Here is a 288,358-nt window from a genome sequence, read left to right as displayed (position 1 = left end):
TGCCTGGGCCCTAAGCTCTGGAATTCCCTCCCTAAACCTCTCTGCCTCTCTCTCCACCTTTAACACACTCCTTAAAACCTACCTCATTGGCCAAGCTTTTGGTCACCTGTCATAATCGAATCTGTCAAATTATCCTTTCACCTCTGTTCTAATAAAAACAGCCCCAAATCTTCAAGTCTTTCTTCCCGTTTGTATTTCCTCATATCGGGCAGCATCCCAGTGAATCTGGGCTGTACCCTTTCTATAGCCTCAACACCCTTCCTATAATTTGGAGCCCAAAACTGTACACAATCCTCCAACTGTGGTCTTACTGAGGTTTATGTAGACTCATCGTTACATCTCAACTTTTATATTCTTTACCTCTGGCCATAAAATCCAAGATTCCATTATCTTTTTATGGCCTTATCCACTTGAGGCACAATGCCTTGTGAACCTGAAACTCCAAATCCCTCTGCTCCCCACATCCCCCAGCTTTCCCCCTTAGAATAACGATTACTTTTATTTTTTAACCTCACATATGCTGACACTTTTGATTCTTCCTCAGGTAAATACACACCAAAAAATCCCAAACTAATCACCAATTCCCAGGCAGTACGTTGAACTTTGGCGGGGGTTGTAAGGCTGGAGATATCGGATCGGCCCCCCCGTTATACACCGCCCGATATTCCTTACACCCCCCGTCAAAGTTAAAAGTTCGCTCCATGTTTCAACTCATTTTTATTCTCAATAATATTTTAGCGATTTTGAGAAACATAAAATATTTGTGGCTGTAACAATATATTCCAGTGACAATCACTGCCCAGGCGAAATAATGACAGATATCTCAGGGCCACCCACAATTATACATTAATTCAGTTACACAGCAGATAAAGGAGATCACAGTAGGGGTCCACATCAGATTCTTAAGGGGAGGCCAAACTAGGGGCCATTAATATGAGATAGTCACTAATAAATCCAATAAAGAATTCAGGAGAAACTTCTTTACCCAGAGAGTGGTGAGAATGTGGAACTCGCTCCCACATGGAGTAGTTGAGGCGAATAGTGTAGATACATTTAAGGGGAATCTAGATAAACACACGAGGGAGAAAGGAATGGAGGGATTTGCTGATAGGGTGAGATGATGTAGGGAGGGAGGAGGCTCGTGTGGAGCATAAACACCAGCATAGACCAGTTGGGCCGAGTGGCCGTTTCTGTGCTGTTGATTTTATGTAATTCTATGCGTTGCTTTCTATACCCATCGGAACGAGGGATCTCGATGCTGAGGACTGAAGCAGGCATTGAGCGCTCCCAGGTGGAGCTGAGGTTAGACGCAGGATGAAGTTATTTTTGTTTTGCCCCAACAATGTGCCTTAACCTCAGTTCCAGAAACAATCCACCTCACTGCATTAGTGCGATCTTTCCATCTCCCACACCCGCAGCGAGCTCACCTCTACCCGAATTTCTATACTTGTTTGCAGGCTCTGGCTCTTGGTGGGATACAGTTCCACCAGCCAGTCAACATTTTGCATAAGTGTCATTCTTGGCTCAGTGATAACCCTCTCGCCTCTGAGTCAGAAGGTCGTGGGTTCAAACCCCACTCCAGAGACTTGAGCCCATAATCCAGGCTGACACTCCCAGTGCAGTACTGAGGGAGTGCTGCAATGTCAGAGGTGCCGTCTTTCAGATGAGACGTTAAACCGAGGCCCCGTCTGCCCTCACAGCTGGCCGGAAAAGATCCCACGGCCACTATTTCGAAGTAGAGCAGGGGAGTTCTCCCTGGTGTCCTGGGCCAATATTTAACCCTCAACCAACATCACTAAAACAGATGATCTGGTCATTATCACATTGCTGTTTGTGGGATCTTGCTGTGCGCAAATTGGCTGCTGTGCTTCCTACATTACAACAGTGACTACACTTCAAAAGTACTTCATTGATTGTAAAGCACTTTGGGACATCCTGAGGCCCTGAAAGGCGCTATATAAATGCAAGTCTTTCTTCCTTGACAGTGAATGTCTGGCTGGTCACCACAAGAGGCATCACAGCCGAGTCCCATCGTACATGGTCACACATCCACTAGCGTCACTAGATAGTAACCAGGTGTAATTGTAGCTCCTCGACCGTAAATCCGGCTGAGATCAGCCTACTCACTACAGAGCAAATGCGAAATGCTTTAAAATATATTTACAGGTATTTGATTGTCAAGAAACTGCAATGAGTGAAATGGACCACAAGATGGCAAAACTGCTCCACAATTCAGCCCCTGCGCACGGTTCCATCTGTTAATGTAAAACTAATAAATACTGTAGTGAAGATAACTAATGTGAGAAATGAAACTGAACCAGATGCTGTTAGATGTTCGAATTGGTTTTATTTGTTCTTTTGGTGCGTGTTTGTGTTCATGAAGGATGTCACTGTTTGGGGGTCGAACCACCCAATGACCATCGGTCACTCCTGTGAAAGCCTCTGAGTCAGAAGGTCGTGGGTTCACGCCCCACTAAAGCCTGTAATCCAGGCCGACACTCCCAGTGCAGTACGGAGGGGGTGCTGCCCTGTCGGAGGTGCCGTCTTTCAGATGGGATGTTAAACCGAGGCACTGTCTGCCCTCTCAGAAAAGATCCCATGGCAGTATTTCGGAGAAGAGCAGGGGGAGTTCTCCCCGGTGTCCTGGCCAAAATTTATCCCTCAACCAACATCACTAAAACAGATGATCTGGTCATTATCACATTGCTGTTTGTGGGATCTTGCTGTGCGCAAATTGGCTGCCACGTTTCCTGCATTATAACAGCGGCTACTTCAAAAAAGTACTTCATTGGCTGTAAAGCTCTTTGGGACTTTCTGAGGAAGTGAAAGACACCATATAAATGCAAGTTCTTTCTTTTTCTTGTAAAAGTGCCTGTCGGTTAGTCAAAAAAAATCACAAAAAAAGAAAAAGGATATTAATGATAACTCCTCGTGATTCTTTGATTTTCCTGATAGTGACAATTGCTCTTTAAACACCTGGCAGCGTCTGCAGTTAATAATCAGCAAGAGATCAGTTGCAGTTAATTCCCTGATTATGTAGCTGAAACTATGGGGGATCGAGATTTCCAACCAGCAAGAATGAATAGAGAGGCATTGAAAATAGCTTCAGAATATAAAGGAGTCTTGTCTGTTCGGGGGGCCTTCCTCCTCTCCTTCCCCTGTTCCACCTTTCCCCATTAAATATTAAGCCGTCTGATGAGGAGCCCAGCAGTGACCTTTCCCTCCCGCACTGTCACTAACACAAAGGGCCCTTGCCGTGTTCACCAAGTGATGGAAAATAATCACCAGGTGAGGTGAGTCAGCAGGTGAGCGAGAGAGAGAGAGAGAGAGAGAGGGAAACAAAAGAGAGAGAGAGAGAGAGAGAAACAAAAGAGAGAGAGAGAGAGAGAGGGAAACAAAGACTGGTCCAGAACAAGTGGCACAAAGAGCCTGGAATCTACTTCAGCCGCCTCTGGTTTTGAGGCCTGTGCTAGTTAAAGATTCGGTGACTAATATTGAGACCGTCTGATTTACACTTAGGTGTTACATTTGCACCATTTTATAGTCAAGGCTTTGGCCTGGAGATTCGGGTGGGCCTGAATATCACGACCTCGGGACGTCCCAAAACCCTTTACAGCCAGTGAACAACTTTAAAAGGACAAAAATACGAAGCCAAAATGGCCCGGCAGGAAGCTGATGAAGCATCTGACAAGAAACAAATGTTACAGAATTTCTTTAACCAACAATTCTAAAGGGGGTGCAGGAACAGAGAGATCTGGGGGTATATGTGCACAAATCTTTGGAAAGTGGCAGGGCAGGTTTAGAAAGCGGTTAAAAAAAGCACACGGGATCCTGGGCTTTATAAATAGAGGCATGGAGTACAAAAGCAAGGAATTTATGATGAACCTTTATAAAACACTGGGTCGGCCACAACTGGAGTATTGTGTCCAATTCTGGGCACCGCACTTTAGGAAGGATGTGAAGGCCTTGGAGAGGGTGCAGAAAAGATTTACCAGGATGTTTCCAGGGATGAGGGACTTCAGTAATGGGGAGAGACTGGAGAAGTTGGGGTTGTTCTCCTTAGAGCGGAGAAGGTTAAGAGGAGATTTGATAGAAGTGTTCAAAATTATGAAGGGTTTAGATAAAGTAAATAGAGAGAAACTGTTCCCATTGGCAGGAGGATCAAGAACCAGAGGACACAGATTTAAGGTGATTGGCAAAAGAACCAAAAGCGACATGAGGAAAAAGTTTTCTACGCAGCGAATTGTTGTGATCTGGAATACACTGCCTGAAAGGATAATGGAAGCAGATTTAATCGTAACTTTCAAAAAGGAATTGGATAAATACTTGAAGGGAAAAAATTTGCAGGGCTATAGGGAATGGGATTAACTGGATTGCTCTTACAAAGAGCCGGCACAGGCTCAATGGGCCAAATGGCCTCCTTCTATGCTGTAACCATTCTATGACTCTATATTTATGAACAATAATCAGTTGGCGATCTCCCAAAACCAAATCCTGGAGATCAAATAAGGATCGAGGTCAGAGAAGTCCTGCTACAGTGAAAGACAAGGACGGAGAGCACAGAGCAGATTCACTGGGATGCTGCCTGGTGGGAGCAAAGACTTGGAAAATTCAGAACTCCAGTATTCTGTTTCTCGCAAAATTAAGGGGTGATTTGATAGAGGTGTTTAAAATGAGAAAAGGATGGGTCAGAGTCGACTGTTTCCAGTTATTGAGGGGACTAGGACAAGGGGACATAGATCTAAGATTAAATGTGAGAGGTTTAGGGCAGAGAGCAGGAGAAATTTCTAGTCAAAGGATTGTGAGGCTGTGGAATGAAGGAGGGACCAGGTCAATATTCAAGAACAGGTTAGATAAGTGGCTGATGGAAGGGGGAATAAAGCTATATATACAAAACCCTGGTTAGACCGCACCTGGAGTACTGTGAGCAGTTCTGGGCACCGCACCTTCGGAAGGACATATTGGCCTTGGAGGGAGTGCAGCGTAGGTTTACTAGAATGATACCCGGACTTCAAGGGTTAAGTTACGAGGAGAGATTACACAAATTGGGGTTGTATTCTCTGGAGTTTCGAAGATTAAGGGGTGATCTGATCGAAGTTTATAAGATATTAAGGGGAACAGATAGGGTGGATAGAGAGAAACTATTTCCGCTGGTTGGGGATTCTAGGAGTAGGGGGCACAGTCTAAAAATTAGAGCCAGACCTTTCAGGAGCGAGATTAGAAAACATTTCTACACACAAAGGGTGGTAGAAGTTTGGAACTCTCTTCCGCAAACAGCAATTGATACTAGCTCAATTGCTAAATTTAAATGTGAGATAGATAGCTTTTTGGCAACCAAAAGTATTAAGGGATATGGGCCAAAGGCAGGTATATGGAGCTAGATCACAGATCAGCCATGATCGTATCAGATGGTGGAGCAGGCACGAGGGGCTGAATGGCCTACTCCTGTTCCTATGTTCCTATGATATTGAAACAGAGCAGACACATGGGATTAGGATACTGCTCATGTAGAGGATAAAGACCAACACGCACTGGTCAGGTCAAACAACCTGTTTGCGTGTTGTGATTTCTATGTCAGGGCTCCTTATAATGCAGACAGCCAATACAGCAGGAATCAGAGACCTACAGTCGCTTCTGAGTTCAGCGGAAAATAGTTCAAATCAAGATTTGGAGGTTAAGAGTGAGATAAACCAGCACCAGGTCAACCTGAGCCGAAAGATTTTCTGTTTGAGTGTTATTCTCGAGTCGAGTACCCACTTCAAAAGGGGCAGTCGGCACCAGTACAAGGCCTGATCTGAGAATTTCCAGCAGCAGGTTCGTGAGGAAATAAAATTGTCAGAGAGACTAGGAGCTGTGGAGAAGCAAAGGGATTTGGGTGTCCGGGTACAGAAATCACTGAAATCTAGTGCACACCAGGTACAAAAGAGTAATCAAAAAAGCTAATGGAATGTTGGCCTTTATTTCAACGGGGCTGGAATACAATGGGGAAGAAGTTGTGCTTCAGGTGTATAGAGTCTGGGTTAGACCCCATCTGGAGACACGCACTGCACCTCAGGAGGGATATATTGGCCTTGGAGGGGGTGCAGCACAGATTCACCAGAATAATACCAGGGTTAAAAGGGTTAAAATACGAGGAGAGGCTGCATAAACTTGGCTTGTATTCCCTTGAGTTTAGCAGGTCGAGGGGTGATCTAATCGAGGTGTTTAACATGATACTGGAATTCGACAGGGTAGATGGAGAGAAACCGTTCCCTCGGGTGGGGGAGTCCAGAACGAGGGGACGCAATCTTAAAATCAGAGCCAGGCCAATCAGGAGAGAAATCAGGAACCACTTTTTCACAATAAGGGTAATGGAAATCTGAAGGCTGCAGATGCTGGGGGTCAATTGAAATTTTTAAGATTGATATCGACAGACTTTTTATTAGATAATGGCGTGGATAGGAATCAAAGGCGGGCAAATAAAGTTTGGGTACAGATCAGCCGTGATCTAATTGAATGGTGGAACAGGATCAAGGGGCTGAATGGCCTCCTCCTGTCCCGAAGAGACAAGGACTGGCTGGTAACAGCAAAATGCTGCAGAGGGAGAATAATCCCATTCTCTCGGCCCCTGTCGTCCATCCCAAGGTCCATTCAGAGCCTGTTTTGTTTCACTAGCTCCGAAGAGGGTGTGATAAGAATCCATTTCCACTTTAAGAGACTGAGCTCGAGTCAGTTGACTGAGCGAGGAATGTTTCGTGTTTATCGAGCTGTTGCTGTGTCTTCCTGTGAGGCTGGTGAAGTAAATGGTGTGAGTTCCTTAATGTAAATCCAAGCTGTTGTAGAAATTGAGAAAACTGTCAGCCTGGTAGTGGTTTAAACAGGGAGAGAGAGAGAGAGAGAGAGACAGAGAGCGAGGGAGAGAGAGAGAGAGAGAGAGACAGAGAGCGAGGGAGAGAGAGAGAGAGAGAGAGAGAGCGAGGGAGAGAGAGAGAGAGAGAGAGAGACAGAGAGCGAGGGAGAGAGAGAGAGAGAGAGAGACAGAGAGCGAGGGAGAGAGAGAGAGAGAGAGAGACAGAGAGCGAGGGAGAGAGAGAGAGAGAGACAGAGAGCGAGGGAGAGAGAGAGAGAGAGAGAGACAGAGAGCGAGGAGAGAGAGAGAGAGAGAGAGACAGAGAGCGAGGGAGAGAGAGAGAGAGAGACAGAGAGCGAGGGAGAGAGAGAGAGAGAGAGAGAGAGCGAGGGAGAGAGAGAGAGAGAGAGACAGAGAGCGAGGAGAGAGAGAGAGAGAGACAGAGAGCGAGGAGAGAGAGAGAGAGAGAGACAGAGAGCGAGGGAGAGAGAGAGAGAGAGAGACAGAGAGCGAGGGAGAGAGAGAGAGAGAGAGAGACAGAGAGCGAGGGAGAGAGAGAGAGAGAGAGAGAGAGCGAGGGAGAGAGAGAGAGAGAGAGACAGAGAGCGAGGGAGAGAGAGAGAGAGAGAGAGAGAGCAAGGGAGAGAGAGAGAGAGAGAGAGAGAGCGAGGGAGAGAGAGAGAGAGAGACAGAGAGCGAGGGAGAGAGAGAGAGAGAGAGAGCGAGGGAGAGAGAGAGAGAGAGAGAGAGAGCGAGGGAGAGAGAGAGAGAGAGACAGAGAGCGAGGGAGAGAGAGAGAGAGAGAGAGACAGAGAGCGAGGGAGAGAGAGAGAGCGCAGAACGAAAGGGACTTCATCCCATCAATCTGGGCTCGACTCCACCCCCTCTGTTACACTCCCACCGCGCCCCCTCTGTTACACACCCACTGCACCCCCTCTGTTACACACCCACTGCACCCCCTCTGTTACACACCCACCACGCCCCCTCTGTTACACACCCACCGTGCTCTCCCTGTTACACACCCACCGCGCTCTCCCTGTTACACACCCACCGTGCCCCCTCTGTTACACACCCACCGCGCCCCCACTGTTACACACCCACCACGTTCTCCCTGTTACACACCCACCGCGCCCCCTCTGTTACACACCCACCGCGCCCCCACTGTTACACACCCACCACGTTCTCCCTGTTACACACCCACCGCGCCCCCACTGTTACACACCCACCGCGCCCCCACTGTTACACACCCACCACGTTCTCCCTGTTACACACCCACCGCGCCCCCACTGTTACACACCCACCGTGCTCTCCCTGTTACACTCCCTCCGCTATACCAACACAGCAGGAATCACACTGGATCCACCTGATCGATTGTGAGCTACAGCCTTAAGCTTAAACCTGAGCTTTTCAATCTTGAAAGGAGGTGACTGAGAGGAGATCTCAATGAGATATACACGATACACAGAGCAAAGCACCATAATAGTGCTCTGTCTCTCTTTCTCTATAAATTTATTAAATATGGTGCCGTTAATAGTGTTACACAGACAGTTTATGAGGACGGGCTGTCGTTGAGCAAATCCACCCTCAGATTTACTGCAGCTGCTCCCTGACCGCAGTCACTGTTCATGATAAATCTCAGAACTTAAATACTCACATCAATCATCACCGTATAGCAGAGCTGTCCAGACAGTGAGTCCTGTAACGTGCGTTAGTGGGTGTGTAACAGAGGGGCTGGAGTGGGTGTGTAACAGAGAGGGTGGAGTGGGTGTGTAACAGAGTGGGTGGAGTGGGTGTGTAACAGAGAGGGTGGTGTGGGTGTGTAACAGAGTGGGTGGAGTGGGTGTGTAACAGAGAGGGTGCAATGGGTGTGTAACAGAGAGGGTGGTGTGGGTGTGTAACAGAGGGGGTGGAGTGGGTGTGTAACAGAGAGGGTGCAATGGGTGTGTAACAGAGAGGGTACAATGGGTGTGTAACAGAGAGGGTGGTGTGGGTGTGTAACAGAGGGGGTGGAGTGGGTGTGTAACAGAGGGGGTGCAATGGGTGTGTAACAGAGGGGGTGGTGTGGGTGTGTAACAGAGGGGGTGCAATGGGTGTGTAACAGAGGGGGTGCGATGGGTGTGTAACAGAGGGGGTGGTGTGGGTGTGTAACAGAGGGGGTGCAATGGGTGTGTAACAGAGGGGGTGCAATGGGTGTGTAACAGAGAGGGTGGTGTGGGTGTGTAACAGAGAGGGTGCAATGGGTGTGTAACAGAGAGGGTGGTGTGGGTGTGTAACAGAGGGGGTGGAGTGGGTGTGTAACAGAGAGGGTGCAATGGGTGTGTAACAGAGAGGGTACAATGGGTGTGTAACAGAGAGGGTGGTGTGGGTGTGTAACAGAGGGGGTGGAGTGGGTGTGCAACAGAGGGGGTGCAATGGGTGTGTAACAGAGGGGGTGGTGTGGGTGTGTAACAGAGGGGGTGCAATGGGTGTGTAACAGAGGGGGTGCGATGGGTGTGTAACAGAGGGGGTGGTGTGGGTGTGTAACAGAGGGGGTGCAATGGGTGTGTAACAGAGGGGGTGCAATGGGTGTGTAACAGAGAGGGTGCAATGGGTGTGTAACAGAGGGGGTGCGATGGGTGTGTAACAGAGGGGGTGGTGTGGGTGTGTAACAGAGGGGGTGCAATGGGTGTGTAACAGAGGGGGGTGCAATGGGTGTGTAACAGAGAGGGTGGTGTGGGTGTGTAACAGAGAGGGTGCGATGAATACACAGTGAAGCAGTTTCAAAGGGCCCTTTACAGGTGCACTAATATCCAGGCTGTGTTTGTGCTGCTTTAATCTGTCGACCTAAACTAAAATAACTGCGGTGCATTTACTAAATACATTTGGAATACTTACATTTGGGACATTCTGTACCTGCTGAACTCAGCTGAGCACTAATAATAAAACATTTAAAATATTGTGGGGAGTAGCAGATGCCATGGCAACGTAAGGGCCCTGGGATTTAAAGAAAAGGGGCAGAGCTCGGCCTACTGATTGTGAAATTGGGAATTTATCATCTTTAGACGGGCAGTTCACAGAGAAATGCTGCGGGAAACATGTTTTGAAGAAAGTGTAAGAATCACAGCTCCCTAAAAAAAAAACACAAACTACCAGGCACTTTGCAACCTCTGACCTTAATATCAACTTTAATAACTTCAGACCTTAACTATAGCCCCCGTTCATTCTGTGGCGAGAAGTGCTGGTGAGTTGGGGATTGGAGGGGTGGGGGTCCCCTGAAGGAACATTGCTGGCGATGTTGCCTGGACCCTGGGCATCTGATCTGCTCCTTTCTTCTACCAGGCTGCTCGGCTGTTGGAGGCTGCTCCACTTTGCCAGTCTTTTGTGCTTCTCTTTTCACCCATTGTCTCCTTCTTTGGCTCAGTGTTGATATTTGTTTGATAATCGCCTGTGAAGCACCTTGGGACATTTTCCTACATTAAAGGGGCTATATAAATACAAGTTGCTGTTGTGTGTTTGTGTGTATATGTGTATGCGGGTGTGTATGTGTGTGTGGGTGTGTGTACGTGAGTGTATATGTGCATGTCTATGTATATGTGGGTATATGTGTATGTGTGTGTATTTGAGTATATATGTGCATGTGGGTTTATATGCATGTGCGTGTATATGTGGGTATATATGTGTATGTGGGTGTGTATATGTGGGTGTATATGTGTGTGTTTATGTGTATGTGGGTGTATATATGTGTGTGTATATGTGTATGTGGGTGTGTGTATATGTGTGTGTATATGTGTATGTGGGTGTATATGTGTGTGTACTTGTGTATATGTGTATGTGGGTGTATATGTGTGTATATGTGTATGTGGGTGTATATATGTGTGTACTTGTGTATATGTGTATGTGGGTGTATATGTGTATGTGGGTGTATATGTGTGTGTATATGTGTATGTGGGTGTATATGTGTGTGTATATGTGTATGTGGGTGTATATGTGTGTGTATATGTGTATGTGGGTGTATATGTGTGTGTACTTGTGTATATGTGTATGTGGGTGTATATGTGTGTATATGTGTATGTGGGTGTATATGTGTGTGTACTTGTGTATATGTGTATGTGGGTGTATATGTGTGTGTATATGTGTATGTGGGTGTATATATGTGTGTATATGTGTATGTGGGTGTATATGTGTGTGTATATGTGTATGTGGGTGTATATATGTGTGTATATGTGTATGTGGGTGTATATGTGTGTGTATATGTGTATGTGGGTGTATATGTGTGTGTATATGTGTATGTGGGTGTATATGTGTGTGTATATGTGTATGTGGGTGTATATGTGTGTGTATATGTGGGTGTATATGTGTGTGTATATGTGTATGTGGGTGTATATGTGTGTGTATATGTGTATGTGGGTGTATATGTGTGTATATGTGTATGTGGGTGTATATGTGTGTGTATATGTGTATGTGGGTGTATATATGTGTGTACTTGTGTATATGTGTACGTGGGTGTGTGAAGGAGTGCTCCTCCAGGCCCAACCAGTTGAGTTTCGGCCCCCCTTCGGGTTCGGGCTGCCCCCCCTTCCATCTCACAAGACCCCCTTGAATCCCCCTCCCTGTGATTTCCCTTGTTGCCGGTGACAATTCCTTTGGTGCCGGCCTCCTGTTTCCCGATATCCCACTCCGGCCGGCCGGCCAGCTGCCATATCCTGACCAGGGGTGTTAAACTCTCCCCTGCCCCACGCTGCCGAGGTAATTTGGGAGGGGAGGAGTTTCTTGGTGTTCGCCCTGTTTGGGCCTCTACTGGTCCCCGGTCCCCTTTCCCCGCTATCTTCACCAGGCGGGAAAACGCCACTCAGGCCAGAGTTAAAATCGCAGTCGGGGCCTGATGGTGTAATCGGGGGAAGACCTCAGCCAGCTTCCAGCGGGTGTCCGTGCCGCCTGCTCAGAAGACGGATCGATCCATGGGGAAAGTCACCCGGTCAATTTTAACGGCCCGCCAGCCAGGCGAGTGGGGTTAAAATCGCTCCTATAGTGTAGTTAAAATCTGATGCACTTTGGTAACACAATCAGCAGCAGCAGAGGGAGCTCAAGAGCACAGTCTGTGTTAGCACAATGGAGTCTGAAGAAACAGGAAGCAATATTTGTATTTATACAACACCTGCAGTGTCACAAAAATGCAGCAGCTAAATTCTGCCACTTCCAACATCCTTAAACTTACATCGAACCTCGGTTAGACCACACTCGGAGTATTGTGAACAGTCCTGGTCTCCATATTACAAAAAGGATATAGAGGCACTGGAGAAGGTGCAAAAAAAGGTTTACAAGGATGAAACCAGAACTGAGAGGATATGACTATCAGGAAAGGCTGAACAGGCTGGGGCTCATTTCTCTAGAAAAGAGAAGGCTGAGGGGTGACCTGATAGAGGTCTTTAAAATTATGAAAGGGTTCGATAGGGTAGACGTAGAGAAAATGTTTCCTATTGTGGGAACTAGGGGCAATAAATAAGAGAGTCACTAATAAATCCAATAAGGAATTCAGGAGAAACTTCTTTACCCAGAGAGTGGTGAGAATGTGGAACTCACTACCACAAGGAGTGGTTGAGGCGAATAGCAGAGATACATTTAAGGGGAAGCTGGATGAACACATGAGGGTGAAAGGAATAGAAGGATATGGTGATAGGGTGAGATGAAGTAGGGAGGGAGGAGGCTCGTGTGGAGCATAAACACCGGCACAGACCAGTTGGGCCAAATGGTATATTTTTAATCATAATATTAAAGACCTAAATACAATACATTGTATATGTAACATGGAATGGATACCAGGTCCCATCATAGAATTAGAAGACAGATTTGAGGTTCAGGTAACATGGTAAATGACGAAAGCTGAACTCAAGTGGTGTTGGACTGTCATCTGAAACCCACTAAACTCACCAGGGCATCTGGTAACGTGTACGACACATTCCACTTGTAATTGCGATAGTCAGTTAGTAGCTCGATGGCGTAAGTATTTTTTTTCATGTAATCTTAATCCCCCAGAAATGTTCTGTCCTCTTCAGAGTGAGTTCAGTCTGGTTTTCAGTGACGATAACACAATTTCCAGGGTTGGTTTTTTAATGTTCGAGGTGTTTGTCCCTGTGATGCTGCAGGATGGGGACCTCACAGACTGGGAGTTTTATGATGGAGCCTCTCAGTTCTGTGCGTTACTAAATTATCATATCATGGTATCATAGTAGGTACAGCATGGAGGAGGCCATTGGGCCCATTGTGTCTGTACAGTAGGGAGATCTTTAATCTACATCAAGGAAAGAAATAGAAAGACTTGCATTTATATCACACCTTTCATGACCTCAGGATGTCCCAAAGCTTTACAGCCAATGAAATACATTTTTGAAGTGTACTCACTGTTATAATGCAGGAAATGCAGCAGCCAATTTGGACACAGTAAGCTCCCACAAACAGCAATGAGATAATGACCAGATCATCTGTTTTGATGGTGGTACACTCTCTGCTAATGTTAGCATCAAGCACTCCCAGGTCAGTGTAACATGAGTCTGATTGTGGGTCTTGAGTTCAAGTCCCACTCCAGAGACATGAGCACGTAATCCAGGCCGACACGCAAGTGCAGGACTGAGGGAGTGCTGCACTGTTCGAGGTGCCATCTTTCGGATGAGACATTAAACCAAGGCCCCGTCTGCCCTCTTAGGTGGACATAAAAGACCCCGCGGTCGCTATTCGAAGAAGAGCAAAGGAGTTCCCCACAGTGTCCCCTTGTGCATCCCTGATTTCCATTGCCCTGCCATTGGCGGCCATGCCTTCAGCTGCCTAGGCCCTAAGCAACTCTAAACATCAACAATTTGCATTTATGTAGCGGCTTTAACACAATAAAACGTGCCAAGGTGCTTCACAGGAGCATTGTCAGACAAAATCTGCCACCGAGCCACATAAGGAGATATTAGGCCAGGTGACCAAAAGATTGGTCAAAGAGATAGGTTTTCAGGAGTGAATCAAAGGAGGAGAGAGAGAGGCGGAGAGGTTTAGGGAGGGAATTCCAGAGCTTAGGGCCCAGGCAGCTGAAGGCGCGGCCGCCAATGGTGGAGGGGCGAAGGAAATCGGGGATGTGCAAGAGGCCGGAATTGGAGGTTGTAGGGCTGGAGGAGCACAGGGATAGGGAGGGGCGAGGCCATGGAGGGATTTAAACACAAGGATGAGAACTAAAAAATTTGTGTGAGGAATTTCCTGTGAGGAAGCCCCAGAATTCTGCTCGTGAACTTGTCGTGAACGTAGACCCAGAGTCGGAACACTCTCCAGGAGCTGCATTCTGTCGTTCTCCCCCCCTATACAAGCACAGAGTCCAGGACCACCACAACCCTCAGACTACATACTTTAGTAGACCAATTGCCAAAATATTTGAGCAGCTAAATGAATAGATGTTCTGTTGTGCTTATACACAAAAATATATATTTATTTTGCATTTGATTATCTGGATGGTTTTTTTTAATACTATTTTCTAGAAAAATCAATACAGTTTAACCAGAAGAAAGGGTTGCTTATTGCAAGGGAAATGTTGCAGCAGCCCCCGTACATATTACACGGAGCGAGCGGGGGCAGATGTTGTCCACCCACAGGTTTGTTCCGGCTCCACAATTGCTTTTCTCACTTCAGAGTAAAGTGATATTTCCAGCCAGACAGGAACCGAAGGCAAAGGATTTCTCTGCAAAAACAACACAACAGATGAAAAGGCAGAAATTGGTTTGCGAAATGAATGGAGAACAATACAATATAAAATAAAACATGAGCGGAGAAGCATCAGCTCAGAAACCAATTATTTGAAGATCAAAGATCATAGAATCTTACAGCACAGAAGGAGGCCATTCGGCCCATCGTGCCTGTGCTGGCTCTTCGAAAGAACTATCCAATTAGTCCCACTCCCCCCTGCTCTTTCCCCATATCCCTGCAAATTTTTCCCCTTCATGTATTTATCCAATTCCCTTTTGAAAGTTATTATTGAATCTGCTTCCACCGCCCTTTCAGGCAGCGCATTCCAGATCAGAACAACTCGCTGCGTAAAAAAAATTCTCCTCATCTCCCCTCTGGTTCTTTTGCCAATTACCTTAAATCTGTGTCCTCTGGTTACTGACCCCCCTGTCACTGGAAACAGTTTCTCTCTATCTACTCTATCAAAACACTTAATAATTTTGAAGACCTCTATTAAATCTCCCCTTAACCTTCTCTGTTCTAAGGAGAACAACCCCAGCTTCTCCAGTCTCTCCACATAACTGAAGTCCCTCATCCCTGGTACCATTCTAGTGAATCTCCTCTGCACCCTCTCCAAGGCCTTAACAGCCTTCCTAAAGTGTGGTGCCCAGAATTGGACACAATACTCTAGTTGAGGCCTAACCAGTGATTTATAAAGGTTTAGCATAACTTCCTTGCTTTTGTACTCTATTGTATTTATAAAGCCCAGGATCCCATTTGCTTTTTCAACAGACTTCTCAACTTGTCCTGCCACCTTCAAAGATCTCAATTAACCCCTTCAAGTGGACAGTTGCGATCGCACAGAAGGCTATTGACCAATTACAACAGCATCGTAGGAGTACTGGGGGGAGGGGGTACGGTCTTGGTAAGGGATCGTATGTGCGGAAGAAGCTGAGCTCAGGATGAAACAGTACTAGGTATCTTCCTTGGCTCAGTGGGTAGCCCTCTCGCCTCTGGGTCAGAAGGTCGTGGGTTCAAGCCCCACTCCAGAGACTTGAGCACAAAATCCAGGCTGACACTCCCAGTGCAGCACTGAGGGAGTGCTGCATTGTTGGAGGTGCCGTCTTTCAGATGAGACATTACACCAAGGCCCCTCCTGCCCTTTCAGGTGGATGTAAAAGATCCCATGGCACTATGCAAATAAGAGCAGAGGCGGTGTCCTGGCCAATATTTATCCCTCAACCAACATCACTAAAATAGATTATCTGGTCATTATCACATTGCTGTTTGTGGGACCTTGCTGTGTGCAAATTGGCTGCTGCATTTCCTACATTACAACAGTGACTACACTTCAAAAGTACTTAATTGGCTGTAAAGCATTTTGGGACATCATGAAAAGTACTGTATAAATGTGAGTCCTTTCTTTACACAAGATTACAGACATTTGGATTTAGGCAGAGGCAGCAGCTGGTGAGTTTGATGGAGTTGAAGTTAAAGCCAAGAGATGGTGCCAGGAGGTAAATAATGAGAGCGTTGGTTCTGTTGGCATTAAGCTGGAGGAGATTATCCTTGCGTGCCTCTTTGGCCGTTTATTATTCGTTGCCATGGTACTGTTTCAGTCACTGCCACTGCTCTGTGGGATACTTGGCTTTCTCTCAGTGTATTCGACCTATTCTGTGCACATTTCATGATAGAGTGCAATTGATCAATGTGACCCATAACCTGCTGCTGATAGATATCCAGAAATGTTTAGCACCAGTAGAATAATGGGTCATGTTTCTATATCTGATTATGGAATTGATAGTTTCCTCTATTTTCTACTTAGTTTCCCTCTTCCCAAAATTTTTCCTCTTGCTTCTTCTGTTCCGAAAATCATCCCCAGCTATCAGCAGCTTCCCGGTATCTCACCCACTGACCAGTCTCCATGTGTAAGTTCACAGAGTGAGCTTCAGTCCCCGAGTCAAACTGTGGGCTTGATCCTATCTACACACACGCACAAAACACTCACCCACTCTCTCTATATCCCTGTCTCTAATATCAGAGGTAAGGAATTTTACAACACCAGGTTATAGTCCAAATCGCATATGCGATTTGAGAACCTTTCACTCACTCACCTGACGAAGGAGATAGTCTCCGAAAGCTTGTGATTTTCAAGTAAAACTGTTGGACTATAACCTGGTGTTGTAAGATTCCTTACATTTGTCCACCCCAGTCCATCACCGGCATCTCCACATCACAATATCAGAGGGTTCACTGGATTGCAATTGGAAGTAGGAACCCTTGCCAATGGTACACTGTCAGGTCAGACATCAATCATAGAATCATACAGCACAGAAAGAGGCCACTCGGCCCATCGTGCTCGTACTGGCTCTTTGAAAGAGCTATCCAATTAGTCCCACTCCCCCTGCTCTTTCCCCATCGCCCTGCAAATTTCTCCTTTTCAAGTATTTATCCAATTCCCTTTTGAAAGTTACTATTGAATCTGCTTCCACCGCCCTTTCAGGCAGCGCATTCCAGGTCATAACAACTCGCTGTGTAAAAAAATTCTCTTAATTACCCCCCCTGGTTCTTTTGCTGATGATCTTAAATCTGTATCTATTGGTTACCGACCCTCCTGCCACTGGAAACAGTTTCTCCTTATTTACTCTGTCAAAACCACTCATAATTTTGAACACCTCTATTAAATCTCCTCTTAACCGTCTCTGCTCTAAGGAGAACAATCCCAGCTTCTCCAGTCTCTCCACATAACTGAAGTAACAATCCCAGGACTTTGCTACTAACCTCCTCCTAACTTGGTACCCCACCAGATGGTGCATTTAACCAATAAGCCACTGGCCGAGGCCCCTGAGTTTCATTTTTAGAAAGTGTGATTGTGAGTAACAGAAAATCCCTTCCTTAGACTACATGAAATCTCATGAGATGATTTTCTGATTGGACTTCCAACTGGTCCATTAATGTAAACTCAGCCTTCACAAAGATTGTCTGGGGAGAAGCCTCATTAGGTCTGATTTTAATATTGTTAACAAACTGGCAGGTGAGTCTGGTGCAGAATAAAACTCGACTGGCAAATCAAATGTGGCACCAAATGGACAGAAATCTGATGTAACGGATATCTGCCCAATTCTCTGACCGGTTACACTCACTTCACACACACTTTGCACCTATTAACCAGGTGCAATCAATTGAAAAACCAGTGCGAGTGTGTTCAGCCTAACAGAAAATGAATTTCACAGCTGATTGTTTCCGACCTGCAGACCCTAGTGTCAGAGACAGTTTGGCGAAGAAATCACAGGGCTTGAGATGAGCAGATGGGGGGAAATGAACAAAGTAAACCCAGGAAACGGGCTGGGGAGAGATGCTGGCCACTCGGCTCTTGATGAAAATGCTGTGATTGGAATCTCCCGATTAACACCGAACCTCCACTTTCAAAAGTTACAATAAATGCCGCATGCCCCGGACAAAATGCAACAGAAGTGTGTGTGAAAGGAGAAAGAGAGAAAAACAGAAATGATGGCAGATCTGGAATCGAATGTGAAGGAGAAAGAGAGAGAGAAAAATGATGAAGGAAAGAAAGACTGAAGTGGAAGGATAGAAAGGGACACAGAACCGAAAGAGATGGAGCAAGAAGTGGGGAAGAAAGAAACACAGAAGTGAAGGAAAAGAAAAAGAGAGGGAGAGAGATGTTCTTGCAGAATTGGTTTGATATAAATTTTTGTCTGATTACACTCCTGTGGACCCCTTAGGACGTTTTCCAACATTAAAGACGCTATATAAATGCAAATTGTTGTTGTATGGAGAGATTCTGAGAGTTTTTTGGTGGGGGCCCTGTCCAAAGGACGAATGGGGCCGGGGTAAAGGCAGAAGGAAGAAATTGCATTTATATAGCACCTTTCACAATTTCAGGACTTCCCAAAGTGCTTTACAGCCAATGAAGTAGATTAAGAGTGAACTGCTTTATGGCGAGGAAGTGTTGTGACAATCCAGTCTACTCTCAATCATCAGCAAAGTGATGGAAGGTGTCGTCGACAGTGCTATCAAGCGGCACTTACTCACCAATAACCTGCTCATCGATGCTCAGTTTGGGTTCCGCCAGGACCACTCGACTCCAGACCTTATTACAGCCTTGGTCCACACATGGACAAAAGAGCTGAATTCCAGAGGTGAGGTGAGAGTGAATGCCCTTGACATCAAGGCAGCGTTTGACCGAGTGTGGCACCAAGGAGCCCTAGTAAAATTGAAGTCAATGCCACCTAGAAGGACAAGGTCAGCAGGCACATGGGAACAACACCACCTGCACGTTCCCCTCCAAGTCACACACCATCCCGATTTGGAAATATATCGCCGTTCCTTCATCGTCGCTGGGTCAAAATCCTGGAACTCCCTTCCTAACAGCACTGTGGGAGAACCTTCACCACACGGACTGCAGCGGTTCAAGAAGGCGGCTCACCACCATCTTCTCAAGGGCAATTAGGGATGGGCAATAAATGCCGGCCTCGCCAGCGACGCCCACATCCCATGAATGAAAAAAACAAACTCTGCCCCCATCTAAGTCCTCGCAACCACCCCCACCCCTACCCCCTCCCCCACCCCCACCCCTTCCTCGCCCACACCCCCTCCCCCGCTCCGACCCGCTCCCACCCCAGCACCCCCCCCCCCCCATCTCCTCCCCCCGGACCCACCCATGCCCCCACCCCTGCCCCCACCACCAACAGCTCAGCTGTCCTTCAAGATCTGGACAGAGTTGGTTACAGAGGCTGTAGCGGGAGCAGTATTAATTTGTTGAGCCCGTCAGATAGGCACAGCAGCTGTATAAATGGGACGCATTTCCCTTGCCAATGTAAGACTGACGTACGGCTCCTGTATGACAGAAACCAGCATCTCAGTGTCGTTCATATCAATCGGGCGATGAACAAAAAAAATCTGCATATTCATAATTTTCTATTTTGATTGCTGAAGCCTCTGTTCATTATCCTCACTGCTGACTGAGCCATCACTTTGATACGAAGAAGGGCCATTGACTAAATGTCAAGCAGCAGAACCTGTTGTTGCATTTTAGCCATGAGTCATTTGACAAAGTTTCCTGATTAATTAATGCATGGAACAAACCAAAGTACGTCTGTCAAAGTTAACCATGCGATTTCAAATAATATTCTACACCCATTCTGCACTTATACTTTATGATGTTCTATACTCATTCTGCATTATAATATAGAGACAGAGAGAGAGAAACAGGGACAGAGAGAGAGAAACAGGGACCGAGAGAGAGAAACAGGGACCGAGAGAGAGAAACAGGGACAGAGAGAGAGAAACAGGGACAGAGAGAGAGAAACAGGGACCGAGAGAGAGAAACAGGGACAGAGAGAGAGAAACAGGGACCGAGAGAGAGAAACAGGGACCGAGAGAGAGAAACAGGGACCGAGAGAGAGAAACAGGGACAGAGAGAGAGAAACAGGGACCGAGAGAGAGAAACAGGGACAGAGAGAGAGAAACAGGGACCGAGAGAGAGAAACAGGGACCGAGAGAGAGAAACAGGGACCGAGAGAGAGAAATAGGGACAGAGAGAGAGAAACAGGGACCGAGAGAGAGAAACAGGGACCGAGAGAGAGAAACAGGGACCGAGAGAGAGAAACAGGGACCGAGAGAGAGAAACAGGGACCGAGAGAGAGAAACAGGGACAGAGAGAGAGAAACAGGGACCGAGAGAGAGAAACAGGGACAGAGAGAGAGAAACAGGGACCGAGAGAGAGAAACAGGGACCGAGAGAGAGAAACAGGGACAGAGAGAGAGAAACAGGGACCGAGAGAGAGAAACAGGGACAGAGAGAGAGAAACAGGGACCGAGAGAGAGAAACAGGGACAGAGAGAGAGAAACAGGGACCGAGAGAGAGAAACAGGGACAGAGAGAGAGAAACAGGGACCGAGAGAGAGAAACAGGGACAGAGAGAGAGAAACAGGGACAGAGAGAGAGAAACAGGGACAGAGAGAGAGAAACAGGGACCGAGAGAGAGAAACAGGGACCGAGAGAGAGAAACAGGGACCGAGAGAGAGAAACAGGGACCGAGAGAGAGAAACAGGGACCGAGAGAGAGAAACAGGGACCGAGAGAGAGAAACAGGGACCGAGAGAGAGAAACAGGGACCGAGAGAGAGAAACAGGGACCGAGAGAGAGAAACAGGGACCGAGAGAGAGAAACAGGGACCGAGAGAGAGAAACAGGGACCGAGAGAGAGAAACAGGGACCGAGAGAGAGAAACAGGGACCGAGAGAGAGAAACAGGGACCGAGAGAGAGAAACAGGGACCGAGAGAGAGAAACAGGGACCGAGAGAGAGAAACAGGGACCGAGAGAGAGAAACAGGGACCGAGAGAGAGAAACAGGGACCGAGAGAGAGAAACAGGGACCGAGAGAGAGAAACAGGGACCGAGAGAGAGAAACAGGGACCGAGAGAGAAACAGGGACCGAGAGAGAGAAACAGGGACCGAGAGAGAGAAACAGGGACCGAGAGAGAGAAACAGGGACCGAGAGAGAGAAACAGGGACCGAGAGAGAGAAACAGGGACCGAGAGAGAGAAACAGGGACCGAGAGAGAGAAACAGGGACCGAGAGAGAGAAACAGGGACCGAGACTTCCAACAATCAGTCACAGAACAAACACCAAATTTAATTTTTGCAAAAATTCTTAGAAAGTCACAAACCAGTGCTGTCTGATGTGGGAAACCTTCACCCCACCCCCAAAAACCCCACCCCCAAAAGACCCACCCTACCCCCAAAAACCCCACCCCCAAAAGACCCACCCTACCCCCAAAAACCCCACCCCCAAAAGACCCACCCCAACCCAAAAACCCCACCCCCAAAAGACCCACCCTACCCCCAAAAACCCCACCCCCAAAAGACCCACCCTACCCCCAAAAACCCCACCCCCAAAAGACCCACCCTACCCCCAAAAACCCCACCCCCAAAAGACCCACCCCAACCCAAAAACCCCACCCCCAAAAGACCCACCCTACCCCCAAAAACCCCACCCCCAAAAGACCCACCCTACCCCCAAAAACCCCACCCCCAAAAGACCCACCCCAACCCAAAAACCCCACCCCCAAAAGACCCACCCCAACCCAAAATCCCCATCCCCAAAAGACCCACCCAACCCCAAAAACCACGCCCCCAAATACCCCACCCCCAAAAGACCCACCCCCAAAAACCACACCCCAAAAAAATCACACCCCAAAAAACCCCATCCTCACCCCACAAACTCCATCCTCACAAACCCCATCCCCACCCATGCTGTCAGGTCCATATCCTCTCCCCTCACTGCCGCCAAACACCAAGAAACCACCAGTGAGCCCACATTCCATCTTAAACCATAGGACACCCCCTACATAACTCCGACAAACTCCAGGTCGCCCCTCCACATTGATGCCAAACTAAAGGAGCCCCCGCGCTCTCACCAGTCCCCATCCACCCACTGTGAGCTCCTCTTATTTAGTATTGGAGGTGAAAGTGTAGGGGCAGGAGAAAGGAGTTTAAGGAGGTGGTTAGTTAAGGAGAGGAGGAGCCTAGGGTTGTCCTCGCCCTGTAGGATGATTTTGGAATAGCAAGCGGTTTTGGTTGAGGAGAGTGAGAATGGTAGAGCTCAAAATGTTCAAGCCAACTCTGTCGATTGGTGAGTAGGCGGGTTTGTGCACAAGTACACTTGGGTTTAGCATCCTCCGATTTAAGGAAGCACAGAGGAGGATTGTACCAGAAGGGCAATAGGCGTGAGAGACCATGATTGATTTGCTGGGAACAAGAGCGTCTAGGATAGAGGTGAGGGAATGGGTAAAGTAGAGATGTTGTGACAAGCGGAGGTCTACAGGAGAGGGAGTTGAGAATTAGAGCGAGAGAATTCAAGAGAAGCACGGGGAGCGTCTGAATTACCCTATTGGAAGAAGAGCAGGGAGTTCTCCTGGTATCCTGGCCAATATTTATCCCTCAACCAACATCACTAAAACAGATGACCTGGTCATTATCACATTGTTGTTTATGGAACCTTGCTGTGCGTGCGCAAATTGGCTGCTGTGTTTCCTACATTACAACAGTGACTACACTTCAAAAGTACTTCAATTAATTACGTGGATAGACTGGAGAAGCTGGGGTTGTTCTCCTTGGAACAGAGAAGGTTGATAGGAGATTTGATAGAGGTATTCGGAGAAGAACAGAGTAGATAGAGAGAAACTGTTCCCATTGGCGGAAGGGTCAAGAACCAGAGGACATAGATTTAAGGTGATTGGCAAAAGAACCAAAGGTGACATGAGGAAAAGATTTTTTACACAGCGAGTGGTTATGATCTGGAATGCACTTCCTGAGGGGATGATGGAGGCAGATTCAATCATGGCCTTCAAAAGGGAACTGGATAAGTACTTGAAAGGAAAAAATTTGCAGAACTACGGGGTTAGGGCGGGGGAATGGGACTAGCTGGATTGCTCTTGCAGAGAGCTGGCGCGGACTCGATGGACTGAATGGCCTCCTTCCGTGCTGTAACCTTTCTACGATTCTATGATTGGCTGTAAACTGCTTTGGGACATCCTGAGGTTGTGAAAGGCGCTGCATAAATGCAAGTTCTTTCTTTCTAAGGGAGCCTATCTCAGTGAAGAGGTCAAATGGGGCTTGGGAAGGTGGGAGGGATGGAACAAGGTGCTTGAAGGAGGGGAAGATGCCGAAGGAGTCGGGGGAGAGACTGAGATGTGTCTTGGCAATTAGGGCTAGGAGCAAATGATGGAACCTAGTCAGGTGGGGAGGATTCAATGAATGTGAAAGGTGAGAGAGAGAGTGGAAGCTTTCATCTGGTTTAAATTCAAATTCCCATCCCAGAATAGTTCTCCAAATAGCTTAATAATCAGTGTCAATTTATAATTGAACTAAAAAAGAGACATCAAGTAAAGTTAGAGAGTGACTGAGAGCCGTAACAGTGACATTCAGAACCTGCTCCCATTTGTAAGATGCTTGCTCTGTATGATGCTGTTAATCATGGATAAGTAGCAGGCTTTGATGCACCGTGTAAATGTGTGCAGATAAACGTCTCGAGCAGAATGGTTGGATGTTGTGCATTCTGAAGCTGTGGTATCTTATAGAATCATAGAATGATCCAGCACAGAAGGAGGCCATTCTGCCCGCCGTGCCTGTGCTAGCTCTTTGAAAGAGCTGTCCAATCTAGTCCAATTTATCAATCCCTTCCTTTGATAACACAAGGGCTTCATCAGTATGAAGAGAAAGTGATTCCTCAAAGCTATTGAGAGCTCGTCTGACTTGGAAGATTTCTCCGACTTTTCCCCCGGATTTATGTCCAGTCCATTATCTCCTCGTATCCATTTTCATGCTGACATTGACAGACAGAACAATATTCTTAATCCCACTCCCACTGATATCGCTCCCAATACCAGGGTCTCAGTTAAACAGAGGCCAAACAGTTACTAAGATGATTAGATTTTTATTTTAAATGAATCCTCACTAAGTGAATAAACTACAGATTCTGGCTTGGATTTAATTCACATGAATATTTATATCACTCATTGAACTGGGGGGAGGCTGGGAGAGGGGATTATTAGAGTAATGCTCTGTTTGTTTATTAATCAGTCAGTAAATAGCACAGTAATTACTGCCATGGGCTTACATTTATTTTTTAATTGATAAACTCTACTGAAATGATGCTCGGGTTACTCACACAGAATATCTCAAAGCTTTCCCAATGTAACAAACGGACTGTTTGCTTTCTGTAGCTGCAGGACGTTGATTTCACAATCTTTGAATCTCTCCATGGCCTCACCCCTTTCTCACAGGTGATCTTCCCCAGCACCACGATTCTGCATTGAGGAGATGCAAACTATCAGGAAAGACTGAACAGGCTGGGCCTCTTTTCTCTGGAAAAGAGAAGACTAAGAGGAAACCTGATAAAGGTCTTTAAAATTGTGAAAGGGGTGGACATGGAGAAACTGTTTCCTCTTGTGGGTGAGTCCAGAACAAGGAGGCATAAATATAAGATATATATGAACATCCGAAACTGACAGGCAGGCAAGGACCATCTGGTCCATCGAGCCTGTCCCACACACCATGATGGCTGGAGCATGACTAAATACAAGTGGTTGTTGTTATTTTTCTATAAACATATGCCTGTTTACACAGTGATGCTATCATATACTGCCACAATAACTTCACACCTCAGGTCTGAGCTTTCTCTCCCATTTTACAGCCTGTTTTGCCCATTCTAATGGTTTCTTCCATTTCAGTGGTTTTAACTTTCCAATATATTTTTCACTGCCTAACTGACGGAAAGCATCCAGCACTTTTCCCAGTTTCTTGAACCTGTTCAGAGGTTATTAATCTGCTACGCTGGGACCGTGGGTTTCAGTGTAATTTTTAAAGCTGTTCTCCCCTCCCCTCTTCATTTTGTTCAGTCAGGGGCTCACTTATCACTCAGCTTCCAGTTTGAAACATTAACCTGTCTCTTCTCTGATGCTCACCGACCTACTGTGCATTTGCAGTTTCTATTTCAGATTCCCAGCATTTCACATTTTACTCTCTGTTAATCTTCACTACATTCGCCCCTCACTCACTGCCGAGCAAGGAGAAGGAGAGGGCCGCAGTGTGAGGTTTTTAGCAAACAATTAATCGCTGCCCTGTGAGTTCCCTGTTGCTAGAAGTCTTGCAATTGCAAATTTCATGATATTTTCTTTAACAAAGGGATGAGAATATTAATCAGAATTTTAGATAATAACTCCTCTGATCTTACAACAGGATCTGTTTAAAGTCCACTTGTGTCTGACTATTGTTATTAATGCAGGAAACAACACACAGGGCGATCGGTTTTCTGAATGCAGGCTTGAAAATACAGCAAATGATTTTAATAACCTTCATTGGTAGCACTTCCTGTACTGGAATAATCGGTTCAAATTGCAAAGAATGACAGCATTTTTTAAAAAATTGTTCTGGGGATGTGGGCGTCGCTGGCAAGGCCAACATTTGTTTGTGTTGATGAGCCTCCTTCTTGAACCGCTGCAGTCCGTGTGATGAAGGTTCTCCCACAGTGCTGTTCGGTCAGGAGTTCCAGAATTTTGACCCGGCGACGATGAAGGAACGGCAGTGTGTATGTCCAAGTCAACAACTACAACTTGCATTTATATAGCGCCTTTAACATAATAAAACGTCCCAAGGCGCTTCACAAAATTATTAAACAAAATTTGACATCGAGCCACATAAGGAGATATTAGGACCAAAAGCTTGGTCAAAGAGGTAGGTTTTAATGAGCGTCTTAAAAGAGGAGAAAGAGGTAGAGAGGCAGAGAGGTTTAGGGAGGGAATTCCAGAGCTTAGGGCCCAGGCAGCTGAAGGCACGTCCGCCAATGGTGGGGCGAAGGGAATCGGGGATGCACAAGAGGCCTGAATTGGAGGAAAGCAGAGTTCTCAGAGGGTTGTAGAGCTGGAGGAGGTTACAGAGGGAGGGACGAGGCCAAACAAGAGTTTGTACACAAGGATTTAAAATTGAGGCGTTGCTGGGAGCCAATGTAGGTCAGCAAGCAAAGGGGTGATGGGTGAACGGGAGTGAGTTAGGATACAGGCAGCAGAGTTTTGGATGAGCTCAAGTTTATGAAGGGTGGAAGATGGGAGGTCAGCCAGGAGAGCATTGGAGTAATCATATCTAGAGGTAACAAAGGCACAGATGAGGGTTTCACCAGCAGATGAGCTGAGGCAGGGGCAGAGATGGTGTGGAGAGTCAGGGTGGTGTATAACTTGGAGCGGAACTTGGAAGTGATGGTATTCCCATACACATGCTGCCCTTGTCCTTCTAGGTGGTGGTGTCACAGGTTTGGGAGGTGCTGCCGAAGAAACCTTGGCGAGTTGCTGCAGTGCATCCTGTGGATGGTACACACTGCAGCCACGGTGCGCCAATGGTGGAGGGAGTGGGTGTTTCAGCTGGTGGATGGGGTGCTGATCAAGCTGACTGCTTTTTCCTGGATGGTGTCGAGCGTCTTGAGTGTTGTTGGAGCTGCTCCCATTCAGGCAAATGCAGAATATTCCATCACACTCCTTTCTTGTGCCTTGTAGATGGTGGAAAGGCTTTGGGGAGTCAGGAGGTGAGTCACTCGCCACAGAATACCCAGCCTCTGACCTGCTCTAATAACCATGGCATTTAAGTGTCTGTTCCAGTTGAGTTTCTGGTCAATGGTGACCCCCAGGATGGTGATGGTGGGGGATTCGGTGATGGTAATGCCATTGAATGTCTATACTTCCTATCGCCCAATCAGGAACTTGCCTTGAGTGGACAGGGAGGGGTTATGGGGAAACACTGCATGTAACAGAGAATTGACCCAACGTTTGATGAAAAATGTGCCTGTTTCAGGTTTTTCTTCCTCCTGTGTACTATATTTCTATAATTGATTGTTTCATACACATGGGCGGTGCTTCATACAGGAGTTAAGTCCATCTGTGCAAAGCACTATCAAGTAACCAGCCTGGCACTTTGCTTCCTGCATCACTCACTCATTCCTATGCAATCCTTATCGCAAGTAACATTGAATAAATAGAACGCTATATTTTTGATGAACATAATAAATGGTTGACACTCAAACTGAGCCTTGTGAAAATACATTCTGTCTCCTTGATGACAGTCTATTATATGTGAATTGCCTAGTCAGGGAGTCACTATGGAGACACTTCAATTAACTGAAGCACAGAATCCCAGAAGCAAGTCAAATGAACCAGCCCAAAATTAGTTTCTTCTCTGAAGCTGCCTTTTTATTTGAGAATTATCACTCTGAATTTTTCATTTAAAATCAAGCTAATAATGCTGAATATATACATATCAGTGTTCTATCTGACTTAACCAAAGACCTTTGGAAAAATGCAATGATGCTTAAAGACACTTATTTATAACAACATGATTTTTCAATACAGCATTCAGCAATGTGCAAATCTACTCATGTTCTTCTAGATCAAAATGAATGATGCCAATATATCTCCTCTTGTTGAGCTGTGTGTATTTGGCTGTTGTAAACATTCGCATTACAGTCAGCAGCAAGTGGACACACGTCTGATCAAGCACAGCACTCCAACAGACCATTTGTAGAGAATTCCAACAGACCAAACTTCTTCCCATTTGTAGAGATTTCCAATGGACCAAACCACCTGCCTTTCATTCCCAATTGTGTGGCCCTGCAGCGAGCCCAGCCACTTCCTATTCATTCCCATCGCATAAAACTCCAAGGGTTCAAACAACCTCCCATTGTATAGAATTCCAAGGGGAGAAATAAGCTTCCATTTGCTGCCATTGTATAGAATTTTAATGGATCATACCACTTATTGGATAGAATTCCCAATTCTAACATGGAATATTACCCAATTATGCTGTTGTTGAATGTCAATTCATGGAATATCTTTACTACAGCTTTCTCTACAGAGTCTGGTCTTGTGTAATACATGAATGTGTGTTCACACTGCTGCCCAGTTATACCTCAAGACAGCAGCACTTTTTAGAAGTCTAATACATTTTTTTAAAAATGATCTTTTCGTTCGGACATAGTTTATTCTAATTTGACAGCCGAATCCCAGAATCCAACTGAGGGAATGGATGAGTTACATGGGAACCAATGAACAGCTGATGTGATGTAACCTAATCGAAAGATTCCGATGGATTATGTATAGAATAATGGACTGATTACAGGCTATAATATTATTGAAGGATTCAGATGGTTTTAACTTTTTTTTGGAGGGTGGTTAAGAGGCTGCAATCTATTGGGATATCAGTTCAGGTGTCCCATACTTAGTTCCACTCATTGTTACTGGGAGCGTGGCATCTACGATGCTTATAACTGGCCCCTCAAAGGTTGTTTTCAGTGTAGCAATGTGATGTAGGGGAAGTGATTATGTTACTAGACTAGAAATACAAAAGCCTGGAATAATGGCAGTTTGAGACCTTGAATTCAGTCTAAAAAATCTGGAAATTAAAATCTGGTATCAGTAAAAGTGACCATAAAGCTGTCGGATTGTCATAAAAACCCAACTGGTTCACTAATGTCCTTTAGGGAAGGAAACCTGCCGTCCTTACCCGGTCTGGGCCTATATGTGACTCCAGTCCCACACCAACATGGTTGACTCTTAACTGCCCTCTGAAGTGGCCTAGCGAGACACTCAGTTACCTGCTCAGGGCAATCAGGGATGAATAAATAAAATGTATTTTTATTTATTTATGTTATTTATTTTACACATCCCAAGAATAAATTAAAAAACACAGATTCCTGTCACAGACCATCTCCCCCCCAGTCCGTCTGTTGAAACTCTCTATAATGCCAATTAATAATGCTGCAGAATGATTAGATGACAGGAGGAGCATTTTTCTTACCCAGTAGAGGGAAGGGATGCAACACGTGGTCACTGAGGGGCCAAAATCAAGAACTGACCAAAAGCAAGCAAGTGGCATCTTTCAAACTAATGCACATGTGAAGAAGTACCTGGACATTGAAATTGCTCTCACTACACAAGGCACTGGGCCAAATCTTCCTGGAAAAATAACGGCATGTTAACGATGCTCGCTGTTATTAATGCGTAAATCGGCCAACAAGTTCAGGGGATTAAAAGGTGCGCCTGTGAGTTGCGATTCTCCAGAATTTGCTGGTTGATTTACGCTGCTCCGCTGTTTGCCTCACAGAATTGGCATCTCGTCCTTAGCCTCCCCGTTATTTTCAATAACTTACCGGATTTGCCCATTAAACTCACCGCAGAAAGTTAGGTCTCATAATTAACAATGTAAGAACCTTTTTAATGAGGAGGTTTATGTTCCTGCGATGCCAATCAATCTCTCCGGCCCAGAAAGAGAACTATTTAAACTGTTGAGACTCATCCCTACAGGTAGCAAATTCTTCTTAGAGATTTTTAAAATGTCATTACTTCTCCTTTCTGTCTCTTTTTTCTCTCTCTCTCTTAACCCAATCTGTCTCTCCCTCTCTTTAATTCTCTTTCTGTACCTAATTCACCCTCCTTCTCCGTCAATCCCCTGTTTCTTGCTCAATCCTTAAATCTCATTGTTTAAGGAGATGGACTGTTGGTCCCGTTCGCTCACTCGGGTCCCAGATGCCCTGTTGCCCTCACCACGCCCGTTGTCAGCTCGATCTTCCAGCGAGTTACGGCGCAAATTATATTTGAGCTGAAGGTTGCAGGAAAAACGTCTAATTAACGGGCCTCACCGCAAAATGCCCCACTCCAGCAGGATTTGTCCCACTGTGTTCAAAAAAAGACTAATTAGAGGAATTAATGATTAGCCCTGGTTGCATTCAGAATCTGCATTCCTCATTTCCCGTTCAATTAACAAGAGGAATCTTGTGAACTGAAGGACACTGAGTGCTGGACCAGTAGACAAAGCATTGCTTTCAGCAGCAAATGCTCTCAAGATTTTATCTTATTAAAATATAGGTTCGTTCATTGTGGATTTTTAATGTTTTTCTAAACCAAACTGTGAATAAATAAGAATAAAATGTGGATAGAATTTAAAACGATATAATCAGTTCAGTGGAAAGGACTTAAAAAGGATATAGAGGCACTGGAGAAGGTACAAAAAAGATTTACTAGGATGATACCAGTGGTTATACCGATACCTAAAGCTTTGTCAAAGAGGTAGGTTTTAAGGAGCGACTTAAAGAAGCAGAGAGAGGTAGAGAGGTGGAGAGGTTTAGGGAAGGAATGCTAGAGCTTAGGGCCCAGGCAGCTGAAGGCACGGCCGCCAATGGTGGAGCGATGAAAATCGGGGATGCGCAAGAGGCCAGAATTGGGGAAGCGCGGAGATCTCGGAGGGTTGTAGGGCTGGAGGAGTTTACAGAGGTAGGGAGGGGCGAGGGCCATGGAGGGATTTGAAAACAAGAATGAGAATTTTTAAATCGAGGCATTGCCGGACCGGGAGCCAATGTAGGTCAGCGAGCACAGGGGTGATGGGTAAACGGGCCTACTCTGTGATTCTCCAATCCCTGCTGCTTGTTTCCCACCTGTGCTACCAATGCCACTGATTAGAATATTCACCCTTATATGAAAGCGTAGTCTAAAGGTACCTGAGCCAAGTCCACCATCAATGACCATTACCTGGAATAAGGCAAGGCATTCTCTGTGTGCATTCAGTAGAGAAACTAGGATTTGGCAGATGATAGTGTGCTAAACGAGCTACAAAAGGAGACCAAAAATGAGTAAATTTATAAGGCGGCAATATATAATTCTCTCCAGTTCATCCATTCCCTTAATTGCTCCTTCCACTTTTTCACACAGTGAAAATCTGGAACTCTCTCCTTCAAAAGGCTGTGGTTGTCGAGGGTTGTTTTTCAAACTGGATGCCTGTGTCCAGCGGTGTGCCTCAGGGATCGGTGCTGGGTCCGCTGTTATTTGTTATTTATATTAATGATTTGGATGAGAATTTAGGAGGCATGGTTAGTAAGTTTGCAGATGACACCAAGATTGGTGGCATTGTGGACAGTGAAGAAGGTTATCTAGGATTGCAACGGGATCTTGATAAATTGGGCCAGTGGGCCGATGAATGGCAGATGGAGTTTAATTTAGATAAATGTGAGGTGATGCATTTTGGTAGATCGAATTGGGCCAGGACCTACTCCGTTAATGGTAGGGCGTTGGGGAGAGTTATAGAACAAAGAGATCTAGGAGTACAGATTCATAGCTCCTTGAAAGTGGAGTCACAGGTGGATAGGGTGGTGAAGAAGGCATTCAGCATGCTTGGTTTCATTGGTCAGAACATTGAATGCAGGAGTTGGGATGTCTTGTTGAAGTTGTACAGGGCATTGGTGAGGCCACACTTGGAGTACTGTGTACAGTTCTGGTCACCCTATTATAGAAAGGATATTATTAAACTAGAAAGAGTGCAGAAAAGATTTACTAGGATGCTACCGGGACTTGATGGTTTGACTTACAGGGAGAGGTTAGACAGACTGGGACTTTATTCCCTGGAGAGTAGGAGGTTAAGGGGTGATCTTATAGAAGTCTATAAAATAATGAGGGGCATAGATAAGGTCGATAGTCAAAATCTTTTCCCAAAGGTAGGGGAGTCTATAACGAGGGGGCACAGATTTAAGGTGAGAGGGGAGAGATACAAAAGGATCCAGAGGGGCAATTTTTTCACTCAAAGGGTGGTGAGTGTCTGGAACGAGCTGCCAGAGGCAGTAGTAGAGGCGGGTACAATTTTGTCTTTTAAAAAGCATTTGGACAGTTACATGGGGAAGATGGATATCGAGGGATATGGGCCAAGTGCAGGCAATTGGGACTAGCTTAGTGGTATAAACTGGGCGACATGGACATGTTGGGCCGAAGGGCCTGTTTCCATGTTGTAACTTCTATGATTCTATGATTCTATGATTCTATGTTCAAGACTGAGATTGATAGTGTCAAGAGACTTGGAGCAAAGGCGGGTAAATGGAGTTGAGGTACAGATCAGCCATGAATGGCGGAACAGGCTCGAAGGGCTGAATGGCCTCCTCCTGTTCCTATGTTCCTTCCATGCCAAGCGAGATTGCACTGTTGCCAGTTTGCAGAGAACTGGAAGTCAGTCAGCCACGAACAGCGAAAAGTCAATCAAATTCCAATTGGATCCCCGTCAGATGAGCCACAGTTTCAATAACCTTCACCTTACTGACCTCAGATGAAGCCCCATTACCAGAAAGCAATTGCTGACAGTGTTTTCTATTGTCACCGCTGCTGTGAAACAATAATTGATCATTTGCAGCTCTCTGTTAGCCTCGTCCCCCACTGCCTTTCCCGTCCTTCAGCGATCGCCCACTTTACTTAAATGCTTTGCTTGTTATGCACAAATCCAGAGAACCTACATTCATTTCCTCCATGACCATTGCAATTTGTTCCTCCAGTTGTCTCACCTTCTTCCCAGTTTGTCTACAATTGCTTCATAAAATTTGATTGGGATCGTGTAATGATGTTCTGACCCCCTGGCCTCAGGTACAACCTCACACTCTCACCTCCATTACACTGGGGTCTACAGCTTACAGTTTTAGCCCTCAATGGCAATCAATATTCTGTGTGATACAATAAAAGGCGAGCTGGAGGAAACCTGTTAAAATATGCATGAGAGAAGTATAAGCAGAGAAACCAAGGGGAAATCAATATTTCTGTGTGAATCATCACTCCAAATAACATTGCTACAGGCGTTTGTTTTAGGCTTTGATGAAAAGTTTAACCCTAGTTTGGTCCGAGATATGAGAGGTGATTTTCACCTGCGTGCAGTAACTGCGTGGTGGGTAGGTGGGAGTGGGGGGATAGTGGTGGGAGCTCCCTGGAGAAGTCAGCGTGGGACCCGTGCGAGTTTTGTGCTTGGCCCACATTATCTGCCGGTGAGAAACATGCTCCCAATAGGCAGCTCACCGATTTGGATACCGCAAACCAGACGGTGCCCTGTTTAAGCTCAATAACCGGCCAGTAGTGGGACCGAAATGGACCGTCTGCTAGTCCCGCCCACTTACCGTTCCAAATTTCGGGCGGAGTTGAATCCTGGCGGCCCGAGTTTCCCGACGGAGTGTGTGGGAGCCACTTGCGTTTATGAAAATAGGGGTCAAGCAATGTCATTTGGACTTTGGTGCTATCTCCACCTGCCTAACTACTGCCCGTTCCTGCCCCCACCCATCGACCCATGGGCAGTACAAGATGGGGGGGGGGGGGCAGCCCTTTCCATTAGTTGTTTGGGTTTTGCTCTGAGTTCAGTGTCAGCCATTCCCGTAAGAGGCCCTCGTGACCCCTATGATCTGGAGTTCACCTTTTTCTGCCTAATATCTAGTTACACAATAGCATGACCAAGACATTGTAACAGATATCGTACCGGCTACTGGATATAGCACATGGCACCATGTAAGTGCTCCTCTCTTTATTAAAGGTGGCCTGATTAAGCACAGACTGCAAGCCAACAACTGCTTTATATACATAGAATACATGGACGCACAGTGTACAGTTTTCACAATAATGTATTTCTCTATGCTTCTCAGTTTATGAAAAACATTAAAGATGTAACTTAATTTCTCCCTAAACACGGCTCTAAGACAGAAGACTAACTTCTCCAACTCAAACATTTTTGTGCCAGATCCCCAAATGATCACAACAGCCGCTGGTGCCAGTAGTTTGAGCAGTGAATCAAGGGTTCGATTAGTAAACATCTGTTGCACGAATCTTGTGAGCGACCCCACGTCAAGATCCTGTGTTGTAATAAACATTTGGACAAGGAGATGCTGATCCTTCTTACTTCCGATCATTATTCACTTTGAAGCTTACCGCTAAAGCCAAACACATTCCAATTCCCTTTACTGACCTTCTTTAAGACTCAACAGAACAGCTGCATTCGTTAACATTTGAAGAAAATTAATACATGAAAGAGGCTGACATTTTCCACAACCGCAAGAATATGTCAGGCCAAACATCTTTCTTCTGACCCAAAATTCATTAACGGTTGTTTAAATGATCAGTGTGTTCAAGAGAATAAGAGTCTGCAACCTGATTAAAACTCTAGTTATTTATCCTCTAATATAAAACACATGCACTGTAATCCTGATGCCCTCTATAAGAAAGATTTGCATTTATATGGTGCTTTTCACAGGATGTCCCTAAGCAGTTTACAGTCAATGAAACGCTTTTTGAAGTGTAAGTCACTGTTACAATGCAGGAAACATGGCAGTTAATTTGCACACAGCAAGATCCCACAAACAGCAATGTGATAATGACCAGATAATCTGTTTTTAGTGATGTAGGTTGAGGGATAAATATTGGCCAGGACACCAGGGAGAATTCCCCTGCTTTCTTTCAAATAGTGTCATGGGATCGTTTACATCCACCTGAGAGGGCAGACAGGGCCTCCACTTAACATCTCATCCAAAAGACAGCACAGCACTCCCTCAGTAATGACCCTCTAACAGTGCAGCACTCCCTCAGTAATGACCCTCTAACAGTGCAGCACTCCATCAGTACTACACTAGAGCATCAGTCTAGATTTTGTGCTGCAAGTCCCTGGACTGGGACTTGAACCCACAACCTTCTTATTTAGAGGGGAGAGTGCAACCAACTGAGTCACAGCTGACACGGTTACAGATTTGGGTCCGCTATAGATACCTTCTCGGTTCAGTGGATGTCAGTTGTTCCTGAAAGTGGTCAGAGCATTTCACTTTTATGGGAGTTGACTCAAACTGCCCCACATTTACTTGTGCAATAACCATCTTCAGCCAGAAGTGCCGAGTGGATGATCCATCTCAGCCTCCTCCCGATATCCCCACCATCACGGAAGCAAGTCTTCGGCCAATTCGATTCACTCCACGTGATATCAAGAAACAGCTGAGTGCACTGGATACAGCAAAGGCTATGGGCCCCGACAACATCCCAGCTGTAGTGCTGAAGACTTGTGCTCCAGAATTAGCCGCGCCTCTAGCCAAGCTGTTCCAGTACAGCTACAACACTGGCATCTACCCGACAATGTGGAAAATTGCCCAGGTATGTCCTGTCCACAAAAAGCAGGACAAATCCAATCTGGCCAATTACCGCCCCATCAGTCTACTCTCAATCATCAGCAAAGTGATGGAAGGTGTCGTCAACAGTGCTATCAAGCGGCACTTACTCACCAATAACCTGCTCACCGATGCTCAGTTTGGGTTCCGCCAGGACCACTCGGCTCCAGACCTCATTACAGCCTTGGTCCAAACATGGACAAAAGAGCTGAATTCCAGAGGTGAGGTGAGAGTGACTGCCCTTGACATCAAGGCAGCATTTGACCGAGTGTGGCACCAAGGAGCCCTAGTAAAATTGAAGTCAATGGGAATCAGGGGGAAAACTCTCCAGTGGCTGGAGTCATACCTAGCACAAAGGAAGATGGTAGTGGTTGTTGGAGGCCAATCATCTCAGCCCCAGGACATTGCTGCAGGAGTTCCTCAGGGCAGTGTCCTAGGCCCAACCATCTTCAGCTGCTTCATCAATGACCTTCCCTCCATCATAAGGTCAGAAATGGGGATGTTCGCTGATGACTGCACAGTGTTCAGTTCCATTCGCAACCCCTCAAATAATGAAGCAGTCTGAGCCCGCATGCAGCAAGACCTGGACAACATCCAGGCTTGGGCTCATAAGTGGCAAGTAACATTCGCGCCAGATAAGTGCCAGGCAATGACCATCTCCAACAAGAGAGAGTCTAACCACCTCCCCTTGACATTCAATGGCATTACCATCGCCGAATCCCCCACCATCAACATCCTGGGGGTCACCATTGACCAGAAACTTAACTGGACCAGCCATATAAATACTGTGGCTACAAGAGCAGGTCAGAGGCTGGGTATTCTGCGGCAAGTGACTCACCTCCTGACTCCCCAAAGCCTTTCCACCATCTACAAGGCACAAGTCAGGAGTGTGATGGAATACTCTCCACTTGCTTGGATGAGTACAGCTCCAATAACACTCAAGAAACTCAACACCATCCAAGATAAAGCAGCCCGCTTGATTGGTACCCCATCCACCACCCTAAACATTCACTCCCTTTACGACCGGCGCACTGTGGCTGCAGTGTGTACCATCCACAGGATGCACTGCAGCAACTCGCCAAGGCTTCTTCGACAGCACCTCCCAAACCTGCGACCTCTACCACCTAGAAGGACAAGAGCAGCAGGCACATGGGAACAACACCACCTGCACGTTCCCCTCCAAGTCACACACCATCCCGACTTGGAAATATATCGCCGTTCCTTCATTGTCGCTGGGTCAAAATCCTGGAACTCCCTTCCTAACAGCACTGTGGGAGAACCGTCACCACACGGACTGCAGCGGTTCAAGAAGGTGGCTCACCACCACCTTCTCAAGGGCAATTAGGGATGGGCAATAAATGCCGGCCTCGCCAGCGACGCCCACATCCCGTGAACGAATTTTTAAAAATAGTGTAACCTGGAGACATTACAATGGCATTGCCTTGTGATGTGAACTGGATATTTCTGTTTTTCCATGTAAATTTCTTCAATCTCTCCAATGGTCAACCAAGCAAACACTGGGGATGAGGCTTTCAAGAAATCAGTAATTTGCTTTATTTCACGGCAAGTGAATGTGCAACTTGTTTTTGTGGTATAATACAAAAATAACAAATATACTATGTGACTCACATCAGTGTGTTGTCTTGCTAGACTTAATAAAAACAAATTTCTTAACTCCCCCTTCTGTACCTGACTGAGATCGATAGATTTTTGGACTCTAAGGGAATCAAGGGATGTGGGGATTGGGCGGGAAAGTGGAGTTGAGGTCGAAGATCAGCCGTGATCTTATTGAATGGTGGAGCAGGCTCGAGGGGCCGAATGGCCTACTCCTGCTCCTATTTCTTATGTTCTTATATTTTTATGTACCCTTCTCAAAGCCTTTTACAGGGTTTTACTGCGTTCTGTTTCAAAACCCCTGACTTGGAAAGAGTGCAGAGGAGACTTACTAGAATGGTACAAGAGATGAAGGGTTTCAGTTATGTGGACAGGCTAGAGAAGCTGAGATTTTTCTCCTTAGAGCAGAGAAGGTTAATGGGAGATTTGATAGAGCTGTTCAAAATAATGAGGGGTTTTGATCGAGTAAATAAGGAGAAACTATTTCCACTGGCAGGAGGATCAATAATCAGAGCACACAGATCTAAGGTAATCGGCAGAGGGGAGATGAGGAGAATTTTTTTAAAAAGCGATTTGTTATTATTTGGAGTGCGCTGCCTGAAAGGAGGGTGGAAGCAAATTCGATAGTAACTTTAAAAAGAGAATTGGATGTATACTTCAAAAATAAAAATTTGCAGGACTGTGGGGAATTGCATGCCTGTGCTGGCTCTTTCAAAGAGCCAGCACAGGCATGATGGGCCAAATGGCCTCCTTCTGTGCTGTATGATTCTATGATTCTGTGTCCCTGTCTCTGTTTTATATCTCTCACCGTTCACACCATGAAAAGGTAATAAAATAAAATGGGTATGAAGTGTTTAGCGATTACTGAGGCAAGGTAACAAATTGCTTATTATTTACAGTCTATGAGGAAACAATATCAAAGCCTGGCTCATTAGTTTGTTAACTATCCATCAATTGGCTCATAAAAGGTCAGCACCCATATACACTTATACAACTCTATTCCTCCCAAACACAATTAACGCAGGAACATAGGAACAGGAGGAGGCCATTCAGCCCCTCAAGCCTCTTCCATCATTCAATTAGATCATGGCTGATCTGTACCTCGACTCCATCTACCCACCTTTTCTCCAATATCCCTTGATACCCTTACCCAACAAAAATCTGTCGATCTCAGTCTTAAAGATTTCAATTGACCCCCCAGCATCCACAGCCTTTTGAGGGAGAGAGTTTCAGATACAACGAGGCTGACATACTGACCGGTGTCATTATATAGCATTCCAGTGACATGTTGAAGCAGAGTTTAGCATGCCTCAATAGATCAGGAGGCACTTTACCTTACAGCATCCCAGGGTCTCTGAACTCATCGTTAGTGTTATCTACCGCATGTTAAGTAAGGGCATGATATACTCCGCATTCTATCCCAGTCACTATTTTGTTGAATTGTCCTTCAGGTGTGGACACAGAGTTCTGAAATCAATCTATTCCTGATACTTCAGTCATTTTTTTGCACTAAAAAATCACAAATGATCTGCTAATTTGTATTAAGCAAAACAAATAACATAGGAAGGAATTTAGTGCTTAAAATATTTTAATTATCATATAATTAGAATTAAGCAACTTTGGATTAAGAGGAATAGACTGTGTTCCATTCGAATGGATGTCAAGCTGTACATGGAAAGATAATTACTTTGTGTAAAAGTCATTTTCTGGCTTATATCAGATAAGAGTCTTTTGATTAATTTTGAAATGAGTTCTCCAGAATCTGCGTGTGGTGAAATTTAAACCATGCATTTATTTGAACATTTGGACAGAGTTTCTGTCAGACATGAAGCTCGAGAGGGTTTTCTATGGTTGTCTAAGAATAACATTAAATTTTACTTTAAAGCTGCAGTTTTAATGTATCCGGAAAGGGTTATGTCTTGTCACTTGAGCCTAGAACCACTTAACAGGCTTGTGTGACATGATTGGGCAGCTATCTTAAAAGATGTGTTGATCCATTTAAAATAACCTATTAAAATAAATGGGCTAAAATAGCAGGGAAAGGAATGGGCCCAATCAACAACTGGATTGTTTGCTTTCCTTGCCGTTTCTTTCAGATGAGTCATTAAACCGAGGCCCCGTCTGCCCTCTCAGGTGGACGTAAAAGATTTGGGAGAAGAGCAGGAGAGTTCTCCCCCGGCGTCCTGGCCAACATTTATTCCCCCCAACATTAATAAAACAGATGATGTGGTCATTATCCCATTGCTGTTTGTGGGATCTTGCTGTGCGCAAATTGGTTGCTGCGTTTTCCACATTACAATGTTACTACACTTCAAAACTACTCCATTGGCTGTAAAGTGCTTTGGGGTGTCCTGAGGGCATGAAAAGAGCTATTTCAATGCAAGATCTTTCTTTCTTTCTATCTCCTGTATAAAAATGTACAGTGTCTATGGGATGTCAGCGTGGGACCAGAACAGTGCCAGCTTTCAGATGAAGCATCTTTGCCTCTTTCTTGTATATTACAGCTCTTTTGTTGTATTTGCTGCTTCTGTTTATTTCTTTCTTTTATTATTAATTCCTTCCGCTGTGAGGCGAAGCCTGAGCGATGAACCTGTCACAGATTGCTGCCACCTTCAATCTCACACCTTCGACCCTTTCTCTCACTGCTTTGTTTCCATAAAGAATGCGTCACTGTGGCAAGTCAGCCTTTCCTCAATTCTATCACAGGCTGCCTGGATGTTATGTTTGATCAGGGATAACAGATTCTATGTGCACTATCATAATTACAGCCTAAAAATAGCTCGTTTCAGCAGCCCCTTCAGCTATGACACAGCTGGATTTGTTTAGCTGAAAGTATTCAATTATTATTTACTAATTATGATTCTTCTTGATATTATTCTCCCCTTATTTTGAAGAAATGGGGAAGAAAGAATTTGCATTTGTATAGCGCCTTTCATGACCTCAGGATGCTTTACAGCCAATGAAGTACTTTTTTGACGTGTAGTCACTGTTGTAATGAGACAGCCAATTTGCACACAGCAAGATCCCAAAAACAGCAATTAAATAAATGATCTGTTTTAGGTTCTGAAGAAAGGTCATCAACCTGAAACATTAACTCTGTTTCTTTCTCCACAGATGCTGCCTGACTTGCTGAGCTTCTCCAACATTTTCTGTTTTTATATCTGTTTTAGGTGTTGGTTGAGAGATAAATATCGGCCAGGACCTCGAGGGAGACCTCCCTACTTCGAATAGTTGGGTATGGCCAGCGTTTCATACCCTGTATTGTTTGTCGCACTGTTCCATAGTGGAGCACACTGACAATCCCAGAGCATTTATTCCAACACCTTCCCTCATGCTGCCGTCAAATCCCACTAAACTTGTGTTTAATCTTGAAACTCAGCCTATCATTAAAATTAACATTTTAGCAACTAGCAATTATGTCTCCAAAAGACACAATATTGTTATTAGCTTTGCCTTAAGTTGTGTGCATCTGTTGTATTGTTCCATGCAACACACTGTTTAGTCTTTGGTATTTATACACAACATATCTGGTAATCACACCCTATTGCCGTGAGCCCGGAAGGTGGAAGGTGAAGTGTTAACCCTGCACCTTCTCTTGGAGGCGACAGGCACTTTCACATTGCCGTTGGGACCCCAAGAAAGTGGCACTCGACTGGAGACCAGTGGACTGCGAACTCCAGTCCTACTTCCCTTCCTGCTACTGCTCCAAACCAAGGCCAGTTGGAGGCCAAAGACCCAATTCTAGAATGGGGAAACGGGATAAACACATGAGGGAGAAAGGAATAGAAAGTTATGCTGATAGGGTTTGATGAAGAGGGGTGGGCGGAAGCTCGCGTGGAGCATAAACACCAGCAGCGACCTGTTAAGGTGACTTTGGACCTATGGTTCCCAAAGCTCTCCCCCACTGGGGCTTTCCTGGTCTCATGTCTGGGTCTGTTGTGAACTAATTGATGGAGATTGATTGCTATAGTTAGTCAACAACTCCATTCTCATTGTATCGTGACTACCAGGATGGTAGAAGGCGAACTAGATGGACCCTGGTCTTTTTCCGTCTAGCAATTACCATGTTCCACATTCCAAACAGGGAATACCAAATGGGCCGAATGGCCTGTTTCTGTGCTGTAAATTCTATGTAATTCTAATGAGACGTGGTTATGCAATCTGGCTCAGAGGCAAATGGAGACCTGACAGCAGCTTGCTGGACCCATAACAATGTGAGTCCCACTACATGGGTTCCCTACCTCGTATTGTTGGGGTCAGCATATGGCTGCTAGCAGTGGCTCTCCTTTGATGCAAAGGTGCAACGTGAATCACAATCCACTGCTTCATCCATCTCTCGACAAAAAAAAACATTCAGTTCAACAGTGTTTAAGATCAAATTAATTAATTACAGAGGGAGCCTGATACTGGAGGGAAGGTTGCTATTAATTTGGTATTCCCTGGTTGGAATGTGGAACATGGTAATTGCTAGATGGAAAAAGACCAGGGTTCATCTAGTTCGCCTTCTACCATCCTGGTAGTCATGATACAATGAGAATGAAGTTGTTGACTAACTATAGCAATCAATCTCCATCAATTAGTTTACAACGGACCCAGGCATGAGACCAGGAAACCCCCAGTGGGGGAGAGCTTTGGGAACCATAGGTCCAAAGCCACCTGTTCCTCCCGAGCCTGTTACACTCACCACACGTCATGTCTCAAATTACTCATATATTGTATCCCCAAAATGTTATTTCCTGATCAAGGATCAAGTAAAAACATAATTATAATTCACCAGATCACAAGGTAATTATAGATGAACTAGGAGTGAAGCAGGTCACAAAAGCCCATTCCTAATCTCAAGAGATCCAAGTCATGAGAAGATCAGTACCAGTGAGACATGGACCAGACCTGTGACCCAGCCCATCCCAGCACATCCCAGACCATCTTTCACATCCTAGCCCACTCCAGACCATCATAACAACAACAACTTGCATTTATATAGCGCCTTTAATGTAGTAAAACGTCCCAAGGTGCTTCACAGGAGCGATTATCAAACAAAATTTGACACCGAGCCACATCAGGAGATATTAGGACAGGTGACCAAAAGCTCGGTCAAAGAGGTAGGTTTTAACGAGCATCTTAAAGGAGGAGAGTGCGGTAGAGAGGTTCAGCAAGGGAATTCCAGAGCTTAGGGCCCAGGCAGCTGAAGGCATGGCCGCCATTGGTGAAGCGATTAAAATCAGGGATGCGCAAGGGGCCAGAATTGGAGGAATGCAGAGATCTCGGAGGGTTTTAGGACTGGAGGAGGTTACAGAGATAGGGAGGGGCGAAGCCATGGAGGGATTTGAATGCAAGAATGAGAATTTTAAAATCGAGGTGGTGCCGAACTGGGAGCCAGTGTGGGTCAGTGAGCACAGGGGCGATGGGTGAACGGGACTATTGTATAAATCATGCTTTACTATATCATTGTTCTGCCACGTTTACAGCAATTATACACAGTACAGCACGTTTTAGCATTTGAACCAGTTAAGTGGCTGGTTGGCTTCTTGAGAAATGTCACAGGGTCATCATTGAAGGGCGACTAAATGTTTGTTGTCATTAAATCTTTTCCCCATAATTTCACGTTACAAAACTGTGTATTCAGTGGTGAGTTTGAGATTATTGAGAAAACTTCACCCGTCTCGGCACCACCTAAAACAGATTGTGTAGTCATTCATTTCATTGCTGTTCGTGGGATCTTGCTGAGTGCAAATCGGCTGCTGTATTTACATTACATAGAATTCACAGAAACAGGAACACTCTATCAAAACCCTACATAATCTTGAACACCTCTATTAAATCTCCCCATAACCTTCTCTGCTCAACAGGAGAACAACCCCAGATTTTCCAGTCTCTCCACGTAACTGAAGTTCCTTATCCCTGGCGCCTTCTCAAGGGATGGGCAATAAATGCCGGCCTCACCAGTGACGCCCACATCCCCATGAACAAATTTAAAAAAATTCTGGTAAATCTCCTCTGCACCCTCTCTAAGACATCCGAGAACAAAATAAAAATATAGACTGCAATGTGAGAATGACTCAGATGCTCTGAAACTGTCTGGAATTGACTGATTCTCCCACTATCCTATTGACCTTTCCATTCAAGGCAGCCAGTAATATTTTCGTAGAACTTTTGAGTGTCTTTTCTTTTGTTATTTTCTGCTATTGCTGAACTCTTTGCCTGTCTACGAAACAGAGTAATTGCATTTCTCCTGTCAGTCTCGTCCTAGAGCTTAGGTCCAGCACATTATCAGACCTGACACCCTCTTTGTGTCACTCACACATCTGACTCTCTTTCCTGCTCTCTCAGTCTTCTAGGATTTGAGTTTCTGCATCGTCCTTTAATTATTAGACACTTTTCACTTCACAGATTTCCAATGATTGGATAACCTGGACCAATGACTTTTCACAATAATCAACACCAATCTTGTTTCTTTATTTCCTGATCCTGTCCTCACTGAAGTGTCTGCTCTCGATTGATATTCCGTGACCTGCCTGAGCAGAGCACAAGAGCAGGAAAGATCTCAGAAATCCAGGTGTTGCAAAGCTAAATAATTCATTTAATGCAAAGTGGTTTAAGATGTTTGTGAGAGATGTGATAAGGAGTTATATAAATGCATGTTATTTTTTCTAGTAGGTCCCCTCTCCTGAAAGATTCTTGCTGCGTTCATAACACAGGTACCGATAATCTCCTGGAGCCTCACTCAAGGAGCCAGTCTCCACCTGTGAGCCTGCGGTGTCAGCTGTGGCAGCACTCTCACCTCTGAGTCAAAGGGCTTGGGTTCAAGGCTCCAGAGACTTGAGCACAAAATCTAGGCCGACACTCCAGTGCAGTACTGAGGGAGCGCTGCACTGTCAGAGGTGCCGTCTTTTGGATGAGGCGTTAAACCGAGGCCCCGTCAGCCCTCTCGGGTGGACGTAAAAGATCCCACGGCACTATTTTGAAGAAGAGCAGGGAAATTCTCCCCGGTGCCCTGGTCAATATTTATCCCTCAACCAGCATCACTAAAACAGATTATCTGGTCATTAACACATTTCTGTTTGTGGGATCTTGCTGTGCGTAAATTGGCTGCCAAGTTTCCTACATTACAACAGTGACTTCAAAAAGTACTTCAATGGCTGTAAAGCATTTTGGGACATCCTGAGGTCATGAAAGGTGCTATATAAATGCAAGTCTTTCTTTCTTTGGTCAGATCGCATTCTGAGGACTGTGCCTCATTCCAATCACCAATGCACAAGCAGATTTTCAAGTACTGGAGGTGGTGTACAGCAAAGGCATCTGTCTAATCCAAGTATTAAAGGCCTGAAACATAAGGAAAGATCAGAGATACTTCATAGTATGATAATGTTATAGTAAGTACAGCACAGAAGGAGGCCATTCGGCCCGTCGTGCCTGTGCCGGCCCTTTGACAGAGCTATCCAATTAGTCCCACTTCCCCTGCTCTTTCCCCATAGCCCTGTAAATTTTTTCCCTTCAAGTATTTATCCAATTCTCTTTTGAAAGTTATTATTGAATCTGCTTCCACCGCCCTTTCAGGCAGTTCATTCCAGATCAGAACAACTCGCTGCATAAAAAAATGTTTCCTCATCTCCCCTCTGGCTCTTTTGCCGATCACCTTAAATCTGTGTCCTCTGGTTACCGACCCTTCTGCCACTGGAAACAGTTTCTCCTGATTTACTCTGTCAAAACCGTTCATGATTTTGAGCACCTCTATTAAATCTCCCCTTAACCAACTCTGTTCTAAGGAGAACAATCCCAGCTTCTCCAGTCTATCCACATAACTGAAGTCCCTTATCCCTGACACCATTCTAGTAAATCTCTTCTGCATCCTCTCTAAGGTCATGACATCCTCCCTAAAGTGTGGTGCCCAGAATTGTACACAATACTCCAGCTGAGGCCTAACCAGTGTTTTATAAAGGTTTAGTATAACTTTCTTGCTTTTGTACTCTCTGTCTCTATTAATAAAGCCCAGATCCCAAATGCTTTTTTAGCAGCCTTCTCAACTTGTCCTGCCACCTTCAAAGATTTGTGTATGTGCACCCTAGATCTCTCTGTCATTGCATCCCCTTTAAAATTGCATCATTTCATTTATATTGCCTCTCCTCATTCTTCCTACCAAAATGCATCACTTCACACTTCTCTGCATTAAATTTCATCTGCCATGTGTCTGCCCATTTCACCAGTCTGTCTGTGTTCTCCTGAAGTCTGTTACTATCCTCCACATTGTTTACTACATTTCCGAGTTTAGTGTCATCTGCAAACTTTGAAAGTATATACCCAGGTCCAGGTCATTAATAAATATCAAAAAGAGCAGTGGTCCTAATACTGACCCCTGGGGAACACCACTGTATATTTCCCTCCAGTCTGAAAAACAACCGTTCACCACTACTCTCTGCTTTCTGTCCCCGAGCCAATTTTGTATCCATGCTGCCACTGTCCCTTTAATCCCATGGGCTTTAATTTTGCTAACAAGTCTATTATGTGGTACACACATATACATATACACACATACATACATACACGTACACCACGTACATCAACCGCATTACCCTCATCAGCCCTCTCCGTTACTTCATCAAAGAACTCAATCAAGTTACTCAAACATGATTTTCCTTTAACAAATCCCTGCTGACTTTCATTTATTAGCCCAGACTTTTTCAAGTGCCAATTAATTTTTTCCCAGATTATTGTCTCTAAAAGTTTCCCCACCACCGACGTTAGGCTGACTGGCCTGTAATTGCTGGGTTTATCCCTCTCCCCTTTTTTGAACAGGGGTGTAACATTTACAATCCTCCAGTCTTCCAGCACCATCCCCATATCTAAGGAGGATTGGAAGATTGTGGCCAGAACTTGGAAGAAGTGATATTATAGAGGTGAATAAAATTGTTATGAGACTGGAAAAGGAAAATTACTTTCAACTACATTGAGGACAAAGGTTCAAGTGAAATTTAGGGCTGACATCAAGGAGCCCTTCACACTAACAGATCAACACATAGAATGGACTCCCTGATAGTGGAGTGGAGACCAAAACCCCTGGAATCATTTAAGGAAATGCTGCAATGAAAGGACTTTAGGGTCTTTCTGGGTAGGTGAACTAAGATTGACCAAATGGCCTTCCGCATCTGTAATTAACTTGTGATCTTCCCATTACAGCACCTGGCTGTGCCTTAACCAAATCAGTAAAGGACCAAGGGGAGCAATAATGTGTATTTATACAGCGTCTTCCCTCAGGACGTCCCTAAACACTTCCCAGCTAATGAAATACTTTTTGAAGTTTAGTCACCGTTTTTTAGGCAAACACAGCAGCCAATTAGTGCACAGCAATGAATTGAATGACCAGTTAACCTGTTTTGGTTGTGTTGATTGATGGACGACCATTGGTCAGGGCACTGGGGGAGATTCCTGCCGTTCTCTGAATAGTGCCATAGGGATCACACCAAAGGCTATCTGGATCTCGAAAGCATTACCACAGGTGGCTATTAAAGCTGAACAATCCCAGTATCGAAGAGAGAATTTGATAAACACTTGGAGGAGAAATGTTGAGATGGGAATGGGACTAGGTAGTTAACTCTGATGGGGGGAGCTCACATCAGCCCAGGCACCGTGGGCCAAATGGTTTCTTTGAATATTTTTTAAAGAGGCACACAGAAACATTCTTTGGGTAAATAGCTCTCATCACAGTTCTTGTCTGTTGGATTGCCTTCTCCTTTAAGAAGAGTCAACACCTGGAAATGTGTGGCCTCGACCATGCCACGAGGGATCTCTGTGTACACACGCCCGCCTACACAACACAGCTCTGGTCATAAAAATCCTTCCCATAGTCCATAAATTCCACTACATGAAGTCGAGAGCCAAGATGAATGTCAGTGTGGTAAACATTACACTGATTTATTGATTATTACCACTTCATCATCTCTAATGACTCACTGGAAGGCCAGTTGGACGTTCTCCAGCAGGCTGGCGGTAGTGAATTTGCCGACAGCTTCACGATCCAGCAACAATATTTCAGAAAGAAAGAAGAGAAAGATCAGTCGCATCCGTTACTTAGTTGATGAAAATTGAAAATTCACACACCAGTTATAAGATTTACTTTAAAACAGCAGTTCCATTAAAGCCAAACCACACTGCAAAGAAAGCATTTCCGACAGGTGATGGAACGAAATAAACTGTCCTTTCAATGTGTGAGAGTAGGGGGAGTGTGAGAGTAGGGGAGTGTGAGAGTAAGGGAGTGTGAGAGTAGGGGGAGTGTGAGAGTAGGGGAGTGTGAGAGTAGGGGAGTGTGAGAGTAAGGGAGTGTGAGAGTAGGGGGAGTGTGAGAGTAGGGGAGTGTGAGAGTAGGGGAGTGTGAGAGTAGGGGAGTGTGAGAGTAGGGGAGTGTGAGAGTAGGGGAGTGTGAGAGTAGGGGAGTGTGAGAGTAGGGGAGTGTGAGAGTAGGGGAGTGTGAGAGTAGGGGAGTGTGAGAGTAGGGGAGTGTGAGAGTAAGGGAGTGTGAGAGTAGGGGAGTGTGAGAGTAGGGGAGTGTGAGAGTAGGGGAGTGTGAGAGTAGGGGAGTGTGAGAGTAGGGGAGTGTGAGAGTAGGGGAGTGTGAGAGTAAGGGAGTGTGAGAGTAAGGGAGTGTGAGAGTAGGGGAGTGTGAGAGTAGGGGAGTGTGAGAGTAGGGGAGTGTGAGAGAAAGGGAGTGTGAGAGTAAGGGAGTGTGAGAGTAGGGGAGTGTGAGAGTAGGGGAGTGTGAGAGTAGGGGGAGTGTGAGAGTAGGGGAGTGTGAGAGTAGGGGGAGTGTGAGAGTAGGGGAGTGTGAGAGTAGGGGAGTGTGAGAGTAGGGGGAGTGTGAGAGTAAGGGAAGTGTGAGAGTAGGGGAGTGTGAGAGTAAGGGAGTGTGAGAGTAGGGGAGTGTGAGAGTAGGGGGAGTGTGAGAGTAGGGGGAGTGTGAGAGTAGGGGGAGTGTGAGAGTAGGGGAGTGTGAGAGTAGGGGGAGTGTGAGAGTAGGGGAGTGTGAGAGTAAGGGAAGTGTGAGAGTAGGGGGAGAGTGAGAGTAGGGAGAGTGTGAGAGTAGGGGGAGTGTGAGAGTAGGGGAGTGTGAGAGTAGGGGGAGTGTGAGAGTAGGGGGAGTGTGAGAGTAAGGGAGTGTGAGAGTAGGGGAGTGTGAGAGTAGGGGAGTGTGAGAGTAAGGGAGTGTGAGAGTAGGGGAGTGTGAGAGTAGGGGAGTGTGAGAGTAGGGGAGTGTGAGAGTAGGGGAGTGTGAGAGTAGGGGAGTGTGAGAGTAGGGGGAGTGTGAGAGTAGGGGAGTGTGAGAGTAGGGGAGTGTGAGAGTAGGGGAGTGTGAGAGTAGGGGAGTGTGAGAGTAGGGGAGTGTGAGAGTAGGGGGAGTGTGAGAGTAAGGGAGTGTGAGAGTAGGGGAGTGTGAGAGTAGGGGAGTGTGAGAGTAGGGGAGTGTGAGAGTAGGGGAGTGTGAGAGTAGGGGGAGTGTGAGAGTAGGGGAGTGTGAGAGTAGGGGAGTGTGAGAGTAGGGGAGTGTGAGAGTAGGGGAGTGTGAGAGTAAGGGAGTGTGAGAGTGGGGGAGTGTGAGAGTGGGGGAGTGTGAGAGTAAGGGAGTGTGAGAGTAGGGGAGTGTGAGAGTGGGGGAGTGTGAGAGTAAGGGAGTGTGAGAGTAAGGGAGTGTGAGAGTAGGGGGAGTGTGAGAGTAGGGGAGTGTGAGAGTAAGGGAGTGTGAGAGTAGGGGAGTGTGAGAGTAAGGGAGTGTGAGAGTAGGGGAGTGTGAGAGTAAGGGAGTGTGAGAGTAAGGGAGTGTGAGAGTAGGGGGAGTGTGAGAGTAGGGGAGTGTGAGAGTAGGGGAGTGTGAGAGTAAGGGAGTGTGAGAGTAGGGGAGTGTGAGAGTAAGGGAGTGTGAGAGTAGGGGAGTGTGAGAGTAAGGGAGTGTGAGAGTAGGGGAGTGTGAGAGTAAGGGAGTGTGAGAGTAGGGGGAGTGTGAGAGTAGGGGAGTGTGAGAGTAGGGGAGTGTGAGAGTAAGGGAGTGTGAGAGTAAGGGAGTGTGAGAGTAGGGGAGTGTGAGAGTAGGGGAGTGTGAGAGTAGGGGAGTGTGAGAGTAGGGGAGTGTGAGAGTAGGGGAGTGTGAGAGTAGGGGAGTGTGAGAGTAGGGGAGTGTGAGAGTAGGGGGAGTGTGAGAGTAGGGGAGTGTGAGAGTAGGGGAGTGTGAGAGTAGGGGAGTGTGAGAGTAGGGGAGTGTGAGAGTAGGGGAGTGTGAGAGTAGGGGGAGTGTGAGAGTAAGGGAGTGTGAGAGTAGGGGAGTGTGAGAGTAGGGGAGTGTGAGAGTAGGGGAGTGTGAGAGTAAGGGAGTGTGAGAGTAAGGGAGTGTGAGAGTAAGGGAGTGTGAGAGTAAGGGAGTGTGAGAGTAGGGGAGTGTGAGAGTAGGGGAGTGTGAGAGTAGGGGAGTGTGAGAGTAGGGGAGTGTGAGAGTAGGGGGAGTGTGAGAGTAAGGGAGTGTGAGAGTAGGGGAGTGTGAGAGTAGGGGAGTGTGAGAGTAGGGGGAGTGTGAGAGTAAGGGAGTGTGAGAGTAGGGGGAGTGTGAGAGTAGGGGGAGTGTGAGAGTAAGGGAGTGTGAGAGTAGGGGAGTGTGAGAGTAGGGGAGTGTGAGAGTCGGGGAGTGTGAGAGTAGGGGAGTGTGAGAGTAAGGGAGTGTGAGAGTAGGGGAGTGTGAGAGTAGGGGAGTGTGAGAGTAGGGGAGTGTGAGAGTAGGGGAGTGTGAGAGTAGGGGAGTGTGAGAGTAAGGGAGTGTGAGAGTAGGGGAGTGTGAGAGTAGGGGAGTGTGAGAGTAGGGGAGTGTGAGAGTAAGGGAGTGTGAGAGTAAGGGAGTGTGAGAGTAGGGGAGTGTGAGAGTAGGGGAGTGTGAGAGTAGGGGAGTGTGAGAGTAGGGGAGTAGGGGAGTGTGAGAGTAGGGGAGTGTGAGAGTAGGGGAGTGTGAGAGTAGGGGAGTGTGAGAGTAAGGGAGTGTGAGAGTAGGGGAGTGTGAGAGTAGGGGAGTGTGAGAGTAGGGGGAGTGTGAGAGTAAGGGAGTGTGAGAGTAGGGGAGTGTGAGAGTAAGGGAGTGTGAGAGTAGGGGGAGTTTGAGAGTAGGGGAGTGTGAGAGTAGGGGAGTGTGAGAGTAGGGGGAGTGTGAGAGTAAGGGAGTGTGAGAGTAGGGGAGTGTGAGAGTAGGGGAGTGTGAGAGTAGGGGGAGTGTGAGAGTAAGGGAGTGTGAGAGTCGGGGAGTGTGAGAGTAAGGGAGTGTGAGAGTAGGGGAGTGTGAGAGTAGGGGAGTGTGAGAGTAGGAGAGTGTGAGAGTAGGGGAGTGAGAGTAGGGGAGTGTGAGAGTAGGGGAGTGTGAGAGTAGGAATAGTGTGCAAGGTGGGGTGATGCACATTTAGAGGTGGTGTGCAAGTTAGTGTGTGCAGGCAGTGTGCAAGTGTGATTGTCGGGTTGGTGCAGCGTGTGGTGTAATTCTGTGTGTGAGGCTGTATTGCTGCAGCAGTGGAGTTTTATTAAAGGAGATTGCAATAAACGAGTGTGTCTATGGTGAACACACATCAAAGCAGCCCCTGATTACATATTCACCGATCGCCTCGGATTCCTCGGCAACATTGTAATCCCAGCGTTTAATATGAGTGAATTGCAAAAGAAAAAGAAAAATGCTGTGGGAGTGAAGCAGATGTTGTTGATAATCTAATATTGGGATAATAAACCCAGACATCGAATACACTCACACTCACACACTCACACTCACACTCCGACACACACTCACACTCACACACTCACCCCTCCCCACACACACACTCCCACACACACACACATATACACTCCCACACACAATCACCCCCCCATATACACACACACACACTCCCACACTCACCCCTCCCCATACACACACACTCCCTTACACACACACACACACTCACGTGGTATAAAGAACGAGTTGAGAGGAGCTGAAATGATTTGCAGACACATTAAATCCAAGACACTAACCTTCTGGAATGATATCACTGAGATGTTGCTTTGTTACTAGGGAGTTGTTGAAGAAATGTAAGGAATGTTCTAATGTCTTATCACATCGGTTAGGAAGATGTCAGAGCTCTTTACACAATGCATTACCTTAAAGTGCAATGACTATTGTTATGTACGCAAACACAGGAACCTTTTTTTTTACTCATTCGTGGGATGTGGGCATCGCTGGCAAGGCCGGCATTTATTGCCCATCCCTAATTGCCCTTGAGAAGGTGGTGGTGAGCCGCCTTCTTGAACCACTGTAGTCCGTGTGGTGAAGGTTCTCCCACAGTGCTGTTAGGAAGGGAGTGCCAGGATTTTGACCCAGCGACAATGAAGGAACGGCGATATATTTCCAAGTCGGGATGGTGTGTGACTTGGAGGGGAACGTGCAGGTGGTGTTGTTCCCATGTGCCTGCTGTCCTTGTCCTTCTAGGTGGTAGAGGTCGTGGGTTTGGGAGGTGCTGTCGAAGAAGCCTTGGCGAGTTGCTGCAGTGCATCCTGTGGATGGTGCACACTGCAGCCACTGTGCGCCGGTGGTGAAGGGAGTGAATGTTTAGGGTGGTGGATGGGGTGCCAATCAAGCGGGCTGCTTTATCTTGGATGGTGTCGAGCTTCTTGAGTGTTGTTGGAGCTGCACTCATCCAGGCAAGTGGAGAGTATTCCATCACACTCCTGACTTGTGCCTTGTAGATGTGGAAAGGCTTTGGGGAGTCAGGAGGTGAGTCACTTGCCGCAGAATACCCAGCCTCTGACCTGCTCTTGTAGCCACAGTATTTATGTGGCTGGTCCAGTTAAGTTTCTGGTCAATGGTGACCCCCAGGATATTGATGGTGGGGGATTTGAGATGGTAATGATGTTGAATGTCAAGGGGAGGTGGTTAGACTCTCTCTTGTGGAGATGGTCATTGCCTAGCACTTGTCTGCCACGAATGCTACATGCCACTTATCAGCCCATGAGAGGGTTGTCCCATGTGGAAAGATTGAGTAGAATGGGCCTATACTCTCTGGAGTTTAGAAGAATGAGAGGTGATCTCATTGAAACATGTAAGATTCTGAGAGGGCTTGACAGGGTAGATGCTGAGAGGATGTTTCCCCTGTCTGGAAAGTCCAGAACTAGGGGACATAGTCTCAGGATAAGGGGTCAGACGTTTAGGACTGAGATGAAGAGGAATTTCTTCACCTCAGAGGGTTGTGAATCGTTGGAATTCTCTACCCAGAGGGCTGTGGATGCTCAGTCGTTGAGTATATTCAAATGTAAGGAGTCTTACAACACCAGGTTATAGTCCAACAGTTTTATTTGAAATCACAAGCTTTCGGAGCTTACCTCCTTCGTCAGGTGAGACTCACCTGACGAAGGAGGTAAGCTCCGAAAGCTTGTGATTTCAAATAAAACTGTTGGACTATAACCTGGTGTTGTAAGACTCCTTACATTTGTCCACCCCAGTCTATTACCGGCATCTCCACATCACAGTATATTCAAGACTGAGGTCGTTAGATTTTTGGACTCTAAGGGAATCAAGGGATATGGGGATCGGGCGGGAAAGTGGAGTTGAGGTCGAAGGTCAGGCATGATCTTATTGAATGGCGGAGCAGGCTCGAGGGGCCGAATGGCCAACTCCTGCTCCTATTCCTATGTTCTTATGCCAGTGTTTATGCTCCACACGAGCCTCCTCCCTCCCTACTTCATCTCACCCTATCAGCATATCCTTCTATTCCTTTCTCCCTCATGTGTTTATCCAGCTTCCCCTTAAATGTATCTCTGCTATTCACCTCAACCACTCCTTGTGGGAGTGAGTTCCACATTCTTCCCACTCTCTGGGTTAAGAAGTTTCTCCTGAATTCCTTATTGGATTTATTAGTGACTGTCTTATATTTATGGCCCCTGGTTCTGGTCTCTCCCCCTACAAGTGGAAACATCTTCTCTACATTTACCCTATCGAACCCTTTCATCATTTTAAAGACCTCTATCAGGTCGCCCCTCAGTCTTCTCTTTTCTAGAGAAAAGAGCCCCAGCCTGTTCAATCTTTCCTGATGAGTATAACCTCCCAGTTCTGGTATCACCCTTGTAAATCTATTTTTGCGAGTGAAGATTGTGAGTGAAGAATGCCCACTTAGCCCAGGTACAGGGGGAACCAGCAAGAGTCAGTGCCTGCAGGAGAGCGGGGTGTCGGGGTGTGGAGGGGAATGAAAATCAGCAATAGAATATAAACCCGTCACATTTATGTAACGTGGGGCGATTAATAACTGTAAGTGGAGCACTCGATGAACAGGCTCAATTATGTTCCAAATCTTCTCCCACCTTAAGAGTCTCGCTCCCTCCTCAGCCTGATTTCCGCAGGATCCTCGAGTCTCTCCCAGCCCGGCCACTCCCCTCAAATTGCCGCGGGACTATTTTTAAACTGACAGTTGCCACGGCAACACTGGGACCACTGTCTCCCCTGGCAATGCTTTTGCATGTCTTCATTAATTCAGAGTGTAGGAGTCTGCATTAATTCACAATCTGCAGCTAGCTGTTTGCTATGTCGGAAAAATGAATCTCACAGCAGAAACGAGTAGCAACAGCAGTGAGAAAACCGATCAGAATCTCATAATTCCGGCAGAGAAAGAAAAATAAAGAATCCTCGATGGACCTCGAGGCGAGTTACTGTGACCCTGCTGCGGGCTGGAGTTTTTAGTAACAAGCTGTAAACTGGCACTAAATTAATTCATGTCATTTGTAGAAGAGTTTGGACAGGGTGGGGGCTGAGGGGGTCACTTTGCAAATCAGGGCCTGGAGATTGTTTGGCACCCGAATTGGGACATGACCGGGTTCAGCCCACGCTCATACTGAGGCCGGGGACAGGACCCTGGCAAATCGGCCCGCCGGGTGCTCGTCCCGGCCCCAGGCGCAACTCACTGGTCGAATGCCGGCTGATTCCGGGAGGAGGTGGGGGTGGTGCAGCCAATCGGGAGAGGGGATGAAGCCAATCGGGAGAGGGGATGAAGCCAATCGAGAGAGGGGATGAAGCCAATCGGGAGAGGGGATGAAGCCAATCGAGAGAGGGGATGAAGCCAATCGGGAGAGGGGATGAAGCCAATCGGGAGAGGGGATGAAGCCAATCGGGAGAGGGGATGAAGCCAATCGAGAGAGGGGATGAAGCCAATCGAGAGAGGGGATGAAGCCAATCGGGAGAGGGGATGAAGCCAATCGGGAGAGGGGATGAAGCCAATCGGGAGAGTGGATGAAGCCAATCGAGAGAGTGGATGAAGCCAATCGAGAGAGGGGATGAAGCCAATCGAGAGTGGGGATGAAGCCAATCGGGAGAGGGGATGAAGCCAATCGAGAGAGGGGATGAAGCCAATCGAGAGTGGGGATGAAGCCAATCGGGAGAGGGGATGAAGCCAATCGAGAGAGGGGATGAAGCCAATCGGGAGAGGGGATGAAGCCAATCGGGAGAGGGGATGAAGCCAATCGGGAGAGGGGATGAAGCCAATCGGGAGAGGGGATGAAGCCAATCGGGAGAGGGGATGAAGCCAATCGGGAGAGGGAGGTGGAGGAAATCAGGAGGGGGGAGGGGGGTGTAAGGAGTGGAGGATCCTCCATTTCAACGGCCAATGTGGAGGAAGTTGCCACGATGCCTTCATCCTTCGCCATTCGCCCCCTCTTCCCCCCGAACCCTTCAGGGAAGAGAATCAGATTCACAGATGGCTTCTGGGTCCCAAAGCCCGCCCTCTTGCTCCTGTAGATAATCAGCCCGATCAGGGTGCCCCGAACAGCAGGGGAGGAGCCTCACAGAGAATCCCGTGCAACTGCCAGCCTGGTCATCGAGAGGACCATCGGGGAGCACCTGGGCTGCCTGGACAGGTGGGGAGGGGAACTGCAGCTCCCTCCAGATTGGGTGAACAGAATAGTGATAACCTGCTGTGCCCTTCACAACATTGCTGATCAAGAAGGCCTTGAGGAGACTCAGAACTACAAGAAAGAAAGAAAAACTTGCATTTATAAAGCACCTTTCACGACCTCAGGACATTTTACAGTGTAGTGACTGTTATAATGTAGGAAATGCAGCAGCCAATTTTCTTTCTATCTATCTATCTTTGTGTCTCTCTCTCTGTATATCTGTGTGCGTCTCTCTGTCTCTGTCTCATTATCTCTCTGTTTATATCGGGGTGTGTGTCTCTCTCACTCTGTCTCTTTCTCTAGAGAGAGGTAGTTGCAGATTTGTATTCATGCCGTCAAGCGCTACGATGAAAGTTTAACTTAAAGAACCCTAATTATATTTACATTATTCATGCCTTTCAGCATTTGGAAGTCTAGGAGTGTGCTTGCTTCCAATCTTTTTCCAATGATAATAACCTCAATTATGTCAGCCCGTGCTAACCTAACCCTCTAGGTCCCACAATCATCTCCCCTCAGAGGCCTCTCTCTAATGCATCAATAGCAATTTGAAGTTATGGTGCCCAGAATTGTAAACAATATTCAAACCGTGATCTTATGGAAAAATTATTAAGGGTTGAAATAATTTGTTTCAGTTTGTAATAAAATCTTTTCAAGGTACAGCCAAGAATGGACCTGCCTGGTTCAGGTCACGAATTATACCAAAATATCTTTCTTTATTCTCTGATAACGGGCAACTAAGGGACACAGACCTTGCTGATTAGACTGAGAGTCATAAAAATCTGAAGCTCATCGAAACATTTGAGCTGTGATGTTATTTGTGGACACATTCTGGGGAAGGGGAGTTAGTGCCTTGCGGTTTACATACTGACTTGTTGTTAATACAACCACGGATCACTGTGGGTGATGGTAGAATGTTACATTCTATTGTTCTTGGAGGATAGAAACCGTCAACATGTGACCAGAGATGAAAGAAAGACTCACATTTCCCAACAGTGCCTTTCATGACCTCGGGACGTCCCAAAGTGCTTTACAGCCAATGAAATGCTTTTGAAGTGTAGTCACTGTTGTAATCAGAGGGATTTGGGTGTCCGTATACATGAATCGCAGAAAGTTAACATGCAGGTACAGCAAGCAATAAGGAAGGCAAATGGAATGTTGGCCTTTATTGCAAGGGGGTTGGAATATAAGAGTAAGGAAGTCTTGCTGCAATTATATAGGGCTCTGGTGAGACCACACCTGGAGTACTGTGTACAGTTTTGATCTCCTTATCTAAGGAAGGATATACTTGCCTCAGAGGGGCTGCAACGAAGGTTCACTAGATTGATTCCTGGGATGAGAAGGTTGTCCTATGAGGAGAGATTGAGTAGAATGGGCCTTTATTCTCCAGAGTTTAGAAGAATGAGAGGTCATCTCATTGAAACGTATAAAATTCTTAGAGAGCTTGACCGGGTAGATGCTGAGAGGCTGTTTCCCCTGGCTGGAGAGGTTAGAACTAGGGGTCATAGTCTCAAGATAAGAGGTCAGCCATTTAGGACCGAGAGGAGGAAAAATTTCTTCGCTCAGAGGGTTGTGAATCTTTGGAATTCTCCACCCCAGAGGGCTGTGGATGCTCAGTCATTGAGTCTATTCAAGACTGAGATCGATGGATTTTTGGACACTAAAGGAATCAAGGGATATGGGGATAGAGCAGGAAAGTGGAGTTGAGGTCGAAGATCAGCCATGATCTTATTGAATGGCGGAGCAGACTCGAGGGGCCATATGGCCTACTCCTGCTCCTATTTCTTATGTTCTTAAATAATGTAGGAAATGCAGCAGCCAATTTTGCGCACAGCAAGGTCCCATAAACAGCAAAGTGATAATGACCAGATCATCTATTTTTTAGTGATGTTGGTTGAGGGATAAATATTGGCCCAGGACACTGGGGAGAACTCCCCTGCTCTTCTTCGAAATAGTGCCACGTGAGACAGACATCTCATCCGAAGGACGGCACCTCTGACAGTGCAACACACCCTCAGCAATCGTGTGACTGGCAGCTCATCCACCACCTTAAACATCCATTCCCTCCACCACCGGCGCACCGTGGACGCAGTGCAGCAACTCGCCAAGGCTTCTTTGGCAGCACCTCCCAAACCCATGACCTCCACCTCCTAGTAGGACAAGGGCAGCAGGTGCATGGGAACACCATCACCTCCAAGCTCCCCTCCGAGTCACACACACCGTCCCGACTTGGACATATAAACGGCTGTTCCTTCATCATCGCTGGGTCAAAATCCTGGAACTCGCTTACCTAACAGCACTGTGGGAGAACCTTCATCAGACGGACTGCAGCGGTTCAAGAAGGCAGCTCACCACCACCTTCTCAAGGGGCAATTAGGGATGGGCAATAAATGCCGGCCTTGCCAGTGATGCCCAAATCCCAAGAATTAATTTTTTTTAAATGTAAAAACTGGACATAGATGGCACACAGCCATTTCCCAACCCAAAAGAAAGGTGGTTTGTCAAACAATTTTTTCATGAAAACTATACCCCTTTAAGGTGACCCCACTGCCTGTGTCACCTGTTTAAGGTTTGAATAACAGTAATCCCATTATTAAGGTAAGTGGAGGTGAAGTTGACATGATGGGCATCCAATAATCATTGAACTGGCTCAGGGGGTCAGTCTGTTTCAACCATCCTCAAGCTGTAATTATCTCATGAATATAACATAAAACCCAGAGCACTGACAACATCTCAAACGGTAACTGAATAATAAAAATAGCTTTCTATCTTTTGTCACTTAATGCATCATTAAAAATATAATTCCATTCCAAATAATTTTACTGGGATGTGTTAAACACAGTGAGGATTTGTTTTATCAAAAGTCTATTATTTGTTGGGTTGGTAATTTCATGCTCTCGAAACAAGTCATTGCATGATTTTACAAAATAAAACATGTCATGCATGTGAGTGTATGAGGGGTGTGCAAGTGAGTGTGTGTGAGTGTGAGTGAGTGTGAATGAGTGTGAGTGCACATGTTAGAAATTCAGGCTGGTAATCACTGATACATATTAGTCAAAATAAGGCTTGACAATCTATAGGCCCAACTAACTTGTCAGGGGATGTAACACCTCACTAAGAATGTTGTGGGATTGTTTTAAACCATGAAAAAGTTCATTGTTTTTCATTCATTCTTGGATTATAGTGAACGCTGGGACAGACCAACCGATGAACTTTAGAGCTGCTGTGAGCAGTGGGCACCATTCGAGTCCCCTTAGTGCAGGTGCCCACCTTGCTATAGATTATATAAAAGGGCTGAATCCTGAACGCTAGTATTTTTACACCAGCAGGGTTGGTTTAATAGAGCCACCAGCTATTTTGGGTAAATAATTGTCGCAATGAATGACTTTCTGTCAAATATACACTAACAGGACATTCAATTAAGCAGCAAATCACTGTCCACATTTCCAACTAGCAGGAGATGACATTACATGAAATACCCGACTGGGACCAGTCTAATGACAGGGCCACACAAATCATTAATAAAACAGGCTTCCCTGAACCGATCACATGTAAACCAGAACACAGTCTAGACTTAAGGCGATGTGTATCAGTGCACATCTCCCATAACTGTGGGAGTCAAACGTATGCTCGGCTTCTCATCTAAAAATGAGGAAAATGTTTACTTTATAGGGGCCATAAATATAAAAGAGTCACTAATAAATCTAATAGGGAATTCAGGATAAACTTCTTTACCCAGAGAGTGGTGAGAATGTGGAACTCGTTCCCACAAGGAGTAATTGAGGCGAATAACGTCGATGCATTTAAGGGGAAGCTGGATAAAGACATGAGGGAGAAAGGAATAGAAGGACATGCTGATAGGGTGAGATGAAGTAGGGAGGGAGGAGGCTCGTGTGGAGCATAAACACCGGCATAGACCAGTTGGGCCGAATGGCCTGTTTCTGTGCTGTAAATTCTGTGTGATTTTATGTAATAAATTGATACATGTTTATAATCAAAACTTATGTGAAATTATCAAAATTATGACTGTACTACCTCACTTCCTGGAATACCATGGCAACAGCACCCCATGCCCTGCATTGGTAACAGGGCTACAAGCACCACACAAACCAACCAACTACACAAACCAACCAACCACACAAACCAACCAACTACACAAACCAACCAACTACACAAACCAACCAACTACACAAACCAACCAACTACACAAACCAACCAACTACACCAACTGCACAAACCACATCAAGTACACAAACAACACCAACCACACAAACTACTCATCTTTGAATTATCACCTCCTCCCACCTCCTATACCAAAAGCAAAACCCCATTTATTGTGTTTATTCTCTCCTGTACCATGCACCATCCAAGAGTGGGCTTCAGACCTTAAAACACTGGGGCTTTTTTTTCCTGGCCGATTAAGGAGGGATGTAATAGGGAATTGTGAAATTATGGAAGGTTTAGAGGTGGGGGGGGGAAATAGTGAAAGATTGTCTCCTCTGGTTGGCAGGCCAGTAACGAGGGGACAGTCAGAGGATTGTCATGAGAAGAATGAAGAATTTGTTCTCGGGCTGTGGGCGATGCTGGCAAGGCCGGTATTGTTGGCCTTCCTTAGTTGCCCCTGAGAAGGTGGTGACGGGCCTCCTCCTTGACGAGTCCTCATAGTGATGGTACTCCCACGACGGTGTTGGGTAGAGAATTCCAGGACATTGAGCCAGTGACGATGAAGGAACGGGCGATATATTCACGTCAGGATAAGGTGCAACCTGGAGGGGAACTTGGTGGTGATGGTGTTCCCATGGCAACGCTGCTCTGGTCATAGAACTCTTTACCGCAAGTGTCTCGTGAGGCAGAGGCCATAACATCATTTCAAAAGGAAGTGAACAAATATTTGGAAAGGAATAATACAAAAAGAAACACGGAAAGGGCGAAGAACTGGGAGTAGAGCAGATTAATCCAGTTGAAGGGGTAGCACCAGCACAGGTGGAATGGACTGAACGGCCTCATCCTGTGCTGTAATTTCTATGATTCGTTACATAGAATTACATAGAAATTACAGCACAGAAACAGGCCATTCGGCCCAACAGGTCCATGCCGTTTATACTCCAAACGAGCCTCCTCCCACCCTACTTCATCTCACCGTATCAGCATAACCTCCTAGTCCTTTCACCTACATGTGTTTATCCAGCTTCCCCTTGAATGCTTCTATGCTATTCGTCTCAAACACGCCATGTAGTAATGAGTTCCACATTCTAACCCCTCTACATGACCTGCTCTATTATTTGCCTCTATGGAGTGTACAGTTGCTGCCTGCGGTAACTCTACTTCCAATTTTCCCTCCTTCCTTGTATCGAAGGAACCAGCACATTTGCTCACTGACTCCTGTGGGCCAAGAGACTCAGTCCTACTGTCCCACTCAGCGGCTCAGGGCACTGACGCACTGATGCAGTCAAACACTGGCTGCTTTCATAACCATCAAACTTAAAGCAGGAACCATGACACATGCCCTCTATTGTTACAGTCACAATGTTCTAGAGAGAGGCTCAGCATTGTAAATTAGACTGGGTTAGAGAGTATTAAACACAGCTCCAATGAGTCAGCTTGGGATATGTCAACATCTACTCGTTCCTTCACTGGTTAAAGGTAACCGGGGTTTCCATGGCAACTCCAATGACAGCAAAGCCATTTAGTCATCACCATGGATATTGTCTGTAGCCAATCAGAAAAAGTGCTGATAGCATGCAGGATTAGCAGAGCCTGCGTGAATTACTCTCGGTCCCTGACACGGGGAGGGGGGTGGTGGACATGGACATAAAGGAGACCATCAACTTAGTCCTCAAGGCCAATGAGTAACACAAAAGTGTCTCTTTGGGGCTATTCCGGTGGCACCTGACAACCAGGACAAGCTCGGTGGAAGGGCAGCAAAGGTGGCTGGGGCACTCCTGTACCTCAATAGTGGGCACAGTTTGTGACAGCATGCACACACATCCCCCTACACACGTACACACGTGCAAGTGTCAGCTTGCCTCAGTGATAGCCTTCAAATCAGAAGAGACTTTAGCACATAATCTGGGCCAAAATGTGAGGGAGTTGGAAGTGTTGTCTTTCGGATGAGACGAGAAACCAAGGCCGTGTCTGCCTGTCTGCTGAAAGAAGGGTTAAAGAAGGACAAGAGAGTTCTCCCGTTGTCCTGGCTAAAATTTATCCCTCAACAAACACCAACAAAACAAATTAACTAGTCATTTATCTCACTGCTGTTTATGAGACCTTGCTGTGCATAAATTGGCTGTTGTATTTGCCTACATAACAACAGTGACTACACTTCATAAATAATTCATTGGCTTTGGGACATCCTGAGGACGTGAAAGATGCTATATAAATGCAAATACTTTCTTTTGTCTTTCATATATATAAATATATATATATATATATATATACACATACACACACACATGTATGAAAACACATACACTCACACACACATACACACAATGTACCTGACACATAGAGCCTATTTTTGCATGGCTCCATTTGTCCTACTCTTGCCTCTGAGTCTTAAGGTTATGGGTTTAAACTGTGCTCCTGAGGTTGAACATATGATCTGGGCTGACACTCCAGTGCAGTACTGGAGAAGTGGCGCAATGTTAAAGGTGCCCCCTTCGGGTGAGATGTTAAACCGAGACTCTATCTACCGGTACCAGTGATTCAGATTCATTCCTAGCTTGTCGCTCCAAAGCCACAGCCAGGATCTGGTGTTGTCATTTATCTCGAGCAGTTTCTTGGGAGTTCAGGATGTTGACAGGATGCACTGCGTCGTAGAAGCGTTCAAGTGTTTGCCTCTGCTCTCCACATTCGCATCCGGGGTCGATTCTCAACTTCCACATGGTCACATCGTCACCAGAGTCAGACACTTCCATGTCGTAAACCCTGTTAATCTGCTGCTGCAACGAACTATGGTCAAGACCTTAATCTGACAACACGCATCGAGACCTCAGTAAAAGGCACAGTGATTCAGATGAATGAACCATGACACTATTCAAAGAAGAGCAGGAAGTTCTCCTGGTGTCTTGGCCAACATTCTTTCCACAAGCAACACCATGCAAAACCAGAATAACTGGTCATGCTTCTATCTCAGTGTTGTTTTCAGGATCATTCCATGTGCAAAATGGCTGCTACATTCAAGTACGTCGCGATGGATGCCCTCCAAAGTAATTTGCTTTGGATATTTCTGGAGGTGTGAGAAGGCGATTTTTTAATGAAACTATTTTTTTTATTTACAAGAGGTTGATCTTTTGACAGTTCAGTATTTATCTTTCCCTTTGCAATGCGGGAGTTAAGCATTTTAATCAAACATGCATCAAGAAACAATGGCTCAGTCTGTATGTACCACAACAGCTGAGAGGAGCCGAGCCGAGCGGAGGGAGGGTCCGATAAAAGGCGGGATTTCAGAGCGCTGAGAACAGCTGAGAGGAGCCGAGCCGAGCGGAGGGAGGGTCCGATAAAAGGCGGGATTTCAGAGCGCTGAGAACAGCTGAGAGGAGCCGAGCGGAGCTGCGACCGAGTTCGAAGTGACGTCAGGAATCAGATCGGGACGCGACACAGGGGAGGCACCTGATTGGTGAGTAGGTTCAGGTGAGTATTTCTCCTTATCTACAGTAACTGAAGTAAAAGGAAAGGGAAGGTCTGCAGGTCTGAAAGGAAGTAGCATTTATTTTTTAGTGAATCAAGGTCCCTAGTGTAGTTAACATTCTCTAAATTGAGAACAATTTAAAGGAGTAAACTCCTTAAAGGGAGTGGTAAGTAGTTTTTCTTTCCTTTTTTTTTCTCTTGACATTGTAGTTGTTCTTAAGCTAATTTAAGGGTTAAGTCATGGCAGGAGATCCCAGCGCCGTGTCATGTTCCTCTTGTGGGATGTGGGAATTCAGGGCTCCTTCCTGTATCCCTGATTCCTTCACCTGCGGGAAGTGTGTCCAGCTGCAGCTATTGTTTGACCGCTTGACGGCTCTGGAGCTGCGGATGGACTCACTTTGGAGCATCCGCGATGCTGAGAAAGTCGTGGATAGCACGTTCAGTGAGTTGGTCACACCGCAGATAAAAATTACTGAGGGAGATAGTGAATGGGTGACCAACAGACAGAGGAAGAGTAGGAAGGCAGTGCAGGGGTCCCCTGCGGTCATCTCCCTCCAAAACAGGTATACCGTTTTGGATACTGTTGGCGGAGATGGCTCACCAGGGGAAGGTGGCAGTGGCCAGGTTCATGGCACCGTGGCTGGCTCTGCTGCACAGGAGGGCAGGAAAAAGAGTGGCAGAGCTATAGTGATAGGGGACTCGATTGTAAGGGGAATAGACAGGCGTTTCTGCGGACGCAACCGAGACTCCAGGATGGTATGTTGCCTCCCTGGTGCAAGGGTCAAGGATGTCTCGGAGCGGCTGCAGGACATTCTGGAGGGGGAGGGTGAACAGCCAGTTGTCGTGGTGCATATAGGCACCAACGATATAGGTAAAAAACAGGATGAGGTCCTACAAGCTGAATTTAGGGAGTTAGGAGTTAAACTAAAGAGTAGGACCTCAAAGGTAGTAATCTCAGGATTGCTACCAGTGCCACGGGCTAGTCAGAGTAGGAATGACAGGATAGCTAAGATGAATACGTGGCTTGAGAGATGGTGCAAGAGGGAGGGATTCAAATTCCTGGGCCATTGGAACCGGTTCTGGGGGAGGTGGGACCAGTACAAATTGGACGGTCTGCATCTGGGCAGGACTGGAACCAATGTCCTAGGGGGAGTGTTTGCTAGTGCTGTTGGGGAGGGTTTAAACTAATGTGGCAGGGGGATGGGAACCGATGCAGGAAGTCAGTGGGAAATAAAGTGGTGACAGAAACAAAAGGCAGTAAGGGAGAGTGTACAGAACATGACCGGACAGATGGTCTGAGAAAGCAGGGCAAAGACCAAGGGAAGACTAGATTAAACTGCATTTATTTCAATGCAAGAAGTCTGATGGGCAAGGCAGATGAACTCAGGGCATGGATGGGTACATGGGACTGGGATGTTATAGCTATTACTGAAACATGGCTAAGGGAGGGGCAGGACTGGCAGCTCAATGTTCCAGGGTACAGATGCTATAGGAAAGATAGAGCAGGAGGTAAGAGAGGAGGGGGAGTTGCGTTCTTGATTAGGGAGAACATCACGGCAGTAGTGAGAGGGGATATATCCGAGGGTTCGCCCACTGAGTCCATATGGGTAGAACTGAAAAATAAGAAGGGAGAGATCACTTTGATAGGATTGTACTACAGACCCCCAAATAGTCAACGGGAAATTGAGGAGCAAATATGTAAGGAGATTACAGACAGCTGCAAGAAAAATAGGGTGGTAATAGTAGGGGACTTTAACTTTCCCAACATTGACTGGGACAGCCATAGCATTAGGGGCTTGGATGGAGAGAAATTTGTTGAGTGTATTCAGGAGGAATTTCTCATTCAGTATGTGGATGGCCCGACTAGAGAGGGGGCAAAACTTGACCTCCTCTTGGGAAATAAGGAAGGGCAGGTGACAGAAGTGTTAGTGAGGGATCACTTTGGGACCAGTGATCATAATTCCATTAGTTTTAAGATAGCTATGGAGAAGGATAGGTCTGGCCCAAAAGTTAAAATTCTAAATTGGGGAAAGGCCAATTTTGATGGTATTAGACAGGAACTTTCAGAAGTTGATTGGGAGAGTCTGTTGGCAGGCAAAGGGACGTCTGGTAAGTGGGAGGCTTTCAAAAGTGTGTTAACCAGGGTTCAGTGTAAGCACATTCCTTATAAAGTGAAGGGCAAGGCTGGTAGAAGTAGGGAACCTTGGATGACTCGGGAGATTGAGGCACTAGTCAAAAATAAGAAGGAGGCATATGACATGCATAGGCAGCTGGGATCAAGTGGATCCCTTGAAGAGTATAGAGATTGCCGGAGTAGAGTTAAGAGAGAAATCAGGAGGGCAAAAAGGGGATATGAGATTGCTTTGGCAGATCAGGCAAAGGTGAATCCAAAGAGCTTCTACAAATACATAAAGGGCAAAAGGGTAACTAGGGAGAGAGTAGGGCCTCTTAAGGATCAACAAGGTCATCTATGTGCGGAACCACAAGAGATGGGTGAGATCCTGAATGAATATTTCACATCGGTATTTACGGTTGAGAAAGGCATGGATGTTAGGGAACTTGGGGAAATAAATAGTGATGTCTTGAGGAGTGTACATATTACAGAGAGGGAGGTGCTGGAAGTCTTAACGCGCATCAAGGTAGATAAATCTCCGGGACCTGATGAAATGTATCCCAGGACGTTATGGGAGGTTAGGGAGGAAATTGCGGGTCCCCTAGCAGAGATATTTGAATCATCCACCGCTACAGGTGAGGTGCCTGAAGATTGGAGGGTAGCAAATGTTGTGCCTTTGTTTAAGAAGGGCGGCAGGGAAAAGCCTGGGAACTACAGACCAGTGAGCCTGACATCTGTAGTGGGTAAGTTGTTAGAGGGTATTCTGAGGGACAGAATCTACAGGCATTTGGAGAGGCAGGGACTAATTAGGAACAGTCAGCATGGTTTTGTGAGAGGAAAATCATGTCTCACGAATTTGATTGAGTTTTTTGAAGGGGTAACCAAGAAGATAGATGAGGGCTGTGCAGTAGACGTGGTCTACATGGACTTCAGCAAAGCATTTGACAAGGTACCGCATGGTAGGTTGTTACATAAGGTTAAATCTCATGGGATCCAAGGTGAGGTAGCCAATTGGATACAAAATTGGCTTGACGACAGAAGACAGAGGGTGGTTGTCGAGGGTTGTTTTTCAAACTGGATGCCTGTTTCCAGCGGTGTGCCTCAGGGATCGGTGCTGGGTCCGCTGTTATTTGTTATTTATATTAATGATTTGGATGAGAATTTAGGAGGCATGGTTAGTAAGTTTGCGGATGACACCAAGATTGGTGGCATTGTGGACAGTGAGGAGGGTTATCTGGGATTGCAGCGGGATCTTGATAAATTGGGCCAGTGGGCCGATGAATGGCAGATGGAGTTTAATTTAGATAAATGTGAGGTGATGCATTTTGGTAGATCGAATCGGGCCAGGACCTACTCCGTTAATGGTAGGGCGTTGGGGAGAGTTATAGAACAAAGAGATCTAGGAGTACAGATTCATAGCTCCTTGAAAGTGGAGTCACAGGTGGATAGGGTGGTGAAGAAGGCATTCAGCATGCTTGGTTTCATTGGTCAGAACATTGAATGCAGGAGTTGGGATGTCTTGTTGAAGTTGTACAGGGCATTGGTGAGGCCACACTTGGAGTACTGTGTACAGTTCTGGTCACCCTATTATAGAAAGGATATTATTAAACTAGAAAGAGTGCAGAAAAGATTTACTAGGATGCTACCGGGACTTGATGGTTTGACTTACAGGGAGAGGTTAGACAGACTGGGACTTTATTCCCTGGAGAGTAGGAGGTTAAGGGGTGATCTTATAGAAGTCTATAAAATAATGAGGGGCATAGATAAGGTCGATAGTCAAAATCTTTTCCCAAAGGTAGGGGAGTCTATAACGAGGGGGCACAGATTTAAGGTGAGAGGGGAGAGATACAAAAGGATCCAGAGGGGCAATTTTTTCACTCAAAGGGTGGTGAGTGTCTGGAACGAGCTGCCAGAGGCAGTAGTAGAGGCGGGTACAATTTTGTCTTTTAAAAAGCATTTGGACAGTTACATGGGGAAGATGGGTATCGAGGGATATGGGCCAAGTGCAGGCAATTGGGACTAGCTTAGTGGTATAAACTGGGCGACATGGACATGTTGGGCCGAAGGGCCTGTTTCCATGTTGTAACTTCTATGATTCTATGATTCTATAACACAATAATACTATTCACAAGAGGCATAACAAACATCTTGGCTTTATTTTTAATCTTCCCCTTAAATGTATCTCTGCTATTCGCCTCAACTACTCCTGTGGGAGCGAGTTCCATTTTATCACACTCTCTGGGTAAAGAAGTTTCTCCTGAATTCCCTATTAGATTTATTAGTGACTATCTTACATTTATGGCCCTTAGTCTTGGTCTCCCCCACAAGTGGAAACATCTTCTCTACGTCTACCTTATCAAACCCTTTCAGAATCTTAAAGGCCTCTACCAGGTCACCCCTCAGCCTCCTCTTTTCTAGAGACAGGTCAGGAATTCCAAGATGGAGGATTTTCATAAAGTAAGAACACCCAACAAACCCATTCATTTTCAGTGATGAACCCCATTAACTTGTCTCCTCTCTGTGCCCCTCAATCCCTCGTCTCCCCTCAAACTCATCCAATTGTCTTTTGAACCAATTTACATCGTCCAATTCAATCACCTTCCCCAATAATTGATTCCATAACTCCACTACTCATTGGGTATAAAGGTTCCGCCTCACATCCGTCTTACTCCCAACGTCCTAAATCTTAACCTGTGTTTCCTGGGTTTTGAGAGCTTCACCACCGCAAACAATTTCACCCGATCAATTTCTTCATAATCTTGAAAACTTCAAATAGCATCTATTTTTCTTCCTTCTCCATTTTTCATTGGTAAAGAGTACAAAATAACCTCGAACTTTCGAAAGAAAAAGTCCCTCCCCAGAGAGAGCTGTTCATGTCTTTAGAAAGATGAAAAACAGCTATTTCAATATTGTTGCTGAATGTGGATGAGAGTGGAAATTGCTCTACAACAGATGGGATTACAACAGCTAGCTTACTGGTAAAACCAAGAGTCATTATCTCCCCAGCTGCCAACTGCATACACCTCCCCTTCCCACAATCCAGTGCTCTCCTCAAAAGAAATGAGTTATTTTCTGCTTGGAAGAATCCATATGTTTTTGTATAATGAACCTCAAATATTGTGCTCAACATTACATCAACAGGCAAGTTTGTGGAAGTTGCAACTTAACAATTCCTGAAGCGTAACATACCTGGGTCAAACTCTGCCCTTCTGTTTTCCAGTATGATACACATGACATGTTCCTTTACATCAACGTTACGGATAAGGGACGATCCCCCCACTCCGCGCTCCCGCCTGGGAAATAGTTTATCGTGGGAATTGCCAGTGCACACCCAACCTTTTCCATCCATTAAAATTGCGAGCACCAAATCAGGCAATCATCTCTGTAGAATGAAGCATAGATAAAAGGTCATCATTACATAGAATTTACAGCAGAGAAACAGGCCCCTCGCCCCCAACTGGTCTATTCCGGTGTTTATGTTCCACACGAGCCTCCTCCCTCCCTACTTCATCTCACCCTATCAGCATGTCCTTCTATTCCTTTCTCCCTCATGTCTTTATCTAGCTTTCCCTTGGGGAAAGGCCAATTTTGATGGTATTAGACAGGAACTTTCAGAAGTTGATTGGGAGAGTCTGTTGGCAGGCAAAGGGACGTCTGGTAAGTGGGAGGCTTTCAAAAGTGTGTTAACCAGGGTTCAGGGTAAGCACATTCCTTATAAAGTGAAGGGCAAGGCTGGTAGAAGTAGGGAACCTTGGATGACTCGGGAGATTGAGGCACTAGTCAAAAATAAGAAGGAGGCATATGACATGCATAGGCAGCTGGGATCAAGTGGATCCCTTGAAGAGTATAGAGATTGCCGGAGTAGAGTTAAGAGAGAAATCAGGAGGGCAAAAAGGGGATATGAGATTGCTTTGGCAGATCAGGCAAAGGTGAATCCAAAGAGCTTCTACAAATACATAAAGGGCAAAAGGGTAACTAGGGAGAGAGTAGGGCCTCTTAAGGATCAACAAGGTCATCTAAGTGCGGAACCACAAGAGATGGGTGAGATCCTGAATGAATATTTCACATCGGTATTTACGGTTGAGAAAGGCATGGATGTTAGGGAACTTGGGGAAATAAATAGTGATGTCTTGAGGAGTGTACATATTACAGAGAGGGAGGTGCTGGAAGTCTTAACGCGCATCAAGGTAGATAAATCTCCGGGACCTGATGAAATGTATCCCAGGACGTTATGGGAGGTTAGGGAGGAAATTGCGGGTCCCCTAGCAGAGATATTTGAATCATCCACCGCTACAGGTGAGGTGCCTGAAGATTGGAGGGTAGCAAATGTTGTGCCTTTGTTTAAGAAGGGCGGCAGGGAAAAGCCTGGGAACTACAGACCAGTGAGCCTGACATCTGTACTGGGTAAGTTGTTAGAGGGTATTCTGAGGGACAGGATCTACAGGCATTTGGAGAGGCAGGGACTGATTAGGAACAGTCAGCATGGTTTTGTGAGAGGAAAATCATGTCTCACGAATTTGATTGAGTTTTTTGAAGGGGTAACCAAGAAGATAGATGAGGGCTGTGTAGTAGACGTGGTCTACATGGACTTCAGCAAAGCCTTTGACAAGGTACCGCATGGTAGGTTGTTACATAAGGTTAAATCTCATGGGATCCAAGGTGAGGTAGCCAATTGGATACAAAATTGGCTTGACGACAGAAGACAGAGGGTGGTTGTAGAGGGTTGTTTTTCAAACTGGAGGCCTGTGACCAGCGGTGTGCCTCAGGGATCGGTGCTGGGTCCGCTGTTATTTGTTATTTATATTAATGATTTGGATGAGAATTTAGGAGGCATGGTTAGTAAGTTTGCAGATGACACCAAGATTGGTGGCATTGTGGACAGTGAAGAAGGTTATCTAGGATTGCAACGGGATCTTGATAAATTGGGCCAGTGGGCTGATGAATGGCAGATGGAGTTTAATTTAGATAAATGTGAGGTGATGCATTTTGGTAGATCGAATCGGGCCAGGACCTACTCCGTTAATGGTAGGGCGTTGGGGAGAGTTATAGAACAAAGAGATCTAGGAGTACAGATTCATAGCTCCTTGAAAGTGGAGTCACAGGTGGATAGGGTGGTGAAGAAGGCATTCAGCATGCTTGGTTTCATTGGTCAGAACATTGAATGCAGGAGTTGGGATGTCTTGTTGAAGTTGTACAGGGCATTGGTGAGGCCACACTTGGAGTACTGTGTACAGTTCTGGTCACCCTATTATAGAAAGGATATTATTAAACTAGAAAGAGTGCAGAAAAGATTTACTAGGATGCTACCGGGACTTGATGGTTTGACTTACAGGGAGAGGTTAGACAGACTGGGACTTTATTCCCTGGAGAGTAGGAGGTTAAGGGGTGATCTTATAGAAGTCTATAAAATAATGAGGGGCATAGATAAGGTCGATAGTCAAAATCTTTTCCCAAAGGTAGGGGAGTCTATAACGAGGGGGCACAGATTTAAGGTGAGAGGGGAGAGATACAAAAGGATCCAGAGGGGCAATTTTTTCACTCAAAGGGTGGTGAGTGTCTGGAACGAGCTGCCAGAGGCAGTAGTAGAGGCGGGTACAATTTTGTCTTTTAAAAAGCATTTGGACAGTTACATGGGGAAGATGGGTATCGAGGGATATGGGCCAAGTGCAGGCAATTGGGACTAGCTTAGTGGTATAAACTGGGCGACATGGACATGTTGGGCCGAAGGGCCTGTTTCCATGTTGTAACTTCTATGATTCTATGATTCTATGATTCTATAAATGTATCTCTGCTATTCGCCTCAACTACTCCTTGTGGTAGTGAGTTCCACATTCTCACCACTCTCTGGGTAAAGAAGTTTCTCCTGAATTCCCTATTGGATTTATTAGTGACTATCTTATATTTATGGCCCCTAGTTCTGGTCTCCCCCACAAGTGGAAACATCTTCTCTACGTCTACCCTATCGAACCCCTTCAGAATTTTAAAGACCTCTCTCAGGTCACCCCTCGGTCTCCTCTTTTCTATTCAACATATTCATTGATCCTGCGTTCCTGCTGGGTATCCACATTCAAAGGGAGCGTAGGTCAGAGATGAGGCTACACTGTAGCACCAATTATATAACCCACATTGTCAATGAATGCAGCTTTACTGTGCGGGTGTGGAATTAATTAATTTACCGATATAGATGATTATAGGATAACATGTAACTAGCAACATTGGAACAGGAGGAGGCCAATCAGTCCCCCAAGCCTGTTCCACCATTCAATCAGATCATGGCTGTTCGGTACCTCAGTTCCATTTACCCACCTTTGTACCATATCCAGTGATAACCTTACCCAATAAAAATTTATCCATCTCAGTATTGAAAATTTCAATTGTGGAAAAAGTGCTTCCTGGTTTCACTCCTGAACGGCCTGGCTCTAATATTAAGATTATGCGGCTTGTTCTGGATTCCCCCACCAGAGGAGATAGTTTCTCCCTGTCTACTCTATCGAATCCTTTTATCATTTAAAACACCACAAGTAGATCACCCCTCGACCCACTAAACTCAAGAGAATACAAGCCTAGTTTATGCAACCTGTGCTCATAATTTAACCCTTTTAGCCCCGGTATCATTCTGGTGAATCTGTGCTGCACCCCCTCCAAGGCCGATATATCCATCCTGAGGTGCGGTGCCCAGGACTGAAGGCAGTCTCTCCAGGTGGGGTCTGACCGAGGCTCTGTACAACTGCATAACTAGGATGATGCTACAGATACGGTAATAAATAGCCAGGATTGTGTTATGCATGGTGGGCGTCAGCCCTGGCTCACTTTGTTTTCTCTCTGGCTGGTAATCCGTGCAGCATTTGGTGTGTTTTGCACTACACCCACTGTAATAACCGCCATTAAAGATTGTGACACATTCTACTATAAAATACACCAAATTATGTGTATAAATTAATATCTGCCTCGGAGTCAGAAGGTCGTGGGTTCAAACCCCACTCCAGAGACTTGAGCACAAAATCCAGGCTGACACTCCCAGTGCAGTACTGAGGGAGTGCTGCACTGTTGGAGATGCCATTTTTTAGATGAGACATTAAACCGAGGCCACGTCTGCCCTCTCGTGTGGACGTAAAAGATCCCATGGCACTATTTCGAAGAAGAGCAGGGGAGTTCTCCCCGGTGTCCTGGTAAATATTTATCCTTCAATCACCATCACTAAAAAACAGATTATCTGGTCATTATCTCATTACTGTTTGTGGGATCTTGCTGTGCACAAATTGGCTGCCATGTTTCCCTACATTACAACAGTGACTACACTTCAAAAAGCACCTTTTTTTATTCTTTTATGGGATGTGGGCGTCACTGGTGAGGCCGGCATTTATTGCCCATCCCTAATTGCCCCTTGAGAAGGTGGTGGTGAGCCGCCTTCTTGAACCGCTGCAGTCCGTGTGGTGAAGGTTCTCCCACAGTGCTGAGTGGGATTGTACAATTGAGTGTCTCGCTAGGCTATTTCAGAGGGCAATTAAGAATCAACCACATTGCTGTGGGTCTGGAGTCACATATAGGCCAGACCGGGTAAGGACGGCAGGTTTCCTTCCCTAAAGGACATTAGTGAACCAGATGGGTTTTTACCGCACTCTGGTAATTTCATGGCCACCATTCCTGAAACTAGCTTTTTATTCCAGACTATTTTTTTCTTCATTGGCTGTGAAGCACTTTGGGACGTCCTGAGGATGTGAAAGGCGCCATATAAATGCAAGTTTTTTCTTTCTTATTGTAACCATTTCACTCTCGGAGTTGTGTCGTGTCAGGTATTGGGTCCTCCAAATGCATTTTAATTGCAAGGTACAGTGCTTCAAAGATGGAGTCAGTTTATCGCTCACACAATACACGTACCAGGGACCAGGAAGGCTAGGGGTCCACGCGACCCCCCCACCCACCCCCCAAATTGTAGAATACACTATGGATTCCCCATCCCGATGCCTTCAATCTAAAGACCAAAAAAAAATGGGACAAAAGTGCAGCTTGATTGCAACAGGAGAAAGGATTCTTTAGAGTCAAGTCCAAGATGAATGACTCAGTGATAAAATTACACCGAGATAATTCAGTCGCTTTGGTGCTGAGTAAACTGCAATCTGAGGGCAGTTTGATTACACTGGTCATTTGCGGGAAGTGCAAATATTTGCACCTGATGAGCACGACAAAATAAAAAAGGTGGGGGGGGTCAATGGAACTGGACATAAAGTGACTCTGAACGTAATTGGGGTCTTACAGCTGAATGGCGATGGCAATAATCGGCTGGTAATTGGCACAGTGGTTTGAGATGTGCTAAAAAAAAGTGCTGCTTCAGAGAAAAAGGAAGCAGGCACATACAGAGAAGGCCACACATCTCCCCTCTTGGTTGAGGAATGATATATTTAGCGGGCGGGGAGATAACCCTTCGATTCCTGATTTGCTCCCCTGACATGGAAGCTTATGCACTGCGAGCAGGCAAATTGTCAAATTCACCCTTACATATCCGTACCGTAACAAATCTGTACACTGCCACCTTATGGAATCTGCACTTTGATGATGTATGTTACTTGTACACTGTTACTGTATATATATATTGTAGGGGATCTGTATACTGGTGATCTATATCTACATTGTGTACCCGTACACTGCTACTGTACTTAGAGACGTACCAACAGGAGGAGGCCATTCAGCCTCTCAAGCCCGTTCCACCATTCAGTTAGATCATGGTTGATCTGCACCTCAACTCCATTTTCCTGCCTTTGCTCCATATCCCTCGATACCCTCACCCAACAAAAATCTCTTGACCTCAGTCTCGAACATTTCAATTGACCCCCAGCATCCACAGCCTTTTGGGGGAGACAGTTCCAGATTTCCACCCTCCTTTGTGATGTAAATACTGAAGTTTATTGAGCGAGATCCCAGAGTGGATTAATGGGAAGTATCACGAATATAATACAGCAATAAAACACTAAAATAATCTAACGGCGTTTGTCAGCAGCTCTGTAACTTCTGTGTCTTATTTCTTGGGCCGTGGGCCTAGACTGTCGGAATATTTGCACCATTGTATGAAATTCCTGTGCTCAGTATGTTAAGGGAGACATTAATCCATTGATTTTAAACAAGTTAACATCTCCATTAAAATAGCAGACAAGGAAATGACATACGAATGTGTTAAGCATCTGGATGCTAATATTCAAGGAGCCTAATATCAGCAACTGATTTCCAACCCGAGGCCCCACTTGTTTAAACACTGCAGTGGCTCCACACAATCTGGCTCACAGCTCAAGCTACTTTTCCTGTCAGCCAAGTACACACTCACACTGTCTCAGGGGGAATCCAGGAGGGAGTGCGAGAAATATATATTAAATAAAATTAAACTGTGAATCAAATTATTACCCTGATTGCTGTGTTTGAAAATATGGTGTTTAGTTGCCTGAACACTGTATGTCCAACCCCGGAATATGGCACTGCCTTAAACTCATATCACTTCAGCTGCTATATATATAAAAACCTTAGTGCTCTGTTACCATATCCAGCCTTTCTGAAGTGAAAAACTACACGCTTTGAGACTTGAGAAACAGATTGCAAGCTTCCATGTGTGAACTGTACCACATCACATATACCACAATAAGATACTATGCGTGTACACAGTAGGACAATAACAAACTGTGCACGTTATAGAACAACATAGCTTATATGTATTATAGGATGATAATGTATTCTGTACATAACATATACACATGGCAACTCACTCCAGCTTATGTGTTGAGATAATCTCAACACTAAGATGTGTCATTTCCTTAAACTCCATAATTCATATACAGGTGCAGTTTGTGGGGGCAGATTTGTTGCATTGTCGGTAAGTGGCTTGTTTCCAGGCAGCAGATGCCAGAAAAGGCGGCGGAAGCTGTGAGACGGGTCATTTGAACTACAGCAAAAGTTGGTTCGGTCATCTGGGGACATATATTACGTGACAACAACCTGGTCTGTATATATAATAGTCTAGAAATTAGCGTACAAACACCTGAGCCTTGATTTTAACTCCTGACGGGAGTTACACGGACAGGAGTAGAGGCAGGAGGCAAACTATTGGACCCCTCCCCACCCCCACAATGTGAGATTTTAACTCCCAGGCTCTCCTGGCCCACAAGGAAACCAAAAACAAATGTACTTTTCTGGGCCTCCTCTGGCCCCAGATCAGGTCTCAGGCCTCAGGTTAAAATTGCATCAGGGCCCAATCTGCATATTTAAAGTAGGTCCTCGCTGCCTTCACGCAGGTGTCCAGTGTGCCCGCTAAAAAACGGCAGGTTATAATTACATCCCACGGGAAGGCAATGGGATCGGAGGGGGTAAGTAGATGTTCCTGATTTTCACTGCCCGCCCACCCGGTTTGCACCAGAAAAGCAAGGGTTAAAATCGAGCCTTATAGTGACAGAAACAAATGATGTTCATACTGTATAACATACTGCCTATGTTATAGGACACAGAATGCCATGTATTTATCATATGACTTCCATGTATCATGTGACAACAGATGGTGTATCTAAAATTGGGTAACATTCTGTAAATACCATCTCAATAACAAACCTCGTATAAATTACAGAACAATAACCTTAACTCAAGCCATACAGACATAATTGTAAAGCCACAGTGACAGGAACTGAAGCTCAGGCATAAATTATATGACGACAGTCATTTCATGGCCCATAAATGGTGAAATTGAGATGATTAAATAGAAATTATTTCAGTAATAATAAAAGGGAAAGAGCTGTAATAGTGCAGTGAAACATTAAAGGTTTAATACATGATAGGTGCTCAGGACTGCACTATCTCTATGCCCTGAGATTAAAAGTAACAAGCATTATGACTAACTCTCTCCTTAATCCTCTCTACCAAACACAATCACACACGTCCTGATAACTCGAAGGCTGATACATTATACGTTGTTTATATTTTTGTAAATGATGCTGTTTCCCATGTTTTAAAACCAGTGTCAGTATCAAACACGCCAAGTACAGGTGAGATGCAGGATTTCAATTGTTGATATGTTCTCGTGAGCCAGGTAACATTTACTGCTCGAGTTGCCAACTCTGACTGGACATGTTCCTGGAGGTTTCATTACAAGAACTTGCCCACAGCAAGATTCCACAAATAGCAATGAGATTATGACCAGATAACCTGTTTTTAGTGATGTTGGTTGAGGGATAAATATTGATCAGGACATCGGGGAGAACTCCCCTGCTCTTCTTCGAATAGTGGCCGTGGGTTCTTTTACATCCACCTGAGAGGGCAGGTGGGGCCTCGGTTTAAAGTCTCATCTGAAAGACGGCACCTCCGACAGTGCAGCACTCTCTCAGTACTGGCCCTCCGACAGTGCAGAACTCCCTCAGTACTGACCCTCCGACAGTGCAGCACTCTCTCAGTACTGGCCCTCCGACAGTGCAGAACTCCCTCAGTACTGGGCCTCCGACAGTGCAGCACTCCCTCAGTACTGTCCCTCCGACAGTGCAGCGCTCCCTCAGTACTGACCCTCCGACAGTGCAGCGCTCCCTCAGTACTGACCCTCCGACAGTGCAGCGCTCCCTCAGTACTGACCCTCCGACAGTGCAGCGCTCCCTCAGTACTGACCCTCCGACAGTGCAGCACTCCCTCAGTACTGACCCTCCGACAGTGCAGCGCTCCCTCAGTACTGACCCTCCGACAGTGCAGCGCTCCCTCAGTACTGACCCTCCGACAGTGCAGCGCTCCCTCAGTACTGACCCTCCGACAGTGCAGCGCTCCCTCAGTACTGACCCTCCGACAGTGCAGCGCTCCCTCAGTTCTGACCCTCCGACAGTGCAGCGCTCCCTCAGTACTGACCCTCCGACAGTACAGCACTCCCTCAGTACTTCTTTCAGTTTTCTCCGATCTTGCCTTATGTTTCAGGCCTTTGACACTAGGATTAGACAGACGCCTCTTCTCTTCACTGCCTCTAGTACTTGAATATTTACTTGTGCAATCCTCAAAGTGTGATCTGACCAAAAAAAGAAAGAACTTGCATTTATATAGTGCCTTTCACAACCTCAGTACATCCCAAAGCGCTTTACAGCCAATGAAATACTTTTGAAGTGTAGTCACTGTTGTAATGTAGGAAACGCAGCAGCCAATTTGCGCACAGCAAGATCCCACAAACAGCAATATGATAATGACCAGATACTCTGTTTTAGTGATGTTGGTTGAGAGATAAATATTGGCCAGGGGAGAACCCCCCTGCTCTTCTTCAAATAGTGCAATGGAATCTTTTACGTCCACCTGAGAGGGCAGACGGGGCCTCGGCCTTTGGTCAAAATGTCTCACCACTGGTCACCACTGGTCACCACCTGCTAATGCCAAACTTGAGCTGGAAGGGGTGCCATGGATGTTGGGATATTGGGTCTTGTAATCAGGCTGTGGCTCAAATGGATTAATTCCCAGCCAGGCCATCATCACTGCAGCTCTCAGCAGGCTGTCCACCAAATGTAAAAGTGAGACTATTCCACTCCATGTGTGTTCGTGGGAGAGGAAAGTGGTTTATTGGGGATGTGTTGTTTTCCAGAGTTGACAAGGGTCGTGGTGAGAGGTCACAATAGACTGATTCTAGCTCTGTGGTTTATTTTGACTCACGGAGCTGCGGATATAACTTTAGCTCAGTCTAGTTCAGTTGATTCCCCATCTCTCCTGTATCCCACAAATCAACGGTTCAACTCACTGCATCATCCATCTCCATTCATCCAACCTCCACACAGACAGACACACACACACACAGACAGACACACACACACAGACAGACACACACACACACAGACAGACACACAGACAGACACACACACACACACACAGACAGACACAGACACACACAGACAGACAGACACACACAGATAGATACACACACAGGCAGACACACACACACAGACACACACACAAACACACACATACACACACAGACACACACACACACAGACATACACACACACACAGACACACACACACAGACATACACACACACACACACAGATACACACACAGACATACACACACACACAGATACACACACAGACAGACACACACACACAGATACACACACAGACAGACACACACACACACACACAGACATACACAGACACACACAGACAGACACACACACACAGACAGACATACACAGATACACACACAGACACACACACAGACATACACAGATACACACACAGACAGACACATACATGCACACACAGACACATGCACAGACACACACACACAGACATACACACACAGAAACGCACACACAGATACATACGCAGACATACATACAGAGATACACACAGACAGACACATACATGCACACAAAGACACATGCACAGACACACACACGTACACGCATACATAGACACACACACAGGTGCACACACAGACTCAGACACAGACACATACACACACATACACCAAGGCACTCACACACTCACATACACACATACACACACACACACATATACAGACACACTTTGTGGTTTTTCATTTCCATTCAAAATGCTCTCTGATCAGATTTGACCTGAAGTGGATTCAGCTGTGGTGTAATATGCTGAGAGATGTGTTTGATTGCATATGGAACAACTCTGATAAAAGGTTAAACAGTGTTCAAAATAAATATCTCCTTTTAACCAGATGCATTACCCGTGGATCACAAGCTTATAACTTTCTCGCTACTTTTTGACAGTGTTGAAACGCGAAATGGATCTTAAATATCAAATCCATGTCAGTTCAAAAAGATACCAATTTTAATACAATCTGGGCTCATTGTATCCAGTGTCTAATAAATCCCACATCCAATTGAGAAACTATTTATGGCCAATAGGATTGACTACTCACCGCTGACACCTAACAGTTTGAATTTAATCATGAGGATCACTCAGGGCTGATACCTGGGCCTCACTCACTGAACTCACGGTGTTTGGGAGAGGAACGAGAGAGAAGAAATCAAAATCAGTCCTTGCCTTCCCAATGGCTTGATGGGTGATCTACATCACGGTGTAATACTGAGATATACATACCAGGTAGATCATTGTTCCCCTGTGCTCGCTGACCTACATTGGTTACCAGTCCGGCAACTCCTCGATTTTACAATTCTTATCCTTGTTTTCAAATCCCTCCATGGTCTCTCCCCTCCCTAACTCTGTAACCTCCTCCCGCCCTACAACCCTCAGAGATCTCTGCGCTCCTCCAATTCTGGCCTCTTGCACTTCCCCGATTTCCTTCGCTCCACCATTGACGGCCGTGCCTTCAGATGTCTAGGCCCTAAGCTCTGGAATTCCCTCCCTAAACCTCTCCACCTCTTTCTCTTCTTTTAAGACGCTCCTTAAAACCTACCTCTTTGACCAAGCTTTTGGTCACCTGTCCTAATATCTCCTTATGTGGCTCGGTGTCAAATTTTGATTGATTACACTCCTGTGAAGTGCCCTGGGATGTTTTACTACGTTAAAGGCGCTATATAAATGCAAGTTGTTGTTGTTGTATTTCTGCTTTCAATGTTTTCACCAAGATAATTTACAAATCCTATTGGAACTCCCATCGTTGATTATTACTGGTTGCTCCCCATTATTAAACCATTTTATTATCCAATTCACTATTTCCTCTGTTACTTTGAGAGCAACATAGAACTGCAATACAGGACCTTCCTACAATGAAGGAAACATTTCCAGACTCATGTAACTTTGGACCTGGGATGTGATTCTAATCCTTCAGCGGTTTGGTAAATCAGAAGGTTGTGACGTTCAGTGGACCATTAAGGAGGATGTTCATTCGGTGCTACTGGAGGGGGCCAGGTGGGATTTACTGACAATTCCTCAGGAGATTCCTGATCTCCACCACTCCATCATTGGGAAGCAGTGAGTGGAGGTCACAGAGAGAGGGGGATAAAGCAACGTGAAGCGACACTCGAAGGAAAATGCAAATCTGAGGCAGGGCTCCGACCTCCTAGCCCCGATTCTCCGATCTGAGCTCCCTGTGAATGCCGCTCTCCACTGAGAGCATGGGATCACGGAAATCCCCCACACAGTAGAAATTTCTGTGACAATGTTATTGCACAAACACTTAATACACTCAGATCGAGGTCCTCTCTCTGCTAGTTTGACAGACATTGACCTATTTAATGGATTAACTTGTCTATTGAAGTAGAGTGAGGAATTTGATACATTCACATTTAGGTATCAGCTGTGGCTCATGGGTAGCACTCTCACCTCTGGGTCAGAAGGTCGTGGGATCAAGTCTCACTCCAGAGACTTGAGCACATAATCTAGGCCGACACTCCCAGTGCAGTACTGAGGGAGTGCTGCAATGTTGGAGGTGCCGTCTTCCAGATGAGACGTTAAACTGAGGCCCTGTCTGCCCTCTCGGGTGGATGTAAAAGATCCCATGGCTGCTATTTGAAGAAGAGCAGGGGAGTTCTCCCTGGTGTCCTGGTCAATATTTATCCCTCAACCAACATCATTAAAAACAGATTATCTGGTCATTATCACATTGCTGTTTGTGGGATCTTGCTGTGAGCAATTTGGCTGCTGTGTTTCCTACATTGCAACAATGACTACACTTCAAAAGTATTTAATTGACTGTAAAGCACTTTGGGACATCCTGAGGTCATGAAAGGTGCTATATAAATACAAATCTTTCTTTTTAGTGATGTACATATAACTTGAGATGAATTAGTGTTTATTAAAGGTGCGATACAGTTTTATAAGCAATTTAAAAATTGTGACATCCCATAAACTCGTCTGACAGAGTTATTATTGACTGTAGACATTGTCAGGCAGTAAATAATGTTTGATGAGGTGTTTCTGTCTATGTGGCTTTATAGACAGATAGACGTCGATGTAGAGATTGATGTGTACAGAAACACTTCCTACAGATCTAGTTATCTACATGTAAAAGTCTTGAACCTAGGTCACCTGTCACACACACAAAGTCTACATCTCACTTGCAAATGCTTAGTTCAAACATCATTCATAAAACAGCAACAAATCACAATGAAACAGGTGTGGCAAATCAGCAAGTGACACCTTTCAAAAATATAAGAAAAAGGAAGCAGGCCGTTTCCGACTAGTTTTTTCTGACCTTCATAACCTGGTCTCGGTCCCACAGGGAACAACCAAGGAGAAGAGTCAGGGATTAACGGGTGTCTCTCCATCTATGGGCAGCAACCCCTCGGCAACAACAATTAGCCTCAAATTGACCTCAGCATGTGCCTATTTACAGCAATGGGTCTTTGGAGGGACAGAGCAGATTAAACCCAACAACAACCTGCATTTGTTATTGGAGTTGTTGAGGTGCAGTGGCTGCTGCTATGAAGGAAAATGTGGCAGTCATTGTGTGCACAGCAAGATCTCACAAACATCCCAGTTCATCTATTTTTGGTGATACTGTAATTGGTTGAGAGAGGAATGTTGACCAGGGCACAGTGTGAACTCCCTGCTCTTCTTTGAATAGCGCAATGGGATCTGTAACAGTGACCTGGGTCAGCAGAACAGAACTAGGAGCCTCACAGTTCAATACTTCATCCAAAGCTTAACGCCTCAGGCAGTGCAGAACTCCCTCGGAGCAGCCCCCCCACCCAAAAAAAAATCCCAGTTTTGGTTCAGTTGAACTATTATCAGCTGATTCAGTACATTGCACATTTACACCCAGAGTACTTGGGAAAAATCTTCTGTATCTATCTTTCTTTTTTCTTCAGTTCTGTGAAAATGTTAATGAATGCAAAAAAAATGCATGTTGGTCTTTGTCATCATTTTAAGCAGCACTTCATCTCCACAACTATCAATCGCATCCAGATCTTGTCAGCCTAATTAATCACAAGTGCTGTTCTAACATACAGAATCTAACTTACAGAAATAGAATGAGGTGTGGCAATAACCATGGAGATTGCTGGGACCGTTTTAGCTCAGAATCGGAACACTCGAAGTCAAGTGAAATGTCCCAGATTTCCAATTTCTCAAGCGCTTTATTAAAGGAAAATAAAATGAGACTGAGTCGAAACAGTTTCTTGTTGATTGCTCTTCATTATATTCATGCAACATGTATTGTCTTTCATATCCATGGTAACAGCAGCAAGTTAAGTACCTCTCGCACAACCATGCATTAAACGAGAGCATTCCTGATAAGTGAGTTCCCCCTTCCCCCTCCCAATACCTTGCGATGTATCAACGAATTAATGTACCCAAGTACAACAACAACTTGCATTTATATAGCACCTTTAACATAGTAAAACATCTCAAGGCGCTTCATAGGAGCGATTATCAAACAAAATTTGACACTGAGCCACATAAGGAGATATTAGGACAGGTAACCGAAAGCTTGGTCAAAGAGGTAGGTTTTAAGGAGCGTCTTAAAAGGAGGAGAGAGAGGCGGAGAGGTTTAGGGAGGGAATTCCAGGGCTTAGGGCTGAGGCAGCTGGAGGCACGGCCGCCAATGGTGGAGCGATGAAAATCGGGGATGCGCAAGGATTGGAGGAGCGCAGAGATCTCGGAGGGTTGTAGGGCTGGAGGAGGTTACAGAGAGAGGGAGGGGTGAGGCCAGGAAAGGATTTGAACACAAGGATGAGAATTTTAAATTTGAGGCTTTGTCGGACCAGGAGCCAATGTAGGTCAGCGAGCACAGGGGTGGTGGGTGAACGGAACTTGGTGCAAGTTAGGATACAGTAGGACAAGGGCTCAGGCATCAAGGGCATCTGATTCCTTACATATTACTCTCTCCAATATGGGCAGCAACAAGTTCCTTTACAAGGGTGGATTATTAGCAGGGTTGACTGTCACTCTCACACCCTCCCTAATGCTTGGTGGCACAGGACTGAGAGCCAGCATCCTTACTGCCTGGTAGAAAATCACCAGTTTTAACAACTCAAGCAGTTAAAAAGGAGATAAGCATATCAACAAGTTGGAGGAGAGAGGGTGATGCCACAGTGGGTTCAATTAGTGTCCTTTTATTATAGGGGCCTGGGTTTGAATCCACTCCCGACTGATGGGATCAAAGTCTTTATGTACCACTTGTATGGAGCTTATGTGAAATGAGCTTGGCCAGTCTCAAACCTAGTGGGCGTGAGCCAAACCGCAAAAACCTGCCCAGAACTCGGGACATTACCTTCGACAATCTCACATCAGAGAGACCACGTGGATGTCTGGGATGGGAATGGAAAATGTTGCACGGGTACCATTGGCTTTCCTGATCTGAAAGTGGAGAAGAGTCACATTACCTGGGCAGCATAACTGGTGGGTGTCTGGCCTACGACACTCCTGATCTGGACATACTGATCATTGGTGTTCAGAATAGGACTGGATTTCAGCAATGGCATCATCACACAAAATAAATTGCCAAAAAGTATAAATTTAATGAAACACACACACACACACACACGAGTGATGTCTTTCGGATGAGACATTAAACTGAGACCCCGTCTGCCCCCTCAGTTGGATGTAAAAGATCCCATGGCACTATTTCAAAGAAGTGCAGGGGAGTTCTCCCCCCAGTATCCTGGCCAATATTTATCCTTCAACCAACATCACTAAAAAAAAAATTATCTGGTCATTTATTTCATTGCTGTTTGTGGGATCTTGCTGTGCATAAATTGGCTGCCGTGTTTCCTACATTACAGCAGTGACTACACTCCAAAAGTACTTCATTGGTTGTAAAGCGCTTTGGGACTCCCTGAGGTCGTAAAACACGCTATATAAATGCAAGTCTTTCTTTTTTCTTTTTCACTTAAAGGGTCAAGTAGCAAGTGTTGATGAATTGTTTCACACCAGGGCGGAGGCTGTGAAGGGTAAATTTACGACAGACATCAGGAAGACTCAACATCTGGAATTGGTTTCAGGAAGAGTGGAGAGGCCAAGAGCCAGCGAGATCTTGCACTGGGAAGATGGTCGGGCAGATATTCTGGAGGCAGAGTCTTCATCGCATCCTCTCTTGTGATGTGATCTTAATCAACCTAATTTATTTATGGGAGGGAGGGCAATAATACCAGGAGGTAAGAGGCAATATATAAACCACTCCTCCACATTTGATGTCTGTTTAAGCATGGAGCTTCCTACACTTTGCATCACTGGTCTTTCAAATGGCTGTTATTTGCAGTTCCCGGAACAGGTAGATAACGTGGTAAAGAAGGCATATGGGATACTTGCCTTTATTAGCCGAGGCATAGAATATAAGAGCAAGGAGGTTATGATGGAGCTGTACAAAACACTGGTTAGGCCACAGCTGGAGTACTGTGTGCAGTTCTGGTCGCCACACTACAGGAAGGATGTGATCGCTTTGGAGAGGGTGCAGAGGAGATTCACCAGGATGTTACCAGGGCTTGAGCGCTTCAGCTATGAAGAGAGACTGGGAAGATTGGGTTTGTTTTCCTTGGAGCAGAGGAGGCTGAGGGGGGACATGATTGAGGTGTACAAAATTATGAGGGGCACAGATAGGATGGATACTAAGGAGCTTTTTCCCTTCGTTGAGGGTTCTATAACAAGGGGACATAGATTCAAGGTAAAAGGCGGGAGGTTTAGAGGGGCATTAAGAAAGAACTTTTTCACCCAGAGGGTGGTTGGAGTCTGGAACTCACTGCCTGAAAGGGTTGTGGAGGCAGGAACCCTCACAACATTCAAGAAGCATTTGGATGAGCACTTGAAATGCCATAGCATACAAGGCTACGGACCAAATGCTGGAATATGGGATTAGAGTAGACAGGGCTTGATGGCCAGCGCGGACACGATGGGCCGAAGGGTCTCTATCCGTGCTGTATAACTCTATGACTCTATGACTCTAAATCATTAACGTTCAGACACCCGATATCTTGTCTTTCTCACTATTGTTGCTGTCACTGACAATTTAGCAACTAAACATTCACTGGTAATTACCTGCTAGCTTCCAAGATAATTGTGTGAAGTTCACAATCACAATAGAATCGGTCAGGAGCCACCATTTTCTTTTCCATCTGTGAACTGAGTTGCATCTTAATTAATGCTTTTAAAGGAGCGTAATGAAATAAATGACAATCCGTGGCAGCACACTTAGTTGCGATCTGTTCACTTCTAAGAGCAAAGCTGTTGTTAATTATTCCTGTTTTTTTTCTCTATGCAACTGATGTACATAAACTGCATAATTTTGTAATCTTCAACTCCATCACCTCAGTTTCTTTTGGGCAGTGGAAGCAGATTCAATGGTAACTTTCAAAAGGGAATGAGATATAGTGGAAAAGGAAAAATTTGCAAGGCTATGGGGAAAGAGCAGGGGTGAGTGGGACTAATTGGATAGATTTTTCAAAGAGTCGGCACAGGCACGATGGGCCAAATGGCCTCCTTCTCTGCTGTAAGATTCCATGATAGGCAGAAATATCCTTTCTGTGATTAGGTGATTAGAACTGCACGCAATATTCCAGATGCAGTTCTGGGCAACATCTTACCTGCAAGGGGCTATCAATAGAAGATCAGAGGCAACCTTCTTATGACAGCTCTATGAGATTATCATCTTTCCTTCCTGTGTCTGTACACTAGCTATTTCCCTAAAATATCGCAGCTCTCATAACTATTGAAACATAGAACTTAGTTTAATTCTGTGATGGTATTTAGGGGTACTTGTCTCTAATGAGAGCACCTTCCACAGACTCCCCGCTACACTCCAGAACTGCCAGGCATTAGCTGAGCAGGAGAAAGTCAAAATAGACCTCCATCAACACAGAAATTGGCCGGGGAAACAATAAGAGCAGTGGAGAGGAAGCACTCTCTGGTTGAAGGCAGACATGCTCCAGCCTCCTTCCTGCTCATGAGGAGCCATCTTCCCAGATCGACAAACGTTCTCAGTCGAGCTGAACCATAAAGTTTTCAAAACCACCTTTTGCCAAGTCCATATCTGATCAGGGACCAGGCTCTGGGCTGGGCTAGTTCTGGGCTGGGCTGGGCTAGTTCTGGGCTGGGCTGGGCTGGGCTAGTTCTGGGCTGGGCTGGGCTGGGCTAGTTCTGGGCTGGGCTGGGCTGGTTCTGGGCTGGGCTGGGCTGGGCTGGTTCTGGGCTGGGCTGGGCTAGTTCTGGGCTGGGCTGGGCTGGGCTGGTTCTGGGCTGGGCTGGGCTGGTTCTGGGCTGGACTGGTCCGAGCCTAGAAAGTACTGTGTGTGGATGAGCATTTAGGGTCCTGAATTTCTCCCGTCAGTTACTAGTGAGCGAATGATTAACGCACTCATCTGAATTTCCTTCCTGAGCTATTTTAGTGCAGTCATTAACCTATTAAAATAAATGGGTTAGCACCACCTCTAAAGTAATGGAGAGAGGAATTTTAACAACAACAACTTGCGTTGATATAGTGCCTTTAATGTAGTAAAACGTCCAAAAGCACTTCACAGGACCCATTATCAAACAAAATTTGACACCAAGCCACATAAGGAGATATTAGGAGAGGTGAAGAGGTAGGTTTTAAGGACCATCTTAAAAGGAGGAGAGAGGGGCGGAGAGGTTTGTGGAGGGAATTCCAGAGCTTAGGGCCGAGGCAGCTGAAGGCACGGCCGCCAATGGTGGAGCGATTAAAATCGGGGATGCGCAAGAGGCCAGAATCGGAGGAGCGCAGAGATCTCGGAGGGTTGTAGGGCTGGAGGAGGTTACAGAGATAGGGAGGGGCGAGGGCCATGGAGGGATTTGAACACAAGGATGAGAATTTTAAAATCGAGGCGTTGCCGGACCGGGAGCCAATGTAGGTCAGCGAGCACAGGGGTGATGGGTGAACGGGACTTGGTGCGAGTTAGGATACGGGCAGCAGAGTTTTGGACGAGCTCATGTTTGTGGCGGGTGCAAGGTGGGAGGCCGGCCAGGAGAGCATTGGAATAGTCGAGTCTGGACATATAAAGGCATGGATGAGGGTTTCAGCAGCAGATGGGCTGAGGTAGGGGTGGAGTGGGGTGATGTGGCAGAATTTCAGGGCCTGAATGTGTTTGTATGAATTTATTGGCCTGTTATTTTAGTAAAAGCATTGGCTTCCTTAAAATAAACAGGTTAATGTTTTCATTAAAATAGGTACAATAAAATGGGATATTTAGCCTCGTTTACATTATATCACTATCCTGAAGCTGCACAGGGTCAGTAAACCTCTCTTGTGGTGACAATACTTCAAATTAAAAATTTCAGAAACCAGTAATTGCTTTGACAGAGATTGATGCACAGATTGATAAAGTTTTTAACAGGCATCCGTTTCACTTGTACAAATCACACCCAATGAAACGTTAACTGTTGTAATATCCCTGCCTTATCCCTTGTGGGAAAACTTTTATTCATTTTGTGGGCAATGTCGGTGTTGCCAATCCTGCAGGATTGTCCTGGAGTCTCCGTGAATTAAAGACTAATCTCCAGGGCACTGCTGCCAGCAAAAACCCGGGAGAAAAATCACTGGGACATTGAACAAAATTGTTTTATTTTTTTTCATTTTCTTTGAACACTTTAATTTATTAGTTGTAAAAATATTGGAGATGGGGAAAAAGGCTGTTTTACTAACAGTCAAGATTAATCCAATTGGGTAACAAAGAGCCTGTTCCCTTTCCAATTGGCTGTGGGAAGGCTGTGCGCTTGGAGGATGGACCAATGGAGGGAGTGTGGGGGCAGGACAGTTCGAGGTGGGAGGTCATGTGATGAAACCTCCAGGAATACGCCCAACCAGAGTTGGCAACCCCGAGGGTGAAGTAAGGAAAAATCAGAAATTAAGATTCCCCTGAATATTTTACAGTCAGTGGGGCACAACTACATTAAAACCCAGAACAAATCAAAACAAATTAAATCCCAGTAACTGGAAGTGTTTCACAGAACTACTGAGAGAGTCCATTACCAGCAGATACCATTCTGAGAGGTGACTTAGGTCCTATCTGCACATTTACCCCAAAACAGTCACTGCTTTGAAAAGAGCTTCGAGAAATTTCTGGGAGATGTAATGAGGCACTACATAAATGAATTTTTGTTATTATATATTTATAAAACATATTAAAGGTCATGTGTATTACAGGCATCGCACTTTATGTGACTACACCCCACAAGAAGTCTGATCTGCTTTTTTGATTAGCTCAAGTTTCCCACGAACCAAATAAAGAACACTTTACCATTATGGTACAAAAATTGACCGTGTGGCTGATAGTGAGGAGGAAAGCTGTAGACTGCAGGAAGATATCAATGGACTGGTCAGATGGGCAGAAAAGTGGCAAATGGAATTCAATCCGGAGAAGTGTGAGGTAATGCATGTGGGGAGGGCAAACAAGGCAAGAGAATACACAATAAATGGGAGGATACTGAAAGGTGTAGAGGAAGTGAGAGACCTTGGAGTGCATGTCCACAGATCCCTGAAGGTAGCAGGACAGGTAGATAAGGTGGTTAAAAAGGCATAGTGGATTCTTTCCTTTATTAGCCGAGACATAGAATATAAAAGCAGGGGGGCTATGCTAGAACTGTATAAAAGACTAGCTAGGCCAGTTCTGCATACAGTTCTGGTCACCACATTACAGGAAAGATGTGATTGCATTAGAGAGAGGGTATAGAGGAGATTTATGAGGATGTTGCCAGGACTGGAGATTTTTAGCTATGAGGAAAGATTGGATTTTTTTCTTTAGAACAAAGTTGTTTTCTTTAGAACAAAGGAGGCTGAGGGGAGATTTAATTGAGGTGTATAAAATGATGAGGGGCCCAGATAGAGTGGATAGGAAGGACCTATTTCCCTTAGCAGAGAGGTCAATAACCAGGGGGCATAGATTTAAAGTAATTGGTGGAAGGATTAGAGGGGAGCTGAGGAGAATTTTTTTCACCCAGAGGGTGGTGGGGGTCTGGAACTCACTGCCTGAAAGGGTGATGGAGGCAGAAACCCTCAACTCATTTAAAAAGTACTTGGATATGCACTTGAAGTGCCGTAACCTACAGGGCTATGGACCAAGTGCTAGAAAGTGGGATTAGGCCGGATAGCTCATTTTTTGGCCAGCACAGACATTATGGGCTGAATGGCCTCCTTCTGTGCCGTAAATTTCTATGATTCTATGAAACGATTATCCGGATTCTTCACCATCTCACCTCACTGCCCACAATAAACTCACTCTGAGCAACATTATGGGCGATCCGCTAGTTTATATTCATGATTTCAGTGTTTAGTTCAACGCTGATTTTTTTCAAGGATGTGATTACAAAGCTGCTACCTAATCAAGGGGTTCAGGTAATTGATAGATGGAATAATAGATACCTAGGTGTGATTACAAGATAATAATGATGTTGAGGGATTCAGCTAGTTTATGTATAGAATAACCGTTACATGGGACTGAAACAAGGCTCCACAACACTCCTTCCCCCACAAATATCAACAAATGAAATGGTTCAAAATTGTTGAAACAATGTACAAAAATCCCTTGTTAACCGAATAAATATTCATACAATAACAAATTTACAAGGATTCCAGGACTGAAAGGATACAGCTATCGGGAAAGATTGAACAGGTTGGGGCTCCTTTCTCTGGGAAAGAGAAGACTGAGAGGTGACCTGATCGAGGTCTTTAAAATTACGAAGAAGTTCGGTTTGGTTCATGTAGAGAAATGTTTCCACTTGTGGGGGAGACCAAAACTAGAGGCCATAAATATAAGATAGTCACCAATAAATCCAATAAGGAATTCAGGAGAAACTTCTTTACTCAGAGAGGGGTGAGAATGTGGAAATCGCTACTACAGGGAGTGGTTGAGGCGAATAACATAGATGCATTTAAGGGGAAGCTAGATCAGTACATGAGGGAGAAAGGAATAGAAGGACATGTTGATAGGGTGAGATGAAGTAAGGTGGGAGGAGGCTCGTGTGGATCATAAACACCGGCACAGATCGGTTGTGCCGAATGGCCTATTTGTGTGCCATAGACTCTATGTAACTCTGTGTAAAGCAGCAGAAAGTGACTGCAAGACACCGATCACAGAGGACATTTGCGTTTCACCCAGTTTTTGAGTTCGAATTGCCAATTTCGCTGGATGGCGCACAAAAAGTGGCGGCTGCCATATTGGTTAGCGTGCTGATTAGTCGTCCCCAGCAGCCGCCTGAAATGAACACTGGCCACATTAAAATATGTAAATTGGAGTCCTGCACCTGTATTAGCAGCCCTTTGGGAAATGGGTGCCTGGGAGTATTTGATTCGCTCATTCTTATGCCAGCCCAGAAAAACATGGTGCCAACACTTGGGAAACAGCAATAGTGAAAGGAATCCCCCACCTCCATCCAGGTACGTCTTTGGATAGTCGGTTTTGGCTGATGGGGATTTTTGGAGCCATTTTTTTGGCAGTTTGAGCTGAGGTTTGGCAGTTTTTGATGCAACTGAGCTGTTGCAGAACTGACATTTGGCTACATCAGCACTGTTCTGACTTCTTGGGGTGCAGGAGTACCAGAAAAGTTGGGAATGTTGCTGGGATTACCACTGAGGCCGCTACAGCAGCGGCAGCAACAACAAGGGCCTGCGGAGGCTCAAAGGAGACAGTAAAAGAGGCAAGAGCGAAGGAGGGCTTACAGCCTGTGGGTCATCCAGAACAGAATGTCATATCTCAACACATCAGAGGAGCAGTGTGTGAGGATGCTGCAAAAGAGCTATCCAATTAGTCTCACTCCCCAGCACTTTCCCCATACCCCTGCAAATGTTTTCCTTTCCAAGTAGGCCTTAGAGAGAGTACAGAAGAGATTTACTGGAATGGTCCAGGGATGAGGGACTTCCAGTTATGTGGAGAGACTGGAGAAGCTGGGGTTGTTCTCCTTAGAACAGGGAAGGTTAAGGGGAGATTTGATAGAGGTGTTCAAAATCATAAAGGGTTTTGATAGAATAAATAAAGACAAACTGTTTCCAGTGGTAGACGGGTCAGTAACCAGCGGACACAGATTTAAGGTGATCGGCAAAAGGGAGGAAACATTTTTTTTACGCAGCGAGTTGTTCTGATCTGGAATGCACTGTCTGAAACGGTAGTGGAAGCAGATTCAATAGTAACTTTCAAAAGGGAATTAGATAAATACTTGAAGGGAAAAAATTTACAGGTCTATGGGAAAAGAGCAGGGGAACGGGACTAATTGGATAGCTCTTTCAAAGAGCAGGCACAGGCACGATAGGCAGAATGGCCTCCTCCTGTGCTGTACCTACTATGATACTATGGAGTATTTATCCAATTCCCTTTTGAAATCTGCTTCCACCACCCTTCCAGATCATAACAACTCACTGCGTAAAAAAATTTCTCCTCACCTCCCCTCTGATTCTTTTGCCAATTATCTTAAATCTGTGTCCTCTGGTTACTGACCCTCCTGCCAGTGGGAACAGTTCCTCCCTATCTACTCTATCAAAACCCCTCATAATTTTGAACACCTCTATCAAATCTCCCCTTAACCTTCCCTGTTCTAAGGAGAACAATCCCAGCTTCTCCAGTCTCTCCACGTAACATCTGCTACAAGGCTCCTCCTTTTTCTAGTACTTCCATCTCAAATTCTTATCATCTTTACGGTGCCAATGCATGGCAGACACGAAAATTTAGATGAGAGTTCCTGTCAATAATGATCAATATTTATTTTTTTCTACGATTTTCTGAGGTACCGAATGGTGTACAAAACCAATCCGTGTCCCCATATCTAGACAAGAGACAGTTGAGTAGCAAAAACATATTCAATGAGTGCTATAAATATATTCATATTTACAGTGAGTCACAGAGAGAGATTTAGATTAGCACTGCAACAAATTATTAAAAGGGACTATGTTTGGAACATTAACTGGCAGTGAGTGAAGTAAGAAAAGAGGCTCAGTCATCGGTCTGAATAGATTATACAAGTGAGATATCATTGAACAACCGGAATGAACTAAATGGTCAGTATCCCATATAAGTAGCTATAAAAAGGATATAACATCTGTAGTCGAGGGGGACAGGTATCCTTGATGCATGAACTAAATATGGGATCCATTGCAGGCAGTTAATATTTAGCCTAACTCCATTTCAGTCCCAGAGATAGTTTTTTTTTTCAAATTTTACTCCTTTTCTTCTCTTCTCTCCTGGGGTACGGGCTGCTCACTGGTACCCTGCCCATGTGGTCATTCTTCATGGATGAGCCTAGACAGTTAGAGTTGGTAGGCTGTTCAACCATGAAAGGCATCAGAGCAGATCTTGTCTCCACCCAATGTCCACACAAACATGCTTTACAGGTTTTGAACTAGGAGTTGCTACCCATGGACTTTGCACTTCATATCTGTGTAAACGTAGAGGAGCAAATTTAAGGGGGATTTAACGCAAGGGGAGATGCTGTTTTTTTTGAAAGAGATGTTAAACTGAGGCCCCATCCATCCATCCCACAGCACTTTCCGAAGAAGAGCAGGAGAGTTGCCTTGTTGTCCTGACCAACATTTATCCCTCGACCAACACCACTAAAATGAATGAATTGGTCATTTATCTCATTATTTGTTGTGTTTGCCTACATAACAACAGTGAATACACTTCAAAAGTAATTCATTAGCAGTGAAGTTCTTTGGGATGTCCTGAAGACATGAAAGGTGCTATAAAAATGTAAATTCTTTCTTTAAGCCCAGAAAGTAAAGTGTTTTATACTGCACGCAGTATGGGAAAAATGTCTAAATTGGAATAGCTGAAATGTTGAACCCTCAATGCCAGATATTTGGTTGCTCCCAGTTTCAGGTCGATGACTTTTCATCAGAACCCAAGATGCCTGGCAATGGGAGGTAGGAGCTGAGTCGATCCTCCATGGCTGGTTAACAGTAATCCAAAGCATTGTTGAGAATTGTTCAGCTTATCTGGCTCATGGATGGGACCTGGAGGCTGGAATTCTTCCCACTCAGCTCCAGATAACTCTCAAGGCCAATGCCCCAAAGAATAGGATGGTCACAGCTGAACTAGCAGTGGGAAGGTTACCTGTGCTCTGGTTTTTAGCTGGTTAAACCCCTGCAATACAATTTTAGGAGCCCCTAAAGCCTTGTCTTTTGTCAACCTTTACCTAAGTTCTCTGGACTAACATTGGGGGAGGGGGGGGGTAGTGTCCCTGTGGGGAAAGAGTGTGCACTCCTTATCAGCCAAACTCCAAAGTGGTTTGGAGACTCTCACGTCCTGATCTCCTGCAGCTGTCAGACGGCGGGCTGACCAAAGGAATAAAGAGGTTTCGGAATGTATGAATCTGGATAGCCACAATTATACAGCGGCTTTCATGACCTCAGGACATCCCAAAGCGATTTACAACCAATGAAGTACTTTTGAAGTATAGTCACTGTTAGAATTTAGGACACACGGCAGCCATTTTGTGCACAGCAAGGTCCCACAAACAGTAATGTGATAATGACCAGATAATCTGTTTTTAGTGATGTTGGTTGAGGGATAAATATTGGCCAGGACACCAGTGAGAACTCTCCCTGCTCTTCTTCAAAATAGTGCCATGGAATCTTTTACTCCCACCCGAGATAGATGAACAGGGCCTCGGTTTAATACCTCATCTGAAAGACAGTACCAGTCCAGAGCTCCTTCAGTATTGCACTGTAGACTGTCAGCCTGGATTATGTGCTCTAGTCCCTGGAGTGGGTCTTGAACCCACAACCATCTGACGCAGAAGCAAGAGTGCTACCCACCAAGCCACAGCTGAGCAAGGTCCATCCACTTCCCCTTCTACCATCCTGGTTGGCAGTAATGGAGTTGTTGACTAATCATAACAAACAATCTCTATCAATGAGTCTGCAACAGACCCAGACATGAGACCAGGAAACCCCCAGTGGGGGAGGGCTTTGGGAACCATAGGTCCAAAGTCACCTGTTCCTCCCCAGCATTCCACACTTACCACATGTCATGTCTCAAATTACTCAGATACGGTTCTTGTAACTCCTGAACGGCCCAATCCCATTGAGAATGGGTTGGATCATTTCTCTTTTCCAGAACTATTGCTTCTGAAAGGCAGTGGCTTCCAGCCAGATAAGTTGAATTTTTCCAGAGTTGAATTGGTGTCTTTAAGGCCAGCAACCCCTCCCTCCGAAAACACAAGCAGACCAGGATTGGTTACATTATGTAAGAAGAGGTGGTGATGGGGGGGACGGGACACAAAGGAGTTATTTTCATGAGATGCTGAAGATCAGAAGAGAGGGAAAAAATACTTTCCACACCGGTTACGTGGTTATTTTGGGGATGACGTTAGTGACGTACACGCAATCGTATTTCTTCCAACAAATGAAAAAAAAGAGGTTATTTATAAACTCCATCTCTCCATCTGAGCCAAAGGATGAGTTAGAGGAGCTCACCCCGAAATACGGTCCAACCCAGCCCAGCCCAGCGAGGCGACTGGAGACACACAGCGGGGCATCGCCACTGACAGTCCCACCTGCAAAAATCCACTCATTTATTTATTTTTTTGCAAAATATAATTTAAATAGAACTATATATATATGTATATATATATATAGGAGTTGAAAATGTAAATCTGCTTAAGATTTCCTTTTCCCCTCTCGTTGCTGCCGCAGTTGGGAATTAAATCGACTGCTTTTATGTTTTGATTTTGGATAAAACAAAATTGCAAGGGATTCCTGGGGGCTGCAGGAAGCAGCAACTGGTGAACGAGATAAACCATGGTCTGCCCGAGCCTGCAGCGGCGCCCGGCTCATCTCAAACCCGTAAGTCTGTTCTTTATTAATATATCATTTTAAAATTTGGATTTTTAACTTGGGACCAATTTTAAATTTTAAAAAGAAATAGTGTTAAAGATCCATCCACGAATTTTTTAAAAAAATAAACATTAATCTGTTGCAATCTCTATTCTTTTTATGATAAATTAATTTATATATATTTATACTGTTTAAAAATAAACGCAGCTCGCTCCCGCATGGTCAGGTCTCCGGGATATCGGTGCATTTTGCTGCATTTTGGTTTTAACTTTGTTATTTTGTTTAATCCGAGAGAGATTTTTTTCTGTTTCGAATGCGGCACTTTTCAAATATCTTCAGAGGGGCGCAGCCGGCCACTCGGCCGTGGGGTGCGGCACATTTACCAATTGAAAACTCTACGCTCCCAAGTTGGACCCTGTAAGAAAAAAAAATGGTGTTGGTGTTGGTTCTAAATCTGCACCGGGAGATTTTGTGCCATTAACTTACCCGGGAATCTGCCAGAATGAAAGCCAGCATTTAAACCAAATTCATTTAAAAATCAGGGGAGTCGAGTCGCTTCTTTTAGACTGAAGGAAATCTGGACCCAGATATAAACCTCGCCCGCTAAAAGAGGAAGGTATTTAGGAATTCCCCGTTAGGGCTCCTTTGCCAAAGGTTCCCCCCTCCCCAGTGAGGCTCCTAAACTGCCCCCTCCGAGGCGGCTCGAGGCTCCTTTTGCCCCCCGGTTAGAGCAGCTTCCGCCCGCAGTCTCTGTGGACTTTCTCGGCTCCGGGCAAATAGAAGCGGAAGGTCCGTGTTCCTGGTTTGGGGTCCCGGGCACCCCGTTAAGGCACCAGCCCCCCTTCCCCCCTTCCCCTGCCACCTCAACCCCCAGGGTTCCAGGAATCCCCCTATTTAACACGCTCTCCGCGCCTGCCCCCCTTGGAGGGGAAACGCCTATTTTTGAGCGTTTGTTCATCAAATGGGGGAAATAAATGAGCAAATGGTAAACAGGGTCTGTGCCGAGCAACGGGGTGCCGCAAAGTGCGATTAATACACGGGTCACCCTCCACATCCTTAGAGGGAGGGAGAGAACCAGAGAGAGGAAAGAGATGCAAAGGGGAGAATGAGAAGGTGCAAGGAGAGACACAGAGGGAGAGATTGGATAGACATAACAAGAGTTTAATATATTTGTGGAGACAGGGGCTGTAAGACAGACGTAGAGAAAAGATACTGAGGCATAGATACAGAGAGAATATGAGAGAGCTGTACGGAGAGTGGGGAGAAGAGGGATGAAAATGTTAGAGCCAAGGAATGGTGAAATAGCCCAGCAATAGTGGGCTACAAAATCAGCACCGCGGACAGCGATTTAATTCCAGTGTGGTCTCCGATTTATTGCCTACTGCCCTGTGTGTCTGTCTGTCTGCCTGTCTGTCTCTCTCTGTCTCTGTCTGTCCATCTGTCTTCTGTCTCTGCTAGTCTCTGTCTCTGTCTCTATCTGCCTCTCTGACTCTCTGTCTCTAAGTCATTCCAGCTCTTCCATTATTCCAAATCTGTTCTATATTCACTGCCAGAGCAGCCTTCGCTTGTCACACTCTCTAAATAATCAACACCACAGGGACTACTGTCCAACTCGTCCCTTCTCAATAATTTGCCACGTTGGGGAAAAGACATTTCCTTTACTTTTTTTTTGCATTTTCATGCTCCCAATCTGAATAATGAACATCATATTAGTGCGTTAGTGCAATATTATAGATTTATGTAATTAATAACCATTACTGCGTGGAAAATTACAATCCCTGATTTTTCTGTAAGAATTAAATACAGCTTCAACCATCGTGGGGATATTGTAATATGCTGTTATTGAAAGTTGATATTTATTTAATTAATTTAAAATTAAATACTTCGATTGAAATAGAAACACGTAGATTAGATCAGCAATATATGTAAGAACTTTCTGTGAATTAATAGATATCAAAGAGGAAATTGTTGGGGTTTTTTTGTTATAACAACAATAACTTGCACTTATTTGTAGCAAAATGTCTCAAGGCGCTTCCCAGAGTGGGGAGGGAGGGGGTGAGAGTCGGATACAAGCAGGAGCAGGGAGAGGAGCAAGAGGAGCTGAATCTTAAGGACACTTATTAAGGGAGGGAAGCAATATAGCAATGTGGAGAGGCTTAGGAAGAGAATTAAAGAATGTGAGGGTGAGGTCACTGAAAGTTCTACCACCGACTGGGCGGAAGGAGTGGGCAGGAAGGGCTGGGGGAGGTTTCCGGGGTACGGGGGGGTGGGGGGTGAGACCACTGAGCGGTTTGTAAATGAGGACAAGTATTCTGAAATCAATGCAGACAAGGAGTCAGTGAGTGGCATTTTTCCTACAACTGCTTAATCCACGCCTGATAACGTTAATTAACCTCCCATATCCCATTATAATTATTAATAAGTATTTTGACGTTTGCTGCACTTGTTAATTACTTAGCATTATACAGCTATCGGGCTGGCTTCAAAAATATTTAGTTATAGTGTGATATACAAAAATGTCCCACACAAGTATATTGCCAAATAAAATCTTCATTATTCTAACTGCGGGAGCATTCAACATCCTAAGTGTTATCGCGTACCTTATTCCTGTATCTTTGGTCTTTATGTGTAGCCCTGATTTTGGAGAATTACTTTTTTTGGCTCACGTGGATTATTGTGCCATCTACCGTCCAAAATCAGGAAACTCCCCTCATCGTAAAAGACTGTTGAGTTTTGACTGTGACTTTCTGAAGGTGTGTGTGACTGATTGTCTGTTCATGAACATGATTACATTTTGAAAGTAATTGTGATGGGGTGAAATGTGACGAGGCTTAAGCTGACGGAAGCCACTGCTAGTGAATTTCCACTTTTTCACTCTGTGACCAGGAAGCTCTCCCTGGTGAGACACAGCACAGGCCAGGTTCAGGATAAAACACTCCATACTACCCTAATCAGAGAGAACCAATATAGGAACAAGAGAACAATCATTGGACCCTCTAGCAGAAGTGTACAAGTACATTTACTTGTGAATCTTATCACCACCACACTCTCAACTGCACAACGATAAATGAGTAAATCTCTCAGGATCATTCACATGCCAATTCCTGTAGTTATGTGAGGCACAAAAGTCATTAGCTGGATGTTCTGCCATTGTCTATGAATGGATGGAAAATCTAGCCCAATTACCAAACCAAGTTTTTCTTTTAATTTCTCTAAATAATGACTTGTCCTTTGGCGTTCCTTCAGTTTGGGGACACACCATTGGTGGTGGAATTGACTGAGGGAAACAGTCCATTCAAAGTCCACAACTACATCCCTCAGCCACTTATTACTCAGTTTATTAAGCACTAATGCAATGCTCATTCCAACCACAGAAATAAGATTCTTTTAGGAACAATCACGAAGCTCGCTATTGTTGAGTCTAATTAGCAGAATCCGCAAATAAATTGAAAATGGGAAATTGAGCCCATCATCGCTTTGTGTGTATCAAACTGTATCGAAATCTTTAATCCAGAGTGGGGGAAAGGACTGAAGCTCTGGATTCATTTCAGGTCTGTGACTTGCTTCCCCTGAACCATCCCAAGCTCGTAGAAAACTGATCAATTTATCTTCCAACAGCTGAGAGATACATCAATTGTTTTAGCTTCTTCTCTATTACTGAGAATGGTGGCAGAGTGATTTTAGCTGAATTCTTTAGTTACATAGCTCACCCCTTGTTCTTTTACAAGATTCTTATGGTCCCAAGAAAGCATTAAATCCCAGCTTCAGGAGACCACCACCCTCCATACTGCACCAGTAGGATATTACTCATTGTACCTTTAACATTGGGAAATGTCCCAAGGTCCTTTATAAGGGGAAGGGGAAGGGGGAGGGTGTAAATGAACACTGAGCAGGAACTGGGAGTAAAGTTATGGGAGGTAACCAAAGGTGAGGTCGAACAGATAGGCTTTTGGGGAGACTTTTGGAAATAGGGAGAGATGAAGCAAGGTGAAGGGGTTTAAGCAGAGAGTTGCAGAGTGCAGGATCACCAATGGTGGAGTGCAGGGAGAGAGGAGGGGGATGCACAGTGGTCCTGATTGAGAAGAGTGGAAGGTGCGAGATGGATGTAGGGCTGGAAGAGGATGCAGAGGGAACGTGGAGCACAGTCACCAAGGGATTTGCAGTTGAGGATGAAGATCTTAAACTCAAGACATTACGTCCAGGGAGGCATTTGTCTTGCAGGAACCCCTTGCAATTGCACATTTCACCATCCCAGCTTACATCTCTGTTGCCTGTCTGAGTGAGACCAATAATTTAATGCTAAATTATTTAGTGCCATTTTTTTTGTTGAAAATGCAGTTCCTTAAGCATGCCACATATACTGGAAATACCAATCTCAGTCTGGTCTGTATATAGGGTGATATTCAGCTGACACTCCTGAGCTCATTTAAAACTCTGCTGCCCATATCCTAACCCGCACCGAGTCCCACTCACCTATCACCCCTGTGCTCCCTGACCTACATTGGCTCCCGCTCCGGCAATGTCTCAATTTTAAAATTCTCATCCTTGTGTTCAAATCCCTTGCCCTTCCCTATCTCTGTACCCTCCTCCAGCCCTACAACCCTCCGAGATCACTGCAATTCTTCAACATTGGCTTCTTGCCATCTCTCACTTCCTTCGCTCCACCATTGGCGGCCGTGCCTTCAGCCATCTAGGCCCTAGGCTCTGGAATTCCCTCCCTAAACCTCTCCGCCTCTCCCTTTAAGTCCATTCTTAAAACCTACTGCTTTGGCCGAGCTTTTAGTCACCCCTCTTAATATCTCCTTCTTTGGCTCAGTGTCAATTCGTGTCTGATTACACCTCTGTGAGGCGCCTTGGGTTCTTTTCCCATGTTAAAGGCGCAAGCTGTTGTTATTGTTGTCATAGTGTCAGCTGAACCTCACACTGAATTTAATTACAGGAGGCTCCGTGCCTGGACAGATGTGGAAAACTCCAGTCAAGAGGCAGTTGATGTTTAATATTAGGACAGTGTGGGGGAGGGGAGCATCCACCTTCTGACATTAAAAAGATTGAAAAATAAGTTTCTACGGTTTGCATGAAGGTCCAATTTTTAAATCACAGATCTGCACTGGGCTGGAGTTATACTACATCCAGCGCAAACTCAGAGCGATGGTTTCACATCTCACTTTATTATGCTCAGGAATCAGACCACCAAAATGTCTCCCAAAGCCAATCAGTGTCTGGTGGTCATCAGTGTAAAAATGGCAATAAAACTGTACCCTAAAAAGCTACAAACTACAATTTGGACCACAGTGATTCAAGAAGGCGGCTCACCACCACCTTCTCAAGGGCAATTAGGGATGGGCAATAAATACTGGCCTTCCCAGCGACGTCCACATCCCATGAATGAATAAAAAAACGTGTAATTAAGCAGACCAAGTGATGAGAGACACTAAATTACAGTTTGTGTGAGTTGGGGGAATTATTACCTAGCTCTAGCTATGCTATTTATTTTTACCTTTCCCATTTAACCCAGATTTTCAAGTCTGCCAGGCTTCCAAAGGAGCCATAATAATACAATTCACTATGGATGATGCCATCGAACTGTGGACTGATGGGAATTCCCTTCTAAAGGCAGTCTGGTTGGGGAGGTTGAGATTAACCAGACTTTTGTTAGAAGGAGGAGCGTACATTAATGAAAGCAATGAAAGAGGAGAGACGCCCCTTATGGTAGCTTGTATGACCAGGCATGTGGACCAGCAGAGTGTGAGCAAAGCCAAGATGGTGAAGTACCTGCTGGAAAATCAAGCGGACCCAAACATTCAAGACAAGTCTGGTAAAACCGCATTAATGCACGCCTGCATTGAAAGAGCTGGAGAGCAAGCCGTGTCTCTGTTGCTCACCAATGGAGCAGATCCAAGCCTGGAGGATCATTCTGGAGCCTCGGCCTTGGTTTATGCCATCAACACGGATGACAAAGAGGTCCTAAAATGTCTACTGAATGCCTGCAAAGCCAAAGGGAAGGAGGTCATAATAATAACTACTGATAAATCTCCTTCTGGTACAAAAACAACCAAACAGTATCTAAACGTTCCACCTTCACCAGAACTAGAGGAACGGCATACTCCTCTCTGTATGTCCCCTTCTGATATCGAACTCAAGACATCTGTGACTCCATCAGCCACTGAACAGGAAGATGAAAAGACCTTTAATTTCCAAGTAATGACTCATCAGTCAGGAAGTTACACCAGCAAACTCCACAATGACCCCAGCTCTCCGACCAGAAAAGTTAAAAGAATTGGGACGCGCTTGCCGCAACTAAAGAGGCTCCAATCAGAGCCTTGGGGTTTGATCGCACCTTCTGTCCTGGCTGCTTCAGCCTATCAAGAGGAATGCAAAAGAGTTAGCCCGGATGATGAGATCATCCAGGGGATCAATGGGTTGTCTTTGCCCAAACGCACCAGTCTGTCCAGAACCAACAGTGTAGAAAGTAAAGATCCATCTACCTTCCCGTTTGTTGGTGACTCAACTTCTAGGACTCCCTCCACGTCTGCGCCGGTTTCCCGTAAGCAATCCTATGAGAAAAGCCAACCGCAGCACCAACCCTTAGCTCGCAGAAGCACTTTGCCTTCTGAGCAAGATAGCGTCAGCAGCTTTGCTCCAACGGGACCAGTGAGCTTGCGAGACACTGTCCATCGCAGAAGACTAGGCAATGATCACTATGATTCAGACTCCCAGCTTTACTCAGACTCAATCTCCAATCCTTTTGATCCGGGGAAAGTCACCTTTGAGAGAAAAAAACACAACACCTCGCCCCTGACCTTGTTAACCAGCTCCCGTGAGTCACTGGACAGTGTCTCCAGCACATCTCCCGGTTCGGTCCGTCGCAGACCCCCTGGCCTGCTTGAAAGAAGAGGTTCTGGAACGCTTCTTCTAGATCACATCTCTCACACAAGGCCGGGCCATCTCCCGCCTTTAAATGTCAATCCCAATCCGCCCATCCCCGACATTGGGTGCAACAGCAAGCCCTCATCGCCCCTCACCATGTGTCTGAAGTCCATGGTTCCCGTGGCACCGTCTTCACCAAAACGCAACGACATGAAAGGCAAGAAGAAGCTGGTGAGGAGGCATTCCATGCAGGTGGAGCAAATGAAGCAGCTGTCCAACTTTGAGGAACTGAATACTTAGTGAATCTGACACTTTATAAACCCATGGGAACGCTAATTAACTCAAGCTTACACTTTCCAAACTAATGTAATGAACAAGATTAGTGTTTTCCTTTAAAGTGACCCAGTAACTTGAGCTGATTTAATGCATTGAGCTGGGCTAGATAGCTTGATTGTAATTGGTCAATGTTGGACATCAAACCAATCAAAATATCAAACCGAATGGTGTTAAAATTCAACTTAACGAAACTGGCGTTAGCGGATCGCCCGCCCGTTTTACGCCCGGCCCCGCGGACCCTTCCACCGACTGTAGACGGCGCCGGTCGCCCGCCCGCCTGCCCGTTCCAGGGACGAAGAGGCCGGAGCCATTTTTTAGGCCAGGGCCTCATTCCAATGGAACCAGCGAGCTGCAGGCGCCAGACTCCTTCCCGATCCTGCTCGTCGGTTTCGAGCCCAGAGATTTCGGGCCGACTCCCTCGCTGAGCTGGTCCAAAGGTAGGTCCTGGGGGGGGGTGGGGGTGGGGGACAGAGAGGAGGGGGTTGGGGGCAGAGTGGAGGGGGTGGGGGGCAGAGAGGAGGGGGTGGGGGCAGAGAGGAGGGGTTGGGGGGCAGAGAGGAGGGGTTGGGGGGCAAAGAGGAGGGGATGGGGCAGAGTGGAGGGGGTGGGGGCTGAGAGGAAGGGGTGGGGGCTGAGAGGAAGGGGTGGGGGGCAGAGAGGAGGGGGTGGGGGCAGAGTGGAGGGGTGGGGGGCAGAGAGGAAGGGGTGGGGGCAGAGAGGAAGGGGTGGGGGGCAGAGAGGAGGGGGTGGGGGCAGAGAGGAGGGGGTGGGGGGCAGCCTGGGCCGGCAGTATTTTTGTGGAGTTAGGGGGATGCACTCCTGCTCCTTCTGGCTCTACAAAAATTAAGTTGAAAAGGTTTTTGGGCTGATGTTGTAGTGGCCAGCAGCAGTCCCTTTAAGAGCCGCTGCTTAGGCTGCTCAAGGCCAGGATACATGGGTGGAGAATCCGCCATATAGAATCATAGAAATTCATGGCACGGAAGAAGGCCATTCTGCCCATCATGTCTGTGCCAGCCGAGAAAGAGCTATCTAACCTAATCCCACTTTAAACATGATTAGGGTTTCTGCCTCTACCACCCTTTCAGTCAGTGAGTTCCAGACCCCCACCACCCTCTTTCTCCTCAACTCCTCTAATCCTTCTACCAATTACTTTAAATGTATAAAGCGCATAAACTATCCCTTAAAACTGCATCATAGGACCTCAATTTGCATAATCAACAGGCCTACTGCCTGAAACAGGGAGGCAACTCTGGCCACATTGGGGAAGGACCCTTTCAAAATAGCGGCAGATTGGGCGTTGCTTTTAATGGATCAGTAAGTCTACCGACCCTATCTTACGGCCGTTACCCCCCACCCCCATCCCCCTCACCCACCCACCCCCACCCCCATCCCCCTCACTCACCCACCCACCCCCATCCCCCTCACCCACCCACCCCTCACTCACCCACCCGCCCCCTATCTCCCACCCCTCACCCACCCACCCCCCAATAGTTCCCTGTGGGTTAGTATTCACTTTAATAAATATTTCCTTAATTGTTATTTAACTTTAAATACAATGTAATTTTTTTTAACAATCTAGCTACCTATGTTGTGGACGTCAATTACTAAGTGTAATTTCCTCCTTAGCTCTAGGGTAGATATTATTCTAAATCAAGGGGTCCATTTAAAATCCTGCCTTCAATTTTCACAAGTCATGTTGAATTCAAAGGGGAGGAAATAACAGAAAATAAGTTCTCTGCCTGGGAGTATTTTGCCTGGTAGATAAACAGTATAGTAATCGAGCTATATCCGGAAGGTGCAAAGTGTATGTGTGTGTATATTTTATATATATATATACCAAAAATGCCCAGTATCAGAAAGGCATAGTTGATCATAATTTTAAGCTCCATTAACCATCTATTTCCACAAGGAAGATTAGCTGCTATCCAATCCTGCACTGTGTAGGCTGACTGGCTGTCTGAATCTGCGGGCATTCTTTGACCAACTCCCTACTTGATGGCGGTAGTTATTACCCATGCTCGATAGGGTAGACGAAACCACTCTGTAAGACGTGTGGATGTTTTAAGTATCCTAAGAGAAGTTAGCACCATTTTGACTCGGGCACTCAGTGCTGCAAACTTTTATGTCAGGTTTAAACATTAATTTCATATAAAAGGAAAGAACTTACATTTCTACAGCACCTTTCCCAACCTCAGGACGTCCCAAAGCGCTTTACAGCCAATGAAGTATTTTTGAAATGTAGTCACTGTTGTAATGTAGGAAACGCGGCAGCCAATTTGTGCACAGCAAGATCCCACAAATGAGGTAATGACTAGATAATTTGTTTTAGTGATGTTGGTTGAGGGATAAATATTGGCCCCAGAACACGGGGGAGAACTCCCCTGCTCTTCTTCGAAATAATGCCATGAGATCTACGTCCACCCAAGAGGGGCAGAGGGGCCTCGTTTTAACGTCTCAACCGAAAGACGGATATAGGCCATGGAGCAGGGAGTAGCAACTATTGTCACTTGGACCTATACATCACAATGTGGGCAAGCAATCATTAGAAACCGAGATTCAATAAGATTGGTGATAACAATCAGATCAGTGTCACAAATGGTCAGTATTTTTTATATATCTCAATCAATGTTTCAGCACAAATCCTTTGTCACAGACATTTCATTTCCACTTCCTCTGTACACTAACCTTCATCACTCACGAGGGCTCTGAAACATAACAGCCAAACCCGCTGCGTTGACAATTAATAATGCAAAGGTTAACCTGCATTATCCAAGGTGGGCAGTTCATCAAATTAAAGGGCAGTGGACTTGAAGGAATAGTCAGCATTTTGGCTCACTCCACCAAGCCTGCGTCTTCACTAAAATTGCACCATCTCAAACTCATTAAAGTTAAAAAGATTTAAAATTGTAAGTTCAAGTAAATATCCTACATTTTACACTATAATTATACAATAATATAAACTAGTGTTGTATTAGCATTAGTCTTTCAGAGTATTCTTTATGTGTGAGTAACTTGAAATTATTTAAGCTCTGTATACTTGAGGGAGAAAATATATTGTTCAAGTATTTCTTTTAGTGTATTTCAGTGGGAAAATAAGTGTGAATCATTTAGAATATGCGAATAACAATTGTAATTACCAGTTTGCAGACTCAAAGTGCATTAAGACGTGTATGTTTCTCTGTTTAAAGCGCCTTAAAAGTTTTGTCGGAGGAGAGACTCGCTCAAACCCTAAACTTTCATTCTGACTGACGGTTGAACAGTTTGTGTTAAACTAGCTGGGAGCCGATTAAAATGACAATTTGTGGAAGCCGTTTTGCTTATGGGTCTAACTCTGTCCTTTATGCTCCTCTTGGTGTATTTGTCAATGTGTAAATAACATGACATCTGTATTTTCTTAATATTGTATATTTAATGTCTGTAAATAAGCAACTTTCCCAGGATGGAATCTGCAAACATTGGCCCGTGTAACAAAATGTTGGACATCACTTGGGAGTTTCCTGCACGGTTCGCATCTTGTTCTAGATGTAAATTATCACTTGAAATAGCCCGCGTTTCTTTACAGAATGTAAGCAGATTGTTACGGTATCTTGTGTACAAGAGTATTTTCATAAATAAATGAGTGGTATATCATTTGTGGCATAGTATATTGCATTAAAGTGGAACAGATAATCTGTCAAAATCACTGAAGAGCAAAACTCCCCCACTGCTGTACTGAATAAATGCAATGCGTTTAACGAATAAATCAACTGCACTTTAGTGAACAAATGGTCCACTGTCTAACTCACAAATGGGGAATGATTAACCGAGTGAGGCGTCAGAAATTTCCGATGAGCAGTGAACCATACTCAGGAAGAGTCACTGCTTTCAGGGGGGTGAGATTGAAAAAAAATAGGGAAGGGGAATTCAGAGGGGTTAGGAAAAATAATTTAAAATGATCCATGGGTCAGATAGATCGTTAACAGGGACACACTGTGATAGAAACGTGGTCATAGTTTGTATAGCAACAGAAGTAACCACCATTCTGCATTTTTTTTTATTCATTCATGGGATGTGGGCGTCGCTGGCGAGGCCGGCATTTATTGCCCATCCCTAATTGCCCTTGAGGTGGTGGCGAGCCGCCTTCTTGAACCGCTGCAGTCCGAGTGGTAAAGGTTCTCCCACAGTGCTGTTAGGAAGGGAGTTCCAGGATTTTGACCCAGCGACGATGAAGGAACGGCGATATATTTCCAAGTCGGGATGGTGTGTGACTTGGGGGGGAACATGCAGGTGGTGTTGTTCCCATGTACCTGCTGCTGTTGTCCTTCTAGGTTGGTAGAGGTCACAGGTTTGGGAGGTGCTGTCGAAGAAGCCTTGGCGAGTTGCCGCAATGCATCCTGTGGATGGTACACACTGCAGCCACAGTGCACCGGTGGTGAAGGGAGTGAATGTTTAGGGTGGTGGATGGGGTGCCAATCAAGCGGGCTGCTTTCTCCTGGATGGTGTCGAGCTTCTTGAGTGTTGTTGGAGCTGCACTCGTCTAGGCAAGTGCAGAGTATTCCATCACACTCCCGACTTGTGCCTTGTAGATGGTGGAAAGGCTTTGGGGAGTCAGGAGGTGAGTCACTCGCCACAGAATACCCAGCCTCTGACCTGCTCTTGTAGCCACAGTATTTATATGGCTGGTCCAGTTAAGTTCCTGGTCAATGGTGACCCCCAGGATGTTGATGGTGGGGGATTCGGTAATGCCATTGAATGTCATGGGTAGGTGGTTAGACTCTCTCTTGTTGGAGATGGTCATTGCCTGGCACTTGTCTGGCACGAATGTTACTTGCCACTTATAGATGAACAGTTTCCCAGAAGAGAATTAGAACACTTACAAAAAAGCTTTGATCAACGCTGGAGACGATTATGCTGAGCCAGTCCAAATGTATCAAATAGGCCATTCTGCCCAGCGAGCAGAGGTTTTATTAATGACCGCTCAGGACAAATACAAGGAACTGATTCTCACTGTTCAGAATGAAGGGGATAAATATCAGTCAGAACAAAAGTAGACATGTAGGCCTGATTTAAGAGCGCTCGCATAGCATCGCCCCACCTGCCAGAGGGAGGAAGCAAAAACAAGAAATTTAAGCTGTGACCCTTGCCCGGGGATGGGGGGAACCCTTGCACAAAGGGGTGGGGAAACCCTTGCCCCAGAAGGGGGAGGAGCGCAAACTGTAGTGCTTTGCAAACTGTTCAGGTAGCCACCAGCCTAATCACGCCAGGTGAACAAAACAGCCGATGTTAATGAGTTTATTAGAGTACACAAAATGATTTGAAAGGTTTCATGTACAAAATTCATACACTTTTAACCCAGGAGATATTAGTATACATTGCAGAATATAGAAAGGAACATTTTCAAACAAAACTACAAATCCTGCAGACTGAAACTGGTCATCAGCAGAAACAAGCTGCAGTTCACAATGGTGATTAAACAATTTTTAAAATATGTCTTTTTATTTTTGTCTGGAGATTTGAAGTGTTACATTAGCAATAATAGAATTTTGTCTTAAAATACAGTCTAAGTTCTAGTACAAGATTTATTTTGCAAAAGTCGGTGAAAATCACAATTTTTGTTTTTGCAACTGCAAGATCTAAAAGATGCCATAGTAAAAGTCTTGAGCTGCTGTTTAAATGCCACCTTCATGCTGAGGTGAAGCAGATTCAGAGTCAACTTGAAAGTGGTGCGTCAACTGTCAAGCCAAACAGTGCAAGAGTCCCTCCCCCACTGTCTCCACCAAGGAGCCCGTCCCACACAACTTCTCGAGAAGCTGTATTTTGGAAGTGCCCAGGCAGGGAAAGTGGTCATAAATGAAATGACACTCCTGCCTGATCGCCAATAAAAGTTAACAGCCTGCAAAGTGGGGAAACTGGTAGCTGCAGTCTAACCACAGGCTAGGGCAGCGCTGTGGAGCAGCATATTGTAGCTACACCAGGCTAGGGGATGGGTAGGATGCAATTTCCTACATGTTATTTTTCTATCTATCCTCTGCCATCAGAGTTGGGGCCAAAGAGGCTGGGCAATATTCCACAAGGTGATCAATGTGACTCCCAGGCTATTCTTGCACATCTTGCTGCTCTGGATCAGCAGCATTAGAGGCTTGGGAGGAGGAATTTTTCTAAAAACTATTTTTCAGCTGAGAATGGTTTTACCCCCCCAAATACTGGTCAATCTTCGGTGGAATTACACACAGGGAGTCTTCAGATAAAAGCAAGAAAGATGGATTTGTATTGACATAGCACCTTTCACAATCTCACAATGTCCCAAAGTGCTTCACAGCTACATTACTTTTGAAGTGTGGTCACTATTATAATGTAGGGAAACACCGCAGCCAATTTGCACACTGCAAGGTCCTACAATGAGATAAATGACCAGATAATCTGTTTGAGAGATTTAGGTTGAGGGATAAAGGTTAGCTGGAAGAGCTCCACTGCTTTTGAAGTGTAGCCACTGTTACGCAGGCAAACATGTCAGCCAATTTGCACACAGCGAGGTCCTACAAACAACAATAGAATGACCTGCTAATCTGTTGGTGTCTGATTAGTGGTGTTGGTTGAGGAATAAATATTGGCCATGACACAATGCAGCACTCCCTCAGTACTGCACTGGAGTGTCAGCCTAGATTAAGTACTCCAGTCTTAGGAGAGGGGCTTGAACCCACGACCTTCTGACTCAAAGGCAAGAGTGCAACCCACTGAGCTAAGTCTGACACCGCAAAGTAGCGCTAGAGAGTGTGGAATAATTAGACGAGGGAGCACAGATGTAGTTCAGTCCCCATTTTAAAGTTATACACTGTCATTGTTCTATTTCTATCACAAATTCTTATGTTTTACATTTATAAATATTTTAACTTGTAGACTGTAATTACATCCTCCTGCCAATGGTGACACTGCAGTAAAAACTCTGGGGAGGGAAGGGTGTAATTACAGTGTGACAAGTTTATATAGTTCCCATTAGAAATGTGGATGCAGGAATTTGTAAAGGAAAAATTTGACAAAGTGCGAGCAACAGCAAACATTTTATTGGAGGCAGCCATTATAATTCCCACACACCCACACTTGCAGTGGCCTGGGTTATAGGTTTGCATTCGTCAAATTAGTCAAATTCTATTTTACTCTGAGGGATTTTTAACCAGTGTATTGGGGATTGTGTGCAACAGTCTCCATTGATATTTCCCATCTAAAATCAAAGCCCTGCCTAAGATAGATTGAGCCTTGTATTCCCCAACCTTCCCCCCACCCCCACCCCCATGCAAGCTGCATGCTTGGAATCAATGGCAGTCAGGGGGCCCCATGAAATGAACTTTAGTGTTTTGGGAGACATTAATAAATTTCATTCGCTCTGCCCAACTTGAAAATTTCTGCACGAACCCTAGCCCAGAACTACCTAAAGCCCCGACAATAGGCTCACTTTCAGAACTGGTAATATTACATTTAGAGTACTTCAGAAATGCCACTACACATCCTAGACATGAAAAGCTACAGGTAAGAATCACACAAAAAAAATGACTAGTGAATTAACAACTCAGGATTCTGGAGTATGAAGCAGTTGTCTTTCGGATTCATCAAGTCCCACCATCTGTGCACTGAGCTCCCACAGTCTCTTAGCTGCTTCATCATCTCTTGCTTGAGGAGCGGCCTCTTTAGCAGCACAATCACTGTTAAATATGAACAAGTTGAAATTAGTTTATAGCATGGCTAACAGTATATGGTCCACAGTGCGACAGGAGACAATGGGGTAGATCTTGACTTTGTGCGATAGTGTAAAATGGGTGATAGTGAGTCAGCAGGCATTGACTTCAATGGAAATAAAAATGGGGAGAGATGTGAAACGGGGCTGCCAATTCACTATCACCCCTTTTACACTATCGCACAAAGTCAAAATCTACCCCAATTTTTTCCAGCTTTATTTTTTTAAAACCTTTTGCCTTTAGGCTTTCCCATTCCTGGTTATACAGATTTGCCAACTGAGGGGGAACACAGGCCATCTGCCCACAGCCCCTTTCTGCTAACATCTACTCTTTATTCTGCCAGGAGAACACAATTTTTTCCATTGCCTTTTCCTTTCTTCCCATCCCCCAACCCAACAAGGCAGCACAAATGAATTCAGTATTTCTTGCAAGAGAACTTTACATTAGAGAGGTAGAAAATTATCCAAATTCTCAATGCCATGGTTGGTACAACTGATCTAAACAGACTAAAAAATATTACATTTGTTTCCCAGACTCTGCTGAGTTAGCTGACCTCAGCCAGGTAGCAGTAATGGTGGCACAACTGGTCTCAAAGCTCCAGGGCTAAGTAGGGGGGAAATTGGCCAGGATTCAGTCTCATGATGCATAAGTGATAACAGTAAGATAAGAGTTTGCAATGCAAACTGTTGCTATTTGGCTATGGTGTACAATGCATCATCACCACAGCCAGGTTAATATAGTTAAGTACGTCACTCTTTGTACTGCAATAACCTACACTAATTATTGTACAATTGGAGGACCCTTATAGGTTACATACTCTGAGGTGCATATTCATGCCCCTTAAAACATGGTCTTGCAATTGGTCAATGTGATACACCTTTACACTCCAATACAGCAGAAAATTGGACAGTAGATGCAAGGTAGTGAAAGGCAAGAGAGTTAGAAGTTGGTAATAATTTCTTTGCTAGCTGTTTCGCTGGTGAGTACATCGGCCATGTTCACCATCACAGGAATCCAGGCAGAGATGACTAGAGGACTACATTTTCTACCAGGCATTTCCGACTGTTTCAAGAAGCAGGCCAAGAAGCCAAGTCAAGAATTCAACCTCACCTGAAGTAGAGGCCACTGACATTGTCCAGCTCCTCTGCAATTGCACAATAGATACTGGTCTGAGCTCCCTGCCATGGATTTTTAAAGGCCAGCCAGACAAATGGTGCAAAGATGATCTTCAACCATAAAGAAATAGTAGGTATCATGTGACGTCCCAACTCAGTCATTACTACCCCAGGGTGGAGACAATTGGCAGTTACTCCGGTGCCTTAAATCAAAAAATAAAACACAAATACGGACACATTATATATATTTATTTTTAAACTAGTTTGTTGAGGATTAGTTCCCTGGTGAATTTGAATATCATTCTTTACCTCTGGGACTTGGGCTTGATTCAAGTCCAGAATAAATGGACCTGTAAAACTTGCCATAATTTGGCCTCAATTGGGAATCTCAGAGTCAACAAGGATTATCAGCGTGGGAAGTGGAAATGTTTAAGAGTGGGAGGCACTCTTCAAATGTTGGGGTTAATTAATATAGTCAGGGCAGAGTAAAAGGAGCTCTTTCATTCCATCTAATCCCATGCTATTGCTGACCTGAGAGCACTCAATGTTGAAACAACACATTCCAAGCCCCCGTAGACACCCTTCAACTTCATACGCACAGAAATCCCCAATGAAAAAATAACTTAAAGCCTTTAAGTTAATAAGGATCCCAAAGGCCAATAACTCAACCCCCTAGCAGTTCATAGAATCATACAGCACAGGAGGTCATTCAGCTCATCGTGTATCTGCCGGGTCTTAGAGTTATCCAATTAGTCCCACTCCCCTGCTCTTCCCTCATAGCCCTGCAAATTTCTCCTTTTCGAGTATTTATCCAATTCCCTTTTGAAAGTTATTATTGAATCTGTTTCCACCGCCCTTTCAGGCAGCGCATTCCAGATCATTACAACTCGCTGCAATAAAAAAGGTCTCCTCCTTTCTCCCCTGGATTTGTTGCCAAATTTCTTAATCTGTGTCCTCTGGTTACTGATCCTCCAGCCTGTGGAAACAGTTTCTCCCTATTTACTCTCAAAACCCCTCATCATTTTGAACACCTCTATTAAATCTTCCCTTAACCTCCTCTGCTCCAAGGAGAACAATCCCAGCTTCTCTAGTCTTTCCACATAACTGAAGTCCCTTATCCGTGATGTTATTCTAGTAAATCTCCTCTGCACCCTCTCAAAAAGCTTTGACATCCTTCCTAAAGTGTGGTGCCCAGAATTGTACACAATAATTCAGCTGAGGCCAGTTTGGTCTCACCAATTACCAGCATCACACACTTCATAAAGATTCACAAAGAATTAAGTCATTTTCTGAAGACTGTGCAGCACTCACCTCTTAATTTCTTTGCCAGCTCCCTGCTGAAAAGTACATTTGCCAGCTTGCTCTGATCATAACTAGCTGCAGTATCATAGCTGACGTCCAAATTAATGTCATCAAAATTAATTTTACCTGCATTTGAGAAAAGAATTAGAACAGGGGCGAGAGTTAGGGTGTGTTTTGTGCCCACCATCCTGAAAGAGGTGGGGCTGGCAGGATGACCATCCCCCACCAGAAATCCCAACAGTTCCACCTATCCTACAGCCTTCTTGCTGCAGGAAGACACAAGTGGATCCCATAATTCCATTTCCCAATGGCAACTGATCTCCGAGAGATTGTCGCTAGCTTCCCCATGGCAATCAAAGACCCGGTTGGTTTAAAAGAAATGTTGCCTCCTCAGCTGGAATAGTCACGACCCTCATTCAACAGAACAGCAAGGCTGTGCCCCATTATTCCTCGCCCCCCCAGCAGGACAGATGCCAGGGAGCACTATAAATAGCAGGGGGGGCTGCCCCTTTATGTAATGATCCAAACTCCAGAATTTGGGCGAGATCAACACTGGCGGGCAGAAGTCCTGTCCCATCCCACCGCAATCCCAGGAATTTCTGGACTCAAGGTTTTTTCACCTTGGCTTATTCCCTGCCTTTTGCTCTCACTGCAGAAGGTCTATTCATAAAAGGCAAATATTTCACTTGGATTGAAATTAGACAACAATTAGACTAGTTAAAAGGGCTCCTCAGTGCTCCTAGTTATTGTACTTGAGGAATTCCCTAAAGCCTCACCAGATTTGTGGTGGAAGGAGAAAGAAGTTGCAGTCAGAGATTCTTAAGTCTCTCATTCCCTGATAAGACAAACCACATATTCTACTCTACCCTGCACAAATAGCTAGAATATCCTAATCTACTTGTTCATATCTAGGATCGTGCCCCAACAGTTAGTTCTCCCTCCTTCCTTGCCTGTATAGGAGTTGGAGGCTTATAATTAAACAATAAAATAGGCTTTGGAGTCCATTTCCTGGTTTCAGTTAAAGATGTAGTTTAATCTCAAGGACACAAGAGATCACAGATTTTTCATTACTGGAAGCTAAAATAATGAGAGCAGAGAGTATGGAAAAAAATTTTCGCAGATGGTATCAAGGGTACTAGCAAAGGTTTTTTTATAAGCACATCAAGAAAAAGTTCTAAAGAGGAAGTGTGCCCACATGTCAACCTAGATCACTGGTAAACCAAAATCAAAATACTGCGGATGCTGGAAATCTGAAATAAAAACAGAAAATGCTGGAAACACTCAGGTCAGGCAGCATCTGTGGAGAGAGAAACAGAGTTAACGTTTCAGGCCGATGACCTTTCATCAGAACTGGAAGAAGTTAGAGATTTAACAGTTTTTAAGCAAGTATAGTGTCAGGGAAAAAGGAAGGTCTGTGATAGGGTGGAGGGCAGGAGTGATTAAATGAGGAAAGGGATGATTGTGCAATGCAAAAAGGGATAGAAATGGGACAGAGAAATGAAACAAAAGATGAGTCCAGAGGAGGTGTAAATAGTTACAGCAGAATCATTCTCAGCACCTGCTGTCCCAGAAAATGGGAGCGGTGGTTATGATCTGAAGTTGTTGAGCTCAACGTTGAGGGTGGAAGGCTGTAAAGTGCTGTTCCTCGAGCCTGCATTGAGCGTCATTGGAACAGCGGAAAATTGGTAAAATCTGATCATCAGCTTCAAAAAGCCAACAAAGCTCAAAAAAACCTGATCACTTAAAATAGCGCTGGATATTGGCTTTTTTAAAAAATTTCAAAATATACTTTATTTCATAGAATTTAAAGATATCACAATTTCAAACCAGTACAAACAAACATTACAGGTCGTACACAAAGCGATCACAATATTACAATATTAACACTGTATTTATGATCCATGGTGTACAATACAAGGTGTGGTGGACTTATGTGGTGCCTTTCCCAAAGGGCCTTTGGGTAGGCCACACCTCGCTTCACTGCATCCCGTAGCACATACGCTTGGACCTTGGAGTGTGCCAGTCGGCAGCACTTGGTCGTGGACAGCTCCTTCAGCTGGAAGACCATCAGGTTTCGGGCGGGCCAAAGGGCCTCCTTCACCGAGTTGATGGTTTTCCAGCCGCAGGTGATATCTGTCTTGGTGTGCGTCCCTGGGAACAGCCCGTAGAGCACAGCGTCCTGTGTTACCGAAATGTTGGGGATGAACCGGGGCAGATACCAACGCATCTCTCTCCACACCCTCTGCGCGAAGGGGAAGCCCATCAGGTGGTGGACGACAGTGTCCTCCTCGAGGGCAGCTCACAGTGGCACTGAGATTTTGTGCATGTTGGAAGGACCGCACTGGGAGGGGCCTCTCTCACCACCATCCACGCTACATCCAGGTGCCTGTCAGTTCTGGGGACGAGATGTTCTGCCAAATGGCATCGACCATCTGGTCGTGAAAAAGCCCGATCGAGACCACTCTCTCCTTTCCTTGCAGGACTCACAGTACGTTTTGTGTCGACCACTGTCTGATGGTCTTGTTGAAGGGGTTCCTCCCAGGAACTTTTCCACCTGGAGCAAGTTGGCGGCAAGGGGGCGTAATGGGATGGTCCAGCTGGACGCTACTGGGGCTCTACACATCGCGAAGCAGCTACACACAAAGGTGGCCATCAGGATCAGAGCAGCATTGGGGATGCTCTCCCCCCCCCCACTTTTCTGGGGACTCATATATGGTGACCTTACAGGCGCGCTCTGCCATAGACCTCCAGACAAAGTGGAAGATAGCTCAGGTGACTGTGACTGCGGAGCTGTGGGGAACGGGCCAGACCCTGGCCACGTAGAGCAACACCGCAAGTACCTCACTCTTTATCACCAGGTTCCTGCCGGTTATGGAGAGGGATCGCCCCACCCACATACCAAGTTTCTGTTTGGCCTTGACGATCCGCTCCTCCCAGTTCTTCTTGCAGGCCAAGGGGCCCCCGAACCAGATCCCCAGCACCTTTAGGTAGTCGGACCTGACAGTGAAGGGGACAAAGGATCGGATCTCCCACCTGCCAAACAACATGGCCTTGCTCTTACTACGGTTCACTCTGCCCCCCCCCCCCCGAGACCAGCTCAAAACGGTTGCAGATGCCCATCAGTGTGTGGACCAACTGCTGATCGGAGCAGATGACGGTGATATCGCCCATGTACAGGGAAGCCTTAATCCGAGAGCCTCCACTGCCTGGGATCGTCTCCCCCAATACCTACATCCTTCCTGATGGACGTGGCAAACGGCTCAATACAACATCTGAACAAGACTGTGGAGAAAGGACAGCCTTGCCTGACTCCAGATTTGATCATATATCTCTCTGACTCCCATCCATTGATTAGGACTGTCCTATGGGCGTGAAGGAGTTCGAGTGCAGCAGTGTACAGGGTTTTCAGAACTCCAGCTCCAGCGACATCTTCATGACTTATCACTTTTACTGCAATACGTTTAAAAAAAGTTTGCAACAAAGATGGATTTAGAAATTACTAAAGTGAGTGCTGAAGGTGAGATTTATTTTTGGAAAGAGGAGGATAATCTGGGAGCAAGGCCGCACCCTTTTCCACTTGATTTGTTGCATTTTGGAGCATAATGTAATGCCTGAGTATCAGTGTAATATTTTTTTAATGAAATAAAACTCAAATCACCACTCCAATTGTTTGCCCCATTTTATTTCCAAACCCTGACAATTCTATATCTGCAGTGACAGGAAGGCTCAAATAAAGCCAGTTAAATCATTCACATTAGAGAATAACCTCCCTATCTTAAAAAGTGGCTCCCCCCAACTTTGAATAAAATAAATCCTTCACACAGGGCACATCCAGACATGCCCCAGGAAGTTTCTTTTAAGAAAGTGAAAAGTTTTTAAAAGCTACATTTTAGCAATTTGTCAATTATAACTATTTAGGGGTCGATCATTAAATAAATACACCTGGAAATCAAACCACTCATTTTGAATTTTTCTGCCTCAAGTTTGTCTGCACCAATAAGAGACTAATCGGCTCCGTTGAGCTCCAGTCCCATCCTCCAAATGATGTAAAGTGGCTGACACTGAATCTCCAATCCTGGCGAAAAAAGCTGCTTCTTATTGTGAAGCATGGAGAAGCTGACACGATTTGAAATGTTGATAGTCAACTTAAAACACTGACTGTTGGCATAAGACATAGAATTACATAGAACGCACAGCACAGAAACAGGCCATTCGGCTCAACTGGTCCATGCCGGTGTTTATACTCCACACGAGCCTCCTCCCACACCTCTTCATCTAACCCTATCACCATGTCCTTCTATTCCTTTCTCCCTCGTATACCTATCTAGCTTCCCCTTAAATGCATCTATGCTATTTGCCTCAACCACTTCTTCTAGTTCCACATTCTCACCACTCTCTGGATAAAGACATTTCTTATGAACTTCCTATTGCATTTATTAGTGACTATCTTATATTTATGGCCCCTAGTTTTGGTCTCCCCCACAAGTGGAAATATCTTCTCTATGTGTACACTATCAAACCCTTTCATAAGAGACAGATTTAGTTATAAAGAGGATGAGGACATGGCCAAACTACTATGCTTTGGTCTTACAATGGGAAAGGAGGATATGATACCAGAGAACAATGGTGGAGAGAAACTTACATGCATTAGCATACTCAGAAACATTGTAAGTTGAATAAAATAATAGGATTGAAGCCAGACAAATTTCCAGGGCCAGTTTCCACCTAAGGATATTAAAATAGGTGTGGAAATTTGGGAAGTATTAGTTATTTTTGAAAGTTCAAAAACTTCAGGGATAGTATTGAAGGTCTGGATGGTAGCAAAGGCTAACAATGGATTCAGATGACTTTTGAGGCTCGCCAAAAGCTTTCAGATTATGATGGCACTCCCCTTTAACTGTCCTCATTCCTTTAAACTTCAATTGCATGCAGTTTTTCACTCCCTCCTCTCATCAGATTCTAAGCTAATGAGCTGGCCACAGAACACTGGGTACAACTATTGGAATCAAAATTAGAAATGGATATAGATAAACCGAGCATGTCATTATCTCATTGCCGTTTGTGGGACCTTGCTGTGCGCAAATTGGCTGCTGCGTTTCCCTACATTACGACAGTGACTACACTTCAAAAGTACTTCACTGGCTGTAAAGCGCTTTGGAACATCCTGAGGTCATGAAAGGAGCTGTATAAAATAATCATCTTTCATTGTAGAGCAGATTTACCTCAAGCCTTTTCAGCTTGTGTATTTAGATAGTGCAGATCACCAGCTTGCAGATTACTCCAGGTTCTCAGCAAGTCTCAGTTCTACAAAGTGCCAATATAGCTTATTGTATTCTGTGGTGTACATTTGAGGCCTGCTCTGTCCTTGCTATTCTCCTTTATGCATTTCCAGTTCCTTTCTCTTTCTATCCCTCCCCACCCCTCCTTTTTTCTTGCCAGTTTTCTCCCCATCTCATCCCTTCAGAAGCCACTAACTCTTTGCTGGGATACGATTCCACAGGCACCCTCTAATGCATCCAAAGTGGCCATTATTCATTGAGGGGGAGGCGGGGGGGCTTGACAGTAATTATCAGCATTCAACCAAAGCGGCCATCATAACTGAGCCAGATCCAGTCCACCGCTTTCAACCAGAGTCGTTGGAAACTGATCGAGAATGGGAACCCGAGCTGATTTCTCTCTTCCCTCCCCCCTCTCCCCCACCCACCACACTCCAAACATCTCCTCCTCTGTTCCGGAGATCAGCGAATTAGGTGACTAGCCCTGGACTAGGGGGATACCTAGAACTTTCCTGGTCTATAGGGCTCAGCTGCTCATCGAGCCACTGGGAGTGGGGGCAATAAACTTACCGCGAACATGCGCTAAACTGGACACTGTAACAATGCGACTGTGAGCAGACTTCTTCAGCAGGTCCAGCAGCAGGTTGGTCAGCAGAAAATGACCCAGATGATTAACTCCAAACTGCATCTCAAAACCGTCCTCAGTCTTCCACTTAGGGCACCTCATGATGCCTGGACATATGAATGGAAAAAAAAAATCACATGAGAATAAGGCACTCGAGCACTATCCAGAACGAGAAGTGAACGGCACATCGGACTTGGGCTGCACCTTTCTGTGTGTGCAGGATTATTTTAAACAAGATCAGGAGGAAAGAAAGAAAAAAAATTAAATATCAATATTATGTTCCAAAAGAAAGCATAAACTAAGAGTTCCTGATAAAAGTGTACAAGACTGAAAAATCCTCACAGCGGGAGCATTGCACTGGTCGGATGAGACGTTAAACAGAGGCCTCGTCCGCCCTCTCAGGTGGACGCAAAAGATCCCATGTCACTATTCAAAGATGTGGAGATGCCGGTGATGGACTGGGGTTGACAATTGTAAACAATTTTACAACACCAAGTTATAGTCCAGCAATTTTATTTTAAATTCACAAGCTTTCGGAGATTTTCTCCTTCCTCAGGTAAATGTTTCAAGATCTTGAAACATTTACCTGAGGAAGGAGAAAATCTCCGAAAGCTTGTGAATTTAAAATAAAATTGCTGGACTATAACTTGGTGTTGTAAAATTGTTTACTATTCAAAGAAGCATAGGGGAGTTCTCCCCGGTGTCCTGGCTAATATTTATACCTCAACCAACATCACTAAAACAGATTATCTGGTCGTTATCACATTGTTCTTTGTGGGACTTTGCCCTGGGGATGTAAAAGATTCTATATGAATGCAAGTATTTTTCTTCTTTCACTTACTCCCAGTTGGTAAACAGGCTCATAGGGAAGGGAAATCTCATGAAAATATGGTCTCAAAATTGGAGACAGTACCTCGGAGATAGCCCTGGGAGTCTGACTACTCCATAAACCAACACTTGCCTGCATTGTTGATGAGAACGTCCAGGCGAGTTTCTGTTTCCTGGATCCTGTTAGCAAAAGAACGTACAGACTGCAGCGAGGCTAAATCCAGTTTCTGCACCAAGATATTTCCATTCCCACTCGCTTTCCTGAGCTCAGCTGCCACCTTGTTGGCTTTTTCCAAATCCCGGCATGCTAGAATTACACGAGCCCCTGCAATCATAAAGTGAGGCTATTGGGCTTGTTATTATTAAAACAGAACTTAATACAAGGAAAATTGCCACAGAACCATTGAGAGCCAGAGGTCAAAGTCACCTAGCATACATTGCAATATGTGCTTCCTACATTACAATAGTGACTACACTTCAAAAAGTACTTCATTGGCTGTAAAGCTCTTTGGGATGTCCCGAGGTCATAAAAGGCACCGTATAAATGCAAATTCTTTCTTTCTTCTTTTATATATAACCAATGCAGCAACAGTGCGTGGCAGGCCCAATCAATGCAGAATTAGAGTCGGTTAGCTATAAACCAGAAATACAGAGGGGCATGGAAACTGGACATGGGAGGGGACGCAAAGCAGGCGGTAATCGCATCGGTTGCCCATTATACAATGTTCAGTTTTTCAGGTCCATTGACTTCAATAGAACTGAATAATTGGGCGTGTCCTATAACTGGAGGCAAGAGCAATTCTGCCTGTTTCATGTCCGCGCCCAGGTCCGATTTCACCCCCAGGATGTCCAACATTATTTGTCAGGCATACTGATATAAAAGACAACTTAGCTGCACGTAAAAACAAGTGTCTTGCAAGGCAAGCAGCTACACATAAGACAAAACATTATGATTAATGGCAGGATTACCTCTCTGAGCAAGGTCCTTGGCAGTCTCCTTTCCGATCCCAACATTAGCACCTGTAACGATCACCGTTTTTCCGTCCAGCCGCACTTTACTCTTACAAACCCCACCAGAAAACCATCTCCGCAGAAGAACGAGCCCAATTCCTGCAAGACCATTAACAAACCAGGTTAGTCATTACTAAACTTTCTTGCGTACTGAATCAGTTAATGAACAGAGTTGAGGACATGCCAGGACCACTCGGCTCCAGACCTCATTACAGCCTTGGTCCAAACATGGTTTTGCTAACGCACGGAGTAGCAGCTATCGATGGAGTCTGGTTTCGACAGAGTCTATAATTGGGAATTTGGTGAGTGAGGGGATTCGGTGCAGTAAGGGGTGAGATGCAATTGTTTAGAGAGCGGAGAGGGGCGTACCGAGAGCGGAGAGGGGCGTACCGAGAGCGGACAGGGGCGTACCGAGAGCGGACAGGGGCGTACCGAGAGCGGACAGGGGCGTACCGAGAGCGGACAGGGGCGTACCGAGAGCGGACAGGGGCGTACCGAGAGCGGACAGGGGCGTACCGAGAGCGGACAGGGGCGTACCGAGAGCGGACAGGGGCGTACCGAGAGCGGACAGGGGCGTACCGAGAGCGGACAGGGGCGTACCGAGAGCGGACAGGGGCGTACCGAGAGCGGACAGGGGCGTACCGAGAGCGGACAGGGGCGTACCGAGAGCGGACAGGGGCGTACCGAGAGCGGACAGGGGCGTACCGAGAGCGGACAGGGGCGTACCGAGAGCGGACAGGGGCGTACCGAGAGCGGACAGGGGCGTACCGAGAGCGGACAGGGGCGTACCGAGAGCGGACAGGGGCGTACCGAGAGCGGACAGGGGCGTACCGAGAGCGGACAGGGGCGTACCGAGAGCGGACAGGGGCGTACCGAGAGCGGACAGGGGCGTACCGAGAGCGGAGAGGGGCGTACCGAGAGCGGAGAGGGGCGTACCGAGAGCGGAGAGGGGCGTACCGAGAGCGGAGAGGGGCGTACCGAGAGCGGATCACAGCAACAACAAAACAAAACTGCAGTGTGACGTCACAGGTAAGGCAGGTAGGTGGTTGGTGGTGAGTATCTCTTCTGTTTTCTTCTTTCTTAGGACTGTGGGCTAAGTAACATAGCATAAAACTAAATTTTTTTTAAAAAAACTAAACTTAATTTAGTTATAGCAAGTAGCGTTTTTTAGTGAATCAACCCTAGTGTAGTTAACAGTCTCTAAATTAAGAGTAATTTAAAGGAGTAAACTCCTTAAAGGGAGCAACTAATGAGCTTAATCTAAGGCAAGTCATGGCAGCAGAGCTCACACCTGTGATATGCTCCTCCTGCACTATGTGGGAAGTCATGGACACGGCAACCATGTGTGCAGGAAGTGTGTCCAGCTGCAGCTACTGGCTAACCACATTTCGAAGCTGGAGCTGCGGGTGGATTCACTGTGGAGCATCCGCAATACTGAGATTATCGTGGATAGCATGTTCAGTGAGGTGGTCACACCGCAGGTAAAGATTACGCAGGCAGAAAGGAAATGGGTGACTGCCAGGCAGAGTAAAAGGACTAGGCAGGTAGAGCAGGAGTCCCATGGGGCCATCTCCCTCTCAAACAGATATTCCGCTTTGGATATTGTTGGGGGAGATGGCTTATCAGGGGAAAGCAGCAAGAGCCAAGACCGTGGCACCACGAGTGACTCAGCTGCACAGGACTGGAGGAAAAAGAATGGGAGAGCAATAGTGATAGGGGATTCCATCGTAAGGGGAACAGATAGGTGTATCTGCGGCCGCAAACGTGACTCCAGGATGGTATGTTGCCTCCCTGGTGCTAGGGTCAAGGATGTCACGGAGCGGCTGCAGGACATTCTGAAGGGGGAGGGTGAACAGCCGGAGGTCATGGTCCATATCGGTACCAAAGACATCGGTTAAAAAAAAGGGATGAGGTCCTGAAAGCAGAATACAGGGAGTTAGGAAATAAATTAAAAAGCAGGACCTCTAAGGGAGTAACCTCAGGATTACTCCCAGTGCCACATGCTAGCGAGAGCAGAAATAGGAGAATAGACCAGATGAATGCGTGGCTTGAGAGATGGTGTAGGAGGGAGGGGTTTAAATTCCTGAGGCATTGGGACCGATTCTGGGAAAGACAGAACCAGTACAAGCTGGACGGGTTGCACCCAAGCAGAACTGGGCCAATATCCTCGCGGGGGCATTTGCTAGTTCTGTTGGGGAGGGTTTAAACTAGTATGGCAGGGGGATGGGAACCAAAGGGCAGGAACAGATAGGACAAATTCAGACCAGGAAACAGGAAGTAGAAAAGCAGTTGGTGACGTAGTTAGCAACTCAGAAAGGCAAAAGAAGCAAAGGTTAAATAGTGTTCAGCACAGGAATTTGACGGGGTTAAAGGGTATATACTTCAATGCAAGGAGTATTACAAACAAAGCAGATGAGCTAAGGGCACAGATAAACACATGGTAGCATGATATCATTGCTAAAACGGAAACCTTTCTTAAAGAGGGGTATAATTGGCAGCTCAATATCCCTGGATATAGAGTTTTCAGGCAGGATAGAGTGGGTAATAAAAAAAGGAGGGGGGGGTGGCATTATTGGTTAAAGAATCAATTCCAGTTGTGAGAAGGGATGATATGCTAAATGGATCATCAATCGAGGCCATATGGGTTGAGCTAAGAAATAAAAAAAGGGGTAGTCACACTACTAGGAGTGTACTATAGACCCCCGAATAGTGGAAGGAAGATAGAAGAACAAATATGTAGGCAAATTTCTGAGTGCAAAAATAAGAGGGCAATAATAGTAGGGGACTTCAACTACCCTAACATCAACTGGGATTCAAACAGTGTGAGGGGCACAGAGGGCGCAAAATTCTTGATCGGTGTCCAGGAGAACTTTTTTTTAGCCAGTATGTGACAAGCCCAACAAGAGGGGATGCAATTCTAGATTTAGTCCTGGGAAATGGAGATGGGCAAGTGGGTGAAGTGACATATTGGGGATAGTGACCACAATTCAGTTAGTTTTAGCATTATTATGGAAAAGGACAGAGTTAAATCAGGAGTAAACGTTTTAAATTGGGGGAAGGCAAATTTTACAGAACTAAGAGGTGATTTGGCAGAAGTGGACTGGACACAACTACTTTAGGAGAAATCAGTGGCAAGCCAGTGGCAGGCACTAAAAAGTGAAATTCTACGGGTACAATGCAGACACGTCCCCTCAAAGAAAAAGGGTGGCACCGCCAAACTTAGAGCCCCCCGATTGTCTAGAAGTATACGGGGCAAGATAAAGCAGAAAAAGAAAGCTTATGACTGTCACAGAAAACTAAATACTGCAAAAAGCCTAGAGGAGTATAGAAAGTAAAGGGATGACGTAAAAAAGGAAATAAGGAAAGCAAAGAGAGGGCATGAAAAAATATTAGCTAGTAAGATTAAAGAAAACCCAAAGATGTTTTATGATTAAGAACAAGAAGATAGCTAAGGAAAAGGTGGGACCTATCAGGGATGATAAGGGTAACTTGTGTGTAGAAGCAGAGGATGTGGGTAGGGTTTCAAATGAATATTTTGTCTCCATATTCACAAAGGAAAGGGATGATCCAGACGTGGTAGTTAAAGAGGAGAGGTGTGAAATATTGGATAAGGTAAACATAACGAGAGAGGAAGTATTAGAGGGACTGGAATCCTTGAAAGTTGATAAGTCACCAGGGCCGGATGGATTGTTTCCTAGGCTATTGAAGGAAGCCAGGGAGGAAATAGCGGATGCTCTGAGGATCATTTTCCAATCCTCACTAGATACAGGGGAGGTATCGGAGGACTGGAAGACTGCAAACGTAGTACCATTGTTTAAAAAGAGTACGAGGGAAAGGCCGAACAATTATAGGCCGGTCAGTCTTACCTTGGTGGTAGGCAAACTATTAGAATCAATACTGAGAGATAGGATAAACTGTCACTTGGAAGGGCATGGTTTAATCTGGGATAGTCAGCATGGATTTGTTCAGGGGAGGTCATGCCTTACAAATCTGATTGAATTCTTTGAGGAAGTGACAAGGAGGATTGATGAGGGTAGTGCAGTGGATGTTGTCTACATGGATTTTGGTAAGGCATTTGACAAGGTCCCACATGGCAGACTGGTCAGAAAGGAAAAAACCCATGGGATACAGGGAAATGTGGCGAATTAGATCCAAAATTGCCTCAGTAACAGGAAACAAAGGGTAAAAGTCGATGGATGTCTTTAAGAATGGGAAAAATGTTTCCAGTGGTGTGCCACAGGGCTCAGTGTTGGGTCCCTTGCTGTTTGTGGTATATATTAATGATTTGGACTTGAATGTAGGGGGCATGATTGGCAAATTTGCAGACGACAAAAAATTGGCCCTGTAGTTGATAGTGAAGAGGATAGCTGTAGACTCCAAGAAGATATCGATGGATTGGTGGAGTGGGCGGAAAAGTGGCAAATGGAGTTCAACCCAGAGAAGTGTGAGGTAATACCCTTAGGGAGAGCAAACAGTAAAAGGGAATACGCAGTAAACGGGAATATATTGAGAGGGGTAGAGGAAGTGAGAGACCTTGGAGTGCATGTGCACAAGTCCATGAAGGTGGCAGTACAGTTAGATAAGGTTGTGAAGAAGGCATACAAAATGCTCTCCGTTATTAGCCGAGGTATAGAATACAAAAGCAGGGATGTAATGATGGAACTGTATAAAACGCTGGTAAGGCCACAGCTGGAGTATTGTGCGCAATTCTGGTCACCACATTATAGGAAGGATGTAATTGCTCTGGAGAGAGTGCAGAGAAGATTTACAAGAATGTTGCCAGGGTTTGAAAATTGCAGCTATGAGGAGAGTTTGGATAGGCTGGGGTTGTTTTCCTTGGAGCAGAGGAGGCTGAGGGTAGACTTGATTGAGGTGTACAAAATTATGAGGGGCCTAGATAGAGTAGACAGGAAGTACCTGTTTCCCCTAGCGGAGAGCTCAAGAACTAGAGGACATAGTTATAAGCTGATTGGCGGAAGGATTAGAGGGGACATGAGGAAAAACATTTTTACCCCGAGGGTGGTGGGTGTATGGAATTCGCTGCCCGAGTTGGTGGTAGAGGCAAGAACCCTCAACTCTTTTAAAAAGTACCTGGCCCTGCACCTAAAGTTCTGTAAGCTGCAGGGCTACGGACCGGGTGCTGGAAGGTGGGATTAGAATGGGCACCTGGTTGTTCTTCGAGCTGGCGCGGACACGATAGGCCTAATAGCCCCCTTCTGTGCTGTATTTTTTCTATGGTTCTATGGACAAAAGAGCTGAATTCCAGAGGTGAGGTAAGAGTGACTGCCCTTGACATCAAGGCAGCATTTGACTGAGTGTGGCACCAAGCAGCCCTAGTAAAATTGAAGTCAATGGGACTCAGGGGGAAAACTCTCCAGTGGCTGGAGTCATACCTAGCACAAAGGAAGATGGTACTGGTTGTTGGAGGCCAATCATCTCAACCCCAGGACATTGCTGCAGTAGTTCCTCAGGGCACTGTCCTGGGCCCAACCATCTTCAGCTGCTTCATCAATGACCTTCCCTCCATCATAAGGTCAGAAATGGGGATGTTCACTGATGATTGCACAGTGTTCAGTTCAATTCGCAACCCCTCAAATAATGAAGCAGTCCGAGCCCACATGCAGCAAGACCTGGACAACATCCAGGTTTGGGCTGATAAATGGGAAGTAACATTCGCGCCAGACAAGGACCATTTCCAACAAGAGAGAATCAAACCACCTCCCCTTGCATTCAACAGCATTACCATCGTAGAATCCCCCACCATCAACACCCTGGGGGTCACCATTGACCAGAAACTTAACTGGACCAGCCACATAAATACTGTGGCTACAAGAGCACGTCAGAGGCTGGGTATTCTGCGGCGAGTGACTCACCTCCTGACTCCCCAAAGTCTTTCCACCATCTACAAGGCACAAGTCAGGAGTGTGATGGAATACTCTCCACTTGCCTGGATGAGTGCAGCTCCAACAACACTCAAGAGGCTCGACACCATCCAGGACAAAGCAGCCCGCTTGATTGGCACCCCATCCACCACCCTAAACATTCATTCCCTCTACCACCAGCGCACTGTGGCTGCAGTGTGTACCATCCACAGGATGCACTGCAGCAACTCGCCAAGGCTTCTTCAACAGCACCTCCCAAACCCACGACCTCTACCACCTAGAAGGACAAGGGCAGCAGGAACATGGGAACAACACCACCTGCACGTTCCCCAAGTCACACACCATCCCGACTTGGAAATATATCGCCGTTCCTTCATCGTTGCTGGGTCAAAATCCTGGAACTCCCTACCTAACAGCACTGTGGGAGAACCTTCACCACACGGACTGTAGCGGTTCAAGAGGACGGCTCACCACCACCTTCTCGAGGGCATTTCGGGATGGACAATAAATGCTGGCCTTGCCAGCGACGCCCACATCCCATGAACGAATAAAAAAAATATATTCAACTACATACGGTGCATACATATTGGCCATATGGCAGTCAACGTTTTTGGGGCAGTGCATGTATTTCCAAATGAAAATCAGCACCGTTCCCAGGCTCAGCTCTTCCATCCCCCCCACCTGCTGCTGCTATTCCAAGAGACCAAATGCTGCTGCAAACTGAGCTGGAATGCTCATGAGATCTCGAAGTCTTGCCCACACAGAGCAGTGGCGTTCAATCCCTTGAAACATCAGTGGGAAGTAGCAGCCAAGAGCAGGACTGAGAAGAGTGATAGCGGTCAGGGGGCAGGAGAAGAGCAGCCTGGGGCAAGAGAAGCCCAAAGTTCCTTGTGGGGGCCCAGAAGAGCACTTCTGGGAAGGAAACCTTAAAATGATCAAAATTTGAACTTACATGGGCCTCTTCAGGCCACGATCCTGCCTCCCACCAGGTTTCACTGGGGGCCCAGGCACTGAGCGTCACTGCTGCGATCGGCAGTTAAAGTTGCATCAGAGTCCGAATAACATCATCAGACCCCAACTTTTAAACCCAACGGTACCGATCACCCATCAGTTAAAATGGCGGCAGATGCAAATGCGTCAAGAATGCAGCGAGAATCGCCACTCCGCTATTTTAACCACCCACCCCGTTCTCGCCGGGTGGTCGGGGTTAAAAATCGGCCCTGATGTTGCAAGCCCGTGCCTGTTGCACCTGCTGTAATTACTTGCTTCACACGTCATAAGCTTATATTCGTCAACTTGATGTAGAGAGGTGAAGAGGTTTAGGGAGGGAATTCCAGAGCTTAGGGCCAGCTGAAGGCACGGCAGGGCAATAGTGCAGCGATGAAAATCAGGGATACTCAAGAGGCCAGAATTTGAGGAATGCAGAGATCTCAGAGGGTTGTAAGGCTGGAGGAGGTTACAGCGATAGGGAGGGGTGAGGCCAGAGGGATTTGAACACAAGGATGAGAATTTTAATTTATCCTTGGAGGATTATCTAAAACCCTGACACAAGGTCCCCAGGAACTTTTCTTTAGCAGTTTTATCGTATCTATTTTTATTTGGCCATGAAAAAGTATATTGAGCTGGCTGGCCAGCAATAAATCTAGATAATCAAACGATACACTCATGGTCACAAAAGCTATTTAACTCTTAAACAACTGGTCTAAAAGTCAAGGCTCAACAAGAGGATAAATGCTACTCAGGAACATAGAAGTTTACAACATGGAAACAGGCCCTTCGGCCCAACATATCCATGTCGCCCAGTTTATACCACTAACAGTGAACACAAAATTAAAACAATACATTCTTCTCTTCACAAAGCATTCTCTGGCTCTCTCTGGTTGATTGGCTCCCAGATCTTAGTTTGCCCTCCGCCTGACCTACAGCAATTTATTTATATTCTTGTATTGGCTGAAGGTTTCCTTCTTGGGCCAGGAGGAACAGAAGTGCTCCTCTGGGCCATGTGAGGAAGCCTTGGGCCTCCCTTGCCCCGGCAAGCTATGATAACAGCTAGTGTAGGAAATGGAGATCACACTGGCGCAATAGGGGTGCACATTGTTGGAGTAAAGTAGATCGCTCTTAGTCTTACACCCAACCCATACTAGATCTAAATTTGGTGTAATTAATGGCGACAATTGACCATCACTCAGTATCTCCCCAGGACAATATGCCCAGATTGGATAATCCTGTCAATTAGGAGGACATCATGGACATGTACACATGTGCTAAAGACCCCATGCCTCCACATTCTGGTGTTCCAATGCACTGTACCTTCATTACTGAAAAATCATTGCTGAATTCAGTTATTAAGAGGTTAGAAACTATACCATAAACTTTTTTTTTAAAATACAAGATGACAAGTATATTGGCAAAGCTATGTTATCAGAGGACACAGATGCTCAAATCCACAAAAAAACCTCATAAGCACATCAATGGAAAAAATGACTTTAGGTAATAATAGGTGTGGAGTGTGGCATATTGCAATGCGAGACAGATTGACTGAAGGGAGAGATGAAATTGTTGTATGTGCCCTTTCAAATCAAGCTGCCTGTCCTCAGTTAGACTACTGAGAGACAAGGCCATTACTGCTATCTGATTATACATAGAATCATAGAATCTTGCAGCACAGAAGAAGGTCGTTCGGCCCATCGTGCCTGTGCCAGCTCTTTAAAAGAGCTATCCAATTAGTCCCAACCCCCACTCTTTCCCCATGGTCTTGTAATTTTCTCCCCTTCAAGTATTTATTCCCTTTTGAAAGTTGCAACTGAATCTGCTTCCACCTCCCTTTCAGGAAGCGTATTCCAGATCATAACAACTCGCTGCTTCAAAAAAATTCTCCTCAAGTAGCCTCTGGATCTTTTGCCAATTACCTTAAACATGTGTCCTCTGGTTACCGACCCTCCTGCTACTGGAAATAGAATAAATAAGGAGAAACCATCAAAACCATTCAATTTTTAAAAAAAACTCAAGCTTTTTCCTCCAATAGGTGAAGGCTGCAAAAGGAAAACTAACACTATCCCAGAGCTGCTTAACGAGGTCAAAGGCGTAGCAGTCGATTCATTGACATTGTCTGTAACTGTATCAGTGAGTTACCAGCAGCTTGTCTGTAACTGTATCAGTGAATTACCAGCAGCAGTTAATAGGGCTACAATTTCATTGCTTCAGTTATTGTTTCCAAAGTCATGCAAGGTGATCTCAGTTTTACTTCGAGTGTCCTGCCCTTGGATTGAGGACTGGAAAAAAGATTCTGGGTTACAGTGTTATAAATTGGATAGCCAGGTGGTGAAGGATAGAATACTAGAGCCTAGTTTTCAGTTGCTTCAAAGCCTTTATTCACAGAGCTCCGCATTACACCCACCCCACACCCTAGATCAGCTCTCTTATAAATGGATACAAGAGAGTTCCCAAGGGGTATGAGGAGAGAGCAGGAATATAGTATCGAGATAGAGGATCAGCCGTGATCATATTGAATGGCAGAGCAGGCTCGAAGGGCCAAATGGCCTACTCCTGCTCCTATTTTTTTCTATGATACAGACTCAGAGTGATACAACACAGAAGGAGGCTATTCGGCCCATCGTGCCTGTGCCAGCTCTTTGAAAGCTGAATACAATTAACATTAATTGATATAAATCATATGGATACAGTTAACAACAAATCACGAGTTGCATGGTGCCGTTACATAACAAGAGTGTAACTGGTGGGAAACGAGCAGTCAGCTGCACTCAGAAATAGAAACTAACCAAACTACCTTGTTCCGAAAGCAACAGTATCCATCTTTTCGTGAGTTTTGTGAGCTGCCGCCAGACTCAACAACAACTTGCATTTATATAGCACCTTTAACCTAGAAAAATGTTCTAAGGCGCTTCACAGAAGCGTAATCAAAAACAAAATATTGGACTAAAATAATAGGAGATATTAGGAGGGGTGACCAAAAGCTTTGTCAAAGATATGGATTTGAAGGCAGGTCTTAAAAAAGAGTGAGAGGTGGAGAGGCAGAGGAGTTTAGAAAGGGAATCCTTCTGATTGGAGAACAGTAGAAAATAGCCAATCATATTACACAAAACCTGACTCCCCAATTTCAATTCCCCCCGCCCTGCCCACCAATCACATTCCACCAAGAAACAGTCGGCATGTCAGTTCCCCACTTACCCCAATACAAACCTCCAAAAATTAACATTAATATGCAGGAGAGCAACAAAAAAAATTCAGAAAAAGAAAGTTACCCACCCCAGGTAAGGGTATAAAGGGTTTCAGAACCAAGGCGGGTAGATGGAATTAAGATACAGATCAGCCATGATCTAACTGAATGGCGGACCAGGCTCGAGGTGTTCCCACACATGGCCCAGCTCCAGGCCTCGTGAACGCTTTCCCCTAAGGAACACCCTCCCAGATAACTCACAACCCAGCTCAACCTTCTGGGACCTAGCACTCTCCACTAACAACTGCGCTTTTCCCATGGAGTACGGCATAGCCCAGCCTCCAGCGCAACAGATCCATAAAGAGAACGTTTCTCAAGCCCCTTGATTTCCCCCATCCCTCCCAAATCACTTCCCAGCTTCCTCTTGCTCTACCAATTAAAAACCCAATCAATCAGTTCTCCTTCCTGGTGTGAGCCCCACGCCCCCCACTCTCCAGCCCTGAATTCTGGACCCCTCCTAATGCTTGCCTCAGCATCTCTCCTGCTTCACATCCTATTGGGGTGGGGAGGGAGAACAAAGTAAACAAAAATAGTACAAACAAACAGACAAACAGAGAGGATAGAGAGGCAGAGACACCATGTTTGGGCGGGGGGGGGGGGTTGAGGAGGATGATGAGAAAGGGGGTGCATTTTATTTTCTCCTTCCCAGCAGACACTATAGTCACTGAGAGGAGGGCAGGACCAGAGTACACAGCCAACTACACTACATGGGTCAAGTGTGCAGGCACATCGAGGCAAAGGCTTCAACCCCAACAAGACATGCACCAATCCTCCCCAGTTTATCCATGAGCAACACTACAAGAGTTCAACTAGTTTTAGAGTCAAATTGTTGCAGCGAGCAGACAAATTATGGGACAAGAGGTTTTAATATTTTCATATTTATCTATAAATATCACAGGAAATAATTATATATAACATAAAAACTGGAGGCAATTGATGAGAACGATATCATCCTCAAAATGAGGGCATGCTGGCAATAGACAGTGACAGAAGGAACGTAAAATATCAGGAAGAATTAAAGTTTAATTAAATTAAAACAACACAAAGGGTGATTACCAGTTTTAAGATGAAAGCAGGGACAGCTTTACAAATTCAAAGACGATTAAACAATAATGATTAAAGAGGATAGAATCATAAAGACTTTCAGGCAAAACAGATCAGAAACTGGGGCAGATAAACAAGCTCAGGACTTTCAAACAGGAAATGTAACATAACAAAACACTCAAGGCACACGGCTGAATTTCATAGCCTCAGATGAACGGTAGATCACGAGCTGAAGACAGATACGATTCAGGCTTTCCCTCTGAAACTTATCATGTTCACATCAAAAATCCAGCGTATATAAGCAGACCGAGACTCCCATGAACCTTAGCCGTCCAGTGTGCACATAGTGGGACTAACAATGACCCATTTAATACAGTATAGTGCACCAGAGATCACATGGGATGCCCACCATGTTCTCCTGTCGATGGGGCGATTTGATAGAGCTGTCTAAATTATGAAGCCAAGGAGCAGGATAGGATAGAAACTAGCAGTTTCCAGTGATTGAGGGCGTCCCCTACCCCCGGCCTCCCTACCCCTCCCCCGACTGCAAGTCCTTTCCGACTCCCACCCTGAATGTCGGCGATTGTTCCTTTAGCCGTGGCTCAGTGGGTAGCATGCTCGCCTGAATCACAGATCGTGGGTTCATGTGCTCAAGTCTCTAGAGTGGGACATGATCCATCTCGGCCTCCTCCCGATTTCCCCACCATCACAGAAGCCAGTCTTCAGCCAATTCGATTCACTCCACGTGATATCAAGAAACAGCTGAGTGCACCGGATACAGCAGAGGCTATGGGCCCCGACAACATCCCGGCTGTAGTGCTAAAAGACTTGTGCTCCAGAACTAGCCGCGCCTCTAGCCGAACTGGCATCTACCCGACAATGTGGAAAATTGCCCAGGTTTGTCCTGTCCACAAAAAGCAGGACAAATTCAATCCGGCCAATTACCGCCCCATCAGCCTACTCTCAATCATCAGCAAAGTGATGGAAGGTGTTGTCGACAGTGCTATCAAGCGGCACTTACTCACCAATAACCTGCTCACTGATGCTCAGTTTGGGTTCCGCCAGGACCACCCGGCTCCAGACCTCATTACAGCCTTGGTCCAAACATGAACAAAAGAGCTGAATTCCAGAGGTGAGGTGAGAGTGACTGCCCTTGACATCAAGGCAGCATTTGACCGAGTGTGGCACCAAGGAGCCCTAGTAAAACTGAAGTCAATGGGAATCAGGGGGAAAACTCTCCAGTGACTGGAGTCATACCTAGCACAAAGGAAGATGGTACTGGTTGTTGGAGGCCAATCATCTCAGCCCCAAGACATTGCTGCAGGAGTTCCTCAGGGCAGTGTCCTAGGCCTAACCATCTTCAGCTTCTTCATCAATGACCTTCCCTCCATCATAAGGTCAGAAACGGGGACGTTCGCTGATGATTGCACAGTGTTCAGTTCCATTCACAACCCCCCAGATAATGAAGCAGTCCGTGCCCACGTGCAGCAAGACCTGGACACCATCCAGACTTGGGCTGATAAGTGGCAAGTGCCAGGCAATGACCATCTCCAACAAGAGTCTAACCACCTACCCTTGACATTCAACGGCATTACCATCACCGAATCCCCCACAATCAGCATTCTAGGGGTCACCATTGACCAGAAACTTAACTGGACAAGCCACATAAATACTGTGGCTACAAGAGCAGGTCAGAGGCTGGGTGTTCTGCAGCGAGTGACTCACCTCCTGACTCCCCAAAGCCTTTCCACCATTTACAAGGCACAAGTCAGGAGTGTGATGGAATACTCTCTACTTGACTGGATGAGTGCAGCTCCAACAACACTCAAGAAGCTCGACACCATCCAGGACAAAGCAGCCCACTTGACAGGCACCCTATCCACCACCCTAAACATTCATTCCCTTCACCACCAAGGCTTCGTCGACAGCACCTCCCAAACCCGTGACCTCTACCACCTAAAAGGACAAGGGCAGCAGGCACATGGGAACAACACCACCTGCACGTTCCCCTCCGAGTCACACACCATCCCGACTTGGAAATATATCGTCATTCCTTCATCGTCGCTGGGTCAAAATCCTGGAACTCCCTTCCTAACAGCACTGTGGGAGAACCTTCATCACACGGACTGCAGCGGTTCAAGGCGGCGGCTCACCACCACCTTCTCAAGGGCAATTAGGGATGGGCAATAAATGCTGGCCTCACCAGCAACATCCACATCACATGAACGAATTTAAAAAAAAACAAAATCCAGCTGATACTGCCAGTGCAGTACCGAGAGGGTGCTGCATTGTCGGAGGTACTGTCTTTTGGATGAGACGTTGAAACGAGGCCCCATCTGCCCTCTCAGGTGGGCATAAAAGATCCCACTGCCAATATTTCGAAGAAGAGCAGGGGAGATCCCCCCGGTGTCCTGGCCAATATTTTCCCTCAACCAACATCACTCAAAAAAAACAGATGATCTGGTCATTAGAACATTGCTGTTTGTGGGATCTTGCTGCGCACAAATTGGCTGCCATGTTTCCTACATTACAGCAGTGACCACACTTCAAAAGTACTTAATTGGCTGTAAAGCGCTTTGGGATGTCCTGAGGTCGTGAAAGGCGCTGTAGAAATGCAAGTCTTTCTTTGGATTCCCAGTGGTGGCCTCCTGCCGTCTGATATCCCATTCCCACCCGTCGGCCAGCTACCCTTCCCTGGGTTCGGGTGGGAGATGGACAGGGCCTGTGCAGACAAGGTCAGGTCTCAAGCTGAGGAGGGCCAGATGTTTTGCCGACCACACGACTCCCGGCCGGGAGTCAAAATCGGGGCTTTAGAGTGGGATGTAGGGAAGAGGAAGAGTGGATAGGGCAGTCAACTTGGAGCTTGGTTTTGGGTTTAAGCCATGCTTCTGAACTCAAGCACATAATCTAGTCAGATACGTCAGTACTGAGGGAGTGTTGCAACGTCTTTCAGATGAGGCGTCAAACCGAGACCACGTCAGCCAGCTCAGGTAGATGTAAAAGGCAATTGGAAGATCAGCAGTGAATTCCCCTGGCGTTCTGGCCAACATTCCTCCCTCAGCTACCAGTAAATCCATTTAAACTGGTCGTTTACCAATTTTGGTGTTTGCATATTTGCTGTCATGATCGCACAACAGTAACTTCATTTCAAAAGTTATTAATTAGCTACGAAGCACTTTAGGGTGTCGGGAGAATGTGATGAGGCACTTTATAAATCTAAATTCTTCCTTTCGCAGGAGGTACAAGGAAGTAAAGTTCACACAAAAATATTGATAACAGAGCATGGTCACACATAGTGTTCAATATTACAAGTAAAAACAGAAAACGCTGGAAAAAGCATCGGTGGAGAGAGAAAGAGAGTTAAAGTTTCAGGTTGATGACCTTTCATCAGAACTCATGGACCTGAAGCGTTAACCATATGTTTCTCTCTCCAAGGATGTTCCCTGACTGCTAAATGTTTCCAGCATTTTCCATTTTTATTTCAGATTTCCAGCTTTCCACAGTATTTTGCTTTTGATTCAATATTACAACATGCGTTTGTAATTTTATTGATCAATTCTTGACCAAAGAACATAGTTCAACTAGTACTGTTCTGTCAATGAGGACAGATAGCCTCATCATACCCATTGCCACAGTAACCCATCAAGTTTATTAACCTTGAAACACTGTATACTTTTACTCTAGTTATCTTTCGTTACACTCCAGAGTTCAACAGTTATCTGAAATGTCTTTTAAAATTGCAACACCCCCCATGTTACAAAGAACAAATCTGACATTGTGATGGGCTGCTTGCTATACATTCATTTAACCAGTCGTAGAAGTAAACTTCACTTTAAAATGATAAGCTTTTAAACAGTGTGCCAGTTCACTTTCAGATAAGAAGTGCATCCAACTGCAACGCAAAGGGAGATGTCAGTAACTCAGTCTTCCTTGAATTTTTTTTGGAACACTTTAAAACTTATGGTTAGAGGTAGTGTAAATCTAGAGTTAGTCAAAGCCTCTATGCGGAAAGGCCACCGTGTAAGGCCACCCCATCTTGTATTGTACACCATGAGTCATAAGAAATACTGTGTTTGAATTGTAACAATGAGATCGCTTTGTGTACGATCTGTAGTTTTATGGGTTGAATTGTACTGGTTTTGAATTGTGATATTTACATTGAACTGTGTGTATCTTTAAATTCTATGAAATAAAGTAGATTTTGAAATTTTTTAAAAAGTAAATCTAGAGTTAGTTCCTGAGCTGACTGCAGAGCAAAGCGGAGCGTGGCTTGCCCCTAAAGGGAGTTTCATTCACTCAGATCAGGCTTGGACTCTGAACTTAGGCTGCATAAAGAGAGATTGCTTCACACCAGCCCTACAGCTGCAGCGCAAACAGATTATAAGAGAATTCCCCCAAACCAACCTTCTGATGCAGGTTTTCAAAAACAAAAAAGTGCAATCACCTGTCCTTCTGAGCATCTGTGCTGTACCTGCTATGGTACTCGGAAATTTAGTAAACAATGTGGAGGATAGTAACAGACTTCTGGAGGACACAGACAGACTAGTGAAATGGGCAGAAACATGGCAGATGAAATTTTACGCAGAGAAGTGTGAAGTGGTACATTTTGGTAAGAGGAATGAGGAGAGGCAATATAAACTAAATGGTACAATTTTAAAGGGCGTACAGGAACAGAGAGATCTGGGGGTGCACAAAAACAAACCTTTAAAGGTGGCAAGACAAGTTGAGAAGGCTGTTAAAAAAACATATGAAATCCCGGGCTTTATTAATAAAGGCACAGATTACAAAAGCAAGGAAATTGTGCTAAACCTTTATAAAACACTAGTTAGGCCTCAGCTGGAGTATTGTGTTCAATTCTGGGCACCACACTTTAGGAAGGATGTCAACTCCTTAGAGAGGATGCAGAATAGATTTACTAGAATGGTGACAGGGATGAGGGACTTCAGTTATGTGGAGAAATTGGAAAAGTTGCGGTTGTTCTCCTTAGAACAGGGAAGGCTAAGGGGAGATTTGATAGAGGTGTTCAAGATCATGAACAGTTTTGATAGAGTAATTAAGGAGAAATTGTTTCTAGTGGCAGAAGGGTCAGTAACCAGAAGACACAGATTTAAGGTGATCGGCAAAAGAATCAGAGGGGAGATGAGGAAACATTTTTTTTTACGCAGCGAGTTGTAATTTTTTTTTATTCGTTCACGGGATGTGGGCGTCGCTGGCAAGGCCGGCATTTATTGCCCATCCCGAATTGCCCTCGAGAAGGTGGTAGTGAGCCGTCTTCTTGAACCGCTGCAGTCTGTGCGGTGACGGTTCTCCCACAGTGCTGTTAGGAAGGGAGTTCCAGGATTTTGACCCAGCGACAATGAAGGAACGGCGATATATTTCCAAGTCGGGATGGTGTGTGACTTGGAGGGGAACGTGCAGGTGGTGTTGTTCCCATGCGCCTGCTGCTCTTGTCCTTCTAGGTGGTAGAGGTCGCGTGTTTGGGAGGTGCTGTCGAAGAAGCCTTGGCGAGTTGCTGCAGTGCATCCTGTGGATGGTGCACACTGCAGCCACAGTGCGCCGGTGGTGAAGGGAGTGAATGTTTAGGGTGGTGGATGGGGTGCCAATCAAGCGGGCTGCTTTATCTTGGATGGTGTCGAGTTTCTTGAGTGTTGTTGGAGCTGCACTCATCCACGCAAGTGGAGAGTATTCCATCACACTCCTGACTTGTGCCTTGTAGATGGTGGAAAGGTTTTGGGGAGTCAGGAGGTGAGTCACTCGCCGCAGAATACCCAGCCTCTGACCTGCTCTCGTAGCCACAGTATTTATATGGCTGATCCAGTTAAGTTTCTGGTCAATGGTGACCCCCAGGATGTTGACGGTGGGGGATTCGGCGATGGTAATGCCGTTGAATGTCATGGGGAGGTGGTTAGACTCTCTCTTGTTGGAGATGGTCATTGCCTGGCACTTATCTGGCGCGAATGTTACTTGCCACTTACGAGCCCAAGCCTGGATGTTGTCCAGGTCTTGCTGCATGCGGGCTCGGACTGCTTCATTATCTGAGGGGTTGCGAATGGAACTGAACACTGTGCAGTCATCAGCGAATATCCCCATTTCTGACCTTATGATGGAGGGAAGGTCATTGATGAAGCAGCTGAAGATGGTTGGGCCTAGGACACTGCCCTGAGGAACTCCTGCAGCAATGCCCTGGGGCTGAGATGATTGGCCTCCAACAACCACTACCATCTTCCTTTGTGCTAGGTATGACTCCAGCCACTGGAGAGTTTTGCCCCTGATTCCCATTGACTTCAATTTTACTAGGGCTCCTTGGTGCCATACTCGGTCAAATGCTGCCTTGATGTCAAGGGCAGTCACTCTCACCTCACCTCTGGAATTCAGCTCTTTTGTCCATGTTTGGACCAAGGCTGTAATGAGGTCTGGAGCTGAGTGGTCCTGGCGGAACCCAAACTGAGCATCAGTGAGCAGGTTATTGGTGAGTAAGTGCCGCTTGATAGCACTGTCGACAACACCTTCCATCACTTTGCTGATGATTGAGAGTAGACTGATGGGGCGGTAATTGGCCAGATTGGATTTGTCCTGCTTTTTGTGGACAGGACATACCTGGGCAATTTTCCACATTGTCGGGTAGATGCCAGTGTTGTAGCTGTACTGGAACAGCTTGGCTAGAGGCGCAGCTAGTTCTGGGGCACAAGTCTTCAGCACTACAGCTGGGATGTTGTCGGGGCCCATAGCCTTTGCTGTATCCAGTGCACTCAGCCGTTTCTTGATATCACGTGGAGTGAATCGAATTGGCCGAAGACTGGCTTCCGTGATGGTGGGGATATCGGGAGGAGGCTGAGATGGATCATCCACTCGGCACTTCTGGCTGAAGATGGTTGCAAACGCTTCAGCCTTGTCTTTTGCACTCACGTGCTGGACTCCGCCATCATTGAGAATGGGGATGTTTGCAGAGCCTCCTCCTCCCGTTAGTTGTTTAATTGTCCACCACCATTCACGACTGGATGTGGCAGGACTGCAGAGCTTTGATCTGATTCGTTGGTTGTGGAATCGCTTAGCTCTGTCTATAGCATGTTGCTTCCGCTGTTTAGCATGCATGTAGTCCTGAGTTGTAGCTTCACCAGGTTGGCACCTCATTTTTAGGTACACCTGGTGCTGCTCCTGGCATGCTCTTCTACACTCCTCATTGAACCAGGGTTGATCCCCTGGCTTGTTGGTAATGGTAGAGTGAGGAATATGCCGGGCCATGAGGTTACAGATTGTGCTGGAATACAATTCTGCTGCTGCTGATGGCCCACAGCGCCTCATGGATGCCCAGTTTTGAGCTGCTAGATCTGTTCTGAATCTATCCCATTTAGCACGGTGGTAGTGCCACACAACACGTTGGATGGTGTCCTCAGTGCGAAGACGGGACTTCATCTCCACGAGGACTGTGCGGTGGTCACTCCTACCAATATTGTCATGGACAGATGCATTTGCGACAGGTAGATTGGCGAGGACGAGGTCAAGTAAGTTTTTCCCTCGTGTTGGTTCGCTCACCACCTGCCGCAGGCCCAGTCTAGCAGCTATGTCCTTCAGGACTCGGCCAGCTCGGTCAGCAGTGGTGCTACCGAGCCACTCTTGGTGATGGACATTGAAGTCCCCCATCCAGAGTACATTCTGTGCCCTTGCTACCCTCAGTGCTTCCTCCAAGTGGTGTTCAACATGGAGGAGGACTGATTCATCAGCTGAGGGAGGACGGTAGGTGGTAATCAGCAGGAGGTTTCCTTGCTCATGTTTGACCTGATGCCATGAGATTTCATGGGGTCCAGAGTCAATGTTGAGGACTCCCAGGGCCACTCCCTCCTGACTGTATATCACTGTACCGCCACCTCTGGTGGGTCTGTCCTGCCAGTGGGACAGGACATACTCAGGGATGGTGATGGAAGAGTCTGGGACGTTGGCTGAAAGATATGATTCTGTAAGTATGGCTATGTCAGGCTGTTGCTTGACTAGTCTGTGGGACAGCTCTCCCAATTTTGGCACAAGTCCCCAGATGTTAGTAAGGAGGACCTTGCAGGGTCGACTGGGCTTGGTGTTTTGCCGTTGTCGTGTCCGGTGCCTAGTGGTCCGATGCCGGGTGGTCCGTCCGGTTTTATTCTTATTATGACTTTTCGTAGCGAGATTTTACAACTGAGTGGCTTGCTAGGCCATTTCAGAGGGCAATTAAGAATCAACCACATTGCTGTGGGTCTGGAGTCACATATAGGCCAGACCGGGTAAGGGCGGCAGGTTTCCTTCCCTAAAGGACATTAGTGAACCAGATGGGTTTTTATGACAATCCGGTAGTTTCATGGCCATCATTACTGATACTAGTATTTTAATTCCAGATTTTTATTTAATTAATTGAATTTAATTAATTAATTGATCTGCAATGCGCTGCCTGAAAGGGTGGTGAAAGTTACTATTGAATCTGCTTCCAAAAGGGAATTAGATAAATACTTGAAGAGAAAAAATTTACAGGGCTATGGGGAAAGAGCAAAGAAATGGGACTAATTGGATAGCTCCTTCAAAGAGCTGGCACGGGCACGATGGGCCAAATGGCCTCCTCCTGTGCTGTGCACCTTCTACGATACTATAATACCTTGATCTTTGTGGGGCAGGGATTGGGATTGAGGATAATGGCTCAGTGGCCAACCTTCAAAATGGAGCAAAATGTACCCCCCCCACCCCACCTCAACACCCACCCCCACCCCACCCCCCACCCCCACCCCACCCCCACCCCACCCCACCCAACCCCCCTACCCAACACCCACCCCCATCACCCCACCCAAAACCCACCCCCACCACCCCACCCCACCCAACACCCACCCCCACCACCCCACCCTCCTTATCAGAATGTAACCGGGGGGAAATACTGCTCTTATTTAAAAATATTAACTTCTGAACAAATCCTGAACTATTTAGTGCCTCATCACATCAATGAAACACCTCAAAATCACTTCACTCCACCAACTAGTGTGGCCCATTCTGCACAAAACATCCACAAATAGAGAGGAAGGACCAGTTTACTTTTTTTTGGTGCTTTTTGAGGGAAGAATGTTGGCCAGGATACCAGAAAAACTCCCACCTCCTCTTCCAAATAATGCCATGCGATCTTTAATGCCCACCTAGCAAGGCCCTCAATTTAACATCTCAATGTCAGCCGAGTTTACACATGCTAGGCCTGATGTGAGACTTGCAGCCACAATCTTTTTCCACAGAGATGAGATTGCTACCAACTAAGCCAAGCTGACACCAGTCAGTTGCTCCAATTTTGAAAAACAAATGGCATCTCGTGAATTTGTAATGAAACCAGGAGTAACACGTGGCTCCAGCAAGAACAAATGAAGCCCTGTATTAAAATTAAAAGCAGACCAGGGATGAATTCTGAGGAGGTACCCACTAGTAATGGTAGAGCTGCTTCGGATGATTGCCTGATTTCAGCAGCAACCCAGTCGAGCGAGTGAGGTGGTTCTTAAACACATTTGATGGCGTTATTTTCCCAAACCAACTCTTCAGTCAACAGCGCTATGGATGGGGAACGTGAAGATTGGGGTTATGTACATGAAGCTGTTTCTCCACTTCTCCCAGAACCACTCCATAATATAAATATGGTGGAACAACAAACCTCAATGAGTTTCAAGAAACTCTAGTCAACAAATGAGATTCAAGGTTATTGGAAATGCACCCTGAGAGCTCTGTGAATAGGTGGGCTAGATGGACCAAAAGTCTTCTGCCTGAAACTGTTTCTTTGTTAATACTAGCAGTCAAGGCTATTACAGAACCACTTGTACAAAAGGTTACAGCAACCTTGTTAACTTCAGGTCAAGAACAGGGAATTAAATTCTCTTAATGCCACTTAAAATCAGATTAGCAAGAACAACTGCTGCTTCTCTTGCCCGTTGTCTGCGAGTGGAGAAAACCAGCAAAGGAGAAAAGAAAAATAAATCAGTCAATATTTGCTTAACCTGCAAACCAGGAGTGCATAGCAACAATAAAGTAGCTTAGTGAAAAGGCATAGATTAAGCTATGTGGCCAAGAGAACATTGTCCCCCTCCATCTCCTCTCAGTAAAAAAACTACTTATTTGCTTTTAATTGGACACAATCAAGGTTCTAATGCTACACATCTCCAAATGCTTTGCATCCCTCGCACTCCTTGGCTAATTTACAATGTCACCAGATTAAGGTCACATGGAGCAGCAGACTGGCACTGAGACAGAAGTGAACTGAGGAAACAATCTGTTTGTCACTTATGTCATCTATATTTTAAATAAATTTTCTTTGTGCTCATCAAAGTGAAGTGCATCAATGCTGGGGAATGGTTCATTTCTTCCACTCATGTCAGCCAGTGTCAGGGTCAAGCACTTTCAGATGCAGGGTGAAACTCCTTTTAGTCTTTAATCCTAACTTAAAATTGCACTGGCCACATTTTCCTCTGTATTTCACACCCGCCTCCCTTCTGGGACAGAATTTGAGCCAAATTTTGGACAGCTTTTCTTTTTAAAACTGTAAGCCTGTACTCATTAGGAAATGAGTTTGAGACTGTCGGAACTCATTTCACAAAGAGACCCTCCGTAATACTTGCACTTCAAGTTATTACTTCAGTAGTTAATCTGTATCATGGACATTTCAGCTCCCCATCTTGGAAGCTCTATTCTTCCTCACTATATCTATACAAACAAGCAACAAACTCTGCTGAGCCAAGTCAAGTCATAGAATCATACAATGCAGAAGGAGGCCAATCAGCTCACTGTGCCTGTGCCGGCTCTTTGAAAGAGTTATCCAATTAGTCCCACTCCCCCGCACTTTCCCCATAGCGCTGCAATTTTTTCCTTTTCAAGTATTTATCCAATTCCCTTTTGAAAGTTACTATTGAATGTCCTTCCACCAGTCTTTCAGGCAGTGCATTCCAGATCACAACAACTCGCTGCGTTAAAAAAAAATTCTCATCTCCCCTCTGGTTCTTTTGCCAATTGTCTTAAATCTGCGTCCTCTGGTTAACGACCTTCCCACCGATGCAAACAGTTTCTTCTTATCTACTCTATCAAAACCCCTCATAATTTTGAACACCTGTATTAATCTCCTCTTACCCTTCTCTGCTCTAAGGAGAATAATCCCAGTTTCCACAGTTACTCTACCTTTGTTTTGCAGTCTTTAAATTCTGCCAGGTTTTTTGAAGTTGGCAGGTGACATATTGCCTCAATGTAATATTACTCAAAGTATATGGCTTACAACCCTAATTCTCATCTGTTTTATAAATATTTTACATTGGAACTAATTTAATTTGCATACATGTAAGGAGTCGCACAACACCAGGTCACCTGACGAAGAAGCAAAGCTCCAAAAGCTTGTGATTTCAAATAAAGCTGTTGGACTATAACCTGGTGTTGTGCGACTCCTTACATTTGTCCACCCCAGTCCATCACCGGCACCTCCACATCTTAATTTGCATATGTAGCCATGGCTTAACAGAAGGCAAATTGAGAACCCACAATATACAATATTTATGTAGTCAGTAGGATCCGGCTGGTCTGCTGTATGTATCCTATGTCATTACCACTCGTATCCACCCCTACGTAAAGGTCAACACAAGTCATCCAACCACATACAAACACCTGGGCTACTCCAATGTATCAGGACTCTAGATAGTAGCATGCAGCTCTGTGTACATCACTACATTACAAAGAAAGGGATCTACCCACTGCCAACAGCAACGGCACTGGTGAAACATTTCTTTTTGACCACAGATATTACAGAAAGCTGTCAGATAGAGGTACCCTCAGATAACCAGTGAAGAACATCCATTGAAACAGTTTTTGAACATTACTATTTGAACTGCATAACTTACACTTTGCTTTAACATAGAAAACATCCCATGGTGCTTTAAGTTGGGGGGGGGGGGGGGAAGAGGAGGAAAGAAAACAATAGGATATGAGAATGGACACCGAGCCATGGCGGGAAGCAATTAGGAGAGGTGACAATGAGCTTGATTGAAAAGATAGGTTTTGAGAAGGCTTTTGAAGGTAGAAGAGAAAAAGAAAGTTAGAGGAAGTCCCAGAGAGTAGAAACAAGGCAGCTGAGAGCTCTGCCCCCAATGTTGGGACAACAGGAGGCACAAAGGGAAATGCACTAAAGGCCAGAATTGGAGGACTGAAGGGTGCCAGAGGGGATCGTGCTGCAGAAGGTTGCAGAGATAGGAAAGGGTGAGGCTGCAAATAGATTCAAAGATGACGAGACTGTAAATTTAATGAGTTGTGGGACTAAGAGCCAATGTAGATCAGCAAAAATCAGGATGATGGGCAAGTGGAACTTAGTGCAGGAAAGGATACAGAAGGTGTCTGTTTTGGAATATTTGGACTTTTCAGCTATTGATGTAACTTGTGATCAGAGAATTCAAACTGACCTCCTGCCTCTTTCTATTTAAAATTATTCATCTATTCCTTTTGAGGACCATCTGGAACAGCAGGCACAGGTACTGAAAAAGCTAGATTATGAAGAGAGATTACATAAACTAGGCTTGTATTCCCTGGAATATAGAAGGTTAAGGGTGATTAGATTGAGATTTTTAGGATTTTGAAAAGAAAAGATAGGATAGATAGAGAGAAACTTTTGCCACTGGTGGGGGAATCTAGGAGAAGGGGGTATAACCTTAAAATCAGAGCAAGGCCACTCAGGAGAGAAGTTAGGAAACACTTCTTCACGCAAAGGATGGTAGAAGTGTGGAACTCCCTCCCACAAAAAGCAGTAGATGCCAGCTCAATTAATCATTTTAAATCTGCGATCGATAGATTTTTGCTAGCCAAGGGTATTAAGGGATATGGAGCCAAGGCGGGTGCATGGAGTTAAGATACAGATCAGCCATGATCTCACTGAATGGCGAAACAGGCTCAAGGGGCTGAATGTCCTACTCCTGTTCCTAGGCTTTACAATTCTGAACTTAAAATCAAATCCAAAGGAGGCTTCCGCCTCTGAAGGCAAGTGGAATATCTCGGGCATACAGTGTCATCGGTGGTACTGGCAGAAGCTAGCCAAAAACAAGATTAAGGATGAATCATCCTCCAAAAACGGTCACCAAGCTGTTGGGGATCCTAGGCTTTGGTTCCCATTAAAGCAAGTTTCCGCAGGGGATCTTGGCCATTATTTCATCTCCATTGCATACAAACTTAACAAACAAGCATCTCCTCAAGGTACAGCTCACACTCAACTGTCAGTTAAGAAGCCAGTTAGCCTATCAGTAGTAAGACACTAGAACCTTCACTAAAATATCAGATAACAAAACATTTAGAAACGGAGAATGTAATAAAAAAAGCCATCATGGATTTCTAAAAGGAAAGTCATGTTTAACCAGCCTTAATGAATTTTTTGAAGAAATAACAAATAGACCTGGGCAATGCAATGGATGTGGTGTACATGGACTTTCAGAAGGCCTTCGATAAGGTGTCACATTAGAGATTCATGACAAAGGACAGGGCGTGTGGAGTTCAGAGCTAGGTAGCAGAATGGATTGAAAAATGGCTACAAAACAGAAAGCAGAAGGTGAGAGTTAAGGGAAGTTTCTCAGACTGGCAGAAAGTGGGAAGTGATGTTTGTCAGGGATTCATGATGGGACCGCTGTTGTTCACCACATACAGAAATGATTTTGACTCAGGAATTGGAGATATGGTGTTGAAAATTGCAGATGATACCAAATTGAGCGGTATAGTTAACAATATGAAAGACTACACCAAAATTACACACAACGTACAGCACAAAAACAGGCCAGCCGGCCCAACAGGTCCGTGCCGGTGTTTCTGCTCCACACGAGCCTCCTCCCACCCTATTTCATCTAACCCTATCAGCATATCCTTCTATTACTTCCTCCCTCATGTGTTTATCTAGATTGCCTTAAATGCACCGGTGCTAGTCGCCTCAACTACTCCTTATGGTAGTGAGTGCCACATTCTAAGCACTCTCTGGGTAAAGAAGTTTCTTCTGAATTCCCTACTGCATTTATTAAGAGACTATATTATATTTATGGCTCCTAGTTCTGTTCTCCCCCACAAGTGGAAACATATTCTCTACACCTACCCTAACAATCTCATAATCTTAAAAGACCTCTATCAGGTCACCCCTCAGTCCTTTCTTTTCTAGAAAAACGATCCCCAGTTCAATCTTTCCTGATAGGTAAAACTCTTAGTTCAGATATCATCCTCATGAATCTTTTTCACACCTTCTCCAGTGCCTCTATATCCTTTCTATAATATGGAGACCAGAACTGTTCACAGTATTCCAGGTGTGGTTTAACCAAGATTTTATACAAGTTTAACATAACTTCTCTGCTTTTCAATTCTATCCCTCTAGAAATGAACCCCAGTGCTAAGTTTGTTTTTTACGGCCTTATTTATTTCTACTAAAAGTGGGCTTGCAGAGTAGGTGGATGAATGGCAAATTAAATTCGATATAGCCAAGTGTGAGATGGTAGGAGGAATAAGGAGGCGACTTATTCATTGGAAGGTATGAAATTAAATGGTGAAGAGGAGCAGAGATATCTGGAAATAGACACATAAATCACTAAAAGTCAATACCTGCCATGGCCAGGGAGCAAACCCCCACCGAATGTCGCTGCAAAAACTCTCTCGCTTCCCAAGAAGCCATGGCGCTCTCCGTGGGCGGATACTGTCTGTTCCCGGTTGCTATGGCCGGTCGGTCGGTCCCGGTTGCTATGGCCGGTCGGTCCCGGTTGCTATGGCCGGTCGGTCGGTCACGGTTGCTATGGCCGGTCGGTCGGTCACGGTTGCTATGGCCGGTCGGTCCCGGTTGCTATGGCCGGTCGGTCGGTCCCGGTTGCTATGGCCGGTTGCTATGGCCGGTCGGTCCCGGTTGCTATGGCCGGTCGGTCGGTCCCGGTTGCTATGGCCGGTCGGTCGGTCCCGGTTGCTATGGCCGGTCGGTCGGTCCCGGTTGCTATGGCCGGTCGGTCGGTCCCGGTTGCTATGGCCGGTCGGTCGGTCCCGGTTGCTATGGCCGGTCGGTCGGTCACGGTTGCTATGGCCGGTCGGTCCCGGTTGCTATGGCCGGTCGGTCCCGGTTGCTATGGCCGGTCGGTCGGTCACGGTTGCTATGGCCGGTCGGTCGGTCCCGGTTGCTATGGCCGGTCGGTCCCGGTTGCTATGGCCGGTCGGTCGGTCCCGGTTGCTATGGCCGGTCGGTCGGTCCCGGTTGCTATGGCCGGTCGGTCCCGGTTGCTATGGCCGGTCGGTCGGTCCGCTCTGGGGCGCGAGCTCGCTCTGCGCGGGGAATTTAAAGCCGCTTCTGACGTCACCCGCAGGAAGGCAACTACTCCGCATGCGCGGCGGATCACCGGAAGTGATGGACGGCTGGACCGGAGCGGCCTGAAGCCGGGTCCACTGGGAGTTTGCGCCTAATTCTGGTCTCGGGAGCCGCGGGGCGGCGGCCGCTGGTTGAAGGTGAGCCGGCGGTGGCTGTTGTATTTCGGGGAGTGGGAGAGCCGGGCAGGACCAGCATTCAGGTGAAGAAGGCCTCAGGTGGGATGAGGACAGCCCATTGCTCAAGGCCTTTGGGGTTGGGATTGAGATTGAGGATAGGGTTGAGAATGGGGTTGGTTTGGGATTAGGTTTGGTTGGACACAAGCTTCACTGCCTTGACGGTGAAAGCAAATAATCCACTAAAGAAATAGCACTGAGCCCCAGATTATACCCCTGGTTGGTGCTCAGTTAGCCAGCCTCAGCCTCAGCTGGAGCTGCAGCTTGCCTCACATCCCTGGTCTGAGGGGGCTAAAGGAGGGAGAATCGACTAGGAGGCCCACTCCTGACTCTGCTGTCAGACATGTAAATGTGTAAACATCAGGAGACCAGTACTGCCCCCTTCCCCCTCCACCCCATGGATAAATAGCCTGTTAACAGTCACTGTCAGGGCTCCTGTGTGTGATGGGCACTTGGATGAGGCACTGGAGGGAGAACTACAGTTGAAGATTCAGCACCTTCAAAAGAGAAGGAGAAATCTGAGGAAATAAACCTAATCAAAGTGTATGGTGAGCTGATTGTTATTACCTGGTGGTCGTCACTTAACTGAAGCCGCAATGACTGCGACACATACACTACTCCTTCAGTATGGACCCAACGTGCATGATGTGTCAGTCATGTGGAGTGAGGTGAAAAGAAAACCACAAGTTCCAGAAGTGGAAAATAGAAACAGTAAATCATCATCATTTATTTATTGCTGACCTACCTTGTGCATTTCTAGAAGGTTCCACTCTCTTTGAACTCCATGCTGTGTGATAAATGTTATAGATATGGAGGTGTGATATTTTAAGCCTGTACTCACTTCTGAGTATCCATTCCCCCTTTATGCAGGTGATATCTGTTTAAAAAACTTTCATTGATAGGTTATAGATACTAAACTATTTGAGCCGCCTTTTACATGGACACAAGGTTCGAAGTGTGGGATCAGGTACTGAGTGGACAAATGGATAATTCCACGCATTTGCAAGTACTCTTTTTTTTTTTAAAAAGAACTGTTTTAGTTAAATGAAAAAGTTTACATTGCAGCAGATAGCCTCAATGGTGCAGCTGTCTATTGGCTGTTCAGGAAGTTAATCTAAGCAAAAAAAAAATTATAATTGTATGATCGAGACATCTGTTGAGATTATTTATACAGAGGAACAGGCGTAGGCCGTTCAGGCCCACGAGCCAGTTCTGCCACTCAGTTAGATCATGGCTGATCTGTACCTCAACTCTATTTATTGGCCTTTGCTCCATATCCCTTGATACCCTAATTTTGATAATCTCGGTCTTGAAAATTTCAGTTGACCCCCAGCATCTGCAGCTTTTTAAGAACATAAGAAATAGGAGCAGGAGTAGGCCAATCAGCCCCTCGAGCCTGCTCCGCCATTCAACAAGATCATGGCTGATCTGATCCTAACCTCAAATCTAAAGAACACAAGAAGTAGGAGCAGAACCTGGCCACTCAGCCCCTGGGCCCGCTCCGCCACCCACAGGGCCTTGACCGATCCAAACTCAGCTTCATGTCCAATTTCCTGCCTGCTCCCCGTAACCCCTAATTCCCTTTACTTCTAGGAAACTGTCTATTTCCGTTTTAAATTTATTTAATGATGTAGCTTCCACAGCTTCCTGGGGCAGCAAATTCCACAGACCTACTACCCTCTGAGTGAAGAAGTTTCTCCTCATCTCAGTTTTGAAAGAGCAGCCCCTTATTCTAAGATTATGCCCCCTAGTTCTAGTTTCATCCGTCCTTGGGAACATCCTTACCGCATCCACCCGATCAAGCCCCTTCACAATCTTTTATGTTTCAATAAGATCGCCTCTCATTCTTCTGAACTCCAATGAGTAGAGTCCCAATCTACTCAACCTCTCCTCATATGTCCACCCCCTCATCCCCGGGATTAACCGAGTGAACCTTCTTTGTACTGCCTCGAGAGCAAGTATGTCTTTTCTTAAGTATGGACACCAAAACTGTATGCAGTATTCCAGGTGCGGTCTCACCAATACCTTATATAACTGCAGCAATACCTCCCTGTTTTTATATTCTATCCCCCTAGCAATAAAAGCCAACATTCCATTGGCCTTCTTGATCACCTGCTGCACCTGCATACTAACTTTTTGATTTTCTTGCACTAGGACCCCCAGATCCCTTTGTACTGCAGTACTTTCCAGTTTCTCGCCATTAAGATAATAACTTGCTCTCTGATTTTTCCTGCCAAAGTGCATAACCTCACATTTTCCAATATTGTATTGCATGTGCCAAATCTCTGCCCACTCACCCAGCCTGTCTATATCCCCTTGTAGGTTTTTTATGTCCTCCTCACTCTCTACTTTCCCTCCCATCTTTGCATCATCTGCAAACTTTGATATGTTACACTCGGTCCCCTCCTCCAAATCGTTAATATAGATTGTAAAGAGTTGGGGACCCAGCACCGACCCCTGCGGAACACCACTGGCTACTGGTTGCCAGTCCGAGAATGAACCATTTATCCCGACTCTCTGCTTCCTGTTAGATAACCAATTCTCCACCCATGCCAGAATATTACCCCCAATCCAGTGATTCTTTATCTTGAGCAATAATCTTTTATGTGGTACCTTGTCGAATGCCTTCTGGAAGTCTAAATACACTACGTCCACTGGTTCCCCTTTATCCACCCTGTACGTTATATCCTCAAAGAACTCAAGCAAATTTGTCAGACATGACTTCCCCTTCATAAAGCCATGATGACTTTGCACTATTAAATTATGTTTATCCAAATGTTCCGCTACTGTCTCCTTAATAATAGACTCCAAAATTTTACCCACCACAGATGTTAGGCTAACTGGTCTATAATTTCCAGCCTTCTGCCTACTACCCTTTTTAAATAAGGGTGTTACATTAGCAGTTTTCCAATCTGCCGGGTCCTTTGCTGAGTCCAGAGAATTTTGGAAAATTATTACCAAAGCCTCTACAATCCCTACTGCCACTTCCCTCAAGACCCTAGGATGTAAGCCATCAGGTCCAGGGGATTTATCCGCCTTGAGTCCCATTATTTTACTGAGTACCAATTCCTTAGTGATTTTAATCATATTTAGCTCCTCCCCCCCCCCCCCCCCCCCAGAGCCCCCTGTTTGTCCAGTGTTGGGATATTCTTAGTGTCCTCTACCGTAAAGACTGAAACAAAATATTTGTTCAGCATTTTTGCCATCTCCATGTTTCCCACCATTAATTTCCCGGTCTCATCCTCTAAGGGACCTACGTTTGCCTTAGCCACCCTTTTTCTTTTTATATAACTGTTTTTATATTTTTTGCTAACTTATTTTCATAATCCATCTTCCCTTTCTTAATCAATCCTTTAGTTACTTTTTGCTGTCTTTTGAAGACTTCCCAATCTTCTATCCTCCCACTAAGTTTGGCTACCTTATATGTCCTTATTTTTAGTCGGATGCTATCCTTAATTTCTTTACTTAGCCACGGATGGCTGTCATTTCTTTTACACCCTTTTTTCCTCAGTGGAATTTTTTTTTTTGAAAGTTGTAAAATAACTCCTTAAATGAACACCACTGCTCATGTACCGTCTTACCCTTTAATCTATTTTCCCAGTCCACTATAATCAATTCCGCTCTCATGCCATCATAGTATCCTTTATTCAAGCTCAGTACGCTTGTTTGAGAACCAACCTTCTCACCCTCTAATTGGATATGGAATGTAACCATGTTATGGTCACTCATTCCAAGGGGATCCTTAACTAGGACATTATTAATTAATCCTGGCTCATTACACAGGACCAGGTCCAAGGTTGCTTGCCCCCTTGTAGGATCAGTTACATACTGCTCAAGAAATCCATCCCTAATACACTCAATAAACTCTTCCTCAAGGCTGCCCTGCCCAATTTGATTTGTCCAGTTATTATGATAGTTAAAATCCCCCATAATTATAGCTGTTCCCTTATTACATGCCCTGACTATTTCCTGATTAATACTTCTTCCAGCAGAGTTGCAACTATTAGGAGGCCTATATACTATGCCCACTAGTGTTTTTTTCCCCTTATTATTCCTTATCTCTACCTAAACTGTTTCATTATCCTGATCCTTTGTCCCAATATCATTTCTCTGTATTACAGTGATTCCTTCCTTTATTAACATAGCCACCCCACCCCACCTCCCCTTCCTTCCTTCCTTCCTTCCTTCCTGCCTGTCCTTCCTGATTGTTAAATACCCTGGCATATTTAATTCCCAGTCGTTATCACCCTGCAGCCATGTTTCTGTAATGGCCACAAGATCATACCCATACGTAGTTATTTGTGCCGTTAACTCGTCCATTTTGTTACGAATGCTACGTACATTCCGAAAAAGAACTTTCAAATATGTTTTGTGACACTTAGTTCCTGCTTTTTTCCTTTTTTAACACTTTACCTTTTACTCCATACCTTCTCAGGTTCCAAACCCCCTGCCACTTTTGGGGAAGACAGTTCCAGATTTCCACTACCATTTGTGTGAAAAAGTGCTTCCTGATTTCACTCCTGAACGGTCTAGCTCTAATTTTAACGTTGTGCCCCTTTGTTCCAGATTCCCCCACCAGAGAAAGTAGCTTCTCTGTGTCTACCTTATCAAATCATTTCAAACACCTCAATTAGATCACCCCTCGACTTTTTAAACTCAATGGAATACAATTGGGGAGCTCTCTTGACATTTCCTATATAGGTATGGTGTTTGTTTTTGGGGGGTGGAAATGCCCTCTTCTTTAAAAAGGTGGCATATAAGAGCAGTGTAGTAAAGGTGCAGAGGATTAATTAACATTGTGGATGTGACTCCATCAAAGCTGCTGAACTATCTTTCTCTTTAGATGTTGACTGAACTGAGGGGGGCGATATTTGTTTCATCTGCCGCTCCATTTTACTTTTAATTAGCGGTGTACTTGACCAAAGCCGTTCTTCCTCAGTCCTGGTCTTCAGACACGGACGGCTCCACTTACAAGGAGCACAATGTACAATCAAGCGCACCTCTCGGCACAATCCTTCCCCATAAGGTGCATTTATCCTTTAGTAAATTACACGTCCTCCTACAGGTGAACTTTAAACCGCCAAAGGAATCAGAATGCTGAGTCGGCTGCAGGAACTCAAGAAAGAAGAGGAAGCTCTACTGAAAATCAAAACCAATTTACAAGATCAATTAAACCGACTCAAGGTAAACCTACAAAGCATAGAGCATTATACACTTACCGAATCTATTAGGAACATAGGAACAGGAGTAGGCCATTCAGCCCCTAGTGCCTGCTCCGCCATTTGGTAAGATCATGGCTGATCTGCGATCTAACTCCATATACCTGCCTTTGGCCCATATCCCTTAATACCTTTGGTTGCCAAAAAGCTATCTATCTCAGATTTAAATTTAGCAATTGAGCTAGTATCAATTGCCGTTTGTGGAAGAGAGTTCCAAACTTCTACAACCCTTTGTGTGTAGAAATGTTTTCTAATCTCGCTCCTGAAAGGTCTGGCTCTAATTTTTAGACTGTGCCCCCTACACCTAGAATCCCCAACCAGTGGAAATAGTTTCTCTCTATCCACCCTATCTGTTCCCCTTAATAGCTTATAAACTTCGATCAGATCACCCCTTAACCTTCGAAACTCGAGAGAATACAACCGCAATTTGTGTAATCTCTCCTCGTAACTTAACCCTTGAAGTCTGGGTATCATTCTAGTAAACCTACGCTGCACTCCCTCCAAGGCCAATATGTCCTTCCGAAGGTGCGGTGCCCAGAACTGCTCACAGTACTCCAGGTGCGGTCTAACCAGGGTTTTGTATAGCTGCAGCATAACTTCTGCCCCCTTATTTATTTATTGAATTATAAAAAGGATATATAAGCACTAGATGAGGTGTAAAAAAATATTTACAAGGTTGATACCAGAACTGAGAGGTTATAACTATCAAGAAAGGCTGAACAGGCTGCGGTTCTTTTTTCTAGAAAAGAGAAGGCTGAGGGGTGACCTGATAGAGGTCTTTAAAATTATGAATGGGTTTGATAGGCTAGACGTAGAGAAGATGTTTTCACTTGCAGGAGAGACCAGAACTAGGGACCATAAATATAAGACAGTCACTAATAAATCCAATAAGGAATTCAGGAGAAACTTCTTTACCCAGAGAGTGGTGAGAATGTGGAACTCACTACCACAAGGATGTGGAGATGCCGGTGATGGACTGGGGTGGACAAATGTAAGGAATCTTACAACACCAGGTTAGTTGAGGTGAAGGAGTAGTTGAGGTGAATAACATAGAGGCATTTAAAAGGAAGCTAGATAAACACATGAGGGGAAAAGGAATAACAGGTTATCCTGGTAGAGCGAGATGAGGCTCGTGTGGAGCAGAAATACTGGAATAGACCAGTTTGGCTGAATGGCCTGTTTGTGTGCTGTAGATTCTATGGAATTCTATGAATTATTTACATGATGTTCAGTGCCTTGGGGGGTGGGAGCACCTTTCCATCCAATGCCAGTATCAAGTGTTTCCAGGCCAGGTATAGTACAGGTTGGCTGTCGTGTGATGCTCCCGATCCCCCTCCCCACTAGTATAATATTGCATTGTTCACAATATGACCTGCAACAGGAGCGGCTGTGGGGGAGAGGGAGAGGGAGAGGGAGAGGGAGAGGGAGAGGGAGAGGGAGAGGGAGAGGGAGAGGGAGAGGGAGAGGGAGAGGGCAGGTGGTGGGGTGTTGGGACGAGGGGGAGGTTGGGGGCGGGGTAGGGCAGAGGTGCGGGGGGCCTGAGATGGACAGATTTTTGTTAGGTAAGGGCATCAAGTGGGGCAAGCCTTTGGTTTAGTGGTTAGCATTCCCTCTGAGTGAGTAGGTAGTGGGTTCAAACCCTGGAGTGGAGACTGGAGCTCCGGCTCTAAATTCTGGGTTGACATCAAGTGGGGTGCTCTCATCTGGTGGCTTTGAGTACCCCCCCCCCACCAACCCCCGCATCGATGGGTTATGGGATCCCTAAAACCCTTGCCCCACATAGGGCTAACCACCTAATGAGCTGGTATAATCTGGGTACGGAAACTGCCAGTGTGAAAAGCTGGTAGCAGCAATACATCCTGTCAGGTCAATGGAGTTCAGGTACAGATCAGCCAAGATCTAACTGAATGGCGGAACGGGCTTGAGGGGCTGAATGGCCTCCTTCTGTTCCTATGTTCTCTCCATGACTTTGTGTCAGTTCCCTTATTATTCCTCTAAGTGCCTTGGGATATCTTGTGTGTTAAAGGTGCTATATGAATGCAGGTTATTGTTAACAATGGATGCCAGCAGTATATTGGAATATGTCCTTATATCAGTGCATGTGCTGTGCCTGCAGGTAGAAGAGTTGGCCTTGCGGTCGATGATCATGACCAGGGAAGATGGTGATGACGACGACAATGACAGCTGTGGTCAGGCATCGGAATCTGCAGAGGTGAGAAGTGCGATCTGAGCTGTAAATATATGAATTTTTTTTAAATGTACAAGGCGAAGAGTTATAGAAAATGCCAATGAACCTGAACCTGTTGGATAGTTCTGTGCACTATTTTAATTCTGCCACCTCACCTGATTTTTCATTTGTTCGCTCTGTCCTCCATTATTTCTTCTGTAATTTGCTCACTTTTGTGTACACCTTTCATTTTCCCACTTTGCCTCTGTTCCACTCTGTCATTTGCTTACTTTGTTTTCCATTTTTCCCATTTTTTTTGATCAGCCTGTCATCTACACTCCCTGCCGTTGGAATGCTCTGTCCTGCATCATTTGCTTTCTCCCTGCCATTGGAATGCTCGGGTGCCAGCCTTGGCTCAGTGGGTAGCACTCTCACATCTGAGTCAGAAGGTCGTGGGTTCAAGCCACAATCCAGATACCTGCACACATAATCCAGGCTGACACTCTTAATGCAGTACTGAGGGAGTGCTGCACTGTCGGACGTGCCGTCTTTCGGATAAGACGTTAAACCGAGGCCCCGTCTGCCCCCTCGGGTGGATGTAAAAGATCCCATGATGCTATTTCAAAGAGCAGGGGAGTTAGAAACAGAAACATAGAAAATAGGAGCAGGAGTAGGCCATTCGGCCCTTCGAGCTTGCTCTGCCATTCAATATGATCATGGCTGATCCTCTATCTCAATACCATATTCCCGCTCTCTCCCTATACCCCTGATGTCTTTTGTGTCTAGAAATCTATCTAGCTCCATCTTAAATATATTCAGTGATTGGCCTCCACAGCCTCCTGTGTTAGAGAATTCCACAGGTTCACCACCCTCTGAGTGAGTGAAGAAATTTCTCCTCATCTCAGTCCTAAATGTCCTACCCCGTATCCTGAGACTGTGACCCCTCGTCTTGGATCCCCCCCCCAGCCAGGGGAAACATCCTCCCTGCATCCAGTCTGTCTAGCCCTGTCAGAATTTTAAATGTTTCAATGAGATCCCCTCTCATTCTTCTAAACTCGAGTGAATACAGGCCGAGTCGAACCAATCTCTCCTCATACGACAGTCCTGCCATCCCAGGAATCAGTCTGGTGAACCTTCGCTGCACTCCCTCTATGGCAAGTATATCCTTTCTTAGGTAAGGAGACCAAAACTGCACTCAATTCTCCAGGTGTGGTCTCACCAAGACCCTGTATAACTATATAATTGCTCCTGTACTCAAATCCTCTTGCAATGAAGGCCAACATACCATTTGCCTTCCTAACTGCTTGCTGTACCTGCATGTTTGCTTTCAGTGACTGGTGTACAAGGACACCCAGGTCCCTTTGTACATCAACATTCCCCAATCTATCACCATTTAGATAATAGTCTGCCTTTCTGTTTTTCCTTCCCAAGTGGATAACTTCACATTTATCCACATTATCCTGCATCTGCCATGTATTTCCCCACTCACTCAACTTGTCTCAATCACCTTGAAGCCTCTTTGCATCCTCCTCGCAACTCACGATCCCACCTAGTTTTGTGTCGTCAGCAAACTTGGAAATATTATATTTGGTTCCCTCATCCAAATCATTGATATATATTGTGAATAGCTGGGGCCCAAGCACTGATCCCTGCGGTACCCCACTAGTCACTACCTGCCACCCAGATAAAGACCCATTTATTCCTACTCCTGTGTTTCCTGTCTGTTAACCAATTTTCAATCCATGCCAGTATATTCCCCCCAATCCCATGTGCTTTAATTTTGCACACTAACCTCTTATGTAGGACTTTATCAAAGGCCTTCTGAAAATCCAAATAAACTATATCCACTGGTTCTCCCTTATCTATTCTACCAGTTACATCCTCAAAAAAACTCCAGTAGGTTTGTCAAACATGATTTCCCTTTCATAAATCCATGTTGACTTTGTCTAATCCCGTTGATATTTTCTAAATGTCCTGTTATCACATCCTTTATAATGGACTCTAGCATTTTCCCTACTACTGATGTTAGGCTAACCGGTCTGTAGTTCCCTGTTTTCTCTCCCTCCTTTTTTAAATCTTGGGGTTACATTTGTCACCCTCCAATCTGCGGTAACTGTTCCATAATCTATAGAATTTTGGAAGATGACAACTAAAGTTCTCCCCAGTGTCCTAGCCAATATTTATCCCTCACTAAAACAGATTATCTGGTCATTATCACATTGCTGTTTGTCGGATCGGCACAAATTGGCTGTCGCAGTTACACCATTACAACAATGACCACACTTCAAAAGTACTTCATTGGCTGTAAAGCGCTTTGGGAAGTCCGGAGGTCATGAAAGGCACTATATAAATGCAAGTTCTTCCTTGATCTGAACTGCATCATTTGCTTGTTCTTACCACTGTCTCCAATTCCCAGCTCCTCAAATGCATGGAACCAACAAATCTATACTTCCCTAATGGGCTTTGAAGTCAGCAATTGGTACACAAAATGGAAGGAGGGAAAAGGTGTTGAATTTAATTTGATGCAAAAGTACAAAATCGGAGGCCAGGATGATAATCTAAAGAAGTACTCTCAGCATAAGAGATTTAAACATTTTTTGAGATGTATTATAGTTTTAGCCTGATCTGACGTTGCTATTGAATGACTATCATGATGTATTTCAGTTGCTAACCATTTCTTTCTACAGTCCCCGATACAGGTAGACAATGAAATTGCTATCAATCAAACCCAGCTTCAGCTGAGCACATCACAGTCTGTTATTCGTGTAGGACAGGGCGATAAGGAAGAGGAAGAGGAAGAAGATGATTACAACTCTTAAATGGGTCATTTTCTGGCATGAATGTGAAGAAATAGCACAAACAGAATGCGCTCGTTTCCTTTTTCAAGATTGAACTGTACTTGTAAAGAGTGATGCCTCTGAACACTGGCTACAAGATGTGTCAGGGTACATGGTTTTCTGGTAAAAGTGTAAGTAAGATAAGATGGACACGGTGGAAATCAGCCATTCTGTGGTCCGAGGGCTGCAGTCTGTTAACTGCTGGAATATTGTGCAGAATTCGAAACTTAGAACTGGCCGTCTTGATTGCTGTGCCCCCCTTTCTTGAGAAGTGGAGAAAGAAAGACTGAAGGAGAAAAGAAAACGGGGGTGAAAAAGCTTAACCTTTAGCTTGCTGAATAAAGATGAAGTGTATGTTATTGGCACAACAAAAGCTGTGAAAAGTTGGTTAAGAAAATGCAAGACCGTGGCCAAGGAATAAAAGAGGGTGTGAAATTCTACAATTCTGAATTTTTTTGGAGTATTGATGCCAGGACATCAGAACAGTAGAAGTATATGAAGTCAGCTGGACCTGTGGAGTAAATTGAAATATTGCAGTATCAGTTCACGGCCACTCTGGGGATCGATATCATTTCTGTGCATCACTGAGGGCCTCTAATGGTGGGTAAACAATACTGCAGCATTACTTTCTTACACGAAAAGCCATGTAAAAACTCCTAAGCAACTGAATATTATTCACCTTGACCAACATGCCTATGAAATAATGTTCCACTCGTAAATGTGGTCAAGAAGGAAGGTGTGTTTGATACTGAGGGTGAGGTCCAGCTGCCATGCATTGGGTCTGGTTGAATGTTTTGCCTCTTGCACGGATGAGTTTTGTTGAGTATTGATGGGGATTTTTGTACTGTTATTCTGCTAGATATCGGCCAATCATGTTTTTTTTTAAAAGCTGACCCGCGAGTAGTTACTGCTGCCTCCTAGCATGGGATATAATCATCAGCAACATCATTGGTCAACCACTGTCTGAGCTCCCCTCGCTGTTTGGGACTGTCCGCAGTCACTCTTTCATTGACGTATTATTTACTGCAGCTGCACCACAGCTTCGAGCCATGGTTTATTTACAGGTTCATTTTATCAACTCGAATTCCTTGTGTGGAGCCTCACCCAGCGGGAGTGCATGTCAGGTATTGAGACGCACCCAAACTCCCAGTCTGTGCCCCATGGGGGCTGGCGAAGCAGGGAGTGTGGATTTGTAAAGTGGCCCCGGTAATTCCAGTCACTCCCTTTATTTTTTACAATGTCGCTGTTTTCCTTATGGGTTCCCAGCACCACGCCCTATTCCACAGCCTTTGAGAGATGGGCAATCAAACTGCAGCTATGGGAGGTGCCATTTATATTGAACCCATGCTATTTAAAAACAAACGCCATCATTTTAATTGACTGAAATACACTCTTTTCCTCCATGTGCCTTTTTAATAGATGTGACACAGTGCCAGGTTGGGTGAGCTTCCGGTGGCCTGTTAATGCCATAAATAAGGAGTGCCATTCAATCTCCAGAATGTTGCAGCGGGACTGTGAGCTAATCCAAACTGAACCAAGTGTTGACCCTGTAACATAAGTAACTTGGGAAAGTTGGGGTGACGTTGACCCATCCATTTCTAAAGTTGAGCATTTTGATTCATGGTCGTATAAATAAACAAACGGGTCCTGAAATACTGGCAAGAAATGGGATAATTCTATATCTTAAACCATCCGAAGGGTTTAAATTCCTCATAGTATTCGCATAATATTCATTTGTGTGCAGCCCTTCACTGGTGTATTTTTGAATTGGTCGCTCTCCCATGGCGATGCAAATTGGGAGTCAAGACTAAGTGTAGTCTTTAGGTGAAGCGAGCTTGAAGGGTGGAGCATAATTGGACCGGCAGTGCAGATGTAATTCAGTCCCCATTTTAAAGTTATAAATTCTGTCTTTATTTTTATACTTCCATTATAAATTCCTATGTAAACTTGTCACGTCTTTTACACCCTCCTGCCAGTGGTGGTGCTGCAGGACCTCCATTAGCAGCTGAGTGTAATTTCAGTGTGGCAAATTTTATAAAGGCAGTTTCTATTATAAATGTGGACACAAGAAGTTATAATGGAAAAAGTTGACAGGAAGTTTGTGCAGATGTAAGATTTTTAATATATTAAAGATGGGTTAATGACATTAAATTAACGCAAAAGAAGTTTATACAAATGCACCAGGCAGTGAACTACCAGTAAATCCATGAATGTGTTTTGTGTAATTGTAGTTGAGACCTCACAAGGTACTGCCTCAAACAGCTTCAAAGGAATTGTTTAGCTTTTGTTTGATATTAAAACTGTGAATGTAGAAGTTGATTGTCTGTTAAAAAAGCACCATAAAACTGTGTAAAACTTACAAGAATTGAATTGAAAGGTGTGTGCCCTATAACACCTTATCCTGGCCAGTGAAAGCCCTTTTTCACATTGAAAATAAAACATCTGTTGTGTTTTGTTTTCTATGTGGGGTCTGTTTTAAATCAATCCCATCAGCCTGGACGTGTGGCAGATAGTCACACTAAGATGCAGCATCGTGGGCTGATGGGGTATGTGATGGTGAACTCCAGTATTCACTGAGCTATTCTCATTGCAAAGAAAGCTATTCTCACTGCAGAAAGCAGAAGTGAGCCCGAAGGGTGTTGATGCCTAGACACTGGACTCGTTTAAGAGTCAGCTAGACACTGAATGCATCTTGTGTCCTTTCCCTCCCAAAAACAGGGAGGGAAAACTGGGAACAGAATCAACAGGAGCTGTTCTCTCTACCCTTCTGGTGGACACACTCAAAATTAACAACGCCTAATGAAGAGTTTGCATACTGTACACACGGGGGGGGCGTGGGGAAACATTGGGGGGGCGGGGGGACAGTGTTCTAAGTTTTTATCCACTGACTGGTTAAATTGTTTCAGGGCACAAACTGGTCACATTTTTTGACTGAAAACCTACCTTGCTAACTTCATATTTGAAGTATTGTTGTAAGATAATAAATGCATAGGGCTTTATGTGAAAAATGATACAGAATATTGCAGCTAATCAATTGCACTGCTACAAGGATAGCCAATAATAAAACATTGTGAACTCTGATTTTTATTGTTGTGACAAGTTTCTCCTTAACTCAGTGGAAGCGGACTTGTCGAATTGAACCCACGGTGGCAGCAGTCGCTCCCCAGTCAGTATAATTGTTGAAGTCTCTCTTCTCCAAAATGTAGTGTAGGCCTCGGTAATTTGCATCTTGATAGGCTACCCAGCTATGATTAACAGTAAAGGAAAACAATATAAGCAAATATCCGCTGACCCTGTAACTTCATGCCTATTTAAAGTTGTGCCTTAACCCACTATGTTTAGTTAAAGGGAGATATTACTGCTGGCAGCATTGTATTCAATGTGAAGCACTCCCATCCCTAAATGGTTAGTGCTGTGGGGTTTTTATGGGGAGAGGAAATTAGGAAATATTCATTGTCATTGTTTTTTTTAGTGCCTTTACAGGTAGGTACACTGTCCGTACAGGCCATCAAGCCCTGAGTTTTGATTCCTATTCTTTGCTGAGATAGCTGATCACAACTGAGGGCTGCATTTGGCCTCAAGTCCCCTACCCAGAGAGGGTTTCTGCACCTGATCGTTGTCCAGTGACCCGGGCTGCAGAGCGTCTGCGTGGACATTGGTTGAGGATGGGATTAGGTGTGGCTGTGATACCACCCGAGGTTAGATAGCCCAGTGACACTGTCGAGGCTCAGGCACGTGACGAATGGCCAGGAGAGTGAGATACCAAAAAGGTGCTGGCACCAGCCGAGCCTCAGCAGCAGTCCACACCTTTAGGAAGGAGGGGAGATGGTTGGGATTCTTCTGAGTACCTGTGCAAATGGTGTGAATAAAATTTTAACTGCATTGATCTAATAATACGTGTGTTTATATAAGTGCCTCATCACACTGAAACACTGCACAATAAATTATTTCTCAAGTACAGTGACTGTTATGTAGCTGACTCGGCCTAGACTGTACTCACACTTGGTCCAGGCTACTTACACTCCTCCAAGAACCCTGGCAGAGGAAAAGCGATTGAGACTGAAGCGGGAAATGAGGTTCGGAATATCCTCTTGGAGTTCCACTTTCCTTCCAGAAAAGCCAGGTTTTTCATATAAATAAATTTTAGATGGAGAACATTCCTGATTGGATTTAAGGCACAAAGATACATTTACTTGATAGTTATGTACCAATGATTCCAGTTTTTTCTTGATAAACTTTACACATGGAATTCCAAATTTTAAAAATATATATTTTTTAAATTCTACATAAATGAAAATGACTTTTTTGCCTTTTCTTTTGCTCTCCAACCAATATAACCTCCTAGGATTTATCATGTCAATTGCTAATGATTGACAGGATAAGTGATTTCGTGCAGTAATAGGTCCTGCAACAAATCCTGATTGTTGGCAGTTGGCTCATCTTCTGTTTGTTCCATTTCACTGGCTCCCCCCTATCTATGAGGTTGCAATCAGTCTCCAATGGGGCACCTCTACCCAAACTCAAGGACCAAGGTACTCTGACCATGAACCTGCTTCTCCTAACTCTGCGATGTACCATCTGATAAAGGTGATTTTAATTTTTTAATTACTCCTTCCCCCTGTGCTTTGAGGAATTTATTGAGTAATGTCCCTCTCCACAGTTGATCATTTACTGCATCTTGCAAAATTATAGCCAGATCAATTTTTTTGAACCCACCTCTCGCACTGCTCTTACAGAGGAGATCTGATCTGATGTTCCGAGCCACTTGTCATAGTTGCTGTATTCTCTTTTGTTATACACATCCCAGAGATATTGGTGACCGCTGTAGTTTTCACCCTCATATCCAACCCAACTGTTAATGAAAAAGGAAAATAAAGAACTTATTACTTACATGGCAACAGTTGTTAGAATCAGTTGGGTCTGATAAAACATCAACAGAGGAGTAACAAATAGAAATTAGTGTTGACATAGCAACCATCCAGTCCAACATGGCTGGAAAGAGGGATCAGAACGAATCAACTGGTCGTTCAGCCCATTGCTGTTTGTGGGAGCTTACTGTGCACAAATTGGCTTCTGTGTTTGCCTACGTAACAACAGAGACTACACTTCAATAGTACTTCATCGGCTATGAGTGCTATATAAATGCAAATTCTTTTCTTTCGGATTCTGTTTTGTAAATACTCATCCTACAGTAATGTTCTGTATTGCCCAAGAGGGTGAGTTAGAATGGCCTTGTGATCACAGTATGTTTTCACTTTTATCTCCTCCCCTCCCCTTTCCGGGGTGGGGGAATGATGCTTGCTGGGTTCTGGTTCCACAGCTGCCAGCAGTCCTCCATCAAGTGATCATTCTTAATGTGTTATCGCTGGCAATGAGTATTGTCAGGCTATTCTACTGTGGATGTCATCACAGCCCAAGCCCAATCTTGTCCACAGAAGTCCACTTTTTAAAGAATTCATTGTTGGGATGAGGGTGTCGCTGGCAAGGCCGACATTTATTGCCCATCCCTAATTGCCCCTTGAGACAGTGGAGGTGGGCCGCCTTAAACTACTGTAGTGATGTGGTGAGGGTGCTCCCACAATGCCGTTAGGTAGGGAGTTCCAGGATTTTGACCCAGCGACAATGAAGGAACAACCGTTATATGTCCAAGTCAGGATGGTGTGTGAATTGGAGGGGAACTTGGAGGTGATGGTGTTCCCACGGACCTCCTGCCCTTGTCTTTCTAGGAGGTGGAGGTGGTGGGTTTGGGAGGTGCTGCTGAAGAAGGCTTGGTGAGTTGCTGCATTGCATCCTGTGGATAGAACACACTGCAGCCGATAAAAAGATGGTTAGGGCCACAGAAGGAGCATTCACGTCGCGGCCTATCAGCCTGGGACTCCTTCCACAATTCACACTGTTCTCCAAGGGAAGAGAGTGAAGACACGAAAACAATAACAACAGTTTAACTTTGAGCTACTTACGCTCCACTCTCCACTTGCACAGAATTGCATCTCTCGGGGAAGTTACATTCTGACAGCTTTGGGCAGTCACTGGTTACTGCTAACCGCCTACCAGAAAAGTTTCTTTGCTCATATAGGGTCACCTGAGATGAATCACAAAGATTGGGACATCAGCAATCGCCCATAACCTTCAGCAAGATGTCAATGCTGTTAATAATTGCTGGTTTTTACTTACGCAGCCACCAGGCCCATAGAAAGCACGTTGGAGTACCGACCCCAGCTTGCTGGGAAAAGAAAACCAATGAAGGTCATTAAACTATTTGTATGTACCAATATATTAAAAACAATATGTGGGCACACACGGACTGCAGATGTCACACTTTGTTACAGATTCAGAACAAAACGGCCAGTTACTTAATGTTGGGCACTTTTTGGCCTGGAGTCAAAACTGACAAGCACTTTACAATTTGCAAGATTCCCAGACCAAACAGCAATTAAACTCTCAGTGACCTGAGCTTGTGTTTACCTAACAGTTAGACATTGTTACCTTAAATAGATATACCTCCTCCTTAGCAGAATAATATATTGTGCATTACATGTTATAATAATCAAACCGCTAGAATTTTTTATAATTGAAAACTGGCCATTCACAAAACTTGCTAGGCCTCAGCAAGTACATTAAGAAAACCGAACACAATTAGAGTTGAGAAAGCAGTGAATGAGTGAGGAGCGATTGTCCATATTTTGGAAATAGTGTCACGGCAGTTACCCTTCTTTTAATTGTTTATGCTCCAAACTCAAAAAAAATCCATTTGAACAAGTAGCAAGTTCCGGAATAATTATTATTCAAGTTTGGAATGAGGTTCGGAATAAAAGTCCTAATTTAAGTAGATCAGTAAAGAAAGATGTAAATTAGTTTAATCTCGTTAAGTTTTATATATTTCTTGGAACTTGCTACAAAAATCCACACGCTAAACAGATGACCAGTAACAGTAAAGAGTTGTCCCTCATATTAAATGCAAAGATTTATTTATGTAACTCTGGTATTTATTTACCTACCTGCAACGGGTAAGGAAAATATTAATTATTTTCCAGTACCAATCAAAGAACGCTTACTTCACTGCCTCTGAGGAGGTCTCCGACAAAGTTGCTTTCACATTCTTTCAACTGAGATAGGGACCCTTCCTGCCCCTCCATATCCCAGCATTTCTCCCTCCGCCTTGCCACAATGGAACTGCTGACTCACCGTGAGCAATGCCATGGGAGATCTCACCCTATAATGTACATCCACCACACACAGACATTAAATCTGAACCTCAAATTAACACTATCTTACAACTTGCTCCTCTCTGTAGAGAACAATAAACCATCCAATATACCTTGAACAGTGCCACCGGAGATCTGCAATTTATATTAATATATTCATATGAATTTTTCATAACTGCCAATAAACATCTTATCGAATTCCATGCATTCCCATTTGATATCATTCTAGCTGCTTTTATATTGATTGTTATTTTGCCATATCCTGGGGGAGGAGTTTAATGCTTTTCAAGGTGAGAGATGTCAGTGCTGGAGAATGGATCATTTTTCTAATGTTTGCAGACTGTCTGCGTGAAGAATTTCAGGTCAAGCACAGCATGGAGAATAAAACTCGCTCCCTGCTGCAATAATGTATCAGCCGAGACTTTGTGCTCAAGTCTCTGGAGTGGGGTTTGAACCATCAACCTTCTGGCACTCTTTAACGGTCACCACCAAAGTTCCATCCCTGCTCGGGAGTTCCAGCTCCTCTTCAAATAGGGATCTGTAACCTCCACCTGAATCACGAAGCAAGCAGACAGAATCTGTTTCACGTTTTATCCAACGGACTCTGATGGTGCCTGAGAAATGTCCAGTTCACTGATTTAACATCTGTCAAATTTGATTGAGAGCAGGTCGATATTGTCAAAAGATGCCTTCGTAAAATAGGTGAGGCTTGCCTGGGTATTGGAAAGCCCGGATTAACACCAGTAAAATATTCAAATCACTGGGCAGATGTCCATATCACACTAGGACACGTACACTTTTTTTTTGGGATATTAGATAGAAAATCAAGAGAGTGTAGCGAGAGGGAGCTGTATCGAGATATTAACCCTGGTAGATGCTGTGAGCACAAAAGGGAGAATTTGTACTTTGCCAAGAAGCCAAGTTCCAACTTTCCCAGGGGTTTGATGCCATTCTCCATAAACCCTGATTCGGACGAGGAGGGAACAATGCCAATATCCAAAGCGCTTTCAGGGTGTCTGGACCGCTGGAAGGCATCAGGCGGCGAGGAACAGATGGCTGCTTCCTCGCAAATCTCACATGCCAAAAGTCTGCGCACATTCTGGGGCCCAGGATGAGCCTGAGGGCCTCAAAATAAAACGGAAGTGTCACCTTAAATCTGGTCCAGTCCAGGATCCTCCAACCTCACATCAAACCCCAACAGAACTCCCCAACTGGTGCAGAATATTGAAGTCCAGTTATAGCAGCTCGGGTCCCCGCCTCCAGAAACAACCTTTTAGTAGACAGTTGGGCCTAATTTCTGTGAGATTGTGAAGGGTGGACCTTTGCATAAGGTCAGCCCCGTCCAATGCAATAGTGTAATTTTGAACTTTACTAAGTCCGAGTGCGAGATCATAGATTTTGTCACAAAAAGTGAGACTTAACTTGTCTAATAGCAACATCTCCAGCTCACTTCATCACCTGATTGTCCCCACCGTCAACAAAGACATGACTGCCCATCTCAGGAGAAATCGTCACCTTGATCTTACAAATGGAAATGTGAGCATGCCAAAGGAGAGCCCTTTCTATCCGTGTGTCGGCGCCCAGACATAATCCTACCTGATTTGTTCTGCTATTGAGGAACTTTAGTGAAGATACTGAGTCCGGCCAATGGCTCCGGTAAGGAACAGATTAAATACTCACAGCACTATCAATGGGCGGATACTGTGGACGGGGTGTAGATTGTTCTTGCAACTACCCCGAGTCTATTGAAAGATTAAAACCCCAACAAAAGCTAAAGATAATTACAACAATCAATTTATCTGCATGAGTTTGGCGAAAGACAACAATAATCCATTGTAATTTTACAATCAAGAGTTCAGGGTTGCTGCAAGAAGGGTTTTTTTTTTGGATAAGGTGCAAAATCGCTTTTCTGAAGAATTAAAAATCCTAATAATTACATTTCCAAATTGTTGAAATATATAAAACCCAGTTAGGCTAGGTTGTCATGTGCGGTAAAATGGCTTTGTCCGCGATTGCCGCTGTAGCCAGCAGTTTTCAGTCTGTTCCCCACATTGCTGGTGTATTTCTGAAACTCATTGTCCTGTCCTCCCTCGCCAGGTATTCGCTTACGTTTAGAACTATTCCCACTAATCACTGCATTGGGCTCGTCCTTTCTCATTGTAAGGTATTGTCATCAAAAAACACGAGTTGTTAGTTCACATACAGCATATAAAAAAGTTTGCTTACCGAGGGAAACTCACTCTATACAAAGAGTTTTGTGTGACTAAGCTGAATTTAGCAACGCACCATTGAGTTCCAAAGGAAGTTTTCTCTCTGTTTGGAGGCAGTGAATGGTGTTGTGCTGGATTGTTCTTCAAAGTTTTGTTAGTTTTTGAGCTGTGTAGGGCTGCAGGGTATTTTGGAGTTGGGAGATTTATTCTCTGTGGGATGTATTTTGCTTGTAGTTCGTGTCCTCTCTCCCACTCTGGATAAATGAAGAAGGGATAACAGGTAAGATTTATTATCTGGTGCACTCGATCTTTCGGGAAATGAATTGTCCTCTTTTATTAATTTTCATTTGTCAAACCTGATTAATTTTGGTTGTGCATTTGACATATATAATCATTTCGTTAGAAATTCAGTATTTTCTATTTGGCGAGGCAGAGATAGAGGAAATTTATTAAAAACTGTAATAAACAATATTTCATCATCTGTTCTGATAGATGGGCAGATAAAGCAGGAGAAATGCAACCTGATGAATGTTTGAAATATACAGGAACTTACAAAAACTTAAAGCAGTCAGATTTATGAAAGGCAAGAATCTTTTGTGTTGTGAGTTTCAATATTTAATATTTGGGTGGATCAGTATTTCGTCATTCATTTTTCCATGTTTTCTGTCAAATAGAAAATTGTTGTTTGAACTTTAATGTGTTTTTTGTGTGGAGAAATATCAAAAAGTGAGTCTAAATTCCTAATGATACAATATTACAATCTTGAAATCACCCAACCTGTCATTGAAGTGTCACTTTTAACTATCTGGTACAAAGGTTCTTTAGCAGTCACCTGGAGAATTGTGCACACAAGAAACAAGAAGCAAAAAGCCTGGAATCAGTTAAGAGGCGGTTGAATGTTGTAATGGGGGAACTATTGTGGTTTTCCAGATGGATGAGATAGGATGAGGCCAAATCCTAGAAATTCACTTAATTGATATCTCATATAATTACCTGGATGGGGAGGCTGCCTTTTAATATAATAACACAAGGCAAATGGATCATTTATATATAGAGAGACACAGAAATCTACATTTTTGATATAATATTGCATTTGTTGAAAGTTGTGATGGTTAAAAACTCACCCTAGGTGCAATTTCACATAGAATTACATAGAACGTACAGCACAGGAACAGGCCATTCAGTCCAACTGGTCTGTGCCAGTGTTCATGCTGCACATGGGGAAAGGGCGGGGGAGTGGGACTAGCTGGATTACTCTTGCATAGAGCCGGCACGGACTCGATGGGCCGAATTACCTCCTTCCGTGCTGTAACCTTTCTATGATTCTATGAGCCTCCTCCCACCTCCCTTCATCTAACCCTATCACCATATCCTTCTATTCCTTTCACCCTCATGTGTTTATCCAGCTTCCCTTTAAATGCATGGATGTTATTTGCCTCAACTACTCCTTGTGGTAGCGAGTTCCACATTCTCACCACTCTCCATAAAGAAGTTTCTCCTGAATTTTCTATTGGATTTATTACTGACTATCTTATATTTATGGCCCCTAGTTCTGGATTCCCCCTCAAGTGGAAACATCTTCTCTACATCCACGCTATCAAACCCCTTCATAATTTTAAAGAATTCCCGCGGATCACCCTTCAGCCTTCACTTTTCTAGAGAAAAAAGTCCCAGTCTGTTCAATCTAACTGTTTTTCTCCTGCATTCCTATCTGTAGGAGTCCTCTTTGTGACAACAGGTTGTGGAGGGGTGCTGGCCTGAGAGTGCTGGGTCGACACTAACTGAAGGACGATGCAGCCCCCGGCTCTGCATGGTGTGTCCTGTGCCTTTCTGCTGGTCCTGCCTCTGTGTCTGTCTCAGGAATTCGACTGGACAAAAGACCATAGTGGATCCTTCTATTACGGGACTTTCCCCACTGGTAAGGGTATTTAAGGACCTAAGGAAACATGGAACATACGTGGTGTATTTATTTACCGCTGTAGAAAGTGTTTAAAACATGGTTAAGATGCCCAGTTGTAAGGTGCCATGTGTTTTGTGTTTATAACACGTCCATCTTCCCAGAATGTCCAGCTCCTGTCACTGACCCAACTTTTTATGATGCCTTTAAGAGCAACTTCTGCACAAGTGAGCCCTACTTTTTCAGTTTTCCACATTTGCAGAATAAACTGATTCCTTTTGATTTTTTTTATGTGTCCAAAGGAATCATAACCTTAACCATTTTAAAACTGATCACCCACATCTGCTTTGCAGGAGTGGGATTTTGTACATTAGATTGTGTTATGATTTATAGGGTATTGAAGGGCTGGTTAACCCAGCAATAAACAGCCTGTACAGTTATGTTCAGAGTTTCACAAACAAGTTCAGCAAAAAAACTTTTAATGAAACAAGTTTTCAATATATAGTTTCCCTAAACCCATTTCATAACACTTGTTCGATTATTAAGAAGTATTAGGAATGTTGGAATTGCTGGACCAAAAAAGACCACAGTCCATCTCGTTCGCCTTCCACCATCCTGGTAGTCGCATGATACAATGATAATGGAGTCGTTGATTAATCGTAGCGATCAATCTCTATCAATGAGTCTACAACAGACCCAGACATGAGGCGAGGAAAACCCCCAGTGGTTGAGAGCTTTGAGAACCAGAGGTCCAAAGTCACCTGTTCCTCCCGAGCCTGTTACACTCACCACAGGTCATGTCTCAAATTACTGATATACCGTGTCCCAAAATGTTATTTTCTGAAAGAAATCTATTTAATTTGCATTTGAATGAATCAATATTAACTACTTTCGACCTCTCCCCAGGGAGCCCGTTCCATAGATTGACCACTCACTCACTGAAATATTGTTTCCGAAGATTAGTTTTGAATTTACCCCCTTCAAGTGCAGGCCATGTCCTCTGGTTCTACTGTTCTGGACAAGATGAAACAGCTTATCATGGTCTACATTATCTAGTCTAGAGTAGGAAAGGGATGTAGAGTAGTTAGTTCTGATGTGGAGCCAGCACTGAATGGCCTCCATCCTTCTGAAATTTCTATGACTACAAACATTTTGTTTCTAATCCATCTGCTGCCTTGATTTAACCAGCCACAAATGAAAAAACTCGACATAATTCATTCTTTACTTAAAAGTTGTATTTGGAGCTGATGGTCGTGCAGTACAATCTTTAAACTTTCTGCATTGGAACCTTTCACTTGGCTGACGGCTTTTCCTGAAACAATTTGGTATTTAGCCGGGTAATGTTCAGTGTTGAACAAGCTGTTGTGAAACACAGAAATTAACTATTGCATCTGTTTCAGGTTTCACCTGGGGTGTGGGAAGTTCTGCCTACCAAACAGAAGGGGCTTGGGATCAAGATGGGAAAGGACTCAGTATCTGGGATGTTTTCACCCATACGAAAGGAAGAGTATATCTGAATGAAACGGGGGATTCATCTTGTGAAAGCTATTATAAATTCAAGGTAAGAACACATAAATAAAGAGAGAACTTGCAATTATATTGTGCCTTGCACAACATCCCAAAGTGCTTTACAGCCAATGAAGTACTTTTGAAGTTTAGTTACTGTTGTAACGTAGGAAACAGGGCAGCCAATTTGCACACAGCAAGATCCCACAAACAGCAATGCGATAAATGACCAGATAATCTTTCTTTTAATGTTTGTTGAGGGATAAATATTGTCCAGGGCACCTCTCCTACTCTTCTATCAAATAATGCCATGGGATTTTTTACATCTACCTGACAGGGCCTTAGTTTAACATCTCAACTGAAAGACAGCACAGCACTAGAGTATCAACCTGGATTAGGTGATCAAGTCCTAGAGCAGGACCTGAACCCTTCTAACTCAGAGGCAAGAGTGCTACCAACAGAGCCATGGCTGACACATTGATACAAAGGTAAAACACAACCAGTATAACCCAAATAAATGGATTCACATTTTTAGAATGTTGTAATGTTTGGGAGGAGAGATGGTCAATATTGAACTAAGCCCAATGTTAATGCTGGAGATTAAATATAGTTCCACTGCTTGCATTTGTTGGAATCAGGACTCCTAAGCCTGCACTGGATAGAGGTACAATAAAGCAGTTTCTTCTATTCCGTCCCAAAAATGTATGTAAATTGCAGCCATTGTACAGCATCCCATAATACCTCAGTGTGATAATTCCACTCTGCACAGTAACCACCCCGGTGATGTTGGATTGTTCAATTAAGGCCACATTATGGGCATTAATTGACTCTTATCCATCTAGGAGTGGAACCAAGGCTGCCTGAAACACATATAGACTACATGATTGTGTTTGTTTTCTGTTCTTGGGATGTGTATGACACCGGCAAGGCCGTATTTATTGCCCTGAGGACATTACAAGTCAACCGTGTAGTGTGGGACTGGATTCACATGTGTAGGAATGGTAGATTCCCTTTCCTGAAGAACATTAGTCAACCAGTTGGGTTTTTACAACAACCCAACAGCTTTCATGTATCATCCCACAAATGTCCTGATTTATTAAATTCTGATTCACAACTTACCACAATGGGATTTTTTTTTGTTTAAAAAATATACTTTATTCATAAAATTTGTAACGATACATGCAGTACAATTGCCATATCACATTTCAAACATAGACAGTACAGATTGTACAATTTGCAAGATACATAAAGTACGGCTCAACTATGATTCAAATAATAGTTACACATGGTACATGATAATTACAGTTCATGACACTCTAGGGTGCCTTATTGCAATACAATCAATACAGCTTATTGATTACAGATACATTACATTTCATTACATTCATTTGTCATTTTACATTCTGCCCCAGGGGGGTTTTCCCTGATTCCAGCCCCTCCGTATACAATGGCAGGATGGCTCTAAACGGTGGCCTTTCCCCATAGAGCCTTTGCACCCAGTGCTTACCATAATGGGATTTCAACTCACAACCTCTTGATTGTGAGGCCAGCACTACACCCACTACACTACTGTACCCTGTAGACACAGCTAACCCATTCATAGTGATAATAACCCATTAATATACACCAGCTAGCCCTCCCAAGCATTTCGCCTGATTTCAAATCTAGCATTTAGAGGAGTGTTTTAATTGGCTATATCACCCACTCCTTATCATTGCCCCCAATTAAAAAGGGCCCTGTTTCTTATAGAGCTCCGGGGAGGGACACTGTCTGAAACGTTAGCCTCTCTTTTTCTCTCTGCCTGCCGCATGTTTCAGGCATGGTCTGGTTTTGTTTTGTCGTTTCCTGTGATGTTCCAGTCAATGCTCCTCATGTGTACAAAGCCTGGTTAATATTTGGTCCTATTACAGGAGGACGTTGCCTTGCTGAAGGAGTTGAAAGTCAATCATTATCGCTTTTCTATCTCCTGGCCCCGAATCGTGCCCACTGGGATAAAAGGTAACACGTCGCTCACTTTGCGATCACACAATACAATCCAAGATTGGGCTCACACTGAATTGAATCTTGGATTGGGCTGCAGTACCCGCAGATTGACAGAGAGCTGGTAGAAGGGAAGGGGGGTCAGCCAGGGATTACGGTGTGTCTGCCAAAAGTGGAGAAAATTCATGGGTATAAAGAATTTCTATTTTATAGTAAAGAAATATAAATGGAAACACAGTCCTGGTGGTTTATCTTTTTGGCACATTGGGGTTGGAATCCCTCTTCGACATTCTCCACACAGTGAGCTGCCGGTCCCAGTCACACTGAGAGGGCGATGGGCAGAAGCAAAGTACCTGCCCAAAGGGCCGGGACAGAGCAGCCTTGAGGTGTGAGGCTTCCTCTCTCATAGCTTCACGTCTTTCTATCAGAAGAGTTACTGTAAAATACTGCAGATGCTGGAAATCCGCAATAAAAACAGTACATGCTGGAGAAGCTCAGCGAGTGAAGAAAGAAACTGTGGAGAAAGAAACAGAGTTAACGTTTCAGGACGGTGTTACTGTGGTGCTGAAGTTACCTGTGATATTCCAACTCTGATTAAATCTACTCCGCTGCCCTCACAACCTCCAAGGCTGATCTCCTCCAGAACTGCCCTCGCACAGGAGCCCAGCAAGATTAATAGTACAGAGCAGCCTTTATCCAGTTGTGGGAGGAGGTGTGTAGAGCCCTGGAGGATTGGGGAAGGAGAATGTAACAAGAAAGGGTGGTGAAGACATATTTTATTGTTGCAAAATAACTTCCTGTTTTATTTGCAAGTCATAGCTCGTCTGTTTTTTCTCTCCGTATTGTACAGCTGAACAAACCAATGACAAAGGAATCAAGTATTATAATGATCTGATAAACGCCCTCCTGGAGAGCAAGATCCAGCCCGTAGTGACCCTGTACCATGGGGATCTCCCGCAGGTCTGTGGAATGTGGAAAATGTATGAACATAATTTGTTACAAGCTAATATCTGTGTCAGTCACAAGGACTGCAGAGGTTCAAAGAGAAGGTTCACCATCACCTTCTCAGGGACAGCTGAATGCCCATTTCCCGAGAACAAATAAAAAAACCTCGGAGCCACGTTTTCTCTGAACACTAAACATTAACAATCCTTTCGAATTATCGGTGTTTTTTCATGGTTTTTGTTCCAATTTTCTCTTCCTCTCTTGAATGTGCAGACACATAGAGGGGTTCATCTCCGTGAACATGGGCCGTCCTCTGTCACCTCACTCAAGTAGCCATCTTTCATTAGCATAAGGCTATTCGACTCTTCCATGGGATCACGTCTTTCTATTGAGAACAGACAGCTGTGTTACTGTAGCACTCAGACCACCTGTGATCCTGCAGCCTTGCCTAAATCTACTGTACTCGGTGAAGTGGCCAATCACTGTGTCTCCCCAAACCTGCTTGACAGAGATACCACCTTAGTGTAAAGTTACAAATCCGCAGCTGAGCTTTTCCTGCCCCCACAACTTCTAAGGCCGATCTCCTCCAGAACTGCCGCCCACAACATCACCAATACAGTCGAGCCCAATCCTCTCCTCGCCTCACATCCACACACACCACTCTCTGGATAGTGATCAGGAGTGGGAACCCTGTCTTTTTTTTACACCTCCCCAAACTTGAGCACTGAAGCCAACTGTAGCGCCCCAACCACTTCCACCCCTTTCCCATCACAGGCTGAGCTGAGACTGGAGACTGAAACTGCGACCTTCCTGGTCTGTATGGCTCAGTTCTACACAGGGCCCTGTATTACCCAACTGATCCGTGTTTACTTTTGTTGACTGGGAGGTTTCTCTTGTGGGAAGTTTGATCTGCGGTTACACAAGCTGGGAGAGGTTGTTAAGCTCTACATGGTCCGTTGGAAGGAGTGGGCTTGATGGGTCAAATGGCCTTTTCTTATTCTATGCTCATCTTCCTAGAACTGACCACATTGTCCATCATCATTTATTTTTTAGGTGCTCCAAGATAGATATGGAGGCTGGCAGAACAGCAGTTTGATTAGCTTCTTCAATGATTATGCCAACTTGTGTTTTGAGAAATTTGGTGACCGGGTAAAACATTGGATTACTTTCAACAACCCTTGGGTACGTCTTATGTCACAGTGCGGTTTGGTTAAATGAACATTAACCATTGCAGTTTTAATTATATTTTAGTTCATTTATCTCCTGTATGTAGGAATAATGGATTGAGATTTACATCTTTGTCTAAGGCTTTATTGGGATGTCCGATTTAGTCCTACATAACCCACCTCAGGTACAAAAAACATTTAACTCTCGGGTTTCCAAAGATATCAAGGACTTAACACGAGGCAGTTTGCTGTAAAATTAATAACTAATTTATCACACTACTTCTGTGCAGTCAAGGATAAGATAATTATTAACTTAATCATCATGAACAGAACAATAACTTTATTAAATGATTACAATAATGCATTAACTGTGTTCAGTTTATTACCACATAACTCAGTTCAGAAGTACAATATAGCAGCTCTACCTGCACTCAGCATAATGTAGGGTATCAACAAGTTTTCAGTTTATATCGCAAAATAACAGGTAGATATTATCCTCTTGTTGAAGTCTGTCTCTTGCGATTTCAGCTGATACCTCACATGTGGTCATATTACATTTCTTTAAACTTGTCTTCCATGTGGGGCACTACTCTCTGAACTGAGCTTTGATCATATCTAACACTACTATGTACAGATGTCTCCCTTCCAAAGTTCTTCGGACTTACGCTCAGTGTAAAAGTCCTGGCACTGGCCTGCATGCTACAACACCTTGCAGCTCCAACACGGAATGTAAGCAGGATCCCAACTATAAAGAGGTTTTATATGACATGGAGGTATGCAGTATGTGTGTGCAGACTCCACTTGACAATAAAGTATTGTATTTTACATTGTAGTCCACAGCTGTGGAAGGATATGAAATGGGAGAGCATGCACCAGGGTTAAAGCTGAAAGGAATAGGAGCTTACAAGGCAGCACATAACATCATTAAGGTAAGCACCCTCCCTTTTCTCTTGGCATTATCAACAAACATATAATTCATCAAAATAAGAAAGAACTTGTTTGGTATACAGCGCTTTTCACATTCTCAGGAAATCCCAACCTGCCTCACAGCCAAATGAAGTACAGTTACTATTGTTATGTGGGAAAATGCAATTTACACCCAACAAAATCCAGCAGCAATGAGATAAATGACAAGCTAAATGTTGCCCAGGACATGAGGAGAACACCCCTGCTCTTCTTCATGGGATATTTTACACAAGTAAACAGGACCTCTAACAATATAGCACTCTCTTAGTATTGCACTGAAATGTCAGCCTAAATTATGCGCACAAGTTCCTGGAGTGCGGCTTGGACTCAAAATTGGCTGACTCAGAGCTAAGAGTGTTACTACTGAGCCAAACTTACACATAGAGTTTTATGACATACATTTTGGGGGGGGGGGGTTGCGCTCACTAAAGTGGGGGTGACAGCTAAGAAATTTTAAAAAGATTGTGGGGAAGGAGTATTACGAGCAAACCATAATCTCATTAACACTAGGTGTTGACTTCTGTTTCACAGGCTCACGCACAGGCTTGGCACACATACGACAGACTCTGGCGCAGTCAACAGAAAGGTATCCAAGTTAAAACTGAACAGTCTCAGCACAATGCAAACATATATCACAGGAGTCAATTGGAGTTTCTGGCATAAAATATATCGCAGGGTTTAACGAGAACTGCAGTAAAGATCATCAGTTTATTGGGTGAAGCGTTTCATAGGCTTCAAATGGGATTTATGAGATTTGAGCAATAGATGGATGTAACAAATTCCATGGAATTGTCACTGTATATTGGCAGATAGAGGCAGGTTGTGTATAAATATAAATTAATACATTGTGTTCTGTATAAATGTAAAGCCATGGGTTGGGAAGATCTAAGATGGCCTCCCAGCTCCAGCATGTCTCCTCTTATTTCATAGTTACAGCTGGGATGAGGTCCTTCAGTTATGTGGAGAGACTGGAGAAGCTGGGATTGTTCTCCTTACAGCAGAGAAGGTTAAGGGGAGATTCGATGGAGGTGTTCAAAATTATGAGGGATTTTGATAGAGTAAATAAGGAGAAACTGTTTCCAGTGGCAGGAGGGTCGGTAACCAGAGCACACAGATTTAAGATAATCGTCAAAAGAACCAGAGGGGAGATGAGGAGAAATGTTTTTACGCAGTGAGTTGTTATGACCTGGAATGAACTGACTGAAAGGGTGGTGGACGCAGAGTCAGTAGTAACTTTCAAAGGGAAATTGGAAAGGAAAAAAGTGCAGGGCTATGGGAAAAAAGCAGGGGAGTGGGACTAATTGGATAGCTCGTTCAAAGAGCCGGCACAGGCATGATGGGCCGAATGGCCTCCTTCTGTGTTATATCATAGTATCATAGTCATAGTATCATAGTAGGTACAGCACAGGAGGAGGCCATTCAGCCCATCGTACCTGTGCCAGCTCTTTGATAGAGCTATCCAATTAGTTCCATTCCTATGCTTTTTCCTCATAGCCCTGTAAATTCTTTTCCTTCAAGTATTTATCCAATTCCCTTTTGAAAGTTACTATTGAATCTGCTTCCACCGCCCTTTCAGGCAGTGCATTCCGGACCATTACAATTCGTTGCATAAAAAAATGTTTCCTCACATCCCCTCTGGCTCTTTTGTCGATCATCTTAAATCCGTGTCCTCTGGTTACCGACCCGTCTGCCACTGGAAACAGTTTCTCCTTATTTACTCTATCAAAATCCCTCATAATTTTAAACACCTGTATTAAATCTCCTCTTAACCTTCTCTGCTCTAAGGAGAACAATCCCAGCTTCTCCACATAACTGACGTCCCTCATCCCTGGCACCATTCTAGTAAATCTCGTCTGCACCTTCTCTAAGGCCTTGACATCCTTTGTAAAGTGTGGTGCCCAGAATTGAACACAATAATCCAGCTGAGGTCTAACCAGTGTTTTGTAAAGGTTTGGCACAACTTTTTGCTTTTGTACTCTGTGCCTCTATTAATAAAGCCCAGGATCCCATATGCTTTTTTAACAGCCTTCTCAACTTGTCCTGCCACCTTCAAAGATTTGTGTATGTGCACCCCCAGGTCTCTCTGTTCATCGGCTTCCTTTAAAATTGCATCATTTAGTTTATATTGCCTCTCCTCATTCTTCCTACCAAAATGCATTACTTCACACTTCTCTGCGTTAAATTTCATCTTCCATGTGTCTGCCCATTTCACCAGTCTGTCTGACCAATATGATTCTATGAAGTAACATGCTGCATTGTAGAGTTGTATCACTCACATATATATTAAAAAACTCACGGCAGATACATTCGTATTCTAATTACGAGACTATTAACTAAGCAATTTTTTTGATATTAAAGGAATGGTGGGTATTTCTATCACAAGCGAATGGGGAGAGCCAGTTGACATTACAAGCCGAAAGGATATTGAGGCTGCTGAGCGATACATCCAGTTTTATTTGGGCTGGTTTGCCAACCCTATTTTCAACGGGGACTACCCTCAAGTTATGAAAGACTGCATTGGTAAGTGTAAAATAATGGGAGGGATTATCATGACCACTCACAAACTCCAAAAAGCACAGATTAAATATATCCATTCAGATACTGGGATCTTCACTTCTGGCTTTCTGATGGATTATTTTGGGGTCTAAAATACCATTAGACAAACATGTTACATTTTGTTTTCGGATAGTGAAGTGTGAAAAGGGGTTTATTTTGTGGTATTTGTTTAATTTCCCCTGCAATATATGGCATGTAACAGGGCAGACGGGGACCCCCACAGTGCTGTGTAGTATCAAACGACCAGATGAGCCTGCGTGCTGTCAGCTTGCCTCTGCACAATAGTACGCCTGAGATATGGAACTCACCATGTGGGCAATACTAAGTATATACAACGGGTGGCGACTCGAGGGTCTTGTAGCACCAAAGCCCTCAGTTGTGGGCTGTTGTATACATCAGTGCAATGATTTCAAAAAACATCAAGCAAAAAAAAGCATAAAAACTTGCCTCGGAGTAGGACTTCAAAAATGTTGATTGGGGAAAGATAAAGTGTTCTGGCAGTTCTAAAAATGGCATCCTAGCATACAAGAGAATTACATATGGAAATACTTTCCATGAGTGTAGTTTTTATGTACTTTTAGTGAGAAAGCCATGGTGAGGGAGAAAAGTATCTTGTACAAACTTTCTAACTTCCATTTTACTGTCAGGATTACTTCCTGCAGCTTCCATTCAAACTGTTCCGACACATCCAAATTATGTTAGTACAGGCATGTGTGGTGGATTTTGATTGAATCTGAACCAGGTAACGCTGTATTTCTATGTAGACACAATACATTTCATACCACGATCAGGGGAAATCTGGAACAAAATTAGACCAGTTCAAGATCTTGGACAGCTGAGATCTCTGCTTTACATAAAAGCAATGGAGTCAATTATATTGTTCAAAACGTGTAATCTTTGAACCTGAATTTGATCTACCTTGGTGTTTGCTATATTAACAGGGAGAAAGAGCTCACAGGAAGGCCTGGGTGGCTCGAGGCTGCCTGCCTTCACTCCACAGGAGAAACACTTTATCAAGGGCACATCTGACTTCTTTGGGCTGGGTCACTTCACGACCCGCTACATCACTCACAAGAGTTCCCATTACAGCAAGGGGCCAAGTTATCACACAGACCGGGACTTGGCAGAACTTGTCGACCCACAGTGGCCAGACCCAGGATCTGAGTGGTTGTACTCGGTACCTTGGGGCTTCAGGAGGATTCTGAATTATGTTAAGGTATTTAATACAAATCACAGATAAATATGTTGCTTCCTTTACAGTTAATGGTAGAAGACAAGCTTGAAAATGTTTTGCATGTGTTCATCTCAAGCGTCAAAATATGCAGCCGTGGCTCAGTGCGTAGCACTCTTGCCTCTGAGTCAGAAGGTTGTGGTCACGTCCCACTTCAAAGCCTTGGCGAGTTGCTGCATTGCATCCTGTAGATAGTACACACTGCAGCCACAGTGCGCCAGCGGTGGAGGGAGTGGATGTTTTCTCACATATAAACACTGCGGCTACAAGAGCAGGTCAGATGCTGTATATTCTGCCGCGAATGACTCACCTCCTGACTCCCCAAAGCCTTTCCACCATCTACAAGGCACAGGTCAGGAGTGTGATGGAATACTCTCCACTTGCCTGGATGAGTGCAGCTCCAACAACACTCAAGAAGCTCGACACCAGGACAAAGCAGCCCGCTTGATTGGTACCCCAACCACCACCCTAAACTTTCACGACCTTCACCACCAGCGCATGGTGGCTGCAGTGTGTACCATCCACAGGATGCACTGCAGCAACTCACCAAGGCTTCTTCGACAGCACCTCCCAAATCCACGACCGCTACCAGCTAGAAGGACAAGGGCAGCAGGCACATGGGAACACCACCACCTGCACGTTCCCCTCCAAGTCACACACCATCCCGACTTGGAAATATATCGGCCGTTCCTTCATCGTCGCTGGGTCAAAATCCTGGAACTCCCTTCCTAACAGCACTGTGGGAGAACCTTCACCACACGGACTGCAGCGGTTCAAGAAGGCGGCTCACCACCACCTTCTCAAGGGCAATTAGGGATGGGCAATAAATGCCAGCGACACCCACATCCTATGAACGAATAACAAAAAACTCTTCTACAGACTGGTCATCCCTACGCAGGCTCAGGAGCACAAGTACAACTGCAGCTTTGAGTGGTGGATAATACAAAACGCATCACACTCAGATCACCAAAGCACACAAAAATAGCTTTATTAATAATGAAGCAGAATAGACAACAATTTTAAAAACCTAGAAATAAAACAGCAAGATGACAGAAAGAACTGGAAAATTCTAGTAGAAAAATGACGACTTTTATTTTTGTTAACTTCATGGATTCAAGGTGCTGAAGTGCAGAGGTGTATAGTCCTGCTACAGGTGAATCTGGAAAAGAATCAGAAGGGTTCTTATCACAAATTGCTTTATAAATGTGGAAATACTTGCATTTATATATAGTGCCTCATCACATCCTCTTACTAACATCTCCGAGTGCTCAGTATACAAAGCATTAGTTTGCAGTCGTGGTTGCTGTACCCAAATGCAGCAGCCAATTTGCACACAGCAAGATCATTAGTTCCTAGTCACTAGCACTTTATGGAAAATAACCCCCCATCATTGATTGTGTAATTCTTAAGCGCAGTGTGGAACATCACCTCCAGCATGAGTGGTTTATTGCCCATAAACCACCAACCCCTGCCGTGTTCTGTTGTACAACACACCTGGAGTTTAAAAAAAATCTTTCAAGGCAGTTCAAATGAATTATATTTAGTTAGTATTTTGCCAACTTTAGCCAGGTTTACCCAGTACGGACGCAGTCTGAAAACGGAGTGACACTGAAGACAACATCATGTGCGGCTCATACGATGGGGGAAAGGAACAGGCTCTGATAAAAAAAAATCTTGTTCCAATAGTTTGGAGAAAAAAGTTCCAAGGTCGAGTATAGCCGTAAACCACTGAGTGTAACCAGTACACATGGCACAAGCACTGGTGTAGTCTTACAATACATTTTCTTTCTGTAAAATCTACAGTGCTTTGTAAAAATTATAGGCCTTGAAATTATGTCACAGGACACCAGCGTGGGATGACTTAAAATGTTTGGATGAAATTCCTTCTTCTGCTATTTTAATGGAGGTGTTTAATTTGCTTATTTTAAGCCTTTAACAATAATTTGCATTTATACAACACCTTTAACATAAAAAAAGTCTCAATGTGCTTCACAGAGGCATAATCAGACAAAATAAAAAGACAGTTGAGTGGTCAGCAGTTTAGTGGAAATGGAGTCATGGATGAAATGAGCTTGCTCAGAGATGGCATGGTGACAAGTGGGAGAAAAACTAGAGCTAGATGGGGTTCAGGGCTGGGGGGAGGGGGGGGAAAGAGGCTTGATGGATAAGGGGAAGGAGGCAGCAACAGAATGGATGGTCTCAATCTTGGCGACAGATGTCCATGAGCTCCATGGACTTTTTTTATTCATTCATGGGATGTGGGCGTCGCTGGCGAGGCCAGCATTTATTGCCCATCCCTAATTGCTCTTGAGAAGGTGGTGGTGAGCCGTCCTCTTGAACCGCTGCAGTCCATGTGGTGAAGGTTCTCCCACAGTGCTGTTAGGAAGGGAGTTCTAGGATTTTGACCCAGCGACGATGAAGGTACGGCAATATGTTTCCAAGTCGGGATGGTGTGTGACTTGGAGGGGAACATGCAGGTGGTGTTGTTCCCATGTGCCTGCTGCTCTTGTCCTTCTAGGTGGTAGAGGTCGTGGGTTTGGGAGGTGCTGGCGAAGAAGCCTTGGCGAGTTGCTGCAGTGCATCCTGTGGATGGTACACACTGCAGCCACCATGCGCTGGTGGTGAAGGTAGTGAAAGTTTAGGGTGGTGGTTGGAGTACCAATCAAGCGGGCTGCTTTGTCCTGGATGGTGTCGAGCTTCTTGAGTGTTGTTGGAGCTGCACTCATCCAGGCAAGTGGAGAGTATTCCATCACACTCCTGACTTGTGCCTTGTAGATGGTGGAAAGGCTTTGGGAGTCAGGAGGTGAGTCACTCGCCGCAGAATACCCAGCCTCTGACCTGCTCTTGTAGCCACAGTATTTATATGGCTGGTCCAGTTAAGTTTCTGGTCAATGGTGACCCCCAGGATGTTGATGGTGGGGGATTCGGCGATAGTAATGCCATTGAATGTCATGGGGAGGTGATTAGACTCTCTCTTGTTGGAGATGGTCATTGCCTGGCACTTGTTTGGCGCGAATGTTACTTGTTAGAATGGACTTGTTAGAAGTGAGAATGGAGGGAGCAGAAGATGGGTTTAAGGAGACAGTCAGTAGTGAAGAGAAGCAGCCAGTGGTTATCTTTGCTCCCCAGAATGATCCTGGAGTAGTGGGCGGTTTTGGCAGAGGAAAATGAGGCCTGGTAGAGCTTGATATGGTCCAATCAGATCTGGTCATAGATGGTTAAGCCAGTTGTGCACCAGATACGCTCAAGTCTGTGACTCTTGAACATGAACTTGGACCAATGACTAGGTTGGGAAGGTTTGGCTGGGGACAAGATCATCAAAGGTGAAAGTAGAGCAAAATCAAGGGCTGCCAGGGGATCCTGGAGAATGGAGGGCCAAAGGCTAGGTAGCTGTGCGTCTGAAAGTGTAGTTGTAAGCCAATTGGGGATGTGGGTGGTGAGGGATACAAGCAAGTAGCTAGAGGTGGCCGTGGCAGTGTTAGAGACCTCAGGAGAGGCTACTGGAGATGGCAAGACCTTAAGGCCTTCGTGTTTGTACTTTTAAATAGTATGGCCACCGTACAGCAACACAATTCTAAAACAGCTTTATTTACTCGCACCCATTCATATGATGGACAAGCAGATTGTAGAATACCACTTATTGCCAACTTCCTTCTATTCCAACCATATGATTTCACGTTTTCATTGTGGAAGTAAGTATCCTCCCACTGCCCTTGTTATACCCAAATTGTTTCCAAGAGCAGATTTTTAATTTTTGTCAGTCCTGTCATGTGCAAGTCTTATGAAATTACAGACAGTCCCCTCTCACTGTAGTTCTGTTTTTTGCTACCTCTTTCTCCGTCTCAACTTACTACATACAAACACCATACATTAAGATTATTTTAGTTTGTGACAGTAAAATTTGATCAATTACAATGCTTTTCTTGTTCCAATTTGTTTCAGAGTCGCTATGGAAACCCTAGGATCTATGTGACAGAAAATGGAGTATCAGAAAAAAGGCAGTGTACTGAGCTGTGTGACAAGTGGCGAGTGCAGTACATGAATAATTACGTTAACGAGATTCTTAAAGGTGCAAAATATCAAATTTCCACAGTAAGGGCTACATATTAGTCAATGAAACAGCAGATATTGTTTCTTATCTCCCACATGGGAGGAGGAAACAAAAATGAGAAAAAGATAGCAGACAGAAATAATTAAAAGTGTCTTGTAAACGGAATGGGGAAGACTATTGAAGAAACGAGAGGTAAAATTACTTTTAATAAAAGGCAGGAGAATTTCCGAGTATCCCCCACCCCCCAACAAAACTGTCCTCAGAAATCAGTCATTCCTGCAATTTCAATAGCAGGTTAACTGTGGAGAAAAATAAGCATTTAATTGTTAGTGCCTCCATCCTTTTGTAATTTTGGCAGTTTTAAGAGCATTTTGTAGCAGAAAATAGCTCAGACAATACACAAATAGTAAACAAGCACAGCTATCAAATCAGTAATCATACAGAGATGGGGGGAGTGCAATCCCTTAGCCACAAATCACTGCCATGCCAAAGAGGTAGTCACAAATAACACTTGCTTCATATTATTCATTAGTAGAGCAATACCTAATCCTGCAACAAGATAAACTGACATGGGTGGGAAATGAGCTTTTTGGCTGAGGAGCAAGAGGAGAGAGAAAGAGATGGGGATAGGGCGGGGAAGTGGAGTTGAGGTAGAAGATCAGCTGTGATCTTATTGAATGGCGGAGCAGGCTCGAGGGGCCGTATGGCCTACTCCTGCTCCTATTTCTTATGAGAGATGAAAGGGAATGACAGTGTGCGAGAGAGAGAGAGGGAGGGGAGGCGAAGGAGAGAGAATGACAGAAAGGTGGGGGGGGGGGAGAAAGAGAGTGCAAGCTTTCCTCTGGTCATTAAAGCAACAGCAACTCATTTGATAGGCTGTTTTATGCATCACTTAGTTGAGAGGGAGCCTGCAGCGATCTTGATCAATTCTGAAGCACTTTTGGGGGGAACAAAATGACTTGATTGTTTTTGGCAAGATGATTCTGAAAAGAAACAGAAAATGCTCAGCAGGTCCTCAGCATCTGTAAAGAGAAAAGGCAGGTTAATATTTCAGATGTGGACCTGTTCTGACAGGAGGGTCTGCAGCTGGTACATTAACCGACCCTTTCTCTTTACAAGCACTCATGGGCCCGCTGTGAATTTCCTGTTTTTATTTCAGATTGGCAGTTTCGTTTTACCAGTATGATTTTGAAACTTGTTGCAGCTATTAAGGATGGTGTTAAAGTCAAGGGCTACACGTCCTGGTCACTGCTGGATAAGTTCGAATGGGATGAAGGATATTCAGAAAGATTCGGGCTGTACTACATCGATTTTAAAAGCAAGAGCAAGATGAGGTATCCCAAGGCCTCAGTTCAATACTACAGGAAGATGATCAGCTCAAACGGATTTCCCAACCAGAGAGAAGTGAGTACAACAGATATTTATTCTCTAACAAGAAAGCTTGTTTTTGACGATCCAGGTGCAAGATGATAGCTCTACAACCAGATGCAACCTCTACTTCAGGCTTGTATCGAGCTCGAGAGTTGTATTGCCACCAACTCCAGAACCACAAACTGCGGCACAATTTTAGCAGAAGGAAGGTGTACAGGCAGTTTAGATTTAAGTATTTTATGCAAGGGATGATGAGTGTGTGGAACAGATTGGCCATGGAGGCAGTGGAAGCGAAGAGTGTGGGAAAACTGAAGGGAGAGTTTGAAGCAGTGGGTGATTGAGGGGGGGGGGGGGGGGGGAATTCGTTTTTGAGACCAGCCAGGTGGGCTGCAGAATGCTTTTTGGCCCTGTACATTCCCTTGTTCCTAAACTGACCCAAGTGTGTTCAATAACGACATTGGGCCTAAAATGAGAACAAACGGGTTCCGTCCATTTTCCTGTGCTGACGTATTTCATTTTGAACACAACCCGGGGGGGGGGGGGGGGGGGGGGGAGGGGAAGAAAGGGAAGGATTTTAAATAAAAAAGCAGCTGTGAAATTAAGACACTACAATGTGTATTTTACTCACGATAATCCTGCCACTACATACTGGTACAGAATAAGTGAGTGTATTACTGCTTTACGCCTGATAATGGTGCCCCAGCCACTGCTGTACAAAAAAAGTAATGAATGTACTAATCCTGATGCTGCACAAATACACAGTATTGTTTAACAAGGAGCATCAGCTGTCAGTCTGAGCTGGGGATATTATGTAGTTCCAGAAAACAACCAACCTCAGGTGTGACGTTTAGCTATTTCACTTAACCTGCCCTTTCACTTAACCACAGAATGTTGACCCTTATTCCAGACTATGCATATTAAACAATCTTTCTACTTTCCTCTTCTGCTAGATTGAGAGTTGGAAACGTAAGGCTGCAGAGACTTGTTCGATCACGAACGCATTGCTTGCTGCAGGTAGGTGAATGCAGTCACTCCATTGCATTTTAGGAACACAAAGTCTGGAGCGAGAAAAGGCCATTCAGTCCATCAATCCCGCTCTGACCACAGCCCATGTACAGTAACTCCACCATGAACTTTTTCTTTGCCACCACTGGCTATTAATCCCTTACTTTATGGGACACAAAGTTCCTTCCGCTACCTCAAACGATCAAGCCATGCTATTAATATTTCTATAACTCTCAATCTGCTCCCATCAACAGAGAATAAGTCTATCAAAAGTAATAAAGACATTTTAATATGGGAATTACTTTAAATTTAGGCCCATAAAGTAATAAGGGAAAACAATAACCAAATAAAAAAGGACACTTTTACAAGTTTACTCCCAGGCACCTCCATCCAGTGTTCTGAACTGCATGCAGCCACGTTACAGAAATCCACTGTATGTGACATTGTGTTTTGCCTTCTCAATGGCATCAACATTCACTCTTCATGTGTTTATTCAAATGCTTCAACTTGGGTGGGATAGCCTGTGTCCATGGAACCATACCCCAGCGTGAATCTGTACAACAAAAGCAAAAATATTGCGATGCTGGAAATCTGAAATAAAAACAGAAAATACTCGGCAGGTCAGGCAGCATTTGTGGAGAGAGTTAACGTTTCAGGTCAATGACCTATCGTCAGAACTCGAAAAAGTAAAGTTTTTAATAAGTACAGAGCCAGGGAAAGGTGGGGGGGGGGGGGTGGGAAAGAGAGAGAAGGGGAGGGGAGGAAAGAACAAAAGGGAAAGTCTGTGATAGGGTGGAGGGCAGGAGTGATTAAATGACAAAAGGGATAATGGTGCAAGGCAAGGAGGGTGGTAATGGGACAAGTAAAGAAACAAAAGATGGATCTGGAGGAGCTGTAAATGGCAACAGTAGAACCATTACCAGTACCCGCTGTCCGAAAAAAATGGGACCAGTGGTTATGATGTGAAGTTATTGAAATCATTGTTGAGTCCGTAAGTTTGTAAAGTGCCTAATCGAAAGATGAAGTGCTGTTCTTGGAGCTTCAGTGGAACAGTGTAGGAGGCAGAGGGCAGAGTGGGAGTGGGACGGAGAATTAAAACGGCAAGCAACCAGAAGCTCAGGGTCACGCTTGCGGATTGAGTGGAGGTGTTCAGCTAAGCGATCACCCAATCTGCATTTGGTCTCCGGAGACCGCATCGTGAGCAGTAAATACAGTATACTAAATTGAAAGTAGTACAAGTAAATTGCTGTTTCACCTGGAAAGAGTGTTTGGGGCCCTGGACGGTGGGAAGGGAGGAGGTGAAAGGGCAGGTGTTGCATCTTCTACGCTTGCACGGGAAGGTACCATGGGAAGGAGAGCGGGTGTTGGGGGTGATGGAAGAGTGGACCAGGGTGTCGCGGAGGGAGCGGTCCCTTCGGAATGCTGAAAGGGGAGGGGAGGGGAAGATGTGTTTGGTGGTGGCATCACACTGGAGGTGGTGGAAAATGATACGGTGAATGTGGAGGCTGGTGGGGTGGAAGGCGAGGACAAAGGAGACCCTATCATGGTTCTGGGAGGGAGGGGAAGGGGTGAGGGCAGAAGTGCAGGAAATGTGACGGACACGGTCGAGGGCCCAGTCAACTACGGTGGAGGGGAATCCTCGGTTGAGGAAAAAGGAACACATATCGAAAGCACTGGTGTGGAAGGTGGCATCGTCGGAACAAATGCAACAGAGACAGAGAAACTGGGAGAATGGAATAGAGTCCTTACAGGAAGTGGGGGGGGGGGGCGGTAATAGCAAGTGTAGTCAAGGTAGCTGTGGGAGTCGGTGAGCTTATAGTAGATATTGGTTGACAGCCTATCAGTACTGAATCAGTACCTTCAGTACAGGAGGGGAAGAAAACCGGGTTGGACAGGGACAAGGGGGTAAGAGTACAAACAATTCTTGTACAGAACTGAAAAAAATTTCATTGGAATACAGTGAGAGTTACTGACGTAAAACAACAAGGTTTAATTAAAAATGACTGGTTACTGAGCAGGCATCTCACATAAGGAGCTGTCCTTAATTGTACCTTTTTCACAAGGGTACAGTCGACTCTTTTTAATTCAAAATCGCTTTTGCTTAATAAAAAATTCAAATTATCCAGTAACTTGAAATAAGCGATTTGAAAATCACAGCACTGGAAGTATTTTATGTTTGGTTAAAAAAAAAATTAAACTTAGCAACTTCAAATTAAGAATAGATTGTAGTCCTGCTTCAACCCTCCTCCCAAAGCATGCCAAGATGATATGCAGGTGTACAGGAACCATAATCACCCCCCAGAATGAAAGCAAAGATGGATGGCCTTCAAACACGCACGCTGATCAATGCAAATGCATGGCGTTTACAGCAGGCAATAGATTGTAGTCACAGAGAAGAGCTGCCAATACCCTGATGTCAGTGAAACAGAATAGATAACCTTCGTTTGAGCACCGTTGTTGAATAAAAAGTAATTTCAGCTAGGTTTCTATGAGACAAGGCAAGTGCTCCCTGTTTGACATCATGTCTGTTTCTATTCTTATTTGAAAAGGGCAAATAAGGCTTTAAAACGGTTACTAGCACAGAACGGAGGCAAAGTTTACCACTTCTACGTTTGATGTCACGTTTTAATGCAATATTAAATTAAGTATATAATCGGACACTTCTGCCTCTGATTAAGATAACATTCCCTTTCCTGGGCAACAGTGCAATATTGTAGTTTTACATACATACTTAAAACACACATATCATACAAAAGGTTGACGGTTAAAAAGAGGGCAAACTAAGGAGAGTGCAGCGGTTTCCAACTGTTCGTGCCTGGGAGTGGTTAAAGGCGGGCACATGCTCGGAGGGTGGTTAAAGGCGGGCACATGCTCGGAGGGTGGTTAAAGGCGGGCACATGCTCGGAGGGTGGTTAAAGGCGGGCACATGCTCGGAGGGTGGTTAAAGGCGGGCACATGCTCGGAGGGTGGTTAAAGGCGGGCACATGCTCGGAGGGTGGTTAAAGGCGGGCACATGCTCGGAGGGTGGTTAAAGGCGGGCACGTGCTCGGAGGGTGGTTAAAGGCAGGCACGTGCTCAGAGGGTGGTTAAAGGCGGGCACGTGCTCGGAGGGTGGTTAAAGGCGGGCACGTGCTCGGAGGGTGGTTAAAGGCGGGCACATGCTCTGAGGGTGGTTAAAGGCGGGCACATGCTCGGAGGGTGGTTAAAGGCGGGCACATGCTCGGAGGGTGGTTAAAGGCGGGCACATGCTCGGAGGGTGGTTAAAGGCGGGCACATGCTCGGAGGGTGGTTAAAGGCGGGCACATGCTCGGAGGGTGGTTAAAGGCGGGCACATGCTCGAAGGGTGGTTAAAGGCGGGCACATGCTCGAAGGGTGGTTAAAGGCGGGCACATGCTCGAAGGGTGGTTAAAGGCGGGCACATGCTCGGAGGGTAGTTAAAGGCGGGCACATGCTCAGAGGGTGGTTAAAGGCGGGCACATGCTCAGAGGGTGGTTAAAGGCGGGCACATGCTCAGAGGGTGGTTAAAGACGGGCACATGCTCAGAGGGTGGTTAAAGGCAGGCACATGCTCAGAGGGTGGTTAAAGGCGGACACATGCTCGGAGGGTGGTTAAAGGCGGGCACATGCTCAGAGAGTGGTTAAAGGCGGGCACATGCTCAGAGGGTGGTTAAAGGCAGGCACATGCTCAGAGGGTGGTTAAAGGCGGACACATGCTCGGAGGGTGGTTAAAGGCGGGCACATGCTCGGAGGGTGGTTAAAGGCGGGCACATGCTCGGAGGGTGGTTAAAGGCGGGCACATGCTCAGAGAGTGGTTAAAGGCGGGCACATGCTCAGTGAGTGGTTAAAGGCGGGCACATGCTCAGTGAGTGGTTAAAGGCGGGCACATGCTCAGAGAGTGGTTAAGGTTTGGCTCATGCTTGAGATTTTGCAAATAGCAAGTTTCTGATGTCAGCTGTGCTATCAAGGGGTAAAGGCACGAGAAACAGGTTAGGTGCTTCTCTATAGTTTGGGGAGGGGTAAGGAAGTAAAATAGGAGGCAGGTTCAAGAGTGGAACTGGCCACAGAGTGCAGACTGGCTCATTGCCTGTCCTCTCAATCAGGGAACGCTGCAGGGGAAGGGAAAAGAACTTAAGAAAAGAGAACAAATAAAGTTATTGTTGTCCTTCAGGATGATCCTGGAGCAGTGGGTTATTTGGATGAGGAGACTGTGGCATGGTGCTGCTTGATGTAGTCGACCATATCTGGCAACGAATGGCTGGACTAGTTGTGCACCAAGTACGCTCAAGTCAACAGCCCTCTGACTTGAGTGATCAAAGATGAGGGCTGTCCATTGGGGAACAGCAGGGATGGGAAACAGTCAGTGATTAAGAATGGCCACCTGGGCAAGATGGAGGATGCTCCCAGGGACTTGATCACATTAGGAAATCACTGACTTCGAGAGGGATGAAGGTAATACCAGGTAATTCCAGTACCTGGGGAGCTCTATTGCTGCCATGTTAACTATTCTATACAGATCAACAGCATACCAGAATAAGTCAACAGATTAGTCTGTCCCATCTTCCTGATTTAAGACGGCTGGGTCCTGGAAATTCAAGGGGGTGGAATGATGTTTTGTTTACTCTCCATACTCCAAAAAGCATAGTGCTAAAAAATAATAATGAAACTGAGTGCTGTTAGATAGAAAGAGAATCAACATATGCAGCAATACCATGTCTTTCTCCCTTAGATAAGCCAACAAAGCAAAATATTACCCCTTTCAAGTATGAACTAATTACATATAATCCCATTGTAAAAAGTTCCGTTCACATGTTAAGACAGACAACACCAGTTTTAAAATATTTTTTCTCGTTACGAAGTTCTTTTAAAATGGTACTGACACCATTGCACTTACAAAAATAGGGGAGGGGGTAGAAGAAGGAGGAGAAGGAGGCGTCAAACATAGGCTAATGGGTTCTTCTTTGTTTGCCCTTTTCAGCTAGAAGAACAGACCGAACAAATGAGAAGCAGGCAGACTTGCCAGCGGTTTGGCCAGTGCACGATGAAGTTTAGGTATTAGGGGCTTTGTGTCACCTCAGTTCTGAGTTCAAGCCTTGAAAGCAACGTCCAAGTTCTATGTGCAACATTAGCCTTCTTGGTTATGGATAATTAATTAGGTTGTATTACTTTGCCCCCTTGTATCTAAAATCTCAACATCTGTGGAATTACCCATCCGGACAACCTTTTAAAAAGTTGTGTATTTGTGTTATTAATGTTTCACTGTTTATGATAGTTTTCTAAACAAAATAACAGCATTGCACTTCCAGTAGGAACAGTTTGATTATGAAATGTAAAAAACATACAATGTTTAAATTCCTCTAGAGGCTGCCCACATTGAGTGATTTCACTGGGAGTTGACTTGTATCATGCATGTTCCCAGGCCACCAGAATGGGCTGCGAACGGCTTCACTGATCTTCAGCGCTCACCCAGAGAAGTGTGACAGCAGTGGGCTATTACTGGCCGTCTAGCTTTCACACCTCTCTGTGACCTATGTACCCACAACAGCTCAGGCTACAAACTGCAACAACCAGCGCTTATATAGCACCTCTAATGTAGAAAACCATCCCAAGACACCTTACAGAGCCGAGCTATGGTAGGAAAGTTAGAAGAGGTGACTGAAAAGACAGTTCTCAAGAAAGCTTTTAAATAAGATAAGTACAGAGACAGAGGGGTTTAGGGAGGAAATTCCAGATAGTATGGATGGCGGCTTAAAGCTCTACCACTAATCATGAGGTGGGGGGGGGGGAAAAGAGGAGGGAGGTTGCATGGAAGGTCAGAGGACTGAAGGGTACAGGAGGTTGCAAAGGTAAGTTGGGGTGAGAACTTTGGAGGTTTCAAGGTGTGGACAAGGAGTTTTAATTCAATGGGAGCCCGCGTATATCAGTGAGAATAGGTCAAACAGCACTTTGTTGTCTATATCCTATTCTGTACTAAGTTTTGAACAAGTTGGAGTTTATGAAGGGAGAAAGATGGGAGACCAGCAAGGAGGATATTGGAGAAATCAAGGCTACAGGTGCCAAAAGCTTGAATAAAGCTTTCAGCAAGAGAGTGGGTGTGGGTGGAGTAGCTGATGGAATGTGCAGCCAGACAGGGAGGCATCGTTGAAGGGATGTAGCTGCCACCCTGTAAGCCAGATTTCTGTCAGGGCTAGGAATTTCGATAGATACATGTGCAAGTAAGTAAACATGCTAGAGAGTGATGCGGTGCAACAGTTGATGACCTACTGATGGAGTCGGGAGAGAGAAGCGGGATGGGGGAGGCAGTTAGAGAGGGTAACGTCCGAGGAGCCAGGATGGTGGGTCAGGAAGAGGACAAGACAGTTGGGTTTGTTGCTCTGAGTGAGCCAGTGACGAATGTTGCAACAGGTGTGGCAGAGAATACCAAGGAAGGAGCAGAGGGAGGCCATGAGCTTGGTCCAGAGGGATTTTAGCCTGGGGCAGCAGCAGGGGGAAAAAAAGATAGACTGGGGAGTAGTGTCGAGTGGAGAGAAGGATTGAGCAGGACAGAGTGCGAGAGATGGGGGAGGCAGGATTGGGAAGTGCCAAGCAGAGCAGAAAATAGCCAAATACGAAAAGTAGGGGTAAGGGGCTCAGATTCAGAACAACAGCCAATGTGTTCACACAATGGACTCAAAGGAAGACCTCAAATTACATGGAGCAGAGGTAGAAAATTGGGCATCGCAAGGAAGACTCCTAGAAGAGGGCTTTGATACGAAGAGGTCACTAGCTCAGTATATTGAGGGCCTCTCGAGAAGCAAGCTGAATTTTACACAAAAAACATGAATACATTAAATGGCAAAATAGTCACTGATACACCCCGGGTGATTTCAAAGCTGTAATTTTATTTCTATATTCCGATGACCAGTTATGATTAGTAAGTCATTTGAATATCCTGGATCAGATTACTGCCTTGTTATCACCTCCCGGGGATGTAGCTCTCTCTCTCTATGGTTTATGTACTTCACAAGGAATTTAATACTTCAGTAATGAGCGTTTTCCTTTAAAATTAGAGGAACAGCGGAACACTGTTGCCAATATTCTCAGACTAATTCATGGTAAGCAAAAGATGCAACCCAGCTTTTAAAAATTTTTTAAAACCAGGCACACAGTGGGAAATTTTATAACACATTAAATATACTTATTTGTTTGGTTTAATGAGAACTAAAGTATTTCTCTAAAATAATTGAATATAATTTTTACAGTGCAACTTTTTTTCCTTTCCCCATCACTTTTAGATCCTCTCGTCAGTCATATGGAGATGGTGACCGAGATAGTTGTCCCGACCGTGTGCACCCTCTGTATACTCCTGAGTGCTGTTTTACTGATGTTCCTACTTCGGAGGCAGTGAAATATCCAGAATTCTGTTGTGACAATACAATGCTAAATGTCCAACAACAAAAACAGACAACTGTCTACCTTCAATTTCTTCAGCAAGTTTGTTAAAATAGGAGTCATCAAAAGAATAAGTTGGTACTTCTCTACCCTCAACTTCAAAGACCCGATAGCTTGATTGCTAATGAATGAGATGTACATTACCGGGATAGTAAAACTGTGTTATAAACAAACTCATCTCACAACCCCTGATTAGAATCCCATGACTGAGGTAAAAGGAGCTCACAACATGATAAAATTATTCCACTTCCAGTACTTCCTTCCAGGTCTATATTAACAAGGTTTCATCAGAGATACAGGATAATAATATTACAAGCAAACAATGTGTTTCCTGAAAACACAAAGCAAGTTTTTGCAGAAGAACCATTCTAGTAGTTGACTTTAAAAAAAAATACAATATGTGCAGCTTGTGGCAATAGTAATAGTAACACTCTAGGTCTGTGTGATGACAGAAAGGTGTGAACTGAATAAATCAGCCAGTCTATCAGTGCGTTATTATGAAGGCTCTAACAACTTGGTCCAGATACAAATGTAGAAGTTATATCATGGGCCAACATTTAGACCAAACTGGGGAGAACAGCACTCCAGCTGAACAGGCGATTCTCATTGGTGAATTATAAACAGTTGTTACACATTTGCATATTACATATACCGTATACTCACAATGGTATAAATATCTTTATATTCAAAAAGAGTTTTATTAATTCATCTCTTGCAATTTGTTACTAATAATCATTACAGTTGTTGTGGGTCAGATTTCAGGGACATTTAGTCTGGCCTGGTTCAAATACAATAGGATGAGAAATCTTGGACTTTAGGCTATGAATATAACTTTGTAAAATAAACGTCACACACGATCACCAACGTAGTTTGTCCAATTCCACTTTCCCAACACAAAATAATCTCAGAACCCAGATAGAAATAAAAATCATACAAAAGAGGTCATCTCAAAATATACTTGAATTTAATCCATGGTGTGCCAATTATTCATTTTTAGGAAATGGAATTTAGACCCTAATTTTAGGAAATTACAAAAATGTTTTTAAAAAAGAATAAATTTGCCGTTGTCTTAAAAATATTAATGACTGAATTGTGTCAACCAATTTGATTCCTACACTGGATTGCTGACTGAAATGGGTGCAAGCGATGTTACTCACACAGATTCAGTCCTTTGCGGGAGGAGCACCACACAGATTCAGTATTGGGGGAGGGGCACCACACAGATTCAGTATTGGGGGAGGGGCACCACACAGATTGAGTATTTAGGGAGGAGCACCACACAGATTCAGTATTGGGGGAGGGGCACCACACAGATTCAGTATTTAGGGAGGGGCACCACACAGATTTAGTATTTGGGGGGGGGGGCACCACACAGATTCAGTATTTAGGGAGGGGCACCACACAGATTTAGTATTTAGGGAGGGGCACCACACAGATTCAGTATTTAGGGAGGGGCACCACACAGATTCAGTATTTGGGGAGGGGCACCACAGATTCAGTATTGGGGGAGGGGCACCACACAGATTCAGTATTGGGGGAGGGGCACCACAGATTCAGTATTGGGGGAGGGGCACCACACAGATTCAGTATTTAGGGAGGGGCACCACACAGATTTAGTATTTGGGGGGGGCACCACACAGATTCAGTATTTAGGGAGGGGCACCACACAGATTCAGTATTTGGGGAGGGGCACCACACAGATTCAGTATTTGGGGAGGGGCACCACACAGATTCAGTATTTGGGGAGGGGCACCACACAGATTTAGTATTTGGGGAGGGGCACCACACAGATTTAGTATTTGGGGAGGGGCACCACACAGATTTAGTATTTGGGGAGGGGGGGCACCACACAGATTCAGTATTTAGGGAGGGGCACCACACAGATTTAGTATTTGGGGAGGGGCACCACACAGATTTAGTATTTGGGGAGGGGCACCACACAGATTTAGTATTTGGGGGGGGGGCACCACACAGATTCAGTATTTAGGGAGGGGCACCACACAGATTCAGTATTTGGGGAGGGGCACCACAGATTCAGTATTGGGGGAGGGGCACCACACAGATTCAGTATTTGGGGAGGGGCACCACACAGATTCAGTATTTAGGGAGGGGCACCACACAGATTCAGTATTTGGGGAGGGGCACCACAGATTCAGTATTGGGGGAGGGGCACCACACAGATTCAGTATTTAGGGAGGGGCACCACACAGATTCAGTATTTAGGGAGGGGCACCACACAGATTCAGTATTTAGGGAGGGGCACCACAGATTCAGTATTGGGGGAGGGGCACCACACAGATTCAGTATTTAGGGAGGGGCACCACAGATTCAGTATTGGGGGAGGGGCACCACACAGATTCAGTATTTGGGGGGGGCACCACACAGATTCAGTATTTGGGGAGGGGCACCACAGATTCAGTATTTGGGGAGGGGCACCACACAGATTCAGTATTTAGGGAGGGGCACCACAGATTCAGTATTGGGGGAGGGGCACCACACAGATTCAGTATTTAGGGAGGGGCACCACAGATTCAGTATTGGGGGAGGGGCACCACACAGATTCAGTATTGGGGGAGGGGCACCACACAGATTCAGTATTTGGGGAGGGGCACCACAGATTCAGTATTTGGGGAGGGGCACCACACAGATTCAGTATTTAGGGAGGGGCACCACAGATTCAGTATTGGGGGAGGGGCACCACACAGATTCAGTATTTAGGGAGGGGCACCACAGATTCAGTATTGGGGGAGGGGCACCACACAGATTCAGTATTTGGGGGGGGCACCACACAGATTCAGTATTTGGGGGGGGGGGCACCACACAGATTCAGTATTTGGGGAGGGGCACCACAGATTCAGTATTGGGGGAGGGGCACCACACAGATTCAGTAGTGGGGGGTGGGGGGGGGGGGGGTGGGTGGGGGGGTGGGTGACCACACAGATTCAGTACTTTTTGGCAGGAAGGAGCAGCACCATGCCAGCTCATTTCACTTTCAGGGAGGAATTGTGCCAGGCAGACAGTGTACTTGCGGGTGGAGGGTGAAAACAACACTAGCAGACCCCGTACTCTGTTACTGGAGAAGAACTTAGGGTGACTTATACCTGGCCTGAGTTCAGTACCTGTGATAGGTTGACTGACTCACCACATGCAAAAAAGGCAGGATCTTATTGTGCATTTATCCTCGAGGAATGTACACTCTGCTTAGATTTACCGTTTCTCCCAAAGGTTTATGTGAAATGTGCCTGACTGCAGCTGATCACTGTGTTGTAATAAAACGCCTCATCGCAATCACTATTCAAAGTCGTATCATCAATCGGCAGATCTTAAAAACACAAGGGAACAGTAACATTAGTGATACTCTATTCATTTTGCTAAGTTTATTTTGCACAACATTTGAAAATGTATTATGTCTTTGATCTGGGAATAACTTCATCTACTGTTCAGGTTTCCATAGGTCATAAGGATTAAACGACCATGCACATTTTCAAGTAAGCGTTTTATCAAATCAATGCCCTAACTATATAGCACAACAGCTCGGAAATGGGTCAAAAACATTCAAATAAGTACTGTAATACAGTCGGAATATAAAGCACATTTTTAAAAGTACTATTTATAGCTCCGAGGGAGGAGCAACACATCGTTGGTTTAATCTAAACAGTGACAAAAATACAGGCCACAGTAGTAAGTATCCCAGAATACACCACAATCTATACAGTTAGCATAGAGAATGATTTATTCAGGTAGATATCCACATTTCTTTAAAACAATAAGTGTCTCATATAGAGGAGAAAATGTAGAACCAAAGAAAAGATACAGCACAGAAGGGGGCCATTCGGCCCATCGTATCCGCGCCGGCTCGAAGAACAACCAGGTGCCCATTCTAATCTCACCTTCCAGCACCCAGTCCGTAGCCCTGCAGCTTACAGAACTTTAAAATGTACCCGGACCTGCACCTAAAGAGTTGAGGGTCCCTGCCTCTACCACCAATTCGGGCAGCGAATTCCATACACCCACCACCCTCAGGGTAAAAAAGATTTTCCTCATGTCCTCTCTAATCCTTCCGCCAATCAGCTTAAATCTATGTCTTCTAGTTCTTGAACTCTCCGCTATGGGAAACAGGTACTTCCTGTCTACTCTATCTAGGCCCCTCATAATTTTGTACACCTCAATCAAGTCTCCCCTCAGCTTCCTGTGCTCCAAGGAAAACAACCCCAGCCTATCCAATCTCTCCTCGTAGCTGCAATTTTCAAGCCTTGCAACATTCTTGTAAATCTTCTCTGCACTCTCTCTAGAGCAATTACGTCCTTCCTGTAATGTGGTGACCAGAACTGCACACAATACTCCAGCTGTGGCCTTACCAGCGTTTTATACAGTTCCATCATTACATCCCTGCTTTTGTATTCTATACCTCGGCTAATAACGGAGAGCATTCTGTATGCCTTCTTCACAACCTTATCTACCTGTACTGCCACCTTCAGGGACCTGTGCACATGCACTCCAAGGTCTCTCACTTCCTCTACCCCTCTCAATATATCTTAGATTAGAAAAGGTTACAAACAGACTTAGGACATTCAGAGTAATCACAGCAGCCCCGCCACTCTCCTGGGTCACATCAGCTAACTTAGTAGACCATAAGTTGAATCTGGGACCTTCGTATACTGTCTAGCTCTGCACCACCAATACAGCCAGTGGGCGGTCTTTGATCACACTTAACTATGTTACAGGAGATTCACTGCCAGGCTCATCTTGTTACACCACAGAAACAGATTGATAGATTTTTGTTAAGGATATGTATTAAGGGTTACAGAACCAAGATGGGTAAATGGAGTTAAGATTTAGATTAGCCATGATCAAACGGAATGGCTCGAGAGGCTGAATGGCCTACTCCTGTTCTTATGGTCCTGACAGAGAGGATGCTTATAAGATTTCCACAGTTCAACAGGGACATCAAAATGAAAGATCAGCCAATCTGAATACCAAAGACTCTGCTTAAAGAACAAATTCTGGCTAAATGCATACCAGGTAGATAAAATCAGTATCACGAAATGCAAATATTCCAGGGGATTTGACTGCATAAAAGAAAATACCTGGAGTATTAAATGTCACATGATCCACTGGTGGCCTGGCGTTGAGCTGCCATACTGTCTTCAACTCTTTCTGCCCATGGCCACTAATAATCTCCACTCTCCACATGATAGGTTGTTCGCTGGAATGCAAGAAGCCAGTGTTATCAGGAAATTACTTGCAAATATTAAAAGAGCTCCTAGTAGAATTGCTAATCGCTCCTACATCCCATACTCTAACCCAGGGATGTCCAACCAGTTACAGCAGGGGCCAAATCCACGTGCCACAACTAATAAGTGGGTCGTGCATGATTAAAACACTTTGGTTCAGACAGAATCATGATTGGAATTTTAACGCATTCAAACATCACGGCATTTGAGTATGCTCCGGTGAAGCGCCTTGGTACGTTTTACTACGTTAAAGGCGCTATATAAATGCAAGTTGTTGTTATACTGACAGTACTGTTGCCCACAGAAACTCAAAAAATATCAGGGTGCAAGACATTTAAAAAAAAACCAGGACATCCATAATTATAAAAAAATCTGGAAACTTATTAGATTAAAAAAAAATTGAGGACCACCACAAACAAATTGAGGTCAACTGAGAAAATAAATCAAGCTCCCATATTACGAAATATGGACTCGCTTACACTGAAATTGGTTGGCTGCTTACTCTTTCCTTCCCTTTTTAGTTAGCTCGTGCTCCCCCACACTCCATATCACACGTTCAGCTGATGCTATCCTCTTTCTTGCTTGGCCTGCTCCATCGCTGTCCTCTGCTACCCGGTTCTGGTCTGCTCCACCACTATTCCTGTCCTCTGGAACTCACTGTCTAGCTTCCTTCACTTTAGTACCTTCCTTGAAGAACCTTCTTAAAGCCCTTCTCCCCAACCATGTGTTCACCCCCTTAATTCTAGCTTCAAGGTTTTCCCTTTATCCCGTCCTACTTGGCATCTGGTGGGCTTTTCCCTCATTACAGTGAAATGTTTTGAAATGTCTTCCCACAGTCGAGGCACCATAGCAATGCAAGTTGTTGTAGTGTCCAATATAGTTCTCTTTTGCTCCCATGGCAGTATAAAGATTATGATTTTTCCCCAATATCCTTCCAAAAATGGCAACACTTAATCACGTAATATACATTAATACACCATTTACTATTGTAAACTGTGCTGAGCATTAACCCTTTTCTCAAGTATTTTTTCCAAAAAATAATATCCAATCACTTCTATGTAAACAATTGTTACATTTTAGTTATGAGCCTTACTTCTCATAGAAGGCACTGATGGCTGTGGGTCTGATTGGCAGCTGAAAAGCATGCGTTTCATCCAGTGGATTGTCCTTGTAGTATCGTGAGCAGGACCTGTCACAGGAGACCAGGCAGACACAGTACAAATTTTTACAACCAACAAAACTGCAATCAAATGAAGATAAACCTGCAATAATGAATTCACAGTCACTAAACCCTCATTGTGAACAACAGAGTATGCAGATAGTCGATTCCTATCCTCACAATCAGAATCAGCACAACTAATCTTACAGTGTGTTATAAATAAAATATTTACCCCATAGAACCGGAGAAGCTTGGAGCACAGGAGACCATTCGGCCTGTCATGTCTGGGCAAGCTCTTTGCTACGGCAATCCAAAACTAAACCCACTGCCCTGCGCGCGCGTGTGCGCGCGCACACACACACACACACACACACACACACACACACTCTCTCTCTCTCTCTCTCTCTCTCTCTGCTCATAGCCTTATATCTTCATCTGCTTCAAAGGGATTTCAAACTATAACCTAATCATAGGAGTTCAGAAACAGTTATAAATCACTCAAGATTTCTCTGGCAGTTTGCAAGATCATTTGATTATGATTGTTGCATCATAATCATCCACATGGGTCCACTAATTTTCAATATAAACTGTTTGAAATTCCACTTCTTCCCAACTCAAAAGCATTTTTTTCTAAAAACACATCCGTCTAATCACCATCTTGAGTTTAAAATGTGCTTTGAATATGAAAAGCACCCCTTTATTATACTGGACATACAACCATAGAATAGATACAGCACAGGAGAGGGCCATTCGGCCCATCGTGTCCGCGCCGGCTCAAAGAACAACCAGGTGCCCATTCTAATCTCACCTTCCAGCACCCGGTCCGTAGCCCTGCAGCTTAAAGAACTTTAGGTGCGGGTCCAGGTACTGCTTAAAAGAGTTGAGGGTCCCTGCCTCTACCACCAATTCGGGCAGCGAATTCCATACACCCACCACCCTCAGGGTAAAAAAGATTTTCCTCATGTCCCCTCTAATCCTTCCGCCAATCAGCTTAAATCTATGTCCTCTCGTTCTTGGACTCTCTGCTACGGGAAACAGGTACTTCCTGTCTACTCTATCTGGGCCCCTCATAATTTTGTACACCTCAATCAAGTCTCCCCTCAGCCTCCTCTGCTCCAAGGAAAACAACCCCAGCTTATCCAATCTCTCCTCGTAGCTGCAATTTTCAAGCCCTGACATTCTTGTAAATCTTCTCTGCACTCTCTCCAGAGCAATTACGTCCTTCCTGTAATGCGGTGACCAGAACTGCGCATAATACTCCAGCTGTGGCCTTACCAGCATTTTATACAGTTCCATCGTTACATTCCTGCTTTTGTATTCTATACCTCGGCTAATAACGGACAGCATTCCATATGCATGCTTCACAACCTTATCTACCTGTACTGCTACTTTCAGGGACCTGTGCACATGCACTCCAAGGTCTCTCACTTCCTCTACTCCTCTCAATATATTTCCGATAACTGCGTATTCCCTTTTACTGTTTGCCCTAAGTGCATTACCTCACACTTCTCTGGGTTGAACTCCATTTGTCACTTTTCCGCCCACTCCACCAACCCATTGATATCTTCTTGGAGTCTGCAGCTATCCCCTTCACTATCAACTACACGGACAATTTTTGTGTCGTCTGCAAATTTGCCAATCATGCCCCCTACATTCAAGTCCAAATCATTAATATATACCACAAACAGCAAGGGACCCAATACTGAGCCCTGTGGCACACCACTGGAAATGGATTTCCATTCGCAAAGACATCCATCGACTTTTACCCTTTGTTTCCTGTTACTGAGCCAATTTTGGATCTAATTCGCCACATTTCCCTGTATCCCATGGGCTTTTACCTTTCTGACCAGTCTGCCATGTGGGACCTTGTCAAATGCCTTACTAAAATCCATGTAGACAACATCCACTGCACTACCCTCATCAATCCTCCTCGTCACTTCCTCAAAGAATTCAATCAGATTTGTAAGGCATGATCTTCCCTGAACAAATCCATGCTGACTATCCCAGATTAAACCATGCCTTTCCAAGTGACAGTTTATCCTATCACTCAGTATTGACTCTAATAGTTTGCCCACCACCGAGCTAAGACTGACTGGCCTATAATTGTTCAGCCTTTCCCTCGTACCCTTTTTAAACAATGGTACTACATATTTCAATTTAATTTCCAGTTCCCACACTCCTGTGTTAAACTGCAAAAAATGTACAGAATTTCAATGAAGGAAAACCCCTTTTTGTTTTCCTCCCTCATCTAGATTTATTTTGAAGTCAAATGTTTGAACACAGTCTAAAATTGGTCTCTTATGAATTAATAAAACAAAGCTCAAATATATAAACAGAAACAAAGGTTGACTGAGCGAGGTATTGCATGTCCACCTTTTGTCCTGGTGCTTTGTTTTAGAATTGAGAAAAGAGGAGAAGAGTCATGGCCATGGTGCAGAACATCAGCAAGGTTGAAAAGGAATGAGAGAGAATGAGACAAAATCAGGCAATAGTAATTAGGTGGCACCAAGCTTTGCTTTTAAAAGCTTGAAATTGCAAGAAAAAAACAAAAGAGGGAGATGAGGAGTTTTACAGAAAAGAACAAGTTAGAATAGGGAACTGTGTGACGAGTGTTGATTTCAACACACTGATAATACAGGCAGGAGGAAGAGCACACAGGTCAGCATACGATTTAAAGGGCATGGTGGTCATTAAAAAAAAAGTATCTAGCAAACAAAAAGTGATTTTCCAAAAGCATCAAGGCACGACAATGCAACTTGGCTACAATGCAACTCGACAGGCAAAAAAGAAAGTGCCTTGTTGTGACTCTCAAGACTATTATGTGTACCGGAATATCTGAATTAGGTAAAGTGCTCACTGTGTCAGTGCAAAGAGGTTCTCATGGCCCAAGTTGAGGAAGGCACTGCAACTCACCACCAGCTCGAGCATGTGGTGGAGTTTATGGAGACGGAGTATTTGCTCTTCTAGATTTACAGTGGAATTCACAAAGTAATCCTGCAGAACAAATAGCAATATGTAATGAAAAAACAAATTATTATTAGATAGAAAACTAAATCTCAAGTTTTCTTTGTGATTTATAAAATCCATTCTTACCAAGTAATTCAAAGTGGTGAGTTCTTGACCTAGAAGAAAATATTTATCAATAATGATTTCCGCTTTGTTGTACAGGATTAAACTCATTGTTATTTACATTTTTCTGGAGGGTGGTGGTAGCTGTGAGCCTCTCTCCTTTCTCCCCAGGCCTCATCACACCTGTAGCTTACACACTGGTTGGTTAATCTGCTCCAAAGCCTTAGGGGAGTAGTGCTCATGTCAGCCACCTGGAGGCAGTTGACAAAGATCAGGATGACTTTCCTCCGTCTAGATTTCCTCTCCCCTCCCGTCTTGCCCCCTCCCCACCCTGAGAGGAGTTGCCTGACCTCCACTTAGCATCAATCCACAGTGGAGATCAGCATCTCAGCAGCACAGGGTGCAAAATTGGGCCGTTTGGCACCCGTTGTTTTGGACCTACATGGCCTCTCCGACATTCAAGATGGCGTCTTGGATGCACACGCACGTTTCCTGCATGACGTGCGCCGGACGCCATCTTGGTATAGGAGTTCGCGCAGGCGCAGATAACGAATGCTGGAATCATGTAAAGTAGGGAGAAAATGGCTTCAATCAGTGCACATCGCTGATTTAAAGTAATACACACCATTTTGAGACTTAACGCTCAACTCAACGCACATTCTTAACCCCGACCACCTGAACGTGTCTGAGAGTGCCTGGAGGACCCCGTACCAGCCCTTTTTAAAGGGACTATGCAGGATTTACAGGTTAGTGGCTGGATTATAACTTCTGGCTGCCCACACATTTACAACTATTTTTGGAGGTCTCCCACACTTGAATATGAGGACGCAGGGACATAGCCTAATATTTAGAGCCAGGACGTGCAGGAGTGAAGTTAGGAAATGCTTCTACATGAAAAGGTTGAGAGAAGTTTGGGAAGCTCTTCTGCAAACGGCAGTTGATGCTAGCTCAATTGTGAATTCTAAATATGAGATTGATAGATTTCTGTGAACCAAGGATATTAAGGGATATGGGGCTAAGGCGGAAATATGGAATTAGGTCACAGTTCCACCATGATCTCATTGAATGGCAGAACAGGCTCGAGGGGCTGAATGCCACTGCCACTTGCTGCCTACTGATATGTACTACCTTCTCCTGCAAGAAAGCAAGACATGTGTCTGGGCAATATGCCTGTCATGTATGAATAGCTGCCAGTGTGTGTGGCCTGTGAGTTGTGGTTTGGTGGCTTGCAACAGTGGTAATGTGTGAGCGTGAGAGGAAGCATCTGATTGGAAGAGCTGAGTTCTGATGGAAAGTGTTTGTTAGTAGATGGGTGTTGGGGGGTTTAGTGTGTGGAGGAGTGGATGTGGCCAGTGGTGCATTTGGTAGGAGATGCCACTTGACAGTTGACCTCACTCACCTTGACCACTCATGTCAAAGCATTGAACTTCTTCCTGCACTGCATCTATGTTCATGATGCTGTGCGCCTGGCATTGACTTCATCCCCTACTGCCTCCCACTGCCTTTTGGGTGTATGTCTGGAGGGCCTCTTGCTACCCCCACCCCCTGCAGATATAGGATGTCCCTCCTTCTGTCCACCTCTTGCACCAAGGCCTCTGGTGCATCAGCAGAGAACCTTGGTGGACAGGCTCTCAGATTGACAGGTTGGTGAGGTCTGGCATGCAGATTGGAGGATGTGGGATTTAGTGGTGCTCAACCTTTATTCAATGTTTTAACATAACTCATCAGTATGTAAACATAGGGATGGGACCTGCATCTGTGCTTTACATGTGCGATATCTGAACACTGTTCAGACTCCGTGCAGACAGCAGGCTGTTATATTCAGCAAATAACAGATACCAGCTACCTTTAAGAGATTTCTAATAGAGAGCCAGCCTTTAAGAGATTGGAGCTCCCCCTGCTGGTGGAAAGTGCAAATTGCATGGAATCCTCATTCAATGCTGATTTCCAACGCTGATTGCAGGTGAGTCCTCAGGCCTGACGAAAGTCTCGTCCTGCCTGCGGAGGGACAATTAGGCGCGAGGTAATAGCGGATCGTGCTACTCCCACCCAAAAACAGGCCCTATCCAATTTTTCCCCCATACTATTAATGTCATAATGCAGTGTAATCTTGCTCAAACACCTTGCCACCCCAGTTACACCACCTTTCTCTTGCCCCCTCTCAAACTCATTTAAATTTGTTAATCTCTTACAGCCCCATGGTTATGCATTGGTGATCAGGGAGTGAAACAGGAGACCTTCTACCACAGCTCTGTTAATCCCACGTGTGAACTGGTGACTGGGGAGGTATCCAAGAGCAGCTAGCTGTACTTCACCCTCTGATTTTCCTTCCCTCTCTCAACATGGAGAAGCCCAAAGTGTTTGTTCAGAATCTATCACTCAAAGAACAGTAAAAATCTGGAAATCATAGCTGTAAACCCAACTCTGTCACTGCATGGCACGTGTGTGGGATGCACAGAACTTTACAACCAAATGGAGTATTTTTAAAATCAAATAATAACGCACCAAACTTCAGACATGTACTGAAAGAACATCTACCTATAAAATAGTTTATGTAATCCCTCCGCAATTTATCCAATCCTATTTCCAATAGCATTCGGATAGCGGTAAGTCCATTAACAGAGACAGCTGGCACAGTGCTATGGTAGGATTGTTGAATCAGCTTGCTGAGAGAACTATTGCTTCCTCGATGGATCTGAAAAGTGATCAAAGATTGTTCAATGTTCCAATTATAGTATTTTTAAAAAATAAAATATGTCATTATAGTTGCACAAAGCCCCTAACCTTACAAAAATAGAACAAGGAATGTTTCCCTCCTGACGGGTATGTTTCTAGAATATGTGTATAAATACTACTACAACTTGCACTGTTGAGTCTAACAGGGACCATAGTGATAGAAGTACTGAGCTTTGAGTGGGTAAGGATACAAGGTGAGTAATTCTCAATGATTTGCAATTTGTGGAAGAAGGAAGACAAACTAGAAGAGCATTAGAGAAACTGAACCTCAAAGTGATAAAGGCGTGGATTAGAGTCTCGGCAACAGTCGGTGACAGGGCAGGGGTGGGCAATAGTGCACGGGGCGGAGGTGGGCGATATTGGAAGGTATTCTCAGGATGGAATCAATGTGGAGAAAGAAACTGAGCTCAGGATCAAGCAACACACCAAGGTTTCACACCACCAGACCTAGCCTGAGAGGGTGGTGGAGTTAGAGACAAAGGCATGTAGGAGTTTTGCCTACAGTAAATTGGAGGAAAGTTTGACTTATCCAAGGAATAATGCAGAATAATGCAGGCAGTTGGAGAATTGAGCAACAGCTGTGGAATCAAGAGAGGAGGCACAAAGGTTAAATGGGATATCATCGGCACACTTATGGAACCCGATTTATGCCTCTGGATGTCACCAAATGGAAGCATACAGGCCTCCAACAGGTGCTCCCAGGACCCACTAAAACTTGGATTTCCTCTGTAATGTTAGGTGCCATTAGTGCAAGTGCCGTACAGGTAGTGTCAGTAACAAATCATACAAAAGTAAAACCATTATCATTAAATGGACCCGTTTACTGAGGCATATAGTAGGAAGTCATGCACAATGATCAATCAAATGCCCCAGCATTAATTACCAAACAATAAGCTAAGGATATAAAACAAATGTTAAAATGAGGCTATATTAGAATACCTTCCCAAACCCCAAAATCTTCAAACCAATAGTATTTTTTTAAAAAAGGATTTTAGTTAACATTTAATTAAACATTAAAATAACAAGTTTGCTACATACCCACGGTTGAATGTCCTTGCATTTTAAGTGCTGAATAACTAGTGTCAAGCAATCTACCACATCTTGGTATGAAGAAACAGCTAAAACAAAGGAAAGAAATGAGTAGAATACAAGAGTATGTTTTGCACAACCATAAAGAAATGAATACCAGGTTACTGAGAGAACGAGAAGGAAAGAAGCAAACATCTACTCCCATTACCACAGCTCTTCCAATTAAAATCACTGAAGTCTTAACAAAGCAGTCACGGTAACTATCACATACCCTCTGGTTTCTCTCTCCACAGATGCTGCCTGACCTGCTGAGTGTTTCCAGCATTTTCTTTTTTTAAAAAAAAGTAATTTGGCCATCTGACCCTCTCTTTCAGCTAAATCCATACTACCAAACATTTTCAATATTTTCTGTCTTTCAGTTATTACCTCACTACTGAATCAGGAATCTGTCATTTTCCCTTTTGAACATTTAAATCCAGTTTGTATTCATCGCTCTGTGTAGCACTATGTGGTGTCATCTATAAGTTGGAAACTCTTTTATAGTTTCCTTAACTTATATTCATGGTCCCTTTTCTTGGTAAGACCACGACAAGAGATTGAATCTGCATTTGTCCTGCTCTGTGACACTAAAATTCAGTGCTCTGAATCTCTGTCACTGTGCTCCCTTACGGGGATAATCTGATCCACAGGCATACATACTTTTCCTCATTCTGGTCCAAAGCTGCTCTGCAAAATCGAGATCTCCACGCTCAGGAGCAAATGACGAATGAATGGTTGATTCAACAGCAGCTACATCGCTTCTTAATTTCTGATGTAAAAAAATAGAAATTGAATAAAAACAAAGCCTTGGTCCAAAATTCATGACTAACATCATAGAAATCCTTAAATAAGATTAGACCACACACCCACCCACCGTTGATGAAATCATGGGTGCTGCAATCTTACTAATGGTTGCATACTAGACTAATGTTACATCTTCAGCCCACAGTCCTGAAGGAGCAAAGTGTCAAAACTTGCACTAAAATCATTTGCGAATTAGCAAGCTCCCCCAGTGGTAGCAGTGTGACACTCTTACTATTGGGAAGTTAAATTTAAAATATTTTTTGCATGTTCAAGCATAGCATTCTCTCCAAACTCATTTTAAATTATTTTATTGAATGTTTTTAAATCTTTACAACTTATATAGATGAATTAAACAAAATCTCTCTTAAGCCATTTATATTCAGTACCTTCCAACAGAGTACTACAGACAAAACCCAAGACAGATTTACCATTCTCTCCCCTCCCCACAAACTGCAAAACAAATCTTAACTTAGACTATAGGGAGACACTAAATCACAAATTTGCTTCTCATTATTCCTTTGTAAACACAACTCCCATACTTTAATACATTTGCAAAATTAATTATTTTGGGTTAAAATTTGTCCCCACTAGACTTTTCCATTGCACAATTTATTACAAGACTTCTGTCAAATTCTTTACTGAAGTGTATCGTGTATTGTACAGAAAACACTAAACCAGAGCTTGCTGTTGAATCGAAATGCAAAAATTGCAATAACGAACTTCTTCTAACTAAATAAAACAATGAAATACTTATCCGAAGTATTTTCCAGCAGCAAGATTCATTTGTTTATAATATATATATATATATATATAATATATACACACACATACATACATACATATCCAACTACGGAAGATAGTTCAAAGTGGGATTTATGCAAAAGTTTTAATAATGTAAATTATTGATTATTGCTTTTTTACATTTAAAACATATAATTTCGATTTTAAAATAAATATAAATCTATAAATAAAATAAATATAAAACTATTTCACTAATTAAGTCTCTCTTTGCTCTTAGTTTTAGTCCAAATGCACAAACTGTTACAATTCTAGGAAAGGCTAGCAATATAGGAGACAACCAGTTCCTTTTAATGGAAGTTACATATATAATTACTGGCTCTGATATTATACTGTCAAACGCAAGATGCTGCATTGCTAACGTGGATCAATATGCATGCCTTTAATGAGAATGGTCACTCAAACAACTTGCAGAATGTTAAGTAGCTACCACTCAAACTGTCAGATATATTCTAAAATGAAACATTTGTATTAAAATAACTACATTTTAAGGGCTCCTTAAAAGAACAAGTCAATGTCACTTGCTGATGTAGCTAAAACTCTTTAGGCCAGCACTGATTGCCCAAACCAATTGTAACTATTTCCAAAGAAACCAAAGCAGACACACTCCAAGAGAACTGGTTTAATTGACATCACTAGAGGTCATCTGTGTCACTGAATAAAAGGAGGACTAACAGGACTAACAGTGAACGACACTGAATGCAATTTTAACAAGACACTGTAGTTAAAAAATGTATTTATATCGCACAAACATTCAAGAGCTTACCTAGAGAGCACCCTTCTTTGACAGAATAAAGGCAATGTTACATTTGCCACACCTGTTCCTATCAAAAGGTTTCCACTTATCAGAATATCTTACCTCAGTTTCCTTTTTCTTTGGCTGATGTTGACAGACATCAAGCTGGTTCTTTAGGTCTGTATCAAACATGAAATGCAAAAAAAAAAATTCTGTTCTAGGCAATTTCTAACATCTATTAAAGTGAACAAATCTGTTGGGTTTTCCATCCCATCTCTGAACTTGTGGCCCAACACAGAAAGGGACAATGCCAAATTTTCATTCTGGAACCTGGTTCAAAATCCAGTCATCGCTGATGAGAATGAAACCTCAGCCTTTGCCATTGTAAAAAATGGGAAAATATTTCATTCCCCAGCATCAACACCCCTTGATGAGCGCGGAGAAAAGGAAGCTTTGCGCCTAATTGACATGGAAGTACTCGCAAGGTTTTAGCATGCCACTTCAAGCACAATATTTAGGGAAAAACAGCCTTGATAGCAGTATCCATTGTAGAAAAGATTAATAAGTAGTGAAGAATAAATTGACCACCCAGATAACTTGGCAGACTCATTAACACTACTGACAAGGTATATTCAATTATACTCAAGTATCCAGCCCAAAATATTCCATTTATAAAGTCTAAATTTTAGATGTTGTTCAAATGTGTAAAGCATGTACCTTCAATTAACTCCTGCACAACATTAACTGCAGATTTTTCTTCTAGAACTTCTGGCCACTCTGTTTCGCCTGTTTTCAAACCTTGAGCTAAAACCTGTCACACAACACAGGGGAAATCAGGTCATCGCCTTCAAACTATAACATATGCTTCATATCCTTAAAAGAACTTATATTTAAAACTTATGCATCTCATCTCCGTAGACTTTTTATTTCTCTTCCCACCCCTTTATCCCTAAAGTTTCTCCCCACTTCTCCTGAAGCTGTTTATGCCTCTAGGACCTTGTTCAAGTGCCATTCTGGGTGGGCACCTTGGCAGGGAGAGCCAATCAATTATGGGTGGGGGAAGAGCATAGGAAAGGGGTATTACTGCTGAGCCCAATCCTGTCTTCACCCAACATGTACACACTTTCCAACAGGAGTCACTGGATAGTGATCGGAAGCAGGGACAATGGCTGATTTTTTTCTCTGTAGCTCAAGCGTTGAGTTCAATTGTAGCGCCACAACTGACAACAACTGACTCAGCAGAGATTGAAAATCAAGCCTGGGACTTCCTGGTCAGTACAGCTCAGTACCACACCAGTAAGCCCCTGGGAGATAAAACATCAAAAGACTTCTAAACAAGAAGGGGGATTTGGAGGGTGGATACCAGAAGAGATCAGGAAGTGAGAGCTAAATTGGTTAAGCATGGGATTTTAAATCATGCCAAAAGGGACTAGGGATCTAGTGCGAGTCTTACAAAGATGAATATATTGGCAGAATTCTTCTTTTGAAAATGTTATTTCCTACATTACATTTTGACTTGACTGTTCCTTTTAAATAGTCTACAGTAACCTTTAACTTACTTATTTCTTTTAGTATTCAGAGCAACGACACTGCCAGATATCATTAAGTGAATCTAAAGCATTTGGCACTGTGCGTATGCTGCCCAGGAGACAAGGTCTGGCTACAGGGAAGTAGAATTTACTGATGCAGTTCATTCAGTTATCCCACCCCCCACCACACATATTTCAGATTGCTAGAGTTCTAATTTTACCACCAACACAAAACTAAGGTAGCTCTGCTTTAAATTTTGTACATTAAAATTAAAAGGTCTTTAAGAAATAGGAGACTCAAGGCTTTGGGCCAACTAATGCCAGTGAACAGTTATATCACAGGCTACTTACATAGTGTTATGAAGAGAAAAAGTTTTTGTGACCAAACCCACCCAGCTCGCACTTAGGGGAGTGTTTCCTCAGTGTGCAATGTTTAACAAAATCGTATACCTTGTTATAAAGAGTGGCTTTATGATTTTGTTACACGCAGCACACTAAGGAAACTTTTGGAAAATGTTTGCTTAAAACTAGAAGTGCATTCAGGCTGCAATCCGTTAGAGCACATCTATACGATTCTGTATTTAAAAATTAACTTGTGAAAGAACTCTATGAATGCAATGGTTATTTGAAATAAATACTTACAAGGAGAAATTCTAGCTCCTTATATATTTGAACAACGGGACTTCTCATGTCTCCAGGTTCCACTTTAATATTCTAAACAACCACAAATACAAGGGAAAGAAACTGTAACAGAAGAACAAGGTAAAATAGGCCAGTTCCGAATAATCTACTACTGGGGATTCTGAGACATAAACCTGCACCTGTACGTGCAAGGTACTTAATCCCATTCTTGAATTGCAGATTACAGGCCAGACTCACATCAGCCAGTTTCCAACAAACTACTAAAGTGAAATTTCTGACAAATTATTTCAAAGTTCTCATTCTTGTATTAAAATATTTAAAATTACATTGATAGTAGAGTAAAACATTAAATTACATCAAAACATATAATACACTAAATGGTAAACAGATAAAGTATAGAATATTTAGAATGGCCTGCCAGGAGATAGTTCGTAGTAGAAGCAAAAATATTGGGGTTCTTCAGGATACAGTTGGGTAGCGTTGGGGTAAGCTTTGATGAGCCAAAAAGCCTCTCTCCTCTCCCTGACTTTTCAGAGTGCTACACCCCAAACCTCCTCAGATTAATGGAGACTTGTATTTATATTGAGCACCCAAACCTGAAATCTATGCACATGTCTTTTGCTCTGCTGTAAACAACTTTCATTTCGTATGCGCTAAAATATTAATTCAGCTTTTTTAATGCTGTTTTCACAGCATTTAATTTCTGGGACCTGCAGGGCATAAAAACCTTGTTACGGATAATTTTAGAATTAGAAAAAAAGCCAAATTTCAACAGACAAACCCCGAATGGGAATCACAGTCACCCAGCACCTAAACTAAACTGAGATTTGACAAAACATGGGATAAAATGAAAAGCTAATACATCCACAAAGCGACCTACAAAGACTCCTTTATAAAAATGTACATTTTTTTTAAAATAGATGTCCCCATCCCTTCACTTAGGCAGGAGACTTGCTCCCAAACATCTGACAATGCCACTGTGTAACTGCTCCTTAAGAATTCAAGATGCGAGGCCAGGAGTGACTCTCTCTTCCCCCAGCTCAGAAACACTAGCCTTTACCCAATGTGACACAAGAGAACAAGATTAGGAGCCCAATGCAGATATCACACACTGGTATAAGCCACTGCTCTACAAAAGTAGGCAGAGAAAATTTGGAGAGCATCACCATCTCCTAAAGGCTGAACAGAATTTTCTGCTATATTGGCAGACCCCTGGGTTTGAGTCAGCTGCCTGCCCTTGGGCAAGCACTCGCATGGCCTCTGGAGACATTAAAAAAAAGGCATGGAGAAATAGGGGGGGATAAAAAAATCTGCCCAAAAATGAAACCAGGAACATTCTCCTCGTTGTCATGGTGTATGTGACAGCTGCGCTAGTTTCTGTGATGATATGTGCAGCAAGAGAAGCTAATATCGAAAGTTTGTTTTACTTACCAGCATGGCAACTGATGTAAGTGGTGGAATTTCTACGATTTTCTCCACATTGTTCCAAGTGAAATCCACCATAATGTTACTCTGGGATTCCATAATTGTATTCTCCATTACACTGGCACCAAACAGATCATACTGTGCATAACCCTTAGTCACTACCTAAATCAAAACAATAAGCCATTACACTTTAGTGGATCAGTGGAGTTGTACCCAATGATTTTTTTCCCAAATTAAATATCTCTCCCCGTTCCCTTTTAGATCTTCTCACATCATGTATTATACCCTTGCCAAGAAAGCAGGAAGGCCTTCTCTATTGATTCTTGCTACTGCAACTCAGCAACCAGCCACTAGGAGTTACACAATGACCCAACCTCTGTTTCAATGGGGAAACACTTAACTTCCATTTGTCCTCTCTTCCTTTGTAGTACAACTGTGGTCAGGAACCAACAGTGTTTGGAACTGCAGACACGCTGCGTGACAAATAGGGAGTTTCAATCACATTTCAGATCACAGGAAAGTCTCCACGTATTCTTATAACCATCTCAGAATTGGTTTGTCCCTTTAAAATTTTGCTTACTGCAAACATCAGTCTGGCTGAATACACAATAGTACCAGGAGACACAGAGATGAATTGTTATGAGTAAGGAAGACGTTAACAGCTCCAGGCCATTGTGCTGCCATGCTGAAATGCATCAAGTAGTTTCTTCCTCACTGCAACATATGCTATTCAACTCTGGGAGCATCACAGTCAAACCCAATCTTGTCCTTATCCACCATCCACAGGTACACACTTTCCAGCAGCAATCACTGCATAGCAACCAGAAGCAGGAATCATGGCTGATTTCCCCCTTCCCGAGCCCAGGAGCACTGAAGCTAACTGTGCTTCTACTAAAGTATGGTACTAAAGTAGCCAAGATCAATCAACTTATCACAGATAAAGATCAAGGTACTTTTCTATTTAATTTACCCAATGCACAACCAGGGACCCTGAAATGTTGGCATACTGAAATCTAAGTTTTTGGGGTCAGAGGGAGATGAAAATGTTAAAGACCGTCCTTAACAATAAACTAACTGACAAAAGCAAATGTAAGTTAAGAGCTTCTAATTTCTTACAGCAGAACTTTGGTTTGAGGAAGCATAATGGTTTTGTGACCAATCTACTGAGAATGTTCTGGCAAATACAGTGTCACTATAAAAGGGTTCCACTGCTAACAGATCAGACTCTAGTTTCATTGGTAAAATGTACCACCATTAAAGCATCTATACCCTTCACCTTAGACAACCACACCCGACTACATTAAAAACTACCCTCTCACTCATAAGTTCTCCCGGTGTCCTGGCCAACATTTATCCCTCAACACCTCAAACAGATTATCTGGTCATTTATTTCATTGCTGTTTGTGGGACCATGCTGTGCACAAATTGGCTGCTGTATTACCTACATTACAACAGTGACTACACTTCAAAAGTACTTTACTGGCTGTAAAGTGCTTTGGGGCGTCCTGAAAGGTGCTATATAAAAGCAAGTTCTTTCTTTTTTCTAATTCTCAACACCATCTAAGCATGCTCACAATCCTAGCCTAACAAATCTCACTTCAGCAAAATTCAGAAGTCAAAGCTATTTATAACAAAAGCAGAAAATGTTACATTGGAGCATCTGAGAAAACACAGGTTAACATTTCGGGTACATAACCTTTGTCAGAACTGTGAACTGTGTTACAACAAAAGGTTCTGTACTGAAAACTTTAACTTTCTCTTTTCAGATGCAGACTGATTACTGCATATTTCCAACATTTTCTGTTTTTATTTTAGAATTTGCAGTTTGACCAAAACTATTTATAACTGAGGGAAAAATACTTACAGCAGAACAAGGATGTCTATCCTTGTGGGCAGTTTTCAATCTTTCTATGTTTGTGAACAAACTCTTGTCGACAATCGGTCCTAAAATAATTTTTTAAAAAAGACTTTGAAAATAATGATCAAACATAAAGCTAGTTTATGCTCCATCCAATATAAACCTGCAACATTAAAAACTTAGAAAGTTACGAGAACTGTAAATATTTTCATTATATTCAGATCCTAATTACTGATGACAAACAGAAACAGGGAAAAAAAACAAGCACACAGGGAACCTTTACAACAGTTAACGTGGAGAACTATAGTTTATCAAACTTTATCTTCACGTTGTTCCACTAGAGTTCAATAATAACAAATACATAAAATATAGTCAGTTGCCCGTGGCATTGCACGAGGAGTCAAGACCAAGCGTAATCTTTAGGTGGAGCCGGGTTAGAAACAATTGGACCAGAGTGCGCAGACGTGGTGTAGTCCCATTTTAAAGTCATATATTCTGTCCCTATTTTTATATTGCCATTATAAATTCCAATGTCCACATTTAAAATGGAAACTATCGCTGTAAACTTGACATGCTGCAATTACACCCTCCCAGCTATTTTGAAGTCTTACCGGTACATGTGACTATATAGAAAACTATTGACGTAACCTCCTTCCCAGTTTTAACGGGTTCAGCTCCTAACCAAACAGTGCCTTCAGGGTCAGAGCCATCACATCTAACCCACAGTAGAGGAAATGCAGTAGTTGCACTGCAGTTGACCACCTGGGACATGTGTGGATTATGGGCCAGGGTGTACCAGGAAACCAATTGTCTGCAAAGAGGAGAAAGAAATGGATAAACATTAGAGATGCAAAATGTTTACTATAATAGGCATCAATAGTAGTATATACATGATTTAAAAATTATTCAGGTGAATTCTTGTGCTCAGAAAAAAAAAGGGGCACCATTACTGGAAATGAAAAGCTTTTCTAGTTTTGGCAACTACTAGCAGTGCAGAGACCTCTCAGGTCAGGTGCAGAGTAAAGCTCCCTCTTCTTTGCCCCAACGTTATGCCCTGACAGATGACCAATTCAGTGTGGAATCATAGCTAATATTGCACTGTGGATTGTCTCACATTAAAACTGCCCACTGAGACTTTCATCCCAGTGGATTATCACTCCATAAAACCTGGAATTGTGTTACTGCCATCAATCCTTCAATGTGGTTGTCCACCTCTGGTATGGCTCTCCTCACCCTTCAGATGTAATTTAACCTCCACATACAAATTAATCAAACTATTAACCAAACAGAAGAAATCACTGCCTGTTTAAGACTGTTACAAGTTTTCAGTAATCATGTGATTTCTCGCCCCCAGATCGTAGAATCATACAGCACAGAAGGAGGCCATTGGGCCCGTCTAACATACAGTTCTCAGTTTAAGTTACAAAGAAAGCATTCCTTCAACAAAAAAAAGAAATTATTTTAATATGAGTGTGTTCTGTGGGGAGAAAAGGGAGATCATACAATTAATACTCTAATATAACTCACAAGGAACACCCTCACAAGGAACCTGATTGAGATTTTAAAATCTCAAAGTGCACATTATATGGGTAGGGAATCTGAGAGATGGACAGTGTTTTTGCAGAGCTGTTGCGAAGGAAAGTGACCGAGAATCCAGTTCTTTTAATCAAAATATATAGTATATCTGCCTCTGGCTTGTGCCACTACTTTGCCTGTTACCTTGCCTTCATGACAGAGAGGGGCAATGGCCCCACATTTTCTTCTGACTTGCTAGAGGTTGCATTGCTGGTTTCGTCATTACAAGAGTCTTCCATGTGGTCCTCATCCACTTTAAGTGGCTGCAAGAAAAGGGGAGAACTGCAGTCAGGCTAATCAAATGAAAAGAATACATAGGGAGCATGGCTGTAAAGCTCATCAAGAAGAGTGCTTCTGTTTAAAGCCATGCTTCACATAAAGACCCACAAAAATACCCAAACTCATTCTTCAGGTGTGACCATAAATAGTGAGCTTCAATGGACTATTCAACTGTGGCCCAGCCTGATCCTATCCTCACCAGATGTTCACACGTGAGCAATTTCAGCAAGTTACCAGACAGCAATCAGGAGCCTGAAATCAGGAGCCAGCCAATATTTATCCTCCCTAGCATAGCGATACTGAGACAAGTTCTAGTGTCACCAGCACTGCCTCCCCAAGATCTGCTAACTCAGGCATCAAACTTGAGTTCTTCTGATCTGTATCTCAGTCCACTAAACAATATACATTTTTTTAAATGCAAGAGAGCTCAAATGAAAGCAAAAAATTGTCTCTCCTTTCTCATTTCTTGAATATGTTCCCCAAGCGCTTCAAAAAAAATTGAACTATATGTTGTGGGTGATTATTCCCAACACTACTCCTTCATTTTGCTTTCTCCCTATGACCAGTCAGCAGCTACCACATGGCACAATGTCCAATGCTGGTTCTTTTAATGCTCCCATTGGCAGAAAAACTTCAAATTCTACTGTAAACTGGCAGTAAACCAGCAGCCTCAATCAGAAAGGTGACAAGGATGGAGGGTTGGAAATGAAAATGTTACCCTAAATAGGTAGAAAAATGCAACAAAAAAATATAGAACACAGAAACAAGGGATCATTGAGAGACGATTATGCAGATACCTTTGGTTAAGAATTTTATATGTGGCAATTGAGAAAAATGCAGCTCCTTTCAAGGATTCCTTTTAACTTGCTGGAGTAATGAGAAGTTAAAGGGCACAGACACCAAGTAAAGGCTCCCCTTCGAACTCATCCGTACTCCAATCTTAACGGGATGATAACTGGCCTCAAACTACGCCACTGGAAGCCCACTTTCGGCACACCTACAAACCCCTGCCTCCTGTTGCATGCTTTAGTAAATTACTACAGAATTACATTTTACTCAACTTTATATACTTACTGCTCTTTCTGCTATAAACATGGGCACATTCTCCTTCCAGAAAGCGTGCAAGGGACTTCTGTTCACTTCCTTTACAATATGCACTTGGACATCTTCCTACAAGAGAACCCAGAAGAAAGCTGAAAATCTCAAACAAAATCAAATCTAACCTACTCTCAAACAATTGAAAGCTCCGTACTGATAGGGGGATAATGCAATAGTATAACTCAATGGTGCTCTAACTTGATGCACCAGAGTGGTAAAACACAAGATGCAATTCCCTGCATGACGAGATCTCAATTTCAACCACATTGTACAATGTTAGCTTTTTTTTTATTCGTTCATGGGATGTGGGCATCGCTGGCAAGGCCAACATTTATAGGAGCGCTGTACAATGAGCATTTGTTGTTACTGGAATGCATCCACCAGGCCCACTGTACCAATCCATTGCTAGACATACTGGGCCTCAGTCTATTGATCAAGTGCTAAGAACATGGAGTTTCAGCCTGCTTATTCTACTCAGAGTTAGAAAGAGCCACCCACATTTTAAATGGAAACATTGTCAGAGTTGCAAAAATGCTTAGATTAATTTAAAACAAAATGTAATTTTCAGTGGCCATTATGCTAAAAGTACATCTCCACAGGCTCATCCAAGACAGAATGTTGGACAAGCAGCCTGACAGCTCAGAGTTTGAGAGAGACAGTGAAGTTAGAACTGGGTGTCATCAACATACATATTGAAGCTGACCCCATGTCTACAGATGATATCACCAAGGGGCAGTATGTAGATGAGGAGCAGGAGGGGTCCGAGAATGGGACTCCCAAGGTGGCAGCGCAGGGATGGAAAGAGAAGCTATTGCTGGAGATGCGCTAGTTGTGAATGGTCAGGCAAGAGTGGAACCAAGCAAAGGCAATCCTACTGAGCTGGATAATGGAAGAGAGGCATTGGAGAACACAAAATACTCGGCTGTTCAAGCAGCAAATTACCTCATACAGCATAGGTTCCTTTAACATCCCTTTCTTTTCTTGGTCACAGAGTCTGGAAGGAAAATAAATGTATTGACATACAAAATCAGATTGTGGCAGTGTATAGGTACTTATTTCTCGTTGAGACTGCCTACTGAAGAAGCTGTCTCTGTACTAGAATGAAGACATTAGACATGCACTTCTAGAATACAGGAGTTTAGAGAAAATTTTCAACATAGAGATATAAATGTTAGCCATTATATCTAGAGGGCTAAAATATAAAGGGGAGGAAATTTTGCTACAGTTATACAAAGCCCTGGTTAGACCACATCTGGAGTACTGTGTACAGTTCTGGGCACCGCACCTTAGAAAAGGATATATTGGCCATGGATGGAGTGCAACACAGATTCAGAACGTTACCAGGGCTCCAAGGGTTAAAATATGAGGAGAGATTACATAAACTAGGTTTGTATTCCCTAGAATATAGAAGATTAAGGGGTAATTTGATAGGGTAGAGGGAAACTTTTTCTGCTGGTGGGGGAGTCTAGGACAAGGGAACATAACCTTAAAATCAGAGCCAGGCCATTCAGGAGAGAAGTTAGGAAACACTTCTTCACACAAAGGGTGGTAGAAGTGTGGAACTCTCTCCCACAAAAAGCAGTCAATGCTAGCTCAATAAATAATTTTAGATCTGCGATCAATAGATTTTTGCTAACCGAGGGTATTAAGGGATATGGAGCCAAGGTGGGTGGATGGAGTTAGGATACAGATCAGCCATGATCTCAGTGAATGGTGGAACAGGCTCGAAGGGTTGAATGGCCTACTCCTGCTGCTATGAGTGATACCACAGAGCGGATTAATGGGAAATAACACGAGTGTAATACAGCAATAAAACATTAAAATAATAATAATGTTCCCAAGTACCTCTGCACGCCATTATATAACTTCAAATTCAGTCATATATAAATAAAATGGAACAATAACATGCATTGGAAAACAGCGATGTTAAAATTTATAAATTTCTAAAAATTGGAAATCAGAACCTGCACCTCTTCCCCCATTTCCCCCACTCCTGTATTCCTCCATTCTCCTATTTCCCCCTCTCCCCCATTCCCCAGTCCTTCATTTCCCCTCTCCCCCAAGTCCTTCATTTCCCCTCTTCCCCCATTTCTTCATTTCCCCTCTCCCTTCATTCCACTAGTCCTTCACTTCCCCTCCCCCCACGTCCTTCATTTCCCCTCCCCCCACGTCCTTCATTTCCCCACTACCCTTCATTTCCCCTCTTCCCCCACTCCCTTCATTTCCCCACTACCCTTCACTTCCCCTCTCCCCCTCCTCTCTCCCATGTCCTTCATTTCCCTCTCCCCCCACTCCCTTCATTTCCCTCTCCCCCCACTCCCTTCATTTCCCCTCTCCCCCCACTCCCTTCATTTCCCCTCTTCCCCCACTCCCTTCATTTCCCCTCTCCCCCACTCCCTTCATTTCCCCTCTTCCCCCACTCCCTTCATTTCCCCTCTTCCCCCACTCCCTTCATTTCCCCTCTTCCCCCACTCCCTTCATTTCCCCTCTCCCCCCACTCCCTTCATTTCCCCTCTCCCCCCACTCCCTTCATTTCCCCTCTTCCCCCACTCCCTTCATTTCCCCTCTTCCCCCACTCCCTTCATTTCCCCTCTCCCCCCACTCCCTTCATTTCCCCTCTCCCCCCACTCCCTTCATTTCCCCTCTCCCCCCACTCCCTTCATTTCCCCTCTCCCCCCACTCCCTTCATTTCCCCTCTTCCCCCCACTCCCTTCATTTCCCCTCTCCCCCCACTCCCTTCATTTCCCCTCTTCCCCCACTCCCTCCCTCCATGAAGGAGCTGAGGGGGTGTCGACTCCCAGGTGGAAGACACTGGGCTCAATCGCCAAGCCATTGACTGCACACTTACTGAAGCAAGAACGTGTGAAAGCCTCGAACGGCCTGGAGACCGAGTGAGTCCATGATATATACTTTTTTCAAACTTGTATTTTTATTGACAGGAAAAAGAAATAAAAATGTCAACAGAAGAAAAAATTCAAACACCAACCGAACAGCGCGCGCATTCCGCCAGCGCTCAACGTCACTTCCGCCGAACATACGACCAAAATTTAGAAATGTTATAGTTATTTTAACGTATGATTAGTTCACGTAAATAACAGTTCTCAAACTAAATATAGATTGTAAAATAAATAAAATTTTGACTGATAAATTATCACATCCAACGTGTAACGTGGACAACGTGAGTATCACCACGCGCAAAAACAAATAGTCCCAGCAATCGTTCAGGTTTTTTTTAATGAAAACGAGTGGATTTTTGTCATTTTTAAGATGTAACTTGTCGGAACGTTAATTTTGAAAACATCTTCTTTCGAGTTGCCGTGCTGACGATGACCGTTGGCGAAAGAGATGTTGGCGGCGGCCTTTATATAACGGCGCGGCGGTGAAGGGTTCTTCCTTTTCCTTCCGTGGCCGCCATCCTGAGCGCGGCCAGCCGACAGCAGCCGCGACAATGGTGCGTGAAACGGGGGCTCTAACTCGGGGGGGGCAGGCAGTGGTGTAAACCTCCAGGCGATAGCCGGCGCGACGATTAGTTTCTGTAACATCGAATTAAAATGAGAAACTTCAATAGAAGACAAAAAAAAACCGGCGGCCTGAGAGCTGTGCCGGGCCGCCATTTTATAGCATGGGTGGGGGGAGGGGGAGACACGTTGTACATTGTGTAACTCAACTAAAAACTCAATAAACTTGGGGGGAAATAATAGCACGGATCAGTATGGGGTGGTAAGATGCTTCATTTCGAGGAATGTAATATGTACGATTTTTTAAAAGTACATTTTGTTTTTAAAAATCCACCTTCCGGTATGAATTGATGTATTTGGATTTTAATTGTCGAGGTTATTTCATACTCCTGTCTGATATATTTTAAGTGAAAGGATGTGGTTTCTAGCTAATCAAAACTTTTAAGTTCTCGACGAGGCCTGGCTGAGGCTGGTCCACGTGCCTCTGATGTCTTAAATGTGACTGAGTCAGTTGCTAAATGTTTTTCGGTTTAGAGAAATGTCTGTTAAGTAATTTGATGTTTGGGATTGTAACCCTCCAAATAATATAATCTCCCGCCTTCATGGGTCATTGAATAACTTAAATGTTGTGGGTCTGTATCAATTCTTTAAGAATTACAATAATAGTAGAGACTTAAAACCCAGTAAGTTTTTTCAGCTAACGCCAAGAGAAATTAAATATTCAGTGCTTTGTTTGACATCTATAAACTGATCTCTATGGAAAAGAATAATGTTGCTCCACTTCTCGTGATATTAGGAGAACCAGTATTTGTATGGGACTTAAAGAACTTTTATGAGGTCTGTGCTTTGAATGTAAAGTTTGGTGCCATCTTGATGTAATGCTGAATATTGGCAGAACTAAGCTTGAGCAGTGCATTAGAGGCTCATGTGTCTTGAATTTGGGGTAGCAAATATGTTGGGGCAGACCCCGGAAGTATAATTTACTGGTGAATTGACAAACGTGACTTCTCTCTGTAAGGTTTTAATCTTAATGGCTCTTTTTTATAATCTTTCAGGCTTGTGCTCGACCATTAATAACAGTGTACAGTGACAAGGGAGAGGTATCGGGCAAAAATGTTGTTATGCCTGCTGTTTTCAAGGCTCCCATCCGCCCAGATATTGTGAATTTTGTTCACACAAATCTACGCAAAAATAACAGACAGCCGTATGCTGTGAGTGCGGATGCAGGTAATGTATATTGGTCTTTTAAATTGCACTTTAGGTAAAACTAGCCTCATGACTTTTCTCTTTAGACTTGGTGCTTGCAATCTCAAACTATTATTTGTCACATGTAAACGGTGCAAATTAACACTAACTTCCATCAGCAATATTGTGCTGTTTACATGGCCAAGCTGCATTGATCGGCATTGCTATCTAACAGGAGTAGGCCAGTCTCCCGAGCCTGAGACCGTTAGTATTAACCAGTTATTTCACCATCACATTCAGATCTCAATGGATGTGGTAGAGTAAAAGCTACTTGAATGTATGTTTCTACTGGTGACAAAATAGCATCTGGTTATAAATCTAGGGCAAGGAATCTAGTTTATTTACTTAAAAACATTTTAACACTTGATGCTAAATTAATAATCCGATTGTATGAAGTTGCATGGCTATTGTATTTTATACCTGAAGAGGTATTGAGCTAATTTCGAGGTGCAGTTTTGTGGAGACTTACAACATTTATTGATTTATAAATATAGATTTAATTTCAGAGGGAGTAAAATCAAAGATAACTACTAAAAGTGTGACACGACACGTCATGGTATAGGGAGAGAGCGGGCATATGGTATTGAGATAGAGGATCAGCCATGATCATATTGAATGGTGGAGCAGGCTCGAAGGGCCAAATGGCCTACTCATGCTCCTATTTTCTATGTGAACATGTTAGTATGCCTTTATGAAAACATAACTTATTCCAAGATCATATACTAATGTAGGGGTTAGCTGCTATGCGTTCACAGTACTTGCTATGATGGTGTAATTTGCGTCTTACACTGTGTACAGTGACGGGTGCCTCTGTCAATACGCTGGCACAGATGAGTGACGAGCATTTCAGTCTGAGCAAGAAAGTCTTGGTATGGTTATGTTGAATTTTTCATGTACTTATACACTAGTCCCAGGTACAATAGTTCCTGTTGTTGTGATCAGTGGTTTTTTGATAGAAGCTTATTGAACATTGAAGGTTCATAGCTTCTGTGTAATTCACTTGTAGCAGGTATGGTCACTCGTTTTGGCTTAGCCCCATTGAAATGTCTTGTAAACAATTTCTTTGTCACCCATAATTTTGATTGAGATATGTTTGTTTACATGGCTTTAAGGAGAAAATAACAAATTTACACGTCAGCTCCATTATGATTTGCATTAACACAATTTTATTTTTCAGGTCACCAGACGAGTGCAGAGTCATGGGGTACTGGCAGGGCCGTGGCTCGTATTCCCCGTGTACGGGGTGGTGGCACCCATCGTTCTGGCCAGGGTGCTTTTGGCAACGTATCCTATTCAATGTGTAAAATTAAATATTGCAAAGTCTGGTGTATACCCACAGCCCTATTTTGTGTTCTCCCTTTTAATAAGGGGCATCTTGCTGTGTAAAGCCTATTTGAGCTGCCTTATTTGTTGGACTTGCATTCCTTATTGCTATGATGGTGTAATTTGCGTCTTACACTGTGCGCAGTGACAGTTGCCTTCTGTCATTAAGCTGGTGCAGGGGAATGACGAACACTGAAATCTGAGCAAAAATGGAGACCCAACAATTACCTTTTGGGAAAGTTTTGCACCTTAACCCAAATCATAGATGTGTCGTGGTGGCCGCATGTTCGCTCCCACAAAGACTTGGCGGCGTTGGCACCGCAGGGTGAACGTGACCCAGAAGCGATATGCCATCTGCTCGTCCCTGGCTGCATCCGCCCTTCCCGCTCTGGTCCTGTCGAAAGGTAAGAATGTGCAGAGGCTAGAGCCCTTAGGACACACTGAATTAAAGCAAGGTACTCAGTTAAACTCCTTAATAGTCAAAACACAAGACCATTTTGTTTTATCACCCAAGAGACCAATGAGAGTGATGATTTTTCTCACTGGCTTCGTATGTGTTAGCTGCAGTAACTTCCTTTCTACTGTGAGTGCAATGACATGGTACGTGCAATAGAAGAATCTTTTCAAAATGATCACAACGGATGTTAAGTACTTAAATGTTTTACATTAATGCAGTGGATTTGTGTCCATGGCAATTTCAGTGAGTGTAAAGTTAAAATTACCCGTGCAGATTTTAATGAGAGAGTAGTTGATGCTAGAGTTTTTCTTTGACACTGTCATCAAGGTGAGTCATTCTGGGGTGAAAACACCGTAAGTGGGTTATATGCACCTGCTCAAAATTGTTCCAGCTTATGATTTGTTCCCTCGATCATTTGCATCTTAAAGCTAGATCCTTTGGGTATATTTTAAAATGTGCTTCAGTGCTGATGTGTAAATGATAGATGCTTTGAGACATGGCAGTGGCTTGCTATGATGGTGTAATTTGCGTCTTATGCTGTGCACAGTGACAGTTGCCTTCTGTTATTAAGCTGGTGCAGAAATATGACGAACATTTGGATCTGAGCAGCTTCTGAGCGTATTATGGGAGATTTTTAAATTTGAGTGACTGGAGGAATCTAACCTTTTCTCAAGGTCAGCTAAGACTGGCTGTTCAATTTTAATTCTTTGTACCACAGTTCATCTTGGATTTTGCAGCCAGGAGGTGGCCATTTGGCCCATCGTGTCTGCTGGCTCTGAGCGCTCCCCTTTCTCACTGAAATTTTCCATTTTCAAATATCTAACCCACTTCCCTTTGTTAAAACTTTGTGAATTCTGCTTCCACCACTGTTTCTGATAGGATATTCCATATCCTAACAACCTGCTGCATAAAGTAAATACATAAAATTCTACTAACTTCTCGTTCTTTTGGTGATCGTAAATCATTTTAGCCCCCCAAGTGTCATAAGACTCATAGAACGGAAGACATGACATCAGTGATTGAGGGGCAGTCACTACTGGTTTGGGATTTTAACTTTACTTTTGGGAGTTGTCTCTGCAGCTGAAATGAGGAACTTGGTATGTGCTTTGAGAGGTTCTTTTTAAAAATGTGTATGTATACATAATGCTATGTTGTCAATCTGGTATTGTTTCTGATTCCTGAAGTATTACAGGATTCCATTGAGGAAGCCAACATAATTGACCAGAATGTCCTGTAACTGGTTTTATAACCCTCTGCAGGTCACCGCATTGAGGAGATCCCAGAGCTCCCACTTGTGGTTGAAGACAAGATTGAGAGCTACAAAAAGACTAAGGAAGCTGTTCTGATGTTGAAGAAACTGAAGGCCTGGAATGACATCAAAAAGGCAAGCAAGTCCAACTTGTTATTTTGAGTAATACACTGAGAGAGGATGAGTTTTTACTTCGGTCCGTGTTTCTGATTAGTGACGATTTTGAAGATCTGATCTCAGGTGGATTTTTTAACAATACAATTAGTGTTTGGAATTGGTCAAAAATTGTTTTTTTTTAAACCCCTACAGGTTTATGCTTCTCAGCGTATGCGTGCTGGCAAAGGTAAAATGAGGAACCGGCGTCGCATCCAGCGCAAAGGCCCATGTATTATCTACAATGAAGACAATGGTGTTGCAAGAGCTTTCAGGAACATCCCAGGTAACCTCGCGTGCCTTGTGTCTCATGAGGCAAATAATGGGCAGGAGTGCATTTAACAACTTTGAGGGTTTTTTTATAAAATAAACCTTTGGCACTTTGTTGACACCCTTGTGTCTACAGATTAACTGTTCGTTTACTGTGAATTTGGTGATTTGTTAAATTCACTTTGCAGTGTTGGAGGGAGGAGAAAGTACCAAGCAGCAATGTAATTGTCAGTCGAATACTTTCAGCAGCTGCTATTGATGCTTTTGAGCTGGACAGAATGATGAGATTCCACTTCATGGTCCGTGTTTTTGAAAACTCATGATATTAGTGGAAGTTCTGACTTCAGTAGTGCTGGGAGGTGGGGGTAATGTACATCAAGGTGCAGATCAGTTTCCAAGACTTCAGTAATCTAAAGTAGTGCATGAAATAATACATTCTTTTTAAAAATGCCTTGGGTCTGTTCTCTTTCCTGGCTCAGCTTCATCAGTTTTCCTGATAGGAATTGCTTAGCCTGTGCTCAGCCCCTTCCTGGGCAGCATGGGCGAGGTTGTGTGTACGTAGTGTTCCTGATAGCGATGTTGGCTTTTTTGTAAAGTTTTGTTGGAATTTTATGATGTCGCTCAAACTGAAACTTGAATTGTACTTTGTGGGGAAGCTAACGCTGGTTTGTACTGTCCACTGCAGGCATTACTCTTCTCGACGTCAACAAATTAAATGTCCTGCGACTTGCTCCCGGTGGCCATGTAGGACGATTCTGCATCTGGACAGAGAGCGCCTTCCGCAAGCTGGATGAGCTGTATGGAACTTGGCGCAAACCTTCCAAATTGAAGATTGGATACAAGTAAGCCCCTCCATGTGTGACATTAAAATGGAGCCTGGGTGGGAGCAGTGAAGCATCTCATCTAAATTGCTGTTTGTGCATTTTCCATGTCAGTTTTGTACCCTCAGCTGAAGGTACTGTCCCCTCACCAAAATGATCATTATAAATGTGTGGACGTCACAGCCAGGCCTGGTCCTGCCCAGCTGCGATTGTTGCACTTTTCTTCAATCCCCATTGAGTAAAATTGGAGACCTGCTGTAATCGCAACGGTGATGAGATTCCACTTCATGGTCCGTGTTTTTGACAGCTCGTGATATTAGTGGAAGTTCTGATGTCTGACAAAAGCAGGAGTTTGAAATTAACACTAATTGCCAATTTAGTTCTGGCTGTTAAGATTTCAGTGAATATATGGTACATGTTTTGTGTTAAACACTCAGTGCTAACATTAAACTAGATCAGAGATAGCTGGTGGTGTGGGGCAGAGCAATTAAAACTAGAGTTCCAGAATTGAAAAGATCTCTTAACTCATCCCTTTCTCCAGTCTTCTGCGTATAGTATTATATATTGTCTAAATAAGTAACAATTCAAAAGTAATTAATTGAATACAAAGTGTTTTGGGACATCCTGAATACCTAATGAGGCACTAAATATGCACGTTTTCTTTCTATTTAAAGCCAGCCATGCTGCCCAACATCCTTTGCTCTGGGCTCCATTCTCATGGTCTGTCCTTTCCTGCAGTAATTGCGCCAGTGGTTTTAGTCTTAATCTTGTTTCTGGTCAATCTTAACCATAACTATTTTTTAATCCAGCCTTCCTATTCACAAGATGACTAACACAGATTTGAGCCGCATCATGAAGAGTCAGGAAATCCAGAAGGCTCTTCGTCCGCCAAAGTAAGTTGAAATGTTTCTCCTGGTCAGTTTCTACAAGCTGAACTTTGTTACTGTGAGGTCCTGATTGAATTCCATCCATTTATTAGGAGTTAATGCAATTTGAAAGCATGACTTGTGTACAGGTTAGGTTAATAATTCTTCTGCAGTCTTCAGACATAGTGATGAGATTCCACATCATGGTCCGTGTTTTTGATACCTTGTGATATTAGTGGAAATTCTGATGTTGTCCAGCCCCATATTACTGACAGACAACAACTTGCATTTATACAACTCCTTTAACGTAGTAAAACATCCCAAGGCGCTTTATCGGACAAAAATTTGACGCTGGACCAGAGGAGATATTAGGACAGGTGACTGAAAACTTAGTCAAAGGGGTAGGTTTTAAGGAGCGTTTTAAAGGAGAGAGGGGCAGGATACTGTAGTTAGGGTAATTGTGGTCAAATGTTTGCAGCATGTTAAATGTATCTATGGAAGAAATGTTAACAGGAAGTTCTATTCTAACCCCATTACCTGGCATTGTACACCGAGCTGACAGACACCATAAGGTACCGGTTAACCTTGGTTGTGTTGCTTTTCCACTAGTGCACAGCTGAGGTCACAAACTCACTGTCAAACTGCTGCCACACTAACTCCTGTGCCACTACGGAATGAAACAAACGTTAAGATGGGTTTCATGTGCCCCGCTTCAGCGTAGGACCTGTTGTTCCTCGTATTTCTAAGGATTATGCCCCTATATGTGGTGAATGTAATTTTACTTTGCCAATAACGTCTGCTGTTGTCAAAAGCTGAAGTGTTTTTCACTGCCTTTCACAGCAAAAAGGTTCAGCGCAGGGTACTCAAGAAGAACCCATTGAAGAACTTGAGGATCATGACCAAACTCAACCCATATGCCAAGACGGCACGGCGTCATGCAATCCTCCTGCAGGAAAAGAACGTGAGTGCGGCTACGTACACAAAATGGCCAGTTCAATCTCTGAGCAGCTGTCTTAGAGAGAGATGACTAAAACTTGTATAAAGGGGATGCTGTTTTTTTATATATATTTAGTCTTGCTTTCGTGCTGAGATCTAACAGATGTCTGGTGGTGTCTACAAACTTTTATAGCCTATTAAACTGATTCAGATTCTGATGCAGATCAGCCATGGTCTAATTGAATGGCGGAACAGGCTCGAGGGGTTGAGTGGCCTCCTCCTGTTCCTAAGGGAATGACTGGCAGTGATCACGCTGAAAATCTTGGGCGTCGTGAGACTTATCACTGCAGGGTTCTGATTGTAGCCAGAATAGTGAGACATTCATCGGAGTTTCATAGAAATGCTTGCTAGACAATAGTAGCAAAAACAGGAGTTTCCAAATGGCAGTTCAGCACTGAAATTGGAAAGTCGGGGTACCAGAGGGTCGAGTGACAGTGGACCAAATGGCTTGTCCTTGACTTTTCTCTGTTCAATGAATTCAAGTGTGAATCCTGGAATTACATTAAAATACCTGTCTTCAGACTATTTTAGTTTTGACGGTTCAACTAAAAAAAAATTGGGACGTTATAGGTCCTCTTAACTTGCAGTAGGTTCAAGTCTTGTAGCAGACTCTGAGGCACTGCTCAACCAGTTGGAAGGGACTTAGAGCATTTTATAAGCCTATATTGTGATGTTGGCTGCAACTGACATCTAATTAGTAATTGCAAATCATGCAGGAGTACTTTGGTGTGATTATGGCAGTAAACCGGTTGCGAACATTTTTAAATGTTAGTGCAGAAATGACCAGCATTATGTAACTCGAAGATTTGTTGGACGCGGTGATGTGGGTTGAAGGGGTTTGGTAGGGATTTCAAACTGACTAATTATTTTCCTCCCATTCCTTTTGTAGCACAAAACCAAGTTGGAGAAGAAGCAAAAGGCAGCGGCATAAATCCAAAGCTCCTGTTTTACGAGCATGTGTTCTCACATTGCTGTATGGATTCAGTCCTAATAAAAATTTATTTAAAATAAAAACACACACTTGTGCAGCGTTTCATATTATTCAGGTTTCTTTTGAAGTTTAACTCTAAACAATTTGAGGATAATTTGTACTGTTGATTTGGATTACCATTTAGTTTATGGAACTGTATGTTTACCCCATTAGAACATAAGAAATATGAGCAGGAGTAGGCCATACAGCCCCTCGAGCCTGCTGCGCCATTCTTTTTTATTATTCGTTCATGGGATGTGGGCATCGCTGGCAAGGCCGGCATTTATTGCCCATCCCTAATTGCCCTTGAGAAGGTGGTGATGAGCTGCCGCCTTGAACCGCTGCAGTCCGTGTGGTGAAGGTTCTCCCACAGTGCTGTTAGGAAGGGAGTTCCAGGATTTTGACCCAGCGACGATGAAGGAACAGCGATATATTTCCAAGTCAGAATGGTGTGTGACTTGGAGGGGAATGTGCAGGTGGTGTTGTTCCCATGTGCCTGCTGCTCTTGTTCTTTTGGTGGTAGAGGTGACGGGTATGGGAGGTGCTGTCGAAGAAGCCTTAGCGAGTTGCTGTAGTGCATCCTGTGGATGGTACACACTACAGCCACAGTGCGCTGGTGGTGAAGGGAGTGAATGTTTAGGGTGGTGGATGGGGTGCCAATCAAGCGGGCTGCTCTGTCCTGGATGGTGTCGAGCTTGTGTTGTTGGAGCTGCACTCATCCAGGCAAGTGGAGAGTATTCCATCACACTCCTGACTTGTGCCTTGTAGATGGTGGAAAGGCTTTGGTGAGTAAGATCATGGTCAATCTTCAACCTCAACTCCACTTTCCCACCCGATCCCCATATCCCTTGGTTCCACTAGAGTCCAAAAATCTATCTATCTCATCCTTGAATATATTCAACGACTGAGCATCCACAGCCCTCTTTGGTAGAGATTTCCAAAGATTCACACCCCTCTGACAAGAAATTCCTCCTCATCTCAGTCTTAAATGGCTGACCCCTTATCCTGAGACTATGCCCCCTAGTTCTAGACTCTTCAGCCAGGGGAAACAACCTCTCGGCATCTACCCTGTCAAGCCCTCTTAGAATCTTGTATGTTTCAATGAGATCGCCTCTCATTCTTCTAAACTCCAGCGTATAGGCGCATTCTACTCAATCTCTCCTTATAAGACAACCCTCTCATTCCAGGAATCAATCTGGTTGCACTGCCTCTAAGGCAAGTATATCCTTCTTTAGATAAGGCGATCAAAACTGTACACAGTACTCCAGGTGAAGTCTCACCAAGCACTGTACAACTATGGTAATACTTCCTTAGTCTTGGACTCCAACCCCATTGTGTTCATTTGGTGTTCAAAGGTTAGATCACAAACCTGTGACACCATTTTAAAAAGCCGCAGTAAAATAGTCAGGTGCCTGATTTACCGATCACTTGTCCCGTTGGTCCTGCATCTTGCCACTTTGCTGTGCAAAGTGTGGACTTAAAAGAAATTTCTTGGGTAATGAGTTTGGATCTACAATATTTTGACCTGTTTAGTGTACAATTCAAAAAAATTTGTCATGTAATAAATGTCCCAGGTTGCATCCTGCCCCCCCCCCCCCCCCCCCTCGTGTCCCTGGACATCCATTCCTGAACCAGAGTTGGGTATTAACACATCCACTGCAATGTCGCCAAGTCTGCCTGCTTGAGGGTCTCTTGTAGTGTTTCCAGCTGCTTCTATGTTCACCATATTCCACCTAATCGAATGCGAGCCTGGGCTGGACACTGGAGCTTGCTCAACACGTGGATAAATTTGTCCTCCACATTTCATGGGAAGGTATAATGACCCATAACGATGTCTGTGTTTTCTAACGTGGCCACAAAAGACCAAAAATCACAATTATTTTTCTCTCCAATTGATTTGAAAAGCAGCACAATGTAGGTGCAGAAAAAAGGAAACTTTCAAGATCACATTACGATCGTTTATTTATTGCAACATCCGATTAATGGTGAAAACTTTAGCAGGAACACAGGTTGAAAGGGATTCTGAATTGCACACTTTTACATGTTTTACACAACTCTAGCAGTCAACAATATTTTCTTACACAGGTTGTATTTGGTCTAAAGAAAGATTGTCTGATTTAGTGTACTGCACATCTGTCCCTGGTAGTTTTCCAATTTGGTTTCCAGGTTTAGCAAAGATCTTCAGTACAAAAGAGGATTGTTTTCTTTACAAGTTGGGCTGTCGCTTAATAGTTTGATATTGAATGGGAGGTGGGGGATAGGTGACTTTAAATAGTGATACAACCTTCACCAGGATATTGAGTGAGCTGTACCATGTGAGAAAGCCCCGTGGAGCAGGACACCAAGATTGAGAAGAGGAAGTGGTTTCCCTGTTTCGTGTGTTCTCCCCACCCAGGCAGCAGAGATAAAGAACAATCAGATACATCTCTAGCTTGCACACCTTTTCACGGCCACTCCTGTGGGGAATATGTTAAAGCAGTGTCCAGGAAAAGGGAGGTTCCAAATCACTTAGCTTGAATAACTGGCTTCTCGTAGCACAGGCAGAATTAGCCATCTATCATGAGTTAATGATTTTAGATTTCTTTTGCACGGCCTGTCTCTGACATCTACAAATCTATTCTGCTAATGAAGACATCTGTGGTTTTGAGCAAAAATAGATTTTTTAAAACTAGCCAATAGAAATATCAATAGTGGGGGGCTGTTGCAATTCCCAATTAGCTGCACCATTGATGACAGGACGAGAGTTTACACCCATGATTCTCTGATGCGCCTTTAGTTGCTCCCCCTGCACTAATTTTACTGACTGATGCATTTGTACAAATTTCTGTTCCTGCTATTTTAATGTAGATATTAATATTTTTTTCATATTGAACAGTGAATTAAACCCACTGTTCTCACTATTCAGTGACAGTGTTGAGTGGAGACTAGCTGCTTCTCTGGCACCTTCTAGTGGCTGATTACACAAGACATTAGAGAATAGCCAGCTCTCACTCATGGCAAATCATAACTTGTATTTTTTTTAAAAGGGATGCTAATGAGAAATGCTTAATACTGTGTCACTGTTTAGTATTTTGTACAATATGGTCAACAGCTACTTGGAGAAGGAAAATGAGAATTGCTGGGAGAGGAGAGTAATGGGACACTATGAGTGACATACTCATGGTACAAACAGCTGGAGCAGAACACAATGGGGCATAGCATTTGAAATGTGGTACGATCAGCTCTTTCATGCATTTAGCTCTTCCAGATACATTAATCTACAGCCTCAGCCTGACTCAACCTTGTTTGGGCCTGAACGACATTACAATCCTTGATGCATGAAATAATGGAACAAATCTGTTTCCCACATGGGACAATCAAAAAATGCTTGTCCTTATACAGGGAACACAAAGTTTAGGAAAAGGAGGGGATTAGTCTGAAAAAGTTTAGTTAACAACTGAAATCCAATACATGATGCTGTCCTGCACAGCTTTGAGTGCTGTAAACCCAGAATGATTTGTGGAGCGTTGTTCTGCCACAAAGTGTTGCTGTTCCATTTTATAATCCTCTGTAAAAGACGACTTCCAGGCTCTAAAATTTGCTCTTTATTGTGGATATAATATTATGAGTGGTACCAAATCTACCATTAACAATCTGGCAATGAAACATGTAGGTGTGGCGTCTCCGCTGGGGACGCAGGCGACAAAACGGGCTGGACACTGCACCGGTTTTGCCTTGGTGAAGTTACACTCAAGTTTCCATGCAAACTTATTAGCTTAAGCCCAAACGTAAAATCCCACTTGAGTCAGTACAATCGAGCATCGTGATCGACCGGTCATTCCCCAACACCACAAGGAGGAGTGGGATAGCCAGGAAATGAGCCATTCTTCAACTGACTGATTCAATGCTCTTGGTCCTACTTTTTAATTAGCTGCTTTGGTCTGTCTGCCCTTGGCACACAAGACCTGTGACGAGAAGTCCATTGAAGCCACATAGCTGCTCTACTGAATTTAGACTAATTTACACTGAATTTAAAGCAGGAGAACCAGACCTGAGTGAGGCTTCAATTGAGTGCTGCTCACTGCAGGTACAGGTGATTAACGCTGGATTCCTGTGCGCCTGAGAATCTGGGAAAATGTGATGAATCGGGCGCAGTTGACGGAATCTCGCCATTCCGACCTGGGGGGGGGACAAGGTCAGTTTTGTGGGCGGGGCCTGCTTCAGGTGAATGGACCTTTGATCCAAGGTAAAAGATGGTGGATGCTCTGGCATAAAGTGGTTATGGGCGCAACTCACATTTAAAATTCCACGATCTTTAGCGCTATTTCATTCGACTCCGCCCAGATTACACTGATGTCTGGGCGTGAATCACGTGGAAACTTCACGCTGTAAAATAATTGGACACTTAGCACTGAAAGGCATCATTTTGAGCTAAATAGATCTCATTAAACCTCCATACCCTTTGACCCAGTTTACTAGTAGAGTGGTAGGAGTTCACTAAATTATTACAAATTATATTTTAAAGTACTCGTTGGAAGGATGAGAGTGCATTGTACTTTTTTGAAAAAGGCACACACAGCTGCTTTAATCCTCTTCACTATCTTCCTTCCCAGCACCAATTAATAGTTGGAATTTCATAACAGTAAAAAGAAGTTTGACCGATTATCTTCGATTAATAAAGGCCCAGAGTTTCCCCAATGGTTTTGGGTGTACGTGGGCTGGGTTGGGGTAGAGAGAGAGCAGATTTTGTGGCGGGACCTGTTTGGCCTGCACTGGGCTTTCCTAGTTTGGTGGGGGGGGGAAAAAGAGAGTGGACAGTGGGGTTGACCAACTTTGGACAGACCACTTCCCTTACGGTAGCTCGAGGAAAGGGCCTTGGCTGCACCAGTACTGGCACTGGCCCCCACCCAGTTTGGGCAAGGGTCCTGATCCCGACAATTCTGACAGGGCAGGAGTGTCTGCGGCCGACAGGCACAAATCCTACCCCCTCTCCCCCTGTGGTTACTGCAGGCCCCAACGAGGTCCAGCCGGAAATTCATAACGAGTTCCCAATCTCGGTCTGACTGTGAGGTGGAGCTGAGCAGCAAATGATTGGTGGAGAAGGAGTATTGACCCAAGCTCCTTTTGTCTGTCTACCTGCTAGCTTTAGAGTTGTAAACAATTTTACAACACCAAGTTATAGTCCAGCAATTTTATTTTAAACTCACAAGCTTTCGGAGGCTTCCTCCTTCCTCAGGTGAACGAAATGAAATCGCATTTATAATTCACAGAACAATGCTTGGTGATTACAGACAGTTTTTTCAACTGCCCGTTGCCAAGGCAATCAGTGTGCAGACAGACAGGTGTTACCTGCAAGGTCTCAGAATATACAAATCACCAAAAAAAAACAACAAACAAAAAAAAACAGAGATAGAGAGGTAGAAACATAGAAAAGACAGCAACTGACCCGTTATATTAAAAACAGATAACATTTGTTCGCTGGTGGGGTAACGTGTAGCGTGACATGAACCCAAGATCCCGGTTGAGGCCGTCCTCATGGGTGCGGAACTTGGCTATCAATTTCTGCTCGACGATTTTGCGTTGTCGTGTGTCTCGAAGGCCGCCTTGGAGTACGCTTACCCGAAGGTCGGTGGATGATCCACCGACCTTCGGGTAAGCGTACTCCAAGGCGGCCTTCGAGACACACGACAACGCAAAATCGTCGAGCAGAAATTGATAGCCAAGTTCCGCACCCATGAGGACGGCCTCAACCGGGATCTTGGGTTCATGTCACGCTACACGTTACCCCACCAGCGAACAAATGTTATCTGTTTTTAATATAACGGGTCAGTTGCTGTCTTTTCTATGTTTCTACCTCTCTATCTCTGTTTTTTTTTTGTTTGTTGTTTTTTTTTGGTGATTTGTATATTCTGAGACCTTGCAGGTAACACCTGTCTGTCTGCACACTGATTGCCTTGGCAACGGGCAGTTGAAAAAACTGTCAGTAATCACCAAGCATTGTTCTGTGAATTATAAATGCGATTTCATTTCGAGGATTTCATTTCGTTCACCTGAGGAAGGAGGAAGCCTCCGAAAGCTTGTGAATTTAAAATAAAATTGCTAGACTATAACTTGGTGTTGTAAAATTGTTTACAATTGTCAACCCCAGTCCATCACCGGCATCTCCACATCATAGCTTTAGAGTGATAGTAGAAGTTAGTGAGATTACCAGCCTATCCCCTCCGGCAGGAATCATATGACAAATGCAGTGGAAATAAATTAGGGAGAATATGTAATTTAACTCAAGATTCCAGTTTCCCCACTCTCAGTCCAGTGTATACATTAGTATAGGTTACTCAGAGTGCCCCATCATTGCCACCTAGGGAGAGAGTGGGACGCCCATGAGTGTAAGGAACGTCTCCATAATTATCCACTTAATTAAGCAGTAGAATGCTTTACTGCTGTCCCTTTAAAAGAATGAGATTCTCCATTACCCTTAGATCTTTCCCTCTCCTCTTAAAAAGGAACCAAAATGTCACTCCTCTCTGCGGAGTCCCAATTGAGACAAAATCCCATTAGCAAGTCCTCAAAATTAAATGGGGCAGTTAAATCTTGGCAATTACTTTGGACAGACATCCTTCCTTTAAAAATGAAAATACATTTCTTTTTAAATATATATCTTTAGAATTATTTATGGGACAGAGGGTTATTGATGAGGTAACGTTAGCAGAAACATCCATCAGTTTGCTGCACATTAAAGACAGAACAGCAGAAGGTTAGTGGCAGGGGTGACTTTACACGACAGGAGTGTGTGTCGGAGTGCTCGGCTGCTTCAGGCCAATAGTTGTGCACAGCCAGCCTGCGAAATCCACCTCCTCCGCCTCCGATCGTTTGATGAAAGAATGAGCCTGCCACAAAATACACAAGAGATTTGTGAAGAGAAAGGACATCAGTTCAAATGGGAACACAGTCACTTCCAAGTTCCTCTCCACGTCACACACACCGTCCTGACCTGGACATATATCGGCCGTTCCTTCATCGTCGCTGGATCAAAATCTTGGAACTCCCGACCTAACAGCACTGTGGGAGAACCTTCATCACCACACGGACTGCAGCGGTTCAAGAAGGCGGCTCACCACCACCTTCTCAAGGGGCAACTAGGAACGGGCAATAAATGCCGGCCTCGCCAGCGACGCCCACATCCTGAGAATGAATTTTAACATTCCGAATCTAGTCACTCTTAACATAGAATCATAGAGCACAGAAGGAGGCCATTCAGCCCATCGTGCCTGTGCCAGCTCTCTGAAAGAGCTATCTAATTAGTCCCACTCCCCCCTGCTCTTTCCCCATAGCCCTGCGAATTTCTCCTTTAAGTATTTATCCAATTCCCTTTTGAAAGTTATTATTGAATCTGCTTCCACTGCCCTCTCAGACAGTGCATTCCAGATCATAACAACTCGCTGCATTAAAAAAAAATTCTCCTCATCTCCCCCTCTGGTTCTTTTGCCCATTACCTTAAATCTGTGTCCTCTGGTTACTGACCCTCCTGCCAGTGGAAACAATTTCTCCCTATCTACTCTATCAAAACCCTTCAGCAATGTCTTCAAACACTGTCAGAGTTACCACTTCTTAGCCAAGTCTAAAACCACCCAGCGGGGTCTTTGACCATTAGGGGCTCACAGTTGAGCCCAATCCTGTTCTCACCATCTACCATTGCCCTGGTTGAGGGTCAGCTAACTTCGCACAGAGCCAGGGATTAAACCCCAGACCTTCCTGGTCTGTAAGGGTTCAGTTACTCTCAGAGACACTCTCAACCACTGAGACAACTCCATGTACATTCCTTTTAAAAGAAGAACTATCATGACAACTCACAGTGATCCGAAACAGTCAGTCAGTGTGGCTCACTCACCATTAGCTGCTTCAAGTCCGCCCTCTCCGCAGGATTCTTTATCAAACTTAAAAAAAATAAGAGACACTTTCAATCGTTCAGTAGCAGGCAGCATACTGTTTTTATTTTTCTTTTAAAGAAAGAACGGATACCGATTGGCGCAGTGGGATCTTTCCATGCTATTCCCAGCACCCTCCAGGGACCAGGTCAAGGAGGAGGAGAAGTCGATTGTTCTTCTGTCCTGTTCTATCTCCAGTGGCCCAATCCTGAGTGTGGGAGCTGGTCGCCAATACTTCAGGTAGTGCCACAGAAAGGAGGAGGAAAGTTTCCTTTTCAGGAAACGAGAGGGGTTTAAAAGAATCCTTACACACATAACAGGCCCAGCAAACCAGCCACCGTATTCCCCTTGCTGCTGGTTCCTTTTTACTCTAAAAGATAAACTTTTATATACAAATAACAAAATAAAAACAACCAGTTCCCTTTAATTAAAATCAAGACACAGAACTTAGTCAGAATAATACTTAAGCACCATGTTGATGTGGGGAGTGGGACAGGGCCCCAGGTACAGGCATCATCTTAGAAACCCATCCTGATGGAGAGAGAACGCTATTTGGAGCTGCTTCGATCTCAAAGGCGAGGGGGTAAATGTTCACCTTCCCTGCATGGAGAGTAATGTGGCGGAGCGAGTCGCTCGACCGTTTTAGAACCCGACTGATTTTCACACCATTGAAATCAATCAAAGAACACTTTTCTGGTACTTTCTTCCTGTTGCTAACATTGAAAAACATGGTCGCCTCCATGTATCACACAGAAGGTTAGGCTATCGTTACACTGTCAGTGCAAGGCAAGAAAATTCTACACTTGTCTCATTCTAACCTTTCTTGTACCACCCTCCCTAAACCTCTCCCCCTCTCTCTCCTCCTTTAAGACGCTCCTTAAAACCTACCTCTTTGACCAAGCTTTTGGTCACCTGTCCTAATATCTCCTTATGTGGCTCGGAGTCAAATTTTATTTGATTACACTCCTGTGAAGTACCTTGGGACGCTTTACTACGTTAAAGGCGCTATATAAATGCAAGTTGTTGTTGCTGCATAATTGGTTTGTAATTCTGTGTCTAACCACTGGAGGGAGGAGTTAGAAACTACTGAGGGGAACCTGCTCCTGACTGTTGCCTGGTTCCATCTTTCCTGCTCCGTTCCCCCCCCCCCCCCACCGCTGTCACCCACCCCACCCCATCCCCACACCGCTCTGTCCCCGTCCCCCACCCCTCCACCCCGCTCCATCTCCCCCAGGTCCGTCTCACCCCCCCGTCCATCCCCCCACCCCCGTCCTCCCCGCTCCGTCTCCGTCTCCCCCACCCCCGTCCATCCTGATCCGTCTCCCCCCCCCCTCCCCCGCAGTTAAAACCTAACCACAGGCTGTAGATAATGAAGGTGGTAATTTCCAGGAGCACACCAATGGTCTGTGGGATTGGGAGGGAATTGGCAGGCTCCGCTGCCTAATGCTATAATTTTATTAATTTTTTTAATTGAATGAAGTCTTTCTTTCCTCTCCCTATGCTACACAATATACCATAAGCTTTGAAAACCAGGCAGACAATCTAATCCCAGGCCTCTGCCAGTGTGGATCTGTAACTCGCAGTGCAGGACACACCTTGGAGTGTGTACCATCCACAGGATGCACTGCAGCAACTCGCCAAGGCTTCTTCAACAGCACCTCCCAAACCCACGACCTTTACCACCTAGAAGGACAAGAGCAGCAGGCACATGGGAACAACACCACCTGCACGTTCCCCTCCAAGTCACACACCATCCCGACTTGGAAATATATCGCCGTTCCTTCATCGTCGCTGGGTCAAAATCCTGGAACTCCCTTCCTAACAGCACTGTGGGAGAACCTTCACCACACGGACTGCAGCGGTTCAAGAAGGCGGCTCACCACCACCTTCTCAAGGGCAATTAGGGATGGGCGATAAATGCCGGCCTCGCCAGCGACGCCCACATCCCGTGAACGAATAATAAAAAAGGATGAGACTCCCTCCCACTTCTCTGCTTCCCTCCAATGGGGCAGTGCCTGGTCTCGGAGAGCATGGCTGAGATTGTAAACTCACCGTACTGGGAAACACGACCTCAAACCTGATTCACAGAGAGCCATCGACCACTGACGACAAGTCTCAGAGTCTCCGGCTCTTGCACTGCCCATCTCGATGGCCGTGTAAACCCACTTCCCTGTGGGTTTCCCACTCCCCCATCAGATCAGTAATCTCCTCCCGTCAGCCTGCTAAAAGCACGGAGCCAGGTGCACGTGTCACCTTGCGTGATGCTGTGACTAGCAACATGCCATAACACGCGTGACCGGCTCAGCATCAAAATCCCTGGTCTGCCCGACGTGTACAATTGTGTCACGATTCTGTGACCTGAACTGGTCTCCAAGGGCCTCCATAGAGACCAGAAAAACAGTGATGGCATAAATAGGAGAAAGCAATTCATTGCCCATCAGTCCCTTTGAGATGTGATGAGGAGCCAAATAAATGGCAGTCTCTCCATAATCATCACTGACACAGAACAGCACCGAGAGGAATGGGTTTTTCTGGTGGAAGCAGGAGGGGGAGGGGTTCTGAATATCGAAGGACATGAATCAATTTATTTTATCTCTGGACCACGTACTGCTCGTGTCGAAGGGATGAGCTACAGGTCTGCTCAGACATCCCCACGGACTACACAGAGAGTCGGCCAGTGTCTGAGGGATGATTCTCCCTCTGATTCTCTGTTCCCCCGTGGGGGAAGCCTGGCATCAACCCACAGTGGTACACCTGCGATCGGAATTGAACTCATGGTTCACCCCCCCCTCCATCTGTCCTCCTTCCCCCCCTCCGTCCATCCTCCCTCCCCCCTCCGTCCATCCTCCCTCCCTCCCCCCTCCGTCCTCCCTCCCTCCCTCCCACCTCCGTCCTTCCTCCCTCCCTCCCTCCCTCCCCCCTCCGTCCGTCCGTCCTCCCTCCCGTCCGTCCGTCCCCTCTCCCTCCCCCCCGTCCGTCCCCTCTCCCTCCCCCCCGTCCGTCCCCTCTCCCTCCCCTCCGTCCGTCCTCCCTCCCTCCCTTCTGTAGGTCCTCCCTTTCCCCCCTCCGTACATCCTCCCTCCCTCCCTCCCTCCGTCCGTCCTCCATCCTCTCGGGCTCCTCCTGCATACAGGGACCTTGGCCTGACTGACTCACCATTTATTCACAAACTCCTGGAACTCTTCACTGAACACTCCAGGTGGCAATTTAGGGGGTGGCTGCAAAGAGAATGAACAGAAAGATAAATTAATAAACAAATCACTGGGAAAAATCGACAGAAACAACCTGGGAACAACGAAAGCAGCTGGAAACTGAAACACACTCAGTAGATTTGGAGGATATTATAAAAACAACAAACAGACAGTTTGCGGTCATCCCAACCCAGAGAGTGTGTTACAGCCTTAAACAAACACTGCACTGGTTAATATTTTTTTAAATATCCACATTAAAAATCTTGCCTATTACACTCACTTCCTGTAAGTGACAATTTACTTCCTGTCACACTTTAGTCTATCCTCCAATTAATAATGAGCAGTGCCATGGGAGATCTGCTAGTGTGATATCTGTGTGGATACACGAGGGAAATGGTGCAGCAAACAGATTGTCCACTCAACTATGACTACACTACAGATAGCAAAACACAGGAACAGAAGGAGGCCATTCAGCCCCTCGAGCCTGCTCCGCCATTCTATTAGATCATGGCTGATCTGTGCCTCAAAACTCCATTTACCGGCCTGTGATCCATATCCCTCGACACCCAACAAAAATCTATCAATTCCGGTCTTGAGAGTTTCAATTGACCCCCAGCATCCACAGCCTTCTGGGGGAGGGTGTTCCAGATTTATACTACCCGCCGTGTGAACACAGAGGAAATCTTGTCTCATGTCGCCATCATCATGAAAGGCACTATAGAAATGCAAAAGCTTTCTTTATTTAACCGATAAAGATTGATTGCTATGATTGGTCAGTAACTCCATTATCGTTGTATCGCGTGACTACCAGGATGGTGGAAGGCGAACTCGACAGACCCGAGTCTTTCTCGTCCAACAAGCACAGGCTGCCAACACTCACATGGCCAGACAGCGAATCTGCACAGCACTGGACCCCCGGTCAATGCCTTTAAGGAGAGGAAGGGAAGCCAATAAGAAGACCCTTAATTCACAGAAAATGCTGGAAACACTCAGCAGGTCAGGCAGCATCCGAGGAGGGAGAAACAGAGTTAACGTTTCAGGTCGATGACCTTTCATCGGAACTGGTTGGTGACCCGAAACATTACCTCTGTTTCTCTCTCTGACCTGCTGAATATTTCCAGCATTTTCTGCTTTTTTCCCCTATTTATTTGACCCTGGATTTACCTTTTGCCATTGGTGAGTGTGTTACTAGAGGCTCTTACTTTGCTGGTGGACGATGAGCTGTGATTCACCCAGCAGCTAAATATTGTTCAGAGATAAAGATTTATATTTAAAAAAGAAAATTAAAATCAAGGCAGCACGCACAGAGTTTGGCGAACCCAGCTTGCCTGATACCTCCCCTTTAAACACACTTTCACCCTTGTTAAAGGGGCAGCGACTCTTTTAAAAAAAAATTAACAATCGATCCGTTGTAAGTAGCCAATCCCGTGATTCTAACTTAGTTGAAGTAGGGTGGGAGGAGGTTCGTGTGGAGCATAAACACCAGCACGGACCAGTTGGGCCGAATGGCCTGTTTCTGTGCTGTAAATTCCATGTAATATCTCTAACCATTGGCCCGGTTTCCCGCCATACCTGAGTGAGAATCACGGTGAAAGACAGTCAAGTTACGGAGCTTGTCCCACAACCTGGGTGACTGAACCGGGGGGATAATGGGGGAGTGGGACTCACCTCGTTCACAATGTAATCCAACAGTTCGAATATTGCCATCGGCGGTCGAGAATCCACACCAGGAACTGTAAAGGAAAAGGATCAATTGAAAGGCACCGTAAGGGAGTGCGGGAACTTGGGCAGCTCAGTCCCTTGGTTCACCGTCAGACCAGCCGCGGTGAGATGGCGTCAGCTCTTCACCATCCGCTGAGAGCCCAGCCTCGATGCTGCTCACCGCTCGCTAACCAGACCCCCCCCCAGTTCCAGGAGGGGGTTTTGTTCCCACCCTCCCGTTTCATTCAGGAACTTTAAACTGGCGTAAGTTTCTCACGTCAAACACCAGCGTTTAAAAAGAAGTTTCTGGATGACCCTGGGGTTCGTGAGTAAAGGTCAAGGTGCTGGTATCCCAGCATTCCCCCGACCCCAGCGAAACGAGTACAAAATCTAATCCCTTTCTTAAACTCACCGCTCCCTGGCCGGCCGGGCTGGCGAGATTTCTGCTCCGAGGAGCTCGCATCGTCTCCCAAGCGACAGCCAAAGATTTGTTCAAGCTCCTGAGCATCAGGAGGGGGAATTGGATACCTGCCGATCGCCATCTCCACCAGAGAGAGGCCCATGCTCCAGATATCAGACTGAACTGAATAGTGTGTCCCCTGGAGTCTTTCAGGCTGGAAAACAGTCAGAGTGTAGAGGTTAGTTCTCCTGTGAAACACCCTCCTACGTACCTGGGTACCAGTCGAACAAACATCACATAGAATCATACAGCACAGAAGGAGGTCATTCAGCCCATTGTGCCTGTGCTGGCTCTTTGAAACAGCTATCCAATTAGTCCCACTCCCCCTGCTCTTTCCCCATAGCCCTGTAAATTTTTCACCCATTAAACCTTGGGGTGGGAGAAATCTGATCTCTTTGCACCCATCTTACGGGCATAAAATGGGCGCAACAAGGGCCAATTTCGGGGGCCAAAGTCCCGCGCCCAAAACACACCTGAGATACGTATGACCTGATATTGGATTGGTCCATTTTTCAGGCGTCACTGCCTGAAAGGGCGGTGGAAGCAGATTCATTAGTAACTTTCAAAAGGGAATTGGATAAATACTTGAAAAGGAAAAAATTTACAGGGCTCTGGGGAAAGAGCAGAGGGAGTGGGACTTATTGGTCGTCTCTTTCAAAGAGCCGGCACAGGCACGAAGGGCCGAATGGCCTCTTTCTGCACTGTATGGTGCTCAGAGGTACTAAGTGAGACTGCCAAATTATCAATGAGCAATGTCAAGTTAATTTTTACATTTTACCTACTGAAAACATGATTCAAACAGCCCAAACACATCTTTATTAATTCTATTGACGTGTTTTGGTGAACTTCTTGCTTCTCGAGGTGAGAATTGTCAATTTTTTTGCAACTGAACACTTTCTCTCGTTGGGCTCCCAGTGTCCGTACCCAGCTCTCCAGGCAGATACAAGCCCCGAAACTGTGAGCACGGAGCAGTGACTGGGCCTGGGGGCAGCGAGTGTGCAGAGTCCGTCTGCTCCTCACCTTCCAAAATCATCAAAACCCATGGCTGGAATATTGGCCGCACCTCGAATCAGGTGCTGTGCCCACCGAGCTCAATCCTCCGATCTTCACTCCCGCGGAGCAAGACTCGGAACAGGATCTCAGGGCGGAAAGTAAAGCTCGGTCACCTGTCCCAGCAAGTCTCTGAATTCCAACCCCGGGCAAAGGCACCATAGAATCATAGAATCATAGAAGTTACAACATGGAAACAGGCCCTTCGGCCCAACATGTCCATGTCGCCCAGTTTATACCACTAAGCTAGTCCCAATTGCCTGCACTTGGCCCATATCCCTCTATACCCATCTTACCCATGTAACTGTCCAAATGCTTTTTAAAAGACAAAATTGTACCCGCCTCTACTACTGCCTCTGGCAGCTCGTTCCAGACACTCACCACCCTTTGAGTGAAAAAATTGCCCCTCTGGATCCTTTTGTATCTCTCCCCTACACATTATACCAGTGAAGCTCTTCGGAACTCCCTCATCCCTGCCGAGTGTTTCCAGCATTTTCTGCTTTTTGTTTCAGATTCCAGCACCTGCAGTGTTTTACGTTTAAGATTGTAACTTTCCCAGATGGAGCAGTCAGGGGAATGTAATGTTCACAGCGTCGCTAACACAAGATAATAACACGTATTAGCACGTAATAACAATGCAACTTACTGACATGTAAGACCTCGTCCCTACAAATGAGTTGGCCATTGAGTCGATCAGCTGTCCGCTAACCCCAAAGTCACAAAGTTTGATTTCACCGCGAGAATTCACCAAGATGTTCGAAGGTTTAACATCTGGAAAAGAAAATATCTGGTTTAGAAGGTTCTAGAAACACAAGCTATGATGCATTTTTAGCTTTCGTTTTACTTGGGAAAAGAAGCATTGTTAAAATACAAACAAAAAAAAAGGTAAAGTGCATGAATTGCAATGTTCTGCGTGTGGGGAAATTAACTGGGACAATTAGAAGCAATTTAGGTCACGGGAAGATTTAATTTTAAAAGCAGCAGAGGCAGAAACGAGGTCAACTTTCAACATACTTCGGATAGGTCGATGAAAGAGAAGAGCTTGAGGGGATGTGGGAACATTGTGGGTAAATGTGGATACATACTTGAAGAAAAATTTGCAGGGCTATGAGGAAAAGATCGGGGGGAATGGGACCAATTAGATTGCTCTTTCAAAGAGGCACAATGGGCTGAATGACCTCCTCCTGTGCTCTGTGATTCTATGATCTAATTTTCATTTGAATAAATGAATACTAAGTGCTTAGTTAGGGAGCAAAAATCAGCCCGGGATCCTGCTGACTCTTAGCTAGAAGTGCGAGGACAAGTGCAGGCTCCGCTGTGATGCCCACACAGTCGAATAGCCAGTCACAACTTGGTGTCAAGACTCGCACATGAATAATGGTCTCAGTGAGGTACCAAGTGGGAGCAAGGGATTCAGCACCTTCTGAAGAGCTGGGAAAGGGAGAAACAAAATTGGGAAAGCATTTTATCTTTAAAATTCTTGCTGCAGCTCGATGTGCGTTGCTGGATTTGTGTGACTCAGGAAGGAATCGGTGACAGGTTTAAGAGCGATTTCTTGTTTAATCAACGGTCTGTTGGTAAAACGGTTTAATCTGAACGCTGTATAAATGGATCACTGCGTCTCTCACTGTGTAATTTAAAACAGACACCACACTTTAATCCAGTGCATTTCTCGGTCATCCCATTATTCAACACAACATCCCATCTGTTTTTATTGCAGGTAAAATGGCTGCAACAAGATCCCACACACAGCGCAGCAGAGAGTCGAACTGGGTCACTCTGGCATTAATGTATGGTGAGCACTTCATTTGGGTTACAGAGTCACGGAGAGATTCCAAGGTGAAGCAAATAAATATAAGATTAAAGTGGTTTAATTTTACCATAAATCTGGCCCCAAGACAGTCATAATCTTCTGGTGTGGATGGACTGATCTCTGCTTTTTTTGAAAATAAATTTACTCCCCACTGACCTAAAAATTAAAAAGGCACTGATCGGTGTAGCAACAACAATTTGCATTTATTTCGCACCTTTAACGTAGTAAAACGTCCCAAGGCGCTTCACAGGAGCGATTATCAGACAAAAACTGACACCGAGCCACATAAGGAGATATTAGGACAGGTGACCGAAAGCTTGGTCAAAGAGGTAGGTTTTAAGGAACATCTTAAAAGGAGGAGAGAGAGAGGCGGAGAGGTTTAGGGAGGGAATTCCAGAGCTTAGGGCCCAGGCAACTGAAGGCACGGCCGCCAGTGGTGTCTGGTCTTTATGGATTAATGAGATCTCTGCGTTCCTCCAATTCTGGCCTCTGGCGCATCCCCGATTTTCTTCGCTCCACCATTGGCGGCCGTGCCTTCAGCTGCCTCGGCCCTGAGCTCTGGAATTCCCTCTCTACTCCTTTATAACCCTCCTTAACCACGCTTTTGATCACCTGTCCTAATATCTCTTTCTTTGAATCGGCGTCATTTTTTTGGTCTGATTTCTTTGCTCCTGTGAAGCACCTTGGGACGTTTTACAACGTTAAAAAGGTGCTATATGAATGCAAGTTGTTGTTGTTGTGTGGCCGGAGACCGCGGTGATCAGAGGCACGGTGACATTGTGCAAGAGCGTTATTTTGTGTCACGACACAAGTGCACTGAACTGGCTCAGTGAGATAAGGCGAGTGGCTGCTGCCATGGGCCACGTGGTATCGAGCCGCTCATACTTACAAGTGCTGCCGATGGGACCCCAGTTAGGCAAACACACTCGGAAGTATCTGCTGTGGGAACGATACTGGTCAGGTTTAAATGTCTGGGATCCTTTAACTTATACGACAGGACTCTGTGGGTTAGGTGACTTTCAGTGATTTTAGTGAAAGATATCCACATTCAATAGATTGGTTGTCACTGTACCTCGGTGCATGATCTTGTGTTTCTCTCGCAGATAAGCCAGTCCCTTGTTAACCTGTGAAGATTGTAAAGTTTTTTTTAAATTATGTTTTTCTTCAGAGGACGAACGTGGAGTAAGTCTATCTGTTTATATCGATAATACATTAACAATCTGACACATCACCAGTCAAGTTTTTCCACTTAAAATTCCCATGTCCACATTTATAATGGAGCGCCACCACTGGTGGGAGGGTGTAATTACAGCGTGACTTGTTTACATAGCCAGTTTCCATTATAAAGTGGACAATGGAATTTATAATGGAAATATAAAAATTACGACAGTAAGCGTGACCTTAAATGGAAACTGCATTATGTCCGCGCACTCTGGTCCAATTATCCTCCACCCTCTAACTCTGCTTGACCCGAGGACTACACCTGGTCTCGAGACCGGGTGTGCACTGCCATGGGAGATTGATCAGTGATGTATTAAAAGTCTTGCTTTAGTGAGCATTTCCTGTGTCACACTTACTTCCTGTAACACTTTGGTGATAACATCTCCCATTGTTATAAAACAGCACATCCTCCAACTCACCGTGATCAATGTCACGAGAGAACAGCTAGCACGAAATCTCGTGCCCAGCACACGGCCGTCACACTTTATCACATTTCAAAGTGTCAAAAGTATATACAAAGAGACAGGTAGTCATTTCAAGCTGGTTTCTTTTGATCTGGAGCCAGACGTTTACACGCACCTGGCAATCTGTAAACTACCTTCACCAACAGAAAATTACATAAGATTGACCTCAACATGTGCTTGTTTACAGCAATCAGTCTTTGTGGCCTTAAGGGGAGAGGTCAGTGGAGCACACGGCCATCTTATCAGCAGAATAATACGTTGTGCATTACATAATATTGCACCCCTGCCATTAGAAAATAACGTATCGTCCGTCTAACTGTGAGCATTGCCACAGGAGATCCACTAACACAGTTACACAAATAGTGACCACAGTTTTTCACAAATAGCAGGGCGTCACACTCCCAGGATGCAATGCACACAATGTCTAGAGCGTCGTCTGCATTGCAGAGGATTGTGGGTATTCTATCCGCCATTACTGAATGATTGACATATCAAGCAACCAATGGAGGGAATGTGGGGGCGGGGCAGTTGGAGGCAGGTCATGTGATGAAACCTCCCGGCATATTGTCCAATCAGAGTTGGCGACCCTCCTCTGTTGCTGGACCATCACCCTCCTGCACTGATTGAGTGATACTCACAGCGATGCTAACTTTGCCCAGGACTTCTTCTCTAATTCTTCCAGCTTTTTTGAGCACTTGATCCAATGAACCACCATCCTGACAGAAAGTTAAACATTATAAATCAGTCAGATTGAACTAAACAACACTGTACCCCGGTCACCTTATTGTGTCACAGGCAGGCTCTTGTGACACAGCAGAATATCGATTATCTGCCAGAATGGAGCTTGATCAATAACGCAATGTGATTGACATTTGCCCTACAGCCAGTTTTTAAGCTTGTGATTGGTTTCTTTCGATTATCGAATCTAGTTCTCAGGATGTGCAGATAAGACCTACATTTTTCCATTTTAAGCATTGAGTTTTTTTTATATATAAATGCCAATCTCTCCCCGCCCCCAATCCATGGGGTACAACAGCTGTCCCATGTCCTTGGCGTGAGGGAATTGCAGACTTTATGGTCTGTGCTAAAACAGCGCTGCAGCTGACGAGAGGCCCCTGACCTCAAACACAGGAACAGACGAGCAGCTTCCAGCAAACGTAAGCAAGCCCCGTGCATCCGGAACAGGAGAGGATATTCCTGGCAGACGGGCAGGACTGCCACGTGTTGAGACAAGCAAGCAGCTGAATCACAGACCGGTCTGGCACAGACCCCGCAGGAAACTTCCACATCTGCTGCCCATCTACACCACGGAGGAGCAGTACAGTCAAAGTATCAGCCAGGGGTGGGTTGTGTCACACAGGGGATAGGCACAGCAACACATAACATTAAACACACTACATACATTTCATCGTTGTTAAAAACTCAACGCACCACCTTAAATGCTGCAATCATCGCTCGCTTATTAAATTAATGGTTTTCCCATAAAAAGCATTGTGGAGGAAATGGTTGTTTATAGAAAAAAAAAGTCCAACAAAAGTACCAGGGATGAGAGACTTCAGTTACGTGCAGAGACTAGGGAAAGCTGGGATTGTTCTCCTTAGAGCAGAGACAGTTAAGGAGAGATTTAATCGAGGTGTTCAAAATTACGAACGGTTTTGATAGAGTAAATAGGGAGAAACTGTTTCCAGTGGCAGGAGGGTCGGTAACCAGAGCACACAGATTAACAACAATTGGCAAAAAAAACCAGAGGGGAGATGAGAATTTTTTTTTAAACGCAGCGAGTTGTTCTGATCTGGAATGCGCTGCCTGAAAGGGTAGTGAAAGCAGATTCAATAAGAACTTTCAAAAGGGAATTGGTTAAAAACTTGAAGGGGAAAAATTTGGAAGAGCTATGGGGTAAGAGTGGGGGGAGTGGGACTAATTGGATAGCTCTTTCAAAGAGCTGGCACAGGCATGATGGGCCAAATGGCCTCCTTCTATGCTCTATGATTCTATGAAAGATCTGTTGAATCTGTTAAAGGGAACTGGTGAGGTGGACGAGGAAAAGGTCTTTGAGCAGAACCAGGAGACAAGGATTAAGGAATCTTACAACACCAGGTTATAGTCCAAATCGCATATGCGATTTGAGAACCTTTCACTCACTCACCTGACGAAGGAGATAATCTCCGAAAGCTTGTGATTTTCAAATAAAACTGTTGGACTATAACCTGGTGTTGTAAGATTACTTACATTTGTCCACCCCAGTCCATCACCGGCATCTCCACAACAAGGATTAAGGATTACGATTTCTGGAATACAGAGTGAATGCTGACTCTGTTTTGTGATTCAATGAGCAGAGGGACAAGAGTCTGTCACTGAGGGGGAGATGGAAATTATCTTGGCTGCTCCTGCAACTGGACCTGAAAAGCAGCTGGACTACCAAACTGCCTTTTCCCATTCCTAACCTCCTCATTTTCTTATGTATCATAGAATGGTTACAGCACAGAGAAGGCCATTCAGCCCATCGAGTCCATGCCGGCTCTCTGTAAGAGCAATCCAGCCCTATCCCCGTCGCCCTGCAAATTTCCTCCCTTCAAGTACTCATCCAACTCCCTTTTGAAAGCCGCGACTGAATCTGGCTCCACCACCCCCTCAGGCAGTGCATTTGTGGCGGTATTTGTCGTATCAAATGCATTTAGCTTCCGTACCATGTGCTCCATGCAGATGCTGATCTCTCCATCACTGTAAAACGCTCCGTAGAATCCCACAATATACGGAGAGTTACACTCGTGTAGAACCTGCAGCTCTCGGATGATCTGGTTCCGAATGGCCGGCTTTATCTCCAGGTGAATCAGCTACGAGGAAAAGAAACGGACAAATGCAGTTTATTGTTCCGTCTTTCCGTAACTACATAGAATTTACAGAACAGAAACAGGCCATTCGGCCCAACTGGTCTGTGCTGGCGTTTGTGCTCCACCTGAGCCTCCTCCCACCCTATCAGCATATCCTTCTATTTCTCTCTCCCTCATGTATTTATCCAGCTTCCCTTAAACGCTCGTCGCCTCAACTACATCATGTGGGAGCGAGTTCCACATTCTAACCACTCTCTGGGTAAAAAAGTTTCTCCTGAATTCCTTGTTAGGTGACCCCTAGTTCTGGTCTCTCCCCCACAGTTGGAAACATCTTCTCTACATCTATTCTATCAAACCCCTTCATAATTTTAAAGACCTCCATCAGGTCACCCCTCAGTCTTCTATTTTCTAGAGAAAAAAGCCCCAGCCTGTTCAGTATTTCCTGATAGGTATAACCTCTCAGTTCTGGTATCATCCTTATAAATCATTTTCTCCACCTTCTCCATTGCCTCTATGTCCTTTTTGTAATACGGAGATTAGAACTGTGCACAGTGCTCCAAGTGTGGTCTAACCAAGGTTTATACAAATTTAACTGGTTTTCAATTCTATGCCTCTAGAAATGTCCCGGAGAGTGTCATCCCTCTCACCCCCACATCCACCCCTCACCCATCCCTAGTTGCTCTGAGAAGGCAGTTATGAGCCACCTTCCTTCTTTGTAGCAGTTTGATACAACTGATGGGCTTCAGAGGGCAGTTAACGATCAATAGATTTTTGGACTCTAGGGGAATCCAGGGATATGGGGATCGGGCGGGAAAGTGGAGTTGAGGTCGAAGATCAGCCATGATCTGATTGAATGGCGGAGCAGGATCGAGGGGCCGAATGGCCCACTCCTGCTCCTATTTCTTATTTTCTTATGCTCTTAAGAGTCATCCATGTCAGTGTGGGACTGGAGTCACGTATAGGCCAGACCGGGTAAGGACGGCAGGTTTCCTTCCCTAAAAAGGACATTAGTGAACGAGATGGGTTTTTATGATAATCCGATAGCCTTTTACCAACTTTTAATTTCCAGATTTTTAAAACTGAACTCAAATTGTCATGGTGGGATTTGAAGATCTCTATCAGGTTATTAATCCAGTAACTTAACCACTGCGCTACCGTATCCCATCTCACCAGAAGCCACATCTTAAATAGAGTCAACACCTTAGACAATTGTTCAGTCACAAATCTGATATAATTTATAGAACTACTGACATTCACTATGATATAATCAGAGAGCACTTTTATGATTTGTCAGCAATGTGTCATTTTTACAACCCACTCACACTGGAAGGACAGTCATAAATCTGATCCAAATGGGAGATGGCACACTACATGTGGGTGTGCGCACAGGTACGTGCACGAGTGTGAGTGCACGCACAAGTGTGCGTGTGCGAGCGAGTGCTTGTGCTCTGATGTCCGTCCACCCACCCCCAGATAATCTGCCGACACTCACCAACAAACCTCACGTGTGAACAACGGGGAACCAAACCCCAGATAAGACCGTCAGGAGAGCAGGGGGTGGGGAGAAAGTTAGAAAAGTGTTACCTTCCGGGCCATAATGAGACCCGACGGTTTGTGTGAGACTTTGAACACCACCCCTCCGTTCCCTGCACCCAGTTCCGATATCTTCTCAAAGTCGTCATCTTTCAATTCCCCGACCTTCTGTTTCTGGGTCAGAAAGGCCTCGAGCCGTTTGCGCTGCTGTTCGTCTAACTCAAGCTCCTCTAACTTCTTCTGCAGAGCCTCCAGGTTGGTCCTAAAATGTTGCGAGGAAAGGAAAAGCAAAACTTGAGAGAATTTAACGTGAATCGTCGTCACACAAAGGACAACAGCCCATTTTCTTTGGGGCATATTTTCTTCGCTGGCAATTGAGCAAAAAGCATCATCTGGTGACAGAGCCCGTCTGACCGCACACAGACACGACTTTCTGCTTCACGCCCTAGTGGAAAGAGACAATCTATCCTGGACAGATATTGTCTGGAAACAAACATAAATTACCTTTTTTAAAAAAAAACATCTGCTCATATCAAAAGTTTTAAAGAGTGTTTGTCACACTGCATTTGTCATAGATGGAGATTGAGATAGATAAATAGAGACAGAGAGAATATCAAAATAGAGAGACATACATAGAAAGATACAGAGGGAGATAGAGATTGAGAGATGAAGAGAGATATAGATAGGTAAAGATAGACAGAGTGATTAACAGACTGATAGATAAATAACTCCTTAATTGGTTAATGTCAAGACATAAACCTCAGTCCAGGTCAGTGAGAGATGAGATTGAAATAATCTCCATTGGAAATAAAAACCCTCAACTCCCATCCCAGTGCATCAGTACCGACCGACCCTTCCTGTACCTGCACTGCGATTTCTTAATTGGATTCTCAAGAAAGCACATTCGCCTGTATATTTTATGACGGGGCTGCTGTTTCTGAATAACATTAAGAAAAAAAACCCACAACAACACACAGGAACAGGGCGACGCCTGTCTCTCAAATCAAATTTTAATTCTGTATTTTGGTCGTTTTTTTCCTCCCTCCGACTGATTTCTCCTCCTGCTCCTTCTGTCCCAATCAGCAGGGATTCTGATCAATAACGGTTAGATCAAGAGACCAAACTGATAAAATTATCAAAATAAGCCTGGGTGCAAATCAAGCGGAGGGCTCAGATTTGATGCTGGTTTAGCCATTATTACCAGCTGCCGGGAGAGACGTGAGACAGCGGACTAATTGGATAGCTCTTTCAAAGAGCCGGCACAGGCATGATGGGCCGAATGGCCTCTTTTTGTGTTCTATGATTCTATGATAAAGAAAGGAGAAAGAACTTGCATTTATGTAGCGTCTTTCACGGCCTCAGGCCGTCCCAAAGTACTTTACAGGCAATTAAATACTTTTGAGGTGTAGTGACTTTGTAATGTAGGAAATGTGGCACAGCAAGATCCCACGACAACAAATTTAAAAGCTCGGTGACATCAAATTTGCATTTTGAAAGTAGAAGAAAGGGAATACCGAGGGAGGTAAAGAGTTTCACAGTTTTGAGGACCTGGGAAAGAATGAGTTAGGGTAGGCGAGAGTGCGATGAGTCTCGATTTCAGCAGTGAGGATGCAGGGAGAAGGAAGAGAATGTAGACTAAGGTTTAGGAGAACAAGACAGGAGAGCTCTGAGCAGCGGTGACCATTGCAGTACCAATAAACTGAGGGACGAGAAAGGTTGCAACAGAGAGAGGTCTGAAGGCTACAGGCAAGAGATCGCGCATCAGATAATGAGTTTTCCCCTTGTATCCTGTCCAGGCGTGGGACATGTGACAAAACACATCTGCATCAGCCACGGTCACGGGCAAACACTGCATTAGAGTTTCCAGAATACACGGGGCGGGGGTGCAGTTACAATGTAGCGGGAGACTAACCCATTGGCCTCCCGCCCCGATCTGGCCTACAAGGACACCCGCCCAGAAGGGTCCTTCGTTAAGTATGCGGATCGTGCCCTGATGTCATCATCGAGACCCCTCTAACCGCCATTTTAATGTTGGCCTGAGTGGGGGAATCGGCCAAAACTTTCCTGCCAGGCTGGAGGCTGATCACCGGGAGAAGAAGCCCCTCAAGGGAAGTGTATTTGATTCCCTTTGTGGGGCCCAGAGAAGCAGGAGTGACTCTCCCCCGGGCCTACGAGCCGCCTGATTTTAACAGTCCCAGGTGTTTTGGTCGAGGTCGGCCAGCGGCCTATTAACCCCTCCCGATCTCTGTAACCTCCTCCAGCCCTACAACCCTCCGAGATCTCTGAGCTCCTCCGATGCTGACCACTTGCACATCCCCGATTTTAATTACTCCACCATTGGCGGCCGTGCCTTCAGCTGCCTAGGTCCTAAGCTCTGGAATTCCATCCCTAAACCTCTCCGCCTCTCTCTCCTCCTTTCAGACGCTCCTTAAAACCTAACTCTTTGACCAAGCTTTTGGTCACCTGTCCTAATATCTCCTTGAGTGGCTCGGTGTCAAATTTTGTTTGATAAATCGCTCCTGTGAAGTGCCTTGGGATGTTTAACCACGTTAAAGGAGATATATAAATGCAAGTTGTTGTTGTTGCCTAAGACACTGTGCCAGTGAAATTAAATCTAATCCCAGCTGTCTGACCCAGCACCAAGAGCATTTAAGGCTGGAAGCTGATGTTGGTGATGTTGTTTTATGCTTAACCTGCTCATTTGACATTCCCTTTAGCAGGGTTAACTTGTTGACTTCAAATGGATTACTACCTCTGATAAAATAGCAAAAATCAATGTCATATTTTGCCCACTGATATCACCAATATTAATTCCTAGGTAACAGCAGGTGTTCCTGATATGATCGAATGTTATTGTGTCTCATGATTTTCATTGCAAATAAAGATTTGCAAAGCATTTTGAAAACCAAATCCACTTATTATTTTACGTGCTGATCGTTTAGCCAGAGGACAAGGAATGATTGACTCAGGATTTCCGGGAACCGTTCCTGTGCTCTCGATGAAAGCAGCAGCTTAGTGAGTTTGTCAAGGCCGTGTCCCAAAGGAAGTGACTCATTCATTTCTCTGCACTCCCTTGACTCAGCGTCATGTCACTCACTTTGGTTACACAACTTGATCATATTTCCTTTTGCTAATTTTACTACTCTGTTCTCCCGAAGGTCTCGACTCTCGCCGGGGGGACAGGTCCTGACTCTCGCCGGGGGGGGGCACGGGTCCCACGGGTCCCGACTCTCGCCGGGGGGGGGGGGCACGGGTCCCACGGGCCTCGACTCTCACCGGGGGGACGGGTCCCGACTCTCACCGGGGGGGGCACGGGTCCCACGGGTCCCGACTCTTGCCGGGGGGACAAAAACTGCGTGTGATTTACGTAACTGGACTCAGCCTGTAGAATGGGCAGTGTAAACAATGCAGATGTCACACTGGAGTGGCTAGAAAAAAAAGTTGAAAAGAAAGAACTTGCATTTATTTAGCACCTTAGACGTCCTCAGAATGTCCCAAAGCGTTTAACAGACAATGAAGTATTTTTGAAAGTGTAGGTCACGGTTGCAATGTAGGAAACGTGGCAGCCAATTTGCACACAGCAAGGACCCACAAACAGCAATGAGATAAATGACCAGATCATCTGTTTTAGTGACAGTGGTTAAGGTATAAAGATTGTCCAGGAGACTTGGGAGAAATCCCCTGCTCTTTTTCGAATAGTGTTGTGGGATCTTTCACGTCCACCTAAGGGGGCAGTTTAATGTCTCATTCAAAAGACAGCACCCTGACAGTGCAGCACTCCCTCAATACTGTACTGAAGTGTCAGCCTGGGTTATAGACTCCAGTCTCTGGTCTGGGAGTTGATCCCACAACCTTCAGGCTGAGAGGCCAGAGTGCTACCCACTGAGCCACAGTTGACACCAAAGACGTGCTCTCCTGATTTTGGGATTGAGGCACATTGTTGGAGTAAAGAGAGGGGACCTTTATTCTACTTCGGACTGTGCTGAACGGTGAGTCCTTGGTGTTGACACTGGGTGCCCAAAGCACTGGACCTGTTCCTTTCCCCAGTGCTGACATTCTTCACGTTACTGAACACAAAATTCACATAACAGACAGCGAAGTCTAAATAGCAATGTAACCTTGGGGTTGAGCCTACACTTATAAACCATGGCAATCACATTCCTCAAATTACTGTGCAGCAATCGCTGCCAAGTGTTCAGTATTGGTTGTTTGTCGAATGCTAACACAAAATACCTGCAGATTTGCCTGAATAACAACAGTCACTGCACTTCAGAAACACTCACTGTTTTAAACACTAGGACATTTGCACTGACAAGGCACCATATATATTTAGCTCGCTGTAAGCGTTGGTCAGTGTATCGTCTTTTACAGAGATTAAGATCTTCCTCATTAACGGAGGACTGAGACTAGTGAACGGTGAGCACAAACCTCACTCTCGCCAGGCAACATTCCACGCCCGTTCGATTAACCTTCTTCCCTTCACAGAAGGCAAGATTCTCTCCAGAGTGAGCAGGCACTACCCTGTGTTCAACCACGTCCCTCTGGAACTGATCACTCTCTTCATCGGGGGAAACGCCTCCTCCTACATCTATCGGCTGACATCGGTCAGCGTGGCTCAGTCGGAAGCACTCTCGCCTCCGAGTCAGAAGGTCGTGGGCTCGAGTCCCACTCCAGAGACTTGAGCACAAACTGAGGCAGTGCTGCACTGTCGGAGGTGCCGCCTTTTGGATGAGACGTTAAACCAAGGCCCCGACTGCCCTCTCAGGTGGATGTAAAAGATCCCACGGCCGCTAATCGAAGAAGAGCAGAGGAGTTCTCCCTGGTGTCCTGGCCAATATTTATCCCTAAACTAATATCACTAAAAAAGAGTATCTGGTCATTATCTCATTCCTGTTTGTGAGGTCTTGCTGTGCGTAAATTGGCTGGCGTGTTTCCTACATTACAACAGTGACTACACTTCATTGGCTGTAAAGCACTTTGGGATGTCCTGAGGTCGTGAAAGGCGCTATATAAATGAAAGTCTTTTTTTTTAAGCGAGGTGGGAAAAGTTTATTAAACTGCGTGAAGCAGTCGGCACATTTAATATCTTATAAGCTGCTCCTTTGTAATTGACTTCAATGGAAATGGCAAACGGTTAGTGCCGTTCGTCCGACGGCTACCCGTAATAAGTGTGGATAATGCAATTGGTGGGGAATAATTTCATATTATCTCTCTCTGTTGGTATTTACCAGCAGAATTACCTTTCCCTTTAATACTGATCGACTAATACACTAGTGACTCTTTGTGCCTGGTTTGTAGTATGTAGCACAGTGAAAAGGAATTAGTCAATCTCTTTTGTGTTTCAGGCAAAAGTGGGTCAATCAAGGATGTCCCAGTGGAACAGACTGCCTTGTGGCTTTGGCAGGATTGAAGTACTTTGCCTTGTCTGTGTCTGTAATGGGAGCCAATGTATGACTCTGCATTGTTCTTATTGTCAGTCTTTCATTCAGCTTCTTATGGGCCACCCTCCCTGACAACATCCCCTCGAGGCAATCCACATCCAGTCTAAGGAATGTGTGACAGAGAGAGAGAGAAAAAAACACCCAGCCCTGGAAATGTAAGGCTATACAGTCCATTATTATTGTATATTCTGATTATAAATACAGGGTCGACGCAGAATTCACTGACAATTGGAAAAGTTACAATAACGACAACTGCTCATGTTTTTTTATGATGTGGAGATGCCGGTGATGGACTGGGGTGGACAAATGTAAGGAATCTTACAACACCAGGTTATAGTCCAACAATTTTATTTTTAAATCACAAGCTTTCGGAGATTATCTCCTTCGTCAGGTGAATGAGTGAATGAATGAGAGGTTCTCAAATCGCATATCTTATATTAGGCTGGGACACCATCACACCAATCAAAGGTGTCGTTGGTGTTCAGACAGGTTAGCTAACGACACCTTTGATTGGTGTGATGGTGTCCCAGCCTAATATAAGATATGCGATTTGAGAACCTCTCATTCACTCACTCACTCACCTGACGAAGGAGATAATCTCCGAAAGCTTGTGATTTTAAAATAAAATTGTTGGACTATAACCTGGTGTTGTAAGATTCCTTACATTTTTTTTTAAAACTGCAAATGTGTCTGTGGCACAGACAGCATTGGCTGTACGGTTCTCGACACAAAAAGGGACTCACAAAAGGGGATAAATTAAAACAATTGCATTTATTATCAGGTTAATAAGGCCATAAAAAAACACAAACAAAGCACTGGGGTTCATTTCTAGAGGGATAGAATTGAAAAGCAGGGAAGTTATGTCAAACTTGTATAGAACCTTGTTTGGACCACTCTTGGAGCACTGTGCACAGTTCTGGTCTCCACATGACAAAAAGGATATAGAGACACCGGAGAAGGTGCAAGAAAGATTTACAAGGATGATAACCTAAACTGAGAGGTTATAACTAATAGAAAAGACTGAACAGGCTGGGGCTCTTTTCTCTAGAAAAGAGAAGGCTGAGGGGTGACCTGATAGAGGTCTTTAAAATTAGGAAGGAGTTTGATAGGGTGGACATAGAGAAGATGTTCCCACTTGTGGGGGAATCCAAAACTAAGGGTCATAAATATAAGATAGTCACTAATAAATCCAATAGGGAATTCAGGAGAAACTTCTTTACCCAGAGAGTGGTTAGAATGTGGAACTCGCTAACACATGGAGTAATTGAGGCAAATAACATAGATTCATTTAAGGGAAAGCTAGATAAGTATATGAGGGAGAAAGGAATAGAAGGATATGTTGACAGGGTGAGATGAAGTAGGGTGGGAGGAGGCTCATGTGGAGCATAAACACCGGCATAGACCAGTTGGCTCGAATGACCTGGTTCTGTGCTGTAATTTCTATGTAATTCTATGTAACTGCATTTAGCATAGAAAGTGTCCCAAGGGGGAGGAGGCATTGTTGGACACGAGTAGCCATAGGGAGAATGGAGGCTTTTTAAAGGGATCGGCAAAGTGGAGTGTTTTGGGAGGATAATTCCAGAGTGTTGGGCAGTCCACAAACTGGACAGTACATATTATAGAAAACAGAGTCTCACGGAGGGATTTTCAGACAATAATCTCGTCACAGGGTTCAGACAATGGTTATAAACCATTTCAGTGTCGGTCTTGTGGTTTCTCACATCTGTAAGTCAAATTGACACTTACAGTCATCGTGTCACAATTTGAATTATTTAGTAATGATGCCCACTACATGGAATGCAGCTTGCAACGAGTTTACATCCAGTAAACGCTCACAGGGATCTTTTTTATTTTGCAATTATTTTTCCCCTCTCCTGAAGGTGCTGACTCTCACCCGGGTTCAGTCCCGCAGGCTCCGACTGCCCCCTCCCCTGAAGGTGCTGACTCTCACCGGGGTTCAGTCCCACAGGCTCCGACTGCCCCCTCCCCTGAAGGTGCTGACTCTCACCGGGGTTCAGTCCCACAGGCTCCGACTGCCCCCTCCCCTGAAGGTGCTGACTCTCACCGGGGTTCAGTCCCACAGGCTCCGACTGCCCCCTCCCCTGAAGGTGCTGACTCTCACCCAAGTGGCCATTCTTCGTGTGTACGTCTACACAATGCGCGTCATTGGGCTATTCAAATGTGGATGGCAAAGCAGCCAACTCCCAATCCTGCCTTTGCCATCTACCTACATATACCAGATCATCACTTAAGGTCACCAACTCTGGTTGGACGTATTCCTAGAGGTTTCATCACATAGCCTCCTGCCAACGGCCCCGCCCCTCCACACTCCTGCCATTGGTCGCCCAACATGTCCATCCTCACAAGACCCCGCCTTCCCATACCAATTGGAAAGTGAACACACTGTTACCCGATTGGATGATTCTTGACTGTTAGTCAAACAGCCTTGTTCCTCATCTCCAATATTTTTATAACTAATAAACAAAGAAGTGTTCAAAGAACATTTTAAAAAACATAATTATTGTTTATTGCCCCTATGACTTTTCTCCCTGGTTTGTTGCTCACAGCAGTGTCCTGGAGACTAGTCTTTAATTCTTGGAGACTCCAGGGCAAACGGATTGTCCATTCTGTCCCTCACACTTCATGAGTCAACATTGCAAATGTGAGATATAAAAAAAGCAAGCCAGTCATTTTCTGCAGGTTTCTTTTGACCGCTAATTGACCTCAGCATTTGCTAAGGGTCATTTGCTCCTAATTGGTCTCTGGAAAGCCCAGGAATTAGACCTACTGACCAGTAAAGAACATCGCAGGTTATATGATGCAGGACCATTTGCAGTAAGAGTAATACATCGTATGAAGAAGAACAACTACTTGCATTTATATAGTGCCTTTCACAACCTCAGGACATTCCAAAGCACTTTACACCCAATGAACTACTTTTGAAGTGTAGAAAACACGGCAGCCAATTTGCACACAGCAAGCTCCCACAAATAAACAGCAATGAGATAATAACCAGATAATCTGTTTTAGTGATGTTGATTGAGGGATATTGGCTAGGACACCGGGGAGAACTCCCCTGCTCTTTATCGAAATAGTGCTGTGGGATCTTTTACGTCCGCCTGAGAGGGCAGATGGAGCCTCGGTTTAACGTCTCACCTGAAAGACGGCACCTCCGACAGTGCAGCGCTCCCTCAGTACTACACTGGGAGTGTCGGTCATGATTATGTGCTCAAGTCTCTGGAATGGGACTTGAACCAACAACCTCCTGACTCAGAGGCGAGAGTGCTACCCACTGAGCCACAGCTGACAGCGCAGTTAGTCACTGTGTCAATAAGCTGAGCCATTAGAGCACCCGAGAGCGGCCAAGTTTGAGTGGGCCACTGATCTTCCCACCCTCACAGTGGGAGTCATAACGACAAGTGCTGGAGGGGGGAGGAGGTCCCTTGATGTTGGAAAATGCTTCATAAAGAGAGATCTCAACACGGGTATAGGTGGTGGGGGGGGATACAAAAACCATCAAATAAATTAGCAATTTAATTTGTCTTTTGAAATCTCTCTCAAATAGAACCAAAAAGCTTTCTCTTTCCCATCAGTGGGTAAATCTTAGATTTTACATCAATAAAAAAATGAATCATATGTAGAACGTTTTGCAGAAATCCAATGAGTCGTATTTGAATGATTGCTTCTACATATTAACATTACTAATGCAATGGTACAAAGAAAGGGCAATTTAAAAATATTCCTTCACATTGTCCGCTGTGTGCCGATCTGAATAATATTCATTCATACATCACGATCTGCTAATCAGCTGCATCTAATTAATTTAGGTTTGCTGTGCGGAGCTGCACTTAATTGATTTGTTCATTACGACTAAAATGCTTTCAGTTATAGAAATACAGTCTTAACGAGCTCTGTACACGGATGAATCCAATTGGTCATGGCGTTGATCACACATGACTTCCGTGTCTATGTAGAGTGCCATGATGTGGAGATGCCGGTGATGGACTGGGGTTGACAATTGTAAACAATTTTACAACACCAAGTTATAGTCCAACAATGATTTCCACACCATTCACCTGAGGAAGGAGGAAGCCTCCGAAAGCTTGTGGAATTTAAAATAAATTTGTTGGACTATAACTTGGTGTTGTAAAATTGTTTACAATATGTAGAGTGCGGTCAAGCATCCTTTAGGAATTCTGTTTCTACTAACTTGAGTTGGCCCCAGTGTTACGCTAATGAATGGGAGCACATCGTGTCATCGGGTTTCAGACAGGTGGAGTTCTCAAAAAACAGATGAAGAATAGACTGTTCTAAATATTTTGCTGTAACGTCACCATTTTAGCACGGCGGGCGAGTTCTTATTACAACAGATATTAGACAGGGGCAGATTAACACATGGGCCTACAGGGCCCCGACCAGGGGTCCAGTGTAAATAAGCAGGTATATTAAAGCTAGGGTTGCCAACTATGGTTGGACCTATTCCTGGAGCTTTCAACACATGACCTTCCGCCTCCAACTACCCCGCCCGGTCAAACGGCCTTTCTCCCTCATCTCCAATACTTTTATAACTAATAAATTAAAGTTTTCAAAAAAGTTAATTAAAACACGAATATTTTCAATGCCCCTCCGATTTTTCTCCAAACTTGCTCATTGGAGTGTTTGGGAGACTAATCTTCAATTCCTGGAGACTCCAGGGCAATCCTTGAGGGTTGGCAACCCTAATTAAAGCGTAGTATATTGTGATATGATTTAATATTAATGCATTCTATAAACACTATGGGCCTACATCTTCATGCACTTTACCACACGTTTGTGTTTTCATAGATCGGGGTGAGAGGGGGGGAGGGAGGGGGGGGGGAGCAGAGGGGCCCAGAAGAGATCCCAAATGTTCACAGTGCTCAGGACCCCAAGACTTCTTAATCCAGCTCTGGACACCTCATCTGTTACATCGTGAAGTTTGTAATATTTTTTAGATTTCTTAGTTCATGATCAAAGTTACAAAGTTTGTGCCTCTGTCGATAGTGCTGTTACCCATTAAGCCATCAACAACAACTTGCATTTATATAGCGCCTTTGACATAGTAAAACGTCCCAAGGCACTTCACAGGAGCGATTATCAAACAAAATTTGACACCAAGCCACAAAGAGATATTTGGTCAACAGGTAGGTTTTAAGGAGCATCTTAAAAGGAGGAGAGAGAGGTAGAGGGGTTCAGGGAGGGAATTCCAGTGCCTAGGGCCTAGGCAGCTGAAGGCATGGCTGCCAATGGTGAGATACAGATAGACGTCACATTTGTGGTATTAACCATAACTGACTCAGGGCTTTGTTGCTGGTGAGCAATCAGATCAGATATAACTCATTGCTCACAGGTCTCCTGTTACCAGATCAGATAGCTTTCTACTGTCACACGACTTTTAAACTCCCATCATCTACATCCCTGTTACTGGCTGCACTATCTGGTTGTTCACCATGTCATTCATTCCACTGACATGTCCATGGGATGTCCTCGTTACAATACATCCTGGCACTTTAAACTTAAACAATGACATATGGCTGAGCGGCTCTGAATTTGGGCAATTAAATGCATGAGTCAGGTCAATAATGGTAAAAATCCTTGATGCAGCATCTGGTAAATGGATTTGGAACAGATAAAGGAGGCAAGCCTCCATGTCTAATCGCTGAAAATGAGGAGCATCAGCTCGCATGAGTACATTCTTCATTGAACACAATGTGCACTGGGTGACAACTGACAATTCACTCCCTGCTGGTATCAACTCCTCTGCATGTACAGTACACACTGGACCACTGGGTAGTGTCTGATACAGCCTGGCTTGTGGAGATTTCATTTATGGGCACGTTGTAAGGTTAATGCCCCTCATCGCTGAAGAGATGAGGCTGTTTTGCTTATGCAGGGGCCAGTGTTGGTTTGCCCGCATCTCGGAGAGGTATACTCATTTCAAAACACGGCACAGACAAAACGAGGGCTTTCAAAGGGATCTGGGGGTACAGATAAACAAAACACTAAAAGTAGCGACGCAGGTTAATAAGGCCATAAAAAAAGAGTTCATTTCTAGAGGGATAGAATTGAAAAGCAGGAAAGTTATGGTAAATTTGTATAGAACTTTGGTTAGACCACACTCAGGGTACTGTGAACAGTTTTGGTCTCCATATTATAAAAAGGATATAGAGGCACTGGAGAAGGTGCAAAAATGATTTACCAGGATGATACCAGAACTGAGAGGTTATATCTATCAGGAAAGATTGAACTGGCTGGGGCTCTTTTCTCTAGAAAAGAGAAGACTGAGGTGTGACCTGATAGAGGTCTTTAAGATTATGAAAGGGTTTGACAGGACAGACATAGAGATGTTGTTTCCACTTGTGGGGGAGACCAGAACCAGGGGCCATAAATATAAGATAATCACTAATAAATCCAATAAGGAATTCAGGAGAAACTTCTTTACCTAAAGGGTAGTTAGAATGTGGAACTTGCTACCACAAGGAGTAGTTGAGGTGAATAGCATTGATGCATTTAAGGGGGAGCTGGATAAACACATGAGGGAGAAAGGAATAGAAGGATATGGTGATAGGGAGAGATGAAGGAAGATGGGAGGAGGCTCGTGTGGAGCATAAACACCGGCACAGACCTTTTGGGCCGAATGGCTGTTTCTGTGCTGTACATTCTATGTAACTGCAGCTCCACATTAACCTCGATGGCAGCTGGCGTACTGACTCTGCATGTCCACATCACATGTGCTTTAATCCCATGCCTGGATCCTGGACTCAGAGTAACCCCTGAACTGGTGATTAAAGAGTAAGTCTTGCTTTAAATATAAAGGCCACAGAGCAGATACAGGAGTAAGTGCTTCATTTGCAAATTACCCCGACACTAATGTTTGTCTTTAAGAGGGTTCCCTTAATTTTTGCTGCAATTCAATCATTTTTATTTGTTCATTAGCCACTTCTGTAATAAATTTTAGTTTCCAATTCTCTCCCTCCTTTGCTGAAGGTGCTGACTCCTGCTGCGTTAGGTTCCACAGGTGACGACAGTGTCAGTTTGGCTCAGTGGTAGCACTCCCACGTCTGAGTAAGGAGCTTCAAGTTTTACTGCAGGACTGGACGGTATACTTTAGGCTAACGCATCAGGGGGGGCAGCGCCGAGGGAGTGCGGCACCGTCCGGGGGGCGGGGGGCAGCGCCGAGGGAGTGCGGCAATGTCGGGAGGGGGCGGGGGGCAGCGCCGAGGGAGTGCGGCACCGTCCGGGGGGCGGGGGGCAGCGCCGAGGGAGTGCGGCAATGTCGGGAGGGGGCAGCGCGGTTAGGTGAATGTAAAAGATCCCACGGCACTATCTGAAGAAGAGCAGGGAGTTCTGTTGGTGTCCTGACCAACATTTATCCCTCAACCAACACCAACAACTAAAAGCAGAGTAACTGGTAATTTATCTCATTGTCATTTGTGGGACCTGGCGGGGTGCAAATTGGCTGCATTTTTGCCTACATAGGAGTGTTACATTTCAAAAATAATTAATTGGCTGTGAAGCTCTTATGATGTCCTGAGGATGGGAAAGATGTTGTATAAATGCAACAACAACTTGCATTTATATAGCGCCTTTAACATAGTAAAACGTCCCAAGGCGCTTCACAGGAGCGATTATCAGACAAATATTGATGCACGTTAGTACACTAGTGTAATCTCTAACTCGTCTTTCACCTGTGCCAATTACCTTCCCTTCTCTCCTGAAGATGATGGGGTACAGCTCAATGGGCACCGGGCAGCCTCTGTCATTTTGCCCCAAGTGCCCATTATCCATCCCCGAGTCCCAACAGTGGTTGTTGGCTGGCTATTTGACTGCAAGTACATCACAACTGACCCCGATCCTGTCTGTCCTCACTCATATTTTCCAGCAGGAGTCACTGGACAGTGGTTAATGAACAGGAGCTCCGGCCAATTGTTCCCTCTCTAACCCGGGGCACTGAGGCCAATCGTAGCTTCCTTACTACTGCCCCCGGTGGAGATCAGCCAGCTCAACACAGACTGGAGATCAATCCTGGGTCCTTACCAGTCTATTGGCTGAGTTACTCACAAACTCACTGGGAGTGACTTTAAACCCCAAGAACCGGTAGGAGTTGAAAATAGTTGTTTTTTGGGGTCGCGACCGTAACCCGGCTTTATTTCGAATTTAAGGTCGGCGTGGAAAAGTACAGGCTACGCACAGTCTGAAAATTTTGCGGTTGCAACCCAAAAAAACAACTATTTTCAACTCCCACCTGTCCCCAACCCACCCGTTCTTGGGGTTTAAAATCACCCCCACTGAGTCTTCAGGACAGTTACGCTGGCCACATTATCATCAATTCTTACCAGAGAAAGACTCGGGTCCATTAAACAATTCATTCCACAAATACTAAAATCTAAAGTAACCTTAAACTTGAATAGAACCTTGGTTAGACCACACTCGGAGCACTGTGAACATTTCTGGTCCCCATATTATAAAAAGGATATAGAGGCACTGGAGAAGGTGCAAAAAGATTCACAAGAATGATACCAGAACTGACAGCTTATACCTTTCAGTAAAGAATGAACAGGCTGGGGCTCGTTTCTCTAGAAAAGAGAAGGCTGAGGGGTGACCTGATAGAGGTCTTTAAAATTATGAAAGGGTTTGATAGGGTAGACGTAGAGAAGATGTTTCCACTTGTAGGGAAGAACAGAACTAGGGGCCATAAATATAATATAGTCACTAATAAATCCAATAGGGAATTCAGGAGTAATTTCTTTACCCGGAGGGTGACTGGAATGTGGAACTCGCTCCCACAAGGAGAAGTTGAGGGGAATAGCATAGATACATTTAACAGGAAGCTGGATAAACACACGAGGGAGAAAGGGATAGATGGTTATGTTCTTAGGGAGAGATGAAGTAGGGAGGGAGAATGCTCGTGTGGAGCATAAACACCAGCAGAGACCAGATGTGCTGTAGATTCAATGTAATTCTAGGTAAATATTATTATATACAGTGGAGGGATAAAATAACAGAAGATAATTCCAAAATACTGAACATACAAGGTAATCATAAAGGATACTAGAGTTGGTTGTCATGACGCTTTCAGGTATCATAGAATTGAAGTTACCATGGAGACTGTGAAGAGCTGCTTTTATCAAAAACTGTTTCTTTGTAAATTATTCAAAAGCTTCCTCTCACTGTAATTTTTTTTTAAAAACAGATCAGAAGCGTTATTTTCCACTTTAGGTTTTTTGATCATTTTCCGTGCTAAAAGTGAGTGGTGTCAGTGCTGGGGATGGAATCGTTTCTAATTAGCTCACCCACTGCCAGTTATCAAGGATTCACGAGAACATTAGGAACAGGAGGAGGCCATTCAGCCCCTCGAGCCTGTTCCGCTATTCAATTAGATCATAGCTTATCTGTACCTCAACTCCATTTACCCGTCTTTGCTCCATATTCCCAACAAAAATCTATCGATCTCAGTCTTGAAAGCTCCAATTGGCCCCCAGCATCCACCGCCTTTTGGGGGGGGGGAAAGAGAACTCCCGATTTCCACTCCCCTTTGTGTGAAAAAAAATGTTCCTGATTTTACCCCTAAACAGCCTAGCTCTAATTTTAAGATTTTCCCCTTTTGTTCTGGATTCTCACCAGAGGAAATAGTTTCTCTGTATCTACCCTATCGAATCCTTTAATCATTTTAAGCACCTCGATCAGATCACCCCTTAATCTTCTAAGCTCAAGGGAATACAAGCCAAGTTTATGCAACCTGTGCTCATAGTTTAACCCTTTTAGCCCTGGTAACATGTTGGTGGATCTGCAATACACCCCTTCCCAGGCCAGTATATCCTTCCTAAATCAGGTGCAGGAGACATTATATTCATCTCAGACCAACCTGGATTCAGATCCAGGTTCTAGATTTGAAAGGGGGCTGTGTTGCATTGAACCACTCGCGTGTAACTCTGATCTGGGAGTCCAGTCTGTCCTGGGTGTTCCTGAATTGATCTGGGTTTCCGACTAAAAGTTTAGGTAGTTTTGGAGTATGGTTGAACCTAATCAAGGTATTACCATGGAAACTATTATGCTTGTATAACGTTTTTAAATAACTAATGTTCCTTAACCTCAAACAGAACAGCAATCCCTTCTATGCCAGGGTGACATTTATATTTCCCTCGTGGCCTTTCTGAGTAACACTGGAAATTAGAACAGAATTTACCAGGTTCATACAGTGAATCTGCATCTACAGAGAAACGAGTTCAGGCTGCTCTAAACAAAAATTTACTTACAACCATTACAGCAAGCAGAGACTCGTCTCATCGTTGAGTATATTCAAGACTGAGATCGATAGATTTTTGGACTCTAAGGGAATCAAGGGATATGGGAATCAGGCGGGAAAGTGGAGTTGAGGTCGAAGATCAGCCATGATCTGATTGAATGGTGCAGCAGGCTCGAGGGGCCTTTTGGCCGACTCCTATTTCTTATGTTCTTATCCTTTGGTTGGAATTGGAACCCCGTGCTCTAATGGTCTGTGTTTATGGCCAGATTACATATCTCAAAGTCACTGTTTACATTGGTCGCTGCTGCATCTATCCCAAAACTTCAGCTGTGAAGTTAAAATCTAATGGCGTAGAGTTAATCTAATAACATGTCGCAAGAAGGAAAGATAGGGTTGCATATTTGCTCTTATAAGTTCTCAACTAGATGAATTCCTGATCTTAGACAGGGTCATCAGGCAAAGGCACTGAGTGGCATCTAGCCAATCCCAGTTTCAAGAGCGTAAAGATTATTTTGAATGGTTGGTGAAATATTAACAAAGGGACATAAACTGAGGACAACAACAACAACTTGCATTTATATAGCACCTTTAACGTAGTAAAACGTCCCAAGGCGCTTCAGAGGAGCGTTATCAGGCAAGATCTGACACCAAGCCACATAGGGAGATATTAGGACAGGTGAAGGGGTAGATTTTAAGGAGCATCTTAAAAGGAGGAGAGAGGTAGAGAGGCAGAGAGGTTTAGGGAAGGAATTCCAGAGCTTAGGGCTTAGGCAGCTGAAGGCACGGCCGCCAATGGTGGAGCGATTAAAATCGGGGATGCACAAGAGGCAGGAATTGGAGGAGCGCAAAGATCTCAGAGGGTTGTAGGGCTGGAGGAGGTTACAGAGATAGGGAGGGGCGAGGCCATGGGGGGATTTGAAAACAAGGATGAGAATTTTAAAATCGAGGCGTTGCCGGACTGGGAGCCAATGTAGGTCAGCGAGCACAGGGGGTGATGGGTGAACCTGACTTGGTGCGAGTTAGGATGCAGGCAGCAGAGTTTTGGATGAGCTCAAGTTTATGGAGGGTGGAAGATGGGATGCTGGCCAGGAGAGCATTGGAATAGTTGAATCTAGAAGTAAAAAAGGCACGGACTACTACTACAAGTATAGAAGGGGAGGTTAAAAGATTTTTTTTCACCAAAAGATTGAATACATTACCATAAGTAACTATTGAAGCCAAGCCAATCAGGACATTCAAGGGGAAATTAGTTAAGCATTAGAAGAAAATGTTAAATAGTATGAAGAATGAGCAGGGAAATTGAACTAGAGTTAATGGGGTCTATTTTAGCACCCGCGGGTGGGGGAAACACTCCCAGTTCAAATAGACGTGTTGCAGCCATCAGCCTGTGGCAGCTGCAAAGGTCCATTTGACAGATTGGGGGTGGGGGTGGGGGAAGACCCTCACTCATTGCAGGAGGCCACTCTGTCACTTTGGACAAAGTTTGGCCTCCACAACCCTCCTCCTAACAACAAAATTCCCCAAATTGCACACTTACCCCGGTGTCCAGAAACATGTACCTACCTTGCGGACCCCCTCAGATGTACATCCTCCGATGGGGGCCGCCGTAGCTGCAGTCATGACCTCCTCGGAGGGCGAACAGCATCACCAGCCTCGCCGTCCACCTCTGACACGTGGAGCTCCACAACACAGTGCTGTGACACATCCACCTGTACAGCAGGAGGGAGGGCAACCGCAGAGAGAGATGCATCGCAGGGGGCACTACCCTCGCCACAGGGTCCACAGACCGAGGCTCAGCTTCCTGGACCTCTCTGAGCAGCAGTGCACACGGAGGCTCAGAGTCACTCAACATGTAGTCGTGGACATCTGCAGCCTCCTTCATGCCAAGCTGCTCCCGGCTGGCCCGAGCACCATCTTCTTACTTGTCGCTGTCAAACTCACCACTGCCCTCAACAACTTCTCCTCCGCATCCTTCCAGGGTGCCACCGGGGACATCGCCGATGTCTCTCAGTCGTCTGCACAAAAGAGCCCTGCAAATACACCTACACCCACTCTGCAGTGACACTATGGGTGGCATCAGTTGTGGGTCTTCATTGTGATCCTCAGGAAAGGGCATTATTGCACAAACCAGACAAGATTCGCAAAGACGTGGCAGTAGTGATGCCAATATATGTAATGTGAGTTGATCAGAAATTAAATATAGGTAAAAACCATGACAAACCCTCAAACACCCTTGTGCATCCCCTTCATGCTCACGACACGTTTGCCTTACGCTTCCTACTGCACATATGTGATGCATGCCCTGTGGCTGCAGCACAGGTAGTGGCAGGTTGAGTGAGGCTGGCCATGAAAGAGATGCACGAGAGGGTGAGTATGAGATAGAGCCATGAGATTGTATGAGGATTGGGTTGAGTGGTAGTGGCGGGATGAGTACTGGCGAGGTGAGTAGGTGCAGGTAAGATGAGGATGAGGTTTGAGTGGGTGTGAGGGGTGATGTGACAGAGTAGTGTTGGCAGTGCAGAAGGAGATGTGGGGTGGGGACGGTGATGTGGCAGACAGAGTGTAGGGGAATGAGGGAGTACACTCACTGTGGCTGACCTACTTAGGTCATTGCAGCACCTCCTGCACTGTATGCAGGTGGGCGATATGTTGGTGGTGCAGGTGACCTCCTCTGCCACCTCTAGCCAGGCCTTCTTGGTGGCAGAGGCAGGCCGCTTCCTCCCGCCCGCCGGGGGGGGGGGGGGGTGGGGGGGGGGGAAGATCTCTGTCCTCCCCCTCCTCCTCACCCCATCCAATGATACCTGGAGCGAGGCATCATTAAACCTGGGAGCAGCCTTCCCCCTGGGCTGCTCCATGCTGTAATTTTTTCCTATTTCTTGCAGCATCAGTCAGTGGAGGACTGCCCCTTTAAATAGAGCTCCTCCAGCTGACAGACCTTACTGCGCATGCACAGCCCGCCCGCCGCGCAGTTTAGCAGCGGGGAACCCGGAAGAACAGGTAAGTGGATCCAAGTAGCCTGCGATTGCGCGCGGGGCAGATTGATTTCACTGGGCACGTTACCCATGCGCCCAATCGACCCCCCCGCCGCGAACCTGGCGCCGTGGTAATATCGGGCCCAATAATTCTGATCTGAAAATAGCACCAGCTCAATGGGCCAAAGCTTTCTATGATTCACTGGTGGGAGTAGTTTACAGGCCCCCTAACAGTAGTTATAGTGTTGGGCAGAGTAAAGATCAGGAAATTAGAGGAGCATGTAACGAGGGTAATGCAATAATCGTGGGGGACTTTAATCTTCATATAGACTGGCAAACCAAACTGGCAAAAATAGTTTGGAGGACAAATTCATGGAATGCATCCGAGACAGTTTTCTAGAACAATATGTCGAGGAACCAACTAGGGAACAGGCTATTTTAGAACAAGTGCTATGTAATAAGACAGGATTAATTAGTAATCTTGTAATAAAGGATCCTCCAGGGAAGAGTGATCATTATATGATTAAAATTTCATATTGAGTTTGAGAGTGATGTAGTTAAGTCCAAAACTAGAGTCTTAAATTTAAACAAGGCCAATTGTGTCGGTATGAGGGGCGAGTTGGCTAAGGTAGATTGGGAAATTAGATTAAAAGATAGGACTGTAGATAAGCAATGGCAAACATTTAAAGAAATATTTCTTAATTCTCAATGAATATACCCTTGAGGAATAAAAACTCCATGGGAAAAGTGATCCAACCGTGGCTAACTGGAGACGTTAAGGACAGTATTAGATTGTTGCCAAAAGGAATAGTAAGCCTGAGGATTGGGAGGGTTTTAGAAATCAGCAAAGAATGACCAAGAAATTGATAAAGAGGGAGAAAATTGGATATGAGAGTAAACTAGCAAGAAATATAAAAACAGATTGTAAGAGCTTCTACAAGTTTGTAAAAAGGAAGGAATTAGCAAAAGTAAAATTGGGTCCCTTAGAGGCAGAGACAGGAGAAATTATAATGGGGAATAATGAAATGGCAGAGACGTTAAACAAATATTTTGTGTCTGTCTTCACAGTAGAAGACACAAAAAAATACCCAAAATAGTGGGAACCAAGGATCTAATGGGAGGAAGGAACTTATAGTAATTAAGATTAGTAAAGAAAAAATACTGGAAAAATTAATGAGACTAAAAGCCAAAAAATCCCCTGGACCCGATGGCCGACATTTCTTAGTCATTCTTTGCTGATTTCTGAAACCCTCCCAATCCTCAGGCTTACTATTCCTTTTGGCAACAATCTAATACTGTCCTTAACGTCTCTAGTTAGCCACGGTTGGAGGTGGCTGCAGAGATAGTGGATGCATTGGTTGTGATCTTCCAAAATTCCTTAGATTCTAGAACAGTCTCCGTGGATTGGAAGGGAGCAAATGTAACCCCGCTATTCAAGAAAAGAGGGAAGAGAGAAAACAGGGAACTACAGGCCAGTTAGCCTGACATCAGTAGTAGGGAAAATGCTAGAATCTATTATTAAGGAACTAGTAACAGGGCACTTGGAAAAATCATAATATGATTAGGCAGAGTCAACACGGTTTTACGAAAGGGAAATCATGTTTGACAAATCTATTAGTGTTTTTTTGAGGGTTTAAACTAGCAGAGTAGCTAATGGGGAACCAGTGGATGTAGTATATTTGGATTTTCAAAAGGCATTCGATAAGGTGCCACACAAGAGGTTGTTACACAAGATTAGGGCTCATGGGATTGGGGATAATATATTAGCATGGATTGAGGATTGATTAACAGACAGAAAATAGAGAGTCTGAATAAATGGGTCATTTTCAAGTTGGCAGGTTGTAACTAGTGGGGTGCTGCAAGGATCAGTGCTGGGGCCTCAGCTATTTACAATCTACATCAATGACTTAGATGAAAGGACCGAGGGTAATGGATCCAAGTTTGCTGATGATACAAAGCTAGGTGGGAAAGTAAGCTGTGAGGAGGACACAAAGAGGCTGCAAAAGGATAGAGACAGGTTAAGTGAGTGGGTAAGAAGGAGGCAGATGGAGTATAATGTGGGGAAGTGTGAAGTTATTCACTTTGATAGGAAAAATAGAAAAACAGAATATTTTTTAAATGGTGAGAAACTATTAAATGCTGGTGTTCAGAGAGATTTAGGTGTCCTTGTACTTGAAACACAGAAAGTTAACATGCAGGTACAGCAAGCAATTAGGAAGGCAAATGGTATGTTAGCCTTTATTGCAAGGGGGTTGGAGTTTAAGAGTAAGAAGCCTTGCTGCAATTGTACAGGGCTTTGGTGAGACCACACCTGGAGTACGGTGTACAGTTTTGGTCTCCTTACCTAAGGAAGGATATACTCGCCTTAGAGGCGGTATAACTAAGGTTCACTAGATTGATTCCTGGGATGAGAGGGTTGTCCTATGAGGAAAGATTGAGTAGAATAGGCCTCTATTCTCTGGAATTTAGAAGAATCAGAGGTGATCTCAAACATAAAAGATTGTGAGAGTACTTGATGGTGATGCTGAGAGGATATTTCCCATGGCTGGAGAGTCTACGGGGATCAAGGGTTAAGACCTGGCCCTCACTAACTCACACGAATCCATTCTCTACCAGCATTCTCAGGAAGTGGAAGTGTGGTTCTTCCAACTCCTTCCCCATTCAGAGATTCACCAGTTGTCTTGTCAACCAAACTGACCAATCCCTTTCCCCAGTGTACCTTCTCATCAAACAGCTCACGCTGGACTCTCTTTAGTAGAATAATCCCCATTACAATAGGTTTGGATGTATTGTTAGGCCACCTGACACCAGGTAACAAATTGCTTGATGTCCCTGGACATTGTGAAATACGGGGATCAAGGGTGGAAAAGTGGAGTCGAGGTCGAAGATCAGCCATGATCTTTTTGAATGACGGAGCAGGCTCGAGGGGCCGTACGGCCTACTCCTGCTCCTATTTCTTATGATTCTGTTTTACCGCAGGGGGAGTAGGTGAAATGACTGGCATGTCACTCTGGGCTGCTCTCATACACACTTCTACTGAGCAGTGGTAGAGGGGAATGACCAAGGCCTGGTAACCCCTGGGGTGAAGAATGGTCCATGTTGTCTAAAAGAGAGGCAGAGGGGCAAATATAAATTTAATATAAACCGATAATCGTCCACAGGAACATCAACACACAGGACCAAGGCGGTGATAGAAAGACGTTGATCACCAAGCTACTGAGTTGCTAATTTCACCCTTCTTGTCTGGAGAAGTGCAGAAAAGGAGGGGAAAATATGTAATTTCTAGGTGGTTGTTATGCTCCTAGCAGCCCCCTCAGAGTGGAGAACCTGGAAATAGTTCACCTGCAGGTAGTACTAGCCGAGGGGAAAGAAATGAGAGGAAAAATTCCCTCAAATAAACACAGCCATTCACTGACATTAGACTAATCACTGGCTTCAACGTAACCAACAAAACTTCAAAGAAGGAAAAGGATTTGCAGCTTATCAGATGTTGCAGAGACATTTCAAAACCGTCACACAATGTGCAGGAGTGTAATGATTGCTGTTGTCTTGGCAAATGAAACAACTATTTCACCCCCGACAATATCTCGCAAACAGCAAGAGAGAAACTGACATGCTAATCTGTTTTGATGGTGTTGGTTGAGGGAGGTATGTTGGTTAGACACCAGGAGACCTCCATACTCATTGAAACATATAAGATTCTAAGAGGGCTTGACAGGGTAGATGCTGAGAGGATGTTTCCCCTGGCTGGAGAGTCGAGAACTAGGGGTCATAATCTGAAGATAAGGGGTCGGCCATTTAGGACTGAGATGAGGAGGAATTTCTTCACTCAGAGGGTCATGAATATTTGGATTTCTGTACCCCAGAGGGCTGTGGATGCTCAGTCGCTGAGTATATTCAAGGCTGAGATCAATAGATTTTTGGTCTCTAAGGGAATCAAGGGATGTGGTCATTGGGTGGGAAAGTGGAGTTGAGGTCGAAGATCAGCCACGATCCGATTGAATAGCGGAGCAGGCTCGAGGGGCCGTATAGCCGACTCCTGCTCCTATTTCTTACATTCTTACTCTGCTTCAGTTGTTTTAACATTGGGTAAAACCTGCATTCGTGTCACAACAGTTTTACATTCAGTTTGCAGCTGGCTGTGTACGACCCTCATTTCTGGGAATTGGTCTCATTAGTGTGGAGCTCACAAAATATAAAAGCAGTTTCAGAATAATCCTATGGGATCTTCAACGTTCACCCGAGGGTCTCATCCAAAGGACGGCACCTCAGACAGTGCAGCACTCCCTCAGTACTGCACTGGAGCGTCAGTCTAGATTAAGTGCTGAAAGTCCTAGAGTGAGGCTTGAACCCATAACATTCTGGATCATTCGGTGAGAGTGCTACAAACTGAGCTAAAAGGATTTGCATTGATTCGGTGCATTTCACAACCTCAGGACGTCCCAAAGCGCTTTACAGCCAATGAAGTACTTTTGAAGTGCAGTCACTGTTGTAATGTAGGAAATGCGGCAGCCAATTTACACACAGCAAGATCCCACAAACAGCAATGAGATAATGACCAGATAATGTGTTTTTTTTTTTAAATGATGTTGGTTGAGGGATAAATATTGGCCAGGACACCGGGGAGCATGCCTCTACTCTTCCTCAAAATAGTGGCCGTGGGATTTTTTTGCCCCCCTTAGAGGGCAGTGGGGGCCTCAGTTCAATGTCTCATCGAAGGACGGCACCTCAGACAGTGCAGCACTCCCTGCAATACTGCACTGGAAGTGTCGGCTTAGATTATATGCCCAAGTCTCAGGAGTGGGACTTGAACCCACGACCTTCTGACTCAGAGGCTGGTGTGCTGCCACTGAGCCGTGGCTGACAATTAAACTGTTATCCTGTGAAAAAATTACATTAATTTTCTCTCGGACTTCCAAAAGTGACCACATTTAAAAAACACACTCCAGAATATTACTCCAACATTATTCACCCCTGACTGCATCCTATAAATAGTATTTTCATAATCCCATCAGATCTGGAACTGCAACTTTCCAGAGAGTACAAGATTTTCAATGTCTATATTCCTATAAATATTCAATCTGTTTCATAAACCGATCCCTTTGGGACACATTCACTTAATATCATTTGTGTCAGTGTGTTTACTTTCCAGAATGATCCAACAGCCTTTCTTCTCCCATCAGAGGCATTATTTTCCATTTTATACTTACTCCATCTCAGCTGAGAGCTTTTGTTGCACTTAGCCTTTTCAGTATGTATTCCTGCTCCATTAATGCAGTTGTGTCTTTGCCATATTATGTGGCAATTATCTAATGATCATTTCTCAGGTTATTTAAAGCTCACCCCTACTTAAATTAGTTTTTGATAAGCAAATAGTTCTGTTGCAGATACGGTTTTCTTTAATGGGTGCAGTTGAATGCGGAGTTTCCAATACATGATTCTGCTAATCAAAAATGGTAGAATTAAAAAATTTCAGCAGAGTAGCTCTTTTGTAGAACAGTGAATCATGCTCTGATTGCCCCTAATTCCAAAGGGCTAGATGCTCGATCACCTCCTTCAATGACATAGAGCTCCCACTGAGAGCAATTACAGCTGTAAACTGGTGTCTTGCTCCTCCATCTCAACCCTATTCACTTTGCCAAGCGCTGACTGCCCTGCGGAAGCCAACAGACTCAGTATCCAGCAGAGACACGGCCTCCAGGAAAGGAGGAGAGAATACTGAGCACAAAACTACCTCAGCAACCAACGCCATCGATATTTCAAATTAAGCTATTTCTGATCTTTCCTCAGAAGCTCATCCTTCCTGAAAACACCACCACCATTTTTGCAACCATTGGGTTACTGATGTTATACATTGAATGTCACAGTGAGGTCATGAGATAAACAGAAGCTACTCAATTCTCTGCCATCCCCCAAGTTGTTTGGTCACTATGGTATGTGGGGAGAGTTATCATCACTCCATTGGCCACGACATGCCCTCTAGTTAGAACATCCATTTGTTTCCAATAGATTTAAAACAGGCCCAACACTCCTGCAATCATCAGGACTCTTGCACGAGAGATCACAATTTCTCACCCCCTCCTGCTTCAGATTCATTGCCACATTCAGCTTGCTCCCGGCATTTCTTTTGCTTTTTTCAACAAGAACTGTAGGGGCGGATTCCCACCCCCCCCCCCCCCCCCCCGAGGGGACTTTGGACAGCTGCCCAGTAGTCTTGGTCCATTGAGAGCCAGGCCTCATTAGCACCAGGACAGCGGGTTGCAGCCAGACATCAAGTGCTCCGGGGCAGCCCAGGTAAACATGTGCGGAAGAACATAAAAGAACTTGTATTTATATAGCGACTTTCACGACTTCAGGACATCCCAAAGAGCTTTGCAGCCAATGAAGTACTTTTGAAGTGTAGTCACTGTTGTAATGTAGGAAATCTGGCAGCCAATTTGCTCACAAGGTCCCACAAACAGCAATGAAATAAATGACCAGATAATCTGTTTTAATGGTGTTGGTTGATGGACCACCAGAGAGAACTCCCCTGCTCTTCTTTGAATTGTGCCATGAAATCTTTTACATCCACCCGAGAGGGCAGACAGGACCTGTTTAATGTTTCATCCGAAAGACTGAGCCAAGCCTGACTGTGAGGGGGAGCCCAGACTCTTGGTGGGGGGGGGGGGGGGGGGAAGGAAGGAAAGGGGGTGGGGAGAGCCAGAGCACCAGCAGCCCAGGCTGCTCTCTGCCCCTCAAAAATAAAGAGGAACTTATCTTTGGGATCCTCTTTGGCCGGGCCACTAGCTGCTATTGGTCGGAGCAAGCAAGGCGCCCGATCTGCCCAGGTCAGTCCAAAGATTGCATCAGGATCCCATATAACGTCAAACATGTCAGGTGTGGCTCAGTGGGTAGCACTCTCGCCTCTGGGTCAGAAGGTCGTGGGTTCAAGTCCCATTCCAGAGACTTGAGTCCATAATCCAGGCTACCACTCCAGTCCGGTACAGAGGGAGTGCTACACTGTCGGAGGTGCCGTCTTTCGGATGAGCTGTTAAACCGTCTGTCCTCTCAGGTGGACAAAAAAGATGCTATATAAATGCAAGTCTTTCTTTCTATTCAAGACCCCAATTTTCATTGTAAATGATTTAGCTGGGAGGCCCAATCACTAGGCTTTCATATAAATCTATATTAATATATTAAAAATCTTATGTCTCCACACAATTCCTGACAACTTTTCCTATTATAAATTCCTGTGTCCACATTTATTATGGAAGCTGCCTATGTAAACTTGTCACACTGTAATTACACCCTTCCCCCCACTGGCAGGAGGGTGCAATTACAGTGTGACAGGTTTACACAGGAAATTACAATGTAAATGTGGACATTGGAATTCGTATTAGTAATAGAAAAATAAGGACCAAACCTATGACTTCAAAATAGGGACTGAATTACATCTGTGCGCCCTGGAGCAATTATATTCCATCCTCTAAACTTTCTTTACTTGAAGATTGCACTTGGTCCTGAACCACACACACACCCTGGGCAACACCGTAAGAAATCAACTACCATTTCTAGTTTAGATCTGCCCGAGATTGCAACTGGAGCTGTAGACGCGTACCAGGTACAGTAAGTACAAGGTTTGCATAACATGTTCATCATCAGGGGAGGGGCGAAGATTTATTGCACTAGGAGGTCTGTTTCGAAATGTGTGAACGTCGTAGCAAAAAAAAATCAAGCACCGTATCTAAAATATATAATCAGAGCTGCTACAGGCCTACCCCCCACCCCCCACCCCCCAAAAGGGTTTTTATTCCAGCGAGACCCGTGTTAAACCTTGCTTTGAAATTGACCAGTGTCATCGCCTGGATATTCACAGCCCGCCCTCCAAATCAAACATCTTTTCAATTCAGCCGTTCAAAATAATGAGAGAAATCAGCATTGTTGCTGCTGTTATTATTGATACATAATAAGTATTTCGTCTATTAGATCGGAATTAATCATCTTACTCTGCCGAAGTGGTCCCGTTCAGAGCCGATCCATCGGGACTCGGGTTCAGCTTTATTGGACCCGGCTTCTTTTTGGGCATGGCTCTCGCCCTTGGCCGCGGGGCTGGGTAAACACACGTGTGTCTTTCAGTGATCGGAAACGAAGCTCCTCTTTTCTCGGACGCCGATGTGTCCCGCTGCTTCTCCTAGTTTACAAAAAAAAAAGCAAAGTTCCGCTTTTCTCTGCGAGAGAGACGGGAGATCACGAAAAAAAACGCTACGGTCTCTCCCTCGTTTCCTGACAATCTAAAAACACCCCCTTTTTTTTTTACACACACCCCCCCCCCCCACACACCCCCCCCCTCCTCTTTAAAAAAAATAACCCCGCTGTAAATCCGGTCCAGCTGCTCTCGCCCTCTGTCCCTGACAGTGCGGATCCGCCCTGTGACAATGTAGCGAGCAGCGGCCGCTCGATACTTTGCATCAAACCCCCCCGAACGATACTTTGGCAGCAGGCGGGGCGGCTTTCTCCCAATAATCGGGCCACATTTTTTCCTCCCCCTCCTGGAGAAATCTTCAACACCCCCCCCCCCCAACCACCGACCCGGGTTCGCGGAAATGCGTCACTGATAATGGTTGCACAAAAAAAAAGGCAGGCTATTTAAATCTCACCCGCACACTGTGATCCTGCACAGAGCCAATCTGCAGAGTGAAACAGTGACCGTATCCCATCCTGTACTCCGTACACTGACCACAACAACAAAGGGGGAGACCGCAGGGACTGGGGTGCATCCTTGACCAGTTTAATAAAATTATTATTTGACTTTGTTTTATTATTTGATTTTTTTTTAAAAGTAAAGCACACCCCTAAACCCCCTTCTTATAAAAGGAACCTAAACACAAAAAAACAATTGTAAACAATTTTACAACACCACGTTATAGTCCAACGATTTTATTTTTAATCCCACAAGCTTTCGGGGGCTTTCCCCTTCCTCAGGCGGTGTGGAAATTGGTGTTGTAAAATTGTTTACAATTGTTAACCCCAGTCCATCACCGGCATCTCCACGTCACAAAAAAAGAGATGTTACTGAAGGAAATATTATCAATCAAGAAATATACAATTACAAATGCTGTAAATAGGAAATATAATAAACAGCATCATCTGAGAAAAGGCAGGTTAATGTGTAAACCCCTGGTTAGAACTGATAATTCTATAAATTGAGTTTCTATGCGATTTCTACAAAATTTGCTTTATACATTAAAAATCTTACATTGGAGTGCACTTTATATCAACTTTGCCCATTATAAACTCCTGTGTCCACATTTATAATGGAAACTGCCTATGGAACTTGTCATGCTGTAATTACACCCTCCTCCCAGTGGAGGTGCTGTAGTACCATCACAGACAGGGGGAGTGTGGTCACAGTGTGACATGTTTACATAGGCAGTTACCATTATAAATGTGGACATGGGAATTTATAATGGTAATATAGGCATTAAGACAGAACAGGCTTTAAGCTGGGGACTGAATTATGTCGCATACTCTGAATTATGCTCCTGCCCGCTAATCTCGTGTCACCTGAAAACTACACTTGGTCTTCACTCCCTGTGTGCAATGCCATGGGGATTAACTAGTAACATATAAAAATCATACATCAGTCCACATTTTCTAGCTACCAATGTTACCTCCTGTTGTCAGTTTTTTTTGGTCACACTACGTCAAGTTTTACTCTTATAAATTCCTATGTCCACATTTCCCATTTCATTAAAAACAGAAAATGCTGGAGAAGCTCAGCAAGTCAGGCAGCATCTGTGGAGAAAGAAACAGAATTAAGGTTTCAGGTCGAAGACCTTTCAGGTGACATGAGATTAGTGGGCAGGAGCATAAGTTCTGACGAAAGGTCTTCGACCTGAAACGTTAACTCTGTTTCTTTCTCCACAGATGCTGCCTCACTTGCTGAGCTTCTCCAGCATTTTCTGTTTTTATTTCAGGTTTCCAGCATCCGCAGTATTTTGTTTTCCAATTTAATTTTCCTCTGACCACGTCATGGTGTAATTGCTCACTCTGGCCACTAGGTGACTCTGTAGATCAAATGTCTGAAATGTTTCTCACAACCCTGTCCCCATCTTAGTTTTCTGTACAGGTTAAGTTTTAAACTTTAGTTTCATTCAATTTATATTTTTAATATTATTTTGTATTCATAATATTACTTTACTTCCACTTATTTACTTGCATCATATTTTTTGCCTCTATTTCCTGCCATTAGGCCTTGCTGCCCTGTCAAGGTCTTTGCCCTCTCTCTGCTCCTGGCCCATTCCTCAGACTAGGGCCCCACCTCCATTTCTATTGTGCTCTATACCCCCGACACTCAGTCCCCTTCTGACAGGTTTGGCCCACAACTTGCTGACTTCCATGGAGGTCCATCTGTTCTCTGCCACTCCTCAACCCCCTGAAACACAGCCCCTCCAAACCCCATTCTAACCAACCCTTACCACTCTCTGTTGCATAGCAACCTTAATGGACCTTGGTCTGCAACTTCCCGTCAACAACATGATGGGATAACATTAATTCTCAGACATTCTCACTGACAAGGCCGACATTTATTGCCCATCCCTAATTACCTTGAGAAGGGGATGGTGGGCCGCCTTCTTGAACTGCTGCAGTGTAGGGGTTTGATACGACCGAGTGGCTTGCTAGTCACCACGTTCGTATGGGACTGGAGTTACATATGAGCCAGAATGGCAGGTCTTCTCCCGAAAAGACATTGCTAAACCAGCTGGGTTTTCAAAGTCAGCTTCATGGTCACTTTTTCAGATATTAATTTTTTTACTTCCAATTTTTAAAAACTAAATTCCTTTGTCAAACTACCATGCTGGGGTTTGAACTCACGTTCTGGCAGGATTATTAGCCCAGGCCTCTGGATTGCTAGTCTAATAACATAACCAGTACACTATCATACCCCATAGTGGAGGAGAGTACTCCGGGAGGAAAGGGCAATGGATAGGGTTGCAAAGGCAAGGAGCTCATTAAGGAGCTGCCAGCCCAGGGGCCATCTTACATCATCAATAAGGTACTTGATGCAATAAATCACTTGCCCTACTTAGAATGTAGAGGCGTCAACCATTAATGTTATTAAGGTTTTCATTTTATTTTTATCGTGAGTGAAGAAAATATCAGATCTTAAGCCATGATTTCCTCCTTGCCTCACTCCCATCCTGTCCCTTGTTCAGTTTTGGACTTGGTAACCCAATTGTTAGATCATTACATCCACTCCCACACTCACCCAATTAAACATGGCCATTTGGCAGGCTAACAGGGCTGCTATTCTACTTGAATTAACCCTGTAATTAAAAACAAAATTATAGATTGAATAATGGATACCAGGGAGTAATTACAAGACAGTAATCTCACTTGAGAAGTTTGGTTCTGTGGTTTATGACATCATCCAAACCCCCAACACAAGATGAAATCACTCCCATGTAACAAGTTATTCTAACCTTGTATAGATCACTAGTGAGGCCACATTTAGAATATTGTGGGCACTTTTGGACACCCCAAGGGACACTGAGGATTGGAGAAGGTCCAGAGAACAGTGACAAAGATCATTCTGGGTGTCTTAGGGATCGACATCAAGAGGAGGGACTCACAGAGCTGAATCAGATCAGCCATGATCTTATTGAATGGCGGAGCAGGCTCGAGGGGCCGATTGGCCTACTCCTGCTCCTATTTCTTATGTTCTTATGTTCTTATTTGTTTTTTACTGGAGGAAAGAAAACTGAGGTAAAGACATATCCAAATCTTTAAATCCTGTGAGGAACAGATGAAGTCGACACATGCTGGTTGTTTGGCTTGTGAACTGGAGAACACAGTTTGAAAATTAATAAGTTTCACCTGAAAGTGAAGATTCAAAGATTTTTTAACCCACAGAATTATGCATATTTGGAACACACCTATCAAAAATGAGTTGAATACAATAATTATTTGGTTAGGGACTGAATTTCAGGCTCCAGAGATAAATACAGACTGAGATAATGAAATGCTTTACAGGAAATCATGGCCCTTGTACTGCTGAGGCTCAGCGGATAGTGAGAGGGGCTGGCAGAGGCTGAATATTGGAGATTTGAGGATATAACAGTATTTTGGTGTTTCATGTGGGAATTGGGACATTTATACAGACCTTTCCCTCAGAAGCAAACATAGGTGGATAGAACTATGATTGTACTGGAGCAAACAAGTGGCAAAGATTGGCAGCTGCTTGTAAATTCCAGGCTTCTGTCCATGGGGAGAAGCCAGACATTTCTGCATAGAATCTATACAGAAATGTCTGGTTTTCTTTTTTTTATAAATATACTTTTGACACTTTGGTTACTTTTGAAGTTTAATGGCTGTGTACTAAATCCAAGACTTTACGTACCAGAAAGTTTCTGTGAAGTTTGTACTGAGTGAGTACCAGCCCAGATTTCTCTCCCTCACCTTTCACTCTCTTGTCTCTCTGCCTCACTCATCTTTCATTCAATGGACCCTTGGTTTACCATTCACCATTTCTCAATCTTCTCTCCACCTTACTTAATAAACTTCAACGGTTAAATTTCCTGCTCCGTTGATGCTTGGCCCTGGTGTTGTTTCAACATTAATCTGACAGGAAAGGTCATGGTTTTCTATATGATTACATGGAAATCTCCACTGAACTGATCAACCACTGCAAAAAGAAAAAAATAATAATTACGAAGCTCCCTTGGGATTTCTGTGAAGCTGCCAGGATATTAATTGCTCCTTCCGATTGCATGATGAGTAAAAATGGCTAGTTTCAACATTCTGTTACTCATGTTCATTATCATAGATAATCTGACCAAGCTTGCTTGCTTGATTTATTTATTACATCAAGGATTATAGGCTGGTTGAAAAATGTGTTTGATCCACAGTAATGGCAAAATGCACTCACTACAAGATTGTAGGTACTTTGGAAGCATCCAGTCATTGAATGTCTGGAACAGATTACCGATGTCTTTACACAGAGGATTGTGAGGCTGTGATTGAAGCAGAGACCATGTCAATATTTAAGAATAGGTTAGCCAGATGGTTGAAGAAAAGGGGAATAAAGGGATGGGGAACAGGGCTGGCACATGGGATTAGGATCACAGCTCGTGTGGAGGACAAACACCAACACAGACTGATTGGGCTGAATGGCCTGTTTCCATGTTGTAATTTCTATGTAACACTAGTCTATGATTATTTTACTGCTTTGTAATCGCTCCTGTATATTATTCTATAGATAAACCATTCTGTATATAAACCATTGTCCAAAATAAGGTTTTAAACTTAATAAAAATATGAAAGTTACATTTTTCACAATGTAATTAAACTTACCTTGGAAGTTGTCTTGTTGTACGACTAGTTTCATTGGTGTTTTCACATGAAGACCCCACGTTCTCTCAGATGTGTGGATTTGATATTGATATTTTGATCCACACTCTGTCAGCGTCAGGCAGATTCTGCAGTCTCAGCATTCTCAGGATGCACAAATTTCACACCTCGCAACAGCACGATTTTCTCACTGCCCACTCCCAAAATGAGAATGACCCTGAGGCTGGTAAGTCAGCAGGGTCAAGTGAAGGTCACTGCCCCTCCCGAAATGTTCCCCAAATCAAGAAGGCACAGAAATCACAGGCCAATGTATAATACATTAAAAATGTTACATCTGCATGCATTTCTTGTCAACTGTTTCCATCATAAATTCCTATGTCCACATTTGTAATAGAAACTGCAGCTCCACTACTGGTGGGAGGATGCAGTTACAGTGTGACTGCTTTACATAGGTACTTTCATTATAAATGTGGACATAAGAATTTATAATGGTAATATAAAAATGAGGACCAAAGGTATTAAAAGGAAAAAGAACGACATGCATTTATATAGCAGCTTTCACAACCTCAGGGCGTCCCAAAAGCTGTTTACAACCAATTAAGTACTTTTTAAGTGTAATCACTGTTGTACTGTAAGAAACTATAAATTATAAATTCCTACATCCACATTTATAAGGAAAGTACCTATGTAAACTTGTCATGCTGCATTTACAACCTCCCATCAGAGGAGGCGTTGCAGCACCACTACTGGAGCGTGGTTGCAATTACAGCGTGACTAGTTTACATAGGTACTTTGGATGTAGGGATTTATAATGGAAATATAATAATGAGGACCGAATGTGTGACTTTAAAGAGAAGACTGAATCATGTCTGTGTGTCCTAGGCCAATTACCTGCCATCTTCTAACCTCACTTCACCTGAAGACCACACTTAATATTTACTCCCTCTGTGCAATTCTATGAGAGATTGACTAGTATATCCAAAAAATTGCCCCTTCATTTGTTTTAATCCTAAAGCTCGTACTGTAACAATGGCAGCTACTTCATCAATAGAAGTGATTAATGAGAATTAAACATAATGCTTGGATACATTTTTCTGAAATGAAGCAACTGAAAAAGGACGCCCTAAAGAATTTTCATGCTATAACCTCATCCTTGGGTTTAGACGAGCCTTTCCAACTGCTCAAGATTCTCTCAGATCTCGACCACGCACTGAGATGGAGGTGGACAATCTCCTCCCCCACAAGACAAGGAGGGGGAAAATAATCACGGCGTCTCCGCCATCAGGCCATGGTACTGGGAATCCAAGCAACAAGCAACCGCCCATCTCTTCTAGAGTACAGAATGGAGAGTGATGGAGGTGGGGGTGGGAGTGGGTTACGGAAGCGGAATAAATAAAACCAAAGCAGTAGAAAATATGATGGAATTGGAGTCTGAAACTTGTATTTGAATATAACCAAAAGCTTTTCAAACTGCAACACTCAAATTGTGCTGTATGCTTTTGGAATATTAATATTCATAAGGTGTCACCACAATAATAGCAGCGAGGACTTTTAAATATTACTGAGCAGAATGAGCCACTTCAGTGCTGACAGTGAAATAAAGATATAGACAAGCGTTTGATGGAGAGGGATTAGATAAGCTGCATATACCAAGCCCGAAAATTAGGAAGGGGCCACAGAATTATGCTGCATTTCTTTTTTTATCATTATTTTGAGGGCTAGAATGTTTAAAGTTGCAATAATTTTGAGTCATTTGTGCACTGGGCATGTTTTTTTTATTACTAAATAGTCTACTTTCTGCTACTATCTAGTCCTAACAATTCAAAGTAATTTGTTGTGCTAAAAAATTTGAATTATCCAGTATTTTAAATTAAGTGATAGAAATAACATAGGAAAGTAGGAATAAAAACAAAAAATGCTGGAAATACTCAGCAGGTCAGGCAGCAACTGTGGAGAAAGAAGGAAGACGTAAGGATTTAATAGTTTTTAAGCAAGTACAGAACCAGGGAAAGGGGTGTGGTGGGGGGGGGAGAAGGGGAGGAGAGGAAAGAACAAATCGGAAAGTACGAATTTAGCACTTTAAAATTTGAGTTATCAAATAATTTGAATTAAGCAACTTTGAATTAAGAGTAAACTATTTAATTACTAGGACTTTCATAATAAGAACACAAACATGTGTTTAAGCTTTTTTTGTTAAAATTATGCTGAAAATAACAGATTAGCGGCTCAGTTTGCAGTGTGGAGTGTGGAGCAGGAAGATCCCAGATTTAAAGCACTAAATCCCTGGTCTGTTTTGAGCAATCAAAATCAGCCAGGTTGGCTGTAGTGTGAGACAGCTGTCTGAGAGAGGGGGAAAATCAGACAGGGATCCCACCCCTGATCACAGCCCAGTGACCACTTCTAAAAAATGCACCTGTGAGGATACTGGATGTGAACAAGGTGGGGTTTGTCCGTGATACCTCCCATTAAAGACTAGGCTCCTGACATTACTGGTGCTGAATTTGCTCCGGAGTTCTGACAGATTCTCATCATAACTCCAGCAGGAATCCTGGACAAGCACTTGGGATAAGGCTGGGAACCGGATACAAGACCAGCCAATATCAGGAGGGTTGGAGGCCAAGCCAGGGCTGAGGACTCCCTGTGCTGGGAGTTCCCGCTTCTCCAGCCCATGAGGGACCTAGCATAACGCTGTAGGCTGGTTTGTTGCGTGAGATGAGGTGGGACAGGTTCTAGAAGGATCTAGCGTTTCCGGCAGCATGGAGCCACCCATAGTGCCATGGGCACCCACTGACCGTGCAAACTCTGGCACCAGTGGGCACAATCCCGGTTTAGTTACTGGGACAGTAACTCACAGATTTTCATTGCCTCACTGTCTAGGCTCACACACAAGAATGACCACTTAGATAAAGTACCAAAGAGCTGCTGATCGTGAAAATCTAACCCAGCGAGAGTCAACCTTCAACAACAACAACTTGCATTTATATAACACCTTTAACGTAGTAAAACCTGGGGCCTAGACAGCTGAAGGCACGGCCACCAATGGTGGAGTGAAGGGAGTGGGGGATGCACAAGAGGCCAGTATTGGAGGAACGCAGAGTTCTCGGAGGGTTGTAGAACTGGAGGAGGTTACAGAAATAGGGACGGGTGAGGCCATGGAGGGATTTGAAAACATGGAAGAGAATTTTAAAATCGAGGCGTTCCCGGACCGGGAGCCAATGAAGGTCAGCGAGCACAGGGAGTGATGGGTGGACGGGAGTTGGTACGAGTTAGGATACGGGCAGTAGAGTTTTGGATGAGCTCAAGTTTACGGAGGGTGGAAGATGGGAGGAGAACATTGTCTTTAGTGGAGAAGAGGACAAAATCAAAAATATAAGAAAAACAGTAGCATTGGTTTCAACTCCCTTGAAATAAAGAGGTTGTTTTTTAAACAATGACAAAAGCACAAAGAGAATACGTTATTATTTCACAAAATCACTGTGACTGTCACTGCTAATAAGTAATGCTTAACAAGTCTGTAGCAGCAGTGAACTCAGGTAACTATAGCAACCAAAAACAGTAACACTTAATAACACTTGTACCCTGACACTACTCAAACTCGATTGTACAGGTATACTTTGTCTGCCTCATTAACATTCTTATAATAGACTCTGTTTAGAAACATTATAATTATATGCTTAAACTTTTATGTAACTACAGGCCATTTACTAACCATTCAGATAATCAATACACAGAGGATCCATTAGCCTCACACTATTTCCCAGCCAAGGGGGGCTACCAAAACAACCTTCATCCAGGGCTCGGAGAATGTCCCCCCTGGAGCAGGAAAACCAGGAGTGACTTATCCCATGATTTTCTTTTCCTTGCTTGGGGATAGGGGGATAAAAGAAAGACTTGCATTTATATAGCACCTTTCACTGCCTCAGGATGTCCCAAAACCCTTTACACACAATAAAGTACTTTTGAAGTGTAGTCACTATTATAATGTAGGAAATGCAACAGCCAATTTGCAGAAGGCAAGGTCCCACAAACAGCAATGTGATAATGACCAGATAATCTGTTGTAGTGACGATGGATAATTCTCTTGCTCTTCTTCCAAATAGTCCCATGGGATCTTTTACGTCCACCGGAGAGGGCAGACAGGCCCTCGGTTTAACGTCTCATCCAAAAGACAGCACCTCCGACAGAGTAGCACTCCCTCAGTACTGCACTGGAGTGTCAGGCTGGATTTTGTGCTCAAGTTTCTGGAGCGGGGCTCAAACTCCACATCCTTCCCAACCTTCTTGACGCAGAGGTGAGAGTGCTACCCACCGAGCCATGGGAAGGGGATGGGAATGGGGTTGGGGGGGCGGGGTGGGGGGGAATATACCTGGCCCCTGCTCGCTACCAACCCTTGATGGAATGGTTAAGATAAATCTCTTAACGTGTGGGAAATCACAGGCAAGAAACTATGTCCTGCTATTCTGTAGCACTTTGCCACGATGATGCTCTCAGGGTCGATTCCTTTAGAAGCAATGGATACCCATTCCTCTCCATGAAGACTGCACTGGTCATAAAGACTTAGGGGATGACATTTTTTTGGCCAACTCACCGACAGTGGAGTCCACAATTTCAGGGTGAAATGGAGATTTGGCATAGATAGTGGAAAGCACGATTTACCAGGACTATCCACAGGTCACTCTCAGCAGCAAGGAAAACTGCCCTGTTTGATGTGATGGGGAAACCCAATAATAACCACAGTCAAGCAGACACAGGAGGAATGCCCTAGCCATGAACGGTGTCAGAAGGTGATGGGTTCAAGCCCCATTGCGGGACTTGAATCTAGGCTGACACTTCAGTGCAGTACTGAGGGGGTGCTGCATTGTCTCAGGTCTTTTTGGATGAGACATTAAACCGAGGCCCTGTCTGCCCTCTCAGGTAGAAGTAAAAGATCCCATGGCATTTTTGAAGAAGTGTATGGGATTTCACCCAGTGTCCTGGCCAACATTTAAACCTCAATCAAGACCACCAAAAACAGATTAACTGGACATTTATCTCATTGCTGTTTGTGGGACCTTGCTGTGCACAAATTTGCTGCCATGTTTGCCTACAATTCAACAGTGATTACACTATGAAAGTAATTAATTGGCTGTGAGGCGCTTTCAGATGTCCCGGGGAAGTGAAAAGTGCTATATAAATGCAAGTTTTTTCTTTCACAGAAGCTGGTGGGATATCTTCAAGGTGTTTGGTTTGTCATGGGCTATGTTCCAAGCAGGTAACCCATATTTTCGAGGGGTCAACCGTCTAACGTTGTCACCCAGTATCTGATTGTAGCCTGTGAATGCCACACCTGTTACCCCATCACTTTGTACAGTTCTCCTTGCCCTCATGCTGTTCAAAGAGACCTGTAAACTAGCCTCGGTAATCGTGGTTTCGGCTATTAATGCTGGGCCTTCATTATCCCCTGAAATTGTGCATTCCTGCTACATCTTGCTGTTGAATTCAATGTGATCAACAGCATGTTAAAATGGGGCATCTCTGATCTCAGTTGTGCTCTGTGAAGCTGGCTGATTGTTGCCAAGTCTTCTGCCATTGCATGGGGAGGTACCTGTGGCAAAAAGGTTTCCTTACTTTTACCACCACTGTTAGCTTGGCCCTGATGTTGCTCCATAGTTCTATTCATTAATTGCTTCCTTAATGAGATACATTGCGACACCCATTGTGTCTGGGTGATGTGGAGGTAGCTCCGTTGTTTGTGGTAATAGTAGAACACTGGCATTTCTCCAAGTCCTTGGACTTTCTCCACATGCCAGCGTGTCCAGCATGGTAAGATTTTCTGATTCACCTATGCTGGTGTATGGACTGAAACAATCCAGCCAATCCTTAAAACGCCTCCTGCTCTTCTCTGTGCTAGGCCTCTGTCTCCCCTTTCAGCATCTTTATAGCATGTGTCATGAAACCACGTGAACTGGAAGACCAACATCAGCAAATTTACATTTTTCCCCTTTAGTTGCTGTTTAGTCCGTCATCAAGGCTGCCTATTTCCACCCCCGTAACGTTGCCTGTCTCCACCCTTGTCTCAGCTCATCTGCTGCTGAAACTCTCATCCATGCCTTTGTTACCTCCAGACACGACTATTCACTCTCCTGGCCGGCCTCCTACCTTGGACCCTCCTTAAACTTGAGCTCATCCAAAACTCCGCTGTCCGTATCCTAACTCGCACCAAGTCCCGTTCACCCATCACTCCTGCGCTCACTGGTCCGGCAACACCTAGATTTTAAAATTCTCACCCATGGCCTCGCCCCTCCCTATCCCTGCAACCTCCTCCAGCCCTACAACCCTCTGTCACCTCTGCGCTCTTCCAATTCTGGCCCCTTGCACATCCCCGATTTTAATCGCTCTATGATTGGCAGCTGTGCCTTCAGCTGTCTAAGCCCTAAGCTCTGGAATTCCCTCCCTAAACCTCTCCGCCTCTCTCTCCTCCTTGTTGGTTTAAGAGCCCCTGACAAGCCAAGGAGAACACTAATGCAGGTGTGTGCATTAACACTTAATGCATGCCGGAATTCCACCCCTTTAGAAGGTCTTGCCTACAGGAGGTTGCCAATTCATGCTTAGAATACGATGCAGGTCTGACTCCATCTGAGACACATTCTCTCCGAATGAGATAGTGGCCACGGACAGATGTAACCTGATCCATTAAGGGCTGATTCATATGTCGAGACTGTCAGAGACCAGAATGCCAGCGAGCATTGACAGGTTAGACTGAAGGCCAAACATGTTTGTGCTGTAATGTTAATTTACAATCCATGCATAGCAACAGCTCTCACTTGATGACAGACAGACCCACCCATGCCTGAGGGTGAAATGCAGATCAGATTGTGCCTGCAAAAACATTTTTTTAAAAGCATCTAGGCCCAGATTTCAGGCAGAATCAGCACCTGTAGTTGTCCCCAATACACGAAATAACCAAAATATCATAAATTGGAAATTTCTGTTGGTCTATTTTTAAAGTAGGTTGAACATAT

The 288,358-nt window shown here is 44.7% G+C and overlaps 8 protein-coding genes and 6 non-coding genes across 19 annotated transcripts; 10 read left to right on the top strand and 4 right to left on the bottom strand.

Moving 5' to 3' along the window:
- Positions 1–99,461: 99,461 nt before the first annotated feature.
- ankrd34c (ankyrin repeat domain 34C) lies at positions 99,462–101,063 on the top strand. Its single transcript, XM_067971142.1, has one exon. It carries the CDS (start codon positions 99,462–99,464, stop codon positions 101,061–101,063), a length of 1,602 nt encoding a protein of 533 aa, XP_067827243.1.
- A 5,293-nt stretch (positions 101,064–106,356) lies between these two features.
- si:ch211-107o10.3 (uncharacterized protein LOC407663 homolog) lies at positions 106,357–145,431 on the bottom strand. Its single transcript, XM_067971279.1, has 7 exons — positions 144,709–145,431; positions 118,924–119,064; positions 118,088–118,279; positions 117,072–117,233; positions 111,235–111,351; positions 109,919–110,126; positions 106,357–108,775 (listed from the first exon to the last, which is right to left on the bottom strand). The coding sequence occupies exons 1-7, from the start codon at positions 144,776–144,778 to the stop codon at positions 108,643–108,645; spliced, it is 1,023 nt and encodes a 340-aa protein (XP_067827380.1). The 5' UTR covers positions 144,779–145,431; the 3' UTR covers positions 106,357–108,642.
- A 44-nt stretch (positions 145,432–145,475) lies between these two features.
- On the top strand, positions 145,476–159,743 carry snapc5 (small nuclear RNA activating complex, polypeptide 5). Its single transcript, XM_067971278.1, has 4 exons — positions 145,476–145,590; positions 150,692–150,810; positions 152,962–153,057; positions 155,700–159,743. The coding sequence occupies exons 2-4, from the start codon at positions 150,721–150,723 to the stop codon at positions 155,829–155,831; spliced, it is 318 nt and encodes a 105-aa protein (XP_067827379.1). The 5' UTR covers positions 145,476–145,590; positions 150,692–150,720; the 3' UTR covers positions 155,832–159,743.
- crybgx (crystallin beta gamma X) lies at positions 158,916–165,212 on the bottom strand. The gene is made up of 7 exons (XM_067971127.1): positions 165,105–165,212; positions 163,960–164,171; positions 162,024–162,072; positions 161,810–161,931; positions 160,566–160,701; positions 159,870–160,009; positions 158,916–159,094 (listed from the first exon to the last, which is right to left on the bottom strand). The coding sequence occupies exons 1-7, from the start codon at positions 165,210–165,212 to the stop codon at positions 158,962–158,964; spliced, it is 900 nt and encodes a 299-aa protein (XP_067827228.1). The 3' UTR covers positions 158,916–158,961.
- On the top strand, positions 160,356–192,441 carry lctlb (lactase-like b). Of its 4 annotated transcripts, none has more exons than XM_067971275.1 (15): positions 160,356–160,436; positions 166,982–167,182; positions 168,562–168,722; positions 170,578–170,665; positions 171,498–171,607; positions 172,646–172,774; positions 173,592–173,687; positions 174,256–174,310; positions 176,083–176,244; positions 177,222–177,496; positions 181,454–181,580; positions 182,767–182,966; positions 183,884–183,947; positions 190,984–191,028; positions 191,209–192,441. In XM_067971275.1, the coding sequence occupies exons 2-15, from the start codon at positions 167,056–167,058 to the stop codon at positions 191,319–191,321; spliced, it is 1,752 nt and encodes a 583-aa protein (XP_067827376.1). In that variant the 5' UTR covers positions 160,356–160,436; positions 166,982–167,055; the 3' UTR covers positions 191,322–192,441. The 4 variants fall into 4 exon arrangements, with proteins under 4 accessions (XP_067827376.1, XP_067827375.1, XP_067827374.1 ...); XM_067971274.1 differs by lacking the exon at positions 190,984–191,028 and adding an exon at positions 188,913–188,986 and having other exon boundaries at positions 191,209–191,284; XM_067971273.1 differs by lacking the exon at positions 191,209–192,441 and adding an exon at positions 188,913–188,986.
- Positions 178,477–221,836, bottom strand: zwilch (zwilch kinetochore protein). Of its 3 annotated transcripts, none has more exons than XR_010958338.1 (21): positions 221,630–221,836; positions 218,224–218,908; positions 216,318–216,369; positions 215,352–215,447; positions 214,143–214,261; positions 213,035–213,234; positions 212,430–212,509; positions 210,572–210,727; positions 209,141–209,212; positions 207,687–207,780; positions 207,093–207,148; positions 205,292–205,400; positions 204,602–204,681; positions 203,366–203,522; positions 200,852–200,880; positions 200,616–200,752; positions 197,693–197,788; positions 196,453–196,571; positions 194,577–194,687; positions 184,323–184,529; positions 178,477–178,670 (listed from the first exon to the last, which is right to left on the bottom strand). XR_010958338.1 is itself a non-coding variant. In XM_067971271.1 (20 exons), the coding sequence occupies exons 2-19, from the start codon at positions 218,409–218,411 to the stop codon at positions 194,593–194,595; spliced, it is 1,935 nt and encodes a 644-aa protein (XP_067827372.1). In that variant the 5' UTR covers positions 218,412–218,908; positions 221,630–221,836; the 3' UTR covers positions 178,477–178,670; positions 194,577–194,592. The 3 variants fall into 3 exon arrangements, 1 of the variants encoding a protein (XP_067827372.1); XR_010958339.1 differs by having other exon boundaries at positions 184,323–184,491; XM_067971271.1 differs by lacking the exon at positions 184,323–184,529.
- rpl4 (ribosomal protein L4) lies at positions 218,722–227,227 on the top strand. The gene is made up of 10 exons (XM_067971277.1): positions 218,722–218,826; positions 219,889–220,060; positions 221,256–221,362; positions 221,667–221,805; positions 223,118–223,242; positions 223,417–223,546; positions 224,216–224,372; positions 225,161–225,244; positions 226,058–226,178; positions 227,103–227,227. Exons 1-10 carry the CDS (start codon positions 218,824–218,826, stop codon positions 227,142–227,144), a joined length of 1,080 nt encoding a protein of 359 aa, XP_067827378.1. The 5' UTR covers positions 218,722–218,823; the 3' UTR covers positions 227,145–227,227.
- Positions 220,838–220,936, top strand: LOC137301935 (small nucleolar RNA SNORD16). Its single transcript, XR_010958396.1, has one exon. It is a non-coding gene; the product is annotated as a small nucleolar RNA SNORD16 (small nucleolar RNA).
- LOC137301933 (small nucleolar RNA SNORD16) lies at positions 221,508–221,607 on the top strand. Its single transcript, XR_010958394.1, has one exon. It is a non-coding gene; the product is annotated as a small nucleolar RNA SNORD16 (small nucleolar RNA).
- LOC137301934 (small nucleolar RNA SNORD16) lies at positions 222,367–222,466 on the top strand. Its single transcript, XR_010958395.1, has one exon. It is a non-coding gene; the product is annotated as a small nucleolar RNA SNORD16 (small nucleolar RNA).
- Positions 223,804–223,875, top strand: LOC137301937 (small nucleolar RNA SNORD18). The gene has a single exon (XR_010958397.1). It is a non-coding gene; the product is annotated as a small nucleolar RNA SNORD18 (small nucleolar RNA).
- LOC137301932 (small nucleolar RNA SNORD18) lies at positions 224,616–224,687 on the top strand. Its single transcript, XR_010958393.1, has one exon. It is a non-coding gene; the product is annotated as a small nucleolar RNA SNORD18 (small nucleolar RNA).
- On the top strand, positions 225,398–225,469 carry LOC137301931 (small nucleolar RNA SNORD18). The gene has a single exon (XR_010958392.1). It is a non-coding gene; the product is annotated as a small nucleolar RNA SNORD18 (small nucleolar RNA).
- A 6,003-nt stretch (positions 227,228–233,230) lies between the features above and the next one.
- On the bottom strand, positions 233,231–276,321 carry map2k1 (mitogen-activated protein kinase kinase 1). Its single transcript, XM_067971276.1, has 11 exons — positions 276,014–276,321; positions 249,403–249,613; positions 247,675–247,821; positions 245,626–245,703; positions 244,375–244,426; positions 242,136–242,260; positions 240,392–240,593; positions 239,947–240,011; positions 238,244–238,305; positions 235,051–235,096; positions 233,231–234,049 (listed from the first exon to the last, which is right to left on the bottom strand). The coding sequence occupies exons 1-11, from the start codon at positions 276,091–276,093 to the stop codon at positions 233,936–233,938; spliced, it is 1,182 nt and encodes a 393-aa protein (XP_067827377.1). The 5' UTR covers positions 276,094–276,321; the 3' UTR covers positions 233,231–233,935.
- Between the last annotated feature and the right edge of the window lie 12,037 nt (positions 276,322–288,358).

Source organism: Heptranchias perlo, chromosome 34 (assembly GCF_035084215.1).
Source record: "Heptranchias perlo isolate sHepPer1 chromosome 34, sHepPer1.hap1, whole genome shotgun sequence".
Taxonomy (NCBI): Eukaryota; Metazoa; Chordata; class Chondrichthyes; order Hexanchiformes; family Hexanchidae; genus Heptranchias; species Heptranchias perlo.
The sequence above is the reverse complement of the archived record's forward strand: the minus strand, read 5'-3'. Positions and strand labels throughout refer to the sequence as shown.

Coding starts and splice junctions, on each gene's coding strand:
- ankrd34c (XM_067971142.1), top strand. CDS start 99,462: ATGGATGATGCCATCGAACTGTGGACTGATGGGAATTCCCTTCTAAAG.
- si:ch211-107o10.3 (XM_067971279.1), bottom strand. CDS start 144,778: ATGGCTTCTTGGGAAGCGAGAGAGTTTTTGCAGCGACATTCGGTGGGG. Junction 119,065..144,708: donor TTGCTCCCTGGCCATGGCAG/GTATTGACTTTT, acceptor ATGGTCTTGCAG/GAATTGGGCTCGTTCTTCTG. Junction 118,280..118,923: donor CAAGGACCTTGCTCAGAGAG/GTAATCCTGCCA, acceptor TTATGATTGCAG/GGGCTCGTGTAATTCTAGCA.
- snapc5 (XM_067971278.1), top strand. CDS start 150,721: ATGCTGAGTCGGCTGCAGGAACTCAAGAAAGAAGAGGAAGCTCTACTG. Junction 150,811..152,961: donor ATCAATTAAACCGACTCAAG/GTAAACCTACAA, acceptor CTGTGCCTGCAG/GTAGAAGAGTTGGCCTTGCG. Junction 153,058..155,699: donor AGGCATCGGAATCTGCAGAG/GTGAGAAGTGCG, acceptor TTCTTTCTACAG/TCCCCGATACAGGTAGACAA.
- crybgx (XM_067971127.1), bottom strand. CDS start 165,212: ATGAGAAAGGACGAGCCCAATGCAGTGATTAGTGGGAATAGTTCTAAA. Junction 162,073..163,959: donor GAACTTGGCTTCTTGGCAAA/GTACAAATTCTC, acceptor TTCTTTTCCCAG/CAAGCTGGGGTCGGTACTCC. Junction 161,932..162,023: donor TCTATGGGCCTGGTGGCTGC/GTAAGTAAAAAC, acceptor GATTCATCTCAG/GTGACCCTATATGAGCAAAG.
- lctlb (XM_067971275.1), top strand. CDS start 167,056: ATGCAGCCCCCGGCTCTGCATGGTGTGTCCTGTGCCTTTCTGCTGGTC. Junction 168,723..170,577: donor AAAGCTATTATAAATTCAAG/GTAAGAACACAT, acceptor GTCCTATTACAG/GAGGACGTTGCCTTGCTGAA. Junction 172,775..173,591: donor TTACTTTCAACAACCCTTGG/GTACGTCTTATG, acceptor TTTACATTGTAG/TCCACAGCTGTGGAAGGATA.
- zwilch (XM_067971271.1), bottom strand. CDS start 218,411: ATGTTCGGCGGAAGTGACGTTGAGCGCTGGCGGAATGCGCGCGCTGTT. Junction 216,370..218,223: donor TTTCACACGTTCTTGCTTCA/GTAAGTGTGCAG, acceptor TTTTCCTTCCAG/ACTCTGTGACCAAGAAAAGA. Junction 196,572..197,692: donor ATCAGTGCCTTCTATGAGAA/GTAAGGCTCATA, acceptor CTTGCATTCCAG/CGAACAACCTATCATGTGGA.
- rpl4 (XM_067971277.1), top strand. Junction 221,363..221,666: donor GCCAGGGTGCTTTTGGCAAC/GTATCCTATTCA, acceptor CCCAAATCATAG/ATGTGTCGTGGTGGCCGCAT. Junction 221,806..223,117: donor CGCTCTGGTCCTGTCGAAAG/GTAAGAATGTGC, acceptor AACCCTCTGCAG/GTCACCGCATTGAGGAGATC.
- map2k1 (XM_067971276.1), bottom strand. CDS start 276,093: ATGCCCAAAAAGAAGCCGGGTCCAATAAAGCTGAACCCGAGTCCCGAT. Junction 244,427..245,625: donor TGGGCAAAGTTAGCATCGCT/GTGAGTATCACT, acceptor CAATCTTCACAG/GTTAACAAGGGACTGGCTTA. Junction 240,594..242,135: donor GGACGAGGTCTTACATGTCA/GTAAGTTGCATT, acceptor ACTGTTTTCCAG/CCTGAAAGACTCCAGGGGAC.